This window comes from Anthonomus grandis, chromosome 1, assembly GCF_022605725.1.
Source record: "Anthonomus grandis grandis chromosome 1, icAntGran1.3, whole genome shotgun sequence".
Lineage (NCBI taxonomy): Eukaryota > Metazoa > Arthropoda > Insecta > Coleoptera > Curculionidae > Anthonomus > Anthonomus grandis.
Window position 1 is genome coordinate 3,084,436 of NC_065546.1, and position 288,358 is coordinate 3,372,793.

The window sequence follows — 288,358 nt, forward strand, 5'->3', positions numbered from 1 at the left end:
TATTAAACTGTTTTAAAGAAAGTGTTTCACTGTTGTAAAAGGTGGAAATTTAGCGAATAAATTTCCTCGAGTTTTCAGAAAATTTTGAAAAAATATTAGAGTGTATTTAAATCCTTAGTTGTATATAGCCCCTTAGTGATTTAATGTAGATGTGAATTTAGCGAATAAATTCACACAAGACACTTTTAAGAAAAAATATTAAACTGTTTTAAAGAAAGTGTTTCACTGGTGTAAAAGGTGGAAATTTAGCGAATAAATTTCCTTGAGTTTTCAGAAAATTTTGAAAAAATATTAGAGTGTATTAAAATCCTTAGTTGTATATAGCCCCTTAGTGATTCAATGTAGATGTGAATTTAGCGAATAAATTCACACAAGACACTTTTGAGAAAAAATAGTAAAGTGTTTTAAAGAAAGTGTTTCACTGTTTTAAAAGGTGGAAATTTAGCGAATAAATTTCCTTGAGTTTTCAGAAAATTTTGAAAAAATATTAGAGTGTATTAAAATCCTTAGTTGTATATAGCCCCTTAGTGATTTAATGTAGATGTGAATTTAGCGAATAAATTCACACAAGACACTTTTGAGAAAAAATAGTAAAGTGTTTTAAAGAAAGTGTTTCACTGTTGTAAAAGGTGGAAATTTAGCGAATAAATTTCCTTAAGTTTTCAGAAAATTTTGAAAAAATATTAGAGTGTATTAAAATCCTTATTTGTATATAGCCCCTTAGTGATTTAATGTAGATGTGAATTTAGCGAATAAATTCACACAAGACACTTTTGAGAAAAAATATTTATTTGTTTTAAAGAAAGTGTTTCACTGTTGTAAAAGGTGGAAATTTAGCGAATAAATTTCCTTAAGTTTTCAGAAAATTTTGAAAAAATATTAGAGTGTATTAAAATTCCTATTTGTATATAGCCCCTTAGTGATTTAATGTAGATGTGAATTTAGCGAATAAATTCACACAAGACACTTTTGAGAAAAAATATTTATTTGTTTTAAAGAAAGTGTTTCACTGTTGTAAAAGGTGGAAATTTAGCGAATAAATTTCCTTAAGTTTTCAGAAAATTTTGAAAAAATATTAGAGTGTATTAAAATTCCTATTTGTATATAGCCCCTTAGTGATTTAATGTAGATGTGAATTTAGCGAATAAATTCACACAAGACACTTTTGAGAAAAAATATTTATTTGTTTTAAAGAAAGTGTTTCACTGTTGTAAAAGGTGGAAATTTAGCGAATAAATTTCCTTAAGTTTTCAGAAAATTTTGAAAAAATATTAGAGTGTATTAAAATTCCTATTTGTATATAGCCCCTTAGTGATTTAATGTAGATGTGAATTTAGCGAATAAATTCACACAAGACACTTTTGAGAAAAAATAGTAAAGTGTTTTAAAGAAAGTGTTTCACTATTGTAAAAGGTGGAAATTTAGCGAATAAATTTCCTTAAGTTTTCAGAAAATTTTGAAAAAATATTAGAGTGTATTAAAATCCTTATTTGTATATAGCCCCTTAGTGATTTAATGTAGATGTGAATTTAGCGAATAAATTCACACAAGACACTTTTGAGAAAAAATAGTAAAGTGTTTTAAAGAAAGTGTTTCACTGTTTTAAAAGGTGGAAATTTAGCGAATAAATTTCCTCGAGTTTTCAGAAAATTTTGAAAAAATATTAGAGTGTATTTAAATCCTTAGTTGTATATAGCCCCTTAGTGATTTAATGTAGATGTGAATTTAGCGAATAAATTCACACAAGACACTTTTAAGAAAAAATATTAAACTGTTTTAAAGAAAGTGTTTCACTGGTGTAAAAGGTGGAAATTTAGCGAATAAATTTCCTTGAGTTTTCAGAAAATTTTGAAAAAATATTAGAGTGTATTAAAATCGTTAGTTGTATATAGCCCCTTAGTGATTCAATGTAGATGTGAATTTAGCGAATAAATTCACACAAGACACTTTTGAGAAAAAATAGTAAAGTGTTTTAAAGAAAGTGTTTCACTGTTTTAAAAGGTGGAAATTTAGCGAATAAATTTCCTTGAGTTTTCAGAAAATTTTGAAAAAATATTAGAGTGTATTAAAATCCTTAGTTGTATATAGCCCCTTAGTGATTTAATGTAGATGTGAATTTAGCGAATAAATTCACACAAGACACTTTTGAGAAAAAATAGTAAAGTGTTTTAAAGAAAGTGTTTCACTGTTGTAAAGGTGGAAATTTAGCGAATAAATTTCCTTAAGTTTTCAGAAAATTTTGAAAAAATATTAGAGTGTATTAAAATCCTTATTTGTATATAGCCCCTTAGTGATTTAATGTAGATGTGAATTTAGCGAATAAATTCACACAAGACACTTTTGAGAAAAAATATTTATTTGTTTTAAAGAAAGTGTTTCACTGTTGTAAAAGGTGGAAATTTAGCGAATAAATTTCCTTAAGTTTTCAGAAAATTTTGAAAAAATATTAGAGTGTATTAAAATTCCTATTTGTATATAGCCCCTTAGTGATTTAATGTAGATGTGAATTTAGCGAATAAATTCACACAAGACACTTTTGAGAAAAAATATTTATTTGTTTTAAAGAAAGTGTTTCACTGTTGTAAAAGGTGGAAATTTAGCGAATAAATTTCCTTAAGTTTTCAGAAAATTTTGAAAAAATATTAGAGTGTATTAAAATCCTTAGTTGTATATAGCCTCTTAGTGATTTAATGTAGATGTGAATTTAGCGAATAAATTCACACAAGACACTTTTAAGAAAAAATATTAAACTGTTTTAAAGAAAGTGTTTCACTGTTGTAAAAGGTGGAAATTTAGCGAATAAATTTCCTTGAGTTTTCAGAAAATTTTGAAAAAATATTAGAGTGTATTAAAATCCTTATTTGTATATAGCCCCTTAGTGATTTAATGTAGATGTGAATTTAGCGAATAAATTCACACAAGACACTTTTGAGAAAAAATAGTAAAGTGTTTTAAAGAAAGTGTTTCACTGTTTTAAAAGGTGGAAATTTAGCGAATAAATTTCCTTGAGTTTTCAGAAATTTTTGAAAAAATATTAGAGTGTATTAAAATCCTTATTTGTTTATAGCCCCTTAGTGATTTCATGTAGATGTGAATTTAGCGAATAAATTCACACAAGACACTTTTGAGAAAAAATAGTAAACTGTTTTAAAGAAAGTGTTTCACTGTTGTAAAAGGTGGAAATTTAGCGAATAAATTTCTTTGAGTTTTCAGAAAATTTTGAAAAAATATTAGAGTGTATTAAAATTTTTATTTGTTTATAGCCCCTTAGTGATTTCATGTAGATGTGAATTTAGCGAATAAATTCACACAAGACACTTTTAAGAAAAAATATTAAACTGTTTTAAAGAAAATATTTCACTGTTGTAAAAGGTGGAAATTTAGCGAATAAATTTCCTTGAGTTTTCAGAAAATTTTGAAAAAATATTAGAGTGTATTAAAATCCTTAGTTGTATATAGCCTCTAAGTGATTTAATGTAGATGTGAATTTAGCGAATAAATTTCCTTGAGTTTTCAGAAAATTTTGAAAAAATATTAGAGTGTATTAAAATCCTTAGTTGTATATAGCCTCTAAGTGATTTAATGTAGATGTGAATTTAGCGAATAAATTTACACAAGACACTTTTGAGAAAAAATAGTAAAGTGTTTTAAAGAAAATATTTCACTGTTGTAAAAGGTGGAAATTTAGCGAATAAATTTCCTTGAGTTTTCAGAAAATTTTTAAAAATTATTAGAGTGTATTAAAATCTGTATTTGTATTATAACCCCTTAGTGATTTAATGTAGATGTGAATTTAGCGAATAAATTCACACAAGACACTTTTAAGAAAAAATATTAAACTGTTTTAAAGAAAATGTTTCACTGTTGTAAAAGGTGGAAATTTAGCGAATAAATTTCCTTGAGTTTCCAGAAAATTTTGAAAAAATATTAGAGTGTATTAAAATCCTTATTTGTATATAGCCCCTTAGTGATTTAATGTAGATGTGAATTTAGCAAATAAATTCACACAAGACACTTTTAAGAAAAAATATTAAACTGTTTTAAAGAAAGTGTTTCACTGTTGTAAAAGGTGGAAATTTAGCGAATAAATTTCCTTGAGTTTTCAGAAAATTTTGAAAAAATATTAGAGTGTATTAAAATCCTTAGTTGTATATAGCCCCTTAGTGATTTAATGTAGATGTGAATTTAGCGAATAAATTCACACAAGACACTTTTAAGAAAAAATATTAAACTGTTTTAAAGAAAGTGTTTCACTGTTGTAAAAGGTGGAAATTTAGCGAATAAATTTCCTCGAGTTTTCAGAAAATTTTGAAAAAATATTAGAGTGTATTTAAATCCTTAGTTGTATATAGCCCCTTAGTGATTTAATGTAGATGTGAATTTAGCGAATAAATTCACACAAGACACTTTTAAGAAAAAATATTAAACTGTTTTAAAGAAAGTGTTTCACTGGTGTAAAAGGTGGAAATTTAGCGAATAAATTTCCTTGAGTTTTCAGAAAATTTTGAAAAAATATTAGAGTGTATTAAAATCCTTAGTTGTATATAGCCCCTTAGTGATTCAATGTAGATGTGAATTTAGCGAATAAATTCACACAAGACACTTTTGAGAAAAAATAGTAAAGTGTTTTAAAGAAAGTGTTTCACTGTTTTAAAAGGTGGAAATTTAGCGAATAAATTTCCTTGAGTTTTCAGAAAATTTTGAAAAAATATTAGAGTGTATTAAAATCCTTAGTTGTATATAGCCCCTTAGTGATTTAATGTAGATGTGAATTTAGCGAATAAATTCACACAAGACACTTTTGAGAAAAAATAGTAAAGTGTTTTAAAGAAAGTGTTTCACTGTTGTAAAAGGTGGAAATTTAGCGAATAAATTTCCTTAAGTTTTCAGAAAATTTTGAAAAAATATTAGAGTGTATTAAAATCCTTATTTGTATATAGCCCCTTAGTGATTTAATGTAGATGTGAATTTAGCGAATAAATTCACACAAGACACTTTTGAGAAAAAATATTTATTTGTTTTAAAGAAAGTGTTTCACTGTTGTAAAAGGTGGAAATTTAGCGAATAAATTTCCTTAAGTTTTCAGAAAATTTTGAAAAAATATTAGAGTGTATTAAAATTCCTATTTGTATATAGCCCCTTAGTGATTTAATGTAGATGTGAATTTAGCGAATAAATTCACACAAGACACTTTTGAGAAAAAATAGTAAAGTGTTTTAAAGAAAGTGTTTCACTGTTTTAAAAGGTGGAAATTTAGCGAATAAATTTCCTTGAGTTTTCAGAAAATTTTAAAAAAATATTAGAGTGTATTAAAATCCTTAGTTGTATATAGCCCCTTAGTGATTTAATGTAGATGTGAATTTAGCGAATAAATTCACACAAGACACTTTTGAGAAAAAATAGTAAAGTGTTTTAAAGAAAGTGTTTCACTGTTTTAAAAGGTGGAAATTTAGCGAATAAATTTCCTTGAGTTTTCAGAAAATTTTGAAAAAATATTAGAGTGTATTAAAATCCTTAGTTGTATATAGCCCCTTAGTGATTTAATGTAGATGTGAATTTAGCGAATAAATTCACGCAAGACACTTTTGAGAAAAAATATTTAACTGTTTTAAAGAAAGTGTTTCACTGTTGTAAAAGGTGGAAATTTAGCGAATAAATTTACTTAAGTTTTCAGAAAATTTTGAAAAAATATTAGAGTGTATTAAAATCCTTATTTGTATATAGCCCCTTAGTGATTTAATGTAGATGTGAATTTAGCGAATAAATTCACACAAGACACTTTTGAGAAAAAATATTTAACTGTTTTAAAGAAAGTGTTTCACTGTTGTAAAAGGTGGAAATTTAGCGAATAAATTTCCTTAAGTTTTCAGAAAATTTTGAAAAAATATTAGAGTGTATTAAAATCCTTAGTTGTATATAGCCCCTTAGTGATTTAATGTAGATGTGAATTTAGCGAATAAATTCACACAAGACACTTTTGAGAAAAAATAGTAAAGTGTTTTAAAGAAAGTGTTTCACTGTTGTAAAAGGTGGAAATTTAGCGAATAAATTTCCTTAAGTTTTCAGAAAATTTTGAAAAAATATTAGAGTGTATTAAAATTCCTATTTGTATATAGCCCCTTAGTGATTTAATGTAGATGTGAATTTAGCGAATAAATTCACACAAGACACTTTTGAGAAAAAATAGTAAAGTGTTTTAAAGAAAGTGTTTCACTGTTTTAAAAGGTGGAAATTTAGCGAATAAATTTCCTTGAGTTTTCAGAAAATTTTAAAAAAATATTAGAGTGTATTAAAATCCTTAGTTGTATATAGCCCCTTAGTGATTTAATGTAGATGTGAATTTAGCGAATAAATTCACACAAGACACTTTTGAGAAAAAATAGTAAAGTGTTTTAAAGAAAGTGTTTCACTGTTTTAAAAGGTGGAAATTTAGCGAATAAATTTCCTTGAGTTTTCAGAAAATTTTGAAAAAATATTAGAGTGTATTAAAATCCTTAGTTGTATATAGCCCCTTAGTGATTTAATGTAGATGTGAATTTAGCGAATAAATTCACGCAAGACACTTTTGAGAAAAAATATTTAACTGTTTTAAAGAAAGTGTTTCACTGTTGTAAAAGGTGGAAATTTAGCGAATAAATTTACTTAAGTTTTCAGAAAATTTTGAAAAAATATTAGAGTGTATTAAAATCCTTATTTGTAAATAACCCCTTAGTGGTTTTATGTAAAAGTGAATTTAGCGAGTAAATTCACTGGAATATTTTTGATAAGAGAAATTTTTATTTATATGTTAACCCCCTTATTAATTTTATTTAATTATGAATTTAGCGAATAAATTCACATGATACTTTTGAGAAACAAGTATTTTAAAAAAGAAGTGTTTGAAATGTTTCACTGTTTAAGTTTCCACAAATTTTTTAAAAAATATTAGAAATTATTAAATTCCGTATTTTTATTATAACCCCTTAGTGATTTAGTGTATATGTGAATTTAGCGAATAAATTCACATAATTTGTTTTATTTTTTCATGCAAACTAACGCGATTTAATATCCAATCGTAAATAAACATGCTTGCAAAAAAATCATCACTAACAAGAATTACCCAGAATTGGATATGCATTAATAAAAATAAAATAGTAATTCACTTTAGTCTGGTTTAAAAAATGAATTGAGCCAATAAATTTGATATTGATTTTTGCTTCTGTGTTAAACATCTATAATTCAAAATAAATTGCATGCAAATGTAAAAAAATCAGTACTTACCGTTTACTCCAACTTTGCAGGAACCACATAAAAAACAGACACTCACAAAACACTGACACTGTACCACCATAAGAACCACAAATGTTTATATGTTAACCCCCTTATTAATTTTATTTAAATATGAACAAATAAATGCACACAAGACATTTATGAGAAAAAATTTTAAAGTGTTTTAAAGAAATGTCTTAAAAGGTGGAAATTTAACGAATAAATTTCCTTAAGTTCTTAGAAAATTTTGACAAAATATTTTATACGCATTTGTATTTAATGCCTTAGTGATTTAATATGGATGTGAATTTAGCGAATAAATCCACGAGAAACAATTGAGAAAAAACAATAAAATTCTTTTATAAAAAAGTTCTACTATTTTTAATAGGTGGAAATTTAGCGAATAAATTTCCCTAAGTTTTCAGAAACTTTTGAAAAAATATTACTTTATTAATTTCCGTATTTGTATTCTAACCCCTTAGTAAACGTGAATTTAGCGAATAAATTCACATAATTTGTTTTATTTCTTCATGCAAATTAACGCGTCTAATCGTAAATAAACAACTATAATTCAAAATAAATTGCACGCAATTTTAAAAAAAAATCAGTACTTACCTTTTACTCCAACTTGGCAGGAACCACATAAAAAACACACACTGACACTGTACCATCATAAGAACTACAAAGGAACCACTTTCTTCCAACCTACTTCTACCGATGCCGGAACAAGACTGACTGTAGTAGAATGAAGTACCTTCCAAGTGCAGCGAACCCCTTTCCCCCACCCCCGAAAGACTCAGTAGATAGTGTGGGGGTAGACAGGGGCGTGCGCGCGTCTTTACTTTCACTTTTAGTGCGTATTTCTTAGCCCAGTAAAATTAGCAATTAAATTCAAAAAGTTTAAAAAATTATACTTTAGTAATTTTTTTTTAATTTACTACATTTTTAATCAAAGCAGCTTTTTTAATTTATTTGTACATCTTATATTCTGAGGAATTAATCCTATGTTACTCCTAACTACTACTTAGTAGATATCATTTTTTTATCGGGCATAATAACTATGTAGGTACATTTTTATTTTAAAAATAAATATTTACATGGCATTACATGAATACAAATTTAAACTTTCAACGCATGAAATTCATGGTCAGTATGTTATGTTATTTGTTAAAAACAATCAAAACAAGAACGAAAAAATAAACGAGTTTTAACATATCTTACCTTGAGTCACTCATTGCAAAATCACTAGAAACACAGCGTGTTTTATTCGTCACTATCGATCCAAAAATCAACAAAATCCTAACGATCGCGATCGATCTTGTTTAAGATCTTAACTAAATATAATGTGACACTGGCGACATCTTCAAACTGTCAGCTGAATCAGAAAAATACAGGTTTCTTTTTGAAATCCTTTTAAAAGGACGGTAGGCGTAAATGGGTAAATAAAACCTTAATAAGAACTGTGTCATTATTTTCGCAAAGATACCATTTAGCCGTCAGGGGGCCTGGAATACCACAAGTTCCTTTAATTTTCTTAACACCTAAACTCGAATCGCCCTATTATATTTTATGAGACCCAAAAAATCGTTGCGACCTGTATCAAATTCCCATTATAAAAATCGAACAAAAATAAACATTTAAAGGCCTCCTTGTTCTAAATAAAAACACTAACGAAAATATGAAAAAAATCAAATTGTAACACCACATTTCCAGATTATAAAAAGGTAAACATCGTTTCTCTACCATAAGTAGACCCTAAGTTATAAGCACTTTTATCTAACAGGTCCTGATATTCGGTGAGAAATTCCTCAAAGGACAAGGCCTCTATCTTATAATAAGTACTTTGGTCCGTGGGGACCAGTAGAAATTTTTAAAATTTTTGTCAGTACTACAAAAAAAAAGTCTCCAAAATTATCCAAGGAGTGCCCTAAACACGCAGTGGGGAAGAGACCTGCCGTATCCTTATAAGGCTCTGAGCTCAAACCTTAGTCTCGGCATGGTGCTCTACCCAACTTTTCTTTTTTTAGTACTTCGAAAAAATTAACACCTATAATAAATACAGAGAGAAAAGTTATTATAGTCAGAAATAAATTTCATTGAAATATTACTTACTTATTTCTGGGTATCATGCTTCAGAGAACCATGACGTGTTACAATACGCTCCGCTCTCAAGTAACTCGTATAAATTAATATAACCAATATTCAATGATACCTTCTTATTTTATTATAATACGCCATCTAGGGTAAATACGCTAAAACAGAGTCCTCAATAATAATAATACACTGTTGTACTGGCGAACGTTATGGCGTATTCACCATAGTATGCAGATAATCGCTGTTTCCAATGTAATTTCATTTACGTTTTTAAATTATGCTCCAAATTCATTTTTTTACTTTAAAGCTTAAAGGCCATTCAAAATTAAGTAAAAAAGTTTAATAAATAAATTTTCCACGATTTATACGTGCCACAAGATAAAGGAAAAAGAGGGTCCCATTTATTAGGGTATTGGAATAAGACAACCGTGTTTTTTATGTTTCAAATTTATTTTTGAAAGCTTATAGTAATAAGATATGAAAAGAATTGACATAAGGAGAATAAGGAATAAAAGAAACCAAAAACGAAATGAATCGAAATTATAGAAGCCGAGATATAAGTAAAAATGTGGGAAAAACAAAAGGAAACTCGTTTTTTCCCACCGTACCATTTTTTTTTCCTAAAATGATTATTGGCAAATTTGAAAGTAAGCCCTAAACTAACAATTTCCAGTAAAAAAGCCCAATAAAAAAATATTTTTTTTTTGGTCGAAAATCGAAAGGGGTATCCACGAAAAATTTCGAAAATATGGTTTTTTATTTTTTTATAAATAAACTATAACTCTGACAACTTTTTGTATTAAATAGAAGTTCTTGGGTATATTAAGAGGTATTCGCATGTCAAAACGAATTGGTTCTAGCTTTTATAGAATCGGAGAAAATTAAAAAAAACTGTAAAACATAAATATCGAATTATCAAGAGCCCTATGAAAAAATGTAAATTTTGTATTTTTCTATCTTGCACTACTTTAGATTTCCTTTAAAAAAGGTTATTACCAATTTGACTCTAAAATGAGCAGAAACCCTATTTCTTTGCATTTTTCGATTTTCGAATAAAATCCGGGGTTAAAATGACCATTTTTTTAAAATATGCTCTGAATTCAAAATTTCTTTTTTCTGGTTAAAGACCATTCAAAAACTAGTAAAAAAGCTTTATGACAAATTTTTCCGCGATTCATACGAGTGTCACAATCTAAAGAGAAAGATCAGGTCCCATAAGAAGCAATGTTTTAGGAAAAGTACTAGGAAAATGTACTAGGAAAAAAGTGATTTGTTTCTTTTTTTTTAAATTTTTATTTTAAAAGGCAATTATTATAAAATAAAAAAAAAATTAAAGAAAAAAAAAACGAATAAAAAATTATCAACTTATTGAATTGAAGCTATAAAAGCCGTGATATCAGTAATATAGTAAAATAATATAAAAAATACACCTTTTTTTGACACCCGCATCAATGTCTTTTTTTTCTAAATTAAACTAAAACTACTAAAAGAAAACCCACTAAAAGAACCCTAACTAAAATAAAATTATTATTACTATTATTTTTTTCCAGGTATTTATACCTTGTCCTAACCTTTATGCTGCTTTTACTATTATTATAAATAATATTTTCCTTATTTATGCCCTCAACCTTAAAACCCCCCGTATAATTCTATTTATATACTATTAGTATCCTCATAAATGTTCCATAATATCAATACCCTCTGTATATTTCAAATATATATTTATTAATATTTATATTCATTTTATTTATCCTAGTAATTTATCAAAAAAAAACCGTTCAAAATTGTCCCCATAATACTAATAATTCATTAATAAAATAACTCATGACGTCACGAGACGAAGACGACGCGTTTATAAATTGTTGCTAGACATCCTCCATCCTTCTCTCAAACACTTTTCCTACTCTAAATCGTAGCGCAAACGGGCCGAATTTGCGACCACGATACCGAAAACCCCGCGATTACGTCATCATGCGACTCGATAGTGACGTCGTCCGTATGCTTTAAAATTGGGTGCTGGACCGCTAACTATATTGTATCATGCGTTGGCTCCCGTGGTGTCGACGGTATGACTGGTTGATTGGAACGGCTTATTTTTTGGGGTTTTTTCTTAAATAACAGCGCGTTGCAGAAAAACGGTAACATTTGAAGAAAAACGGTTTTTAGTGGATTATAGCCAGATAGTGTCCGGTGATTTCGGAAAAAAAATGGTTTTCGTAGGTGTCATAGGTATGCCGGTATAAAGCGTCAAAAATAAAAAAGGTGTAGAACAAAAACTACTCTACGTAGAAGGTTGTATAGTATGTCGAAAAATAGGATTTAAAAAGTTCTTAATACGCTGAAAGTCTGAAGTCTCTAGGTGCTGCCAATAAAGAGTTATTAAGAAAAATAGAAAAAATCGGTCAAAAAAAGGCTCAAAAAGGGGTTCATATTTGTTAACACAGGTCACCCTGTATAATACGTAGCGCTATGAGTAATACCTCTATTTAATCCTAAAGGATTAAGCTTTCAAACGGTGTAAAAAAAAATTAAAAAAATTTTTAGAAGTAGGAAAAAATTTATTTCTCAAAAAAATCACTTTTTTTTTTTTCAAAAAAGGAAATTTTAAGTTTGAGCTCGTTTATCTCGGAAGGAGTTTCTTTTTGGAAAAAATAGTTTTAATAAAAAAGAAAGCTACATTTACGTAAAAAAAGGGCTGTTTTGTTGGCATTATCGGGAACATTACCGATTAGGCCCCACAATCGTTTAAGTCCGCGAGGTACCGCGCAAAAAGTGCAAAATTCATTTACAGCAAAATCCGACTTCTAAAGGGTTTATCTTAAAAAGCGCTCTTTAGGGGCTGCTTTATATAAAGGCCTTTAACGTCAATGAGTTTCAGAAAAATCGGCCTGGTCAGTTTTCCACAACGACATATAACGGTGAAAACCAGAAAAAAAAATTCGCCATAGAAGCAAAGTTATTAACGTTTATGTGACGCGAGTCCTAATTCTGTCAGTTCTTCACGAGCCCATATAAGAGCTTCGCTCTTAATAATTTATTCAGACCCTACGTCAGATAAAAGTACATATATGGTCGGCAATATACCCGTCTCTGTTCCGCTCATTGTAATAGTTACAAAGTAACCTGGAATTTCAGGCGTAAGAAACCATATTCGAATTTCATTTAAATTATGCTTAAAATACCTTGAATTGCCTAAAGAACACATACATATACGTCACTTTGGGTGCCAAAAAGCTCTTTATATATCCTAAAACATCTTATAAAAATTTAACACTTTTAGCGTTTATGATATATAAGATTATATCCGTCTCGCTCCCACTTATAGCCGTCAAAATTTAGGTTGGTACCAATGTAATTTGGCGGGATATTTAAAATTTTTGTAATGAAATCAGTGAGTCTTATTGGAATTTTATTTAAAACTTCCATAATAACTATGTAGGTACATTTTTATTAAAAAAAAATTATTTACATTGGATTGCATAAATAAAAATTTAAACTTTCAACGCATGAAATTCATGGTACTCTATTTCAAAATTTAAAAAATTGAACTTGTAAAAAGGCTGAAAAAATAAGGCTTTAGTATGTTGTAGTAAAATAAATAAGATATTCGCTCAATCGGTTTTGGTTTGTCTATGACAGGGTGTACACAGTTAATTTCCAAAATAAATTTTTTTTTTTAAATATATATGTTTTAAATTTTTATATTATACTCTTATGTTCATTACATTGCGAAATCTTGTGAATATCGTTAATTGGATCAATAAAAGCTTAACTGATTTTCGAAATATTGAATGAAATTATTACAGATTCATCAAAATATAAAACCAATTATATAGCTTAATGATTTCACAAAAATAATGTAATAAATGATTAATTACGTGGTTTAAGTTTGGAATTAGAACGTTATTAGTTAGTTCCTTTAAATATCGAATTAAATAACGAATAATACTCTTGACTCTCTTTAAATTAAAAAAAAAAACAACTGTTTTCATATTTAAATTATTTTAACATTTTTATTTTCCTATTAAAATACAAAGTTTATCCTTAAATCTGTTTCTTAATTTCATTTTTCTATCTGCTTTTTTTAGAGTTTTAAATTCGGTCCATTTTCTGTGACGGATTGCGTCTTTTGGTCCCCAGTCTGTATGTTTAAACATCGACGAGATGGCCTAAAATAAAGTTATAAAGAAATAAATTAAATAACAAGTAAACACTTATATTTCTTGAATAAAATTCGATAGTTTGGCGTACTGGAAATTTAAAAAAAAAATTTTTTTTTGAAAATAATAAAATAATAATTATTTTGGCAACGATCCAACTCATATTTTAAAATGATAAATTTCAGTGGCGATTTTACAAATGTATTAAGTAGAAACGTAAAAATACACTGTAATCTTAAAAATTATTTATCTCAATAGTGATTTTACGTTTTTCTTCCTATTTATTATAATTATATTTATTATATATTTCTGATGACATTTGCCGAACCATCACTCCTATTCTAAGATTGGGAACATTAGTAATTCACATTTAAAATTAATTTTGCAACCTATAAGATAATGGCATATAAATCTAAAATTATTTATACTCTAAAAACAAACCTTCACAAATATGGCGTAGTTAATTCCAAAAATTCGCGCTACCAGTCATTGTTAAGAAGTCCTCGTTTGATATGCAATTACTTACAATATTCTAATTTGACCCTACGTCTTTAATAAAAATATTAATCAGCATGGTTATATGGAAATGCTTAATAAATTTTCTTCTGATAATTTACGTAACATGCGATTGTTTAACACGTTGACTGCCATAATGGTACCAAAAAAATAATCTCATGGGCCACCTGTTTTTTTTTTAATAACTTGTTTAAAATGTGTGTTTAAAAAATATTTTAGTTATTTTTTTTGATCAAAACAATGTTTTTTTATTTCTTTTTACATATTTTGATGAAGAGAAGCCGCATGTGCTGCTCGCGGCCATAAAGTACATATAACTCTGTAAGAGCCGCGTGAAGCCACTCTGAAAACGGAAAAACCTTCCGCTGTTGTGAATTACAATAATCATAAAGCGTTTTTAGGTCTCTCTGATCCTGATCAAATGAAATCATACGCTACATCTCTTAGAAGAGGAGTCAAATGGTATAGAAAATTGGCAATCGAGCTACTTATTGGCACCTCTTTAGCAAATGCGTTTACATTTACCAAAGGGTGTATAGTAGATGAGCATTACTAAATTCAAGGAACTTGTCGCATGGAAGATACTCCAGTTAAAAAATACAGAGGTTCAACTTCATAAAGAACCATTAGCGCCACAACATCTTTTAGAAGATGTCGGTCGAACTGGCAGACGGAGATGCGTTGTTTGTTATAAGAACATGAGTGATGAAAGCGGTAGACTCTATGCTCAAAAACATGCATCATTCACAAAATTCAGGTGCAACATATGTTAAAAAAAATTATTGTCTTCCTTGTTTTTTTACGGTTCATCAGTGTACTAAATAAGTATAATTATACTTGTAAATTAATATTTTGCTAATTTTTTTTCAGTTTGTTCATATTTTTAAAAAATTCTCGTTTGATAAAACTTGTATTCTTTATGTGGTGCGTTTTTTTCACATAAGTTTTCTTTTCAATTTATAATAATTAGAATTATATACTTGTACTAGCAAAAAAGGTAATGCGTTTTAATTTCATATTACTTTACAGCCATGTGAAGCCATATAGTACTCTCGACGACACAAGCCAAAACCTTATTTTTGCACATACGGCCGTTCTATAACTCTTTTATAACAAAAGCACACCGCCGAGTAGCAGATGTAGCTTCACGCGGCTTTTTACGCTTGACCACCGTCTATAGATTACAACAAGTCAGACCACTCGAGCGGCCCTGAAATCGATTGCCCCACCCCCCGTTCCTCACCTCGCCATGCATCGGCTGGGTAGAACCCAGGTTTAGTTTTCGCAAGTACGTTAACTTGTGTGCATTCGTTTCGCGAGAGAGTTTTTGCTTGTAGCGTTTTAGACAATAATTTGGTTACATACTACTTGTATAAATATAATTACCCAATAATAAAGTAGTATGTATTTCATCCCTATATGTTAAATATTTTGTTCTGTATTTTGTGTTTTACATAAAAGCATTACAATCTTAAAAAATAGATTATTATTTATTTTCTCCCCCTAATGTCACTGGAATAGTTTTAGCCGATTTTACAACCTATTATCCCAAAAAAACACACTCCACTTCTTTTTGTCGGCCACCAATGTCGGCGCTTAAGACCCGGTAAATTTTAATATTTTAACATATTTTATATATATTTACTATATCCACAAATGAATACAAAGTATATAATTTACAAAACTACTTATTTAGCGCTTATTATGATAATTGTTTGTTATTCTTTTGCGCTTTTGTATTTTTAAAACGACCTATTTCAAGAATTAGAATAACCCATACCGTATTAAAATTATTTTATATTTTTTAGTGCGTTTAAATGTGTTTTTTAGTTGTTTATTTATTTTAACTTTAAATTTATTTTTTGAATATTCATCTCTAAAATTTCAACAAATATTAAGTAAAAACTATTTTTTGATAAGACTCCTAAAAATGTAGCAAATTTAAACAATTCAACAAGTAAGGTTTTTTTCAAAATCACTTTTTATGTATTATATTTGACTTAAAAGGCAGCCATTTTGAATCCGTAATATTAAACGCTTCCAATTTATTTAAAAGTTCAAATTCATTGAACTGATCAAAACTTTTAGATACACCAATTTTAGAAAAGGGAAACTCAAAAACATTTTAAAAACTGTCTTTGTTATCGAAAGCCAAGCACCTACAGAATTTGAAAACAATCTGACAAGTAGAAGTTATGGTTTAAATAGAATTCTTAGATTTGTTATATACATACATACTAACATTGCTACATAAAGGCAGAGAAGTGAAGCTTATATAAAAAATGTGTAGAAACGTTAATAATTAAGAAACACTGTCATATAAACACATTCTATTCCAGTCCTATAAAAAAAGTTCTTATTTTATGACTTAAAATACTTCTTACTCTCTCCTCCTCCTTTAATACTCTATTGCCTACGTGGATTCACACTGCCATTAGATGAAATTAATTGTGAAACCACATTTGCTTCTCATGGCAGCCAACGTGTTAATAAATGGATTTCATATATTTTCAATAAGATAGCCATCCTGTGTATTCTTATATTTCTTGGTTGCCGTAGAGTCCCAATTTCACAGTCTTAATTCAATGGACGCATGCATGTTCAAGTAATCATTTTCTTGTTGAAATATCCATTGAAATCACATACCTTCTTTGGCCAATAGTATTATTATAATTTTCAATTTTTTTTGTAACGGTATTAAGCTATTTTTCCTTGCACTTGAATGACTCTGGTCCAGATCGAGAAAAAAATCCCCAGAATGGACACCAAGAAATATGAGGTCTAGAAAATTCTATTTGGACCTTTCTATTCCTTTACAAAAGCGTTTTTTTAACAGCAATTCTTCCATAAAAATCTCTATTAAGCTAAGGGTTTGTCAAGGTTCGACTTATCAGTTTCACAACAAATTTGTGCTCAGATTTTTTATTCTTCTGTATGTTACTTGTCGCGTTAGTTGTAATTCTAACTATAAATTACATTAATTAGTTAGAGTTTTACTTTCTAAAAGCTATTTTTGATTTTTTGAAAAACGATATAAGAGGAAATTCAAAATACCGAATGTAAGATATATCTTCTCGGGCTCATTTGGCGATTTTAATCTTTGAAATAGATGCCTGCTATGAAAACTGATGACGTGTCTTATTCGACATTATGTGACCGGTATAAGTATTCAATCTTCCTAATCTTGATCTTCTTTATGATCTTATTTTTTTTTAGCAACAGGTGCGATGTGGGCTGTCCAAGGTATTTTAAGTATTTTCCGACATAGCCAGATCTCAATGATTCTGCTCCATAAACATTTCGTCTTATCTATGTTCAGTATTAGACTGCATCTTTCACTGGTATCTTTGACGCCTATCATGAGCTTTTGTAGGCTTTTAATATTATCCAAATTAATCAAACTAGATGTATTGAGAGTAATTTATTTTTAAAGGCTTAAGAGTAAACGAGCTCCTATTGTGTCACAATTCAAGAAACAGAGACAATCGACAACATATCTGTAGGTACCAATTGAAAATTTCTTTATTGTTGTCAGTCATTATAAAATTTGATTCGATTTCAAGTTATCCATAAAGACCTCCGCCAAAAATGGAGATAAACAACTACCCATAGCCAGGCCATCTGGCTGTTGGTAAAACGAATTATTAAAAAGGAAAAATCTTGAGAAAGGCAGTGGTTAAGTAATGTTATTAGGAAAATAAGATTATTGTTATTTATTTTGTTCTTCAAGATATTGCGCCATCTAAGAAACCACATTAAAATGTAAACAAAAGACAAAGAAGACGTATAGTCTTAAGTGTGTCTAAATGTTAATTTTATATGTATAATTTTAATACTATCAAATGTGTTCCCACTATGAAAAACACCTGGGCTTAACTGACAAGTGAGTACATTCCATTCGTTCATCTTCAACTACAATGTTTTTTACGCATATCATAACACCCAACTCATTTCAGTTAGCACTGATGACGGCTCATACGCCGAAAGCGCTCTGCTAAGCTTTTAAAAATAAATTCCTCTGAGTACATCTAGTTTGATTAATTTGTGTTATCCTTCGAGCAACACAGCCACTTTCCTTTTTTAATATTATCAGCAAATACTACGTTCTCGTCTGTGTACCCTGTATTGTTCAATATAGTTGGTCGTTTACAGATGTCATCTAGGGCTTTTTTTTTTAATATCTCTATAAGATACAGGTTAAATAATAAGACTCGAAAAATTAATCCATTATCCCAAAGATGCTGGTCATACACTTTTATAAAAGGTAAAAACACAAAATCTACAGCATCACAGAAACATTTAATAAAAGGACAAAGCTTACATGTTTCGCTTGACTAGAGATTTTAGTTTAGTGGCTCGGCAGTATTTGGATATTACGTAGACTTTGTCTAGCTAAAGGTGCCCTTACACGGGCAATTAAAATTGCACAATTTTAGGCAATATTGGTCAATTTTACTTTCGGAAACAGAAAGCAATTTCGGCAATGGCAATAAGTTTCAATTTTTAAAAATGCTCTGCAGCAACAATGTTGAGCGATATGGCGCAACTCCAAGAAACTAGCAATAAATTCATACACGACCAGTTTAGTTGAAAATTATCGCTCGCAATGGACGTTGATTCTCTAGCAGCGGCGGATTGCACTGCCGCTTTTTTGCTTCTTCTCTAATTTTTTAACTCATTATTAAAGTATGTGCGCAAGTTTTTAAATTTTTTTGCTGCCTCATCATGGGAAATTTCAAACTGCAGGCCATTAGACGTCCATTCATCTTTTTTAAGCAAGCGATCTTTGAAGTCAGAACTTTTGTTGTCCCACAAGCAATTACGCAAATGAACTGCATCAATAAAGTTAATATTCTTTTCATTACTCCAAGCCATTTTACTATGAACCACGTGCAATCACATATACACAAAAATAATAAAAATTCTTGTAAAAAATAAATGATTGTACCAAAAAAAACCCGCATGCACGCCTGGCACCTCGCTCTCGCAGTGGAAGCGAGACGTTAAGCCAAAAAATAAATATGTGAAAGCGAGATACAAAATAATATTGACATAAATTTCCATGTCCAGCGGATATTTGGCAATTCGTCTCGGCGACATTAAGCAATACAGAATATATGGAGCAATATTGCCAAAATAATTGCCGTATGTTAATAAACGTGCTAGATGTTGCTCAATTAATTGCTCCAGATTGATCAATTCAGTGGCCGAGCAATAATTGGCCAAAAAATTGCCGTGTAAATGCGGCTTAAGGAAAGGGACAGCACGTGTTGTTCGGCTCGGTTGCGCAGTAAATTTGTTTACGCCGCTGCCAAAGCAACAGTATCGATCGCCCCGATTTGCATATAAACAGTGCCGTTGCGTTAATTCTTATATTTGTGTTCTGTGCCTTTAAATTAAATTAAATTAAATTAGATAAAGGCGTGCTACTGTCGCTAATCGCGCGTTATTAGGGGACAAAACTTGGCGCAGCTTTGAAACAGATCAGAGACAACCAAAGAGACGTGCAACTAGATGGACATTTTTATCCTATTGTTGTTGCTCTCTTTAATTTGTATATATTGTATTTCGGTGTCTCTCTCTTCCCTTATAAAAGGTGAGCTAAGGTGGCGCCACAATACTAATCTTTCGCAATGCTAAATGTGTTTAATTATCACAGCAGTCAAGATAAAACATTCTTCCATCTCTTGTAACTTGACCATAGCTTGTGTCCAATTCTCTAGTATTTCTAAAATTATAATTAAGTACGGCAACAGTGCAATCCTTGCTCAATATGAACAGGTAACAGGTGCATTTTAATATGGCTGAATAGTTGTTGTTGCTGATTAATTTTGTTTTGTTTTACATCATTAGTTGAAATTTTGGACGAGTGCTTGATGTTTACGTATTTCATTACCTACCGGATTTAGGTAAACTTGGTTACAGTAGTTAGTAGTTGTAGTTTTTTGTAGGATACAGATTATGTGTGTGAAGCTAGCGTCCGATCGATATCCAGCAACCAAGTCGAGGACGCAGCATATGCCGGTTGCCAGCGACCAATTTATAGTCCGCGCTCCCTGTTATTTAATCAATAAATGCCCGTATCTCCTGAAATTCCCAAGGGATTTTAATAATTTTTTATCCAGATATTAACAATGAATATCTAAATCGACTGACGATGGTCTCAAACGTCTACAAACTTAAGACGGTAACATGTTACTACTGTTACCGTCTTAAATTATAAATTATGAAAATAATTAAGGAAATGCATGTACATATTATAGATATACCATATACTGAAAATACAATTAAATGTTATCAAACTGCATTGTTTTAATTAAAGTCTGTCATCGTTCTGAGCAAATAAAAACATATCAATAACTTTTTATTTGTTAATTTGTTTTAATTACAATCAGCCGTTCTCTCTCAGAACATAATTATGATGTTCTTACTTCTGAGACATAACGGCTGATTTTAATTAAAATAAATCATTAAATTCTTAATACCGGGATTTGAATTATGGCGGCAAACGCTATCTGCGCCATCTACGTTCACCTTTCACGAAGAGAGACAAAGATGGAAAATAATCGGATATTTTATTAGCGCACAGTTGCGCGTCTCTTTGGTTGTCTCTGAACAGATGGTGTACCTTTCCTTAGCTAGACAAACTCTATCCAAATCGTTGGATAGGTCGGGAAAGTATTCACCCTTGGCCCCCACGGTCTCCCGACTTAAATCCGCTGGATTTTTTTTCTGGGGCCACCTTAAATCACTGGTTTATGGAAATCCAATTGATAATGTGGAGGAATTGCGTAATCGCATTATAACGTCTTGTGACATAATTCGGCGGACATCAGGAATTTTTGAACGTGTCCGCCAATCAATGCGACGTCGATTAGATGCTTGTATTGATGTTGGAGGAGCACACTTTAAACAACTTTTGTAAAAATAATAATATTATTACTTAAATAAATAATAAGAAATGAAATATTTTTTTATCACTTAAAAAATTGTATTTTAAATTAAAGATTGTAGAAGCAAAAGTTTTAAATCCTCAATTACAGTTTTATTAAATTGGGCTGGCTTTTGTACTAAATTAATTATTAAAAAATTTATTATTTATTATTAAAATTGCAATAAACTAAAAAAAACGAATAATTACTAGAATAAAGAAAGTCTAATCAAATCTCAGCAACATGTCCATGGTTTTTAATTGTTTGTGCGAAAACCGTGCATCTAACGGACAAAGTCCAAGGAATCAAAAATTTTGCAAGTAAACCGGGGAATTTAAAAATATTTTTTAATATATGAAAAACCAGTGGTGTACCATTTTTCTTTATAAAAGTATTCAGCGGAAAACCCGCACACACGCCACTGGAAAACATAAAAATGTTAAAAGTATATGGTAAATGACTCTGGATACACAGACCCTGCATACCAATCTTTGGAGAAATTATCTTTTTTTCCTTATTGGCGTCAAAATGATTTATGAGCTGTATATAAAAAAATTAAGCTAAAAAATCGGCTTAAAATTGTAAAAATTTATATTAAATAATATATAGTTTTTATAACACTGCGCAATATAACATACCAATTTGCTCGATTCAAAATCCTTTCTGATTACAAAATAATGAAAAATAAACCATATGAGCGGCTGGCAAATTCCGAATCCTAGTAAAATCCAACCCCACACTAAAAAATAATTACTTTAGGTTAAATGTTTAGGGTTAATTTTTAAAACTGACCAATAATATTTGCAGGAAACTCTTTTTTCTCATATGTAAGCGCCTCGAAAGTGACCAAAAAATAGATCAAAACAAGAATAAGTACGATCGGCACAAGAATAAGCCAACAGATCCTCCAGTAAACTCCAGGCTTGTTTTTGGTCATAAATTCAATATCAAGGCACAAATTTTCCAAACCTGGATAACTAAATATGTATAAAAAAATTTAGAATTATTAAGCTAACTTACCGTACCACCATACTATGGCAATTATAGACAAAATATTCATTATATAAAAAATAAATGTACCGCAATAAAAATCGACCATCGTAAATATCCATTGACCACCCTTAAAATAATTAATTATTCTCTCATAATAATGATTTTTTTTTATTTAACTTACTGGAGTAACATAAACCAGTCCAACGATGAATCCTCCAACAGCAGTCCCTAAAGAGACATGCCAAATTTTTAAATGCGGGAAAGCATCCATAATAACTGTGAAAGCACACCCCTGTAAGGCTATTAAGCTTCCTACTCCTAACACAAATAACATAACGAAGAATAAAATTGAAAAAAGCTAAAATAAATTGGTTATATAAAACAAAACGAATCCTTTTTAAATTTTTACCCATGGGACTGCTTCAAATTTGGCAATAGCCTCAGGATACGAAATAAATGCAAGCCCAGTTCCTCCGGACTTTACTACATCGGACACCTCAACATTCATTTTAAGCGCTAAGTTTCCTAATATTCCAAAGATTATCGTTCCTGCCAGAATTGAGGTGCAAGTGTCTAATGTGGTAACAATCATTGCATCTCTGAAATTTTTTTTCGTATCATTAATTTTCTACGATGACCGTCACCGGGTTTTGCAGATTTATAGCATAATTATATGAATTGGATAATATTGACAATTTGGCAATGTAGCAAGTTCATTATCCTACCGACTGCACTATGATTTCTTTTAATTGCTTTCTTAAAAAATTAGATTTTTTTTTAAAATGAAAACCACTATTTTTAAACATTGATCGAATATATATAAGTTTTCATAATTCATAATTTTTAATAGTTCTAACCATATTAGTAGAGTTTAAACGCGAAGATATTCCTTCTAGAAACGATTTTCTTTTGCATTGTTTTGCTAAAATGTAACACCTATCTTAAATCATTTCTTATACCTTAAGAAAGTAAAATTGCCTGGTCGTCAAAAAATCGTAGTGTCCAGGGGGGAGTTTAGGGATGGTTTAAAAAAAAAAGACGAAAAATTTTTTTTGCGTAATTTACATCTGCGCGATATGCTTAATAATTGGTGAAAGTTTTGTTTTGAAATTCCAAAAGAAAGCATTTTATTTTTAATTTTAAAATATCTGTGGAACACGCTCTTATATGGAGTTCCTTAATATAAAACGGCCCGTACTGAAACATCGAAATTGCAATATCACTTACACGAAGATATCTCAAGAACGGCAATTCTGATCAAAAAAATACATTCTATAAACGTTAATCAGCTGATGTTTGGATTGAAAGTGGACTATACGGCCAGTCTACAGTAGATGGTATTCTATCGGGAAAAAAATATAGCAAAGCGATACGAGCTCATAAATTAACATATGAAAGTCTCATGAGAATATTAACCCCTTTATTTACCACGTGGCTTATTGACTGCAAAAGTCCTTCTATCCATTCATTGAATCTAATTCATCTTTACATCTCAGAAATTCGTGACCATTTAAGGAATAAAGAAGATGCTTTGCCAAGTTTTTTAAAAATATCCACTTTGACACACGAATTATTTCAAGACTTTATGGAAACCCAAAGTGCTACCACTAAATACTGGTTTGGTTACTTAAATATGGTCAAAATTTTGCTAGAATTGCAAGTTGGTGAAAGAAGTGGTACTTGGGAACTACATTTAAATGCTTTCAGGAAAATGCCTTCTTTTTTTTTTGCCTTGGATCACGTTAATTATTCTAGATGGGGAACAGTGTATTTGGTAGATATGTATAAGCTTCAGGACACAGCTCCAAAAATTTATGAAGAGTTTATGGATGGAAATTTTGTCGTAAAAAGGCTAAGTGGAAATTTCAATCAGTTATCTGTAGATCAAGCATTGGAACATATCAATAAAAATTCAAAAGATGCAGGAGGCATAGTCGGATTAACTAAAAATAGTACTAAGATGGGTGAATGGTATTTAAGTTACAATGTTGTTGGTATGATGATAAATGAATTTTGAAATTAGTGCATCTAGTCAAAATATAGAATGTGGCGTTAAACGAATGATAGTTGAGGAACAGTCTGTGGAAAAATTACTGAGTGAATTTTCAAGATTGAATGTGTTTTCCAAAAACGATGATCACCTGTTAGTTATTTCAACTAATGAAGTCGCATCTAATAGTATCCAAACTTCTTTATTAAATGTAAATGACATTGGCGAACAAGCTTTAAGAACATTTTTAGACGTCGTTGGTACTCCTGATTTTTATAATCCAATAAAAAAAAAATTCAAACACTAAAGTGCACAGGCGTCAAAGAAACTACCGTTAATAAGAAAAAAACTTCCGAAAGAGGTCAAGAGTTTTTGCAGAAAATATTGGCAGCCAAAGAAATGGGAAGAAATATTAATTACACAGATATTTTTAAACATGAATTTTTGCATTGGCACTTACAGGAATATTATCTACACCATCAAACAAATCAAACTTAGGAAATATTATAGAAAAATGCACTACAAGCTACAAAGATTTACCACCGGGAAATTCTGATAAAACTTGTCACATATTCGATGGAATGGCATTAATACAAGGACTTGGCAAACCTATTAACGCCAAATCGTTCGGAGACTATGCAAACATTTTGAAGAGAATTGTATTTAGGAATAAATACAATGCTGAAAGTCCTGGGTCATTACAAAGATTTGTCAATAAAGAACTGCACAAGAGAGAAGAGGGGATATAAAAATGACTCCACAGACAAAGCCATTGAAAATTCAGACACATTATTACCTCAACAGTAGTATTTATTTATCCATTCGATTGCTAACAAAATGCAACTTACCAACTTCGTGGGTAATCAGTTGTATAAGCATTCGCTTAATTTTGGAGTTAAATTTGTTACCAGCAGAGGATTTTTTGATGTTTTGCGATATAAAGCTAACTATGATTTGGAAACTGACTTGTTAACTTCGACACATGAAGAAGCGAACACAAGAATATTATTAGAATATTATTATTAGATATACTAGATGCATTTTGGACTGTAAGGATACAGATGTTTTGATACTATTAGCCTAAAAGTTGAAACCAAAAAAACTGAAAGGTTTATAGCAATTCATGAATTGAAAATGGACAGTTCAATGACAAAATGTTTACCAGCGTTTCATGCACTGACAGGTTGCGATACAATCAGTCAGTTTGTGGGAATGGGCAAAAAAACATGCTGGAAAGTGGTCCTATCGCATTACAACTTACTTAATAATTTTTGCGTAAGCGACAAGTTACAAAAAGAAGATTTTAATAAGATGGAAACGTTTGTAATGCAATTCTATACAAACAACGTTAATATTCATTGCATAAATAACCTTAGAGGGATTTTAGCGTCCTCAAAGCCGATAAGCAAATTACCTCCAACTTTAGACAGTTTAAAACAGCATTGTCTCCGTGTTCACTACCAGACTAAAATATGGCTAAACAGTACGATACCCAGACCAAACTTGCCAAATGTATCAGATTGTGGCTGGAAAATTGTTGACGAAAAACTGGTGCCAATTTTAACTACAGTACCAATACTACCCGAGGACACCTCTGTTTCAAATACTTGCAGTTGTAAAAAAAGTAAAGAAAATATTTGTTATAAGTTAGGTAGGTATACCTAATTTAAATAAACCATGTTTATAGATTGCAACGGATCACAGTGTTCATGCAAGAAGAAACAAATTTGTTGCATTGGGTCTTTCAAATGTATGGCGCAAATTACTTGTGCAAACAAACTCAATAAGGACCTTAAAATTACAAATGCTTCCAGGAATATATTATCCGATAGTGAAGAAGATTCAGAGTCTGACTAAACTAGGTAATATAATTTTATAATACCTACTCTAAGAATTTATTCTTATTTAACAATTATTATTTGGTTTTTTTTTACAGAGATAGAAAATATAGGTAATCATCGAACATCGACACAAAAGTATTCAATAACGTATGTCAGCTTTCCCATTACTACATTATTATTATATTATTATTATTATTATTATTACTATTATTATTCCCACAAAGACCGTCTCAAACTAAATAAACTAAACGGTATTAACAATAATAATTATTATTATGTTCTGTGTTAAAATCTAGATATGCTGTAAGTAGTAAATAAATATGTTACCGTAAAAGCCCGATTTCAGTGAAAACTAGTTTTCACTATTAAAAACTCGCTTTGAAAATACTGTGAAGATGGATTACGAGGGTTGGTTAACTAACACAACCTAACCCGACTCTCCTAATCCATCTTCACATCTATTTCCAAAACGGGGTTTTCCCACTAAAAACTACTTTTTACTGAAATCGGTCTTTACGGTAACAGATACATTACATAACAATAACTTTATTAACAAAATAAGTAATTACTTTGAAAATATATTTACATATATTGAAATGAAACTGAAAGCCCCTATTTTGTTATAATTAAACAGCTACATATAAAATATCTTAGTAATTCGAAAACTCGCTATTGTAGCAGCGTAAGGTATATTCCGCTATTTTAACCGAAAAGCGACCGTATGTGCTTGAAAATCCATTAGGGCGGCTTTACCATGTCATCTAAGCGAGCAGCTAAGCGAATTTCAACCTTCCTCGCATGTCCGCGGCGGAGCGCGCTCGTAACGACATGCTTCGACGTCTTAGCCTTTTTTGAGAAAACTACTTATCGGATTTTAATAAACAAAAAAACATTTGATTCCCAGATCTTTAGTCTACAACGTTTATAGAATGTATTTTTTTGATCAGAATTGCCGTTCTTGAGATATCTTCGTGTAAATGATATTGCAATTTCGATGTTTCAGTACGGGCCGTTTTATATTAAGGAATTCTATATAAGAGCGTGTTCCACAGATATTTTAAAATTAAAAATAAAATGCTTCCTTTTGGAATTTCAAAACAAAACTTTCACCAATTATTAAGCATATCGCGCAGATGTAAATTACGCAAAAAAAAAATTTTCGTCATTTTTTTTAAAACCACCCCTAAACTATCCCCTGGACACTACGATTTTTTGACGACCAGGCAATTTTGCTTTCTTAAGGTATAAGAAATGATTTAAGATAGGTGTTACATTTTAGCAAAACAATGCAAACGGAATGACACGATAGAATCATTTTTAAAATCCACTATATAGGATTTTAGTAAAGTATGTAGACAACCTTTAACCATCGAATCCTTGATCAATTTGAAGATGAACAGGGGTTCGCTATGGCTTTGTTTTCAAGCTAGAGTTTACATGTAAAATATTTCTAAGTATAATCTGATAATATACAGGATGTTCAAATTAGCAGAATTGAAATCCACTTCAAAGAAGTACCAAAACTGTCAAAATGTTTCCAAGTTTCAATGTTTTCCTATAATCAATACAAATCCCGTAAGACCCCGATACTACCCTATATTTAATTTACCTGTAAACGTTATGTCTGAAACCACTGTAAGAAGCGTACATTGAAATTGATCCAAATCCTATATTGAGAGAAAAGAAACATTGCGTAACAGCATTATACCATACCTAATAACGTAAAAAAAAATTAAATAACCTCAATTAAAAAAAATAAGTTAAAAAATTCTTACAGTACCTTAGCGTTTAATAACATATCCCACTTGGGATTGATAAAGTATAAAATTCCCGTGCCTGATCCATCAAGAGTAACAGACCTAATTAGTAAAGCGAAAAGTACGACGTACGGAAATATTGCTAAGAAATATGAGGCTTTTCCGGAACTTTGGATACCTCTGGCACCGACTGCGAATGTAACTATCCAGGAACCTAAGAGGCACAACGTTAGTTGCCAGTCTGGGGCTCCTAAGCCATTCGAAATGTCCGAGGATTCTTTTAACACGTTGATCCTGAGAACAAAATTCAATTTAGGAAAAAATTTAAGAAATATTGTAAGGATGTTTTGTGATTTGTGATTCTATATATTTTAATTGTTTTAAATATTTAATATCATTTACTATATTACCTCTCTAACTATACTCAATAAGCACTCAAAGAGTTTTTCAGTTCCTAATATTATTAAAAGATTATTTAGAAATAAAACGGCATACCTTAAAATTATTATTCAAAAATACAAATTTTTATTAAATTTATTAAAAGATTTTTATATATTCTACGCATTTTTAAGTAACTTCTTGTATATCCAGACTTTTACAGTTCTTACCGATTCTCCATGCACAAAACTATTATCCAAAATTAGATTATTTAAGTGAAATTTAAAAAACTATTGGGAGTTAAGATGCTCTTAAAAAATTGTTATTCAAAATTATAAAAATTTATATTCAATAATTTTTATTACCTTTCAGATATTTAAAAGTTATTTTCTATATTAGCTACACCTTCCGGACTGGTTTTAGATTTTATGATTTATCAAGGTGCAAAAACTTGGCCAGATGGTTCTCCCGATCAAAATTTGGAAATAGGTGGATCGGTTGTAAAGAAGCTTTCAGAAGATTTGTCGCCAGGGCACATAATTTATTTTGATCGTTACTTTACTTCAGTCAAGCTACTGGATCATTTACTAACAAAAGGAATTTTGGGAACAGGGACAATTATGAACAATAGAATTCCGCGAGATCTTATGAGCAAAATAAAAAATGATAAAGAGCTCCTCTCGAATGGTCGTGGTTCCTTTGATGAGTTGGTGCGAGAAGACAAAAAAAATGACCATTCTGAAATGGATAGACAATAGATCAGTAACAATGGCATCAAGATCTTCAGGCTCTGCGCCAGTAACAGAAGTACGCCGATGGGACAAGAAAAATAATAAGTACCTTCTTGTTTCATGTCCAAACTCTATCACTAGTTAGAACCATTCTATGGGAGGAGTAGACACGTGTGATAGACTAATATCTTACTATCGCATTTGTATGCGAACAAAAAAATGGCCAGTAAGAGTTTTTTGGCATTTTGTGGACTTGGCAATTACAAATTCGTGGGTTGAATACCGCCAAGACTGCTTCGCTCGTGGAGATAGAAAAAACTCTATCATGGATTTACTTGAATTTAAACTGTATATCGGGAAATCTCTTGCCCTTGGGGCATAAGCAAAAGGTTTTCAAGATCCAACTTCTTCATTAGATGAAGAAATAAGTCAATCTAATAAAAAATGCAAGAAGTCGGAGATGCCACCAAGAGATGTCAGGACCACTGGTAATGAACATCTACCAATATGCAGTGTTAATAACAAAAATTCCTATATGCGCTTATTTATGCATTTCTCCAGAGAGGCAATGTTTTTTTTGAGTTTCATAATTAGAGACTTAACTCCAATTGTCCAAAATACTGGACATGTCATATTTTTTTCTGTAGTAATTTTTTTTTGTAAAAATTTTTTTTTTGCTTTTTTTAATCCTAATAAACCTATTTTATTAAAAGTTTCACAAAAAAAAGGAAAACAATTCCTTGGGACTGAAGAGGATATATTCGCGTCTTTTGGAGTAATTTTTACTCATATTTGAGGAAGCTGGAACTATATTTTGAAATTCGGTTTTGACGCTAAATTCGGATATTACCAAATTTTATATTTTTTTAATATAATTTATTCTAAAACTTTTAGGTATTTTACAGTTTGTAGAATTTTTATTTCACATGTAGGCTCATTTCTTTAAGTATTTATAATTTTCTATTTATTCCAAATCTTTTTTGTTATTATCTTGTAAAATGTCTTAAAACACATAAAATCGTAGTCTATGTATTTTTGCAACATAGATTTTTGCATAGGTATGATATTATGATATGAGTTATTGGGACACAAATCTTCAATCAAGGGTCTAATTTTTTTTATTCTTAAGAATAGGTATAACATTTCTTCGACAATATTTTAGCAAATTTTTTAAAAAAATCACGGATTTTTCGATATGGCAAAAACTATCATAAACATTTTTCTATTGGTCAAAATATTCCAAATTTAAGTCAAATATTGAAAAATGTAAGTCAATTAGATCAGCATTAACTAGAATATTTAATTGTTAGGATTTTATTGTAAAAAAAATTGTAAGAATGGAAATAATTATTATTAATAATATTATTAATTTTGGAACTCATGAATAAAAATAAAAAATTCGGCACTTACGCTCAAAATAAACAATTTTTTTTTGGAAAAGTTTCAAAAACTCATTTTTCGACCTAAAAAATGGTCAAGGAAATTTTTGAGTATCCTTAAAATGTTAAATACTTTGATTATTTTTAAAATATTCATCGGATTTTTCGAGTTATTAAAAGATATAAAAGAATTCAAAGTCAGAATATTCAATAATTTTAAAAAAATATGTTAAGTCTTAATTTCATAAAAAATATATTTCGCGTTCAAGTTTAACATGTTTAATATTTTTAGAAAACATTGAAGGTTTACTGCATTTCTAATTCTTAAAACAGATCATGAAATTTTTTTAACCAGGCATAAGATATTAAGTATGTTGGTGAAATTGTTAAATATTTGGAGGATTTTTAGATTAAAATGTGAACAAAAGTCGGACTATTCCATCCTTTGGTATAATTTTCTTCTTACATCCTTTGGTAAAAATTCCGCGTCTGCCCTCAATATATTTGGGAAATCTTGGATAATTTAACTAATTTTTTGATTTCTTTTCCCGATTACGCTTAAAATATATATTTAGCCAAAATATTGAAAAATTTTATAATCTTTCGGTTTAATAAAAAAAAATACTATATTAATTATTTAATATAATATTAAAAATTCTTCATCCAAGGACAAAATTTTACAGATTTTCTCATTTAATTTTGATAAAACGCCATAAAAATCAGAAATTATATGCATTTTTTAATGTTTGTGATTCCACTAATAACGTAATATCATTTTGCCGAAAGACTATTTCAAAAAGCAACATTTTCAAATGTATCACAGAAATTGTATTTTTATTTTAAAAGTTCCCAGTTATTTGGAAATTCGGAACCTCTGTAGGCAAATAAATATTTTATACATAGTCTTATGTCTTTAAGCATTTAAAAATCATTTCTTACATATTCCAAATATTTGTATTCATATATTTCATAAAATATCTTTAAGGTATATAAAATCCTGGTTTATTTTACACAAAGTAATTTTTAAGGCTTTACAAAAACGTTCTTTATTTTATTTCAAGCATTTAAAATGAGTCTCATCCATTGTGGGTTGCTGGAATATAACTTGTTACGTCTTTGAGTTTTTAAAGTTTTTTAAAGAGGGCGCCCACTGAATCGGATCGGCTCGGTCGGTTCGGCACGTTCGGTCTGTTCAGTCGGTAACTAGCCCTCATACAATCGGCAGAACGAACACGTTGACGTTTAAAAGTGGTTCGACTATTCGAGCATATAGAAAGTATTATGATTAGGCTCCCGTTTAAGCGTTTTTAAAAAAAAAATTAGCAGTTCCTCAGATTCTGAAGAGGATGTTATGATTATGGTAGCCTGTGCTGAAGTAGAAGCGGTAGAAAAGCGTAGGAGATTTTGGGTACATATTTTTTTGAAAAGAAGAGATTTCGGAGAATATCATCATTTCTTTTGCTGGAGTACGAAGGAATGTTTTTCATATATTTTAGAATGAAAATATCTTTAGGGTGATTTTGTATAGTGTCATGCCTCCGCCCTCTCAATTTTTTGATATCCCACTATTTAGAAAATAATTTAAAGAGGATGGTTGTATCATTATGAGAACTGGTTTTTGCGCCATCTCAAAATTATTTTAGCTGAATTGCGCCTCAACGTTGGTATACTGTCAAATTTTAAAAATTGTCTGAACTCTACTTTACGAGATATAGATAGCCGGCATTCATTGTGGGACACCCGACACCCTGTATATTCCAACGTGCATTTAAAAATATATAATAAGCTGTTTTTTTTTGTGTATTTTTGTAAAAACATAAATTAAATACAAAGCAAGAGTTGTACACCACTTAACACCAAAACGAGAACTTTCACACTCGCACATTTCGCCGACCAAGTTGGCATCCTCAGATAATTAAAACTGAGTTTTAAAATCTCCCGATGATGCCAACTTAACAAACAGTAAGTAACGAAAACACCGATTTAAGATATAATAAATTACACTTACCAGAACATCCAGTTAATTTGCATATCTCCTCCCAAGCGTTTTCTTTCCTTAAATTATCATGATAATATGTGTTTTGTTTATCATACATCAATATTCTTAAACTGCAAACAGCTTCGATTAAAATTTCGTTTGACATATTTATCAAATCAACAGTTTTTAAAATTCTTTGAAACAGTTCCTCACTCTATGCGAAAAAATGCTAAAATAGTCGCAGGCTTTCGGTGCAATCGGCAAAAGTTGCCCTCCCCACAATATGAGATCGTCGCCGGAGAAAACCGAACCGACCGAACGTACCGAACCGATTCAGTGCGCGCGGCCTCATTTAAGAGAAGGCGGAATTAGTCCTACTCAGATTTTGTCCTACGGTTCGGCTTTTCCTCGAAAATCCTGGGTTTGTATTTCAATATAGAAGCAAGGATAGGAGGTATTTATATTTGACAACACCGTATTTACGAATTTCGGCAGCTAAATAGCGACCGATGCGATGGATTGTCTGTGTCGCAACTGTTAATAGCTAGATGGCGCACGCGGGCGGCAACTGTATTATTAAGTTATATGGAAATATGGGGTATTCTGTATAGTGTATATGTTACGGTCAATGATGAAAATTCGCACATTAACGATAATGGCCGGGCAATAACGTAACGATCCAAGTAAAATAGGCAATATATGAGGTAAATCGAAGTTTTATGACCAATATTCTCTATTTTCTTAAAATATTCAAAACCTAACCCAACCTTGGGCCAACCCAAGTCACCAGGACGTTGTGTAGCCAATTAATTTTAATAATGCTTAAATTGATGTTCAGTCGTTATCATTTGATTAGACAAAGTTAGGGCGAGTTAGGTTGGTCCAAGGTTGGATCAGGTTTCGTATATTTAAAAAAAAAAAAGAGCATATTGGTTATAAAACTTCGATTTTCCTCATAATTATATTGTCTATTTTATAATAATTTGTATAAGTATAAAACTGATTTAATTTTAAATTTAAATTTTATTAAAAGTTTCATACCTTCTGGCTTCATTAATAAATTCTTGATCAAAAAATCTTTGATTACCAAATCCTTCCATCTTTGCAAAACACACACACACAACAATAAGTTCTAGGTTGAACGGCCTTATTCGTTGTAGTTGTTGTATGGTTGGTATCACATTCAATTTCACACAGTATCCCCCTCCCTAAACTGAATACTGAATTTCGGTCACATTGCTAAGAATATTTTAGAGTTCTGACAACACTGTTTTTAACCGTTCGGCCGGATTCGTAAACGTAGGACAAATTCCGAGTAGGACCAATTCCGATCCCCGTCATTTAAATACATGTGAAGCAAATCCGGCCGATTGTACCCATCGCATCGTGCCGAGACGGTTGATGCCGATTCAGTGGGCGCCGTGCTTTATGGTAATTTCTCAAATACTCCAGATATTTAAAGTAATTTTCAAGTTTATTTTAGGGATTTGAAGTCATTTTAAGTTCTTCCAAGTATTTAAAGTCATCCTCATTTCTTATTGGCTGTGGAATACAAATTCTTATATCTTTGCGTTCAGTTCAAGTTTATTACAAGCATTTGAAGTCATTTAAAATTTTTTCTTTTAAAATATTTAAAATATTTTCTAGTTTATTGGAATAATTATAGTCTTTAAGCATTTAAAACCATTTCTCATATATTTCAATATTTAAAGTGATTCTCAGATCTATTTAAAACAGGTTTTAATTTTTCGTACTGCTTTGACAATTTTGTTAAGGCACTTAAAATCATAGATATTTGTCCCGGATATTTAAAGTATTATGTTAAGCTTTTGAAAAAGGCTTTTTTTAGTTTTATTTCACCCATTTTAAATGTATTTTATCTTCCAAGAATGCTTGCAATTCAGTATATCTTTTTTAAGGGATCTTGAAAAAATATTTAAAACTTATCTCTCAATTAAATTGAAGAAATCAATCTTCAAATAAAAAAAAGAACCTATAAAGAAATAAATTACTTCACAAGTTTATATCTTTAAAACTAAGAAATCTAGAAATGAAACTAAAACTCAGGTTTATAGGACAGTTTATAGGAATAATTTCTGCTAATATTATATAATAATAATGACTCTGTTAATAAAAAACTTACGTAACCAGTTCTTAAAAAAAAAAGAAAAATTTATTTTTGGAAGGTCAACGAGATTTCCAGACGTTAATTACTTAATTAATTTAACAAAAGTATAACATTCCCGATATATCTACCATAAATCAAAGATAGGAAAAACAGTAGCTGCATATTGCAAACTGTAAAAAATACATCATTATCAGTCATTTATATCGTCGCCCTGAAGTGTAAACCTGCCAAGTCACATTTTACCTATTTTACAGGAGAGTCAAAAAACCGCCTAAATCAACTACATTTTACCTAAATTATTGTATGTTTGCCTTGTTTTATTGGTTTTTATTAAATAAATGATAATAGAAAAAATATAAAACTGTCTGTAATAAACTGTTTTAAGTCCATAAATAAAAATAGGCAGATTTGCATTTTGTGAACTCAAATTTTGGCTGGACTTGGAAGGTTATCCCCATAATAATAATTAATACCTTAATATTAAATAAAACCAAAATACTAGTAATCGTTTATATTACTTTATTACATTAATTATTTTATTACAAAAAAATACTAAAATTATTTGAATTAACAAAGTAAAAAATAAGTGAAAAATAATATTATATTCTTAACATAATTCTATCCTAAATTACTTTGTTTTATGGGGCAAGTCATCATAAAATGTGTGGTAGTCCCGGGGCAAAGTTTTTTTTATAGCCTGTAGATTCTCTCCAAGTAAAGTGGACTTAAATCTTCCCATAAATATGTTCTAGATATTCGGCTTTTCCTTGGTGGAAGAATTTCCCACGAGTCCGAAAAATGAATTTTATAGAAAATATCTCCCTCCGGCATGTATCTCAGAGCACGAATATCAGATACTTTCAGGTCTCCTTTAACATTACCAGGTCTGATTTTTTTATAATATTGCACACAATTAAAACTTAAAAAAAAGTCGTAAGTCAGATAGTTTACATCATACGGCGCAGGAATTTTTCTTGCCTGTTGGCAAACAGAAATATAATCAGCAGGTATATTAATTACTCTATCTTTAAGCTTTTGCTCAGTTTTAGCATGAACAGAATCATCTTCCATCTGCGTATGTCCAGGTTCAAGATATTTCTGCTCTATTATAATGTTATGGGCAATAGCAGTGTTAAGTAAAACATTCGACATGCAGTTGCGATTTTGGTATCCACATCCATCAGAATATATAATAAGGGTGACTTTTGCATTAGGATCTTCTGGAAGTGTAATATTTGGCAATTTTTTTTTCTAAAAAAAATAACCATATGCTTGCAAATTCTTCAGCATTAAGTTCATCTTCAGATTCATTCCATAGAAAGCAATAAACGTCTGCATTCATTAAACTATAAAAACAAAGATTGTGCACTTGACGTTTTGTTTTATAATATAAAGTAGACACTTAAGACACGGGCTACATTAGCACAGCTTGCAAATTCACCGTAAATACATAATATTTTTGTGTATTTTTATCCTTTTCCTTTTCCTCCCTTGCCGCATTTTTCTTTTGTATGTGACTCTTGTATTCATCTTCCGAGATGTCGCCAACCTTGTAACTAACGCATTTTTCGCATTGATCTTTTTTCGGGTGAAAATGGCATAATTTTTTTCTTCAAAAGCCTTGGAAAATGTTGCTATAGAAAGCGGCTCCACATTCGCACCAATTATTGATATAAAAATCATAAAGACTTTGTTTAGATTGTCACTTAGCTGAAAGGTATTTTTTTTCTGATGTTGATCTGCAGTAATGAGACTCCATGACTGGCAATGATTTTAAAAATTGCAGTAAACATTCACGATGCAATTCGAATGGCTTCTTTTGACCTTCCATTGACGTTTCTCTTTGAACATTAGGCGAACGAGAACGAAAAGACCGTTTCCAATGGAGTATCGTCCAGCGACCTATTCCTAAAGTGGTAATGAACATTGTCCTACAAACTCTAAGGTTTTCTTCTCCTACTCTTAAAAAATATTGAAGGGTTTGTCCCCTTTTACTTTCACTTTTTTTTGTCGGTTTTTGTGTCTTTTAAATGGCATAGAAAAGACAAGAGTGTTTACATAAACTTTTTTTCCGCCCAAGTCATTTTGCAAATATTATTAAAAATAAGTTCCCTTTGACCTTCATTTACTGCAGAGCATTTTAACATTCCTTTAGGGTTTAGTTTACATTTGCATCTTTCCTTCATTGTACAAGGTTTTTTTCGGTTGTTATAGGTCCATTTTCTATTTTTTTTGTTTCATGTCAAGTAACTTTGTCCCCTTTCTCTTAACCTTCTATTTTTTTAGCAAACCACGTTGATTCTTGTACTTGAAAACACTTTTTACGTTTTTTACTTTTTGTCGGATAACTATAAGATGAGCTTTAGTCGGAAATCGAATATGGTACCAACCTGCTAGCTTCGTCATCGGAAATATTAGAAATTGTAGATTCTATATTGGATTGTCTTTTAATATGATTTATTCCAGATGTAGAAGCACGAGGAGCTTAATTTAAGTTGTCCAGTAAAGGAATTTCATTCAGTACAATAACTTCTTCACAATTATCTAATTTTTGCACATTTTCGGCTATTTGGAAGTTTTCAAAGGGTTGGTTTTCTTTTATGGGAGAGTCTAATAAATCCATTGGTAACTTCAATGACAGGGGAATTGAGTCTACACCACTTCTTTCCCCAAAAGAATACTCCCAAGTATTATGCTCAAAGTCTTCTCCCAGCTCGGAGTCTTCGGTTTCATTTGCTGTTTGGTTGATGGCTATATCAAGGATTCGTTTGGCACGTGACGTCTTAAATTAAAAAAAAAAAACTTGATTCATCACCTATTATAATTTAAAAAGGGTTTACATAAATATATATTTTTTTGGCAACCAATTTATTGCTTATTGTTGTTAACACGCTTTTCTATAAAAGTAAATACCATAACAGTAACTTATTGCTGTACTAAAATATTATATTTTACTTAATTTGTCTAATTGTAAGAAAATTAATTAATAATATTATTTAATTTTGTAAGTTTTTTGTTAAGTAGAGAAACTGTTTTCTCCTCATGATATTTAAAAAAACATTTAAGAAATACTGCCAAGTCCTATTAAAACAATAAACGATAATTACCGCTAAATAAAAAATAATTACTGCATGCAATTTGGATAACAATGTTTTAACAACTTACCTCTTGTGTTATTAAATTAAAAAATTATTTCAAACGCCCAAAATACTAGAAGTAACTTAAAATAATGCACATTAAACTCAATTGCGACACGTTCTCACAAGATCACCATTGAAAATGCACATGGCTGTGTTTACGAAGTGGATTTGAGTCGGCGGGAGTTGTTATTCTCATCGTATAAAATAAGGATTATTATTACACATTTGTAGTTGGCAGGTTAACTAATCAACGTAGAATATATAGTGCTGCCGTTTTTCGAAAAAACGCATTTTACCCAAAAATGGACTTAGCAGGTTTACACTTTAAGGCGACGATATAAGAAGAAAGTTTATTCATAATTATATCGTTAGAAATTCTTATATACCCTTGAAAAAAAGAGGTACAATCTGGCGAATAGTTCTATACCTTACTGAATAATCTCTCTCTTGACCTACCTAAAAAATAATTCAGCAGAACTCATTTCCACACCCATATTTGACGTATTAACTGCTACTTCAGAATTTGACGGAATGCAGGAAACATTTTGATTCTTTACCCAGTCAACAGTTTCCCATTCTGACCGACATACTGCCCACGGCAAATCTGACGTAAACGAATTAGCTAAGTAAAACAAAGTTATTGCCATGAGATAGCAGTAATAAGTTGCCACACAAACTGTGCCTGTTAACTGCCCAAATCCGATACCTATAAATAAAAAATATAAGCTATTTGAAGTTCTATGAAAACTGTTCGTCCTACCTTTTAAAGCGGGAGCTAAATTTTCAAACATCTTCACATTTCCTCTACTAACGAACTGCCCTAAGCAAGCTTCCAAGTAGTACATGGGCCTTCCCATTAGTAACAATACTATAACGTAGGGTATAAGAAAGGCGCCTCCACCATTTTCGTATGCCACAAAAGGAAATCTCCAGATGTTCCCAAGACCCACGTTCATTGCGATGCAAGACATCAGAAATTCGATTGGTTTGTCCCAGGAGGCTCTTGTGGGCATACTTTCATCCACTGCCTCAAAACTTGGCGGCTAAAATTAATAAAAATCGTTTAATTTAATACATATTTAGGATATCTTAAATTGGACATAAATGGTACATTTCTGGAATGTGACTTATCCATTTTACTAGTATGCTTTCTCTAAGATATTTCAAAAATATTCGGTTATTTTTGTATTTCTGTACAACTTTATGATTTCAAATATGCATTTGTCTATTTTAATTTATGATGTTATTTTTAAAAATTATTTACAAAATTTAATAAATTCTGGAAACGAAATTTATTATTTAAAAAAAAATATTTAAAAATACAGATTACATATATTATATAAAATTTTCTCAATTTTTTATCCAAGTCGAAAGTCATATTTATTTATTTTATGGTTTTAAAATTACATTGTTACACACTAAACCTTAATCCTAATTGTATAAAGTTTTATTATCTTTAGTATGCTCTGAATTGCAATAAATTTTGCGAAACAAGTAAATTGTATCCTAGCACACTTTTTTGTATTTTATTTAAAGATGTTATTATTGGTAATGTAATTTTACTAAGAAATCTTTTTCAAGTAATTTTCAAAATACGATATTTTATTGGTAAAGTTCGAGATCATTTTAATTTTAGCGAAATCAGTCTAAGATGGCTGTTGGAAGTTTCAAATTTTTTTTTAGCTTAAGGCATTAACTACTTACATTTTTGGGCATTTAATTCATAAAAAAAAATTCAAAAACTTAAAAAATAAAATAAATTTAATCACAAGTTACGCATTAGAAAAATCATCCTGAAAATTATTATTTTTATTGAACAAATCTGTATTCTATAATCTATCAGTAAATGGAAGCCAGGGATTTAGTACTAGGGATACTTTAGAATATTAGAATAATCCTGAATCCAGGAAAACCTATTTTCAGATTTTAATGCATTTAATATATAAGATATTTAAAATAATTGTTAATAATATACTTTACCGGGTTTAAAGAGGAAAATAAAAAACTAATTAAAGTAACATATTTTTACCTAAAAAATTATTTTTTACTATAAAAATTTAAATATGTTTTAAAAAAAGTAAAAAAAGTAAAAAATATTTAATTACAAATGAAGATATTATATTCACAACGAATCTTTGAGTAATTTTCAGATAAAAGTTCAAATAAATATGTGTCCGCTACGGCTTTTATTTTGTTACTAGTTGATTTACACAAGATATTCCTGAAAGTTTGCAATATTTTAAGTGTACTGCTTTGAGTCATTGCATTATGTCAGCAGTGCGACCACGATCCTTCATATCGCGTTTACAAATTAGCTTATCAATTTTTCTACATAAAAGATTCGGGTCTATGCGTATTCTTGACATATTATCAAGCTTCGGATTATCACCATCATATAAAGATACACTTCTCTATGAAGTTGCTGCTATTCACCATCCTCAACCGTTCATATTACCACCTGAAACTGGAACATTTATACAATCGATGGTCATAATACCATTCACATAATGGGAGTAATACAAATGATTACACCACTAAGTTCAGTCATCGCAGAGGGTCCAATTGCAAGATTGATGACCATCCCAGCGGCTACTGAAATTGCAAACATTGCTGAAGTTCCAATTGAAGTTTATGAACATTATGGTAACACTAGGTTGAGCAAAATTACCATGGAAAATCTCGATTATGATGATTCAAGACCCGTGGGCTCAAGTGGCGTTCTATATCAAAGGTTCCACGTTGGAATAATTTTATGGAGTTACTATTGACCGACGACCTCAATTTTTCAACATCTCGTGTTTTACTTCTACCGTTCATTCATCAGCCTGCTAGTAATTACAATACCATCTATACTACTTTAAAATGTGCATTAAATAATGGACATTGGTATGGTCATAAGAAAGAAAGTGTTTTGGCAAAATGGGTGTATGTTATGCATGCTATGAATACTATCAGTCAGTGGCGTCTTGCTAATAGGGGCGCAAGGGCGCGTGCTCCCCCAATAATTTCATATTTGATTGTCAAATTAAGTCATTTATGTGCAAACTTTTTGTGGTTGTACCATGATGACTGCAAACCGTCCTGTCTTAGATATTATAACATATACTTAGGTACGTCCAGTTATATTTTTCTATTTATTAGTAAGTATATATTTATTTGGATTTGCACGCCCCTCCATAGTCAAATGTCACGAGCCGCCACTGCTATCAGTGAGGGTATAGAGAAATTATGTAACGTCCGTTTAGATACAGCAGACCAACATGTAGATGCACGAGACGCTCGAGTAGCCCGTGACAATGACGACGTCAAAAAAGTATTGGATTGGTTTTCTTCTCATGATCCATCCCCAGAAATCAATCACATTATGTCCATTTCGAGTGGAATTATTGGTGACGATAAAATATGTCATAATGCTTGTGAAATCGGTGTAGCTTCCATGAAGACAGTAATGGGTCAAAAATTCTCAGATATAAAGCTTAAACGTATGCACAGGGTCCTTCCATTTTAAGTGTTACTTCTTCTATTAAAGTTCATGATACGAAAATCGGTATAGATCCACTGTTGCTATTTCAACGTATAAGTGTAACAAAAAAATTTGAAGATGAACTGCAAGAATTTCTCCAATACGAGTTAGCGCCATATCCATTGGCTCTTTTTGATGAAATGGGAATGCGCAAGACCAAGAAATCATCTTTATATGATTCTTTTCAACCAGTGTCCCTAAAATTAACTCCTCTTCAAGACACATATATTATTGATGGCGGATTTCTTTTGCATCGAGTCGTGTGGAATCGAGATGTTACATATGATGCTATTTTTGATTGTTATGTTCATTATTTATGAAACCATTTTGGTTTGAACGTTACCGTTGTTTTCGACGGTTATAACAATCAATGTAACAACACAAAAACAATGAAACAGCAACGACAATTAGCAAAAACCGGTACATGCACAGAAATCATGTTTGATCCATCAATGACTCTGACAACAACTCAAGAAAAATTTCTCTCCAATGTCAATAATAAACAGCGATTTATTACAATGTTATCAGAAAAATTGAAACTACATCATATAAACGTCGTGCAAGCAGAGGATGATGCTGATCTTCTCATTATCAATACTTCAATTGAGTTGACAAATGAAAATCGGAGTGTAATTGTTGGAAATGATGTAGATTTATTGGTTTTATCGACAGCTCTCGTGCCTGAGATATTTACTTTATGAAACCTGGAAAATCACATACTGATACAGTTATATATTCTTAGTATCGAAAAGTTTCGATACTCATATTGCTATTAAACCACTCATTTTATTTTTGTACGCTTTGACTGGATGTGACATGACATCTGCTTTTTTCAATAAAGGCAAGGCAAAAGCCATTAAAATTTTTGAAAAGAGAAGTGACATCAGAGATGCAGCTAAAATATTTAATGAGGAACAAGGCTCCCCAGATATTTTCACAAGCGGTATGAAAGCGTTATTAGCGATATATGGTGCTCCACCGCGCGAAGAATCTCTTGACCATCATCAATATAATTGCTTCGCGAAATCGACAAGATACGATAAAGCTGTTAAACTTTCAATGCTACCACCGACATCGAGTGCAGCTCAATCACATTTATGTCGTGTTTATTATCAAGTCCAGAAATGGCTTGGTAAGAATTTGAATCCATTGGATCGGGGATGGACCCTGGTTGATAATTATTTACAGCCAATACAAACATTATTGCCACCTGCTCCTGATGTTTTATTAAACACAATCTTTTGTAATTGTACGAAAGGTTGTGGAGCTAATTGCGGATGTAGGAAACTTGGAATACACTGCTCTGCGATTTGCGGCTACTGCCATGGACAATCCTGTTTAAACATAAAATCGGACAATGAAGAGTCGAAAAACATTGAATTTGATGAAAATTTAGATCCAATGAATTTTTTGTGCTCAACACTTGAAGTTGGGGAAGACTTGGAAGATGTCGCATCATGTCACACTGATGACTAAATAAAAAATCCTATTTACTTCATATTTTCATTGTAGCTTCGTGGATTAGGCCTATTGGGGAGACCACATAAAAAAAAAACGCGTCTGGTACTTTACCTCTATGGTGACGTGGAAAAAAGTACAATATTTTACAATTTTTTCCAACTTTTTCCAATTTTTACTTTCAATGTCCAACATTGAAGATGAAATTTCTATAAAAAAATGACCTCTACGAAAAAAATGCATAAGACCTTTTTCGTAGAGAATTTCATACTGAACAAAAAAGGTAATAGTTCATTTTATCGTAGGATTGATAGTTTCGATGTTATTTGTAAAAAAGTGTTTTTGTGACCTTTGACCCCCATAAAAAAAAGCTCTACTTGGATTCATGGGGACTTTCGAGGGATGATTTGTCATGTCAAAAAGAAGCTCTGGTAAAAAATTCAGCCAGATGGGATTTTTTCAGCAAAGAAAGTCTAATCGTCCTGGACTATTTTGTTACAAGACTATTAAGCTTAAATAAGAAATTTGGGTTTTCGTAAGTATCTTAAATATTTAAATTGTATACATCCAGTTTTATGGCAATTTGGCGGTAGAATTAATACTACAAGTATTGTAATAAGGTATTCATTTAGTCTTGAGAAGTTTTTTTTTATAAATATTTTTTTTTAATTTTTATTACTAACAAAAAATTGGAATAGGCCCCTATTCGGCCTCGATAAAAATATTAAAAATAATAAAAATATTAATATCATAACTCAAATACTAATTATTATCTCAATACTCAAATATTTATTTCCATAGACTCATATAAATAAGTATCGAATAATGTCAAAAAATAAAACTATAAGACCTAAACATACAACTTTTAAAAGGCCTTAAGAAAAAACAATAAAAAATCTACAATTAACTAAAGACTAAGAATATAAGAAAACTACAGCTTTAACGAAATATGATATATAAATAATATAACGATAAATGATGTGTTGAAAGTGTTTAAAAGGTGTAAAGTTGTTTTATTCGCAGATGATACAATTATGTAAATAGTAGGCGAAAACTTACAAGAAATGCAAGTGAATATACTAAATGAACTCAATAAGTTTAAATGCGGAAAAATCGAAATTCTGTGCATTCGCTAAGAAATTAAAAGTAATGCAAATAGACAATGTGGATATTACTGTAAATGGGGATAACATTCACTATGAGCTAACTTAAATTTGAATGTACGTTTAGACTACATAATGCGAAAATTTTCTAAAAAGGTTGGATTTATTACGAGAGTGGGAAAAGATCTCTCAATGCATATTAAATGACTTCTTTTCAACACAATTGCATTTATTTACAGTATTGGTTAACTTTGTTGTATGGTCTACCCCAATACAGGATTTTCACCAATTACAATTAATCCAAAATAAAGCGATGAGACTGATATTTTATTTTTTGATATATTAATTAAATTAAAACGTCATTCGTTACCTAACTGCATCTGTGATAAGGTCTTTGAAGATGTTTATAATTGAATCGGTGAGTGGAAGAACGATATAGCTCCAAAAAAGTGATTTTAAACCAAGATAGCAAAAATGATCTTTAACACTAAATCTATCCGATATAACTTTTGAAACCTATATGCTTTATGACAAGGGGGTAATTTCGCGTTGAGTGGAACAACAGTATAACTCCAGCTTTTATATCGTTCTTCCACCCAATGTGGGAATATTGCGCGTGAGCTGCTTCAGTCGATAAGTCTGTCAGTTGCCATCTTGTTTTTTTCTTGATGTTGTTTACTAGTTAGCAGTCACGAGTCACGGCCAGTTTGCACTGTATTCAATTGATCCTAAACTTTTGAGTGTTAATACCTACTTGCTGATAATTTCACTAAGAATCATAATGTCTAGCAGTAGTAGTAGTGAAAGTTCTAGTACAGATAGAGGAAAAAGTAGCCGAAAAAGAATATGCCCTGAAAAATGGAAGCGAAATGAAAGAAAGAAGGCTCGTCTTCTTGGAGAAAAATATACAACTAAAACTGGTTGTTAGTTGTATAGTTTTAAGAAAAGTTTATGAGAAAGGTTCAAAAAATGAACAGCATTTGCATAGATTTATGGATTGTAGACAAGTAACTAGTATGGGGAAGATAGGAAAAAAAATAGGGAAGTGACTTTTTCATATTACATACGGAATAATAATTTAGAGAGGCAACCAGTTTGCAAGGCAGCTTTTCTTAGTTTGCATTCAATATCAAATTCTAAATTACAACGACTAAATAAACTCTTGGTTGCTCAGATGTCACCTAGAGACCTACGTGGTACACATAATAATCGACCACATGTCTTAAAACCCGAGATTATTACGAAAATACAACAACATATTGAATCGTTTCCCTATAAAATCTCTCACTACAGTTCTAAAGAAGTTCACTGTCTTGATTCAGCTCTAAACGTCAAAATTATGTATAATCTTTTTGGAAAATTACACCCGAACTTAAAAAATTTAGTAAAATATGAATTTTATTTAAAGTTCTTTAAAGAAAATTTTGCATTGAAGTTTGGAAGGCTCCAAGTTGATATTTGCAGTCAATGCGAAGAATTAGATACAAAACTCAAAACACGAAAATTTAAACGACAACGCAAAGAGAGTGGCTACTGCCGAACTAATGATTCATAAGGCTAACAAATTTTACTCCAAACTTAAAGAAATAACTGCTTTGTGCCACGAGCGTAATGATGTTGGTGGAATAGTATTTGACTATATTCAAAATATGCCACTGCCTGTTATACTCGTCCAAGAAATGTTTTATTTAAGACAATTGTGGCTGTATGGATTTGAAATACATGATTTAAAAAAAGATACTGGGCACTTTTATACATATCATGAAGGTCAAGCTGCGAAAGGTCCAAAGTATGTACATTCATAAACGATTATGTGCAGAAAATGCCTGCAGAGATTCAGGAGCTTCACATATTTTCAGATGGATGCCCGGGCCAGAACCGTAACAACACCGTAGTGAGATACTTATTGGCTCTTGCAGCTTCAAAATGATTTCGTAAAATTCATCAATACTTCCCAGTGCGTGGTCACTCTTTTTTGCCATGCGACAGAGACTTCGGCTCGCTCAAAAGAGTTATAAGAAAATATGATAGAATCTATGTTCCAGAGGATTACGATAACATGATACTTTCTTGTCGCAAATTAAAACCATTTACGACGACAACAATATGCTATACAGATATAATCGAGTACAAAAACTGGTGGCCCAACCACTACAAGAAAACTTGTCAATCTTTCGATGAAAGAAAAGCTAAATTTGCAATATCAAACTACAGGCATTTATGACAATTCCACACCCGGGTATGTCATAACTAGCGACTATATTGGCGGAGTTGTCACAAGAAATTTCAAGTTAATCAAACCTAAAGCAGTCCCAACTTTACTGACTGCGCCTGCATACTCAAAAATGTTACCGATCAATGTAAAAAAAATTGAAAATTTGAAAAAGGTCATGCAATATATGACTGGAGAAATTTTGGAATTTTGCTACCATATAACGTCATTGGAAACCACCAACATGGAAGCCGAAGACTAATGGCTTTGAAATATTAATGTTTTTCGTGTTATAAGAATCAGGTTTTGTAATGTATGTTAGATACTATTATAAATAATTAACAATTTACAAATTTGCAACTCTTTTTATCAATTAACATTAACAATTTAAAGAATTTAAAAAGTTGAGCGGAAAAACCGTATAACTCCTTGTGACTTTCTGTCCCGCATCTTAAACAAAAATAAATTTAAAAAATATTTTATTTTATATTCGTTTAGAGAACTCGATTTCATATAACTCTGCAATGTTGAAGACTCTTGTAAAATAAATACTTTTTCCACAAAACAGTTTTTTGTGATTATCTCTAAACCACGTTTTTGGAGTTATACCGTTATTCCACTCAGCGATTCAATTACGAAATAGATGCAACCCTGGTCAAATGCTTAATTCAGTCTTATATAAAGGCTTAATCCAGTTTAATGAATTACCTGTGAATATTAAAACATGTGATAACTTAAAACAATTTAAAAGGCTTTTGAGAAAATTAATTTTAGTTAAGGCATAGTAAGATCGTTTGTTTTTTTTTCTTTTTTTAGATTTAGTTTTACTGTTTTATTACTATTATTTTATTATTTTAGTTTTATTTATACTTGTTTTTTATGTTAGTTTTTTTTACCATAGGTATTATAACCATATTATAATTATTTTGTATGTAGCATTAATGCTTAATAAATACCTCATTCATTCAAAACAGTATATAATTAAAACTCATGAAAACAAATACAAATTTAGGTTTTAAAAAGTTATTTATGTTTTCTTTTACTTTATGTCATAAATATCCTCTTGTTTGTTCGTTTTTCTACATGCGTTATTAATTTCTTCTTATTTACTTACCTCAATCTCGCCAACTCCATTATGATCGGGTTTTATTTCATCCAAGTTTTCTGGCACTTTATCAAAACTTTTGTTAACATGTCCGTTTTCCTAATAAAAAAAGAAGTAATATTTAGGTAAATCTGGACAGTAAAGTTTAAATTCATTTACCTCTGGCATTTTAAAAAGTTTTATATTTATAAGGAAAAGTTAAAATGCTACATTACTATAATAGGTTTTCCACAAAAATGAGCAACTCCTTAATGTCTATACATAAAGGAAATTATTTAACCTTTACGAAGGAAAATCACTGACGCTTTATAGAGAGCGAGGCTTAGCTTTATTCTAAGGAATTCACAAATCTTAATTTACAGGTTCGTATTCAGGATTTTTTCTTTTAAACACTCAAAGCCAAATAAAATAACCAGAGGTTTAAGTTTAAGTAATTTTAAATTTAATTTAATTCAGAATTCATTTTTTTTTTGGGTAAATAGCTCATGATACCACTTATATTATAAGTAGCTTTCATGATGTAGGCGATATAAAATTAGGAAAAAGTAGAATTATATATTTTATTGCATGTTCAGCTCAAAGTTTATTAAATTTTTGCAAAATATTCAACCGTACTTTTTGCAAATTTTTAAAATAATATTAATAAAGCTAAAAAATTTAATTTCTTAACTAGAAAAGCCCGCCAGGGTTTAAACGTCCTGTCCTGTAAATCCCGCTCAATTAACTTTAAATCCTTAATCATATTGTAAAGATTACAATGTTGGTAAACATCATAATTTTATTATTCCGAGTAAATATGCGCGGTATTCGCGGCGCCCTTTTGTGGCAACCAAAACAAATTTGTACGCGCGAACTACGTTATATGAAAACTGTGAATCTAGTCAAACTTACTTTCATTATAAAAATAAATTTAAATTTAGGTGTATGAATAATAGGCCCTAAAAGAGAATATTTGTTCTTTTTGACTACGTGGTTTACGTAAAAGGTATCAGATTAGTTTTTAGGATTGTAAACAATTTTTGTGGATATAATGCGCAATTTTAATTATTTACCGCAATTTTTATTATCTTGTAGATAAGATTAATAAAGTTCAAACAAATGCGCGAAAATGGGATTTTTATTAATTAATTTATTCCATATTAGTGCAAGAACATGTTTCACAAGTGTAAAGTGTGTTGCTACAGTTGAATATTTTTCCTGTTGGCAATGTTGGGTGACCACTTTATTATTCTATCAATTGCCGTCTCCTCTCCCGAGGATTATTATTCTCGTTTCTTTTTTTGTAGGATTAAGGGTTTGATTATGCTGTCAGTGAATTTTTGTTTGTTATATAAACAATATTCTGTTTTATTACTTCAACTTGACTAAAAACTTTCCCTTTTATTTATTTTAAATATTTTAATATAAATCAAACATGGACATATTCCTCATGCTACGAGGCTCTACTACTTTTTAATAGCACAAGACAAGGGATGTAGACCATGCATATATTTATAGGATAATATAGATGTGGGAACAAAAAAAGTTCTTGTATACATATATGTGCTTGTAATTATGAAATTACTTGTCGTGTTGAATGTATCGACAGAAACTCACTAGAAACCCAATTTATATCTTTAACTATCAGACCCTCTGGTATGTACATATGAACAGGGGTTTCCAACTTTCCATAAAGGAATGCTGACTTTACATCAAGTTGCTAAATTAACAAGTTCTCCTCAATATATCAACATAAAAGCACTCTTATTGTGGGCATTCGTGCAACTGGTGCTTACACATTTTCATTCAAACTTGTTTGTTGAAACCCACGCGCCACTAACCTGGCTTTTTTCTTCCTTTTCCCATTCACTTCCTTTTCTTTGAAGATCCATTTGGCATCAATTATTTTTTCATTAGGTGATGGTGGCACTCATTCCCAAGTCTCACTCTCCTCTAGTACATCAAGTTCTTCTTTTATGACACACTTTCACCCACTATCCTTGACTGCTTCAGTGTACGTCATAGGCACATCGTTCATTATACATAGTCAGCTGATAGAGCTGCCAACAAATTAAAATATTCTTCAGAATCAGTTAGGTCATAGTAATAATAATAATAATAATAATCTTTATTTAGCATAAATAGCTACATACAAAAACAACAAATTTCCCAAAAAATTAATAAAAATAAAGATACATATATCAATAATAATGTTCATAATGCTAATTCAACAACATATTTAGTCAGCAAGAGTACATATATAAATAAGCAATAAATGACAAATGCTGGGTATCCCGATCCCCGACATTTGCAATGCCCCGGTTTTACCAGGAACAGCAGCATCCCGGTTAATCCAAGGAATACCGCAATATTCCGGTCCGTCTAAACATTGCTATGTCGGCGACCTAAGCACCCCGCCACCAAAACTGGTTCAGAAATTTTTTAAAAATTACCACATACATAAACCTAAAGCGCTCTTACTAACTTTACAATAATATTATTAATTAATTAATTATTAATATACCCTTATAAATTAATCCATATACGCTTATTGTGTAAAAAATATAATATACATATGCACTTCAGGTTACTATTAACATGTGGATCTAAACAAAACAATTGATGTAATCAAAATTTGCAGTGCTCGCAAATAACCATAAAATAAGTGAATCTCGGTCAAGAGGTTAATTACCTATGGGCTGGTGAAATAGATCGAATACAGGGTGTCCTGGTTTTTTTGGAGAGACCATGTCAAATCCCGGTTAATCCATGAATACTTTTTCAGTATCCCGGTTGTTCCATGGATAACAAACACTTCTGCCTGCTCTTCTGCCACCCACAAACACCTCATCATTGTTCTCACTTCACTACAATATTTATCTGCACATATATTTACTATAATAATTCAAGCCATATACTTAAATTAAACTTAAAATAAGTGTTAAACTAAAATAGTGATCCTAAACAACATATTATAAAAAATAAACAAAATGAAAATAAAAAAAAACAATTAGGCAAAGGTAACAAAAATCCTAGGACAATATATGTGCCCTAACCAGCCTTTTAAAATTATTTACAGAATCACAGTCTCTTATGCTTGTTGGTAATCTATTAAAATCTTGTAAGCCTCTCTGTAGGACAGAATTTAACATCTGGTTAGAGTTACACCTAACCATCAGTATGAAATTGTTACAGTTTCGAGTTTGATAAAGATGAACATCTCTAAAAAACTTCACCTTCTTACAAATATATGATGGTAACATATTATTTTTTACTTTATACAAAAAAACATAGATGCTAAACATAATTTTTTGCTTAACAGACATCATATTCAGGACGTTATGCATTATTACGATTGGTGTATATCTATTGCATTTCAAAATAGTTTTCATTGCTCTGTTCTGTACAAGCTGCAACTGTTCAATTTTAAAGTTTGGTAAATTGTATAAAATTGTTGAGCAAAATTTAAGATGCGGAGCTGCAATGCTATTATACAGTAATAGTTTTGTAGCCATTGATAATTGTTTTCCTACTCTTCCAATGAAACATTTTTTTTTGGAAAATTTTCTAGTTATGTAATCAGCGTGTGCATAAAAATTTAAGTTACAATCAAATATTACTCCCAAGTATTTAATTTGACTCTCATATTCTATCTTTTCATTATTTATCACAATGTTAATATCTTTCACATTGATGTGCATTAATTTGCTCTTTTTCCCAAATAAACAAAATTTCGATTTTGATGTATTTAAACACAGACTATTACTGCAAAGCCATTTAAATAAATTAGATAAATCATTATTAAGAATTATTTGCATTTCATTTAGATCCCTCCCGATTAAATAAATCATAGTGTCGTCAGCAAAAAGCTCTATTTTACAACCACTTATAACATTGACGATATCAATAATATATAACAGAAATAACAGGGGACCTAAAACAGTTCCCTGAGGTACTCCATATTCATTTATTAGTAATTCTGACACACTGGTTTTAAACTTGACTTTTTGTGACCTGTTTTGTAAGTAAGATTTAAACCACATTAAAACTTTATGTTTAATACCATTCTTTTCCATTTTTTTTAACAGATTAGCTCTATTTACAGTCTCGAATGCTCTCTTAAAATCGAGAAACACAGCCAGAACAAAGTTGCCCTTATCCAGTTCTTTCAAGAAGGTATCGCATATATTAATTACAGCAGATTCACATGAGTGACGCTCACGAAAACCTGATTGATTTATCACGAAAATGTCGTTAGAATCACAGTATTCTTGTAGTTGTTCTTTTACAGCAATTTCTCATAAACCTCCACAGTATTTATTGGTCTAAACTCATTGTGGGAAATAGTATTTAGTACTTTTGGTACAGGGATCATTGTTGACACTTTCCAAGCCTCTGGAAATACTCCGCTTGAGAGTGATGTATTTACTATATTTAAAAGTCGATTTCCAGCCACACTACATACGTCACACAAAATCTTTTTTGAAATTCCATTTTCTCCGCCTCCGACATTCTTCATGTTTTTCAGAATTATCTTTAATTCAGTTAGAGATATTTCTTTAAAATTTGAGAACTCTGGATATTGAATATTAGGGCGATTGACAAAGGTGTCATAAGAGAGAGAATAGTTTGGAATACTATTGATCAAATATACTATTTATAAAATATTTATTTAACTTTGTTGCAATTTGAAATTCATTTGAAATCATTTGGTCATCAAATTTAATTTCGTTTGGTAATAAAATATTTTTTCCAGGAAGTAACTTTTTGAGGTTTTTCCACATTTTACGCGGATTTTTTTTATTTTCATCAATAACTTCTCTAAAATATTTATCTTTTTCATTTTTAATTGGAATAACAATTAACTTTCGCACTCTTTTGTATTCCCTCCATACTCCATCATCTTTTTCTACAACAGCCCTAACATATAACTTATCTCTTACATTCATTCTCTCACGGATATCAAACGTAATCCAATCTTTTTGCAAATATTTCTGTTTTAGAACAATGGTTTTATTTGGGCACATAGAATTTAATATATTTGTGATACTATCAACAAAAATACTTGCCAAAATATTCACATCCGCACTATTATTTGTCCATTCAGTATCATAAAGATAATCATGGAGTTGGTTTACATTGTAGCTCTTCATACACCTACGATTAATAATCACATCACGGTTTTCATTTATTTTCAGAGCAGGATGTACAGCCAGAATACAATGATCACTTATCTTGGGTGTTAAATGAACCTTAAATGACAAATTCGCATTATTGGTCACAATATAATCAATTAATGTCTGACTTCTATCTGTGATTCGAGTAGGGGAGTCAACAATTTGACCATTTGAGTATATGGAAGATAGAATTTTTTCACCATAAAACGAAGGTTTAAGTAAATCAAAATTAAAGTCTCCTACAATAATGTTAACACCCTCAAACGCACTAACCTGATCAAGATAATCATTAAAAAAATCCACAAACTTTGCATTTTCAGTTTGAGGTGGATGATATAAAACAGTACAAAGATATTTGACTCTTGATATTGAAAATTCTAGCCATATACACCATACATAACTTTGAACACACTGTATATATTTTAATTTATATTTCAGATCACTTCTTATTAATGCCATGACTCTACCAGTTCTTTTATTATCTGTCAAGCACTGTTCAATATGGTAACCATCGACATTCAACTCACACAAATCAATATCTGCACAAACATGAGTTTCGGATAAAAGCAAAAGCTGAGGCTGCCAATCACTTACAAATACATTAATATTATCCTTATTATTTAAGTATCCCTGGCAATTAAAATATATAATACTTGAACCTAAGATTTCAGAATCTAATTGCTATTTAATAAATTTACCCTTTTAAATATTTTCGATTCTTTTAAGAGTTTCACAATTAGTTCTATCCCAAACCACATGATTAATATTAAGAGACAAGCCATATTTTTTATTCGACAATATACAATTTGAACATTTAACAAGAGTACTATTACATTCTTTAATGTCATGATTTTCACTACATTTTAGACAAACTTTGCTTTGTGTTCAGTCTTTACTAACATGACCATATTGACAACACTTGTAACACATAATAATGCCATATTCATCAAACACGGGACAGCGATTCCATCCTATATTGATTCTTTCTCTTCCTATAATCAAACTGTATGTATTTTCATCCACCTCAAATATTAAATTAAATCTATTTCTAACAATATTTGTTCGCCGTATTACCCTCATATTAAAATTTTTTGAACTATTATTTAAATCATTTTGCTTTATTACCTTTGTTATTATATCACTGTCACTATTCACATTTTTATTTTCATTTACACCTACCACTTTAATACGTCTTTGTAACATTTTGGGTCTATCAACACTATAACTTTCACCAAGTTTGCTTTGAATTTCTGATTGGATGTTGGTAATTTCTTTTTCCGTGCCACAGTTTAAGATTAATCCACCTTTCTTTGTTGCTCTCCCCAGTGTTACACCGATTCCGATGTCTGTTGGATTTACTTTTGTTTTTAAATCTTCCTTTATTTTTTTAATATCCTTTGAACTCGCGCCCTTCTGATTAACAACTAAGACCTTACTTTGGGTGACCGATGCATATGATGCTTTTTCAGACACCCGTTTTTCAACAATATTATTTTTTAATTGCATCCTTTTTAAATATGCAATTTCTTCTTTAAGGCTGATGTTTTCAGCCAACAGTATATCAACTTTTTCATTAAGTGCATTAGTTTTACTCACTAATAGGTCTAAGGTACAATTCATATGATCTATCAAGTTTTGGTCGATGCATAGATCCTCAACTCGGCTTCTTTTCCTCGATCTCTCGGGTCTGTTGCTACTGTCAGTACATGTTTTACATTTCCAACTTGTTTTTTTTAAGTGGTATCCTCTTACATCAACACTTTCACACTTTCCATGGAAAAACTCGTTACACTCCGTACACTCGATAATTCCCTTAATATCATCAAAACCTTGTTTACACTTGTAACACGTAGAACGGTGACACTCGCGTGATGCACCTCACCGACCATGGCGGAGACCGAATCCCCGAATGGTCTTCTAAGTGTTGTGGTGTCTTCTTAATTCTTAAGCTTCTTCTAGGCATACTTGTATTCTCATCAAAATCTGGCACTTCCTTGTCTTCAGAATTTTCTTTCTGCTTTGCTTTGTCCTGATTTTCACTTCTTTACTCCTCTAAATCCTGCTCCGACTCATATTCCTGCTCTTCCAGCCTTAGTTCTTTAAAACTGTTGCTTTGATTCTCATGAAAAATCACATTCGTGGCATGAACAATTTTTCTATCCATTCTCTTCTCTTCTCTCAGGTATTCTGAGCTCGTCATACAACACCTGTGGTTATGTGTTTAGTAATGTTACAGCCCAGACCTTATGTAATTATGCGTTTCCGCTAATTGTTAACTATACGAAGAATGATGTTGTTGTTGTTTGTCTTGATTTTTCTTGTACATTGCCATCTTTTTCCCAAATAAAATCCTTGCTGTCAATGGGCAGGATAACTAATGTAATTGTTTGTATTAAATGCGATTTTAATAAGTGCTCAAAAAGCAGATATTACAATACAATTCATTTTATGAATTCTTTCATCTGTAACCGTAACTTTTCTGTGAGAATAATTACTGATTTCAGACAAAAGTTTAGGTACCGTCACTCTACCAAATCTATGTGCAAACTTTTATCTTTATATGTTAAAAATACTTTTCTGTCATCCAAATTAGTATTAGCATCTTTAGGTATTAGCAATAGTGGGATAATCAGCGATACACCCTTGCTCGAAGATAGGTCTTCGGTTACGCCTCAACTAGACCAATCTATAGACACTCTTGCTATTGGATCTTCTTTTTTAATAGAAACTACCTCCATAATCAAGTGTCCCTAGCATTTCTTAATGTTCAATCTGTGCGTTCAAAAGTTAGCGAATTGGAACTATTTTTAGAATCGGCTAACTTTCCTAGTGTGTTAATTCTTGTTGAACACTGGTTGAGGTCTGACGAGCCTATTGATATCCCTGGTTATGTACTAATTTCCAAATTTTCACGCAAGCAATATACACATGGTGGTACTCTCATTATGTTAGAGAAAGCTTTTTTAACTAAATTTGTCTTTATTACTATTGACAGATTTGATCATCTATTGATTGAAAAGGTGTGCGAGTTTTCTATTGTATTTAGCAGTAAGTTAAATTTGTATATTTTAGGATTATATCGATCTCCATCTGGTAATTTAGATTTGTTTTTAGAAAGGTTGGAGATCCTCTTAAGTGAAATTTCGGTTAATGCGATGTTGATTCTGACTGGCGATCTTAATGTAAATTTTTTAGACAAATCTAATGGATCAAATCGAATGCTTTTTAATCTGTTAAACTCATTTAATTTTAAGATGCACTTGGATCAGCCAACCCGGATTTCAGCATTTTCTTCCTCACTGATAGATTACTTCTGTACGAATTTTAACCAACACGAAAATCAGTGTACAACAATCAATGCCGGTTTGTCTGACCATGAGGCAATAGTGGGATTAGTAAAGCTTAATAGTAACGCTAATGAGAATAAGTTTGCACGCGATAGACTTTATACTAGGGCTAATTTCCGCAAATTCTCCTTGCTTTGCAATATGTCAAGTCGCGGAATAATGTATTGACTACTGTTAACCCACTGCATAGCTTTCATCAAATAGTATTAAACAATTTTAACACTGCTTTTCCTGTTGTCAATATTAAGAAACGAAATAGAAAACCTTGGTATACTAAGGGTTTACGAGTATCTCGGAAAAATATGCGCTCTCTTTTTTACATTAGGAAATACGCTATGAACAATGCAATATTTTTAAATTATTATAACAGATACCGCAAGATTTACAGAAACTCAATCAAAATGGCTAAGTGGACCTACTTTCAAAGGAGGATAAATAATTCCTCCAACAGAGCAAAAGAGTCTTGGAAGATTTTAAATGAGCTAAGGGGCAAAAATAATGTCTCGGTTATTCCAAGTACCTTAGATTCCAATGTCCTCAATTCCTTTTACTGTGATATTGCTAGAAACCTTGCAGCCAATCTCTCACAAAAAATAGATTCCAGGAGCTATCTCAGCAATGTGGTAGTAGCCGAATCTTTCTTTTTTGCCCCCACAAGTGTAGAAGAGCTTAAGCAGTTAATGGTTAATATTAAGAATAAGAGTTCATCAGGTTGGGATGAGCTTTCTCTTAAAATATTTTCTGCTTTACCTCTTGTTGCTTTGCAAGTCTTGGCCGAGTCAATTAACTTTTCATTTATGTCTGGAGTTTTTCCAGAGTGCTTAAAAAGAGCAATGATTGTTCCTCTTTACAAGGGTGGCGATCGCGACTGTCCTAACTTTAGACCTATAGCGTTATTGCCTACTTTAGCCAAGATAGTGGAACGGCTCGTTAAGGTGAGGATGCTTTCATTTTTAAATAGGTTTGGCCTATTGAGTCTTCAGCAGTTTGGCTTTCGTAAGTCTGTGAGCACAAATGATGCTATCTTTAGCTTTCTAGAGCACCTGTACAACCGACTGAATGTTGGTGAAGTTGCAGCAGCGGTATTTTGTGACTTGTCCAAGGCATTTGACTGCGTGAGTCAAGGGAGTGCTGCTGATGAAACTGGAGCTCTATGGTTTCAGAGGAACTGCCCTTGAGTGGTTTCGTTCCTACTTATCAAATCGTGTCCAGGCTGTCAAATTTAATGGTGGTATCTCTAAGGAACTTATTAAGTTCCTTAATATAAATGTGGGTGTTCCGCAAGGATCAGTACTTGGTCCTTTACTTTTTCTTATTTATGTGAACGATCTGCCACAACTGCAGGTAACTGGCAAATTTACATTGTTTGCCGACGATACCACCATCCTCTGGCACGACTCTGATGTTTCTCAAATGGAGGCCAATATACGTGCAGATTTGTTAAAAATAAAAGACTGGTGTGATGCAAATTTTTTGACATTTAATGTTTCCAAAACAAATATCCTTAATTTTAAATGTAATACAAATGATATATGTTTAAATAATGAAGCCATCACCATGCCACCGTTCAGTAAGTTTTTGAGTCTTTCCATAGACAAGTTCCTTAAATTTGAAGACCATATTGTGAATGTATGTAGAAAAGTCTCATCAGGCTGCTACACCCTAAGGGTTATTGCCACCAGTCTTAATTTCTCCATCGCCAGATCTGCATACTTCGCGATTATCGAGTCGCACCTTCGATATGGAATTTGCTTTTGGGGTTCATGTTCAAATTCACTTTTTAGTTCAGTGTTTGTACTCCAGAAAGAAAGAAACTCCCTCCAAAGAAAGGGTAGTAAGAATTCAAATTACGCTGCGCAAAACTCTTCACTGTCAAAAAATTGTATTAAAAAACTCGTCCACAGAATAAAATGCTTTAGCAAGCAAGAGTTTCTTTATATTTTTCCTAAAACGTTTATCACAATTTATTAGCCTTATATAAAGGGGTAGGTGGTTAAGAAGCCTTCTGCCCCCATACACAAAAGAGGACTTAATCTGCTCACTTTTTGGGATAGGCAGAGGTAAAGAGAAGGTTGTTTGGAGATTGGAACCCGAGGAGGGGGGCCAAGTTGATGGCGATATTTTTTGTGGATAAGACAAACAGTCTCTAAAATAAAAAGGCATGGCAATGTCAGGACAGAGTGTTTTAAAAATAATGGCCTACAGGGGCTACGAAAGGGAGCTGCACACATATAGCGTATGGCTCTTTTTTGCAAAATAAATAGAGAGCTGAACAAATACTGAGAGCACACACCCCAAAACACAATACCGTATCTCAGATAAGATTCTATAAGAGCATGGTAGGCAATTTTGGCCACATCAAGTCCCAGAGAATGTGTTATTACTCTAATAGCATAACAGTTGGATGATAACTTCCCTAATAAAGAGAGAGATATGATTTTCAAATTTTAATTGCTTATCAATCGTCAGTCCCAAAAATTTGCATGTTTCAGAAGGACTTATTGTTTCATTTTGCAAAGTGACAGTTCCAAGGTTACATTTAAAAGTTAAAATATTAGTTTTAGAAATATTAAAAGTTAATCTATTAGATTCACACCATGACTTTACAAGAATTAAATCTTCATCAACAATATTCCTTAATCTCTTGGTGTCAGTGTCATGCCAAAGTATTGTTGTATCATCCGCAAAGATAGTAAATTTGCCCCTAATTGGAATTTGAGAGATATCATTGACATATAGCAGGAACAATATTGGTCCAAGAACAGAACCCTGGGGTACACCAGCGTCCATATTCAGACGGGATGACATATCATTGTCAAAGAATACCCTTTGTGTTCTTCCAGATAGGTAAGAACGAAACCAGTCGAGAGCAACTCCTCTGAATCCATAGGTTTCTAGCTTCTGTAGCAGTATTCTGTGACTTACATAGTCAAACGCCTTAGATAAGTCACAGAACACCGCCGCCGCACTCTCCCCAGCGATCAACCCCATGTACAGACTCTCCAAAAAATTGAAAATAGCATCAGATGTACCCAGTTTCGTCCGGAATCCAAATTGCTGATGGTTAAGAACATTATGCCGTTTCAGAAATTCCATCATCCTAGTTTTTACCAATCTTTCTACAAGCTTGCCAAGCGTGGGAAGCAGGGCTATGGGTCTGAAATTTGATGGGTCATCATAGTTTCCACCCTTAAATAATGGTATAATCAAGGCATCCTTGAGTAAATGTGGAAGGACCCACTTGAAAGTGAAACATTTAACACCTCAGCCAAAGAATCAAGGGTTGGTAGCGGTAGCGCTGTTAGGACCTTTAGTGACAGCCCATCCCATCCAGAGGAGTTCTTATTTTTCATTGAGGATAGAGCTTCCATTATTTCACTAGAATCTGTTGGTCTAAAGAAAAATGTTTCAGGCACTTTAATGTTGTGTAAGTATAAGCGCGGATCTCCAACAGACTGAGGCAATAATAGTGATAGACCCAAAGCAACACCCTGGAAAAAATGATTGAGTGTTTCGGCCGACACCGTGCTATTAGAAACAGAAGGGTTCCCATGTTCGCCACGTAAGTCATTAACAATTTTCCAAGACTCTCTAGACTTATTTCTTGATTGGTTTATTTTACTTGAGTAGTATAAGTTTTTTGCCAATTTCACTGTATCACGGTAAATTTTGCGATATCTATTAAAGTAGGATATGAATTTGGAGTTGTCCAAGGCAAACTTTCTTATGGAGTGCAAACACCGAAGATTTTTACCAGAAACTAACAGACCCCTGCTATACCAGGGTCTTCTCCTTTTTTCCCTAATTGTCACCATGGGGAAAGTTGATTCAAAAACATCCACTAAGGTTGAATGGAAACTATCAAAAGGATCACCGTTGTTAAGTATGATACCATTCCAGTCTATTGAATTACAACATTCCTTAAACTTACAGAAATTTTTTCTAGTGAACAACCTTCCGCACTTTTTTTTCTTGAGGTACACTTTTTTTCACTTAGAAGAAAGGAACATAATACGGCCTCATGATCAGACAACCCGGCATTTACAATTCTACATGCAACCTGCGTTTCACAGAGAGTAGAGCAAACATAATCTAAAAGTGATGCTGAATTAACAGTGATGCGAAATGGAAGTAATGGAAAAAGTGTGTTGCTACAATGAAATATTTCTACTATTGGCAACACTGACTTAGTCCGCCAGGGATGTTCATTCTGTCAATACTGTCAATGTCAAGCTGCTTGTTTTGGTTGATCTTTAAAACACAGGTTATGTTTTGATTTTAAAATTAAATATATAATTTTTATTTTAAGTTTCTGATTAAAGTCCACTCTGAGCATGTACGAAACATTATAAGTTCATGATCCCGTGCTCAATTAGCAAAAATTAATTTTAATGATTGCCAGAGTGACTTTAAATATTTTAAATGAAATTAAATTATGTCACTCCTTAGGTTCTGGAGCTTTATGTTTTCTCAATTTACCTGCAAAATCCCAGCTTTTCAGTGACATAGATAAAAAGTCCATACGTTTCAAGTGAGCCCTTTTTATACAGAAATTTCAGTTATTTGTATTAACATTTTTAGGTCATCCACTCAAAATAAGTATCAAAACATGAGCTCAATCTCGAGTTCATCATCAGTATTTCAGGGATGTGGAGACAGGTTCGATGGTATCACTGTATCTTCTGATAAAGAGCCATGTGAAACATCTGAGTTCATAAAAAAACTATCAAGTAATGTATGCATTTCATTATCATTTCTCTCATTATATATATAAGTACCTCTCTCATAATTCAAAATTAACAAATTACAAAAACAAAACTAAACTTCAGCAATTCAAAGTTATTTAGTTTATCATAGAGCTGCCATTATGGTAATGTCTCTAGTATTTGTCCTGTAAAGTTTGGAGTCCCACAGGGGTCAGTCATCGGGTCTATACTATTTATACTTTATATTAATGATCTTTGTACATTTCTGAAGATGAATCCCTCTTTTTTATTTGCCGATGATACAACATTGCTTTCATCATTTGAGAGCAGGGCCACATCTGGACCAAAATTTTGGGGGGGGTTAGGCCAGTGACATTTGAGAAATTAGGAATAAAAAAAACTTTAATTTATAAATAGGTTTTACTAAAAGAAGATGCCAGTTTAAACTAAAAAACACATTTAACAACGTTAGAATTTTAAAAATAGTAATTATAATAACAACTGAATATTTCTTTGCTTTTCCCTCGCAAAACGATTTAAGACCTCTGTGGTATCAATTATAATATTTCTATGCACACTTAAAAATTCAAGTCCTGTTAGCCGCTCTTGACCAGTTGAATTGCGCAAATAGTGTTTTAAACACCTTAGCGATGAAAATGATTGTTCTGATGAGGCTGTAGGTACAGGTAACGTAGCCAGAATTTGCAACAGAGTATGAATATTGGGAAACAAAGATGGATTACTTACTGATAATGCATCAAGAGCATTTTTTGGCCTTTCTGCTTGAGGCAGCTTAATCCATTTTTGTTTCCACAACTGTAGTTCTGCAGATAACGTATCTAGGTCCAAAAATTCCTCATATAGTAACAAGTCTTCTATTTTTACTATGTGTGCTTCGCACATATTTGGTACTAGACAATATAATGATGAAAGTGATTTTTCATGATTTGCTAATCTTGCAGATAGTTCTTCTATAAATTGATCAAAAAAAGGAATTGCAACTGTGATTCGAAAATATTCCTCTGCAGTAGCTACCATGGCATTAGAACGATTCTGCTGTCATGAAACTATTCTAGGTATTTTTATGTATTCTTCATCATCTATAGACTTTATAATAGCTTCAGATTTTTTTTAAATATTTTTGAATTCTTGATCTATATTCAGTCTCATATTCCTGACCTGACTAATAACAGTATTCACATGCTCAACAGCGCTAAATAGATCAAAATCCTGAGTCTGGAGAATTCTGCATAACAGTAGAGTAAAAGCAAATAAAGTGGACGCTGTTAACATACTGATAATAAACTCACTGGTCATAATAGCTCGAAGGCACTGCAAAGCTTTTAAAGAAGTTTCAATGTCTTTTACTTGTTTTAGTTCTTCTAATGTTTCAATAATGGGTTTAAAAACTTCAGTAAACCTAATTAGTCCATCATGATTTTCCACCCACCGAGTTTCACACATGGATGTTAACTTAGTCCATTTCCTATTTGGAACATATTCTTTAATTTAATTTTTTAATATCTGAGTGCGCATAGCTGATATTTTTATAAAATTTGCAATAGATTTTATTGTTCCAATACAATTTCTGATACTCTGAACCTTACAGGAATGGGCAAGAGCTAAATTTAAAGAATGAGCACTACAGTGCACTTATATTGCTGCTGGATATTTTTCTCTAATTATAGCCTGGACACCTTTAAAACTGCCACTCATTGCAGCAGCCCCATCATCACCCTGTCCATCATGTAAGTTTAATTCACTCCAAGTGCTGGTAAACTTTCCAGCATTACTGTGGCTAAATTCTTACCAGTAGTATTCTGAACAGCTACAAATTTCAAAAAATCTTCCTTTCATGTATAGGAAGAGTTGTCGACATTTTTATCAAAATCTATATATCTTACACAAAGGGATAATTGTTCAACACGAGAAATATCTGTAGTTTCCTACATCAGAATAAAAAAATATTTTGCTCTGTTTATTTTAACTACAATTTCATGTTATATTATTTCGCCACAAATTTTGATTATATTATTTTGAATTATTGGGCTTATGTACATTGCGTTTAACGATTGTCCTTGAATGTGATCCATTAAATTTTTGTCTCCACATGAGAGGTGCATACGCAGCAGTAACGCCCTGAAATTTCCGTCATTATGAGTGGGCTGATCCAAGGTTATGGGTCCAGACTCGGAAGTTCCTCGTAAGGCTTACTCTTGACGGCCACATAAGATAATTGTCTCAATAATTGGTACTAGCTTTCTTCTGTGTTCTGCAATTTGCTTCTTCTTTTTCTGCAAATATCTGGTGCAGATCTATTAAAAGTTGCAATAATGTTATCAGCAAAAACGGAGTTATTTTTGTGATAGTCAGTTTTACCGTGTTGAATAAATACCTCAATAGCATCTTTTCACTTGTTAAAAGGTTTTGCAACTAAAGCGTTAAGCTTCTGATGATCTCCTTTTCCACTAAATTCACATGAGAAAACTGCACAATATTTACACATCACCTTGTTCATTTTTGGCAGTGTAGCTAAGCCACTGAAAGCGTTTTAGCCACCCCAATTGAAATTTTAAGTTTCTTTTTTTAGAAATAGGAAACTTATATTTTTCATCTGGAATCCATCCGGCCGTCAATAGTTTATATTTAAGAGCATCATCCAGTTTTTTAACAAAACACCAACCGATGTCTAACTCATGGATATTATCTTCAGATGTTTCATCTTTATGCATCAAATTTACTGTTTGGCTGCAACTTGCAATTTCTTCTGTTGATTCGGTTAAAGTCGTTGAAGGTTTTTTCTTTTTCATCAAAAAATCAGTTAAAGAGCTTTACAAACTTCGTTTTGCCATTTCGATTTAATTTCTGAAACAAAATTATAAATTTAACCCTCATTTACATTGGAATTTCAAACCAAATTAAGTAAGTTGAAATTGACAGATTTACGCTTGCAGGGTCCAAGCAAAAATTCTTACTTGACATTTGACCGCAATTTGTAATGTAAATGGTTGTAGGAGTTTCCTATTTGACAGCTTAAATTTTAAAAAGAAAAATTTCAATGTAAATGGGGTTTTAATAAAAATTGATAAATATACCAGTGACAATGAATGGAAAGACTAAAATATATCAATGAAAGCTCTTCACCTATAGATTAGCCATCACCTACTTATTTTATGCCTAATTAATTAACTCATTTTTAAAAACAAAAAATTATAAAAATGCCCGAATCGCAGAGCTACCATGGCGCTTCCCAAGCGGCAAAAATATGAAAACAGAACCAGTGGCGATCACGCCGCTAGTCAAACACATCGGGAGGCGAGAGCAGCTTGATAAATGATATTCGGGCCCGTTGGTGGAAATTTAATCCTTGAAAGTTGTGCCGTCAAATTTTGGCGGGTTTCATCTAGTGTTTTAAAATCAGTTTTGAATTTTGTATCAAATTATATGCATAACTCATGTAGCATAATCTATAGGTACTAACTAATCATTTTAAAATAAAATATAGGTAAATTTGTGATGCAACGATGACTTGTATTTTTTTCGTACTTTTTTTTGTATATTTTTCTACCTATTTTTCATTTAGTGCAAAAAATGCGGAAACATAATTATTTATAATTCATGGAGGACAGGGTTGACCATAAATACATTTAAATGAATATATTTCATATTGACGTTAGATAAAAAAATGCAGATTACCTTTTGTCCTACTGCTGTCAATTTGAAAATTGCAATGTCTATTTACAGTGTTTACACATTACACAAACGCTATTATTAGTCTATTAAATAATATTATATTATAAATAGTAACTATTAATCAACAAGTTAGTACACAGTATAATATGGTAGGTACATAAGATTTACTCCTAACAGTCCTAACCTAACCTAAAAATAATAAATAGACGAATCTATTCATGTCGCATGTCGCGGAGCAGCGTTGCACGATTATCAGATCTCAAGCTTGATCTTCAGTCATCACCTAAAACGTTACCCGCGAGCTTAACGGATTTTTTTTATGATTCCAGACTATTGTGAGTTTATTTTTCGTTCATTTTTAATATAGAAAAAGTGATTTTGCACGTTAGAAATTTCCTTTTTTGACCAATAGAGTGATTTAAATACTATTTTATTGTATTGTTGACCGTGATTAAGTAAATTTAAAAAAAAGAGTTATATATATTTAGTTACTATAGTTACCAGTCGTTTCAATTTTATTTTACGTTATAAGATTTTCGGGGACGGGGGGTTTTGGGCGTTCAAACGGATACGGCCCTGCCTGAGAGTCTTTAGGAACTACAGACCAATATGAATTCTGTTATATCAAGGGCCAAGAAATGGTTTGAGGGAAACAAAGCTTAGCTTGAATGAAGGCAAGACTCAAGGAGAGATACTAATTGTGTCAAGTAATCCTCGAGTCCAAAGCGGAGAGTATGTTAAACTGCTGGGTTTGGCTGTGGATGATGGGCTAACATGGCTTGCCCATGTAGATAGCTTATGCAAAAAACTCTCTTCAAGCATATTTCTTCTGAGACAGCTTGGAGGCTTTATGGATATAGGTGGTCTTTTAAGTGCATACTATGCATTTTTTTATTGACACATTTCATATGGTGTAATTTTATAAGGGTAACTCTTCTCACTTAATAAGAGTGTTTCGACTCCAGAAGAGAGCTTTGAGGACGATTTTAAATCTTCACTGTAGGGAGCACTGTAGACCATTTGTCATAAAATTAACAATTTTAACCCTTCCTTGTCTTGACTGTATTATACACCTTGACTGTATAATACATCTTACTGTACTATACATTCTTGACTGTCTTGTTGCAATTTATAAAAACAAAGATAGTTATAACGAAAATTTAGATTTCCACTCTTATAACACAAGAGGTTCACAACAAATACATTTCCCTTATTTAAAACTAGAAAAGTTAAAGAATAATTCACTGCGCCTTAGTCTTCTACTCGCCAGCTTCTAGAACACAACTTTTATTCTGTTGATGAGTTTATCCTCTGAATGAATGACAAATGTGCTCAGATCTTGACAGATTTTTGTTAAATTTTATTGTATTTTTTTATTACTATTATAACTTTGTTCACCAACAGTATTTATGTTCTTGTTAAGACGTCATTACTTTGTACTTGTTTAGATTTTTTGCCTATATTTATATGTTTTTATTTGTATTTTATTTTAAATTTGTGTAATGACTTATCGGTATGTAATTTTTTTTTTTAATCTCTGAAATTGAACTGTTATTGAACTGTATTTTTAACTTCTAATAAGAACAGTGTATATTGGTAAGACTGTAAGGTTACTCACATCAGTAAACTACTCTACTCTACTCATTACCATGTACATAGTACTGTCATCTGCAAATTAAACAACTATTGACTTTGGCCATAATCTACTTTACTAATGTCCAAAGTCATATTGGGTATGTTCAGATTAACATCTTCGAAGAATCTTAAGTTACACCACAACAAAAACATAAAATCTACAGAATTAAGGTAAATTTAATCAGATGATCAGGTGACATGTTTTGCCTTAAGAGCATCATCAGACCAAAAAAAAATACAATGAATGTTTGTTGTATAATTTCCCAGTTGCATCGAACATTCATGGTGTTATTGGTCCTATATGATGAGGACCTTAGGGCAAAACTTGAAACCATTTGATTAAGTATCTTTGTGAAATATGGAGGATTTTTATTGAATCTCTTTTTGAATTTGGTAGAAGAGTAAAGTAGTAAAATCTAATTTTTAACCTTTCTTTCTCTTTATTTTAAATTTAGCACAAAATTTTGGTTGGGAAGTATCTCCAACCATTACCAAGTGTACACTAATAACCATAATTAATTAACATACAATTCTACCAGAATTGTGCATGCAATAGACTCCTTACACTTCGGAGCCGTGGGTATATAATTTTATAAATAAACAGTCATCAGTTCATGTAAAGTTTTATTAACGAAAACTAATTAAAGGTAATCCTTAAAACTATGAGCGTCTCAACTGTAATTCTAACACTAACCTTACAGGTCCCAAGTCATTGTTTTATCTCACTCTCACTTTCCTCCAGGCTCCCAGGTTTAACTCCCAAAGAAATAGATGTGCTAAGCCAATAACGCCAATCTCGAACCAACGACGAGTTTATATTTTAATGACGGCGACGCCTTCTATATTTCCCAGAGTCTCAAACCAGTTCCCAAGCAGGTGAACAGCCCAAAAACAGTTGGGCCCCTGACGCGAAACCTCTCGCAGTCAACAGCTTTCTGCCTGTTCCCCTCCCAGCTCGTCGTCTCTCGATCGTATCTGGTTCTCCTTCCCCGAACACTCGCAACATACGGCGCAACCATGTTGCCGCTGTATCCGATAATTAGGGGACATATGTTACATGCATATAGACAAATATGACAAAGCACATTAGATTTTCCAGTGTCCTGACAGTAGGGGGTCTCCAGATGCTGGGAATATCAACAGTGCCTGGCGGAATATTCCTTGGTTTGGTGTAATGTATGTTGCTTCCAGAAGTCGTCATTTCTTTCAATATTACTGCTTGCACAAAATCTATCCTATCCAATGTATGTTGTCACCAGTGGAGTAAGTATGATCGGCTATTACTTATCTGGAAAGCTATCCAGCTATAAAGCTATGAATTTGGGGTACAGAATCGTTAAAAATCCTGAATTCTTCAGTTGCTAAGGCTCTCTCCTTGTTTTCTCAGCTGCTTTCCTATGTAATAGTTTTCTTGGATACCTGTTCTGTTGTAAATCTTTAATAATATTCTTTATTTCCTTGTTGAGGTCAACATTAGATTTGCATATTGTGACTGCACTCCTATACAAGGTTTTAATGATACCCACCATTGTTAAACCAGGATGATTGGTGGATTAAGTAGGTACTGTCCTGTATGTGTTGGTTTGTGACAGACTGATGTTCTAAAGCGACTATTGTTGTGCTTTACAAGAACATAATTTTTAAGATTTCTTTTTATTAATGTAAAATACAATCAACAGAGTTAAACTTAGATCTAAGTTACAATAATACATTTACATATAGGAAAGTACAATTTTCTTAGCTGCTAGTTTAAATTTAATCAGTGGCATAGAATTAAAATAATCAAGCTTTGCACAATACTTGTTAACACTGGATGAGATTTAAATATGAAGTTCTATAGTAAGGAACATACAAGAGGAATTGGTGTGACAAACTGATACTTGAATTTTAAAAAGTAGCCAGACACTCAGGGCGCATAAAATAGTTTAAAAATCTTATATGCAAAACACATCTTAATATTCCCTTCTTATAGTTAATGGATTTTATTAGTTAGTTTTTCCTTAGCTAGATTTCATCCTGATTTGGATAGAATATAACTAGCAAATTTCAAAAACTTATTTTGAATTTTATTGATTGTAAGGACTAAAAATCACAGATCTCGAATTTTATTTTTCTGGTTAACTATTCTTCCGTTAAATATCAGGATGCAAGTTTCACATAATAAAGTGTCTTTCATATACGTAAAATTTATAGGGAAGAACCTCACCATACTGTCGAACGTGGACTCGAACATAAGAGGTTTCTAGATCAGAACATGTTTGACCAAGTGGACACATCATACACCTCCATACACATCTCTAGTATATAAGTGTAGAATATTTTTTGTAGTTAGATTATACTTGATAAAGGTTAAAAATACGTCCCCACCGAAACATTATACTAAATTTAAAATAAGGACTACTGAAGTTCGAAAATTAGATCATGCAAGAATTTAATTAAAGTTAAAGTTCCAAACAGGTTTTAAAACTATTTCTTATCCACTCAAAATTGTCATATTTTACGAGTGAAGTCTATCTGATCAAAGAAAATCTGTAATATAAGTAGAATTGCATCTTATTAGAAGCATACTAAGAATTTGGGTAAACATCTTTAATGCACTCAAAAGACATAAATATAAAGAAAGTTTTAATAAGTTTTAATAAATTAAATGTGCATATTTTTCCTTTGAATTGCAATAATTTTGTACTAATATTGGCTCTTTTTTTTAGCATCATTGGACACGTGGAGATCTCAGAAAAAAAGAGGCATTTGGTTTAAGGTGCATTTGAACCAAAGTGAGTGGGTGCCTCTGTTAATAAAGGTATATCATTGTTTTTCAATACACTATTACATGTCCACAACATTATTAATTGTAAAAATATATCTGGTATTTTTTAATTCGACTGTTTCACTCACAAGTTGAAACCTTTAATTGAAAATTTATTACTTATACTAGGATGTTTGTTGTTATTATATTTTTTAAAAACAAGATAAAGCTAGTAAAAATGGATTTTTTATCTATAAATATTTTCTTTTTATTTGATATTTATTTGTGGTCTGTTGGAAACCATATTTTATGAGGTAAATCATATTCAGGTTAATTTTTTTTTATATTGAGAATTTTCATGAAAATTTGCATTTAACACATTGATGGACAGTGTGAACATAGTCGATGTTCCAAAAAAATCACATTGATATTTTAGAAACATATGAACCGATTTTTTTCATATTTTGACCATATATATAAAATAGGATAAAGTTTGAAAAAAACAACTTTGGACGCCATACTGCCATAACAGTTGTGACCCACCAACATTACTTTCTGACTTTATGACAGGACGCATTACTGCGTAAGCAGTAATTTTTTAATGACAATTTTGGGACACTGTACTGCTAGAGCAGTATAAATTTCTAAAACGTTTTAACTTGGAGAAACATTTATTTTGAAGAAAGAAATAAAATACAACTTAAAGTAAAAACTAGTTCCTAAGGCTAAAATGGTAACTTTCAAAGCATGTCGGACATAATGCTTGCTGGTTTGTCTTCACAACCCTTACATCTGTATGAAACTCGTGTCCTTTTGTCCTTTTTGAGACACTCCTTGCAGTTTAAAAAGTAGTTCTTCCTTTTATAATTCTCAGAGGGCAAGGGGATTTTTTCGGGAAAATGTGAAGTATCTGGTCTTGCTGGTGTTCGCCGATTGTCATGTATATCAATGTTTTTTTTTTTTTTAAATAAGTAAAGCTGTCAATAACAGAGAATTTAGAGGAAGTAAATTAAATTATTTAATAGGAAACAAAACTAAAACACTAAAATGATGTCAGAGCACAGGTTAAAAGGGATCATTAAAAAAATCGTCAAGGCTATAATATGCCCTGGATAATAAAGGTGATTTTAATTCCTTTTTGAATTTCTTAACTTCTAAAATTTGTCTGATACATAGAGGAACATGGTTGTAAATTTTTTTGCTAAGGTATATAAGTGAGTTCTTGGTGAGGGAGGATGTAGGGATTGGTAAAGGAAAATCGTTAACCTGGCGAGTCATATGACCAGTGTTAGAAGGAGGTTTAGGACATTTATGAATAAGAGTAGCTGTTTCTAAGACAAAAAGAGAAAAAAGAGTTAGGATTTTTTGAGATATAAAGAGAGGTTTACAAGAATCTCTTAACCCAGCGGAACATAGGTATCTAACTGCCTTTTTTTGAATCACAAAAATTATGTTTAATAATCCCTTGTTGCTTAAACCCCAAAAAGGCAAGCCATAACGAAGATGGGACTCAATAAGAGAAAAGTACACTGAACGTGCAACTACCCCTCCCAGCTCATGCCCCGCCATTCTTACTGCAAAGCATCCAGAGGATAATTTTGATGCAAGATTTAGAATATGATCTTCGCAGCGAAGGCGACCATCAATGGTTATACCAAGGAACTTACAGTTTTCCTTGTATTGCAATGGGGAGTTTTTCACTAAACATAAGGCCCTGAACGTCACACTTAAATCCCATAATAAAGGTTTTGCCCATATTAAATACAAGCCTGTTTGCAGCACACCACTCCGATAAAATCTTAAGATCCTTAAAAACCTGTGCTCTAACATTATCAGAATCTCTATGATTCCATAAAATGGTGGTATCATCAGCAAACTGAACCACTTTGCCCTGCAGTTTTAATGAACCCAAATCATTTACATAGAGCAAAAATAATAGTGGTCCTGAACACTGAACCCTGAGGTACTTCAGTTTTAAGGGATCTGGAATCGGATAAACATCCAGATACTGTAACTCTTTGGGTACGATTAGACAGATAGGATTCCACCCATTGCAATGCCACACCTCTAACGCGTCGTCCTGAGTGAGCGACTAGTTCCGTCCGATGCGGGCGGTGCGGCCGATCCGAATTTATCAAAGTATAAAAAACTATAGCGCTGTCCTACGTGCAGTCGCATTGGTAATAAAAATGTTTCGTACGAAATTCGCGCGGTATGTCCGATCAAATTATTTGATTTTTCCGCACGAATCGCATCAGTAGTAGTTCAGTAGTAGACCTGTCTCAATACGTGTTTTTTCGATGGCCGACACATTTTCAAAATTGTTAATAGAGGCGGTTAGAAATTCTAAGTTCCTATGGGACATGACTGATAAAAGGTACCATAATCGACTGTTGGTGGATAGGGAGTGGACGAAAATAGCTAAAGAATTAGGGGAAACAAGTAAGATAAAAAAATATTGCTTTTTTATGTTTAATTACGAATTTAAATATAATGTACATTATGTATTAAGTTTAAAATACTCAGTGGCGTTTGGTGTAAGTTTTATGCTAGGTTAGTATTGGAAAACTGAAAAAAAAACTGAATATTATGGCATATACGTAATATTATATAAACACAACATTATAATTGATTTAACTATACACGTTGTATTGGTTGTAGTGTGAAGAATCTGCAAAACTTTTTTCTTATAATTGCAGCTTTCTTCGTGGAAGCATTTTTTTTTGTCGGTGATACGTATGCTCGGGGATCAATCTTAGCATTTTTCATGTCACTTGTGACACAATCTGATATTCCTTCAAAGTCTATAATAATGTTATGCAACAATGTGATAGCTTTCACGATATGCACAGCATTTTCTACTTTAGTTTCTATAGCTTTTCCTAAAATCCGGAATTTACTAACTATGCTACCAAATGAACATTCCACAACCATCCTTGCCCTTGATAATCGGTAGTTAAACGTATCATTTTCGGTTCCCTCTTGCAATTGGGATCGCGGGAAAGGGCGCATAAGGTATTCCGTAAGAGGAAAAGCTTCATCCCCAAGAAAAACAAAGGGTGTTGTAATTGTTGAATCTGGTAGTGTTGTTTCTTCAGGTAATGGAATTGTTCCTGATTCTATTCCACGTCGTATTGGACAAGAATCAAAAACCCCAGCATCACTGTCTTTTCCGTATGAGCCAATATTTACCATAACAAATTTATAGGTAGCATCTGTGACAGCAAGGAAACCAATCGAGAAAAAATTCTTGTAACAGTAGTACATAGAACCAGAATTAGCAGGTTTTTTATTCTGATATGTTTTCCGTCTATACACCCTAGACAATTAGGAAATTGCCACCTTCTTCAAAATGTCTTTGCAATCTCTTTAAATTTTATAACCGTAGGTTCCGACATATGTTCCATTATCAATGTTTTCCAGATTGCTTTGCATACTTCCACGACGATAGTTGCCACCGCACTCTTTGAAATTCTATAAGAATATGCTATTTGTCTAAACTGTATGCCTGTTGCCAAGTACCTAAAAAAAAAATATTTTAATTTTTAGAAGAAGCCGTTAAAGGGAAGTGGAGAAATTTACGGGATACATTTAGAAAGGAGCTAAAAAAAGTCCCTAAACCGAAATAGGCCGAAGGCGTATAGTAACGCCTAGGGAAATGGACGGAAACGTATCAATATCTCATGATAGAAGTACTGCCAAACAGGAGTTTCAAGAATATGAATCCCAAGAATATGAACAGGATTAACGTGACTCACAACAACATGAATCGCAAGCTAGGGATAGGGATACAGAAGAAGATATTGTTACTGAATCACAAATTCAACTGCAGTTATTAAATAAGGAAAAGTCTTAAACCAAGAGGTTACAAAAGACAATACAGGATCTAGAAACATCATTACCTGCCGCAAATACCCCAATAAACCCCATTCAAGTACCGTCTTCACGAAAACGTAAAGCTAAAACACTACAAAATCAAGAGTACAACTTTGAAAGAGACATGTTGCAGCTTGAGACAAGAAAACTTGATGCTTTAATAAGAGCAGATGATGACGATGAGGACATAATTTTTTTTAAATCGCTTTTACCGCATGTCAAAAAGCTTCCCTCGCTGAATAAGTTAAACTTTCGAACTCAAGTGCAAAATTTGCTGGTACAAGAATTAACTAAGCTTCAAACGCCGCCTATTTTCCAATATTCAAATAATGAATCGCACTCAAGCACTACAGTATCTACACCACTCTGTTCGCCTCACTCTTCAGCCTATAATAGTGGTCAAGAAACCGGTTCAGGAAATTATTTAAGATACGAATATCTACCTTAATTAACATGTATGTACCTATTATGCTTTACTGATATCTAATATTAACCTTTGAGTCTTAAGTTAGTGTTTAGTTAATTACGTTAAAGAAAAGAAATGTGAAATATTTCTGTTACATACCTTAAAGTTAACATGAGTCTTTCTTCTACAGAAATTGGTCGCTGGAAATTAGTTGCCTTGTACCGTATTTCTGGCCTTATAGCGTTCACGATATAATTAAAAGTTGAGGGTAGCATTCTACTATAGTTATGGAATAAATTACGAGAACTTCTTAAAAGTTCATATAAATGGTGAAACTCTCCAAATATTGTTCTTTCCAGAAAAATAATGTCTGTTGAATTCCTCTTTTTTATTTTCTTTCTTCGTCTGACACTTCGCACCTTAAGTACCACATTCTCACACAGTAAAATTTTACGTCTGTTAGACCAACCCATTTTTGCAAGACTGATCAAGTCTAGTCGCCATATCTTGTGCCTAGACGCACGAACAAACGCAACGCAGAGGACACAACACTCGCCGCCCGAATTTGTGGCCGGCCGCACCACACCGCCCGCATCTGAACGGAATTACTCGCTCACGCAGGACAGTGCTTAAAGCCATAATTATTAAGCTTAGACAGCAGTATTCCATGATCTACACAATCAAATGCCTTGGATAAATCGCAAAACACTGCCGCCGCGGACTCTCCAGAATTTAAGGACACAGACACTCTCCAAAAAGCCGAAAACAGCGTCATGAGTCCCTTTTCCCGTTTGAAATCCAAACTGATTTGCAGATAAAATGCAATCACGCAAGTCCCTGTTGTGTGAGTTTTGTGTTTTAAGAGGTTTTCTGAGAGCTTTGCACTATTATAAAAATTATCCTTCACCAGATGGTGTCCTCTATTGAGATATGGCCTCATTAGTCGCAAAACAAGCGAATCCACTTTTGATTCCGCTTCAATTTTTTCACTTTTTCCTTTGCATATTTCTATATTAAATAGGTACCCATTTGGCGCACATAACTCAAAAAATTTTATTCCATATCGTGCTCTTTTATTTTTTATGTACTGTCTGAAACTAAGCCTTCCTCGAAAAAGCAGTAGTGACTCATCTAAACTTAACTGTTCCTCAGGGCTATAAGCATTTTGGAAGTTCTGGATAATAATGTCCAGAAGAGGTGGTACCTTGTACAGTTTATCTTGACCTACATTTTCATAACAACTTAGAATTTGCTCATATCTTCTTCCAGGCATAAAGTGAGAAAATGTAAATGGTGATAGTATAAGGGATCCACTGAAAAGATCTTCCTTAGCTCGGGATATCCTATTTGGGCTCTAAGAAGGGTCACAGCTATAAAAATATCAAATTCCCTTGGCTCAATTGAAACAAATTTGGATGACCTGGAATTTTTTTTGTGTGGTCGAGAAGTTCTGGACATGGTCTCACCATATATATTAGAGCAATTTATTATTAAATTTTTTATTTCAGCTGTCCAAAGTATTTGAAATACTCCAAGGGAACTCATATCATCAGTAATGTCAATTTTTATTCCCGCTGCATCATGATCAAAGTTAAAATTGGGGATATCTTGCACAAATTCAACCCATTCATCTAAAAAAAAATACAAACATGCAATAAACAAAGAAAAGTATAAAACTGTAAAACTCACCGTCTTTGTCTTCGCTTCCCTCATTTTCTGTGTCAATATATTCACAATTGGTATCTGTTTCAATATTTTCTTTCTCTGACTTCTCAATTCTCAGAACTGCTGCTTAAATCACTATCTCTGGGTTGATAAGTAGGGTCATTTATATCAAATTCACCGTCTCTGTCTACAAAAGGGTCCGACCTTTCCGTGTCCGTAGAATCACTCTCGCAGTATTCATCACTGGACACTTCATCATAAAGTTTTAACAATATCTGTTGTTCTTTAGGATCCATTACTAATTACGCAGATCACAAAAACAAAAACACGTGCTACCTCTGGGACAGTTGAGATACAACTGGGTAGTAAACAATGAGACGGTTACTGCTATAGCAGTAAATTACTCCCCACTCAACTAACAAACAGCTTGCCTATGCAAACTAGTTTCTCCTACTAGTAGGACAGAGCCCCAAATTTAAAAGAGTTGCGGTGGGACACTATTAGTCGAACTACAGTAAATCTATATTCAGATTCCTACTGCTATGGCAGAAGTGAATTTTCATACGCGATTTATTTTACTGCCATAGCAGTAGGTGTCCCATGGCGTGAATTTTAGAATACCTCTATGGCAGTAACGTCCATCAACGTGTTAAACTTCGTTTAATAATATAATACTTTAGATAATAAATTTAAAAGACATTCGCGTCCATTAGCGTTAACAAGGAATTCGAGACAATTTCGATTCGAGAATACATAAAATTGGCTTAAATTGCAAAAATAAGATTTTAAATAATATTGTTTATTCGTAGTTTAATTCGATGTATTTCGTAATTCCTACTTATTTTTTTAGAATGGATTTAAGTATCACCATGCTAAACAAGATTATGTGATGTTATACATGTGGCTGCCAACAGATGAAAGTGACAATGTACCTCATTACGCACATACATTGTTGGGTGTAGGTGCCGTGGTAGTAAATGAAAAAAATCAGGTTCTCGTAATAAAAGAAAAATATTTTTACAGAGTCCCTATGTGGAAATTACCAGGAGGATATGTCGAACCGGGTAAGTGTATTTTATCTTATATACTCCAAATATAGCATACATTTTTTAGGAGAGAATATCGTAGATGCAGCTATTCGAGAGGTAATGGAGGAAACGGGAATAAGCACAGAGTTTCAGTCGATATTGTCACTTAGGCAGGGTCACGGTGGAATGTTCGGTTGCTCCGATATTTATGTTGTCGTTAATTTGAAAGCTCTTAGCAGTAAGATAGAGAAGTGCGAGCGGGAGGTTACTGACTGCCAGTGGATGAATATTGAGGAATACTTGAGTCATCCTCATGTTCATGAACTCAACAGGTATATCAACATCTATAATAGATTAAATTCAAACAACTTATATGTAGAAAGGGCGAGCGTAACGGTTGCTATTAAGTTTAAAAGTTCGTAGAATCGATAATTTTGAAAATATTTAATTTTTACAGTTTTTTTATAAGGTGATTGTTTCCTCGTGGTTGGGATTCATTTAAGTCAATTAAATCAATACTTAAACCATCAGTGCTTATATTATGTTGATTTCATCATTCTAAAAGAGATCATCCTCACAATATTAAAATGTTGCTTAAAATTGGACATAATTATCAAATACTATTTATCAAATACTAATTAAAACATAATTAGTATTTGATAAAAGAGGTTTGTAAAGTTAATATATGGAGTTGAAATGAATAAAACGTATTTTAAATGTACAAAATTGAAATAATATGTGGAGTTTAAAACACTTATTAAGAAGAAGGTTAAAAAAAAAACTAAAGAGGTAAGACTGTACCTTTATGGACAGGTCCTAATAAGGTTATTCTTCTGTACACTTTTGGAAATAAATTCTTATTCTAAAAGCGGTATTCAAGGGAATTGCTAAAAAATAATTTATGAGTAACTTTCTATGCAAATAACTTAACTTCTTCTTTTGCAGAATTAAAAAATTACCGAAAGGAAGAAATATTCCTAAGGAAATAAAAAAACTGCTTGGAAAAAAGAAAATATATTTAAAATGCCTGAAAAAATCATTGTATTTGTTTCTAGGAACGTAAAAATTTCATTCAGGACCTTGAACATATTACTGCATCCCAAAAATATATTATTGCAATTTCTTCCAGGCAGTTAAAATTTATGTTGTTCTTACTTTAAGTATAAAAAATTAGTTGATAAAAAGTAAAGTATTATCGTCATCTACCATGAAGAAAAATTAAAATTGTTTCGGAAGTCTGAAAAAGCCTAGAAATTCCTTTTTTTTTCGCTTCAAGGGGTATAAAAATTGCATTCATTACTCAATACTGAAATATTTATTTTCATAGACTCAGACTTTTAAAAGGTTTTAGAAAAAAACAATAAAAATCTACAATTTACGAAAAACTAAGAATATAAGAAAACAGTACCATACTACAGTTTTTGACAATAAAACTATCCGTTTGGCGTCAATGGTATCTTGAATATTGGCTTTCAATGCTTTACCGGTCGCTGGTTTGTCGGCATAAAACACCTTATACCAAATTGATTTTGCAAAAATCGAAGCTCGCGTACGGCAAGTTGCGCCATTTGTTAGAATAAAATGTCGTCAATGTTGGGCTCTTTAATTTTGAGAAACAAAATATTATTCTGCAAAGCTCGATAATAACCGTAACGGTATTATCCTTCATTCCTCATTTCGAAAGAAGTAAGGACCGGTGATGCCGCTAGCGTGTAAATCGCACCAAACAATCAATTTCTTCAGCTTAATAGTTGTAATGGTGATTCGTTAACTGGTAGAGAATTGAGATTTGTCTTGATATACGGCAATTTAGCTTGTTTTCGGCCAGTTTTAGCGTTAGTTTGACGTTTTCGAAAGAGAATTTTTGATAAATAATCGTTTTAAATTAGTTTTCAATAGGGATAAGGTGATGTAACGTTCGCAGTTGCACTATCGGCTCTCGTTCTGATCGGGAAAAAAAGATAAAAAAAGGGTTTTAACTCTTTTTAAGACTCCACAGGTCAGTATATTATTATACTGACCTTTAGTATTATGTGAGCATAAATAATTTTTTTCAATTCTTCATATATTTTTCGAATATTATATATATGTTTCGCATAAATTACGTTTTTTTTTTCGTTTGTGCAGGATTGACATAGATTTTGAAAGTGGAGAGAGGTATTACATTCAAAACGGTAAACATGTATGCGAATTCCACTTTCCTAAAAAAGACGTTGTCAGGATATACCGTAAGCATTTTTACGTTTTCTAGACCGTGAACGCTACTGGTTGCCCTAACAGTCTAGGAAATGTAGTGCGTATCGATGAATTCCGTTCCCTACACAGCGTGTGCAACGTGGCGAATTTCTTATTCTGGCCCGTGTCAGTGCGTTTCCGTAATTAAGTAAGTAAAAACGTTTTGAGTCGCCCACGTGCAAGCCAGAAGTGTTTTTCGTGTATTTATTAGTTGTGTTTTGTGATTGTAATAGATATAGGCTGTGCAATATGAATCAAGACACAATAGAAAATATAATTGAATTTATAAAGACGTTTGATTCGAATATTAGAGTAATTAAATCCGACAAATCCACACTTATCTTACGAACCAGCATCGAACAAGATCTCAATATTACTGCGAAAAAATGGATCAACAACTTTTCTAGAACTACTTGCACAGAATGGATTGTAAACAGAACATATCCTAAAATAAAAAACCCTGCAATATCACACAGTTATCAAACACAGCAAGTATATGAATTTTGTTTTCAAAAACTTAGAGAAGTCCTGGGATGTGATTCAATTGCTGAAATAAATGCGCTCCACGCTATATTTCCTATGTCAACTACATTACTCTGCACTTTTCATGTAATGCAAGCTGTATGGGACCAGTCACATGGAGTTGAAAAAACAGATCGACGTCCTCTTATGCAAAAATTTCGTGATGTTCTATACGCAAAAAAATTAAATTGACTTTAATTTATTCAAAGACGAATTATGGAGCAGCTAACTATCCAAAAAATATCCATATTATTTTAAAACTATTTCAAAGAAATGTGGAAAAGAAATTCAGAATGGTGCCATTGCTTTCGGACTGACCTGACAACTAGAGGCCACAATACGAATAATATAGTAGAAGTCTCTATACGTATTTTTAAAGACCTAATTCTGAAGAGATGTAAAGCTTTTAATTCTGTGTCTTTGGTAGATTTTATTATTTATTCTATGGAACAATTTTACCAACAAAAATTAATTTCTTCTGCGAATTCTAGAAAAAAGTCACTTCAAATTTATTTCAAGAAATTTGCCAATAAATGTACCACACTAAATGCTACTAAAGAAAGCGACTTTGAATATACTGTTAATTCTGAGTTCGACGAACATATTTTATACACTGTTAACATTCAAACAGAGCAATGTGATTGTCCAGATGGTGCAGGGGGACAGTTTTGTAAACATTTGTGCGCAGTTTACAATAGTGGTGCAAATCTATCGCATGCTCCTGATTTGATTTATCAAGACCGCGTTGAATTAGCGACATTAGCTTTAAGTAGTGGAGTAGACAATTCTTTTTTCATGGGAATGGATAATGATTCAACAAATAACGATGATAACAAAAAAGCAACAATGAGTTCAACAAGCCAATGGAAGCAAATGATATAGCTGAACCTATATCATATGAAATGATAGAACCTTCCTCAGATCATAATGAATTCTCTGCTGAATACCAGATGCAGCTATCAAAACTTAAATTAAATCTAAACAACTTTTATAATTTTGTTCAAGGGAATCAATCTAGATTTATGTTAGAACACATTTCTAAACTTAATAAAAAAATTAAAAATATCGAAAATGTTGACTTGTTTACTAATATTTGCACAGGCATATGTAATTTTAAAAGAACGAGAAAGATAAAACTGCAACCTACTTCTATTGCGCGGCGTGCCACTAAAAGTTTACATCCTGCGCTAGGGCAATACAGGCTGGTAGGCCTTCAAAGTTGGAAGTTTTAAGGAACAAAAAGAAGAGGTCAAAAAATATGAGATCTTTCAGTAAAAATATTGATATTAATAAAACAAATGCCATTGGGCATGAATGTAGTCATTAATATTTTTTACTGCCTGTACCTCATCATGTACAAGTTGTGGTCATAAAAGTAGAAACACCCTGAAATTATAAAAAAATATATTACTCTAGCAATTATTAAAGAACTAATAGCGCATTTGGAAACTTCAATCCAATAATTCTCAGTTGACGTGTTTTACAGAGGTCTATTATATTTTTTAAAACATTGGGGTGTTTTTAATTTTGCGGCCACCACTGTATACATATTTTTACAATTTTTATTCTTTTGTTAAATAATAAATTAAAATTAGCTTAATAACGAACGTTACCATAAAATAATATTATTTTTTCTTATGTTACTATGCTGTTTTGCTAATATTCTACAATAAGTAAATAAATAACAATAAAACAGTACGAATAATCTATATTTTTATCACCTTTGTGACCTACATTAAATTATATAATACCAATCAATGTAAGCATCACTTTGTTGCACACGCTGTGTAGGGAACTCATGGATGCGCATTACATTTCCTAGACTGTTAGCGCAACCAGTTGCGTTCACGGTCTAGGAAACGTAAAAATGCATACCGTAAAGTAATTGATCCTGATGGGAGTATAAAATACTTACCAGACACGAAGGTAACTTTACCGAGAATGTCATGTCCATTACTTGAAAATGCCAAAAATCCCATTATCGTTAACATTATTAAAAAGTGGGTCCAGCTAAGAGTGAGGTACACTTCTGACTAACAGCGCAACTTGCTGAAACTAGTTTTCGTTCATTTTTGGGTAGACACGTTTAATATACAGATCAGGCTTATGTCCTTCTAGTCGAAGGACAAAAGCCAACAAGTTGAGAACGGCGACGAATAGACATTTCGGTGTCTTTTTCAACACTTCGCGCTACAGTAGCAATATTCACTTTGGTACGCCCATTTATTTATGTTGTTCAAATGAAAAAGTAAAATTATTAACCGTAAAATTGCCGAAGTGCTGTATGAACTTTACGAACAGATTTATTTTTCTCAAAGTAAATTTCCACAATTTGAAAGTGTCGTTCTAGCGTTAAACGATTCAGGATGAATGTATTTATTTATTTATTTTAATATACAGCAGAGCCAGTTTACAAAAATAAAATAGATAATACAAAATACTAGATAATATAACAATATAAATATATAAGTACAATACTAGAATTACAAAAAGAAAATATACCAAGATAAAACCTCTGAAAAAACAATCATCAACAGGGCTAAAAACTTAACATTATCCAAGGAACGTAGGTTAAAGTGTAAGATTATTTATTTTTGATTTGAATGACCGTAAGCCGCCGGAAAATGGTCCCAAACTATTTTCATTAAAGAAAAGCAAAGTCCTAGTAAGTGAAGAAAAAACCCATAGTTGGCCGAATGAAAAGGTAAACGAAACATAGAAGAGTTGTTCCTTCTTTGATAGTGTGTGCTCTATAAGCAAGGGATCTTAAGAATCTTCTTTGTACAGCCTCAAGGCGTTCAATATGAGAATCATAATAAGGGGACCAAATTACAGACGCATACTCAAGCAAGGAACGTACCAAAGAGTAATAAAGTCATTTGAAACAGTAAGGTGAAAGATGTACACTATTTCTAGTGATAAAACCAAGACTACGCATACTCCTGTTAATAATATCCAAAATGTGCGGCAAAAAAGTTAGCTTAGTATCGAAAAGAACACCTAAATCTTTAACTGTATCAACTGACTTGAGTTCGTTGTTGTTGATTCTGTATTGATAATTAATAATTTCATTAGAACGACCAAACGAAATACATACACACTTCTTTACATTCACTTCCAGACTATTGCTATTACACCACTCAGCAACACTATTTAAATCCAATTGAAGTAGCTCAGCATCAAGATATGACTCAATGACTTGGTTTCGTGAGGATGGAATATATCCTGTTAGGGACATGATCATGATCTGATGTTAGGTAAATTTAATCTGCAATCTCTGGCCATGAGGAGATCAATTCATTTTGTAACATTCTTATGGAAGTTGATCAATAATCAAATAAATTCTCCTCCTCTCTTGAACGACATTTTATTTCATGTACCACGATTTGCTTCTAGAGCAAATATCACTTAGATCGCGCCAGAACTAACGTTAGGTTTCAGGATCCCGTATATCAAATGTGCAGAATTTTTAATTCAGTATCATCAACCTGTGACATATTTGTATGCTCCATAAAGGATCTAGTTTTGTCTCTGACAAACCAACAGTTACCATAATTCCTTTTTTCTCTTGTCCTATGAATCCCTTTCTTTGTCCATTTTAATGTTAATTTACATCTTTAATTTTGATATATACATGATGTTACTATAGTAATTTAAGTCTTCCTTATTTTTCTTTCTTTTTGTTATTTAATTTATAGTAATTTAATCCTTGTTTACACTTTCAAAATATTAATTGTAGATTTTCCTGTAACTGGGCTTTGCCTGTTGGAAATAAACTGCTAAATAAATAAATAAATAAATACAGTTTAAAATCATCAGCAAAAGCAAGATGTTTTGAATGAACAATTACATCACTCAAATCTCTTATGAACAAGTTAAAAAAGACCGGTCCAATATGCGAACCTTGAGGCACGCCTGAAGATACTTCAATTGCTAAACCTTACTAAACAGAAATGTCAATTTCACGTTGACAACTATCAAACCATAGACAACAACCGTCATTTTTTCTAATGCTGCAAAAATACCCTATATTTATGCATGTTTTAATTACTTCCAGGAAGTTAATATATCATTTGCAGTAAAAATTGCACTGATTGTTTGAGTAATTGTTTTATTTACCTTAATCAATCCATTATTACTGATATAATTAATGATTGAAGACCATGAAAACATATAAATTATACCTTAATCTTATTTGTCATTGTCTGCTTGCTAATAATTTTTTTTTATTGTTTTACTTTAATTGCTTGTGTTATTTTAGATTTTTCGTGACAAAACTTCTACACCATAGAAAGCACAATTTAAAAATTGACTGCCATCACGGTATCCACCAAATATTAAACAAACCATATACAGTGTGTTCAGTTGTGAAACAGGATGATTTAGAGGATTTAGCAGAAATTCCCTTTAGCTCATTTTCAGGCAAAAGTTACGCCGATAAGAAATAAATAACCAACAATATACATTTTATCTTTGTTACGTTTTAAATAATATATTTTATTTTACAAATAGTTTTTTAGTATACCTAATTAGAATTTTAATATTTTATTGCAGAAAATTATTTTTTTTTTTAAATAGATTTGAGGGTAAAAACGCGTATTTGCGTAAATTGCGTAATTTGAAATGGCAACACCACAGGCAAAAGCTGATGTCATCTTGCGAAATGTCATTTTGATAAACGGCTTTATATTTAGATTCGTCTTTTGCGAAAATTTGTGTTTTTTCTTTAGTTTTTGAAAAAAAAAGATTTAGTTGAGTGTTTTTGTGGACTGTTACAATAGTAAAAACGTGTGCCGCACCATGGGAAAAAGACGATTTAAGCCGATCTTTTCACAAGTAAAATATAGTACCGATATTGTCATAACATCATATCATGGGAAAACCATCATCATAAAAGTGGAATTATAAAAAATTATTAAGAAATCTATAACAATTATAAAATATTTAATTTCCATAAAAATGCCTTTTATTGGATAAGTACCTTTACTTCAATGAAGTACGTTAAAATAAACGCATAATAGTTCGTGAACGGTAATATTTTTTACAATTTAAAGCATAATCTATTAATAATAAATATTTATTATGTAAATATTTTTTGACGACGTCACTGGTTATTTGCGTCGGTGGAATGCGAACAATGCGATCGAGCGGCGTTGCGATGTTGTTGCCTTTTTCTCTAATATACGTTATTTATATTAATTTAACTTTGAATGTTGACTGCTTTATAGAGTTCTTATTATATTTTATGAAAAAAAATGCTTCATATTTTATTAAAGAGGAATAGTATTGTATTGCGCCTGTCAAAATAAGTGAACAATTTTTATCCTATTATAAAGTGTGTTTCTTTTGCCATTTTAATTATATCTCGTTTTTTTTTATTTGTAAAAACCATAAATTGCCTAAATTATGAGTAAAATATCTGTAATTTTGTACTAAAACACTAACAACACATACAAATACTTAAAACGTGATATTTATGACAGTATATGTCACAGCTTACTGGGGCAAATATAGATTTTTTTCAAATATTCGGGTTTTTACAAAAAGTACATATTATTGTAATACGAGGGTTAAAAACCTAATTTTGCAGAAATTTTAAAAATGTATAAATCCAATATGGCGAAAAAAACAGAAAAAAAGAGTTGATAATGGCTGGCAAAAAACGAAACGTCGTATTAAAAATCTGAACACACCATGTAGCAAGTTAACTATTCGAATATGCCAAACTCCTTTTTAAAAAATACAATATTTATTTCGTACAAACTTAGCGCAGCTACAATTTCAACTGACTAACTAAAAATTACAAATGGTGGATATTTATATGAGTAAAAAAGCAATGATCAGCATTCTCCATAAGGGACTGTGACATAACTCCTCCACCCCTAGTGACAGCTCTACCGCTAAGGAAGCTGGATCGACTGCTGGTTGTCCTCTTGGAATTTTTTCTGGGTACAGTATCTTTTTCTCAATTTGGCATAACATAGGTAGCTAATCCCAGTTACCAACATGATATAGATAAGGATTGTCCAAAATGAGGGTACAGCGGCTACTCTGGAGAATTCTAGTGAAGGGTCGATTGCAACTATCTGGCTCTGCAACTCCTGAAGTTCATCTAGCTTTACATCGGTTGATGTGAAACTTAGGTTTAGTAGTGGCAATGGTTCATTGATCTTGTTTAGATCTGGAAACAGTAGTGGTTGTGGGCTGAAGTTTGTGGGTTTATTATCGTTAGTAATGATAAGTTCGTTGACCTTGGCCAAACAGATGTTCGGAATATTAACCATATAGGATCCCATAAGCTGAACCTCTTCTTCTTGTGCTTGGCATTTCAGTAGAAGTAGTGCTTCTTTTGGTAAGGCAAATAATTAGTTGTTTGAGCTAGATAACTGGTTAATTATGATGTGGTTAAGAACGACTTGTATCTGGCTACATACCCAAGTAACAATTTAGGTTCTAAAAAGGTTATAAATAACTCCTAGAACCTGTTTAAGAAAAATTATTGATTATGCCATTAAGCACAAACAACGTTATTTATTAGCCCGCATAACCTCCTGTAGTAAAAAAAGGCCCAGCCCTAAAGAGGTTGTCGTTGCCAATAGGCCCTGGCCAATTTGAAACCAGATCGCATATCACAGAACCTATATAGCTAATAGAAATAACCTTTATCGAACCCGAAGATGCCTAAAAGTAACCTGTGTAGAACCTGAAAGCTTTTACGCCTACCTGTTTACAACCCTTTAGCAAAGTCCTTTTAGACTTTTAGGTGGTTATATAGTTTGGCCTGTTCGCCGGCTTTTGGCATTTCAGATACATATTGAAGTATTAAAATTTTGCCATTTAGTTTTAAATATGGTATTTCAGAGATACCAAAGTATAAAAATCTGACCTTTTAGTTTTAAATATGATACAGCCAGGGTAAAAATAAGACAACGCCAAAATAACAAGCAATGGCGACATTTTCAGTAAGTATGACTTTATTTTAGAAAAAAATATATTTTACTGGAATAGATGACCGGTTTTCATTGCGCACACCAGTTTCTTGAAAAAGTTGGGTGTAATTTAACTGTAAAACACGCGCGCCTTTGATATCTTACAAATTAAACATTATTCAGTGCCAATAAATAAACAAAAAATTAATATATTTTTATTTCTGAGATGCTTTAGTGATAATATGTACTTAAATGCTCCAGTGTCTTTATATATTATCTAAATTGTTTACATATTACATTATTATTGCCTGTATTTGAATAGCTTATAAAAATGGAAGAATTACATTTTTTCTTCAAAATGGACGCCTAGCAGGGTATGCTTTTAAGCTGCTATAATAACTTAAGTAAGTATCAAAAGCTATGTCGTAGGACAAAAGGCTTAAAAAAATGCCAGTGGGTTTTAAAAAAAGCTAAAACAGGGCTAACTAGCATCTTTCAGGACTTATAGGCCACTTTTAATAACCAATTAGCTGGCAAAGTCTGGGCGAATTTCAATAAATGGCTTTTAGGCATTTAGTAGGATCTATTGGCATTATTTATTACTATGCGGGATTTCTTGAGTCTTCTTTATTGCAATTCAGTTTGCGTTTGGTTTTGGTGGTTCCAGTTACTGTGAAAATAAAAGTGTGTTTTTATATCGTTCAAATTGCATACAGGGCTGTATTTAGGTACATAAAAAGGTAAGTTCATTTTAGTTCATATAATAAAGATAGGCAAAGCGATTTTGATAAAGATAAATACAGATTGTTGCAAGTTTAGAGGTTATGAGTACCAAATCATTTTTCTCTTAACACACCCATGCAATATTTCAATTCAAAGTATATTAGCACCACGAAAAAATTGAAGAAATATAATGATTGTAAGATTGTATGTATTTCCAATAAATTAATACGATGTGAATCCCCGAAAATCAACACTGTCGGATGTTATTTGCTGCCAACAATCAACGACAACCAACCTAATGCGAGGCGATCCGGTGTTGCCATGTCTTGTTGCTAAACCTCTGTATTTTTATTTAAAATTTTTAAAAGATCTTTAATGACAACGTGTCTAATGTTATATTTCAGTGCCCAATCTTTTAAATCTTGACTAAAATCAAATTTCTTAAAGTCATCAATTTCATCATCTTCATTCCAATCCATCGATGAACTTGGTTGTTCTGAAGCCAGTTTTTCTGTTAAGCCACTGGTACTGGCATCGTGAATATCTGATTCTAGAGGATCAGGTTCAATGCCAAGACCGCCATCAGTTAAATTACGAGAATTATCTTCTTCCGGTGTATCTATTGTAAACTAATTTTTTTTTACGTTATAATCTACCAAAATTGTCAATATTTTATTTGTCATATTTACCTGACCAGTTGTAATTCGTTGGAAATTTCGCTTCACTTTTCTTTTAAAATTACCACTTCTTACAATTTTGTGCCAAGACATCCCTGTATTCTAAGAATAAATGACGTAGGACTTAATAGTCGCGACCGTCCGCAAACTGTGTTTTCTTGTGACTAGTTGGTTAAACCTTATCCCATAAAGTTATCTTATTATCCACATGACTTTTAGCAAGTCCTTTAGGTGTTAAAAAATGCTATATTTTCCGGAATAGGCCGTATAAAGTACCAAATAGTTAGGCAATTGATTCAAGACTATATGGTTCGGAATAGGTAATTTTAATGCTAAAATCGTTCTATATTGGAATTTTGATTGCCAAATTAATGCTGAAATATAACCTCTCCAAAACCTTATTATCTCAAAACCATCAAGCCCTCGTTTATGGCCATAACAACGTTATTGTTGACACTTGACTAGAACTAATTAGATTTTTAATTTACCTAAGGTTCCTAGTTCCTATTAGCACAAAATTTAACCTAAATAGTTCCATCAAGCAAGCCAATGACTGTTGAAGAACCTTGGTGCGGCTCAAAGGCAACTTTAAAAACCAACTGCTTGAGAAAATGTTACTTGGGTATGGAAGTGCTTTTGACATAGGACAGCAGTTGGACTTCGCATCAAGGGCTAGATTCTTGAACATCTTGTAGATTAGATTTGTCACAGAGGAATGGCTGTGTGGAGACTTCTTGACAAGCCTGGCTTTGACATGCGTAATGCAATTTGTTTTTTATTATATATTTATTTCGCGGTAATATAACCTTAAACCGACTCTGTACAAGGACCGGAGCAGCATATAAGTGAAATATCTCAAAATTTTCGTTAAATGTTACGGGAACATGTAGGATAAATGTAATTCTATTATTTAGAATGTAAGAGCTTATTTTTATTATTTTTTCTATTAAAAGCATGTTTTCAAGTTCAATTTTTATTGGTAGTTGACTAGAACCTACTGGTTGTTCTAATTGTTTTAATTCGTTAAATAGATCTGTGCTTTTAATAATACTAGGATGCATCGTTTTAAGTTTAGCAAAGGTTATAGAGTTTTCTAAGTCTTGTAACATAGAATCTATAAATTCATAAACATTAACAAGAGGCATCAAGAATGTTTCTAATATTATTAGAATTCTAAGTATGATCAAAATCTTTTAGAACATCAGCTATTTGATTTATCTGGAATTCCAACATTTCTTCTCGCTTAGCAATTTGTAAAATTGTGTTGTTAAATTTCTTTATAACACTAAGGATTAAGGAGTTTTGGTTCATTACACTTTGAGACAATTTATTGTCGTTCTTTTGCAGTTCATCGATGAGATGGTCGTAACGTTCACCATCCGCTGCATCTAAGTTACCGGTTGTAACTTTAAATGCTGAGCCTACAATATTGATCAACCCGCGTTTCATTCTGTTAGGATGTGGTACAAGCTCTTTAAGTTTATTCTCTACTCTATTTTGAATTAAATCTAATATTTTAAGATAATCATAATTATCTGGCAGATACTGAGGATGTTTAATTAAAAGTGTAGTGATATTTATTGATTTCCTATGCAATTTGTTCATCTCCAACATTATCGGATTAAGGCCATAAACATGAATTAAATTATATTTAAAATCGCGATTTTAGCATGCTCTAATTTAATTGGTAGAATTCCAGGATTGTCCTCTAATTTGCTTAAGGTAATCCGATCTTGAGGTAATCCGATAGTAGCATGCAGAGTAGCACTGCAAATAATATTTTTTTTTTCTTAGCCTAAGCCTGTGGTTGCGATAAAGTAAATGTATGCTTAGTATATAAAAATTACTATTAAAATTAAAAAGTAAATAAATCTAATGTAAAGCTTAAATTAATTAATGAACCTACTTAAATATATTATATATATATATATATTTTTTCATCGAAACTGTACGTGTTTCTCAAAGGCCTTTTAATATTGTCCATATGAATCTTTTTATGAGAATTTGTCTCTACAGTTTTTCGGTTTTCGTCCAGGTTAACAATATGTTCTTTTCCCGAGAATTTGTCGCTAAGTTTTTGCCGACTATGTTTTTTAATAAAAATCTTTTGTTCGGGCTTGAACAACTCTGGGCTATCACGTTTCTGGTTAATGTTTTTTATAACATGTTCTTTATTTCTCATAAGAATTTCGTTGATTTTCGCGTATAGGATTTTTGATTTATCTTTATGTTCACTGATGTAATCTGATGATCAACATTAAAATCAAAGGGGTCATCCGAGGTTATATGTCCGTTAATTATGTCTATTGGTTTAAGTTTGGTGGCTGAATGTAGGGTGTAATTATATGCTAAGACAGCATATTTTATTTTTTGGTCTATTCTTGCGTTTTTAAATCCTTGGGCATTTAAAAGTCTAACATGTTCGGAGATAGTGGAATGGAATCTTTCTATTACTATATTAGATTGAGGGTGATTAGGCGAAATAAAATGAATTTTTATTTTATGTAATTGGAGAAGTTCTGTGATAACTTTCTGTGATAACTGTATTTTTAAATTCGGTTCCATTGTCTGAATTAACCTGTTTGGGTATATCGTCATGTGAAAAGAAAGAAATGAGGTGGTCTGCTATTTCATTAGCCGCCAATGATTTAAGCATATAAGCTTCAGCGTATTTGGAAAAACTGTCTAAGATTGTTAAGAATTTTGTTTTTTCTAGGGCGTAGGTGTCAACATGTATAATTTCAAACGGTCGGGTAGCAGTAGGGGTTATATTCATTTCGATATTAATGGGATGACGTTCATACTTTGTTTTAATACAAAGCTCGCATTCATTAATAAAAGTTTGTACCGAATTTTTCAAATTTGGCCAATAATATTTTGCCTTAATTTTTTCTACGGTCTCTTCAATACCTCTGTGGTTACTTTTTCCTTCATGGTAGTTTTGAATAATTTCGGGTATATTGTTTTTATCAGAGACATCCAATAGCTTATTAAGAGATCTTTTAAATTGAAGACTTGGCCATCTAAAATTTTTTCGAATAACTTCGCAAAAAGGTTCATAGACATCGTCATTTTCAAAATATAAATAATAAAGTTTACTGGGAACAACTATTTCCTTAATAACCTTTAAAACGTAATTTTCAAAATTATTTTTACTAATCTGAACCAAAATTCTTCTTTTCTTTTCGAAAAGACTTGTTATTCTTGGTTTTGTTGGTGAATGATTTACCAAGGATATAAATATTTGGTTTGCACCATAAATTATAGCACAGAAAGTCTATTTCAGTCTTTTCAATATCCTTTTCATCCATCTTAATCTGGTGGAATCCCGACGCTAGGTCCAAAGTAGTAAAGTACTGACACCTTCCTAATTTGTCCAGTAAGTCTGTTATATTTGGAAGAGGAAATTTATCACCAATGGTCTTTTTATTTAATTTTCGGTAATCCACAACTACTCTCCATTTTTGTTGGCAGGAAGCGTCCATCTTTTTTGGGACTACCCAAATTGGGCTCGACAAGGGGCTATTTGATGCTCTTATGATATTTTGATTTAACATTTTGTTTATCTTGCATTCTACTTCTTTTTTATGGATAAACGGGTATCTATAGGACTAGGTATAAATGGGAATTTCATCTGTTGTTTTTATTGAGTGTTTTATTTTTGTTGTAAAAGTTAAGGGATGGTCTTCCTGATAAAAAACGTCAGCGTATTTTTTACAGAGGTTAAGAATAGCTTCCTTTTCTTCAGGATTTAAGTGATCTACTCTAATTTTTGAAGAATCTAATGTAGGATTATCGCAAAGCGCGTCAGTAAAATTGTTCAGGTTAATGTCAGTAAAAATTTTTCTACTCCATTAGAAGTATAGAAAAATCTAAAAAAACTTCACACACAAGAAACAAAACACGTCACAAGAATTTAAAAGACTTCTACGATAGAACGACTTTACACGAATACTACCGACTGCGCCAGTTAACTATTCGAATATGCCAAACTCCTCTTTAAAAAATACAATATTTATTTTGTACAAACTTAGCGTAGCTACAATTTCAACTGACTAACTAAAAATTACAAATGGTGGATATTTATATGAGTAAAAAAGCAAGTTAAGCATAAGCAATGATCAGCATTCTCCATAAGGGACTGTGACATAATTAGCATACAAAAGTGGCAATGCAAGTTGCAAATTTTTTAGAAATCGGATAAGAAATAAGCTCAGAACAAAATAAAATCGATTTTTCAAAATTTTGTATTTTTTCTAATATCTTCGGAACCATTTGGAATTTGGAATTTTTTTAAATGGCAAACTTGCTCAACTTTGCCTCAATTTAACTGTCTTTGTTTCTCTTATAGATTTCGAGATCCCCATGTTGAGGGTCGAATTTGAAACACCCTGTATAAGTGATCAAGCATTTCATACATTTGTTTGTTATCTTCAGGCTTCAGCCTTTAAGGCAATAAATACACATTGTGGCAAGTTTTTAATAAAATGAAATAAAACAACATAATTATGCTTTGCTATAAACAATATGTCACATAATATTTATTTACTTAGGCAATCTTACAACACATTGTCAACTGAATATAGTACATATACATAAATTTTTATAATTTTCTGGCGATTATTATATATAGTTGTATATACTTTTCTTAACACGATAATATATTAAATATAAGAATACGATGCTTAAATTTCAATAGACACGTCATAAAATATATATAATATACTTTATATGATTAATTAACTAAAAAAACTTTGTCAAAGTTCTTTCTACTATCACATTTTTTGTTTTGGAACCTCATGTAGAAGTCATAATGGGTAGTGACTGCCTAATATACTAAGGTATAACAAGCGTTGGAACGTGAACATGAGTTTTACAATCTATTATATAATACTCTTTTTGTGGAAGTTATACCTTTAAGTATATTTTTCAACCAGAAGCTGTTTAAGACAACCAAAGTCGAGTATTCCCACATTACTCCATCCTCTACTGTTATACATAGTTCAGGTAACTTCACAACATATGTTTCGTTAATAACTTGTAACTATTTACTTAAGCTCTAGAGGTAAAAATCGCCCTGTACATAGCCCGTTTTATATACAAGTTTGGGCTGTAACGCGGGCAATTTTTTGATAATCTCGTCAGTAAACTGTTTGGATTAAACGTAAATAAATATCTAAATTAAACATATTAAGAAGCACATAAATTTCGAAAATATTAAAATGGTTTTTCTTTCCCTGATATTCAAAATGCTCAAAATTGATTTACTTATTATCTTAAGGTAGATTTGATAAAAACATTTCAAAAATAGATTTGAAATTTGAAAATTGGCAAGGTATTGTATAAAGAAATACATAAAAAGAAAACTCTTAAGGACTACTTGAATCCCTTAGTTTGCACTTAGATCTAAACATTTTTTGATTTATATTTGTTTAGTAATTTTTTAGAGAGCCAAATATTTAAAAAAATATCTTTTAACATTAAGGTATAAATATTTCGTCACTTTGAGAATTTTGACATGATAAATATATATATGAATTTATAGATTTCAATTTATTACGATGACATTAAGGTATTTTTTCGTATATATAGGGTTGCTGAAATTAGGTCTGCACTAATCATAACTTTTTTTATTCTTAAAAATACAAAAATGGCAAAATTAGAAGTGAAGTTGGTAAATTTACATAGTAAGAACTTAGTAAATAATGAGATGCCCTATATAAAATAAATTTTCTGAAAAGAACGGAGTATTGAACAATTTCAATTCAAAATTTAAAAAAAAAGAGGTTGAAACAGTTATTAAAATTTAAGTGGATTTGTTTATTACAGTAATTACAAAAGAATTTTAATAAAACCTAGAATCATTTAAAATGTGCAACTAAATCGACTTGGGCGTGACCAGACGTAATGTCAGATACCCTTTATATACATATGAGATCATAAGCAAATTTTCCTTTACCTCTAATAATCTCGTAGTGTAGAAGATTAATTAGACTATATACAGAATAACTCAAAATAAAGATGAAAAAGCTAACAGTTACTCTAGATATTCTTAATTGGCCAAAAAAATATGTAGCCTACATTCTAATTTATTTTAAATACAGTTTACCCTGCTTATCAAAAATGCATATACATAAACATACACGTATACTCTTTAAAATATAAAAATTGGCGGTTTTCTGCTAAACATACAAGAGCGACACCTAATTGTTTAAATTGACCTATCTACAAATTACTTTATATTCCTACGACTAAATGGAATGGTGTCATATATAAATAAGTTAAGTATATTTAGCTTGGAATGTATTATGTATATAATGCGAGCTTTTCGATGGAATAATGATTTTTTTTCTTAGGTCTCTTTGTCATATAAATGTTTAGTGCTGCCTTTCTTAAACAACCCAAATTTTACAGCTTATATAGAAGTTAGTTAATTTTTATATAAAACTGTTTTAATTTAAAATATTTTCCAATAAAATTCGTGGTAAATGATTATTTAAATTGCTGTAAAAATAGTGCTCATAGGGAAGAAGATAGGTGAACAAAAAATAAATCAGTGAATAACATTTAGGTGATAAACCTTTAAGGATTGTCTTTTAACGTTATAAAGATCAGTAAATGATCTATGAAAGGCCCTTGGAAGAGCAGAGTTTTTTTCTTTCCATTTTATATAAACATTTTCAGAAATTTTAACATCTTTTTGAATCCAATTGAAGGTCTTTAAAACATTGATGTTAACAATGTATACTAATGTAAGTCCCAGAGGGATGTAGAAAGAAGATGTCGAAGAAAGAAAAGAAGGATGAAAGGTTTTCTAATACATGATAGTCACACACGTTGTACATGATTATGTGAGACCATATTTGCTTGTTGATTAATTAATAAATATACGATTGATTTATATTGGATTCTCCAAATCACTTACTTTGTATTTCGTACCTAAAAACATTAAGCTCTAATGAAGGTGCCATGAGAATCCCAAAAGAAGAGGCTAAAGAAACATGAGAGATGAAAGATTTTCCTCTACATAGCAATAACGTAAAGTAAATAATAAAATTGAATAATAAATGATGAGCCTCTTGAAAATATTTAAAAGATGTTCTATTAATTTACATTATTTTTAATAAAGGATATTCTTGATGGATCTGGAAAAAAGTGGTTGAAAGAAGATACATAACGAAAAGTTAGTATGTAAATAGTAGTTAAAGAAACTTACATTTCTTGAAACGGCTTAAGAGATTACCCAATTGATTTTATTTGGCTATAGCCATGGTCTAAAACCACTAAACGTTAAATATATGTAAGAGAAGGATTTTCTTTCAATTTTTCATGACAGAACTCATGTAATGTGTAAATATTGAAAAAAACTAGAGGTGACCGGGGACGGTTTCAACGGGGAAACAGTCGCCATTTTTTTAGACGCGAAGGTAAAGGCTCGTGTACGCAGCCTCACAACGTTTGACTAATTCCACATTTCTGCTCGACAGTGTGAAACTAGCAGTTGAGCAAAGTGGGTGTGTTTGCGCTCGGCTCTCTTATTTTATGTCAACAAAGTAATTTTTACGTTTCATCTAAAAATTGTGGAAACAAGAGGTTTAAGTGTAAGTATACCACTTTTTTGTTTTTAATCATTTTTTTTTAATGTTTTTGCTTAGGTTTAGCAGCCTAAACTTGTTAGTTTTAATTAAAGAGTTTAAAGAATTTTGCCAAAAAAAACCTGAAGGGGACAATTGAAACAAGATGTAAATAATTTTACGGGGACGGTTGAAACATAATTTATAGAATTAACTGATTGTAACAAACTCTCTGAGGGCTATTATTTTGTTATAGAATGCCACGTGAAAGGGTCAGGAAAACAAATAGAGGTACCAAATCCAACTTGGTTTACGAAAATGCGTGTAGGGAGGTTAATGAAAATGGAGCATCCGTAAGGTCTGCGGCAGATTTGTTTGAACTGAATCATGTTACATTAGGCAGATTTATTAAGAAAAAGAAAGAATGTTTTAAACAAGGATCCACTGAAACAATGGGATATAGGTGCGTACGACGAGTATTTAACGTTGAGCAGGAAAAATCCATTGTTAAATACATAATAAAGGCATCTCAAATATTTTACGGTCTATCGCCAAAAGAAATACAAAAACTGGACTAAAAACTCATTGGCAGAAGAAGATTGGTTTTCCGGGTTTATGAAACGTAATCCTGAACTATCAATCCGTTGTCCCCAGGCTACAAGCCATTCAAGAGCGACCAGTTTTAACCCAACAAATGTACAACTTTTCTTGGACAATCTTGCCACGGTAATGAACAGATATAAATTCCAAGCGAAGGACATTTATAATATAGACGAAACCGGTGTTACGACGGTACAAAAACTTGCTAAAATCGTAGCAGAAAAGGGACGCAAATAGGTAGGGGCACTTACATCAGGAGAACGTGGCATAGCGTTAAATGCAATTGGAAATAGTATCCCACCAATCTTTATCTTTCCAAGATTAAGATATCAGGATCATTTCGTTCGTGACGGTCCACCTGGATGCATTGGAGCAGGAAATGCTAGTGGATGGATGCAAGAAGATGAATTCTTGCTATACTTAACCCATTAGCGCCCAGTGTCATCATTTGAGGACGGCGCGTATAGGTGGGGATAAAAAATGTGCGTGGCAATTAATTGTGTCCTAGACGATGCGGCGGCTTAGTATCGGTCTTCTAGTAGGCAGGAGCACGTGTGTCGCATTTCCCTTCATACGTCACTATATTTTTATTGACGCCAAAAACTGCAGGTTTAGTTTTCTATAATCCCTATTTACATTTTTACGTGGAAATATTTTTCTTTAAAAGGTAAGTTTATATCTTATGTATTTTATTTACTTGGTAATATGTATAGTCTCAATAAAATTTAAATATTTTTTATTATATGACAATATTAAAAATTTTTTTAGAATAGTAGTTTTTACAAAAAAATTATAGGAAGTAAAGGTAAATAGATGTTTTATACATGATTTTGGTTTTAGGATGAGTCGACAATATTTTCGTCACCTGGCAGATGCTGTTGATTATCTATATTCGGAACAAATAGATGCCGACATAGCTGCTATACCTCCTGAAGTAGATGAACTTACTGATGAGGACCATATCGATGATGACGATATGGGTCTGCAAGCGAATGTTGCGGATATTCCTGGTGGAGCTGAAATTTTTGTTGAGGAAGAGACTTTTACCCAAGAAAATTCACTTTCTTCGTCTGACGAAGAAGATAACCTACCACTTGCTTCGTTAGCCAAAAAGAAAAAAGTTGATAACAAAAAATCCTTTGTTCCTAAGTGGAGCAAATCGGATCCGCAATATGAGCATAATAAAAGAAGTGATCCAAAAGAGTTATTTGAAAATATAAAAGAACAACTTCGTGAGTTTACCCCATATTACAAATTTTTGAAACGTTTTTTGATGAACAAGTATTCGATCATATTCTGACTGAAACGTTGAGGAACAGTTGAGGAAATCAAACAGTTGAGGAAATCAAAATATTTATTAGATTTCTTATTTTTACTGGCAACCACCCACTATCTAGTGAAAGGGATTACTGGTGTGAAACGGAAGATTTAGGGATTCCAGTTGTAAAAAATCCCTTCAGCCGCAATACGTACTTGGAAATAAAGTCTCTAATTCACTTCAAAAATAATGCGGAGGCAAATAATAAAAAGCAAGACAAAGCATTTAAAATAAGGCCTTTATTAGATCTTCTAAACTTACGATTTCAACAATAGGGGATGTTTTATCAACAATTGGCTGAGTTGATGAAACGATAGTCAAGTATTATGGACATAACTCATTGAAGCAGCTTATAAGAGCAAAACCAATTCGATTTGGTTTCAAGCTATAGGCTCTGTGTGGTGATAATGGTTATTGTTACAATTTTGACCTTTATTGTGGTAAGACAAGGAAAGAAACAAATACCCCGTTGGGTTCCCGCGTTGTTTTGAATATGTTGAGCATTGTGGAAGAACCAAACAAACATCTGGTATATTTTGACAATTTGTTTACCTCTTCCTTTATGCTCTTCTTTGTCCGTTGAAAGATATGGGATATGGAGCTAAGGGTACGGTGCGAGAAAATAGAACAGCAAAGTGTCCTACAAAACCGTCTAAGGATTTAGAAAAAGAACCTCGTGGGTCATACGATTGGTATTTTTATAAAGATAATGAAATACTTAATTGCAAATGGAATGACAGCAAATGTGTTTCGGTAGGTACTAATTATGACACTATGCATCCAACCACCCAAGTTCAACGATGGGATAAAAAGGAAAAAAAGCGAACTTCAGTCCCCAAACCATCATACATCGCAAATCATAGTAAATATATGGGTGGTGTGGATCAGCATGATTGGTTGTTAGAGAAACATCATATATCTGTCAGAGGCAAAAAATGCTATTGGTGTCTATTTACACGAATGATAGATATGGCTGTTGTAAATGTGACTCTCTGTTTGTTTGATTGTTTTGAACAATTTCACATGAAAAATTAATTTTGTATTTAAAACCTTATCTTTTAAGTATTTTTGTACCACTAAAATAATAAATAAATAAAAAAAAGGATTAAAAAATCTTAACTTATTTAAACACAGCCACGCCCAGTGTCCTTAAATGAGGACAGCTCTTAGTTCAAAAATTTAAAAAATAAACAAAAAATTTTACTAACATAATGATTTTTATGCCAAAAGATAAGCATATACTAAAAATCATGAGGTACGAAAAAAAATCATTTGGGCGTTAATGGGTTAAGACACTTTCAAAAACATACCAACAGTTCAATTGAAAATAAAGTTTTGCTTTTAATAGATAACCATCAATCTCATGTAAGCATACCATGCTTGGACTTTTGCAAAGAAAACGGCATTGTTGTTCTCTCATTTCCCCCACACTGTTCACATAAACTACAACTTTTGGATCGATCGATTTATGGTCCATTTAAAAAAGCTGTAAGTTCAACTTGCGATTCTTGGATGAGAAACAACCCAGGCAAAACGATGACAATTTATGACATCCCCAGCATCGTTAAACAGAGTCTCTCTATGGTCTTAACACAATCTAATATTGTTGCTGGATATGATCGTTTAATCGAAATATTTTTACGGCTTTAGATTTTGCTCCATCATATGTAACTGACAGACCTGCTCCCGAAAATTTGCAGTTAAATATCCCCCAAGAAGTCCAGGCAGTAGGTTCAAGAGAGAATAAAGATTTAAGCAGTACTCATTCTTTTCCAAAATTAGTCTAACTCTCTAAGAGCGTCAACGAGCGGAACTGTTTCGTTAGAGCCACCAAGCACCCCGCCTCCAGTTGCATCTACAAGTGTCCGGTTAGCCTCTAACCTCTCTTTGGATGTGTTTTCACGTGAGCTAATCAGGCCGTTACCAAAGGATCTTCCTCGGAAAACTTTAGGGAAACGCAAAAGTAGAAAATCCACCATTTATACGGACACACCAGAAAAAGATGCCATTTAACAAAAAAACTCGTCAACAGAATAGTCAGGATGATAGCAGCAGTGACAATGAACACTGCTTTTGTCTAGTATGTTTGGAATCGTATTGAAATAGCCGTTCAGGGGAAAAATCGGTGCAATGCATTGATTGCCACCAATGGTCACATAGCAGTAGAATGCACTAGTCAAGAAGATTTGTATATCTGTCATAACTGCATTCTACTTTGCTAATTTATCTTTATTTCAGCATTAGGATAATAATTATGTTGTTTAAAACTTTTGAATAAAAAATTTGGTTTTATTTAAGTGTAAAAATTATATGTATCAATGTTTTTTCTTTGTATGTCTAAATTGAGTGTTATTTCAGTAATAAAATAAATATTTTGTTTATTTTTAATGGTGTTTCGACTGCCCCTGGTATGTGTTTAAACTGTCCCCGTCTCCGGGACCATTGAAACAATATACAAGGCTATATGTTTCCTTTAATATCTTACAGGCATTATACAATAAGTAAAATAACCTGATTTAAAATATATAAAGAATTAATAAATGTCCTTGTAAAACGTTTTAGCTGTAAATATGATTTTCTCTAAGAGAAAAAAATAAATATTTGGAAATTGTTTCAATTGTCCCCGGTCTCCCCTAATCCATGTACCTCATAGAGACATGATTAAGCAAACACGATGAATCACATCACACTCGATTAATAGCAATAATTCTAGAAATCGTTATGACTTAGAGACATTGATGGTATTTAACGTATACTCGAGTTAAAATAAATAAAATTGGACGAAAAAAATAAGATTAAAAAATTGCAAATATCTTACAGGAATTAAGGGTCCAAATTCTAATGAAAGAGAGAGGCGAAGATAGAGACACTTATATTTTCACCTAAGAATCTAGGGAAATTTAGAGGATGAGGAAGAATGAATGGTTTGCCAATACCAGTAAGATAATAGTTACTACAGGGTACAAATTCTGATAAAAGTAGCTAGAAGTTTATCCTCTTAGACTCTATATTGGATTTAAAGGATAACTAAGTATTAACCTATTGATTACTAAACGTTATTGTATATCAAGTTTTATTTGACATATTACAGTGATATTTTAAAGGTGCTTATTAAGCAAAATGGAAATCAATGTTTTGTACAGTACTTGTGGTAAAGAAACTTACAATAGAATTTGCTACGTGGAAAACGTAACACTGTTTGGCTCATCATTTCATTGTTCAAATTAATACTGAAATCTATATACAACATGTTAGTGTTCAGTGGATGTTTCTTAAGAAATTATAAATTTAGATAACATAGGAATTTTTAATAAGACAAGTTATGATCTCGTTTTCATTAATAACCACACAAGTGTTTTGGGATAAATTACTATTGAAAAAAAATGTGAAGCTTTCTTGGTAGAGAGAAGCGTCAATGATAGGAGTTTACTTGTCAAAGCAATAATGCCAGTCACATAATCATTTACCACAGAAAGGATAAAAAAGTTACCGGATTAATACATTTAAATATTCCAATGGTGAGCAAATCTGTTATTACAATCTCTTCATAAAATTTTGCATGATCACGTTCTTCTGTATCTCTTGGTAACATTCGACGAAACTCACTCTTACATTTCTGAAGCGTTTTAACAAAATAATCTTATAACAAAAGCTAATTAACTTCCTTTTTATGCTAACAAGTCTCGTTAGCTGCACCCACAAAATTCAATTGACACATTAATGCACAAAAAATATCTTTAACAACCAATGTAAAAGAAGGATCGTAAGACGCCAGGAATCAGTTAAGAGTCTATTAAAATCTTTTGGTGGGCGTCCGTATCGATTCAATATTCATGAGACTCCAGTTTTTAAAATTCCAGACGCTTTTCGCATATTAATCAAGCTTTCGCTATGAGTAACGGGATAACGTTGCGATTTGGTTGCTTTAGTCGTGCATTCCTAAGCGAATACTTAAAAATAAAATAGTATAAACTGTTTTCCTGGTTCTTGCGATCGTTTTTCTTTCTTTTTTTTATAAAGAAACGTACTTAATCAGTAACAGTTTTTTAAAAACCGTACAACTTATTGGCCTTTATAAAGGCAACTTAACATATAAGCGCTTTTTTTAAAAATGAGCGATATTACCTATCTACTTTCTTAATTAATTAATTAATATGTCTAAGTGGTAACTGTTTAATTCACCATGGTATCTTCGGCAAACGTTTCTAGGTTTTGCTGGTACATACTGTTATTGTTGGTTTCCTCTGACGGTTCTACTTCTATATTTGTATCGCTTTCTGCATCTTGGAAGCTAAAAAAAAATTAAACTTTTGAAAAAATTAAAATATTTATGTTTTAAAAGTATAAGTGGTTCAATAAACAGGGAAGTAAAGTTACAGTAATATATTATTTAAAAAACATATATAATACGGTATTAATAAACTAAACAGGGCTCATTCTGCATGCTCCTATAATAGTTATTTTTATAGTTATTTTTATTTTACATATGAGTATGTAAAATTACATTTTCTGAAGTCACTGTAGTAACAAAATTATTTTTTTTAGAGATTATACATCATGGAAATTATAGGATAAAATGTATTAATGCCCAAAAAATAATTTAAAAACGAAAACATCTAGGTAAAAATTATATTTATTTCTAATAAATGTGTAATTTATACTTAATACAATAATTTATTGAAATATATTTCATGTGCCGCTACCAAAAAAAGTTCAAAAAACTCAGTCTTCTGTGCTTTGCTTAGAATGTAATAAGAACTTTAGAAGTCTGGGCAATCTTAGGCTCCATCTAAACAGGCAGCATGCAGGTAAAACTGAATCATAATAATTCAATGAAATAAATTACAGCATCATATTTTTTTTTTTTTTATACTTAGATAAATTGGACGAAATAGCTCCTATAAAGAAGAAAACTTATGTATGTCCCTACTGCAGAGAGCATTTTCAAACTTTAAAAATCTTTGTCTGTCATAAAAAAAACGTGTGCCCATTATGTCCATATACTGGTTCTGATCGAGCAAAATTAATATTACTCTATAGGAGTGATAATTTTTTCAATATTGAAAACGAATGTATTAAATTTGATACATCTGAGGATTTTCTATCTTGGAAATGGAAAGTGGGGGAAGAATCATAATCATCATTTGTGAAAATGTATGGTTCAAAAAAAGCCACTGATTACACCACATCAAACTATAATCGTCATAGGTCGGGTGAGTTGCAATTTATTTTGAAATCAAGAGTCAATGTGGTCATTTAAACTGGTTTTTTTTCAGGTACCTATAAGAAAAACGGGAAGAACATGAGAAATCTTAAAACGCAAGGCACAAATAAAATTGAAGGATATTGTCCTGCAAGAATGAGTGTTAAAATAATGAAAGATAAAAAATGTGTAGTTAACTTCTGCAAGAGCCATATAGGACATAAACAAGAACAAAATATATGTCACCTGTTCCTATCAAAATTGCAAAAGCAAAATTTGGCAGCAAAGATAGCCGCAAAAATTCCATTTCAAGTAATTTTCGATGAATTGAGAGACTCCGTGTCTAATTCTCATTTAGAGCGTATGCACTTGTTCATAAAAAAGGACCTTTACAATCTTGAGCAGTGTTTTAATTTGAGTGGCTCGTCAGTACGACATGCAAATGATGCAATAAGTGTCGATGCATGGGTCAGTGAGATAAAAAGTTCGGGATGTGTGCTTTTCTATAAACCACAGGACACTTTATGTGAAGAGTATCCTGAACTAAAATATGAGGACTTTTTTTTAATTATAATGACAGATGGACAAAAGGATCTCTTACTACGATTTGGTGAAGATTGTATTTGTATAGATGGAACGCACGGACTAGATGATTTGCGAGAGGGATATCCTACAGCATTTTTTATTTCTAATCGTAGCGACACGATAGGCATAGCTATTTTTTTCCAAGATGTCAAAGAAAGAACTGGAAAGTGCATTAAACCTAAAGTGTTTATGTCAGACATGGCCGATGTGTACTATAAATTATGGATGCAGGTTATGCAGCCCGCTGAATTTAGGTAACATTAAGATGAAATATTTTATTTGTTTAATAAGCTGTAAATTTACATTTTTTAGATTATTTTGCACTTGGCATGTAGACAAGGCATGCAGGAAGAATTTGGAAAAAGTTAAATAAATAATATTCTAGGGTGTCTGGATTCTGTTGAGGATTCGTACGCTAACAGTGGAAGTGAGTATGTACCAACAGATAGTGAGGCAAGTAGTGATGAGGAAATTGACGAATTGATATACCCCGAAAGACTTAGTGAAAGTTACAATGAAATAATTGAGGAACAGGGCAATAATTTACAGAAAAATAGAGAAATGCGAGAGGTAAAGAACGCTTTACATGAAGATTTTTCTATAACATGGTCTAACCGCAAATTTATTCCTTTAAACCATGACTTTGACGCTTCAAATTTTGGCGCTTGTGTGGAAAATATGACAAATACTTTGATAGAATAAGTGATAGATATGATAATCACTCAAACAAATAAATATGCCTTAGAACAAAAAGAAATAAATAAAAAAATAATTTGAACACCACTTACTAAAGAAGATTTCCTCACTTTTATTGCTGTACTTTTTCTTGCCGCTCGCCATAGAAAAAACAAATTAGTAGAGAATTGGTCCACCGATGAACTACTATACACTCCGATATTTGGAAAAGTGATGTCCAGAAACCGCTTTCAAATAATATTACGCATATTTCATTTTGCAGACAATGGCGAACAAATTAAAGGTGACTCATTCCACAAAGTTCGAGGGATGTTTGACAAAATTAAAACTACGTTTGCCCAGAAATTTGTTCCATTCCAGAACTTGGTAATTGATGAGAGTTTAATGCTTTTTAAAATACGTCTGTTATTCAAGCAGTTCATACGAACAAAACGATATCGTTTTGGCATAAAACTGTTCCTCCTGTGTGATTGTGAGACAGGCTAAATTTTATCATATATATAGGCTCAAAAACCGAAATTGAGTTGTATCAAGATCTTGGCATATCACGATCGGTTGTAACAACATTAATGGAATCTTATTTGAACAAAGGTCATTCTCTCTATACTGACAATTGGTATACCTCACCAGCTCTTTCCACCTATTTATTTAAAACAAAAACAAACACATGTGGTACAGTTAGGAGTACCAGAAAGCAAATGCTGGATCTATCAGGAAGATTGGACAAGGGTCAAACAAAATCCATGTCTAGTGAAAATATGTTAGCTGTCAGATGGAAGGATCGAAGAGACGTTAACATGTTAACAACTTTCCATAGGAATGAAATGACCCAGTTGACTAAAAAAGATAGAAAAACGGGGGAATTTGTAAAAAAACCAGCATGTGTGGTGGAGTACAACCAAAATATGGGAGCAGTTGATAGGACTGATATGATTGATGCTAAGTTGGACAGAATGCGAACTAAGAAAAACTTTAAAATGGTACAAGAAACTCTTTTTTCACGTTGTGGATCTATGTGTTTTGAACAGCCATGCATTATTTCTAACCCAAAATCCAAGAAAGTTACCACTAGCAGATTTTCAATTAAATCTTACTCGGCAACTTCTTGAGAGGTATAATGATTCTAGAATTTAGCATATTATTTTCAACTATTTTTTTTTCAGATATGTTGCACCAAAAACTATGTCAGTAAGGGCTGCACCAAGTCATCAACGTCTTACGGGGCGTCATTTTCCTGCTATCATACCAAACAACAAAGTTCGAAGATGCATTGTTTGTTCACAATCCAAAATTCGGGAGAAAAAGAAGCGACGAGATTCTAGATATATGTGCAACGAATGCAACGTGGGATTTTGTGTCGCTCCCTGTTTTGGTGAATACCACACAATGAAGGATTTCTAAAAAAAAACGATTAAAAAATTTTCTTAATTATTTTTTAGAATTTTTTGTTCCAAAGTCCTTCGTAAAACTTTGTTTGTCTCATTTTTAGAGTGTCGTATAAATACGTCATCAGTGGGGCTCAAGGCATTTTCAAAAGTCTGGGAATGAGGCCTCTGCAATGACATTTATGACCGGTAAAGAAAGGGTTAAGATGTACTAATATAAATTATTTTTTTAACTATTACTTAAGTAGTAATAACTCAATTTTTATGGACTATAACTGACCCCTTGGGGTGTTAATGGCGAAATAAAGTTAAGTAAGTGCCCCATATGTGATTAGTTTCTCTATGACAAGATTAATTGCAATAATATTGGCACTCATTAAATTGATAAACTATAACTTTAACTTACGTGTAATGTTTTTCCTCCCCTCTCATTTCACATATAACGTTCGTTAATGCCATGATGTAATTTTTTGCTAAAGTTAGTGTTTCTATTTTGGATAACTTCCTCTCCATTTTTATATGTGGTATTACTTCTCTAAGTTGCTAAAAATAACGAAAAAATAATAATAATAATATTATAACACGTAACTTTTTATACGTTCAAATGTTATTTTACCTCAAAAGCATCATTAAGCGAATGCATTCTCATTCTTTCTCTCTCGTTGCTTTCCAGTCTTCTTAAATTTCTCTCTCTCGCACTTATGCAGGTTTTCCGTCGCCTGTAGGGGGCTGTCGTGCTCGATGCGCTGCCACTAGATACACTACCTGAAATTAATTTAATTTCATTTACTGAGTAAATCATTTAGATTTTATTAAAAAAAATAACACATTTATTTTTACTTTTTAGAAAGAAATAAAATTATAAATAATTTATCATATAATGGCTATTTCATAAATATAATACACAAGTTATCTATAAACTTTAGGTTTTATCAGGTTATAAAGAAGAAAAAATATACAAAAGTCTCCTGTACACCTTACTATGTTTTTATTAAGTAACGATAAAAATAAAAAAAAAGTAAGAAAAAAAAAAAGAAAATTACACCATATATATTAATTCAAATTTAAAACATGCTTTATTATCATAATACATGGTATTTGTTGATAAAGTTACTTATAAAATAAATCATGAACATAAATCTACATATTAGTAACTAATTAAAAAAAAACACAATACTGGGTTCAACATGCTAGCATAAAGAATATTAACACAAAATTTAATTAATTCAAGATTAAATTTTTTTAAGAGTAACATCACAAAAAAAATTTATGGCAATTTTTAGGCCTTAAACAGTGCGCGTTTCATTTTTCATTCGATATGACGCCTTCCTATAAGACGCCTTGCTCCATTCAAGGTATTGGAGAAGCTCATGTACAAAACTGTGCAAGAAGTGTATTTACCAAGATTCGACCTTGTAATAAATTCACTCCGAATTTTGATTTGGAAGCTGCAGTTCTTCCAAAAATTTGCGGGCTATTACCTAGTCATCCTATTTCTACCGCAAACTGGCCTCATTTACGCAGCGCGTCCTTGGCTGACCCTTTCTATGATACTCCTAGCTCTATTGATGTATTAATAGGTGCTCCATTGTTTCCCTATATTTTATTGGAGGGTAGACTTACCGGTGACTATAATGAGCCAGTGGGAATTAACACTGTTTTTGGTTTTATATTGATGGGTAAAACGGTTTCCAACTCTTCAATTAGTTATGATACTATGCAGAAGTTTTGGGAAGTTGAAGAAGTACCACATGTCAAAGTTTTATCTCTCGAGGACGAGAAATGCGAAAATATTTTCCGTAAAACTACGTATCGCAATCGGGATGGCCGATTTGTTGTTTCCTTGCCCTTCCGAGGTGATGAGCCTATTTTTTATGGAAGTAGAGAATTAGCTCTTCGCAATTTCTTATCGTTAGAACGCAGGTTACAGCAAAATCCAAAGCTTTATGCAGATTATGCTGCTTTTATAAAGGAATATTTAGATCAGAACCATACGGAATTAGTATCTTCAGATGTAATCCCAAAAAAGTCGTTCTATATTCCACATCACTGTGTTTTAAAGGATTGAAGTCTCACTACTAAGCTTCGTGTCGTATTCAATGCCTCTGCCAAACCATCAGATGGTATGTCACTTAATGATCATCTTCTGTCTGGCCCGAAATTGCAAGCTGATATTTTTGCGTTGGTTCTTGGTTTTAGAATTCATCGCTTTGTTTTCCTAGCGGATATTCGTCAAATGTTTCGGCGAATTATCATTAACCCTGCCCACACTGATTATCAGAGAATTGTTTGGCGCTTTTCTAAAGATCAACCTATAGCTGATTACCGCCTTCTCACGGTAACGTATGGACTAACATGCGCGCTTTATTTGGCTATCAAGTCATTATTTGTTCTGGCTGAAGAGGAAAAGGATAATTTTCCTGAGGCCTCGCAAATTATTTTAAATTCATGCTATGTTGATGATCTAACTGGAGGTTCATCAATAATTGAAGATTCTAGAAAACTTCAAAAGGACTTAGTACTGATGCTGCAGAAAGGAGGGTTCAAATTTCGAAAGTGGTGTAGCAATGATCCTCGCTTGCTACCTGATTTACCCCCTTCTTATTTGTATAATGAGGACATTTCTCTGAATTTTGATTCAGAAAGTCCGCTAAAAGTTTTAGGTCTTTATTGGAACCATTCCTCTGACGTGTTTTAATTTTTCGTTAACTCTGTGGATAGGGGTTGCACTAAACCCCTATTGTTATCTAATTTGGCAAAAATTTTTGACCCACTGGGGTTTCTTTCACCTTTAACGTTTCTCGTCAAGTTTTTAATTCAGCGTTTGTGGAATTTAAAGTTGGATTGGGATGCAACGCCTCCAAATGATATTCTAAATCTTTGGAAACAATATGTTAGAAATATTTTAACCCTTTCTAGTCTCAAAATTCCTCGCCTACTATTTCTTTATTCTCCTGTTGAAACTTTGGAACTACATGGTTTCTGTGATAGCTCCGAAAAGGGTTACTGTGCCGTTATTTATTTTTGTAGTTTACTACCTAACGGTCAGTTGCACCACTAAAGACACTTTCTATACCACGTCTAGAACTTTGTGCGGCCGTGCTATTGTCTCGTTTGCTATCACATGTTTACGATATTTATAAAACATCTTTTGTTATCAATAAAATATACGCCTGGAGTGATTCTACAATAGCACTTTCTTGAATTAAAGCCTCTCCGCATCGGTGGAGTACTTTTGTTAGCAACCGCGTTTCTTTTATCCAAGAAAGATGTTTCATCTGAGAATAATTCAGCCGACCTCGGTTCTAGAGGTTTGCTCCCTATGGAGTTATGTAATAGTTCGCTTTGGTGGGCGGGTCCTAGTTTTTTAATTAGCTCAACTCGCAACTGGATCCCCTTCATAAACACTCCTTCAACTTCACATGATTTACCTGAAGAAAAGAAAACATGTCTCTCAATTTTTTATTCTAAGGGTTTTCTGGATAATCTTATTTCAAGGTTCTCGTCGCTCGACAAACTGAAACGCATTATGGCCTATATTCTTTGCTATAAGCATAATAATGCATTGCCCCGTAAAAAATATGAGGGTAACCTTACTTTGGTAGAACTCCACAAAGCATTAATGCTTTTGGTTAGACATGTTCAGTCGCAAACCTTTTCCTCGGATATAATGTTAATTCAATGAAATAAAATACCTTCGAAAGCGTTTAGAAAATTGAATGTTTTCCTAGATAGTGCTGGGATACTACGTGTCGGTAGTAGATTAAAACATTCTTTAAGTTTTAACAATAACTATCCCGCTCTCCTACCCAGTAATCACGAGTTTACAAGGCTTGTAGTTACTTTTTTTCATTTAAAGTATTTTCACGCTGGTGTGCAGAGTGTTCAGTTTCTTATTACACAGCAATTTTGGATATTGTCATCTAAAGCCGTTATTCGTCGTATTCTTGGTAAATGTGTTAGATGCTTTAGATGTAGGCCTCAGTCAATTCAACCTCCTATGGGTGATTTGCCTGCATCCCGCGTATCACAGGTAAAACCTTTTCTTCATACCGGCGTTGATTATACTGGTCCATTCAATGTCATGATGTCTCGTTACCGCGGCTGTCGTACCAGTAAGGCCTATTTATGTTTGTTTATTTGCTTTGCGACTAAAGCTTTGCATTTAGAATTGGTATCCAGTCTATCTACGGAGGCTTTCTTAGCTGCTTTGAGACAATTTGTAGCTCGCCGAGGTCGCTGCCAACATTTGTACAGCGATTGTGGTAGCAACTTTATTGGTGCATCCAAGCAGTTAAATAATTTTATGTTAAAATCCGCCGCATCTGAAGGTATAACATGGCATTTTAACCCCCCCTCTGCGCCCCACTTTGGAGGATTGTGGGAGGCCGTAGTGAAATCTGTAAAAACTCATTTATACAGAGTCATTGGTATGCAGTGTTTGACCTATGAGGAGCTAAATACTGTATTGGTTCAGATTGAAGCCTTTTTTAACTCGCGACCTCTTACACCCTTTAGTAATGATCCCAATGATATGACTGCTCTAACCCCGGCTCATTTCCTGACCCTGGAACCTCTGGGTGTTCCTCCTGAATTGGATGTCACCTCACTTCCCGTTCGTCAATTGGATCGTTGGCAAATGCTTCAAAAAATGCACCAAGATTTTTGGCGTCGTTGGTCTGGTGAGTACTTGCATACGTTGCACCAACGTGCTAAGTGGCATAAATCCAGTGGTAATCTTTCACCAGGAACTTTAGTTTTAATTCGCAATGATTTGGCCCCTCCTCTGCATTGGTCAATGGGCCGCATAACTGAGGTACATCCAGGTTTAGATGGAATAGTGAGAGTTGTAACTGTTCGCACTAGTAATGGGACTTTAAAGCGACCTGTGGTGAAGCTCTGTCCTTTGCCACTTTCGGAGGACTGAAAAATGCAATGGATTTTGGTGGACGGTATGTTTTCATTTAATTTCCATTTAGTTTATTTAGTTCATATTGATTCATGTTCTTTTATCACTCGGTATTTTTTCTTTAGTTAAATTTAATGCCTTTGGTTGACTCACCTTGTTAAGGAAGTATTTAATTTGTTTAAATAATTTAGTTATTTTTTTGTTTTGAAACAGCGCGCGTTTCATTTTTCATTCGAGCTCTAATCGTCAAACAGTTTAGAGTCGCGACTCAACACCGAAAAATCGCTAGCGTGAAAGTGTAGATAATTCGTAAATCTCGGCCACCGATAATAAAAGGTAAGGTCTCACAACAGCTTTTTCCAAGTTTTTAGTTAATCTCATTAAGTGTTTACAGTCCACTAAATTACTTTTTTTTTCCTTTTTTTTCATCGTGAGTTAACTAACTTCTTTAATTTTATTTTTTTTTATTTGAATTCAGCGCAATTAATAAACAATAAGATGGTGGTCATCCGCAAAAGTAGTGAAGAATCCTCTTATCTGGAGAGATGTCCGGTCATTTATAAACAATAGAATTGTAGAGAGAAAGTCTGATTTCCTATGACCAAAGAACTCTCTCTCAGTCTTCATTTGACCCATCAAAGTGTTCTCTACTAAGATCTAACCTTGCTCTACAATGCTCTGTCTTAAATTAGAGAATCTTGCAAAATGGTGTTGAACTTGTATAGTTTTGCGATATCTGCCTTCACCAAGTCTTCAGGTGCTAATCTATAATATTCGATTATGCGGGAAATAATTGTATGTAATGGGCCAAATCCCTATTCAATTATACGAAAGCTCTGTAAAATATCAATCAGTCAAATATGCTTTATTGTCAAAAAAATTTAAAAAATTTTGTAGACGAAGCTATACATAAAAAGCAAAACGCACAAATATATAAATCAAAATACATATATACAAAAGTACTAAATAAATACAGTTGTGGTCACACAAATAGCACACTTAGCCTTTTCATATATTACTTACAAAAAACAAATTCCTGACTGATAAGAAAATATTTAAGCAGTTAATCTCCTCCTAATATGCAAGACTTTATGTTTATTTTAAAAATATATGCACATACAGAATTTCATTCCAATATTAACGTTTTAAGGCTGGACACATAAATAGCACACCTTTCATTCTTATTAAATATATCGAGTGTTAATTAGTAAGTATTATTTTAACTTTTAAATTTTTGAATATTGTCAAGAGTAGTTTTGTTTTTAGTGGGTAGAAAGAAACATTGTGGACCAGAGAGGAGAGCTCTTATTATAGAAAAGAAAAATCAAGGCTTTTCTATTTCTGCTATAGCAAAAGATTAAATTGCTCTAGGAAAATGGTTTATAATGCTTTGGCTCTCTATGAGACCACTCAAAGCACAATGAACAAGAAATGATTAACAAGGCCTCGAAAAACCACGTATAACATGGATAAAATTATTATTAGAATAAGCAAGGGTAATCCATTTTTAAGTTCCGCCCAAATAAAACGTGAAATAGCAGACCAATATGGCGTCAATATTTCTGCAAGAACAATAAGAAGAAGATTATGTGAAAAAGATCTCAAAGGTTGTGTAGCTAGGAAAAAACCACTTGTTTCAAAAAGAAATATTAAAAAAAGATTGGCATTTGCTAAACAACATATAAATAAGGACATTAATTTTTGGAAAACCATATTATGGAGCGATGAAACCAAGATTAATAGATTTGGAAATGATGGAAAATGCTATGTTAGACGTCCTCCCAATCGTGCCTTAAACCCTAGGTACACAATTAAAACTGTTAAGCATGGAGGAGGATCAATTATGATATGGGGAGCAATGTCATGGCATGGTGTTGGACCTATTCATCGTATAGAGGACCAATACAAGTATAGGGAGATTTTGCAGAATGTTATGGAACCATACATGGAGCATTTTATGCCAATTACATGTAAGTTCATGCACGATAATGATCCAAAACATTCTGCAAAATCAATAAAACGATGGTTTACTAAAAATGTGGTAGATGTTTTGGAATGGCCGCCACAAAGCCCAGACCTGAACCCTCTGGAAAATTTGTGGGATCACGTTTAAACCAAAATTAAGGTATTAAATCCCTCATATCTGGATGAACTATGGCAAAACTTCCAAGAGGCTTGGAACAGTATTCCAGCAAGCGTGTGTGCAAAATTGGTGCAGTCAATACCCAAGCGATTAAGTGAAGTTATAAAAAATAAAGGATACCCAACAAAATATTAAATTGGTTTTGGTGAAAGTAAATATTTTTTAAGTGTGCTATTTAAATGGCCAACATTTCTTTAGTTTTTTTGTTATGTTTCTTATATATTTAAAATACTCTTTTAATTTTAATTAAATACAACTCTTTGTAGAACATCTAAGTTAATATATTATAAAAAAAATAGAAAATGGTATTTAATATTTTTTATCGCAATTTAGAAAAGTGTGCTATTTATATGACCATAACTGTATATACAAAACTGGGTACAAAAGATATAAATGTACCTAGTCAAATTTCTTATACTAAATGTGAAAAGTAAGAAAATAGGAAAATAAATAAAAATAGTAACAAAAAAAGTAAAAAAAGTAACAAAAACAGACAAAAATATTAATACAATGTTTAAAAAGTCATAAAAAATTTTATAGAAATTTAGCAATACAAAATATTGATATTCTACATCATAAAAAATTTAATAATTAGCCAGTGCGTGCATGATACTCAAAAATTGATATTAAAGAAAAAGTCATTTACTGCATATAAAGCTCTCTCCAGTAAATATGATTTTAAAGCATTGCGAAATCGAGGAAAAGATATCAATGATTTAATTTCCAAAGGCAGATTGTGCATTTTTTTAGCTCCGTAAAGAATAGAGCTTTTTATTAATTCTGACCTTGGGATTGACACATAAAGATCATGCTCTGCGTTTCGAAGTGGATAATTGTGAGATGGTCTAGAAGGAATTTCTGATATATGCTTGCGAACCAAGCAAATAGATTCAAGAATGAATAAAGATGGAAGAGTCAATATTTTAAATCTTTTAAACATTTCTTGGCAGTGAGCTCGACTATCAACTCCTAGTAAATAGCGAAACGCTCTCTTTTGAAATTTAAAAATGCGCTACATGTGCCCCAGAATAGAAGGGCGTAACGAAGATGGGACTCAAAAAAGAGCATAATACATTGTTCTTGATGACGAAAGATTTAATTCCCTCGAAACTGATCTTATGGCAAAATAAGCTGAACCAAATTTTTTAGATAAAACATCGATATGTAATTCCCACTTCAAAGAGCTGGCAACAATAAGTCCCAAAAATTTCACAGATTCAACAACGTCCAAGCTGGTGTTGCTAAGTACAAAGGGTTGAATAGTACCTTTATAAGCTAAGACTTTAGTTTTTGAGATGTTTAAGCAGAGAAGATTCGAATCGCACCACGATTTAATGTTGATAAGGTCGTTAGCAATAGTTGCATGAAGTGCCGCAACATCCGGATTGGATCCATGGGCCATATCATTATTAAACAGCAGAAACAGAATTGGGCCCAGAACTGAACCTTGAGGTACCTCACATTCTATTGGTCTGCTAGAAGACATGGTCGTATCAACCTTTACAAGCTTACTTCTGTAGCTAAGATAGGAGTTAAATCATTCGAGAGCCGTTCCTCTGAACCCAAAGTGCTGTAATTTGTTGATCAAGATAGTATGGTTTACACAATCAAAAGCCTTGGAGAAATCACAGAAAATAGTTGCTGTTGCATGATGATTGTTTATATTGGAGTAAACACTGTTAAAAAGGGAGAACATAGCATCATTAGTGCATTTATTATTCAAGAAGTCAAATTGATGGGGAGTTAGAATTTTATATTTAAACACGAATGATAATAGTCTTTTGTTAACCAATCTTTCTATGATCTTCGATAATATTGGAAGGAGAGCGATTGGACGATAATTTGAAGCTAGCTCTTTATCTCCTCCTTTATGCAAGGGAATAATTATTGCAGTCTTAAGGCAGTTAGGAAAGACCCCATTTTGAAATGGTTTGTTAATTAGGTTTCTCAGATGGTTTAAGGTGTTATCAGACAAACATTTTTAGAGTAAGACCTTCTGTACCAGATGATAATTTGTTTCTTATTTCATTTATTGTCCTTTGAAGCTCTGTTATTAGTAAAGGGGTAAAAAAGAAACTCAAAAACTGTAAGTTTTCATTAGAGAGATATGAAAGTGGATCATGAAAAGGTGTTATATGATTACAAAGTAATCGTTAAAATTCTCAGGTGAAAAGGGGATAGTGCTAGTTGAAGAAGGCTTATTTCTTAATTCGTTAACAATAGACCATGTTTCTTTAGCAACGTTACCAGAACTAGCCAGCCTGTTATTATAATAAAATATCTTTTGCGGCTTTTATTGTTTTCGATATAATTTCCTGTATAGCCTTACATAATTATGAAAAAATACGCTGTCCGAAAATTTTTTTAGGTATGATAAAGAGCGCATGTTCCTTGCAGACACACGTAAGCCTTTAGTGGACCAGGGTTTATGATGCTTAATTTTGATAGATCTATAAGGAAAGGACTTATTCGCAATACTCTAGAAAACTCACCATCGATATCATCAGAGATAAGACCCCAGTCAGCTATTTGGCATAGATCCTTGAACTTCAAAAAAATTTTTTTACCAAAAATACGGCCTAATTTACGAAAATTATTTTTGCTTAAAGTGTCAATAGTAAATCTGGCCAAAACAGCTTCATGGTCAGAAAAACCTGAATTGAGAACAGTCAATCAACGAAGTTCAGAGTAAAAGATGACGCGATATAGTCAATGGTGTTGGAACTATTTTTAGTTATTCTGGTTGGTGAATTTACATGCATTAAAAAACCCATTGAATCGAAAATAGACTGAAGAGATTCTTGAGCAGCACACACACTGGAGTAGTCAATATTAAGGTCGCCACACAAAATTAATTTACAGGCATGTATTTACAGAGGCATGTATTCTAGCAAGCTTAGAAGTTTTAGACAGAAAGTCTGTACATCAGCGTCAGGTGTTCTATAAACACAAACAATATAGAGGTCATATAATTTATGGTGAACGATGGAAAATTCAAAAACTTTTTCAGATAATAAGTTATCAAACTTAGTCACTGGTGAAAAATCGGTGATTGTAGACATTATCATAGTACCTCCATGGGATAAATTACTAAGACAGGTTCATCTATGTTTAACCAATGTTCAGTTATAGCAACAATTTCTGGAAAATTTAGCTCTTCCAATAAAAGAAATAGATCATTAGTTTTGTGTCTTAAAGACTGAATATTAAGTAGAAATACATCAAGCTTGCTATTGTCCGATTTATCAGAGGGTGCTTGATCCTCTTTTTCACGTCACTTTATCTAAGAATTTTCATTTCTAGATGGGGAACCGCTAGAAAAATAGTTAGCATGACTTTCCCTAACTTGTTGAAGCCGTAAACGTCTTTCAGATGAAAAAAAGGATCTAAAAGCAGAGAGGTCTTCTTCAATTTCATCCGAGCCAATGCCATAGACGTCGTGGAAGCGGTTATAAAGACGTCGCAGGGAATCTAAGTCAGTGGGTAGTCCCTCAGATGCCAGCATTAATTTGACACTGTTGTTGGTATGCCCTTCAAAACATACATTCGAGGGTTGGTCGTGGACGTATAGAGCCTCAGAGTTTTTAAGATAGATGAGTCTCTCAGTCTAGCCAGCAAGTAACGTCCATTATCAGCATCCGAACTTTGGGACAGCCGCACTATTGGTGGAATCATCGGGTCCATTTGTCTCATCATTGTCCTTGATGTGACATGCTCCCGTCCTAGTGACTTGCTTGCAGCTATCGCCTCTTTATAGGAGCCAATCGGCCGAACAACCAACGGCGACAATGGACACACTCAAGACCATCAATTACAGTACCAGCTGGCCAAGTATATGGCTTTTTCAGCTGGATAAAAAGATCCTCATTTTGAACACCAATTTTAAAAGTAAATTGTTCTTATTTTTCGGCAATGGAAAACATCGGATAAAGTCAGCAGTTCCAAGTTTTTCTTTGATGGAGTGAGCAAGTTGATTTACTGGGTAGTGGGATGAAATGTTGGATACCACTACATAATGCCATTCCTTTCTAGCAATGATTTTATGAGGTGTAGGAGATTTTGATTGTGAAGAAGTAGAAACCTCCGTGATCTTGTTGGTCTGGCTGGAAATGGACTTTTTTATTATAGGCGGGATGTATTTGGTAACACTTGGTTTATCTGTTACGCCTATTTTTTCTATTTTAAGTGTCATTTGATTGACACTCTGGCGTAGATCCTCCATTTCCTTAAGAAAATCTTGCTTAGAGGAATCGTGAATTTGAATCTTAACAGATTCATTGTGATTTCCCATGAGTATTGATAAGATGTTAAAAATTTCTTGCTTCATGTCCCTGATCGAATGAAAACTTGATTCTTGGCCACACTCAGACTTACCTTTGCTTAGAAGATCATGTATGTCATCCATTTTTTTCGTACAGGGACTTTTACCATTTGGAATCATGATGACTCAAAATGTCGTAGAGTTCAGTCATGACAGGGAAAAGGTCACTATTCTTCTTTTTAAGACATGATCCCAAAGCATCAATAATTTCTATGGGGATCTGCGATTTTTCCAGTTTTGTCGTGGAGGTATTTTAAAGTAGGAGAATCACAAATACTGCAGAAGAATCTAATGTTGTGATACTTCTGATGATAGATCACCTTCGTTGTAGCCTTGTCCATTCCCGTACAGGAGACATGCAGAAATTACGGCAACATTCCCCACTACAGCGAATTTTATATTTTTCCTTCTTCAAGATGGTCTTTTTACAGATATTTTTCGACTCCATAATAATAACTACTAGTTCTATAATAAACACTTTAGTTGACTGTATTTTAAAAAATCTGAATTACAACAAATAAGGTAAAAAAAGTTGTATAAAAAATATCTGTATAATTTTAAAATGGCAGTTTAAAATAAAAATAAATATTTATATTTTTATCTGAATTTTGAAAAATAATTCGATATAATTTAGTAGTACGTAAATTTTGCGGGCCAGTGTATGTTGTCAATAATTTTACTTAATCTGATTTGTATTTTTTTGTAAATATGCATTATTAACTCTTAAACGCTTACCGCAAACATAACAATTATAGTTACGCAATTTTCAATAATAATAAACTGGCTATGTTAAGTAAATGGAAAGTCTTGAGATATACTCTATTATTATATATAATATTTTGTTAATTACTAAGCGCTTAGTAACTTATATTGGGTTAATTAATTCATAAATAATACTTTCTTGTATGTTTTTGATTTAGTCATATAGAAGCAATAAAATATTAGGCTGTGCTTTAAATATATATAGGAACCTTTGCAGATGATACAGCTTTGATTTAAGCTTGCAGAGGATGCTACTGCATTTATAAAACAAATGTGTACATAATTTTAGATCACGAAGTATTCATAAATACAGAAAGTATTTATATAATATATATAATATAATATTTATATAATAAAATATATATTTTTAAGAATTCACGTCGCGGCAGCCTAGAGAATAAGTCGTGTTTATGTTTGTTGCAAAATGTTTGACAAAATGATAGTTTTTCGGCTAATTAATTAGAAGTTCATTGTTGAAGGTGCTTTGTACTTATAAGTGTATTTACGGTGATATTATTATACGATCGTACCAGTTTTTTTGGTTCATCTCATTTTGCCTGCTGCTGTAATTGATCTAGCAAAACTAACGAGTCATCTGTCCGCATTGCCAATTTTTGTATATTTTACACTAAATTCCTATGGTCAGGTGTAAATATATGGTCAACAACAGTTCAAAGTATGGACTTTTGATATGTTTGTCTAATGCTGGTTTGTGCATTGAGTCAACGAACTAGCAAAGTAAGGACTTTCATTAATTTATTGTCGTTCTGATTTTGAGGTTCTTGTCATGAACCTGTCATGGAGCAGTTGCGATAAAATAATTAAATCAGAAGCATTTTCCGTTGAATGCAGCTTGTGTCGTTCCTGGTTTCACAAAGGCAGCTCTAATTTTTCCAAAACCGAATTTGATAAAATCTATGCGACTTTTAAAAAGAAGAAGAGTCATGAGTGGAAGTGTAGTTCCTGTTCTACAGTTAACAACAGACGGTTTCCAAGTATTGGTGTTCATAATGATAATGAAGGCTCTAGTTCTATAAAGACTGTTCAGGAAAATGTAGGAATGGGCGATGTAATATCATTATCTGAGATTTTGTCTAAGAGAAATGCTTCCATTGGTGATCTGATGAACGGCATTATTGAATTGCATAAACTTATTGTTTCTCAGCAATCAACAAATAATAAACTCGTGGAGGAATTACAGAAACTTCAAACATTTAAGAACGACCCTGCTCAATCAACAAATGATAAGATTAAGAATAGTAACTCCATTATAATTTCTGAGATAAATGATAGAAATGAGCGCAAAAATAATATTATGATGTTTAATGTTTAGGAAAGTAATTCTGATGATATGAATAATAGAATTAGTCATGATAAGGAATTCGTACTTGATGTTCTGTCCAATAAGTTGGGAATAGATCATATTGGGCCCTTTAAGGTCTATAGAATTGGACGTCGTGGAGCCAATAATAGGCCTATAAAAGTGTGCTTTAATAATACCGAGATTGTACAAAAATGTTTGAGAGAGAAAAAGAAATTAGGTGGTAGCAATATAGTAATTAAAATGGATTTCACCAAATTACAGCGTAATGAAAAGGTGAAGATATGATAGTTAAATTTATCAATTGAGTTCCATCAATCTCTAAGAGAATTGTACGAGGTCCGAAAAACGATTAAGTGATTCCTTCGTAATGTGTTATTTTAACGCTGGGGGTATGAGGTCTAAGCTGAAGCATTTGAAGGAAACAATATCCGCATGCAGTTATGATGTAATTTCGTTGTTTCCGGACATTTTGTCATCTGAATTGGAGTTTACGGCAAGTATTTAGATGTAAGAGTGCCCTAACAAGTGCTAAGAAGGATGGTGGGGGTGTTTTACTCGCTGTGAGAAAGGAGTTAAAACCGCGACTAATTAAACACTCTTGTTCATCGTTAGAGCAAGTTTTTGTTTCTGTACAACTTAATCTTAAGAATATTGTTTTTGTTGTGGTTTACCTGCCGCCAAAATCTGATGTGGGTCAATACAGTGCTTTCTGTGATACAGTACTGGAGATCTTTGAGGCCCATCCGAATTGCTTATTTACTATTGCAGGAGACTTGGTTTAATGAAAATCAAAATCTTAAAGTTACCTTTTTGGATGGGTGTTTGCATGTCGCACCAGCTTCACTGTTTGGACAGGTATTTAATTACTTAGATGGTAAAGAAATGTTCCAGCTACCAAATCCGGAAGGCACATTTCTTGATCTTTGTTTTTCTAATATTAATGGGTCTTTTGGATTGGCGGATGATTTTTTATTGCCGGTGACTGGCTCTCGACACACTCCGTATGAATGTGTCTTTTCAGTATATATGTCAAGGTCTCTGAAATATTCAGTAAAGTTTTTTGACTTCAAAAATGCTGATTTTGTATCGTTAAATAATTTCCTTGCATCTACAACACTTTTGATATAAATATTTTCCTAAATAGGTTATATGACATTTTGTATGAAGGAATCAGCTATTTTGTGCCTATTAAGTCCTATATTACTGGTAGCTTTCCTGTATGGTTTTCAAGAGAAAAACTTAGTTTTACGTAAGAGGATTGCTCATAAGAAGTTTAAGGAGTCTCAATTGCAAAGGGATTACTTGGTTTTCTCTGGGCTTCGGCAGTCATGCAGTGTGTTGAGCGGTTAGTGTTACCGCGATTACATTTCTCGTACCGAGAATAATCTATTGTTAAATCCTAGGTTATTCTGAAAGCATGTAAGCAATGTTAAAAAGTCAAATATTATTCCTAAATATATGTTTTTTAATGATGAAACTAGTGATGAGGGTGGTGATACTGTTAATTTATTTGCTAAATATTTGTCAAACGTATATTCTGATAAGGTATTTCAAATACCTGAATATTAGATGACAGGGCTTGTGGATCAATTCGATGTCAAATTTGTAGAGTTATCTTTACAGAGGTTTAGTAGAGGTTTTTGACAAGATTCTTGGCTTACAGAGCAAGACTTCTGCGGGACCGGATGGCATACCCAGCTTGCTACTTCGTGAATGTGTATGTACTCTGTCGTTCAATCTGTCTTCAAAGTCAGGAGTATTTCCTTCTTTGTGGAAGAATTCGTATATTACGCCGATATTTAAGTCTGGTAATACCAGTGATATCAGTAATTATCGGGAAGTTTGTATACAGTCAACCTTGCCTAAGCTTTTGGATGCACTTGTAACCAAGCAATTGTCATGGCAATGTAAAAGCCTTATTATTAACAGTCAACATAGTTTTCAAAAAGGTCGTTCCACTGTTACTAACTTAATATGTTATGAAGATTATTTGTTTAATGCTTTTGGTAAGGGTTCATAAGTTGATGCTGTTTATACAGATTTTTCGAAGGCGTTCGACAGAGTTAATCATACGCTTCTACTGGTAAAGCTCCAAGCTTTGGGTTTTGGATCAAATGTTATTTGTTGGCTAAGGGACTATCTACTGGGTAGATTGCAATGTATACGGCCTAATAACTTCTTATCTAGCAGCTTTTCTATGCCATTGGGCATTCCTCAGGGGTCACATGTGGGTCCGTTGCTTTTTACAATCTTTGTTAATGATATAGGATTATTTGTAAGAAACTGTGAATTTTTATTATTTGCTGATGATTTAAAATTGTTTTTGTCTATTGATTCTAATGTTCAATGTCAATTGTTACAGGATGACTTGCATAATCTCTATGAATGGTGCAACCTTAATCGTTTAGATTTAAATGTTCCGATTAAGTGTTATTCAATAACTTTTGGAAGAATTCGCAATCTTACATTGTTTGATTATAGTATAGGTTCCACTATTTTGTCTCATGCTGAAAAGTTAGTTCAGAAAGCGTATAGAAATCTAGGATTTATAACTAGATGCAGTCAAGACTTCTCATGCTCTGTACTGTTCGTTAGTCCGTTCTGGTTTGGAGTATGCTAGTCCCGTATGGTTTCCATTTTATAAAACGCATATTGAAAATATTAAGTCCAAAATAAATTCTTAAGAAATTGTTCTTTTAAACTTAAGGTTGCATTAGCTAATGGTCATACTGATTACAAGTCGGTCATGTCAGTTCTCTCTTTGGACTCACTTGAGTTAACGCGTAATAATAATTCAGACTTGTGTTTTATTTTTAAATTAATATCTGGCATGACTGATTGTGATTAATTTTTAAATAGGCTGCATTTTCGGGCGCAAAAATTGACTAGACTGAAAAAACTCTTCTATGTAGATTTTGATAGTAGTTCTTATGGACAGCATAATCCTATAACTAGAATGCAACGTTCTTTCGATAGGTTGCACGTTTCTTTTAGCAGTTTTAGGAGTTCTCTTAAATTAATTAATGAATTAGTGACTCGTTACTTTAACAGGTTTCTTTAAATTAATTTATAACTTTGATTGATTTATGTCTTACTATTATCTAGCTTAAGATGTATTATTATTAGTATCTTTTGTGTTATTTTATTTTTGAAAAATTGGTGGATATCGTTAAATAAATAAAAAATAAATAATGAATGTTTTAGTTATAAAAAACACAATTTAAAAATAGAAAATAGTCTTAAAAAAATTAATTAAACAAAGCAAAATAATCGAAAAGTCAGATCTTGAAAATTTAATTATATTTTTAAATTATAATGCAATTTGACAAACAAAAAATTAAACAAACTAAATTGAAGGCTAACTTGTTAATTGTTTCAGCATTTAGGCCATCATCACACTAAAATATAACAATTATGATTTGTGTGCGTGTGTGTGTAGTCTTATATTTCAGTCTAATGATGCCCTAAATAAAAGTACAATGCATAGGCATTCTGGAAAATAACATGGGATGCTGTAGTATTTAAAAGAACCTTAAAACAAACATTATAAATGAACATGAATGAATCTCAGAAGACTTAAAGATTCAGTAAGATGTCACAGAAATACCTTACAGAATATTCCCCGGATCTTCTATACATGCGTTATTGAGTACTAATAACTTGAAGCATTTTAAAAAAACCATGTAGAAGGTGGTGAGCATTTGGTGAGTATATCATTAATATAAGTAAATTTTTAGCAAATTGTATTTTCAAGGCTGTCTCTTTTTTACTTGTACTTTCCCTTCTCGCTCCACGTATATCACAAAATCTGTTCATCTAGCTAGAACCTTGACCTATAAATTTTTAAGTTCATTAGAATATTGTCGCGCTATTTTTGGAACCCGGACCCTACTTAATTCATTATATAACCAGTATATATACTACCACTGTTTATCTCTATATATTTTTGTTTCACATATCAAATAAAAACATACTAAATAACCCAGTTTATTGAGCATTTCACTGTAAATGATCCAGTAATGCACGTATTCAAATGAGTAATTATAATTCTCTCGTCATATAGTTTGGGTGGTTTTGTATTAGGTCTGCCACATTAATATTCATTATATCGGCCAGTTTCCTTTAAATTTACATTCGTAAGTCATAAATTTGTTAACAGTTAACATTTTCGATAAATTATTTAAATTACTTTCAATCCAGTTTCAGAAATCATTTTCAAATTATATCAATTTAATTTTGAAGTTTTATAATGTCACATCAATTAAATATGCTAAACTATGGAATTGTTTTGTTTTTATACTTTTATCAATGGAAATTTTTCTTGCATTTATTTTGTCCAATTTAGCTGTTTTTTAAATTAGAGGTTGTAAAAATTTCATGCCATAACTCTCAATAGGTACTCTCAATCAATCAAACTCATATTCACCATTGGCCTTTGTTAATGCTAATAAAATGGCCATTTCAATCAAGCCATATCCAGTTGCGTATTTGGCCACTATGAAAAGAAAGAATTTTATTCGAATTTCAATTTAAACATGCCCGGTCTAATCGTATTTTTCGTGAAAACTCTTTTTCAATAAATGTTCAGTGTCCCGTGTAATACCGTTGTTCTGATAGGCAACTGATTCAATTACTATTACCCTTGTTTCTGTCGTAACTAGTTTTGTAATCCAATTTTCTGGTAGACACATTTTTCTTTTATATATGATACTTCTCTGCCAATGTAATGCTTTTACGGTGAAAAGGTCTAATGTACCATTTGGACTGAACTCGAGAAAAAAAAACAGAGTTTCTTTCAGTAATTTGACCAAAAACAAGTAGATTTTTGAAAAGTTAAAAAATTACCATTTAAAGATGGTTCCATTTTAGGATATTACAAGAGTAAAATAAGCCAAGGGTGATCTTCTTGTCGGACTGGTAGCCCACAAACAGCTTTACATCGGTGAAAGGAGGTGAAAATAAGTAATTGAATCTTCTTTTACGTCAAACAGGTAATAATATTCTTTAAATCCAGCATCCTAATACCGAAGGCTTTTTGAAAGAAGATTTTTTATGGTCTATTTAAATTATGATAAATTTCATTTATTTCATTTAAAAAAAAATTAATACCTATTTTGTATAACTAAAACTGGAAATTCCAGAAATTTTATCTGCCATTGTATCTATCTTATCGGTTATAGATATGCTTGAATTTCTTTGATTCTACTAATGGATCATGTGCTTTCTCGCATTTTTATGATATTGACCTGCTTTTGGATATTCAATTGTCCTTAAACATACCATTTAGAATTTCAAACATCTGACTTATACTAACATATCGTGTTATAATTAATATTAGTATATCTTTTTGAATTAAAGCTTCTTTGGGTTTGGATCTTTTTGTTTTATAGATTAAGGCGTTTCTCTTTTTTCCCTTTATGCCACAATTGTTAAGCTATTTAGAAGAGATGATGGCTTTAAATGTTCGACTTATACCTAGTTTAGCTGCAATATCAACAGAACAAATAAATAATGACTTTGGGGAATTTGGGGTTTTTGTTTTCTATTTCTCGCGAAATTATTTATGTGTTATTGAAAATGGATCCTCCATGTACTCTACTAGGGGTCAAGGGTAAGTTTTATTTTATGTATGTGTAAATAAACATTTTCCGCAATGATTACTAATTGAATCTTATAAATAATGTTCAAAGAAAATAGTACAGGTCATCGAACCCCTGATTTTGTAACCGCGTGTAAAATACGTTACTACATATGTTGTGTCCCTTATAAGGGACGCTAAGCGCTATGTTTCCTTTATTGCAGATTGACCTTAGCTCAACTAATGGACTGTTTAGAGGAGGATGACGACTTGCCGGAATCTAACATCTATATTTTACCTCCAGATGATGGAAATGAGACCGAAGTTGATAGCGACGAATCTGACGACGAGCATGCAGCGAATATAAATCACCTACCTCGCGGAATCCTACCTCAGGAATGTGAAATAACTTACGTAAATGACTCTGACGATTTTGACCCTGAAGATTTACTGTCCTTATCTGTCCTTCAGAAAAACCTAAAAGGCAATAACAATACAAAGCAACAAACAGTACGCGTACAAAGAATCAAGATGACGGGAGCCTGATCCTGATACTGGCCGAGTAAATACTAGTGACTGATTGTCTGATTGTCTGTAGCCCTAGTAAACCCTCACAGGATGCAAAAAATGTAACTACCCCGGCTGATTTACTAGTGAGTGAAGAAGATATCCCAAAAATATTACAAAACAGCATGCGTCGAAATCGGTTTGAGACTCTACTAAAGTATATTCACTTTAATGACAATTCAAAATTACCCCAAGACGACAGGCTTTATAGATAATCTAAACCTGAGTTTTAGAACACACAATAGCTTTGATGAGCATTTATCCCTTGACGAGAGCATGGTGCCATATTATGGAAAACATTATGCCAAGGGTCACATTCGGGGTAAGCCCATAAGATTTGGCTACAAAAATTGGGCTATTTGTTCGAGTAGCGGATTCATGTATGGTTTTGAGATTTATACCGGGAAACATCAAAACAAAGAAAAAGAAAAGAAATTTGGTTTGCGTGGAGATGTAATACTATCTTTACTAGAGCAAGTCGAATTACCTTCAGGTAAGGGTTATAAAATTTTTATGGATAATTTTATTACTTTACAGGCCTTCCTCTCTTTGACTATTTATCGAAAAATAATTATTGTGCACAGGCACAATAAGAGATACTCGTTTAGAGAAATGTCCGGTACAAACTAAGAAGGAATGAAATAATCAGCAAAGGGGAAGCTATAAGTATTATCGAAATGACACCAGCATGCTCGTACAATAGAAAGATAATAAAGTTGTTTCTGTTGCATCCAATGTTGAAACTAGAGATGTTACGGAATAGCTTTTCAATGTACCTGTTCCGACCTGTACCAGTTCCACCTATGAACCTATTCCAAAAACCTATTACAGCTCTAGCTTATTTTGACATAAATAAATTGAAACGTAACGGGGCGGGCCGACTGAGACCACAGGTTTTTGGATTTTTGCGGCACTTTGTTCTTTGCTATCGCTATTCGCTCCGAATAGTCCGAAGTTGACAGGGCGGCGGGTTTCATCTTAAATATTTATTTTTCTTGTGTATTTTATGTCTTTGATGAACACCAACGGACTTTAGACACACTTTTTAGGAAGTTTTTAATTTATCCTATTGACCCGTTTCTTGACTTCTTGTTGTTACTACCTAGTATTAGATTAGTAAGAAGTAGAAAGCAGATCGAACTATAGTAATATTTGTGCAATCTCGGGAACTATATTCGTTTTTAAATTCTTGGTATTTTTCAGTAAGTAGCCTTTTTAATTGGGTACTATAATATAATAATTTTAGTTATTAATAAATATGAATAGAAAAACCAGTGCGTTTTGGGAGTTTTTTTCTATCACAGATGGCACTAAACAAATTGCAAAATGTAATATCTGTAAAACACTTATGTCTTATAAGACCACCGTATCAAACCTAAAAAAACACATGATTAGAAAACATCCTACTGTGGAACTTTTTCAAGAAAATGCACCAAAGTGTAATGATAACAAGGACAATACTATTCAATGTATAAATAAAAATGATGTTGATATAAAAGAAGATAATGATATGGCGACCACATCAACACGGCAGGTAAGTCTTGATTATACACTATAATAGGTAGACAATAAAAACTATTCTTTTAAAATATCATTATCTAATTGAATTCCTTAATTTATTTCAAACTAATTATTTAGTGCAGGTTTTTTTTATATAAAAGTTAAATAATTATAACTTATAATAAATTATAAAACTTACTTGCAATAAAAGAATTTTTATTGTATTTATTTTAAGTATTTTTTTTTTAAATAATTTACATCGCATTTAAAAAATCATTTTTTACTTTTTTGCTATCAGTATATTTTTTTAAAGGTTCATTTGGCGTCGGATGCTAACACTAACTGCGTCTACCTCCAGTATGACCGTGTACCAAATACCGAAACATACCAGAAACCAAAAAACTATCGCAAGTCAGTCCAAAATTTCCTCATTTGTGCCCAAAAAGATCAATGCAGCTTCCAAGAAAAAATTGACGATCTGCTACTGAAATTGTTTTATAAAGAATTTCAACCATTTAGTATAGTTGAGGATGAAGGGTTTCGACAATACACGCAGGCCCTTAATCCCCCTTATCGACTACCAAGTAGGCAGGTGATTTCCCGAACGTTAGTGCCAAGTTGCTATGAACAATGTGTGGTTGAATGCAGAAAGCGAGTTAAAGATATAAAAGCAGTCTCACTGACAACCGATTGTTGGACTTCTGCAAATAACGAGAGCTATATGGGAGTAACAATTCACTTTATTAATGAAAATTTTGCTCTTCAGACAATGCTCTTAAAATCTGCCATATTCCATGACTCCCATACAAGTGCCAACCTAGCTGGGGAATTAAAAACGATCACACAGGAATGGGGCGTTGAAAAAAAGATAATATTAGCAATATCTGATAATGCGGCTAATGTAAAATGTGCCATTACGAATGGGCTAGGATGGAATTTTTTTGGATGTTATGGTCATACCTTAAATTTGATCGTACGCGATTCGCTCAACGAGGTAGCGGTAGCAGGAATTCTCGAAAAAGTGAAAACCGTTGTTTCACATTTTAAAAGAAGCTCGAAAGCAACCTTAAAATGAAAAACTTTTCAGGAGAATATTGGCATAAAAACCCCTAAAAACATCCTTTAAGATGTTGTAACAAGGTGGAACTCCACATACTATATGATTGAACGGTTTATAGAATTAGAAGAAGCTATACGAAGCACTATAGCTCTACTAGACACAGACCTGCCCCAACTTACATTAGATGAATGGGTCATGCTAAAAGAATTAAAAGAAATCCTGGAGCCATTTGAGGATGCAACTAAAGTTATAAGTGGACAACAATATCTTGTAGCTTCTTTAGTTATAGTCCTTACAAATGGTTTTTTAGATGTATGTAGTGAACTTTCTAAAATTGAAATGTCCACAACTTCCAAGATCATAATAAAAAAACTGCAGCATGGACTTCGAAACCAATTCGAAAACGTGGAATATAGCGAATTCATGAGCAGTTACCACATATTTAGATCCACGCTTTAAGACTCTGCTATTTAAAAATCCCAATGCGTTAGAAAGGGTAAAAAAGAATGTAGTACAAGAATTGAGCGATAACATTTTTAAAAAAGACTCAGTAAAAATATCTGAAATCTCACCATCCACCAGTAATGCAGAAGAGAATATAAAAAAAAGCCAACATTGTCAGTATGGTCCACTTTTGATAAAATTACTTCCCAAAATGAAACTGGAATACCTACTAAAAATTCTACCTCTAAGGCGATTTTAGAAATCCAGAGATACATAGAAGACACCATTTTAGATAGGAAAAAGGACCCCTTGAAGTGGTGGAGGGAACATGCATATATGTATCCTAATTTAAGTGCACTGGCCAGAGAAAAACTATGTGCTGTAGCGACCTCAGTACCATGCGAAAGTTTATTTTCGAAGGCAGGCCAAATATTAAGTGACCGTCGACGTCGTCGCCTTAAATCAAAAAATATCGAAAAATTATTATTTTTAAACTTTAATGCAAAATTTTGTAAATAGAAACGTTTATATACCTATTTCTAAAAAAAAACTTTCGCTTTAATGTGTTAAAACTAATTTTTTTTAGAATATCCTTGTTTTTGTTGCAGTATATTTTATATTAATAAAATAGACAAATTATATAAAAAACTATGATGACTCTAACATTGAAATATCTGATGATGAAGAAGAAATTCAAATTATGGATAATTTATTGGCAAGAGAAGAAGAAATAATGAATGAAGAACTAGTAAGCAGCAGTGAGGAGGAAGAAGAAGAAGATAGAATTCCTCTTAGTGTCCTGAGAGAAAACTTAAAGATGACCAAGCAATCTGTGGATCCTTTAAAGCGAAAGTCTTGGAGAAGAGATGATACTTTTGCACCTCCAAATTTTGAAGGCCTCTCTAGTGAATGCAGCGCAGAACTCCGGTATGATTGGACTGCAAAATCGTATTTAGCCATGTACTTTGAAGATGAGTTATTCCAAAAAGTGTGTGATTGCACAAATGCAAGATACCTTAGACTTAAAGGAGTATCTCTTAAATTGACTCTTAATGAGATTAAAAATTTTTTTGGAATAGTTTCTTTGATGTCCTGTCTAAAATATCCCAAAATCAGAATGTACTGGGCAAAAACCACTAAAGTTTCAGCTATTGCAGACACAATGACTCGAAATAAGTTTTTTACTATAAGAAGTAACCTTAAAAAGGGTCATTGATGGCAGCATCGCTGAAGAGGTACACAAGTTTGACAAATTTTGGAAAGTACGTCCTAATATAAAAGCAGTATGGCAGGGGTGTTTGCAGCTACCTAGAGAGAAAGTGGTTGCTGTAGATGAATAGATGATCCCATTTACAGGGACTTGTAAAATGAAGCAGTTCGTTAGAGGAAAGCCAAATCCAGAGGGCTTGAAAAATTTTGTTGTTGCTGCCCCTGATGGTCTTGTCGTAGACTTTGAATTATATCAAGGAAAATATATTTTTCCAGATGATTCTGTAAAACGACTTGGTGTTGAACCTTCTGCTGTTGTTCGCCTTGGAAGGACATTAATTCCTGGAAGTCATGTGTATAGGTATTTCACGACAATACCACTTCTCGAATATCTTCGTCAACAAGAGAATTATTGTACTGGAACCATTATGAAATCTCGTGTACCAGCGGCAGCAAATTCAACTTTAGAAAAAATTATGGCCAAGATAGGTAGAGGCAGCTCGGAACAAATTGTAAGACAAGATGGCGAAATAGTAGTTGTATAATGGTATGATCTGAAATCTGTACTTTTGGCATCTACTGCTCTAGGAATTCAACCTAGCAAAGAGTGTAAAAGGTGGTCTAAAAAAGACTCTAAATACATTCAGGTTAAAAGACCTTACGTTGTTGCTCATCTCATGGATTTTTTATCAAAGAGATAAGAAAATATTTAAAATCCTTCCACGCAAAATACAACAATATTCAGATTTTAAAATCGAAATTGCCACTCAACTTTTGACAAATACACCTAACCCACAAAGTGAATCTCAAGAAAACATCCGAGGTGTAGGTACTAGAAGAAATCCTGAAGAAAACACCGTCATCGTCATTAGGCACCGAAAGAAAACGGAAACAACACTTTCCAAAAATTGCCACAGACTTAAAAAATTCTGTTAGATGTAAAAATGACTTTTGTGCCAAAAAAACCAAGTTTTTTTGTAATACATGCAACAGATTTTTGTGCATTACTGGCAACAGAAGCTGTTTCATGGAGTTACATAGCAAATAAATTTAAGTTTACATTTATTTTCTGCGTTTTCATAGGCTTAGACTGAAATGTTATTAAAAAAAAAATTATATATTAGGAATTTTTGTTTGGGTTAAGACCCAATGTCCATTTTAATGGACGTCATGTATGTGTCAAAGTAAGAAAAAAATAAAAAAGTTATTAGTAAACAATGTTTATTTATGTATTTTTTATTATATTTAAAAGCCTCACAATCCTAACTTAACAAAAACATGTCCGGGTCCCAGGAGGATAAATTGAATGAACGAATTTTAAATTTAATGGGATTTTTTGTATTTTAAATTTTAAGCTCCTTATTAATTAACATGTTTTACAGATCGGTTGGAAAGTATAATTATAAAGAAATTTAATAATGAGTTATTTACCTCCGTGCTTCCGTCCTTTCTTTTCCGTCGTTTCATCACTACTCGATTCTGCGAAATCATCTGCTTTTCCATTCAAATTTTGAATTGCGCCAGTTTCTTTTAATAAATGTATTCTTTAGGAGAATTTTTAATTAATTAAGGTAATATGTTTTAACCTTTAAAAGCTTTTTGATTACTTTTAAGTGTTTCTGTTAATTATGAATTTTTCTAGGCAAGTGAAGGCTATTATTAATTTACCCTTGTCCGTTAATGTATCTTTTTGGGCATTATAAGTTACTACAATTTTTAAAAGATTGTGGTTGATTTAACATATGACTTTAAAGTTTCCACTACGGTTTTCTCAAAGTAATAAATAGTAACTATTTTACTTGTTTTAGGTAACTACATACCTTGAATATGAAATCTTGAAAAAACAGATGAATTTTTCGCAAACACTTAAAGTTATTTTTAAACTGTTCAAAAGAGATAATTTTTTCTATTTTTGCTTTTCAGGAAGTTGACCTTTTTTCAGTTCTTAATATAATTGAAGTTCCTCTGGTTTTTCGCTAGTTGAAGGTTAGTTCTTTACACTCATTGGGCATTAGAAACATTTTTAAAATCATTAAATGTAGATTGATTGATAGGAACAGTAATTTTTCGACTAAGCAAAACGCCTATTGCAAATTTAATATAATTTATTGCATGGTATACTTTAAGACCCTTAATAATTAATATGTTGTACGGATCAGTTGGAAAGTACCTGTAATTAGGAACGAAACTTAATAATGGATTATTTACCTCCGTGCTTCCGTGATTTCGTCAATACTCGATGGGTCCATTATCTCAAATTGGTAAAAGTGAATAGTTTCTACTGATGACCAGTGAAAACTATTCTATTTGTTTCAAGTAACTATAGTCTTTTATGCTTTTTAATTAATCAGTTATATCCATAGGCATTCGAAAATTAATTTGTAACTCTTTGATAGATGTGTAAAAAAAAAATCAAGTCATCAATTTGATCAACATCACAATTTTTTCGATTTTTTTAGGAAATTGAATTTCTCCTGTCGATGAAGTTTTTTTTGATGTTGCTTATTACTTGAAGTCATTTTTAAGTGCTCAGGAATTAGAAAAATTTGTTTAGTTCTTAGAGGCAGATTATTTCTAATTAAAATAATGCTTTTAATGACGTTACGTACAGTGGCTAAAATCGTTTTTAGGACTTTCAAAATAGATAAAATTTGACAATTTTTTAAAGTAGTCAAACCCAATTTACTTTCATGCATTTAAGGTTTTACAAAGTTTAGGCATTATAGGCAACCTTTGAGGCGTCACTTTGTATACAGCCTTGTATACACTCCTTTATAGCCAACGAAGTTCTTAATTTCCAACAATATCAGTTAAGCCTTAATTCGGATCTTCTTGGGAATTTCATATAAATTAACGCAAACATTCATGGAATATACGGGCAATCTAATGTCTAAAATCTCAAACTTTATATATACGCTCATAAAAGACTTAACACCAATGGTACATTAATTATGATTTATTGCATTCTGTACTTTAAGAATCTTAATAATTAATATGTTATAACCGCGAATGAAATTTAGTAATAAATTATTTTCCTTCGTACTTTCGCCGTTTCTATCCTGTTGTTTTATCACTTCTCAATTCTGTGGGCTCATCTCTTTTTCATTTAAATTTTGAATAATGCCAATTTCTTTTAATACATTTTATTTTTCATTGTATTTTAAATTTAAATGTGTTTGTTTCTTACTTTTTAGTAGGTCTTCTATTTTTCTTCCTTCGTTCGTTTGTGTTTCATTTTAATAGTTGTGCTGTTTTCTTACTTTTTAGTTGTTCTTCTCATTATTTATTTTTCCTGGCAGAATTAAAAGCTGTGATTAACTTATAATTTTTTTATTAGTGTGGTTATATTCATCTATTCCTTAATATGACTTTACGTGATAAGACAAAAATTAAATTTTTTTTATTTCTCAGGTCCTTCATCTCAAGTTAGTAAAGGTGAAATAGTTTTCACTTCTGCTTTTTTCGACCAATTACAATAAGTTTAATTATTTCAAATAATTATAAATAATTTATAATAAATCAGTCACATTTTTAGGTTTTTAACTCTGATAGACATTTTTATGGAAAAAGATCAAATTGAGTCCAAGTTCAGATCATTCCTTTCAGGCAGTTAATAATTTTGAAAACTTTCAATCCAGACGATTTTTTCTATTTTTTGCTGAAAATTGAAACTATGTTACATTTTCATTTAACTAAAAGAATTCATTGAAAGAAATATTTTCTTATATCAAAGTTTATTAGTTCAGGCATTAGATGTATCAATCCAGTTTCATGTTCATCAGGTCATTCTGGTTTGACCAATTAGATTTTTAATTTCCTAAATCAGTCAAATCTTTTTAGAAAGTCCATATAAGCTATTGAACACATTCATGGAATATTCAGGAAAGCTAATATATGAGTATTAAAAACACAGTTCAAGCATTAGATGTATATTCAATAATGAAAGCTTAAGGTTAACTTAATCGTGAACCGATTTAAAAAAATAATCTGATATATTCCATTCTATACTTTAAGATCTATTAACAATTTTCAACCTCTTACTTTATTATTTTTGGTGATTTTAATGTTCCGGATGCTCTCCGGAATATAATGAGTTAGGAACTATTGTTATATCCCCACCTAACTCAAGTGGGTTAATAATTGGGGAATTTTATTCTTATCTTAACTTTTTTCAATGGAACTTTGTGCCAAATGATAGAAATACTTTTCCTCATTTTACAAATAGGAATGATCTAGTGGTGAGTGAAGCTATTGACTGTGTTTTTGATAAATCTGTCTATCATAAGCCTTATCATTTCGAATTAACTTTTAACAATGGTAAAGAAAAAACTATAAATTTTGTACAGTTTTTTTATGACTTTAGAAATGCAAATTATTTGGCTGTTAATAGCTAGCTAATAGCTATTTGTGTGGAGTTAATTGGGAGCTTGTTTTGAATGTAATTGGGGTTTCAGAATTTTATTATATTGAACATGGCTGTAGCTTTGTTTGTGCCTCTTAATAAATTTAAAACCTCATCGTTTCCCAGTTGGTTTTCGAGGAAGTTAAAGTAACAAAAGAAAATTTCACATAAGAAATATCAGTTTAGTTATATTGTTGCAGACTACGAAGTCTTTTCAGATCTAGGTACAAAACTCTAACGGAGGCTTGTTTGGTATAAATTTAATAACAGAAGACCAACAAATAGGCTTCCTGATTTGATAAACTATAATAATGGGGAGTTTGCTGGTTATGAACAAATTGCAGAGGGGTTTGCTCAATTTTTTTCCACTGTCTATAATTGAGATAATGTCTTACCTTCTCGGCAGGCTGGTGTGAACAGGACTATTCCTAATCCTAAATCATCTGTTAGATTAATTTTTGATAAAATCTTTTAATTACTTCTTAAACTCAGTATTGGTCCTGATGGTATACTTAATTCTTTATTGAGAAAATGTGTATGTGTCCCTTTTATAGGTTGTAAGAAAATTGGTAAATGTACTTGACATTTTAATATGTTTTAAGTTATTCATAAATATGTTACTTAAAAGCGGTGGTAAACACGACTCCATAGCTAGGCCATTATTTTGCTTATATGTTTTATTGCTAAATCTGAAAAATTCTGGCCTGAGAATAGAAGAAAGAGCAGTAACTAACTTAGGGAGACAGCTACAGCGCAACATTTTATGAACTAAGCTAATACAGTCATCTGAGGGGATACTGGGACAAAAATTTTTGAATTTAAAATGGAATTATGTTTAGGGTAAGATTTTTGAGGGAATAGCAAAATCAATGGATTTTTTTACGGAATAGGTTTACTCGAAAAAATCGAAATATCTCAGAAAAAATAGGATAACTTGTAGACCGGGGAAACAATAAAAGACACAATCGGCTTAATCGGATTTATAAACTTTACTTTTTGGGGTGTTATATAAACATAAACTTACCAATAATTTAATCCATGCAACTAAAACATCCAAGAACTTTAGATGTCTCTCATTTCTTGGTGAAATCTCATAGGGCTTAGTCAAGTTTTTTAAGAAGTTGAATGTCTCAATTAAAAACGACAAAAAAAACTCTAAAGAGAAATATCATCCAAGCAAAAGACAAAGATCATATCTAATGATCATAGACTTGACAGGTTTTCCATCCCAGCGGAAACTCAGTTTTATTACGCCTATATTTAAATGCGGTGCTGCTATTAAAATAATCAATTACAGGAGTGTGTGCGTACAGTCTGCCATTCCAATACTTCTGGACAGTCTTATTTATGACCAAATTAATTTTTATTGTAAAGAACTTCTGTTAAGTGAACAACATGGCTTCAGTCGTGGCAAGTCTGCTATTACAAACTTGTTGTTATATCAGGGTGCTCTGTTTAATGCTTTGGAGAGCATTATTGCATTTTAAGAGTCTTATTAAAAATTTGTAGGATTTTACTTTTTTGAAATAATTTTGCTCCATGATTAGTAATTTGAAGTACATCTGATCATTGTCATTGATAATAATATATCTTGTTTTTTTTTAGCTAATTTTGCAATGTCACTGATTATTATTACTATACTTGTAAAACAGTTTAGTTATTCTTGTTACTAAGAATTAGTCTAATAATTATTGTTAATTAATAATATAATTAATAATTTTTAGAAATATTTATATTTTTCGTAATAGGATTGATCCCGTGTGTTGATTAAATACATTACATTAATTACAGTCTCGATTTCATATTTTATTTTAAATACGTGAATAAGTCTATTGTCTTCTTCTTTTCAATTTTTGAGCGTGTGAGATAAAAAATTCTACATTGATTTTTGCTACAAGTGACGTAACACCCAATATAAAAAGTAACTCATTACATTAATTTTTATTGTACGGATCAGTTGAAAGGTACCAATTCCGAACGAGATTTGATAATAAATGTTTACCTCCGTGCTTCCGCCGTTTCTTCCCCGTCGTTTCATCACTACTTGATTCTGTGAGATCATCTGCTCTTCCATTTAAATTTGAATTGTGTTTTAGTTCCATTTCGACTTCTACTTCGACGTCTTCTTCTTCGTCTTGCCAAGGAGCCGTCATTTCCAATGAGCGCATTCTCTCACTTTACACTGCAACAAAAATATGAATTTAGTATTTATAAAACAGTGACTGCTTGTTAGACCTCTATAAGAACCTTGAGCATTCGATTATCATGCAATATTGGAGACATAAAAGATCGTAATACTACGTATTTACGATATAGCCGAATGGAGTGACCCATATCTCTTAATATTCCGCCTAGAATGGTACATTTTAATGGTTCGACATGAAGCTTTTATCACGATTTAGCCTTCTTATAGCACCACGAGTATAAATCAATTATTCCCGGTTTAAATGTTATTCAAAATTATGTGTTGCAACACGTTATTGCTCGATGCCATTCTTGCAACGAGCTGCAAAACGTATTTACTTTCCAAGTGAAAGATATTCTGTAATTCTGTAACAGTCGTGCGACAGAAGAAATAAAATACATAATCGCTTTCACAAAAACCTCGCTGTTAGGTTAAGATCCGTAACGCGGCGGCGACGAGACGTGATAGGACAGATATAGATCCTGCTTTGACATTACATGGTCATGAATTAAAATTAATCGTTGTTTTTCTTTACTTTTCTACGTGTTACGAAATTGTTCTGGTTCTTTAACTTTCTGCTTAAAAAAAGTGCTGAATTTACCCCGGTAACGCGAATTTATTTCAGTCAAAAAATTGCCAATTTATTGTTCCTATTATCGTCAGTTATTTTTTTATCTCGGTTATCTTAATTATACAGGGTGTTTTTTATATATTGCGACAAAATTCAGGAACGTGTTCTTTGGACAAAAATTCGCAAAAAAGTTCCTATAAACATAGGTCCTAAACCTTTTAGATTTTGAGCTACAGGATGGTAAAGTTTTAACAAAAAAATGATTTTTTTTCGATAACTCAAATACCCCTGTAGATATTTATCCAAAGATTGGTATGCGGGGTCTGTGTATACAGAGCCATACACCAACATACTTTTAACATTTTTATGTTCTCCAGTGGCGTGTGTGCAGGTTTTCCGCTGAATACTTTTATAAAGAAAAATGGTACGCCACTGGTTCTTCTTGTATTAAAAAATATTTTTTAAATTCCCCGTTTTATTTGCAACATTTTTGATCCCTTAAACTTTGTCCGTTAGAAGCACGGTTTTCGCACAAAAAATTAAAAACCATGGACATGTTGCTCAGATTTGATTAGACTTTTCTTTTCTTAGCATATATGGTTATAAAAAATAAATATTCGAGTAAAATACAAAAATTTAAAAAATAGTCCGAAGAAAGTTCAAAAGTATAAAAAAATAATAATGGAAAATAATTTAGTGTTATGGTAATACCAGAACTCATATTTGTAGCTATATTAATCAAAAAACAGACATCAGTAATTATAGATTAATGGTTAGAGTACTTTCTAAGCTTTTTCTATACTCTAGTCATTTATAGCCACTTTTTGCATAAAAAATAGTAAGTCATATTTTGGCCAAAATTCATCTATTAAATAGGCCATTATCAAACTACTACTTAAAATTTTTTTGCCCAATTCCAATATTAAAATATGGAAAAATGTCGATAAGCTAATGGCGAAATTGTGATTAAACATGGATTGTGTAAACATTTTTTTTATAAAAAATATGTTCGTTAAAATAACTAAACATCCACACTGCAACGGCGATAAGCTTCAGTTAAAATGTAAAAAATGTAAGCAAAAGATAATAAACTCATACGTGCACGTAATTTACGTACAAATGTATAATTAAGTTTTCAATTTAAAAATTTATGATATGGCAATCTTTAATATAAAGCCTCTGGAGTCGACACATACGAGTTAGTTAAACATAAAGTAAATTAGAAGCGAGAGCCGGGATAATTCTGTAATATCAAAAACCCTTTGCCTGGAGGGGTTGGATTATAAACTTTGTGTAAAAAATATAATATGCAGTCAAAGTAACCAACGCTATTAAATACAGTAAAATCCTTTTTCACATATTGTACAGCCACGTACCAACATAATAAATTTACACGCTAATGAACGTCTTTAACTAAAATTTGTAAACTGGCTTGAGGTGTATATGAATTGAATTTTATCAATTTAAATTAGCTTATGGACCTATTATTGCAAGATAATTTTCTTAACCCTTTGGAACCCAATTTTATTTTTAATGATTTAAAGGTTGTTTTTGCGACTTATGGTATTTTAAGAGATCATTTGACAATATATACTAGTTAAAATTAAAAAAAATATATACAGGGAGAGCAAAAAATTGTGGGACAAATATATCCCAGCGGGATTTTTAGGTGGGTTATATATATATCCTTAGGGGCCAAAAAAACACATTTTTGTATTTCAAAATTTTTATTTTTTTTATCCACAAAAAGACAACCCGCAAAGGTAAGTATTTTAGGACGAATGAAAGCACAAAACAATGCTTGCACAACTCTGTATCGCACATTGCACAAATAGTAGTGGTTCTACGTTCGGAAAATTCAGCCTATTCCAGATAGAAGCGAGAGGAAGCAGGGAAACACTCATCTACCAGTATTTACCAAACACGGCCAGAAATCCAGATCAAAATGTCGATATCCGAAATGTGGTAAATTAACATTTGCTAAGTGTGCCTCATGTGAAGTATATCATTGCTGCTCCATTGAGCGAAACTGTTTTGCTCTTTATCACCAATAAAGTTTTTTTTTTTAAACTTTTTTTGTATTTATTTAAACCCAAGGTATCAAATATGATACCTTACTTTTTACAGTAAAAAACAAAAAAACAATTTTTTTTTGATATTTTGTTGTTTTTTGGGCCCAACACTTTACAAAAAAGTACGTGTTTTAAAACTATATGTTTTCATTTCACCTTGGGTCTGAGGAGGTTATAAACGTTTTTTTGCGAATTTTGGTTATTAGAGATTTCCAAAATAGCTTTGTCATATTTTTCAGCATCTTCTTGTGCGAGATTACCAGTTATGGATTTTATAATAAATGGAACCTAAACCGTTGATAAGTCCACGTTTGTTTCGGTTGTTATAAGAGCGTATGGGGCTCTCCCGCAGTGGAGTTTTCGCACAAAATTCGGACCGGTCGGACAAAAGTGTTTATAACTTTGGTTGTATTTGGGTTAGAGAAACGGTGTTTACCTTTTTATAATCTAGAAATACGAGGCTTTAATTTGATTATTTTCAAATTTTCATTGGTTTTTTTGTGTAGGACTAGGACGCCTTCAAAGTCAAAAAAAATTTTTTCTTCGATTTTGGTCAAGGGAATTCGATACAGGTCGCAACGGTTTCTTGAATATTATAAAATTTAACAGATCGATTAGAGTTAATGAGGACTTTATCTGTATAGTTTTTGGTTATTCTCAGCACACGGGAAGTATTTTTTTTAACGCTCAAAGTTTCAGACATGTATGATATTCCAGCCCCTCTGACGGTTTAACGGTGTTTTTCCGGAAATAATGACTTACAGTACTTTTTTTTTCCAGCCTTACAAACTTTTTAGAGGCACCCGCTAGAGTCAAATGGCTTATGGGCGGTTTGTAGCGTGTGATAAGCAGAATCTTTTGCAATTTCAACAGTACTTCTAAGTAAAACCGTTTTTGACTTATGAATTTTTTAAGATTTTTTTACTTTGGAAATTAATTGTGCGCACCCAGTATGTGATAGAAAAACCAAAACCAATCGAGCAGATGCGCCATTCATTTTACTATGACATACTAAAACTTCATTTTTTCGCTATTTTTACAAGTACCCTAGTAATTTTTTTTCAAAAAAGTCCCAAGTACGAAAAATCGCTAAAAATCTACCCACACAAGAGCGACGTTCGAGTCACCTATGACCGGTGTTATGGCCGGCGCCTCCATGGCAACGAAAACGGCGATTTTCGCCGAAAAAAGACCCTTTTTATAATCGAAATTTATCTATTAAAACCGACTGGAATCACTCCAGAATTGATGTTAAACTGTTCCTAAAGCTTTATACTATTTTTCCATGTACAAATCATAAGGCAAAAACCTTTTTTTATGCCCGAAATCATCGTCTGAAAATGGTCGATTTTGACGTCTATGCCCAATTTTAATGGCGGCGGTTTTGACAACATGGCGTCAAAGTGGATGAATCGGCTCGGACTTGCTTCCTAATTTCATTGATAAAATGCTTAAAATAGCTCAGAACTTCCTGAAATTGGTATTGAATTATTTAAGAGACTCTGGAGAATCCGAATATGCGCATATCTTTTACCAAATCGGGTTCTTTTAGCCGTGATAATTCGGCAACCTTTGACGTTTTAGTACTTGCCGTGTATTATTATAATATTCATGCGACACAGTGGTCTATACAAGTCATTTTGCTAGACAAAAATTACAACACAATGGGTCCAAATGATAAAAAAAATATCTAATCGGGATTTAATGGGTATTATTATTTTACGTGGTAATTTTTTTTTTAAACTTTTTTGGTATTTGCACGATTTGAATGAAATTTGGTATTTGGGTTTGGTTTAGGGTATAATTATTAATTTTTTACGAATTTTTAAAATATTGGGTTTTAGGGTCATGTGACTACCAACACTTTTTTCCTATGGGTCCGATTTGATTGAAATTTTGTATTTGGAGTTTATTTAAATATTAACACATACTTAGATTCACATCATGGTTCTGTGAAGCATGATACCCCAAAAACCGTAGACTCAAAGCTTGTAAGACATATAACGCGGTGAGTAGCGTTGTCGGAGCAACTGCTCAACAATCTTCAATGGTTAGTTTGACTTGAATTGTATTTAAAAAACTTTCTACTGATCAAAATTAAGGAAAATTTCTACTGGTCCCAACTGATCAAAGTACGAGCGAAGCTCGTACTTGTTAAATAAGGGATTTAGTTGTTCAATTTGTAAGTTTACTTTAGCACTTAACGAATTGACAAGATTATAGGAGTTTAAAAAGGAGTTATTGTCAAAGAATCTATGAATTGATTCTTTTAGTTTTATAAAAGTCTGTTCTAGGTATTTGGTTTCTTGGATTATGTCACTTACGTCAAAAATTTGTACAAAAAACCAATAGTCTGCTGTGTTTTGGGCATTGCCGAGTTTAAGTGGTAGTAGTCCAGGGTTCTGATTGAGGTTATGAAATTGGGGAAGGGCTAGTTCTCTTCCAACGAAGGTGAGAATTAGTAAGGTTCTTGCCAAAATTTCCATTTGTTTCTTAGCCTAATTTCCTAGAGGAATCGATTTTTGTGTTCCCAGGACCTAAACTATAGCTGTTCTCAATCCGGTGCTGAACGGGTGGTTGCTTCAATTGGATCGCTGCAGGTACTTCCGACGATTCTTGTTCTTTGAAGGTTTCTGCAGGTCTTCTTTCAGCTTCCAGGGATTGTAGCGGTCGTCAAACCGTAGAAACGGACCCAAATATGGCGATTTTTGTCCAATATTGGAAAGACCGAACTACCGACTGCGCCTGTTAAAGGACAACAACCAGCATTTGCTTTTTAAAAAAACAAATTTATTGAGAACAGGGACTAACTAACTTACAACTAACTTGATTGAAAGATAATGACTACATCGATTACTATAATAATTATTACTCTTGTCTATTACAACGTGTGCAAAATACCTGCTGTAGACTTATCTTTGACCTAGGAAAGTTTGGTCATATGTCCCAAGGCATGTATGATTTGGGGTGGTTAAAAATACCTTATCTATATAAGTTTTTGTACTGCACCCTAGTATATTGCCTTTATAAGTCCAAAGCTCCGATATATTTATTTGAGGAACTTATACCTAGAAATCATGCACATGCTCGAATTATTAGGCAAAACACTCTGACTATGCCCCATCACTCAATGGCTCTCTTTGAACGATCATTCACTTACAACGCAGTCAAATTTGTGAACGTCTTTAGGCCTGATTTTAGCAATGGCCTGTATGTTTTTAAAAAACATTTCAAGAACCTGTTCCTACAGGAATCATTTAGGTAAATCAAAAGATTTTCTTATTTCTGTTAAATGAATATTGTTTTATTTTCTACTGATTTGTGTTTGTTTATTTTGTTTTTTTTTGTATAATTTAAGAAGGTTAAGAGTTTAAGAGTAGCTTCTAGCTAATTTTCGCCTTCGAAGGCAAAACTATGTAAAACTATGTATTTGCTAAATAAAGACGCTTTATTATTATTATTATTATTATTATTATTATTATTATTACATTATATTAATAGGTTCTAAAAATGATGACAATACAAACTAAGCTATTTCTAAATAAAGTATGCAGGGTCGGCATAAGGTGGCGGGTTGGTACCCATAACTCGCATTGAACTATAAACAATAATTTCCAGCATTAAATAATTTTGTTTAGGTGCTTTTTGTACTAGGAAAAAATATAAACTAAATATAGATTATAATTTACTCACGTAGCAACGTGCTATATACCCATACAAATTTAGCGTAGGGGTTATAAAGAATACACAGATTTGAAAAAGAAGCACATATAATAAGAAAAAAGACTCCTATCCCTAGCAGTAAGGGATTATGCTTAGATATACGACATGAATTATGTATTAGAATAGACTGTTGGCAGTTATAATGGAATAAAAATCAAAATTTAATACATGCAGCTTAAATGTAAGTTTCTCGTTAATTTGTTGAAGTTTTATGTAGAAAAGTAAATGTCTAGCGAGCCTCTAAGATTATTACTTTTTAGGTTTTTTTACACATACTAATTTTATATTACTAAATAATGTTATTTTTAGGGTTCTATATTGTTCATTGATTTAAAATATTGGCCACAAAATAGAAAAGTAATCAAACCGAAACCATTTTAATAATTCGGAAAGCTTTACTTCGTACTACTTCAAACAAAACTAATTCTAAACAAACTTTATTTTCTGTATCGGGAAATGAACTTACTTTCTTTCCCCCTTTTAAGCTTTAGCGGAAAATTGAATGTTTTGTTCAACGATTGTTTTAAAGTTTTCGCGAAGTAAAAAAATCGCTTTCTCAGATATTGAACCTTATGAAAGTGTCTCAAATTTTATTTATTCAAAGTAACGATACTGTAAGTTGATATTTTAATTTAACTCTGATGTTCCTTTCTGCTAAAAAGTAATTTACATGATATTATGAAAATTAGATTTATGCCAATCTAATATCCTATAAATATTTCAGAAAGTTTTTAATCAATAAGTTGCCAATTTAAGCTGAGGCTAATGTTTATACAGCCAGTCAACGTGATGTTTATTTTAAGCAGGAATTTTAACTAGAAAATTCAAATTCTTGTCAAAAAGTTAAAAACAAAAAAGTTTTAGAATAAATATAAAATTATTTCAAAGTCTTTTTAAAATTCTTTTATAAGTAAAGGATTTTTTATAAAGTAGACTTTGGAACTTTTTGGACAATTGGCAACATTAATTGAGGGTATTAACTTAGCTTTTAACTTAATATTAAATAAGTTTTCTCACTTAATTAAACATTTTAATAAGGTTAATAAGAAAACATAAAATTCCAGAAGAAGATAAGAAAAATAAAGAAAATTAATAATATATAATAGCTTAACTTAAAAATAATTAATACCAAGATAAGAAATATTTCCTGATGTATTTTAAATAATAGCACGATAGCAATTATTCATGTTAAAAATTACGGGTTTGATCTCATTTTGATTCACATTATTCCAATCCACAGATTCAATTCCAACTTGATTCAAATAAATTGACAGAGGCAATACAAGGTTTATCCTGCTAAAACAAAAAATTCTCACCAATCTAAGGAACAAATAGCAATACATGTTTTTGCAGGATCTCTTTAACGTCCTTATCTGCTATTAAGTTGGCATTATTATTAACCATCATGTATGAGCAATCATAATCTCATTAATTAGATTTTTTGCCAAAACACAATTGGACCTCCACCAAAATACTCTCGTGCTTTCGAAGTTACATTAGGAACATTTTAATCTTCGATAGGCTCTTATACATCTATTTATATTGTTAAGGCAAATTTTAATTTTACCTTAACCCTTTCGCTCATGAATTTTTATTTTTTAAAAGAAAATTTTGATTTTTTGTAAATCAACTCTTTAATTTTTTTGAAAATTTTTGACGTAAACAGTTTTTTTATTTTTTTGTTTGTTTTTAGTTTTTTTTTATGTACACATTTGTGTACATTGGTAGTCAATGGTATAAAAGATAAATTAAAACAAAAAAATACTTTGTATGATATGTTGCAAAAAAACAGTTGCTTTTTTTTGTAAGGCACAGGTGAACGTTACATTTTTGGCATAAAATTCTTGACCGTCCTTTACAGCCTGGTACTTTACACTTAGATGCAAAGTCTTTTTCATCAATGGATGGCAAATGGTCTAGTCTGTCCAAACTTCGGCCACTGATCTAATTTCTGGTCTTACTTTTAACGGTTTGGGCGCTGAAGGACTATCAGCTGCTGGTCGCCCCCTCTTCCTAGTAGATGTTTTTCCTGCCTCTAAAGTGAAGCAAATCTAGGACATCATTCTTAGCCACACCCGAGTTAGCAGCTTTTTCTTTATATTACAACCAGCCGTTTATGCATGCCATGTCTATGGCATGAGCAAACATTCTCACTTTTCAGACCTAATAAATGTCCGATACAAGGTAATAAGGAAATCCATCTTGTCAACACCCTCCATGTTAGAGTTGTAGTTATTTATTACTTGTGGTCTTGAAACGTAAATGTAGCCCTTCCCTTTTTTATCCCATCGCCGGCACCGGTCTTTATCACCAACTCCCATATAATTTGATGCCATTACAACTGGCCGGTTGTCGTACCATTTTGTCATTATGACTTCCCCATCCCCGCTAATAATTTCTTCAGAACGACCTCGACCTTTTATTTTCATATCCTTATCGGACGAAAATGGCGAATTTTTAAATCTTTTAACTCTTGCTGTGCACGTTGTATATATTTGCCTATTTCTAAGGTACTGAAGTGAGTTATAATTTGAAAAATAGTTGTCAAAATATAACTGTACCCTAGGGTGTGAGATTCGTTCAGATAATTTTAGTACCACTGCAGCACCCGAACCAAATACATCAAGTTGCTGTGGGTCAAGTTCAGTAGTAGATCCTTGATATATTATAAAATCATACAAGATGCCACTGCTGCCACATAGCGCAAAAATCTTAATTCCCCATGGTTTGGGCTTATTTTAGACGTTCAAACTGCCTTTGAACGGTACCATTTGCTCGTCCACACACAATTTTGATTCCAATGGAAGGGAAAGACATCTTCTCCTAATTGCATCATATAATGGACGCACCTTCCCAAATCTGTCACTGTTGTCTGGTTTTTCGTGAATATTTAGGAAGTGAATATGTTGTCGCAATTTATAAAACCTGTTAACAGTCATATTATTGGAAATCAGTGGAATTTGTAATTTATTGTCCCAGTATAACTTAATTCTTGGGTAATGTAGATTACCCATGATGATATGTATTCCTACAAACGTTTTTAGTTCTTCAACGTCGTAGGAACAAAGGGGGTTTGTTGCTGAACAGCGTAAAGATTTGTATAATCCATCATGGGTTGGAAAATATCTGCAAAATAATTACAGAAAAAAAACGCTGGGCTTTTTAGCTGAACTACTGGTTCTTTTTCTCTAACGTGTCACTCTATAGGTGGAGTAATATTCTGCACATTTTTTCGCCAGAATATATCCTTTTTCTTTGAAAGACCATTGTTTTACAAATAGTCTTCTATATTAGATTTCTTCGACTTTTGTGGAGTTTTTGCCATTTTGTTGGAAACAGGTTTAGGTTCTGCTTGTTCTAGCTGCTCAGTCTCTTCACGTTGTTGAGTTACAGGTGTGCTGGGAACAGGTTCAGCCTTTTCCTCCTCATCACTCATTGCTTGTAATTCTACAAGATAAAAAGTATATATGCTACGCACATTATATCGTGGTCGTACAAGCAAATCCCTTTAAGTCCACTTTTTGACGAACTTGAGTTTTTCGTACCACTAAGTCCGCGCGATGGTTTCTCATCAAGTCAACAATCATTTAAGTCCATTTTCCCCATACTTTAAAAGATATAGGCCACATGTATTTGCCTAAGTCCAAAATATTTTAATTTTGAACAAAAAAAATCAGTTATGTGCACTTAAGCGATTTTTATTAGGAGCATGAAACAAGTTTAAACAAGAAAAAACCTGTAAATCCATTTAAGTAAATATTTACGCGTACTTGTGTTATTTTATTTGCCGGCAGTTTACATTATTTTGTTGTTTGTGGCGGTTGGTCAATATGTCTTCCAGAGGGAAAAAACTTGTGTTTATGGCGTGTAATAATACACTAAACCAGAGAAGTAGTAGTGATGAAAACTCTATTAGTTATAATAGAATAATAGGCTCTAACGTGTCCAGGTTTTATGAAAGGGTTGGGGAACAGCGCGATGCTACACCGAAAGGTAAGTAGATAGAACTTCTTAAATTTTGGATATTTAGAGTTAAAATGCATTTTACAGTTACAGCAAATTATTATCTGTTTCATTTTTATTCGATAGTTTTAAACTGTGTAGGGACTTTAGTTTTTTTTCTGTTTGTGGTATTCGTAGGTAAATGGACTTAAGTTTTTTTCTAAATTTTAGATAAAAATATAGAAATTGAAAGAGGGTCTGAGGTGGGAAATTTAAATGTATCAGAACCGTCTGTTGATCACGTGTCTCAGCATTCCTTCCATGAAGACGATTTAGCCTTAATTGAAGATAGTGATGACTCGATCCTAGATCCAGACTTTAATGAAACAGATGATTCAAATGACGGTAAGATTTTTAGTTATCACAGAAAAATTAGAAAGTGCCTCAATTGCCTTACTTCTATTTTTTTGTAGAGCTTGGAAATGACACACAGCTTAAAAGATGGAAAGAAAGTCAACCTAAAAAGTGGAAAAGAGCTGTGGCGAAAAAAAGAAGAAGCGAGGGACTTAATTATGTGACTAACAACAAACAGCGGCCAGCCAAGAAACCTCAAGCCATTAACTGTGAAAAGTGCCGTTTTAAATGTCAGACAAAATTTTTAGAAGAGGAAAGGCAAACTTTGTGTTTAACGTATTGGAGAATGAATAATTTTACACGGCAAAAAGATTTTATTCTTGCAAATGTCACAAGCTCTTCTCCAGAGAGAAGAAGACAGAGAAATGGAAATAAGGCTCCTAAAAGTAATTCTAAACAGTACTATTTTACAAAGTACTTAACACACCTGCCTCTGCATGTAAATCGGGTGTCACTCTGGTCCGATACATGTGGAGGACAGAACCGCAACCAACATGTTGCAGCTTTACTGCTTTATTTAGCGCAGGTTACGCACCTTCAAGTTATTCAACATAATTTTATGGAAAGTGGGCATTCCATTGAGGTGCTTAGCTCAATTGAACATGCAAAGAAATATGTACCAGTTTACACAATTCAAGATTGGCTTAATATTTTTAGACTCGCCAGATCAAACAGAAATAGAAACAAAAAAAGTCAACTATACAATGTCCAAGAATTAAAATTTAATGACTTCTATGATTTAAAGGCTTTGTCTGTAAAAATACTTCGAAATAAGAGTAAAGATACAGAAGGAAACACAGTCAATTGGTTACTAATCAAATCATTACGTTACTCAAAAGACAAGCCAGGCATAATTGAATTTAAATACATGCATTCTGACCCTTATAAGTATATTAATGTTTTTGGAAGGGGGAAAACCCCAACTTTTCCGAAGGTCTTAAAACCATTATACAGCCAATCACTGAAAAGAAGAAAGAGGATCTTCTAAAACTGTGCCATAACAATATAATTCCGGCCGAATTCCATGGATGGTACAATTCTTTGCCAACATCCACAAATGCACCAGAACACTTGGTCGAATCAGACAGTAGTGATGATGACGATGATTTACCATTAAAATAAATAAATAAATAAATTTATCAGAAAAAAAATGTAAGTCCAACCTGTATGTAAAAAACGTAAAATAAAAAAAAATCTTAGATGATATAGGTGTTTTACTGATAAATTATCATTAAAAAAAAGCTAACAAATCATGTCTGCAGCTTTAAAATATCACATATTCAAAAACAACTTTTACAGGCAAATTCAAATCTTTTTTTCCATTTTTCTCACAATTCACTTTTATGGACTTATACGGTTTTGCTTGTACGCCCACGATATAATATACTAGTTCCAAGTAATATACCTTCAGGATCAAAATCAAAGCCATAATCTTCATTGAATTCGCCGTCACTGAGTCCTTCAATGTCTGATAATCCGGCTTCTATTAAATCTAATAGTTCTTTATCTGTTAGCGGGCGATTTCGGCTCATTATAAACGAGGATTCTATAATATTTAACTATTTACTAATATAAAAAAGAAAAAAGTACGATTAAATTTACCATGTAATTTTACTTCTTTGATTCACTGTACACAAATGTGTATGTGAGAATATATTCCGTACCAGACCAGCTAGATTCGAATTTCAGACAGTGTCTGCGACGCATTATTTCTGAAGAGAAATTTGTTCTGTTTTATTTTAAGATTTTTCGTTTTATTAAATCATAATTTAATTAAAACTCGGTGTTTTCTTACATCAGAAGTGGGATCGGCTTACTAAAAGTACCACTTATTGTTCGATATTATTTTCGTGGACGGCTTTAAATCAGTAAAATAAAAAAAAAACTTAATCGCGTCTTGTGGATACAAGAATTATGGAAGAATTCGCGAAAATTTTAACCGACTCTCTAAAAGCGCTTAGAGATGAAAATAAAAATCTGACTCGACTGTGTCGACGTTAGTGGACATTCCGACGTTTAATCCTGGAAATGACGATGACGGTGCGGTAAGGTGGTGTAACGAATTGGAAAAATTGGGTGAAACTTTTAAGTGGTCTAGTCATGAGTTACTTGCCAGAGGTTCGAGTGGGTTGGCTGGAGAAGCAAGGGACTGGTTGTCGACTTGCAAGCCGGTACAGCGAACCTGGGAGGACTTTAGGACTGACTTATGCAGTCTTTATCCGGCCAAGAGAAATCTAAGCGAAAAGTTGCGAAGAGCCTGTTTGTACACCAGCAATGACGCTACCTCGTACTGTGAGTATGCCAGAAAAAAAAATATTTTTTTAAATTCTCTAGATTTTAATATAACTGATAGTCAGTTATTAGAAATTGTCATTGGTGATATCAAGGACATTCATGTCAGAACCGCTGCTTTTAATAGCAACCTAGACTTAGTGGATTACTAATTCTTTTAAGTGATTATAATAAATCTAGCCCGGGTAATTTTTCTGATAAAAGAGGCCAAAAAAGAAGTTTTTCTTTTCATTTTAAAAATCAATTTGACAATAATTCAAAGAAATGTTACAACTGCAACCAAACTGGGCATATCAGCCGCCATTGTCAGAATAATCAATTTAAGAGACAAGCTATACAAAATAAATCTTATAATGACCATATAAATTTGGCAAATAAATCTGAAGTTATTTGCAACTATTGTAAAAAACGCGGACATTCTGAATTAAAATATTTTAAAAAAGAATCCCAGCGACCCTCGACGACTCAAGTTAATTATTTTTCTATCAACTTGGACAAGGAATTTTGTACGAAATTTTTTATCCAAGGTTTGGAGGTAAACAGCTTGATAGATACAGGTGCGGAATGTAGCTTATTATCCCAAAAAGTCGCAAATAAGCTAAACTGTCATTTAGAACCTTGCCTTATTACTATGAAGGGCATAGGAAATAATATAATTTTTGCTAATAGTAAAACTGAATTGAGATTAGAAAAATGGCACTGCATTTGAAATTTCTTTTCATATTATAGAAGCAAATTGGTTTGACAAGTTAATATTTCAGTATTTGCTTTATTTTATTTTATGTTGGAAGCTTTTACGCTTTGCATTAGAATTTTAATAACGTTGAAAGCTCGTACGCTTTGCGAATTATGTTGAAAGCCTTAACGCTTTACAACAATGTTTGAATTACGTAAGAGCTTATGCTTCACAATGATGTTGCTATAACATTGAAAGCTTTCACGCTATGTTAAAAAGAAATTTTTGTTAAAAAGGAATTTGAAAAAGAACGTTAAAAAGAAAGACGAAGTTCTTGTATTTTTGTGTCATATAATATGCTTCCACACTAAATAGTTTAAACCAAAATAACTTTGGCAAAATTTGGCTGGCGTTTGTTTTGTTGTTCCAGGTTAACATTGGATTTTTGTTTCAATTCGAGAACGAATTGAGTGTCAGGATTGTGAGAATATATTTCGTGCCAGACCAGCTAGATTCGAATTTTAGACAGTGTCTGCGACGCATTATTTCTGAAGAGAAATTTGTCCTGTTTTATTTTAAGATTTTTCGTTTTATTAAATCATAATTTAAATAAAACTCGGTGTTTTCTTACAAGTACGTGTCTTCAAAGACAAAAAAAATTTACTTCCGCGAAAAAAACTGAATGGATAGTTAGCACTGTTAGCACTCAAAATACCACCTTTTATTAATTTGTTTTTATTTATTTTTTGCTATTTTCACCACAAACAAAACACCACAATAACCTACCAGATAACCTTGCACGCGTTACTCAAATATTGCTCGCCAGCTATTAAAATTACAGTAACAAACTTTTATTGAAAGCTCCTAGAGGGCGGCATCTATACTACATGTAAGATCCTAATGTACACAAATGTTGACACTCTGAGCAAAACAATAAATTCCTTTCTGAATTTATATAAGGATGATGATAAATTCATGTACACAAATGTGTACACAGTGAGCGAAAGTGTTAATAAAGAACTTTTTTACAGTTTTCATCGACCAAGTTGTTCTTGAGCAAAATTTAACCTTGCGTCTTAGTCTCTTCCAGTAAAATGTCACATTCTTCAGCGGTCAAATTTCTTGATTGGCGTTTCATAATATTATAGTAAAGTCTATTTACAGATGTAAATTTGTAGTGGAAATAATACATTTTAGTAATAAAACTTAAAAGCAACAATTAAAAAAATTTTAATTTTATTAGAAATTCCAACAAAATAAAAATAAGTTAATCAGATTTCAATAAAAAAAAAACACTGTATACATTTAGAATGTGTGTACTATGGTAGTTTGAACTGATAAAAAAGTTTCTGATTTTATCTGAAATTCCAGAGGTAATTGGAAATAATTTAGTGGTGCGTTAATTTTGCTGACCAATATATACAGGTCGGCGAATAAAATACTATACATAGGCATTATAAATGGCACTACCGCTTCTCGTTTATTTGCTGGTTGATAAGCTGCACGGCGGATTCCGATCATCTGATTTGCTATTTTTAACACGTTGACGGACACCGACGGGCATTCCCGTCTTTGCCTAAAACGCGTCAGCGGGCACTTTGGAAATTGGACGGGTGATCCCGTCTTCCACTTTTTTTTATCCTTATATGACATCGACGTGGTTTCCCGTCGTATTTTCATATAAATAAATTAGTAGTGTCCTACTAGACATGCAAATTTTTTTAAAAGAAGTTGATTGGTTTGCTATTTTTTATTGACTTTGCTCCCATCTCGCCGCGTAATTAGGTGGGAATTCTGCGCGGTAACTTATGCACATGCACGCGGTTTATTATTACCGGTCAAACTGGGATATTGTTTTTCTTTCTTGCATGTTCTTTCTTGCTTGTATGTTGTTTTTTTGTGTAGGCAAAGTCTACTGGTTTTTACGTTGTTTGGATTGAAATTATTTGTGTTTTTTGGTGTAAGTACCAGAGCGTATGCATTCCATAGAAATGGACGAAAAACTCAAAAAACAACTTCTGGAGTGGTACGACGAAATTCCTAGTGATGACGATAATTACCTTCATGACGATGATGACAATAATTTAAATTTATCAAGGGAGAAATTTAAGCAGAGGGAGAGTTTTAGTAAAGACGATGATGATTCTGTTCGGGACCCAAATTATGAGTTGAGTGATTCGGACTCGGAAGCGAACGTAGTGAGGGGTAGGTTTTGTCCTTATGGTATGTTTTTATTATGACAGCTAATTTATAGTATTTTTAGACGGTCACCTGGATATTTTGGAGGCCGATGCATTGTCGGATATATCAAATGAGGCATTGAGAAATCACAATCCGTCAAATGAAGATAGTGATGACGACCGTAGAACCGCAGAAAAAAGGTTTCTTTGTAAATCGCAGATTTCATTACCCCTCATATATTTTTTTTTCAGCTCAATGATAGTACAATGATGGAATGGAGTGGTACTGTAAAAGAAAATATTGATTTTATGTTCGATAATAGTCAATCTGGGCCAAAGCAGTCATTGGATGATTTTGATCCACTTCAGACTTTTCAGGTATTGTGGTCTGAAGAAATTTGGAACTTACTATTGGCAATAATAAATGAATGAATATGGTAGAAAGTTATTTGATGCAAATAGACCTAAAAGAAGGTACAAGCGTTTTAAATCTTTTAGAGAAATTACTTTAGTGGACCTAAAGAAGTTTTTTGGGCTTTGTTTATTGGCTGCGCACGTAAAATGCCGAGAAATTAGACACATGTTTTCCTATGACCCTATGTATTATCATCCTATATTTCCCGTCACAATGTCTGGACGTAGATTTGAGCAAATACTTCGGTGTTTGAACTGTGCAAAAAATAAGCGCTCTCGTAGAGCTTTTTATAAAAAATTCACAAAACGCTTTCTATCCCCAAGAAGCTTTGTCACTAGACGAATCGCTTTTATTATTTCGCGAAAGACTGAAATTCAAGAATAAAAAATCTAGAGTGATGGTTAGAATCTAATAGTGATGGATATGTACTAAATTTAGAAATTTATAGAGGAAAAACAGGAGATGATAATGCACGAACGGAACCAAAAATTACTGCTTTGGTGAAACGTCTCATGATGCCTTACCTAAATAAAGGCCACCATTTATACATGGATAATTTTTATAACAGTGTAGCTCTTTCTGAAGAGTTACTTACAGACTTCAAAACGCATACTACTGGGACTTTACGAAGTAATAAACGTGGAAATCCGAAACACATCATCGGCAAAAAAATAAAAAAAGGAAAACACATTTGGAGTCGCAAAGTGATGTGTATGTGTCTAAGTGGAAGGATAAACGGGAGGTTCTTGCACTTACGACTGGCTACAAACCCAAACAAATTGATGTACAAAACCGATATGGCCAATCCCGAAAAAAACCTATAGAAATTGCAGCATACAATGACAATATGTCTGGTATTGATAGAGCTGATCAAATGATCAGCTACTATTCTTGTCCGCGAAAAACAATAAGATGGCCAAAAAAAGTTATTTTTCATATTTTGGATTTGTGCATTTGGAATGCCTATTTTCTTCATAAAAAATATGTCAATTCCAATTTGGATCTATTGAACTACCGACACTCGATATTAAAAAGTCTTCTGGGATTATCAACAATTGACGCTTTAGACGGAAGAGATTTTGTGACATCGAAACCTTCTAGAAAAAGAAAATGGGTGTCAAAATCAGGCAAGAAACAGAACAACATTTTTTGGAAGATATTCCCATTCCGGAAAATTTTAAGAAAAAAGGAAAATACTATCTACGTTGCAGACACTGCAGCAAGAATAAAATCAGAAAGGAGACCTCATTGCATTGCAAAATTTGTACAGACATACCTCCACTCTGTCCAGGGACATGTTTTGAGTTGTGGCATAAATCAATTTTCTTTTTTACATTTCATTTTTACGTTTCTATATTGAATTAAGCAATTATGTACTGTTCTACTATGTTTTCAATAAATATTTTCAAACCCTTGTGTTTTTTTATAGTGGACGGCAATAGCCGTCAATGCCCATATGAAACAAAAGTCATGTGTCATGGGACATGACGTCTATGCCCGTCGGTCCTAATTTAAAAAAAATAAAAAATAAATTTTTTCAAAAGTATTTATAATCACTGTTTCAAAAATGATTAAAAGTACAGGTGCTTTTTTTTTACCTTGAAACCCGTTTTTTTGAGTGTCCGTCAACGTGTTAATAGGGCGGAATTAGCATTTTTCCTGTGTGATTGCATGCTGTTTAGTCTCAAAACGCTTTATTATTTATCATTATGGCTGTTTAAATCCCTTCCGAAAAAGTTCAATCGATTAAATGCTTTTATAGATGCAATTCGGCAATACAATGCAGGGTTTTAGGTGTCAAAGAGGAACTCGCTATTCAGCATAAAACTGTTACGTAAGTATTTGGAAAAAACATGGATACAAACCCAGATAGCACAAATCTATCCAATGAATATCCACTCGATATCACTTTTTAAATAAAGGGACTGTCCGATGGATATCCAAGTAAGGACAGCAAGTATACTGGATATCCAGTGGATACTACGAATGACACACTCATGTAAATCCTTTTGGACACCATTTGTGGATACCAGCTGGATTCCAATATCGGATATTTAGCGTTATGGTTTTTGCTCGGGAGCAATAAATAGTGCGTAGATCTCATATTTTATCACCGAATGACTTTTATTTGTGGGGTTATCTTAAGGAGACTATTTATAAACAACATAATAGTAGACCAACGAACTTGGAGAAGTTGAGAAACAAAATTGACAAAAAACTCTTTTGGAAGTAAGAAACAGCTTTTCTGATTACTAACCTTTCATTTAGCTAAAGAAGGAAGTCTTTTTGAGCCTTTTATTTAAAGAATAGTTTGTTAGGTTTATTATTTAGAGTTTTATTTTCTGTTTTTCTATAACGTTTACATTCTATTTTTATTAGTTTATAACAGCGCTTTAATTATCAATATGCAATGCACATCATAAAAAATGTACTTACGAATTTATGCCGGTTTTACACGTGAAATTCCTGTTAGAAAAATATTATACCAATGCCACATAATATTTTTTTACAATTTGCCGCAAGAGATATAGCCTCCACCGACGTCAGGCGCTTACTACAATAAAATTTAAAATAATCGATCATAGCTCTTTCACCAGCGAACTGTCGCGGTGGCGGCGTTGCTACATCTCGCCTGTTAGGAGCTTTATATGTGTAGTGATCCATTCGCCAATCTGTATATCTATATTCGTAATACCTCTCGAATTTTATGTAGAATATAAAAATATATAATATGCATGACTGTTTTTTTTTTAATATATTGAAACATATCAAATAGTTCTACTAAAGCAATTTTTTTTAATATATTTATTTTTTTATTTACTACCACCTTTTTATTTTAGTAAAAAACTAATTAATAACTTTATTAACACATTTAACATACTGAGATTTATTTTTATTTTTTGGTCACACATTATTTTCTATTTAATGTCAGTAAGCATTAGCTTTATACCATTAAACTAGCGTTTAATTGCATTACGGTGAACAATTCGATTTAACTAAATTAAGTCGGCAATCACCAGTGATTAATTACGTAGAAATGTTTTACACTCTTAGATCCTATTGTCTCCGGTTCTTTACGTGTTTGTTCGCACTCAATTGCATTCTGAATTTTATAGCTTTATTGAATAATGGAAATAACGCTGTTTGTTTTTAGCTTATGGGATATTACTTGTTGAGTGGACTTAAGGCTTATCTTGGGCGAAGGTTACTGCATTTTCTTTGTACATAATCTATGTACCTACCTTATATATTTACAAATTTAATTTAAAGTGCAATTAAAAAAATATATATCTTCTTGATTTTATAAAATACTTGAAAATTTATGGAAAAAAACGTTAAAAAAATATTACCGTAAATTCTAAACTATAAATAGAATCTGCCTACAGTTTCCTGTCACAGTTTATTCTTCCAGCAACGGACTAACAATATTAAAAAAGGCAAAAGGAAGTAAAACTGCATAAACTGCATAAATCCAACAAGCCTTTATTACTAGTGACGTAGAATTTTTACTCCTGACATAACATTATCAGATGCTCAGTATTTTACTTTGATCGTAAGCCATTTTCAGCTCTTCTTAGTGTTTTATATTCTCGGAGAGCGTCGTAAACAAGGCGCTGAAAGCATAGTAATAATCTTTCATGGTGATGGTTGTATACTGACGCAAAAAAAAAAAAAGAAAAAGCCCCCAAGTTTAATGCAATTCTCGGCTTTACTATGTCACCGTTTTCTGGAATATTAAGAAATTCAATTTGTGTTGCATATATTAGAAAGCCTAAGGGGATTATGGTGTGTACGCACGTATAAGTTAGTAAATTATTTTTATGTTAAAATATATTTAAAAGATTAGTTTAATATTATGCTGATATATTATATTTAACCAAAAATTAACAATATTATTAAACTATTAATAAGTTTACATAATTCATGTTATTCTGTTAAATTGACATCTGATTACGCTAGTTGATAATGTACATTAATTACTACCAAATTAATTAAAATAATTTTTGTTTAAAAGTAAAATTCATTTTTAAAAATATTATCAAAAATATGTATATTTATATTTCAGTATTGGTTGGTTATTTTAAATTTTTTAAATAATATTGAGATCTACTATAAAATAGATTTAATTAACTCAATTTATTAGATTTCGAAAAATTATTTAAAGGTAAAAAATTAAGCAACAAATTTTTTAGATCCTCCTGATTTAGAATAGCTTATTAGTTAAAATAATAAAAAAACTATGGATACTTAAATTAAATAATTCATTTAATATCGATAATTTAATTTCTTAAAAAGGTAATTTCTAGGTTTTAATACCCAATTTTAAATCTTATTTAATTAATATTAATTCACTAAATTTTTATTTAATTGAAATCTTTTAACCTGTAGTTTTATTAAGAGGTGACAAGTATTTTTTACAGTTTTAAATTTTTTTAAATATTTTATTGTTTATAAAATAATTTTGAACATTTGATGTATTTTTGTACGATATTTTGTACGAAAAGCATAGTTTCTAATCTTAAAAATACAATTTTAAACATTCTTCAACTAATTTTAACTCAATAAATTTTGAATTAATTTTAGTCTTTCTAACTACGATATTATAAAAAGGTTACTAATATTTTCTGACAGTTTTGTAATTTTTTAATAATGTTTTATTCCTTATACAGCAACTTTGAATCTTGCATATGAAAATTTTAAGATTCATGTTTAAGAGTCAAAGTTAGGTTATTAAGTAAAATAAATATTGAAAAACCATAGGAATTAAATTATAATTATAATAAATTAGGCTTACAATAAATTATGAATACTCACATTAAATTATGGGTAAAATATTTAACCCGTAGCTACTACTGATGGGTCCTGAGGACCTAGTAAATACGCGCCAAGTTAATAACAGCTTATTAGTTTGAAAGTATCAATTTCGTTGTTATTTTTTGCAATATATTTATCTATTTTACAAGAATAGGTACTAGTGGTTATAAGGTATAAGTTAATAGATGTAAAATGTGTTTTTTTTACTATCTTTCACTAAATGCAACGCAATGGCTTCCAGCATTTTAGAGTCTGAAGACTTTTGGGAAAGTATGGAAGTCTCAAACCAAATGGGCTCGAGCAAGAAAAGTGTATCCGTTGGTGTTCTAAACAGAGAAGCTGTGTTAGAGGAACTAGAAAGATTGGCTGAAGAGAATGAGGAGAATGAAGAGGACAATGAAATACTGAGCGACCACAATTCCGAAACAGAGCAAGAAAACTCCGATTCGGAAGAAGAAGAGTTACCCATCAGAAACAGTTGGTATGGGAAAGACAATACCAAATAGTCAAAAACAGCAGGTATTAGAGATAGGACCCCTGCTCATAATTTGGTTACTATCTTGCCTGGCCTTATTGGCCCTGCTCGTAATAATCCTCCACGTGAGCCTGTAGACGTCTATCTGTAGACGAAATGCTCGCACCGTTTCGAGAAAGGTGTGGATTTCGGATGTACATATATTCCCAACAAACCTGCGAAATATGGAATTAAAGTGCAGGTTTTGGCTGACGCTAAAACACATTATCTCGTAGATGCAGAGATTTATGCCGATTCCGAAATAAAAGTTGATGGTTCAAAAAAGCCTACATTATCAAATCCAACAAGAGTGGTTCTTAGACTTGTGGGGTGTGTTAAAGGCACCAACAGAAACATCACCGGGGAGAACTGGTACAGTTCAGTGAAACTCGTCGACGAACTCAAGAAAAACAGTTTGACGTACGTGGGAACCTTACGAAAAAATAAAAAATCTGTACCACCTGAATTTATACCGAACCGAAAACGTGCAATTCATTCATCAACGTTTGGATTTACTTCTTCAACCACTATAGTGAGCTATGTGCAAAAAAAAAGTAAAAGCCTTATATTACTTTCTAGCATGCATCATGACAATTTTGTCAACGAAACAACCAAAAAGCCGGAGATAATTCAGTTTTATAATGAAACAAAATCTGGAGTTGACGCATTAGATGCAAAATGTGCGTTGTATTCAGTATCCAGAAAAAATAACCGTTGGCCAATGGCAATTTTTTTTGCTATATTGAACATTGCAGGTTTAAATTCTCGAGTATTGTACCAATTTGCATGAAAAGGTAAAGAAATAAAACGATACGCATTTATCAAAACTCTTGAGAAGCAATTAATAGATGAACATTTGCGACTCAGAATGGCCAACAAGAAGGTGCACTCAAATGTACGAATCCTCATCGCTGAACTTTTGGGGGTTGCGAATCCAGTTTCTGAGCAGCCTCAAGTACCTCCGGAAAAAAGTAAAAGAAAAAGGTGTGCCATATGCCCCACCAACAAAGATAGGAAAACTGCTATCCAGTGTGACATTAATTAATTAATAACAATTTTAAATTTTTGAATAAAAGTTTTTTTTTTATTGATTTTGTGGCAATTTTATTATTATTATCCTGAGGACCCATCAGTAGTACATATGTGTCGGTAGTAGTTCAGGGTGAATCCATTAAACCTGGATTATTTAAATCTTTAAAAAGGTTATTTCAAGGTTAAAATTTCCATTTTACCTTTGATTCTTGAATATAATATAACTTGTTATTTTTTCAAATTCACAAATTCTTTTAGAGCACTAAAGCACAACAGCTCTAAAGAGCTTGTCTGTGCATCAGATAGCAAAATGCTATTTTCAAAAAAAGAATTAAAATGTCAATGCTTTAAAAAAAATGGACAAAACCATAAACAGCTTAAGCTCGATTACTCATGAACCAACTTACTTAAATATAAGACACATCCCCGAAAATATTAAAATTATTTATATTTTTAATTTCTCGTGGGAACAAACTTTCAAAAATATCGGTATAGTCAATAAATTTCAAATATCTGGAGTTATTTGAGCATATAGAAATGTGCACTATCATTAGACATAGTTACATAGAAATAATGATTTCTCAATTGATTATTCGTTGTTTCCTGATCAGCTTTACGATAGATAAAATATATAACATTTCCAAATTTACTAAAGATGGTACTGTAAGAAACTCAGAGAATGGGAACATTCTTGGATTATCATGGATTATCTTAATAAACCACTTTTGCAAACTTTTACTTTTGTCATAATATGTGTCATAACCACCTCCTTAGATACAGGGACCATAATTTAAAACAGATTTCGCTAGTGCTTGATATATTTGTTAGAGTATTTTGATAATAGTATTTTAACATATCAGGGTATCGTAAATCATTAACTTTTATTATTGTTTAGGTTGCAACCACAGTTAATTTTGTTATTACATAAAATAACAATAATACTGCTGAAATTTAATTGACCGTTTGTGTATAGAGAAAAAGCTCCAAATTTGAGGCATACATTTATAGAATTTTATTTTTAACAGCAATCTTTGTTTCAACCCCACCATTTGTAGCAGCAATGTCCATTGTGTCAGCGTATGATGTGTATATGTGTGAATCATTAAAATAAATTAGAAAAAATTAAAAGATTGTTCCCTGTAAAATCCCCACTTTTATGACTTTTTTAGCGCTTAATATAAAACTGATTACAACTCTTTAAACTCAACTCTCTGTTAAATAGTCCCTAGTAAGATTCCATGTCAAACCCGTAACACCCCGTGCCATCATGAGGTACAGTATCGCAAGCTTTTTCCAGATCTAGGAATGCAGCAAGAAGCTTTCGATCCAAATTAATTATCGATTTAATAAAGCTAATCAGATTGCTGATTCTATTTCATTTCGATATAAAAATATCAAAGCGACTCTGTTATGACAGTCACATTTGTTATCAATTCTCAATAATGTTGGCTGAATATATAAATATATATTATATTGACTACACTTTTTCGTTTGTCATTTATGGGGGCATATTCCGCATACCTTTAAATCGGAGATTAAAAAGTATGCGGATGCTATAAAAAAGAATTAAACGAGTCGGCCGTCTCGGCGTGCCGACTATTCAAAATACATACAGCGGCACTGTATGGACCGGGATGATGTCCAGTCATAATATGATTCAAATTTGCGTGAGTTGTTGATTATTGCAAAATGGAAGCTTTTATAATTTTCACCTTATTGTTTTATTTATTCTTGAAAAGAAAGAGAGAAAAAAGGAAAAGAAGGACAATATGGGTACATCCAATTGTTAGCAAAAGGAAAAGAAAAGGCATTTTTTACAATTTATTTTTCGATATAAGGTAAGATGAAAATAAATTTTTCAATTATGTAAGAATGTCAATGACTTCCTTTGATGAGTTGTTGAATACTATTAAGCCAAATGTAACTAAAACAAACACCCGCATGAGAACATGTATTCCCGTAGAAGAAAAACGGCTTATTACTCTCAAGTAAGTAATTATTAGATGTAGATGTACTAATAGTAATTTTATTCAGAAACTTTTCTACAAATACTAAATCTTGATTATATTAGAAAACGCTAAACTGGGATTCCTCTTCTGGGCTGAAATTACCTAGGTACGATTGGACAGAGCCAGCTGGAGAAAGAGTTGATACAGGAACTCTAGATTGTTCTTGGTAATCAGCTTGGAACTGATTGTTATTGAAAGAGTTTTTTTGAACTGCATATGAATAAGTAGGTTGTTCCTGTGTGTGTTGTGAAGTACGACTGAGAACAGAGAGCTTGTTGCGAGAAATAAACTGGTTGTTGTTGCTGTGGTTGTTGCGAAGCGTACGATTCATATTTGCTTATCACTTGCATAAGCTCTATCCTACGCTTTGTATTCAACATCTTTGGCAGAGATGCGAGACTAGGTACCAAAGAAAGCAAAAAGTGGCTGTTATCATCATAATTTTGTGGGGATTCCATTTTTACCCTCTTTTCACAGCTTTCCAATGAACTAAAAATTTTATCTTCAAGGGCGGATTGTGATCTTTTTTTACCTACAATCGGTCGTCCTGAAACACATTTTGCAGTTGCTGTGATCGAAGAAGACGAAGAAGTAGGTCTAGATTCTTCACTTTTTGCATTACTTGCTTGGGTGTTAGAGTGTCTTTAAGGAACAATAGTTGTTGTGAATAGACATATGGCGCTTTTTTTCGGGCTCCGTCTTCGGATTTTCCTTTTTGGCTTTGAATTTCTCTTGCAAACCGATTACGTACATTCTTCCATTTTTTATGTAGTAACTCTCCTGCAAATAAAAAAAACATACTAAAAATATATTTACTACATACATGTCTCTACTTTTTCCGGCATTTTCAATGAATTTATTAATAATTTTTATGCATTATAATTTCCGAGTTGGAAGGTCTACTGCCAGCGCCATTGTCTTAGAGATTTGTAAAGCAATTTGGGCCTGTTGAGTTGAAAAAATCATACCAAAATTATCTACAGAAAAATGGTTGGAGATTTCAAGAGGATTTGAAAAAAATGCGAAATTCCCGAACTGCATCGGTGCCATAGATGGTAAACAGATAAGGCTAAATAAACCACCAAATAGTGGTTCTATGCATTATAATTACAAAAATAATTTTTCCACTGTTTTGTTTGCAATGTGCGATGCTAATTACTGCTTCACTTATATAGATATTGAATCGTACGGAAAATCCAGTGATTCAGGAATATTCAAAAATTCCACACTTTTTGATAGATTATGTGAAAGCTCTTTGGCAATTACTTCGCCACGCTGTCTTTTAGACTCCAATGAAACGTTTCCCTATGTGATAGTGGGCGATGAGGCCTTTCCTTTATTGGAAAATTTACTTCGACCCTTTAGACGAAAGCTACTTACTGATAATAAAAAAGTATTCAATATGAAACTATTCAAGGCTAGAAGATACATTGAGTGTACATTTGGAATATTGGCCAACAAATGGAGAATATTTCACCGGGCTTTAGATGTTGATATTGACTTAGTCGAAACAATAATTAAGGCTTGTTGTATTCTGCATAACTTTGTAAGAACACGGGATGGAACACGTGACCAGTTTAATGTAGATGAAATCGATATTATACCTGCGTGTAACTTATTGCATTTTGTACAGCCAGATTCAAACCATAGAGGAAACTTTAGAGCAGTATCTTCTAGAGATACATTTTTTCGTTATTTTACAGAAAAAAAATAATTGAAAATGTATATTTACCTTAAATGTACACTTGAATAAAATAATAAACAAAATCTTACCCTTTCTTTCTTTTCTTCTGCAGTTGCATGTTCACCAGCCAAAATATTTGTAATGTCTTCCCAGTTTCCTTTCCGTTTTATTCTATCACTATATTCAGATTTCGTCTTGTCCCATAATGCTGCGCTTTTCAATTTCCGAAATCAATTTGTCCACGTCAAATTTATCCACCTCCATATTTAAAAAAGCAGCAATTCCAGAAAACAACAGAATGCCAAACAACTGTGTCTGTCTTTTCAGTTTTAAAACAAAGTAATAATAAACCGACTCTCTAAGCAAACACCGCCTCAGCACAACAATTTAACGAAGCGCCGCGCCGAGTCGACTTCAATTATTGACGTGTCGACATAAACCGTAGGTTGTGTCTTAAGAGTATTAAAAGCATGGATGAATATTGTCGATTCGGCTTGGGTGTTTAGGTTTAGACTCGGCCGCCGCGCCGTCTCGGCGAAAACCGCTGTGTCTGTCTTCGCCCTAAAGTAACACTAATGAGAAAAGTCAAGTAGACCAAAAGATTATTTTAAGTTACTTTAAAGGGTTCTCTTCAGCTTCGTAATAACTTCCGATAATTGCAGGTTAAGTTGTACTGTGCTGTGCTTTATTTGGATCTTTTGTCAGAATTTAATAGGTACCATTTCGCACAGAGAAATATTTACTATTTGATGACTTTTTTTTAAAAATTACATTTTGCTTGATAAAAATTTAAAACACGCCCAATAACAATTTATTACTACATGCCTATATTTTATATCATTTATCTGTTTTCTTATTGTAGTTTAGCGATCGTAAATGTTATAAATAATTTTATTTGACATTTATTTCTTAGTAAACCCTGTGGAACCAAAATGTAATCTAAATCGAGTATTGCTCAATGAGAATGGGTTTTGCGTATCTCGGAGCATTTCTTAAATAAATCGTTTTGTACATCTATTCTCGTAAGCTTCTAATTCCCCCCACAAATAAATATGCATAAAGTAATGGCATTACTTGTAACTAATTTTACTAAGTACCTGCAAGACAGTATAAAATAAGAATAATTAATTTATAAAACAAAACCTTATTTATTAATAACACAAGAAAGGAATTCAAAACAAAAATTTAATATAGTTATGTCTAACCACAAAAATAACTTTTAAATTTAGTGAATAATATCCGTTATGAGAATTTCGACTTTAAAGGATGAAAGGTTTGAACAGAAAATATCACTTTTACACACAAAACACAAACAATAATAATAGATGTCTGACGGGTGACTAATTCCATTCCAAAATTCCGACTCGATAAGTTTACATTAATTTCGATTAGTCGAGATTCAATGACATATGTCATACCCCAAGTTCAGTCGAAATCCGTCCGAAGGCTCGCAAAGTCGCATTTCGACGTGGCCATATTTATTTCGACCTGTTTTCGGTCGAAATATCAATTAGAACCAGGGCTCAGGTGAGACAAGTATCGGTTGTTGAAATTCTCTTCCAAAATGCAATTCTTCCGAAATTGCAATTGTATTTCTTTTTATCTTTATTATCTTTATCTTTTGGACAACCTTTGCGAGCTTACTTATAGGTGAGATAGGTCTAGAAATTGTACCTACCCTGTACGAAGATTTTATTTATTAATATTAGTAAAGGAGGTACAGTGCTATCCGCTGTCAATTTAAGAGTTCTTGTTTTATATCTGTTATATCTAGGACTTCCTCTTCTATTAAAGAAGAAATGGTTATTATATTTTCAGTATGGGGTATATGAAAATGTTTACTTTTGGAATTTTTTATCGTCTCCGACATCTTAATTCCAATACTTATAAAGAATTCATTAAATGTATTGGCTATATTATGTCTCTAGATGCATTTATTTTTCACATCTCTTAATATTTTATCTATTCTATTTCATAGGTCTTTGTAGTCATTTTTAGCTTGTATATTGTTCTTATATTTTACTGCATATTTCTGTTACTTGTCACTTTCTTTTATCAGTCATCCAGTTTTTCCTCCTTTTATTCATTTTATGTACCTTTGCAGTTCAACATTCTAAGGAGTGATTTATATGATACATATTTACTTATGAATTTAGTTGCCATTTTGTCTGTATCATGTTCTGTCAAAATATCAGCTCTCTTAGTTTTACTGAATTTTTCTTTTCATCTCAGTTAAAAATTAGTATGGTGACATTTTCAAAACAAAATAATTAATTTTATAGCGTCTTCACAAATTGTTATCTTTTATAAATATATGATCGACTATTGTTGCTGTTGAGAATATGATCTGAGTAGGCTTTCTAATTATTGGAATTGGCCTAAAACTTGCGTTATAAATATTAACTCAAATTCAAATTTAAAATCAAGTTTATTATTATTAAACACGCTTATTCTATAGTCTAGGCCGATATTAATATTACCGATTAGAAAATCCATCTTGCATCAGCGTCTCTTTTTTAATTAAGTATTTCAGTTTAATCTTGCAAAAAATGAGATCTGTACATTGCAATCAACTAGTTCCTTAATCTTATCTTTTTCAAAAATATAAAATAATTTATCCTTAGATTATGGCAACTAGTTCCATCAAAAACAACTAACTTTTATCTAATTGGTTATACATTTCCTACAAAATCTTGCAGCATTAGACAAACCTTTAAATGAAATAAAAAATGGTTTTTAAAGATATAAATTAATTTTTTTTTAACTCAAGATTTAAAATTTATTTTTGAAAGCTTATTTACGTTTTAAAACCGTCGCGATAAAACAGATTATTACAATATAAAAAATATTTTATTATAAATAATTTTTTAAGATTGCAGTTTATTAAAGGCTTAAGTTTCAAGTTACTTTAGATAATGTTCGCACCTTATAAATTACTTTACATATCAGCTCATACCATTAGATTTTCAATTTAAATGAAAAAATTATATATTCCTTTGCTGCAATGTATGATTACGTTCAAGGTGAGGGAAAATCTTTTGCGAAACAAACTCTATGCAACAAATTCCTTGTTTTGATGGCCTAATCAAAGTATTTTGATTTTTTCAAATTCTAACTAATTTATTTCACACGTTGTCATAAAAAAACATATTATAGAAATTCGTGAATTGCCACGCGGGTGCACGTTACCTACTTTATTAATTTTTTTTTTGCAATAATGGTTTAATGATTGTATTTATACGTAATAAAGATTACGAACAATGTTTAATAAATTATATTATTGTATTGCCGCATTTGTTTTATTTATAGCGATTTTTTAAGATTTTTTTTAGAGGTTAATCCCACACATTTTAATTATTGGGTTTATAATAATTGAATTTAAAAAAAACTAAATATTTTTTTATGCACCAATGCTCAACGCGATCTTATGACACTTCCTAAAACATACCTGATTACAATTACCATTTTCTTATAAAACATGAAGATCTAACACAGCTTAACAATAAATCTGAATGTTTAAAGTTAAATTTAACTCTGCTTCGATGGATAAACAATTTCATTCACAGGACTCGACATACAACAACACCGTAAACCGCTTGATTATTGTCTACAATGTGAAATTTAACATCCTCAGATCCGCTGATTTCCCAGAGAGATGTAAATCCCACTAATTAATTTAACCAGAATTTTATTCGTTGCGCCATAATGAAGATTTTTGTTTATTTTGTTACGGTATTTTACAATAAAATTTATCAGAATTTTGAGCCTATTTTAGGGTCATTAAATTTAATTTCATGAAATTTAAAGCTGAAAAAAATATGAAAAGAACTAGGAACAAGGACAAATCAGAGCGTCTTATTTAAGTAAATAGAATGGTAATTCTTTGAAGTTATAATTGTACCTCTAGGCCGTTAAGGTTAAATAACTTCTTGGAAGAATAAAACTTAGCCTTCAGGAAAAGTACCTTTTAGCTAAATGGAATTTGAATATGTGGCAACTAAAAGATATCAGAACTATTTGTTTAGGTAGCTGTAGTTTTTTTTTATTGCTAGATAGTTATAACAAGTTAAAATAAAATCTGTTATTTTACTTTAATTGCCTCGACAAACTGATGGTCTAAGATCCCACCATATTACGACCTTCACCCATAACGTTACGGGATGAAACGTATCTTTTCATAAAATGTAGTATATTTTAACACATTGAGCCCCGCGTGCCCACCCGTGGGCGTTTGGATTTTACTTCCAGGGACCAAATTTTCATTCTGGATATTTTTTGGTAATAGTTATTTTTTTGCAGTTTATGTTGTTTGTGGATCAATACTCTGTCGAATTTTGGCTGTTTTTGTAATTTTTTTGCGGTGACCCACAGGTAGGCACGTGGTCCCAGAATGCTATTTTACATTTTGGGAATGCCCACCCATGGACACTAGCTTTAATGTGTTTTTTTGTTTCAGAGTTAAGCAAATATGGCTAAGAAATATCTATCGGATCAGGAGTTGGCAAAGGAGCTGGAGAATCTGTCCGACGACGAGTCAAGAGATATAATAGAAGACGAAATTATCGGATTTTCAGATGATTCGCTCGTAAATAAAGATTTTATTCCTGTTGGAAGTGATCTATCATCCGATAACGACTCATCCGGTAATAATTCAGATAATTCTGCCATATTATTATCCGAAGACAAAGACCTATGGGATCACGTTCAAGGAGACCGACTGTCTTTCAGTGAAAGCCCTCAGAATGTTGGTGTTGTTCCAGCTGTTAGTGCAGACTTTGCAGGGAAAGAACCAACTGCATTATTTACAAATTGGAAAATTTTTTGACATTATATTATGGATTTCTCTTCTTCCAATGGCTCAGTTATGGGATTATTGGTCAACCAAATCGTTGTACCAAAATCGCATACCCACAATTATGAGTAGAAACAGATTTAAAGGTATTTTGGGCATGTTCCATGTAAGTGATAATGAGAAGGACAGACCCTCCGATGACCGACTTTACAAAATATCCGAATTTCTTGACATGCTGCAAAAGAAATTTAAGTCCCCCTATATGCCCGAAAAAGACATTTGTATACGTCCTGTTTCGAGGACGCATTTATTTCAGACAATATATACCCAATAAGCGACATCGCTACGGTATAAAGCTTTTCAAGTTGTGTGTATCTGGATACGCCTGGGATTTCAAAGTATATACCGACAGAGAAAAATCAAGTGAATTTGCAGTTTCTGAAAAGATAGTCATGGAATTGATGGAAGGTCTTTTGGACAGTGGCCGCACACTTTTCACTGACAACTGGTACACGAGCGTATCATTATCCAAAAGACTGATTGACCGAAAAACGCAGTTAGTACAATTAGAGCAAACCGCAAAGGTAATCCTCACGAAGTAATAAAGACAAAGTTGAATCGAGGTGGAATTGTAGCTCGGCAAGATAATGACAAAACTGTAGTCCTGAAATGGAAGGATAAGGGAGACGTCATCATGCTAAGCGCCAAACACGATGATTCTGCCGTTACTTTAGCAAAGAAAGGAAAGGAAGTTATTAAATCGAAAGTAATTGTTGACTATAATCAGGGCAAGGCCTTTATCGACTTGTCGAATCAAATGTCAGCATACGCGCCTTTTCTAAGGCGAACTTCAAAATAGTACAAACGCCTAGTGTTTCATCTCATTACTGCTACAACAATAGTAAACGCGTTACATCTTTACAATAAAATAAACAAGAAAAAATCAGCATCACCACTTTCAAAGAAGAGGCAGTTTCAGGTCTCATTGAAAACGACGAAAAACTTAATACTGTTTCTCGTCCTTCCACGTCAAGAACGCAACGCTGCACGTTGAAGGAAGTGGAAGGCCAAAAACGAGTTACTCGAAAGAGATGCACTAAATTGAGCACCATGTCAATGGCTCACAATGCTGTATACGCCCAAAAAAATGCAAAAAAGGTCAATACAATTTGTGTACCGTGTAATATTCCCCTTTGTATTACTTGCTTCCAAAAATATTTGGCTTAAAACTTTAGTGTCAGCAGTTTCTTTGTGGCAGTGTATATTTCGTCAAACGTTAAGTCGTTTTAGTAAGTTTTATTATATTTAGGTTAGTCATTTTTATGGTATTTTAAGTTTTGGTTACATAAGAAAACGACTGTTTTTTTATGACAATTTATTTTTAAGTTTTAAGAGTATTTTTTCTGTTTTAAGGTAATATAACATAGTATATTAACTCAAATGTTGTTTTTTTCTACTTTTATAAACTAAATACCTATTTTTTGGCTCATCCTGGGACCAGACCGTCGTTTGGTATAGGCAAAATCAATGTAATCCATGCTCACGGGTGAGCATGCGGTCCCTGAAAAAGCGATGCGATGTGCCCACCGGTGGGCATGTGGTCTCAGAAAGCAAACTCGAAACACCGGGCACGCAGAGCTCAATGTGTTAAAATGTATTCCGCAAAGGTTGCCTGAGAAATTTTGTGCAAAATATTAATTATTAATGATTAAAAATTATTTTTTTTTAAACATTGCACTCATTCTGTTACGCATTAATTTGTGTACTAATCGAAAGTACGTAACCTGTGAAATATGCATCCACTGGGTTGCCTTCTTTTTTCTTGTGCAGTGACTACGCAGCCAGGTGCGCAGAGGTGATTCGTAATAGTAATTTGCACCTATCGAGTTACGCAATAAAATATTACATTAAATTAAAATGAATTTTATTGCAAAAAATGTGGCATAGGGTTGCTTGCGAAAAACCGACTGGATATGGTAAAGGGGTTCATAAGAAACACAAAAAAATAAATTCATACCTGGGGTAGTTGCGGGGTGGTTTTGTGGGGGTGAAAACTGAAAAAAACAGCTAGAGCATTTTTCTATCGCTATTTCCGGCGAAAGTTGACGCCCAAATGAAAAGTGCTTAATGGCAAAATTGTAGACGATATAAAAATCTATAATTTTTGTAGAGGGCACTTTTGAACAAAACCTCAAAATGTTCAAGATAAATGCAAAAATTGCGAAAATTTTTTTTTTCGTTTTATTTTTTATTTATCCAAAAATTATGCAATTTTCATAAAACTTGGTATTAATATACCCTTTAGTATCCTAAATAATCTCTATTTTTTTTCAGTACTATACAATAACAATTTTTCAAGAAATTCAAGTTTTTCAAAAAAATTACTTTTTTTTTAAACGAAATTTGTTCTTCAAAGAATTGTCCTAGGAAGTTCATATGGGGCTCATTTTTTTTGTTTTTATTTCTACTTTTTAATAAAATAAAGAAAGGTTATACTTCCCATTTGAAAATAAGCCAAAAAATGCAATAAAATGAAATTTTTTTTTTTGCAACAATGAACTTTTTAATAATTGTTAATAATTTTGTAGAATAATTTTACAATGTCTCTTACTGCACATCCGAGTAGCACGGCGATGCGACTGAGTCTAGAATCACTAGAGATGCAGCTGATCTTGAAAAGCTATTGGTATTTTTCAGAAAATTTAATCCGTTTCCAGACACACAAAACCTGATGTCCATCTTTTCCGGAATTGTGGGTAACGAATCGATCAACTGCCATCGAGCGTACGAAGTTGGCATGCAGTCTGTCGAATCCGTAGTAGGTAACAATTTTGAGAATGTTAAATTTTCAAGAAAGAACAGGCTTTTATCACTAAAATGTGTTCAGGCATCGATCAAAGTAAACGACGAGAACATCATAATCGATCCTTTAATTTTATTTCAAAGAATATGCTTGAACATCAGCAAAAAAAGTGAGATGAAAAATTACTTAAAGTGTGAACTTGCGCCATATCCGTTGTCACTTTTTTCTGAAAACGGTATGCGGAAAAATGTTAAATCGCAACTATTTGACCTTTTTACCATCACAGGACCTACACCGGTTACCGAAAACGTTGTACATGTAATCGATGGCGGCTTTTTATTACGAAAAGTTGTATGGCAAAAAAATGATACTGTACAGATTATTATTCAAAAATACTTATCTTTTGTGCAAAATCATTATGCGACGAATTCGTGCATTATATTCGACGGTTATCCAGAAAGTGAGACTGATAACTCGACTGCAAGTTCAACAAAAGCAGGCGAACGATTAAGGCGCAAAGGTTCTTCGAACTTCCCTACATTTCACCTTGAACTGCACACACAAGTTACTCTTTCGCAAGAGAATTTTTTGTCAAATGAAAATAACAAGGTAGAATTGATCAAACACTTAGAAAAAGCTTTTAAGTTTGAAGGTTATTCATTTAAAGTCGCTGAAGAAGATGCAGATTCCTTAATTGTTAATAGTTCAATTGAAATTGCTGAAAGTAATATGTTTACAAATTCAGCAACTCAAGTAACTGAATATAACAAGCAGATCGTCATTGTAGGCCAAGATGTTGATCTTTTAGTTTTATTGCATCAATTCAATTTAAACAATGCACCGATCTACTTTTTGAAAGTAGGTGCAGGAAAAGTAAATGATGCAATTTATTCATCAAAAAGTTTCAAATTCCAGCACTACCAATCTATTATTGCTTTTATCCATTATTTTACTGGCTGCGATTCAACATCTGGGTTCGCAGGGAAAGGCAAAAAAAACAGTGGAAGCGCTCATGAACTCTCCGAATACTTGGCTGAATTAGCAAAGCCATTTTATGAGCCTGATTCTCATCCAACTGTAATAGCTCACAATGGTTGTAATATGATTGAACATATTTACAATTACACTGGAGGAAAAGCAACTTTGAACGATTTGAGATTTCAGCGTTACGAAATCTTAACTGCTAAATCTACATTCAAATTAGAAAAGTTACCACCAACAATTGGAGCAGCTACACAGCATTGTTTCAGAGTATATCATCAACTTCAAATGTGGCTTGGTAACAACTTAAGTGCAACCATGTGGGGATGGAAAGAGTCACTCGTGAATAATAGTACAATTCTTATGCCTCGATACACAAGCTACACGATGATACCCGAAGAGTTACTCAAAAAAATCTTTTGCACCTGCAAAGGTAATTGCAGTACAAATCGATGTGGGTGTAGGAAGCATGGGCTATGGTGCACATTATTGTGCACTAATTGCCAAGATACAGGCAACTGCTCCAATATCGATGAAATAGAGGAAGATTGCATGATTGCAGTGATTCGGAAGAGATTTTAAATGAGTTTGAACTTCCAAGAATCTCATTAGACGCCGAAAATGAAGAAGAATGTCAAGACTCTGATATCAGCGATTATGAAGATGCGGAAAACGCTGAAGAACCAGATTGTACTGGAGAGTCCGACCATGAACAAGTTTCACAGCATGTAAATAAAAAAAAAAGAATAATAAATCAATAAAACAATACGTCGTATTATATAAACTGTACATAATGTAAAAAATTTTCTTGTATCATAAAATCTTGTATCATAAAATGTATAATGTATTAATAAAATTAAATACTGCAATAAATTTTCAGCAATTTTGTAAAATTTTAATCAATTTTGTACAATTATTTCATACTTCATTAAATATTTTTTATGGAAATATGTAAAAACCGCTGATTTCGATCAAAAAGTAGCCAAATTTTGTTTAATAAAATTGATTTGGAATTGGTAAGTTCAAAAAATCGATTCTACCCTTCGAAAATTCTAAAGCGACATCAATTTCTCTGGCTGATTTAGTGTAATATACAGAATACGCGTCGAGGCACGGGATACATACTGGTGGGTAAGCTTGAATTTTCTCCTGCATAAAATAATTTATTGAACTTTACATGATGAAATATATATTTTCTTATGTATTTTTTTCGTAGAATCTAGTGGTGTTATTACTTTTTTGATATTTTAAAAATTTTTAGTAAATTATTAACAATTAATAAAAAGTTCATTGTTGGAAAAAAAAATTTTTCAGTTTTTTGCATTTTTTGGCTTATTTTCAAAACAAAATAGAACTTTTAAGTTGTCTTTCATCGTAAAAAAAATTAGGAGGATCTTCAGGCACTAATAAAACCTTCTATAGATACGATTTTACTATAAGCAGAAAGACTTATAGTAAGACTATTTTAAAAGTTAAAAGTAAATTTTTTTACAGGATTTCACATAAATAAAAAGTGTTTGAATTACATTAAAATAATTTTTAAATATTTATCAGTTAAAAAAATTATCAACAAGCTTAATGCAAAACGAACCTATATGTTTTGTAAATTTTTCGAGCATATAATAAAAAAAAAATTAAAATCAATGTCATTACCATTGCTTTATCCTGACGCCGTTATCATATTTTTTTCCTCCTTTAAAAGATTATAACACGAAATAAGTAAATTATATTTGGAAGCACTTAAAATAACACGGAGATAATATTGTTTTTCGTATATATATTTTTTAATCAGTTTGATTGATTCGAATTGAAACCGTAGTCTCGATCACACTTGGGAAATACATAAATGTATTTAAACTTTATTTTTCAAAAATTTTTAAGAAGGTAGAACAATTAATAATAATAATAATAATAACTTATCTTTTAACTTAAGTTGTACTGGTATTATCAAAGAATCAACTAAATTGTTCTAAAAATAAGAAGTATCAAGAGTATTGTTAATGATAACAAAAAAACGTCTTTAAATGGATCGAGTAAATACTTTTCGAATGGGAGAAGTCACATAACTCGATCTTTAATACATCTCATTAAAGTTTCATGGTTCTTTAATGTTTAGAAAGTGTATTGGAGAAGACCTTTGTCCTACCTTATAGACAAGAAATGGAGAAAGAGAAGAAAGAAGAACTATAATATTCAACAAGCTGAGATGTATCAAACATGATACCTTAGTCTACAAGGTTTTAACAACCATGACTTAAAGATTCCAAGCAGAATGGCAAGCATAATTATTTTTCCACACAATCACAATTAGGAAATAATTAAATCCAGATTAGGTAAATCTCCGAGCTATTTTTCTTAGTTCGCTTAATTTTAGCAGCAGCTATTTTTATTACAGGGGATTTTTAACATTTTGCTTTAGGCATCTGAAATTATTTTGAATTGTATTTCAGATATAATTAACTTTTTAAACATTTTGCATTAATGTTGTTCTTTATGTCTATCAAGCTTTGGAAAAGGTTTTGCAGCCACTTATTAAGTCTTTCAAGAATTTCAGGTAATTTTTTTGCAGATGTTTAAATAAATACTCTCTTTTGAGTTTCTGCTAATGCTCTAGTTTCTTGGGTATTTGAAATAATTCATCATTTAATTGAAAAAATATATATATTTTTAGTTACTGCAGGCTTTAGAAATATTTTTATATTTGATGAATAATATGTCATTTGAATTTTTATTTCAGGTTTGTGGGGTCATCCATTAAGTCTTTCAGATATCTAAAATAGTTTGTCCTTAAATTCCATGCAAGTAACATAATTTATATATGCATTCCAAGTTGTATTTTAAATAATTTTTAATGCCTTGCTTTCGATCCTTAGAAACATTTTTTATACAGGGTGTCCCAAAAGTAGACGTCCAAACGAAAGGAGGAGATAGAGTAGGTCAGTAGCAATCAAAAAAACCCCATATACTATTATTCGATTGTTGATGGTTTAAAAGTTATTACCGTTTTTCTGTTTTTTATAAAAATAGTGTCATGAATTCGGTAAAGAACTCATAGAAAGAATATCCTCACGTATTTGCGTGGTATTTGTTATGAATGTTGCCTTAAATAGTGTACTTTTTAATAAGTAATAATTGCATCCAAAACAATTGCTTCTGTCACTACTTAGAAAATGATAATTTCCCAATGTGTTTAAGTTTTACATACACATTTTTACGTTTGAATTGATGCTGCTACAAAGCACGTGTTCGACCAAAAATAAACAGCTATCAGAAAAAGTTGCTTTATTTATGCAGATTCTTTACGATATAAGAAAACTAAATATTCTTTTTCAAATAATTTTTAAGATCAACATACCGTTTCCCTGTCGCGAATGTAGTTAGTTTCTTTCTGGTTTTTCAACAAATTAGGCTTTATTTCTTATACTTAGACTGTTTGCTGTTTCTATTTTCGAAGTTTTTCGTGCTTTAACTCCTTTGCTACTATTCCAAGTAAACCTTCACCAATGGCTTATAGTTCCCACGAATATGCAGAAATGCACTATGCTTATGGGCTCTGTGATGGAAATGCTCGAGCTGCTGCCCGAGACGCTTTCCCGGTCGAAATCGCTATCCTGATCATAGAGTTTTCATAAATGTGCATCACAGTTACTTGGAAGGCATCATTCCTGGTCAGCCAGGGAGAGTAGAAAGACCTAGAAATGATATTGTGGAATTTGCAACAGAGAATCCAACAACAAGTGTTCGTCGCATAGCAAGACGTTCGGGACCTCCCAAATCCACAGTTCATCGAGTCTTACAAAGAAATCTGTTATATCCTTATCATGTGCAACGTGTTCAAGCACTTCTGCTCACTGATTATGAAAAAAGGATTCAGTTTTGTCGGAAAATGCTGCAGCGTAATAGAGAAGACTCTAATTTTTTTAAACACGAAAATATGTTGTGGATAGTCCGGGGAATCTGTACTTTTTAACAAAAAAATTGCAACCCGCAAACGAACGACTGGATGTGGTAAAGGGGTTCATAGGAAACATAAAAAAAATAAATTCATACCTGGGGTAGTTTTGCGGGGGTGAAAACTGAAAAAAAAACAGCTGGATCATTTTTCTATCGCTATTTCCGGCGAAAGTTGACGCTCAAATAAAAAGTGCTTTACGGCAAAGTTGTAAATAATATAAAAATCTATAATTTTTGTAGAGGGCACTTTTTAACATAACCTCAAAATGTTCAAGATAAATGCAAAAATTGCGAAAATTTTTTTTTTCGTTTTTTATTATTCATTTATCCAAAAATTATGCAATTTCCATAAAACTTGGTATAAATATACCCTTTAGTATCCTAAATAATCTCTATTTTTTTCAGTACTATACAATATCAATTTTTCAAGAAATTCAAGTTTTTCGAAAAAATTCCTTTTTTTTATACGAAATTTGTCCTTCAGAGAATTATCCCAGGAAGTTCATATGGGGCTTATTTTTTTTGTTTTTATTTCTACTTTTTAATAAAATAAAGAAAGGTTATACTTCCCATTTGAAAATAAGCCAAAAAATGCAAAAAACTGAAAAAAATTTTTTGGAACAATGAACTTTTTATTAATTGTTAATTATTTATTAAAAATTTTTAAAATGTCAAAAAAGTAATAACACCAATAGGTTCTACGAAAAAAAATACATAAGAAAATATATATTTCATCATGTAAAGTTCAATAGATTGTTTTATGCAGGAGACAATTCAAGCTTACCCCCCAGTATGTATCCCGTGCCTCGACGCGTATTCTGTATATTACACTAAATCAGCCAGAGAAATCGATGCCGCTTTATAATTTTCGAAGGGTAGAATCGATTTTTCGAACTTCCAATTCCAATTCCAAATCGATTTTATTAAACAAAATTTGGCTACTTTTTGATCGAAATCAGCGGTTTTTGAAGTATGAAATATTTGTACAAAATTGATTAAAATTTTACAAAATTGCTGAAAATTTATGGCAGTATTTGATTTTATGAATACATTATACATTTTATGATACAATATTTTATTATACAAGAAAATATAATACAATATTTTATGATACAAGAAAATTTTTAACATTATATACAGTTTATATAATACGACGTATTGTTTTATTGATTTATTAGTCTTTTTTTATTTACATGCTGTGAAACTTGTTTATGGTCGGACTCTCCAGTAAAATCTGCTTCTTCAGCGTATTCCGCATCTTCATAATCGCTGATATCAGAGTCTTCACATTTTTCTTCATTTTCGGCGTCTAATGAGATTCTTGGAAGTTCAAACTCATTTAAAATCTCTTCCGAATCACTACAATCTTCCTCTATTTCATCGATATTGGAGCAGTTGCCTGTATCTTGGCAATTAGTGCACAATGATGTGCACGATAGCCCATGCTTCCTACACCCATATCGATTTGTACTGCAATTACCTTTGCAGATGCAAAAGATTTTTTTGAGTAACTCTTCGGGTATCATCGTGTCGCTTGTGTATCGAGGCATAAGAATTGTACTATTATTCACGAGTGACTCTTTCCATCCCCACATGGTTGCACTTAAGTTGTTACCAAGCCACATTTGAAGTTGATGATATACTCTGAAACAATGCTGTGTAGCTGTTCCAATTGTTGGTGGTAACTTTTCTAATTTGAATATAGATTTAGCAGTTAAGATTTCGTAACGCTGAAATCTCAAATCGTTCAAAGTTGCTTTTCCTTTAGTGTAATTGTAAATATGTGCAATCAAATTACAACCATTGTGAGCTATTACAGTTGGATGAGAATCAGGCTCATAAAATGGCTTTGCTAATTCAGCCAACTCACAAAAACACAAGCAGACGCTGACTGACTGTTTACTTCTATCATATGATGCTCCAAAATAAATATGATCGGAGCAGCCATGATCTAAATATATAAGGTCTGCTCGGTAGCTTCGTCGCTCCGCCCACCTTCAACCGGTTGGGTACTTGCCCCAGAGACAACCAAAGAGACGTGCAACTAGATAGAAATTTTTATCCTATTGTTCTTGCTCTCTTTAATCTGTATATATTGTATTTCGTAGTCTCTCTCTTCCCTTATAAAAGGTGAGCTAAGGTGGCGCCACAATACTAATCTTTCGCAATGCTAAATGTATTTAATTATCAGAGCAGTCAAGAGAAAACATTCTTCCATCTCCGTCTAAATGCATGCAAAAATACGGGATAGCTTGTGTCCAATTCTTTAGTATTTCTACAATTATAATTAAGTACGGCAACAGTGCAATCCTTGCTCAACATGAACACGTGAATTTCAATATGGCTGAATAGTTGTTGTTGCTGATTAATTTTGTTCTGTTTTACATCATTAGTTGAGATTTTGGACGAGTGCTTAAATTTTACGTATTTTATTACCTATCGGATTAAGGTGAACTTAGTTACAGTAGTTAGTAGTTGTAGTTTTTTGTAGGATACAGATTTTAGTGTTTTGACTTGTGTTAGGAACAGAAATATGTTCATAAAGGTAATTGTTAAGGCTGTAGTTAAAATAGGTATTCCATGCTAATTCAAAAGGAAAAATTAAGAGATTTGAAAAAAAAACATTAAAAAAAAATTAAAAAACTAACATAAATAGTCAAATGAATTTAATTTTAATAAAATAATTACAAGAATAACATTTATTCGGACTATCTGTGCTGACTATTTGCTGCTATTTTAAATTTAGCTGTAATTTTTTTTGTTGTACTCTTTTAATTAATTTTTATTGATAAAAAAATACTGCATCATAAATAATGAAACATGTGTATATGTATTTCATACATATAGAAATTTAACAGTATATTCATTATTATAGAATAGAACGGACTTATCTATTCTTTACAAATTAGCAGAAAAACAGTTCTACCACTTCACCAAATCAATTTCATTTATTCTGGATAACTGTTTCGCTAACGATATTAGCATCTTAAGCAAAACATTAAACTTTTTTTATTTTAAGTGTTACACCAAAGGATATATTAATTTATTATTAATATTTATTATTATTAATGGATATTTATTATTATCGAGACATTATTCATCTGCAATTCAATGATCTTTCGAAGGTAATCTCATTCCGAGCTGCAACATCAATACCTATAATAAGTAACTCCAAACAGAAACGGGATATTACACATAAAAAATTTACACACTATATCGCGTTTTAATTTAGAGGTCCTGAAATATGTGAAAATCGCCGATTTCGATAAAAAAGTGGCCAAATTGAATTGAAAAAAACCTATTTGGGATTTATAAGTTCGAAAAATCAATTCTGCACGATGATAATTATATAGCGACATCGACTTATATGGCTGATTTAGTGTAATGTACAGAATACGCGTCGAGGCACGTGATATGTACTGGGGGGTAAGCTTGAATTGTTTCCTGCATAAAACAATCTATTAAACTTTACATGATGAAATATATATTTTCTTATGTATTTTTTTTTCGTAGAATCTAGTGGTGCTATTACTTTTTTGACATTTTAAAAATTGTTAGTAAATTATTAACAATTATTAAAAAGTTCATTGTTGCAAAAAAAAAATCAGTTTTTTGCATTTTTTGGCTTATTTTCAAATGGGAAGTATAACCTTTCTTTATATTATTAAAAAGTAGAAATAAAAACAAAAAAAATGAGCCCCATATGAACTTCCTAGGACAATTCTCTGAAGGACAAATTTCGTTTAAAAAAAAAGTAATTTTTTTGAAAAACTTGAATTTCTTGAAAAATTGTTATTGTATAGTACTGAAAAAAAATAGAGATTATTTAGGATACTAAAGGGTATATTTATACCAAGTTTTATGAAAATTGCATAATTTTTGGATAAATGAAAAATAAAAAACGAAAAAAAAAAATTTTCGCAATTTTTGCATTTATCTTGTACATTTTGAGGTTATGTTCAAAAGTGCCCTCTACAAAAATTATAGATTTTTATATTGTCTACAACTCTGCCATTAAGCACTTTTCATTTGGGCGTCAACTTTCGCCGGAAATGGCGATAGAAAAATGCTCCAGCTGTTTTTTTCAGTTTTCACCCCCGCAAAACCACCCCGCAACTACCCCAGGTATGAATTTATTTTTTTTGTGTTTCTTATGAACTCCTTTACCATATGCAGTCATTCGTTTGCGGGTTGCAATTTTTTTTTCATGAAATATGGTACAGATTCCCCGGACTAGGAGTGATGAAGGCAGTTTTAAAAGAACAGGGATATTTAATATACACAATTTGCATTATTGGAACTATGTTAATCCTAATATAGTGAGAAATGATCGTTTTTAGCATCATTTTTCAGTCAATCTATGGGCAGGGATCATTGAAGGCAAATTAATTGGACCATTCGAGCTACCAGGAAGACTTAACGTCGAAAATTATTTACATTTCTTGCAACATATAGTTGGATCAATGGATCTTTGCGTTTACGTCATCAGTTGTCAAACCAGCATCAGTAGCGGCGGCATTTTTAAACTTAAAAAAAATAATAGGTCTTCATACCCAATTTCCGTGGCGGCGATTTTCGCCAGAGATGAAATCTGCGATTCTTTGAAATTTGTTTTTAGTATATTGTCACTTTTAGGGCAGCTAATTTATTTATAGCTATATGCTATCTATTTCAACCTGCTGTTCTTTATTACTGGTAGAATATTTCTTTAAATTACTCACGTCTTTTTTACTTATAAATGCAATAGGTACCTTATACACAGTATCTTTTAGGACCTCATAAAAGTTATCATAAGATTTGTTTTTACTTCACAATAAAATATTTATAACAATTTTTTAATAAAGAAAGATTTTCATCGAAAATAGACAGTATTCATATTATATAACAATAAATTTCCATGAACTTTATTCCTTTAAAGCTCATGAAAAGCTTTGTATAAAGGTTTGAGACACAATTATAATGTTTTCATGAGCGTTTTAAACAAAACCATTATTATTTACTTTATTGCAGTCCTATTTCTAAAAACAAGTTATTGACAAAAAAAACAAAAAATGAATCATTTGTACCTCCATTCAAATTTTTCTTTTTTTCAAGAGATCTAGTTAATAAGAGATACTTATTATGATAATATACTAAAAGAAAATATCAATAAGTTTAAGATAGAAAATTCAGTTATGAATAATCACTGTCACTATCTTCCGAGCTAGTTTCACTGTTTCAGCTAATCAGAATTTAGGGTATCTCTTCAATAATGACTTCCTTATCATACCAGTCCTTGATTATTTTTTCAGTGTGGTAAACCTTAGCGTTCCATACTTCTGGTGTACATTTCTCTAATGATTTTTTCCACATATCCAGTACATTTTCATCTTTATGAAAATGTAAAGAACTTGTGTCTTTATGAAAGAACTGTTTGTAAAACAGAAAAAGGTTTGGCAAAAAACTATTTCAATAGAGCTTCAATCAAACACAAAACACAACGATAAACAATAAATAAGAAAACAAAACAAATCAAATTTCTCTAAAACTCTTTGGCAGAGAAAGCAAAGTCGAGAATATAAACAAACATGGTTGCTTGTGGTTGCAGACGAAGATCTAAGATGCACAAAGAACTTTCCACAAAATGTACTAATCATGAGGTGTTATTACAGCAAATTCTAAATTAAAACTTGTTTTATTTACAAGCCGTGGTTTCCTTTGTTCATTAGAAGAAAGTAATTTTTTTATTATCTAAACATAAAACATATATTATACCAGTATACTTCTATATAAAAGAATTATTATATTTAGTGCATTTTTGCGAAAACGGGCACCCTCCCGGAAGGAAATAATCGCTTTTAAAACCCGACGGGAGCCAATGATGTTGAAAGTTTATCATAGACATGCGATCGGATGTTTGTCCTTGTCTAACTCATAACTGTCACTCCGATCGCAGGTCAAGTATTTTGAAGACTTACGTTCTGTGCTCTTTCTCATTTGATATGTCTGAATTAGAAAGAGAGCGAATGAGAAATAATTGTATTGAGTTGAATGATAGTTTAGTGACGTGAACGCAAAGATCCATTGATCCAACTTGAACGATTTACTTGAAGACGTATCTGTAGCAACACGGCGAGACATGTGGCTGCAACACGACGGAGCTCCTGCTCAATTTGCCCGAATCGTAAAGTAAAATCTTGATACTACTTTTAATAATCGATGGATTGGAAGGGGAGGAACTATCCAATGGCCGCCGCGTTCGCCTGACCTGAACCCCTTAGACTTTTTTTTATGGGGATTATCAAAGAACTTGTTTTTATCAATGAAAGCCAGACTGAAGTAGAACTGCGAAGAAAAATGAGACAAGCGGCCAATGTTATTACCAACAATGACAGAGCCTTTCGGCGCATAAAAAGTAATTTCATCCTCCGTTGCCGAATGTGTATTAGGGCAGGTGGTTCGCATTTTGAATATTTATTGTGATGTTTAATAGCAATAAATTCTTTTTTTTTTCATTATTTAAAATTAGATTATTTAGTATCACAATATTTTGATTTTTGTCCAAAAACGATTAGTTTCATAAAAATGTCAATCAAAAAAGACTCGTATCACTTATCTGAAAGTATTTCACCATATGAGAATCTTCAATAAAAAAGTAACTTTTCCTGATAATTTTTAACTTTTTGTAGCAAATTTGTTTCTGGCAGGTTCACTTAAAAGGCAAATAGTTTTTAAATAAAAATTAAACATATTGAGAAATTATTTTTTTCTTACTAGTGAAAGAAACAATTATGCATCCAAATCATATTTATGAAAGGGTGCACTCCTTAGGGTCACACTCGCACTAAATACTAAGTAAATAAATTATGATATTTTTGTAATAAATTTTGTGGATGATGCATGAGGCGATTTTTACAAAAATGAGAAAAATGGAAATAACTTTTAAGCCATCAACAATCGGATAAAAGTATATAGGGTTTTTTTGATTGCAAATGATCTCCTCTATCACCTCCTCTCGTTTGGACGTCTACTTTTGGGACACCCTGTATATGAGTAATACTATTGTAAATTATTTATATCAATTTTTAACTTTATTCTAGAGTTTTGGAGTTATCCTTTCAGTTTCCCAGTTACTTGACATAAATTAAAATTCTATTCAAGACATTTTTCGTAATTTATGTCTGGACCTTCCAGGCATTTTAGATCATTGTGATGATATGCAAATTATGTTTTATATGATAAATACAAAATATGGCCAAGATTAGCTTTATTTCGTAATGAGTACGGACATAGTCATTCTCATGAACATTTCCGAATAAGCATTTATTGCGCTATCTAACATCATGCTCAAAAACGTGAATTCCTGAATGGTTTTAAATTTTATTAGTTTCAGTCATCTTGATTTTAAATTATATATCGCAAAATGTATTTCTTAATCTACCAGTGGCTTTCGGATCTTAAACAAAGATGACAGCTTCAGAGTTTTCCTCTAGATTTATCAGATCTATTTACTAGTATAGCTCATTGGACTCTCGAGAAGTTTATTGAGCTTAATTCTTAAGAACACCAGTCAACTTTCCAATGATAAGGGTAAATTTGATAAAGAATTCATAAATTATTTGAAATCAACTTATTAAAATTAATCAAAATGTTGGTTTAAGAAAGATGATGATATAAATGTTACTTTTGGAGTATTTATGTATAAATAAATTTAGGTCTATTATACTGCATTACTTATTAAGTTTTATTCAAGGTGTAATAAATTAATTTCAGTTCAAACCAATTGCTCATCTAATTTTCTATTAATATTGTCTCATTGCTTAGACCTTTTTGTCCAAGACCAATACTCAAGCCACTAAGAATATATGGGAAGATGATATAACTAAATGTTTTCGTAAATATAACTTACTTTTCAAACTAATTGGAATTTAAGTGAAAAGTAAGGAATTTAAGTCTGATTAGAAATAAAATGGATCCAAAGACTATTGACGCTAGTGAAATCTTAATATTAAGTAAAAAAATATTTAGTATTACATCCAATTTCTATAGTTCTAATTATTAAGTTCTATTTTTTACCTTGCTTAGATCTGTTAAGACTTAAAATGTCGATAGAGTTTCTTCACACGAATAAATTAAACTTCGTCCAATATCATCCGTGGCAGCTCCAAACTTATTTGACAAACTATTTATTATTTAATCATTGTGTTATCCAGTCTGACCACGAACGATATGTAAAATAAACCACTCGATACGGGCACGAAACGTTGTATTTTTCGCCGCTCTCACACGAACTCTCGAACTACACTGTCAAAATAAAAATAACGGTTAAGGTTGCCCGATTAATATTTACAAAATAACAATGTATAATAACGTGTTATCAAAAATAATTTTGCTTTAAAATAATAACATGTGTATTTTCACGGGTGATAACGTCAAGCAATCTAACAAAAAAAAATAAAATAAAATACGCGAGATTGTGGATTACGTCAATTTAATAAAATAATGTTAAAGCAACTGTAGCAGTTTCATAGATGCAGTGGATTTATCGGAAAAATTGTATTTATTTTGGGGCTACTGTACTAACGTAATCTTTTGTAATCAATGGATGACGGTAAATAATGCAAATTAATGAAGAACTAATAAAATGGTTTTAATTAGTTAAGTTAGTAAGAGTTTCCTAGTTTTTTTGTCACTTAAAATAAAGGATCTACAAGTAATTGCATTCCTTACAGTTGGGGATATATGGTAGTAAAAGCTCATGAGAATGACTTAAGATGAAAATAATTTAAGTAATTGTAAAATCTCATTTGTTTTCCAGAATTCACGTTTTTCTTATCCTTTGATAAGGCGTGATACCCTTCGAACTCTTTTCAACTATCTAATTAATGCAGTTGGCATATTTTTCTTTTATATAAAAAAAAGCTCTTATTAGTATTACAAATTTAGGGAGTGAAGGAATAAAATATAATTTTTTTAAATAATTTTGTCTCATTTTTAAATATGTCTAACACAATTAGCAGTAAAAGTACAACAAAAAATTATAATAGTAATGTACTTTAATTACCAACAATACTACATTAATAATACAACATTATTTATAATGTACAGATAATTAAAAAGCTAAATAGAAATTGCAAAATAAAGATAACTAATCATAAAATATATCGATGATAACAAAAATCAACTATATGAGAAGACAACACAACATTTATCTAAAATTAGAATTCATATAAAATAATTGAAGAGTATGTGTGCAAAGCGAAGTAACGCAACAATAAAAATTTAATAAAAAGGACAAAACAATTAAACAATTAAGGTGGTTAGATATGTCGGGTGTGGTAAGACATCATTATACTACTTCTCTAATAAGGTTGTCAATGTCAAATATTCCAATTTACAGGGTGTGCCAACAAGGTGTACGGCTAAGATAGCACCTTAACTATACAAGGTAGAGCAAAAAGTTCTACAGCAAAGTTGTAGGGTTGACAAAAACCTACGAACTAAAATTAATAATAGTATGTATACTGGGTGTGTCACAAAAAAGTTAGTATAAAATATGATTTTTTTTAAATGGTTATGTTATGGTACTAAAATGTGAGGCAAAAAAAAACTTTACTTTGGTATAACGTTTTTAAAATTTCCGTGCAGCGTTGCAACGTAATTAATTTTTTATGTTATTTTTTGCCTTTTAGAGGGTTCGTTTAAAAAATCATAATTAACTTAAAATTTATTCTGCGCCTGTGAAACTTGTACCACAGTTAGTCTAGGGTACCTCCTCTAGGCTGACTGTTATAATTTGTAATTTTTTAATACAGGGTGTTTTTAAAGAACTTTCAAACTTGCTGAAATTAAATACCCATTATCTCAAATTTTTCACATATAACACCCTATATATTTTTTTCTAATTAAGTTTGTCCCTCATTTGAGGTATTTACTTTCATTTTTTATTTAATATGTCCTATAGCTTAACCAAGTACTTTTTGAGATAATTTAACTTTTCTGTATCTTATTATTATTATTATTATTATTATTATTATTATTATTATTATTATTATTATTATTATTATATAATAATTATTACATAGGGTAATTCGAGGGTAGATGGCCCAGGTTTTAAAATGTCATGGTAACATTTCTATATGTTGAATTAGAATTACTGTTCATTTTTTTAACGAATCTTTCTTTATTGAGTTTAGAAACATGTATTAAGTAATTAAATGCATTAAAAAAATAAAACTTATAATTCAAAAAAAAAAATAAAAATAGTTTACAAAAACCAAAATAAAAGGTGTTTTGGCCAAAATGTCACTTTGTTTTGCATAGAACCACACCACAGTCGTGGCAAAAGTTCACAAACTTGAAGCAGGAATCGTGAAACCATTTGGAGCAACGCAAGCAACTAATCCAGTCGTCAGATTTTGTGGTTTGGGAATATATTTCGCCACAACCGGTGCAAGCTTGGTCATCGTAGTCCATATCATTTGAAGAATCATCCAATGTCGGTGGCTCTAGATCTTCGTCTGAGGATGAGTCAATGAATGATGTCTTTTGGCAGCTTTCTCAATTTTCTTTTTGGTCACTTTTGGCTTCTTCAAAACTGGTTTTAATTTACTGGTCTTTATTTCTTTCTGTGTTTTTTTAGACGCTTTGTTCTTTTTTTTGCCACTTCTTGTCTCTGTAGTTAAAATTTCGGCCAGCTGCTTACTCCTTTTGCGAACCGAATTAATGTTAGCGAAAACAACTGGAACGGGTGAGATTATATCTAGCATTTTTCCAGGGGTACTTTTGACGGGAGTATTTGCATTAGTTTCTGTAACCGATTCATTTTGTTTTTCTGGTACAGAATCATCTTCAGTCTGCCAACTGCAGCAAGGTTGTTGATTATCATCAGATAAAGCTTTGGTAAAACTTTGAGAACTACCATCTGGAATTTTATTTTTACCTGCATCGGGAACCTCAAGTACGATATTAATTTCAGTCAAATAGGCGTCATCTGGGATAGCAGAACGATTAAATGGCATAATTCCCGTAGCCTTGAATGACGAAGTTCCATTATTTATAGTTGCAGACTTATTCCATCCTTCAAATTGTAATCAAGTGAGCTTTCGTCCTGGATTATTTTTAATATATAAACTGCAAGCTGAGTAGTAGTTTAATTTTAACGATCTAAAAAAACATCTATCTAGTGGTTGTAAACATTGCGTCGTATGACTTGGCAAGTAAAGCAGTATGATGTTGTGTTCAATACAGTATTCTAGCATCTCAACGTTATTGCAGTGTGAAGCATGACCATCAAGCAGTAACAAAACTGTCCCTGTCGGCTTTCTCGGAACGAACTGATCTTTGAACCACTGAAAAAATATGTCACTATTGACATAAGCTGATCTTTCTGATATATAAACCAAAGATCCCGGAGGCATCCCATCCTCGAACTCTTGCTTTTTGTTTTTTCCATTCATGACGCAGGTTGGGAGAAGAAAAACGCCTTTCGCATTATAACAGGCTATAACCGTAATGGTTTCTCCCTTTTCACCGAAGCTGATACTTGCGATGTTTTTAGATGCTTTCTTAACAATAACATGCCCCGGCTTATTATTAAGTTGTAAACCCGTCTCAACCATATTGTAGATGTGTCCAGATTTATTCATAAGATCATTCTCGGTCATAGTATTTTCTAGTAGCTGAAAGTAAGTCAGCTGTTCGGCCAATCTAAAAGCCATACATCGCACATCAGTTCGAGTAGGAGAAAATCAATTTTTTTGAAGTTTTAGGATATGTGTGGCCAACTTTTTTTCAGCAGCTTCGCCTAACGTGGAGGAGGGTCCAAGAGGACCTTTCTTTATATTGTCTGCCAATTTTCTTCTTCGTAGAGTGGTTGCCGGTACCACAAAATTACGAGCAGCCTCATTAACTCCCATTCTATTTCCATTAACGGCTTGAATGGCGTCGGCTAACTGTTGTTCGGTCCAACTAGCCCTGGAACAACTTCCAGTATGCTTGTATTTGGTGGTCATATTGAAAAGAAAAATAAATATTAATGAGCCATCTCACCTCAAAAATAAGTGAACCATCTATCCTCGTTGTGAGAGGAGAGATGGCGCACCTCAAAAACTAAACACGTTTTGAAATATGCGCCATTTTAAGGTTATATAATAAAACTTAAATATTTTTACTTATCTGACACGATATTGTGAATCAAATTATTGTTAAATTTAAAGCTCACTAGCACAAAGAAGAAATTCCGACAAATATTTTTGTACTATACGGATCACGTATAAATTGATATTTAAGAAGACATTTAACCGATGAACACAAACGGTGCGGTGGCATGCCTGATATGAACTGAAGTACCTCAGAGCACAGCCGCTCCCCTTTAACGTTAGCGGCAGTGCTGTAAAACCATTGCGCCATCTCACCTTCTGCGCCATCTATCCTCGAATTACTTGAAAAATTAACTAACACAATTATTCACCTAAACTGTTAAAAAAAACAGCAAAATTAAATTACATACTAGGTAGGTAGGTATTTACGTATTTTTGCATAAATGTACATCGTTACAATAATTTTAAATTTTAAAAATCAATTACAATTATTATAAATTGTGTTCAATATGACCTCCTAAATTTTGAACGCAAGCGTTTACCCTTTTTGAGAATGAGTCATTAACCTTTTCCAACATAATTGGCTTGACTGTTTAAAAAATCTCCCGAATTTTATTTTTCATATTTTCACTTGTGGTAGGAGTTGTTTGATAGACTTTTTCCTTCACATATCCCCACAAGAAAAAATCCAGTTTGGTCAAATCTGGGGACCTTGCGGGTCAAGTCTCCCTATCCACCGGTCATCAAAATGCTCATTTGAAAAATTTGTAACAGCATGGCTATAATGAGCTGGAGCGCTGTCATGCTGAAACCAAATCCTATCTCGAACATGGTCAAGCAACGTTTATAGAAGGACCTTAAAATCGTTTTGTAAGTAAAAAGTTTAAATACATTTCGCCTGTAAGGCGTCCATTAAAAAAGTCGGTCCAATAACGTAATGTCCTATTATTCCTGCCCCAACATTAAGCGACCATCTATGTTGATGATGATTTCTCCGGTGAAGAATGGATTTCTGGTGTCGTAATAATGAAAATCATGTTTATTAACACTGCCATTATTATGGAATGGAGCTCCATCCGAAAAAAGCACAAAATTATAAAATTCAGGCTGACGAATCTTATTTTGCGCCCACTGACAGATAGCCATTCTTCTTTCATAATCCTGCGGAAGTAATTCCTGCAACAATTGCATATGGTAAGGATGGAATTGTTCGCTTCGAAGCGTGATGCCTGATATTGATGTTGCACTAAAGGGTAATTCTTTAGCAAGCTGCCTAAAGCTTTTATGAGGATCTTTAACGACACTTAAAGCTACTGTCATTCTGTTCTCCTCATTTGTAACTGGCTTCACCCGTTCATGTTTTTCATAAATTACACTTTCAGTTCTCTCAAATCTTTTTTTTAGTTTTTGAAACACTTGTGCTTGAGGATGTCTCCTTTCAGGATAAAGTTGCGCATAAATTCTAGATGCCAAAAGGCTATTTCTTTCAGCAGCTCGAAGGGCATATATCATATCAACAAATTTCTCACGAGGAAAATTAACTTTTATGATTATCTTGATATAACTTAGTTTTTAGTCCAAGTCAATGTTACATAAAAAAATTAAATTTTTAACTCAATTTAATTAAAAAAAAAATTAATATCAAAATTTTTAAAAACAAAAAGTCACTTTGTTTTAAAAATCCTCATAATTTGTATAATATTAAATAAATATTAGAAAATATATAAAAGACCACAAATACCTTTACAGAAAAACTCAACAACAATAAATTTGTTCAAGGCCTAAGATCAATCTACATTAATTTAATATTAAACCAATTATAAATTCCGTGACATTTATAATATGTTAATCCCGACCAGTTTGTTACACATAACAAAATAATAATTATACAATAATTTTTCAAAAACAAAAAAAAAATCAAAAATGCAAAATTGACTTGAGAGGACAACCACTCGAATTTAAACATATAAAAGGCAGTTGAAATAAATGCCAAATCGCCGAATCGGTTACCGAAATGTTGTTAACCTTTTTAACGTGCTACGTGTTATTTAAAACCGGAATTGCGCCTCTTTAGCAATGATGTGAATGTTGCCAAAAGTTTTTGGTCGTTGCTGCAATTTATGGCGATTAACGGTTATTAAAAACCATTACAATTTTACAAGTACGCATGGGAAACATGCGCGGCCATTTCACCTTTTATTAAAGGTAACCCAGATTCGTCGTAAATAGCTGCTCGCTTTGTTTCTTCGGGGAATTAACATTATGTGTCTTTAATACATCAATTTAATTCAGACAAGATGTGAAGAGAATACGTTATGAAATAATTGAAATAAAGATTAAGTGGCATCGAAAGATTTATGAATAGGAAAAGTGTATTCACAGACGGTCGTAAAAATTTTATTATATATTTTACTGCATTTTTCTTATGTTATTATATAGGAAATAGCTTAGAGAAATTAGTATTTAAATATAAAAAGTACTGAAGGTAAGGAAAGAAAAAGAAGAAAAATATGAATCGTATTTCTTTAACTTGTGCATACGTATATTTTATACAGGGTGTTTCAGAACTATGGGATCAAACTTATATACTGGGGATTGTTCAGTGCAACAGAAGAATCTATTTGAGTATAGGAACCCATGTCCGGAAATGCGTCACTACGCCACTACGGCCCTTAGATGCGTTAAAATTTATAAAAAACATTAATTACCTAAATAGGATCTGCTGCATTTATTTTTACCTTTTGTACATGATACCATAACAACAATTGTTTAAAATCAACGCTTATCAATGTCAATTCTCAATATCATGTTTAAAAATTTTAAAGCTTACAATTTTTAAACATTTATTGCTAATGGAAAACTTTACCAATCAAGAATTGGCGGATATGCATTTGGCATACGGAGCAACAAACTGTAATGCACGAGCAGCATCTCGGTTGTATTATGAACGTTATGCCGAACGACAGCATCCTGGATACAAAAAGTTTATTGCGGTTCATCGGCGGCTCGCTGAGACAGGCATGTTTAAGACCAAGATGCATGATACTGGTGTTGCTCGAACCGTAAGAACGGTCGAATTTGAAGAAGAGGTGCTTCAGCGAGTTGCCGATGAACCATCAAATAGCACACGTGACGTCGCTAAGAATATGAATACGAGTAACGCTTCTGTGTGGCGGCTACTACACGAGCAACAACTCCACCCTTACCACTTCCAGAAAGTTCAAGGTATGACTGCAGCCGATTATCATTCTAGAGTTCAATTTTGTCGATGACTTCTGGATCACATCATTGCACAATCAAATTTTTTTACGATATGTTTTGTGGACCGATGAAGCCTCTTTCACAAGAGACGGTATTTTTAATAGTAGGAATAGCCATGTTTGGGACGAAGAAAATCCCTATGCAATTTTTCCAAGAAAACATCAGAATCGTTGGTCTGCCAACGTATGGGCAGGCATTGTTAATGATTATTTAATTGGGCCATACCTTCTACCAGAACGGTAATCAGGACCTATTTATCTACGTTTCTTGGAGGAAGTTCTCCTAGAACTCCTTGAAAATGTTCCACTAAACGTTAGACAGTAAATGTGGTTTCAGCATGATGGAACGCTGGCTCACTTTGTTGTACAAGTATGCGAGTATTTATCTCAGCGGTTCGGGCACCGTTGGATTGCCAGAGGTGGAACAGTTTCTTGGCCTCCTAGGTCACCCGATTTAACGTCGCTCGATTTTTTCTTGTGGGGACATGTAAAATCTTTAGTCTAGGAAACTTCAGTAGAATCAGAGCTAGACTTAATTGGACGAATAACAGCAGTATTTAATATCATTTAAAACGAGGATCAAATTTTTAGTGTAGTCCGCCGAAATCATGTGCGGCGTTTAAATCGGTGTATTGAGGTTGGAGGAAGACATTTTGAATAATTGTTGTGATGGTATCATGTACAAAAGGTAAAAATAAATGCATTAGATCCTATTTAGGTAATTAATATTTTTTCTAAATTTAAACGCGTCTTAGGGCTGTACTAGCGTAGTGACGCATTTCCAGACATGGGTTTCGATACTCAAATGAATTCTACTGTTGCACTGAACAACCCCTAGAAGTTTGATCTCATAGTTCTGAAACACCCTGTATATGAAATTAAAAGGAACAGAAAGTGAACAAAGATTATAAGATTCTAGGACTACTATTACTCTTTAAAATATGTGCAAATATTCTATCGAGTAATAAAAATAAGGCTGAAATTGATTTAATAGGCACTAAGTAGTTTCCAAAAAAATAAGCTCACGTTAATTCATTATATTACAAAATTATTGTCACTTGTAATTTTTATTTGCCCCATTTTCCCTTAGCAAATATTGGAGACAATATTTATTTTGCAAAAACGAAATATAAAATACCAGGAAATAATTTAGATCAACATTTACGATATGATAATCATATTATTTCTAAGGGTACAATGAATTTTTAAGACTGGGTATGTTCTGCCTCGTTTTTCCATACTTATATCATATTTTGATCCAAAAAACCATAAATCTATGCTTTATTTCAGTAATTATTAAATAATATAGTTTGTAGTAAAATTGTTTTTAATGCGCTAAATCAAATTGGCATTAGAGGAAATGTGATAAAAGGACAGGACTTAATATACAATTATTAATATAAAACGTATATTAATAATTGTATTGTGAATGGAAAGGTAATACCATAATTTTTGTTGATGCCACATCAATGTTTTATTTAGCTGACTTATGATCTGAGACCAAAAATAGAGCTGAAATTGTCTAAGGCTAATTATAAATCATTTAAGAGAATTTAGCTCACATTGAGTCAGTCTAAAACAAAAAAGTTTGACATTTGCGTCACAGTCCGACATACACCTTATTTCCACTTCATAAATATTGCGCCTTAAAATTTTTGTGCCTCAAAAAACAGAAAATATAAAATACTCGGAGAAATTTAGATTAACATTCACATTGAGCATTTTATTTTCTTTAAAACTGGGAGCCTTGTAACTCATATTTAACGGATCTATGCCTTGTACAAGTCTCACTAAAATATAGACCTTAATGTTATTTAAAAATATATTTTTAAAACAATATTAAACAAGTTAGTTTCCTTTATTTGATGCTAGACATTGGATTTAATAAAGGATACTTTATATCTCTTATGAGATACCTTATTCCCAACTGTGGCAGTAATAATTAGTGTGAGGTACGTGTATTAATTTAAAGAAGTTTAAGTTGTTCAAACAAAAAGACATTATTAAATCTTGAATCATACTGAAAATATAAATACAATGCTAGGCATAAAACCTTTGAGTAGTATCCTTAGCACAGCAGGTAAAATGTGTTTATTATTAATAATAACCAAAAGTGCAATACAGTTTTAATCCTATCTAATCAAATTCATTCATAATTCAAGAAATAGAGGTGACACATTATACTCTACAGGTATTATACAGAGTGCCCGCTAATTAATGGTACATGGAAAAACCACAGACTCCTGATGTAAAAATATTACGATTTAACTATATTTACCTATATCCAAAAGTTGATATTAACTGAGATACAGGGTGTTAAACTTAAAACTTTTTTTTGTTTTTTCCCCAATAACTTTAACAAAAGTTAACTTTTTTTCACAAAAATTTGTAGTTAGGGGTTTTTTAGGTCGAGAAATTCATTTTTTTAACAAATTGAGTGTACAATGTAGGGGGCGCTGTCTGCGACATCTTTTTCTCTTTCATAAGGTCATAACTTTTTTGTGCTTAACTGTATTTAAGTTTTTATTGAAAATAATACTTTTTTCATATTTTTTACGTAAAAAAGGTATACCACTTTCGGGTCGCTCAGAGTCGCCGTTTTCGAGATATCTGCCTTCAAATTATTTAGTACAGCAGCTCAAGCAAGCAATAATGTCTTGTTACTCTTTACCAATCATTTTTTACATCATAAATAATGTTTTAGTATAAGTCATTGGGAATAATGCAGACAAAAATTGGATTATCATTTAATTAACTTTATTTAAAATAACTATGACACTAGAAAATCTATTGAAAGAAAATAACATTAACGAAAACAAACTTAACTATGCGACTGATAACTTTTCCATTTTGAAACTGTGACGAGATTTAGTAAAAAAATAGATCTGCTTTTGACAAAAACTGCTCAAAATGTCTACCATTCACTTCAATACATTTAACTAGTTCTTTTGCTGAAAGATCTCCTAATTTAAAAAAAATAATTGTTCGTTTCGTAGCTTTTATGCAGCATATAAAATTCTCTACCATAGTTCTTCTCTGGAATTCAGTATTTCTTTGTAAACGAGCGACTTCATATAGCCCCATACACAAAAATCCAGCGGGTTAAAATCGGGACTTCGCGCCGGCCATGGCCTCTGGCTCCCACGACTTATCCAGCGATTAGGAAAACAAAATAAATAAATAAATAAATAAGGTCTTTAATAAGTCAAACAAAGTTACAAAATTTTTTTTTTTTAACAAATAATAATATACAAAATAATGTAATTTAATTTAAATAGTACAGGAATGGCGAAGTCTAGCAAATAAATGCTATTCTACTTAACCATGTGCATGTACCTATGCTTACTAAAAGTAAGAGAAGAAAAAAAGAGAATCAATCCCTAAACTGTTAGCCATATTACAAACAAAAACATAACAAAGCCATTCAATACACCACTTCCAGTATCAATGTAAGGGGAGACCCACATACAGTTCTGAACAATCTATGAAGCAGCAGCGAGAAGCGTCTTAAAGATACAAAAAAAAAACAATAATAAATCAGATCATAAATTCACTGGACGATTTTGTGTATCTAAAAGATAATTTTTTACTTTAAATTTAAATTTATTAAAATTGAAAAGTCGAAATTCGTCAGGAAGTGAGTTAATCAAGCTAATTGCATTATAAGAAAAAGATCTAGTATAGAGAGCAGTTCGAAATTGTGGCATTGAAAACTTTAACTTATATCTTATATTGACAGAGTGAGCAGAACATCTTGTTTTAAAAATGGTACGCAAGATATTAAAATTTCGATCTTGATTAGATAAAAGTTTATATGTAAAATTACTTAAGTGATGTTTCCAAATATTATCCATTCTTAACTATTTTAAATCGATTATTTTTTGAGAGATGTGATCGCGTTTTTTAAGATCAAAAATTAGACGAGCGCAAGCATTTTGCATTACTTGAAGCATATTTTTGTGAAGCGAGTCAAGTCATGGAAAATAGATAAAATCACAATAATTAAAATTTGAAAGAACAAGAGATTAACATTTTTCTAAGTTTAAAATTTAAAAAGTGTCTATTTGTAAACAGAATCTTTAGCCTCGAGAAAGCCTTACGTCTTAACATCTCCACATGAGAACTAAAACGTAATTGGGAATCAATAATAATACCAAGATTACGGGCTACCTCTACAAAGGGCAGTTTGTTGTTATTTACGCAAATATTCATATTTAATGTGACTATTTCTACCGCGTTCTTGTTACCAAAGACCATAAGGTTTGATTTTTTTGAATTTAAGTTAAGGTTATGTTCAAACGAGATCTTACTTAGCAATTCTAAGTCTTCATTTAAGTGAGCAGATGCAGCGTTAAGCTCATTGGGATGAAAAGAAATGTAAAGCTGCGTGTCATCAGCATAAGCCATTACATGACAGTTTTTTAAGGACAATAAAATATCAGCAGTGTAAATTATGAAAAGCAAGGGTCCCAAAATAGACCCTTGTGGAACACCAGATAAAATATCCAGCTTGCTAGAAGACTCATTATGGTACCGAACTTTTTGATATCTATTGGATAAATATGATTTTATTAAGAATACTGAGTCGGCAGAAAACCCAAAGTATTTTAGCTTAGATATTAAAAGTTTATGGTTAATTGTATCAAATGCTTTGGAATAATCAAGCAGGGCTAGCACTGTGACATTGCTGCGATCCGAATTTTCAAAAATGTCATTTGTTTCTTTAGTAAGCGCTGTAGATGCACTTAATCCTGCCCTAAATCCACATTGATTATTTGGCAATAAATGTTTAGATAGGAAATAGTCATAAATTTGTTTATACATAATTTTTTCAAAAATTTTAGACGCTGTAGGTAAAATACTTATGATACGCAAATCGGAAAAATCATTAGGATTTGAAATTTTTGCTAGTGGGATTCCAATGGCACTTTTCCATGCAAGTGGAAAATAATTTTGCTCAAAACAACAATTGATTATATGAACCAGGAAAATATCAATGTACGGGCTACAATATTTAAGCATTCTAAGAGAAATATCGTCATCTCCCGAGCTATTCTTTTTTAAATTATGTAATATTTTATTAACTTCCGCAGCATCGGTTAACTCAAATGAAAAGTGGTTAGCTGCACTAAAAACGTTTGTGTCATAAAAATTTATTTTGTTGTCACAGTTATTATTAACGATTTGAAAAAATTGTGCAAAATAAGCATTAATTGCATTAGGATCAGAAACATGAGGTGGTAAATCTTTTTTTGTAGTATCAGAAAAAAGTACGTCTAAATTTCGAAGTGTTAACCAGGTTTTATTGCTATTATTTTGTGATGTAATATGATTTAGATAGTTTTGTTTTTCCCGGCGAATCATAGTAACACATAAATTTCTAAGTTGTTTATAGTTGTTCCAATTTTGAATGCTTTTTGTGGATTTAAAAGTTTGTAATGCTTTATTTTTGTCACTAATAAGCATTCTTAAATTGGGTGTCAACCATTCAGCTTTTGGTTTTGTGATTTTTCGTGTTTTTAGTGGAGCATGCTTATCAAACAATGTTAAGATAAAGCTATTTAAAATATTAATTTTAATATCAATGTTGTTCTCTGTTATTATAGAGTGCCATTCCAAAGACTGAAAGTCTTTAAGAAAGTCTTGATAATTGAAGGTATTAAAACAACGGTAATTTAACATTTTTGGGGTGACTTTAATTTTAGGAGCACAAATTTCACAGTATGTAAGTCTATGATCGGAAATTAGATCTGCATTAACTGTTCCACAATCTTTGAGACTCAATGACTTAGAAATAAAAATAGGATCAACCAAGGTACTTGAAGTGGATGCTATACGAGTAGGTTAGCAAAACGGTTGTTCAGGTACTCTCTGACAGCTCTAGAGAAGTGTGCTGGCGCTCCGTCTTGCATGAAATACATATGTTGCCTTATGTCTCGGAGAACTCAAGAGTTCCCCGTTTAAATTGGGCGGTAGTTCGAAAGGGCCCAATAATTGATTATCGATTATACCACACCATACATTAATTTTGAATTCATGTTGGAAATGACGTTCGTGTACTGAATGTGGATTTTGTAATGCCCATGTGTGTTTATTTCTAAAATTGAAAATGCCTTTACGTGTAAACGTTGCTTCATCAGTAAATAGTGTCTTATTCAGAAACATGGGGTCGGCATTTATTTGGGCACGGCAAAAACGGGCAAATTCTATCCTGGGCGCAAAATAATTTTCTAATAAATTTTGCACAGGAGTGAAATGATACGGCTAAAGACCCTCTTCGTGAAATATTTTACAAATGGATGACTTGCCTACTCCAGTTGCCGCAGCAGCACTTATTTCCGGATTTTCAACCACGCGGACCAGAATTTCTTCTTCTTGTTCTGGAGTTATAACCTTCGGGCGCCCTGCGGAATTCCGTTTAGGACGAAATGTACCTGTTTCTCCTAATCGATCGTAAAGATTTTTGAAAATCTTGAAATCAGGTTGTCTTCGATTTGGATAGAGTTCTGAATATCGTCTGTAGGCTTCGCGTCCATTAAAATTTGCCTGCGCATATACACAAAACATATCCCTCATTTCGGCATTTGAAAAAAGATTGTGCCTCGGCATTGTTTCTCAACTTACGAAAAATTTAAAAATTCAACAAAACAGTAAACTGGATGCAAAATCACAGAAAACACTAATTAAATATTTTCTGACAACTTTAAACTAATCAACAAACAACAACAACATGGCGGTTTCCTAACAACTGCGTCTCTAAAGTCCATTTGCTTTTTCATAGCTTACTTTAAAAAAGGGAATTATTTCCCGATTATATTAATTATTCAGCCGGGGTCGAGTGCATGGCGCACTAAATAATTTAAATACAAATATCTCCAAAACTGTTACTCTGAGCGACTTCAACTTAGTATACCTTTTTTACGTAAAAAATATGAAAAAAGTATTATTTTCAATAAAAACTTAAATACAGTTAAGCACAAAAAAGTTATGACCTTATGAAAGAGAAAAAGATGTCGCAGACAGCGCCCCCTACATTGTACACTCAATTTGTTAAAAAAATGAATTTCTCGACCTAAAAAACCCCTAACTACAAATTTTTGTGTTAAAGTTATTGGGGAAAAACAACCAAAGTTTAACACCCTGTATCTCAGTTAATATCAACTTTTGGATATAGGTAAATATAGTTAAATCGTAATATTTTTACATCAGGAGTCTGTGGTTTTTCCATGTACCATTAATTAGCGGGCACCCTGTATAGTAACAGTAGTATTTCTGTCAAACATTTTGCACTAGGATAAATATTTTTTAAATGTCCACTGGCAGTACTAGAGGTACTGTTTAGGATAATAGCTATAACTCAAGCCAAAACAAGTGTTTTAATATCTAATAATAGCTTACTGTTGTTATAAAAGCTTAGGTAAAGGATTTGATTTAAAAAAAGTTAAAAGGTTCTCAAGTGATTTGGTATTTTATAAAGCCGGGGTTTTTAATAAGAGGCAGCTGTATTTATAAATTTTAAATAAGATTAATTTAAATACTAATAAAGTGGTTCGATAATCAGAAGGATATTTAAAAAATCCAAGATTTGAAAGAGAAGGCAACATTGTTTCCTTCAGTTCTAAAGAAATTAGCCATGAGTGAAATAGGAAATTCGGTCCAATGATATTTAACGATTTGTCAAAGTTAGCAAAATATATTATGTTTCATAAATTATATAACGCCAAGCTTAAAAAAATCATATTGAGACTACGCAGACCAGAAGTATTATTTTATTCAAGAAAAAAATGTGTAATGGGTAAGTCTTGAAGTAACAACTAAGTAACACTGCTCCTTATAGTAGAATAACTTATTTAATTATTTACAAAGGAAACAAAAACTTTCTTTTGTCTTTGTATCAATATTGGAAATGAAAAATTTTGAGCACGGGTCTAATTTGTGGTCTAGTAAAATTTTTTTATTTCATTCTAATGGACTCATTATTTAATTGACATAATATGAAAAATAAGGTAACATGAAAATCATATTAATTTTTGTTAAAATATTTATAGTTAGTACTATGAATTATATTATAACTTTTAAGTTGTGTCTATAAATTGGATGTGAAAATGTCCGTAATATATTGTATATTGTAAGCAAAAGGCAAAGCGTCGTACTGAAAATCTGAAATATGAAAATCTATTGCAGTAGTAGAGAAAAAGAGAAATTTTCTTTTAATATCGGTTTTTAACTGAATATACAAAAAGAGCATATTTTTTTTTCAAATGATAGTAATAGAGACAATTTATATTCTTTTAAACTTAATGTGGCGATTTATTTTGTCTTGCGCTCATTTTCTAGCCAAAAATTTAAAGTTTCGATCTTATTTCAATATGCAGTCAAAAAAATTTATAAAACTATTCTATTGTAATTTCATTTCTCCTCAAATTTTCAAAACTTTAGTACGTAAAATTATATTTCGAGACAAATAATTAGTTCAAAAAAAATCTGCACTGTTATTTCCCTAAATTAAACCTAAGTTCTGTAAAAAATTTTATTAATTATTTATTATATTTTTATTTTTGCCTGGCATTAATACGAAAATGAAGTTCTTCATAATACTTTTACATTGACTCTTCAGCAGTATTACTAACAAGAAAAAAATTAATTTGGTTGGCTAATTTTATGAAAAAAGTCTAAAATTCCTAATACATTCCTTTTTATCGGAATGATACATTTTTGGAGATCATTAATTGAGACTTTTGACATATGATTTGTTTGAAATGCATCACTATTCTTGATACCAGAACAAATATTGTAAGTCTAATAGCTACATTAAAATATTAATAAAAGTTCATGTCACTGACACTATGGTTGATACAAGATCATTTTTAGCATACAGGATATTTTAAAGTGAGATGACCACACTGATCATTTAGTGTGGTAATCATTGAATTCTTCAAAGTAAAAATTACCATTTCATAAGTATAAATATTTTCTAGTATTAGTGGCGTTTAGCAGCTTATTTTATGGTTTTATCAATGATTTTTAAATACTTTTAAAGTATTAAACGTATTCTTTAAAGAATAACGAAATTTTGGCCTTTAATTACCGACTTATTCTGAAATATCCCATAATTTTTGTAGAAAAACAAATTCGTTTAAAAGCAAATATAAAGAGTGACAACCAAGGAGATAAATAGCAATAATGCTTCCCGTAAAAGCAGGAATAGGAGGAGTGTTGGAGCAAAACCGAATAAAATAAATAAAAACACGTTTTATGAAAAATGAGTTAGCGACGGATTTCAACTGACTTTGTTAAATTACACTTTATAAACTATTCGATGCGAGCAAAACCGAATAAATCCCTATTAACATTCGGTATGGAAATCAATGTTATCGAGCAAAACCGAATAAATCCACTTTTGATTCAAAACTGAATAAATCCAGAAAATTTAATTAACGTAATAAGAGATGTAATAATGACCTTTTACGTCTTGTCCCTGCACGCCGTTTGCCGCAGTTTCGCGTAATTTTCGCGGGATATTATTTACATTCGATTGTTTTTGCTGTTATTTAAGCACGTGTTGTTTTGATTTGGCCGATACCGTAAGGAGAATAATATGGATGAAGATATAATATAGGTGAAACAGTAAAAATAGTTCTCAGTGCACGCGTCTAAAATATCCCACAGAAAAAAGTAGAGTATATGACTGAATATAGAGTTCATAAGAAAAGAAGCCAAGCTTTTTATACCCATTGTAAAGAAGAACCACAAAAATTCTTTGCCATTTTGCTTTGATTTACAACAGGTGCAGCCGCTACCGCGCACTCCTATTTCTGATGCATTTTATTCACACCAAATAAGTATGTATTCATTCTGCTGTGTTTCCATGAACTCAAAAAATCCTACTTTTTATATATGGACGGAAGATCAATCTGGAAGAGGTGCTACCGAAATCGGATCTGCGTTGTTGGACTACCTAACAGCTTTGGACCTGACTGGCATAACCCAGATAAGATTGTTCTGCGACGGATGTGGGAACCAAAACAAAAATTCTGTTTTGGCTCTTAAAGTACTCTCCTGATAATATTATTGAAATTATCATTACCTACCCTGTAAGAGGACATAGTTTTTTACCAGCGGACAGAGTGTTTGGACGCATGGAAAAAATATTTAGAAAAACTCCAACCATTGGTTCTAAAGAAGAATATGTTGGATACTATTCTGAAGTTGGAAATGTTAAGGTAAGGATCAGAGTGGAAAATCTTCAATATCAAGGAATTACAAGATTATCTTAATAAAGTTGCAGGAATATCGGATTTAAAACGAATTCGTTTACAAATAATCACATTTAAAAAACTGGAGAAATTAAGATATCAATCGCATGCTTCCAACACTACCGATTCGAAGCCCAATCAGAAGTTAAAAAATATCTCTATAAAAAAGGAAAGAATTTTTCGTTGTCAGAGTAGGGCTGCCATTCCTCCCGATTTAGGCGGGAGTCTCCCGATTTCTTGTCAACCCTCCCGCCTTTTATTTTTAATTATAAATCTCCCGCAACCTCCCGCTTTCATAAAATTTTACGCCATTTAAATCGATACGTTAAATATATCTCATTTCTATATTTCTATCATCATTTCTAAAAGATCGCCCCCTTGCGTAGACAGTTGAAAATACTTATGACATTGATATTGACATTATAAAAACCGGTGATTCCCATAGATGATCGTAGCAGCAGCGAGCTCGGTATTAGTTCTCATTAGTTTTTCGTTCGCCAGAAGTGAAAAAGTTAAGTGAGTTTTTTGAATTTCTTTACGAGATAGACTTTGCGAAATATGACTTTAAGCTCAAGTAGTAGTGAATCGGAAATAGACTGGCTTGGCCTTGATCAAAATGAAGAGATAGAGGACGGGGTAGAAGATTACGGCAATATATCCGATACCGAATCGCTGCCGGGAACAAGTAAAACATCGCAACAAATACGGAAGCATAAGCATACGATCGAGGAAAGCAAAACCACACATCAAGGAGTGAAAAAGAAAAAGTGGGATGTCAAATTTAACAAAGTTTGGAAAGAAAAATATGATTGGATTTTTGAAGGTAATTTAAATACTGAGGCACAATGTCGAGCGTGTCGTTGTCAATTTTCCATTAAACACGGCGGGGAAAACGACATTGTTAAACACTTGAGGACAGAAAAACACACTCAAAATGTTTATGCAACATCAAAAACTAAATCAGTAAATCGGTATTTTTCATCTATGGTTGACAAGGATTCTATAGCATTGGCTGAATGTGCTTTTGTTTTTCATGCGATAAAACATGCTCAAAGCTACGCCTCGGCAGATTGTGCTGGAAAACTATTTCCCCTGATATTCAAGGATTCCAAAACAGCTGAGAAATATTCATGCGGAAGAACAAAGGCGACTAAAATAGTCACCAAAATTTTAGGTCCGGAAAGTAAAAATATTATTAAGAAGGATTTAGCGAATGACAATCCTTTTTCCCTTGCAACAGATGCCTCAAATAAGGGAAATATCAAGACATTCCCATTGATTGTTATTTTAAAATTTTATTCAAATTCATCAGAAAAGTCAGTGGATATTGCTAAATGCCTAATTGATGGTCTTGATGAGGCAGGATTATCATTTAAAAATTTCACTGCTTACTGCGCTGATAATGCGTCGGTTAATTTTGGAAAAAAACAGAGTGTTATGACAGAGCTACACAAACATAATAAAAATATTTTACCCTTTGGCTGTGTATGCCATATTATTCACAATGCTGGCAAGTATGGACAAAATGTTATAAGGTACGATATTGAAACTATTGTAATCAAATGTTACAATGAATTTAGCAGCAGCTCAAAAAAAAATTACAGAGCTTAAAGATTTGTATGTCTTTTGTGAACAAGAATGGTCAGAGCTATTACGTTCTGTTCCTACACGTTGGCTCTCATTAATTCCGGCAGTCGAACGTTTACTAAAACATTTTGTTCCCATCAAATCATATTTTTTATCTCGAGAATCGTCACCTTTAATTCTAAGAATGTTTTTTGAAAACGAACTCGCTGAGGCCTATTTAGGTAAGTAGATGTTTTCGTTATCCTTTAATTATTTTACTTCAAACAAAAAACATTTTAGGGCTTATTTTAAACATAGGAACTGCCATGAATGCGGCAATTTCTAAATTGGAATCCGAAAGTGCCTTAGCAGTAGAATTGTTTGGAATCATGGATACTTTAAGACGATCCTTGGTGATGAAAAGGGAACAGAAGTTTTATGGCTCAATAGCCCTTTCTCTAGTACGAAAATGTGATAATTTAGATATTGTAAATATTTTAAAGAAAGAAGCTGATTCGTTAATTGGGAGAATTGTAGAATATTTAGAAAAATGGTAGGTATATTATATGATCTCAGAAACAAGTTTCTTTTAAGTTATTTGATAATTTTAGGTATGACTTTACTGACAACAACAAATGTAAATACTTGAAAGCAATGGATTTGAGGACTAATCCAAGATTGGAGGATTTTATGAAAATTTCAGAAGAATTTAGTATTGACATAGATGTTGATTTATTGTTTGAAGAATTTGTGAACCTTTCATCTTTTTTAGAAAATCTCCCCGAAAAATTGTCAGATTTTAAAATTGACCAACAATGGGTTTATTATTTTAAAACAAATAAGTCTCCGAATTATTCTAAAATATGTTCTTGTGTTTTTTCTCTTCCCCACTCTAATGCCATGTGTGAAAGAATTTTTAGTTTAATGTTTATAGCGTGGAAAAAAGAAAGAAATTCTCTTTCTATAGAAACCTTAGAGTCAGAATTAATGATTAAGCATAACTTTACCGAAACTTGCCAAGAATTTGTAAAATTTTTAGAAAAAGATGGGAAAAACATTCTTGGTAAAGTAGGGACCAGCTTAAAATATTTTTAATTTAAGGATTTATTCGAGTTATTTTAAGGCGTAACTCTGGCATAATAATTGCCAAAAACGAGGCAAAATAATATATGTTTTTTTTTGTGTTAGGTATGTTTAGATAGTTACTTGTGTTAGGTATCTTTAGATAGTTTACTTGTTGGTTTTAATACCATACCACCGTCTAAATAATGATTAAAATTTAAACCATTTGCAGTTAATAAGATATTCAAATCTACAGCCGGGGGCATTCAACCAGGCGAAAAAGACACATTATCTGAATTAATCTCATTAAAATTTATTTCCAACTTAAGAGGCGGTAGAATTGAAAAGCTGGTAATATTTTCAAAATTACTTTTATGAAATTCTACTATCATATTTGCAGGTCCAGAATCAATTAAATCTTTAAATTTAAAAGTAAACTACTTTCTTGAAATTTGCAAATATGATTGATGTTCTTGAGTTCATTTTTTTCCAATTTTAATAGCACTCCTCGATCAAATCTGTAAAAAAAAAACATTCTAATTAAATTTTTTGGTCAATACTAAAAAAGCTAAAAACACTTCTGTCAAAAATCATAGTCAATTTCAAAGCAATAATGAGCTCTGTGACCTGATAAATATAATGAATATAAATATAGTCATGAGCTTATAAATCAACAACATTTTGGGGGAATAATGAATTAGAATACTATTAATATTACAAAAAATCAAAGAAAAATAACGATGTTTCGGAATAACAATGACATAAAATACTTACGACTTACGTCGTTATTTTACTAAATTTTCACATTAAAATATTAAACTTTTCTAGCAGTACTAACACAAATTGAATTTTCGACGTTATTTTTCCAAATCAGCGTTTCATCCTAATTTCTTGGCGCGACTTGATAATGTGCCGTTATTTATCCAACTCGAATGATACTAGGACAAGTCAAATTTGTAAATCGATGCAACTGTCATCTACTGACAAAGCGTCGGAAAATACCGATATTTTCCTGTGACGTATTGTAAATTTTTTAAACACTTGAGCAACCTAATAATCAATTATTGAAAAGTATGTTTGAAGTGTTTAATATATGTATCTTAATTATGTAATTAATAAGCTATAAGAATATATTTCTTAATGTTACGTTTAGTTTTTTTGTAGCGTTAAAATAAAATACATGTTGTTTTTGTTAACGAGGTCAAAGAATATATTTTTATTTTTTCTTTATGTTTAAAATTTTTAAAATACACACATATGTTTATAATACCAGCTCTAAAACTAATTCATGGCTCCGAAAAAAAAATTGCCTGCGGCATGACTCGAAACTCGAACATGCCATGCTCCCGATTTCTACTTTTAAAAATATGGCAGCTCTATGTCAGAGGTCCCGCTGCGCAATACCATTCCTCAAAAAAAAATCAGAGCGTAAAACAACTGATGGAAAAACAATTTGGAAAAGAGTGGACAAGTGAAGAAAAATTTGAATGGTACAAAAAACTGCTGTGTAAAGACGAAGGAAGAGGATAATATTAGTTATGATTGCGACTGCTTGGAGGAAGAATACGCACTCTATATTTAGGTTTTAGTTAATGACTGTGTTGTTAAAAGAATTTTTTTTTTGTTATTTTTATTTTTTCTTTTATTTTTTCTTAATATATTGTATTAAATATTTTAAGAAATAAAGCTTTCTCTTTGTTTAAAACAATGTTTTTATTGCTGCTTGGTAATAAAATTTTGGACAAAATCAAATAAATCTAATACTTTTGAGCAAAACCGAATAAATTCATTGTTGGTTTTGTTATATTTCAATAAATAATAATTTTTCAAAATTGTATTTAAGTAGAATGTATTATTAACGCTGTCTCCAATAATATGTTCTACCAAAAAAAAAAAAAAAAGAAAAAGATAATACTTTTTGCGTTATTAAAAATTCGGGTTTTTCTCAAAATCATGTTTGGTGGATTTATTCGGTTTTGCTCCAACACTCCTCACTGTTTAAAATGAATAATCTCCGTTAATAAAAGCGTAACCATCAGTCCAAAAAATACAATATATAAGCATTCAGTATTATTTTGAATATCTATTAACAACAAATATCTATAACTATTCCTGGGATATCCCATGAAGGCTTAAACGTGCATTGTTCATGTTTGGTAAATAATAGTATATTATATTCGATTTTTGTGGCTTGCTAAATTTATAATAAATCTGCCTAGCTGATCTTTTGACTAACAATTTGGGTTAATAAATGTCATTATTTTAGACAAAACATTTTAATCATTAAGATTAATCCTGATACGAGCTATTATAATTGCATTATATAATGGCCATAAAAATTAAATTGTAATAAGCTTTGCCTTCTCTAATGCCTAAGCTCTTTTTATTTCCTTCTCACTTTTATCAATAAGTATAGATTATAAATCAATAAATTTTTCATGCCTAAGTTAGATTTTGATACAACTTATCTAATCATTAAATATTAATTATTTAAACAAATTACTTTTTAATGATAATGGTAAAATTAATTATTGGTAATTTTATAATAATTTGTGGTAATTTAATATGTAATATGAACCGAAAATTTGCGAATACAAATCTTATTATTAGAGGTTTTTAGAGTGTTATTTGTACGTAAGCTTTACAGCTTATTTCTAATGAACATTAGTTTTACAGATTGAAAAGAGTTCAATGTAAATTCAGGTCGTATATCAGCTATCAATTTTTAATAATTGATCTTTAAACTTCTAGCAAAGAAAGCAGAAAACCCTAAATACTTTTTCGTGATTTTTAATCCTAAATTTATTTATAAGTATAAAGTTTTCTATAATCATTTTATGAAAAATTGACAGTTTTAAACTTTAAGTTGATGCAGTATAAACCTCTTTATTTAAATACTTATAAATGCTTATTCTAATATATAGATTTTCTACCTCAAATTAATAATATTATAATGAAATGTGTTAAAGAATAAATGTTTAGAAGGATTTTATGTTTAATGAAAAATTAAGTTTTGTGACCATGCAAGAAGAGTTGGTTTAAAGAATGGATATATGTATTAACCTTATACATTATCTTATATTATCGGTTATAAAAATATAATTGAATAATAAATAAGGTACTTTAATATAAGCAATATAGCAATGTATAAGTACTTATTTTTGTTCCTGTTTCACTGTGTTTTTAAATCGCTTAAGCGTAAAAACTATAAACCGATTATTTGCGCATCATCATAAAAATACTAACCGAGGACTCGACTGTGCAAAACAAAATCAAAAAATGCAAATTATCAATTATCACTTGGGTAGCTGTCCATCTTTATTTAATGGTGTCATCATTACAGGTTATTTTATTATTATGACTGGCTTGCACTAAGTAAATTGATACATACAATTCATGATTATAGGTATATAAATTGTTTTTTTTTTAAATGAATGAAACAGATATACCGCACGCTTGTAACTTTTTTACGGATTTACGGATATAGCAAAATTTAAAAATTGTCTTAGTTCAAGAATTAGTTAAAATTTAAATTAAAGCGGCTTTAAGTTATTTATAGAGCGAAGTTGTCTGTATATAATAAAACAAAATAAGTAATAGTTTATTAGTTTATTTTGATTTTTACTTTTTTTAGTTTTCTTTTTGGTAAAGTGAGTATAGCATATCAGTTATCGCATCACAGCTATTATATCGCATATATTATAACTTTCACATATTTATTAATGTACATAATAAACTTTAATTTTCTTGTTATTTTAGTTTTTAAATAGTAAATACTATTTATTTTATAAACCGAGTTTAAATTACTAATTTTTACAATCCTTCTTTTACCCTGTTAAATTTTTTAATTTAATATATGACATTTGAATTCTACATGGCATCTCTTAACTCAATTTTTTATAGGCTATTTAAGATGATCTGTATATATGTCTTAAGATCAGTAATGTGTTATACTAATATTATAAACTTGGAATTCCTAGTTTATTTTAAAGTCCAAATTTGTTTTTTATTAATATCTTAGGGAATTATTTCCGCATTGGTTGTCAATAGGAAATTTAATATTTCAGTTTAAATAGCCAATAAATCCTTAAATTATAAAACATAAATAATATTAAACAAACACAAATAGTTTTGCATATCAGATCTTTACGTTTTAAAAATTTGATTTAAACTAATATTACATATAAAACACTTTAGTCCTTTTTTTTAACCATTAAAAGAAAGTTAAACTAATCTGTGTTACCAAGAGTACTGACCATGGTTGCCTCTCACTTAAACCTCATTAATACATCGCCAAATATATTCACGTCTTTCTCTGAACAGAAGAAATGCGCAAGACCTTGAACTATTTTGAAAAAACTTATTGTATCTTATGACTCATTTTATTTAAAATTCAAGTGTAATTCTTGACACAAAATTAATTAATGTATTTTACTTATTGCTTATAATAAGTTTTAATTTTTATGGTTCTCGTGTAATTTTTTTATTAATTTACATATTTTAAAAATGAAAAATAATTCAAATTTTCAGCTTTTTTTAATTAAAAAAATAATTGCATTAAAAGTAATAATTATAATTTCACAAAACCTTCTTAATATCCTCAAATCATTATAAATATTAGAGTACTTAGGCAAAACATTCTGGGAATATCCATTTTTATGACAGCATTTTTTTCCTACGGTTTTACAGGAGATTCCTTTAATATTCTTGCCAAATAAGACTATAATAGGACGAAGCACATCTTAAAACCTCATAGTCTTTACCACTATAATAACGTATTTAGTTATTATAAACAATTTCATTAAACTAATTAGTTTATTTATTAACTAGTACATTCAAAAAAGTAAATTTTTTATCATAAGCGAAAGCTTATCGCCACACGCCATTGTGAAGGCTGCAATAAACAATTAAATTTTAAACTTGCAAATATCTTTTTGAAAGCATTTGCGCTTGATTAAATTATATTATTTTTAAAACGAAATTTTTGTTAATAAAATGGTTTGATTAGTAGAGCAGGTTTTTTATACAATAAATTAAATAGTTAATGGATATTAATTTTAAATGTATGTGAATGATTTTAAGTATAAATCGTTTCAAAACATAGAAAGAAATAACGGAAATGTTAAAATATATTGTATTAAAGGGGTAACTGGGGTGATCTCTTACTATTACTAACTAGAAAAAAAAAGGTTAGAGTGCAAAAATTTTACAATCTTTGTAAACTTTACAACTTGTATGACTTAAAAATGCATCATAATAAAATAAAATGAACGTGTTTTCTTCAAATTCAACCCTTTAGATTTTATAATTTTTGTAATGGCAGGTTTAAATGTATTAAAAATAAATATGCTGGATATATTTAATGGTTAAATATTAAATGGGTACTTTTATCATTTACTTACTCACTCTTCATCAAACGTTATGTAATAAATGTTTTTTTTTATTTTCTTTTAAGTTTTATATTATATATAGATTTTTTAGCATACAAATGTAATAATAGTGAAATATGAAAATATACATTGTTACATAATGTATATAAACTTAACCAAAGATTTTTATTTTTCACCCAACGACAATAAAAAAAAAATCAAACATGGTATTTTGCAATAATTCAAACTCAAACTCAAAAAATGCTTTATTGTCAACATAAACATAAAAGTTGTAGACAAAGCCAATAGACCGTACGTTAAAGGAATAAAAACAAGAAACTAATTTAAAATAAAATAAAATTATATAAAACTTTGAAAAATACTTAAATGCTAATCATTAAAAAATTCACTTAAACTATACTACGCTTTACTAGCAAGAAATATTTTCGTAGGCTTTTTTCAGTCTTAAGTTGTCTTATTTCTAGTGGAAGTTTATTAAACAGCTTTTTACCTCTATATATGATAGAGCTACGGACAAGTTCAAAATGAGGAATGGGTAGCCTCAACAAATAATTTTGTCGCGTATTATAGCGGCTTCTTAAGTGGAGTTCCTGTTAATATTTTCTAAAAACTAAGCAAACTGTTTCCAAGATAAAAAAACAACACAGAGTTAAAATATTATGACTTACAAAAAGCGGGCGACATGAGTCACGAGGCTTGCCCCACATAGACATCTAATGGCCCTTTTCTGGAGTACAGACACTGAATTAAAAAAGTGAATTTGAACATAAACCCCAAAAGCAAATTCCATATCGAAGGTGCGACTCGATAATTGCGAAGTATGCAGATCTGGCGATGGAGAAATTAAGACTGGTGGCAATAACCCTTAGGGCGTAGCAGCCTGATAAGACTTTTCTACACACATTCACAATATGGTCTTCAAATTTAAGGAACTTGTCTATGGAAAGACCCAAAAACTTACTGAACGGTGGCATGTTGATGGCTTCATTATTTAAACATATATCATTTGTATTACATTTAAGGATATTTGTTTTGGAAACATTAAATGTCAAAAAATTTGCATCACACCAGTCTTTTATTTTTAACAAATCTGCACGTATATTGGCCTCCATTTGAGAAACATCAGACTCGTGCCAGAGGATGGTGGTATCATCGGCAAACAATGTAAATTTGCCAGTTACCTGCAGTTGTAGCAGATCGTTCACATAAATAAGAAAAAGTAGAGGACCAAGTACTCATCCTTGCGGAACACACACATTTATATTAAGTTCCTTAGAGATATCACAATTAAGTTTGACAGCCTGGACACGATTTGATAAGTAGGAACGAAGCCACTCAAGGGCAGTTCCTCTGAAACCATAGAGCTCCAGTTTCATCAGCAGCACTCTGTGACTCACGCAGTCAAATGCCTTGGACAAGTCAGAGAATACCGCTGCTGCAACTTCACCAACATTCAGTCGGTTGTACAGGTGCTCTAGAAAGCTAAAGATAGCATCATTAATTGTGCTCACAGACTCACGAAAGCCAAACTGCTGAACACTCAATAGGCTAAACGAGCCGTTCCACTATCTTGGCTAAAGTAGGCAATAACGCTATAGGTCTAAAGTTAGAAGGACAGCCGCGATCGCCACCTTTGTAAAGAGGAATAATCATTGCTCTTTTTAAGCACTCTGGGAAAACTCCAGACATAAATGAAAAGTTAATTGACTCGGCCAAGACTTGCAAAGCAACAAGAGGTAAAGCAGATAATATTGTAAGAGAAAGCCCATCCCAACCTGATGAACTCTTATTCTTAATATTAACCATTAACTGTATACGCTTTTCCACACTTGTGGGGGCAAAAAAGAAAGATTCGGCTACTACATCACATTGCGGAGATAGCTCCTGGGATCTATTTTTTCTGAGATATTGGCTGCAAGGTTACTAGCAATATCACACTAGAAGAAATTGAGGACATTGGAATCTAAGGTATTTGGAATAACCAAGACGTTATTTTTACCACTTAGCTCATTTAAAAACTTCCAAGACTCTTTTGCTCTATTGGACGAACTATTTATCCTCCTTTGAAAGTAGGTCCACTTAGCCATTTTGATTGAGTTTCTGTAAATCTTGAGGTATCTATTATAGTAATTTAAAAATGTTGCATTGTTCATAGCATATTTCCTAATGTAAAAAAGGGAGCACATATTTTTCCTTAACCTTTTTAAACATAAGGTTTTCTATTTCGTTTTTTAATATTGACAACAGGAAAAGCAGTGTTAAAATTGTTTAATACTATTTGATGAAAGCTATGCAGGGGGTTATCAGTAGTCAATACATTGTTCCAATTTGACATATTGCAAAGCAAAGAGAATTTGCGGAAATTAGCTCTAGTATAAAGTCTACCGCATCTAAACTTATTCTCATTAGCTGCGCTATTAAGCTTTACTATCCTATGCTACTATTGCCTCATGGTCAGACAAACTGGCATTGATTGTTGTACACTGATTTTCGTGTTGGTTAAAATTCGTTAAATTTTAATATTATTTTATAAATTATAACATATGGACAGTCTATGATAATAATATACATTAATGGAATATACTGTTAAAATTAAATCGACGTTTAAGCTTTTTCAGTAATATCAAGAGATTTTATTTTATGAGTATAATTAAAAAAAAAAGTAAATTATAAGTTTGTTACTTAAAAAAATTAAGCTAATGTACAACCGAACTTGACTTTTCAACTCCTCTATATTTTACATGAGCTATATGTTCTTTAAATTTCACATTAATTGATTTTCTTGTTTGTCCTATTATTTCTTATCATTATCCGACTATTCATTGATCTTTATTTTATCTTTCGGGTATGGTAAAAAATTTCGCAACTTGTTTGAACTTCGATAGACTATTGTTAGTCCTAATTGATCTGGAATGTGGAAGAGTCTTTAAGATTTACTTTAACCCTTTCGCAACGACTTTATTTTTTAAAAAATGGTTTTGATTTTACTAATGGGATATATATGTCCCACACGAGCTGATGCATTCAAAATACGAGTTTTAAATTTTAATTTTTTTAAATAAAAAATCTTGTTATAGGATAAGGTAGCTTAGAAATAAAACAAAAAATTGCTTTTTATCTATTTATATAAGCGTATAAAAGAAATACAACCTGGGACACGGGTGTCCCACTAGTAATGAAAACTAAGTAAACATCGGGACAAATGTGTACCACCAGATAAACATAATACATAAAATTTAATTATAGAAACCATAAACGTGCAAACTATTTATGGTATATCGAAAAACAGTCCGCGCATAACGGAACTTTGCAACCTGAACACATAGTTTTTGTACGTTTTTCGATTTTTTTTGACGAGCACGAATGGCATCTACGTCGAGTGGTTCCCTGAATAGGTAAATGATCGCCAACATTTACCATATTTCTTGACGAACTTGAAGGTCTGCCAGTACAACGTTTCCTTACCATGCCTGCATTTTCTCTTCCCAAATCAAATAAGCGATTCAGCTAAGTTAACTAAAAAAACTATAAATGGAACATCACGATTGTGAGCTTCTTTGAAAAGTATCCACGCATTTGTGGCTGAAGTAAGAAAAAGTTTATAGAACACCTTTCTCCACCATTTCTGTGACTTCCGGTCTATATCATAAGGGCCGGAGAGTTGATCTGAGAGATCCACTCCTCCCATTTAGGAGTTATAATCTTTGATTGCTTTGGGGCACGGCACTGTAGCCTTAGTTCCATCCTTCTGTCGCCGTTCTACAGTTTCCATCTCAGAACTGTTGCAGTTTGAGAGAACAATTACTTCTTTTGAATCTTACCATAAGTATGCAGCAACACCTACGTTGCTAAATAAAGAGCAAGAATCGCCTTTCTTCATGTTTTGTTTAGCGACAAAATCTTCAAATTTTGGAAGATTTTTTCGTTTTGGCATACATGTACTCACTGCAGCAAATTTTATGGAAGACATCAATGAAACAGAAGCAAAAAATCTATCAAAGCATACCATTACCTCCGGGTCTCTAATAGACTTACATAAGGTCTTTACACCCCGTTCACCTAATCCTTGGCCAAGAGTGCTATCTGGAGTATCAACTTCTTTCCCGCAATATATGTTCATATCATATACGTAACCAGACTGTGAATCACACCTTTCCCAAACCTTGATGCCCCTTTTTATTGGTTTTAGAGGAAGATACTGTTTAAGAGCTGAACGGCCTTTGAATTTTAACCATAGACTCATCTATGCTTTGAAATGTGCTCTCCGAACGCGCTTTTGAAAACGTATGCTTCAAACAGGACATTACTTCTTCAATGTAATAAAGCTTTCCTGAATTTTCTGGACGACTTGGATTATTATAATACATCTTAGATGTAAGAAGAAGAAAACGATCGCGTGATATGGCTTCTTTTATAGCTTCATTTCCAAGTGACTTATTAGAGGACCAGTAGTTTGCCATGCACGGTACTTTGTTATATGCCATAACAATATAACACCCCAAAACTATCATGATCTCATAATGATCAGTTGGAGCATATGCTTTTTTTGTTTTGACTTCGAGAATTTGTAATCTCTGGTTGGTGCATTGGGAAATAAACATAAACAGGCTTTTAGGAAACAGTTTGAAAAAACACTCCCGTTCAGACGATTTATGAGTTATGTCGGAATACAAAATCCTATGGATTTTTATTTTTGGTATGGTTTTTGCTGGCTGGAATAAGCTGCTACTGGTGGTCCAATGAATGTTTGTAGTGTCACAAATTGCATTTTCAGAATTCTCCTGGTTTTCTTCAATTACTTCAGGTTCAATAAGGCTTTCAGGGCTTTTGTTTTCAATGTTGGAAGTATTGTCGGTACTACAAATAATTGCCAATTCATCCTGGGAGACTCGTTTTGGCTTCTTCTTTTTAGGTGAATCCATTTCAATATCACTTTCAGATGAGGGCTGGTACTCAGAGCCGGAATCTTGAAAAGGATCTTCCATATCTGAATCATCGGATAATCCATACTGGTCAATACTCATAGCCATTTCTTGTAATTCTTTAGGTTTTAGCAGTTTTCTACTGCAAGCACAAAAAAGTAAGTATCAGCTGATGGGTTTTTAAAAATATATCTCATGTAGGTCTTCACCAAACTTAACGACTATAAATGCTGTAATTATTATTTTTTAAACGTACGTACTGTAAACTGTAATAAACGTATTATACAGTTTTATTTTTATTATATTAATTTGAATTCTAAATACCTATTGGAAATTTTTATAAAATTATTATGTTCAAATTTTTACGAGGTGTAGAGGCATAAATTCCAACCGAAAAATATCAAAAAAATATTCACATATTCAAAAGGCTTACTAACTTTTTGTAATTTTCAATGATTTTTTGCCTTATAAATTGACGTTATAAGAAACATACAGCTAATGCCTAAATTTCCACTTTAATCTTAATTTTACGACTGGGACATATACGTTCCTAAATCTAAATATCTGGGTCTTATTTTATTCAAATACAACATACAATATTTTACCTTAACTAAAACTTACCTTGTCATAGTTTTAATTCACTTTTAAAGACAAAAAAAACACCTTTAATAACCACAAAAACAAGAGCGCCACTTAACCGCTTGTTTACATTTCAAATTTACTATCCAATCTAACCTCAAAACAAAGCCCACGAGTTATATTTAATTTCAAAAACTGGATAATACTACTGGGACAACAGCCGATATAAAAATAATTCATTTTTGACCCACCCGTTTGTAAAAAGAATTGCCTGGGACATATATGACCCACTAGTATTTTTTAAACATTTAATTTAAAAATAAATGCGTATATTAAAAACAATTTTTTTGGTGGGACACATATCACCCGTTAGTATCGAAAGGGTTAAATCTATGTCTTTTAGTCGGCTTTTTAATAATCCTATTGGTATAAACATTGACCTAAGCACGTGCAGAGTACGACTAGAAACACATGTCGGGAGTAAAATCAAGATTTTTGGTTAGTGGTAAAACTGTCTTATGATTTAGGGTTTCATTCCATAGGATGAGGACTAGGAAAAGTTCTGTTCTATGCCTAGTAAGCTATTAAACCAAGTGTTTCTGTCATTAAAATTACTAAGCATGCCAAGTTGTTTAAAGAGATATTTAGAGAACAAGCTCTTTGCCAGATAGCCCAGGTGCAAATTTTGACGATCGTGTATTTTTAACCATCCAATTTTATGGTATTTTGGACTAATATGCTCCTTAATACAACACATATAAATCATACACAAAAATTTTTCACTCTTTGAAGACTTTGCAATGTGATGACAAAAGCGAATCAGTAATTTATCTTTATTCTTTTAATTTTTTAATGCCCAAAATAACCTCCGCTCCACCTTAACGACGACCGCTAACTTGGTTTTAAAACGTTCGATTCTTATCATTATTAATACCTAGATTGGTAAAACAGTATTATATAAAGTTATATAAACGCTATTTTTAACTGATCTATATTGGGTCCGAAAAACATAATTGCCGATTTATTTTTAATACGTTATTAAGAGAGTAAGTATATACAGTGAGAGCCAAAAGTCCGGAATAAATTCATTTAAAATTCAGGGGTATGTTCAAAAAAAAAACGCTCGGACACGTCGATTTTTATTTCTAACTGCGGGTTTTTTTACTATAATTTTATGTATCCAGGGTGGTCCAAAAATAAGTTACGACCATCAACTTCAATTTTTGAAATGGAAATATCTATTTTTTATTCTGTATTCTTAAAGAACAGAAAATTCTAGACATATTTCATGTACAATGTATGTATTTCTTTATGTACTTCAATGATTCCAAGATCTTGAATCAATTAGGAATAGAGTTATAAAGCTTTGAAATATTATAGGAAAAATTCCGTTCATAAATAGATGTTCAATTGAGGAGGTGTTATAAAACCTTTAAATCTAATATTTATAATATGTACGTGCGATCTATAGAGATAGAGGTGCACTGTACGTCTGGTTTCCATTATAAACCAGTTTGTTTCAGAGAGTTTATAAGAATTTCTTTCATATTTACAGATTCCATAGATATACCGCAAACAGGAATTTTGCACTCCTTGTACACGTTTTTTTTTGAATTTATGTCAAGCAGTTTCTATAAACGACATTTCCATAGTCAAACGCAGATAAAACGAGAGCGTTACATAAAATTGTTTTTAATCTTTGCGATAAAATGTGTCGATTGCTCTATAATAATTTAAGTCTAAGATAAGCTTTTTGGATATAATCAGATACGTGCTGGTCGAATCGCATTTGACCGTCAAAAGTAAGAACAAGATTTTTATATTTTCCTTTATTTCTAAAGACACGTCACCCAGCCTAATATTAATTTGATTTTTATTAATTTGCGCATCAATCTTAGAACCAAATATTAACAAAAAACGCACTTGCTTGGATTTAGATAAAGAGAATGCTGTAGGGAAATATATCTTAAGTTTCCTAATTCTGTATTAATACATTGAAGCGACTCACCAGGTTGCTCTTTAAAAAACAAATAATATAGTTGCATATCATCCGCGTAGTAGTGAACTTTACATGTTTTTATTATTTTATTAACATATAATGGACTTATAACCGATCCCTGAGGTACCCCGCAGAGAATATGCTGTGAACTAGATAACATTCAATCAATCCTAACACGCTAACTTTTTCCTATTAAATAATGTTTAAAAAATTAAATCGCATCTTTTTAAATGCTACAAAGATAAAATTGCCAATAATAAATCATGATCTATAGTATCGAAGGCAATGACTATCAAAATATCATTTTTGTGGTGAATGACACATTTGGTGGCGAATAATTTTTTCTAACACCTTAGCTAAGCAAGGTAACACTAATTGGTCTTAGATCCTTATAATTTTTTGGGTCACTACATTTGGGCAGGGGTGTTCTATCTGTAAAATTATTGAGTAACGTTCGAACCTATTAATGAATTTAAATTGAGGTCCCCTAAATCATTTGCTCTATCACAAACATTGCTAAAAATATTCTCCAGCACCATTCAGGGCAATCAAAGGATTACCTCTAGATGGTCTGTTAAAAGCCTCGATTGCAATTGTAATGTTGTCTAAATTTATTTTTGCTGAATTTTCTTACTATCAATATTAAAGTATTTTTAATGTTACTCTACCGCTTGCTAACCTGTCCACTTTGTAAAAATTAAATTCCTTAATATCAACTTCAAAGTGCAATACATTACAATTTAGTCGACTTTCAGAAATTGCTAAAGTATGTAGGTTAAAGTTGTGCAAAAGAGTGTTCCTAATGAAATTAATACTATAGTAAAAAAAATCTTGTATGATTATGATCCATTTTAAGCTATTACTAGATTATTGAGAAAAAATAATAAAGTAGCTTTAGTAAAAGAAAATACTTAAAACGCAGATGAATGCTCTTTAAAAAAGACTAATTTTGAAGTACGTTTCTAATAATATAGATTTTTTGAATTTTAATCCCCAAAATAACCTTCGCTCCACCTTAACGACGACCGCTAACTTGGTTTTAAAACGTTAGATTCTCATAATTATTAATACCTAGATTGGTAAAACAGTATTATATAAAATTATATAAACGCTATTTTTAACTGTATCTATATTGGGTCCGAAAAACATAATTGCCGATTTATTTTTAATACGTTATTAAGAGAGTAAGTATATACAGTGAGAGCCAAAAGTCCGGAATAAATTCATTTAAAATTCAGGGGTATGTTCAAAAAAAAACGCTCGGACACGTCGATTTTTATTTTTAACTGCGGGTTTTTTACTATAATTTTATGGTCCAAAAATAAGTTACGACCATCAACTTCAATTTTTGAAATGGAAATATCTATTTTTTATTCTGTATTCTTAAAAAACAGAAAATTCTAGACATATTTCATGTACAATGTCTGTACTTCTTCTTGTACTTCAATGATTCCAAGATCTTAAATCAATCAGAAATAGAGTTGTAAAGCTTTGAAATATTATAGGAAAAATTCCGTTCCTAAATAGATGTTCAATTGAGGAGATGTTATAAAACTTTTAAATCTAATATTTATAATATGTACATGCGATCTATAGATAATTTTATTGTAAAGATATAGGTGCACTGTACGCCTGGTTTCCATTATAAACCAGTTTGTTTCAGAGAGGTTATAAGAAATTCTTTCATATTTACAGATTCCATAGATATACCGCAAACAGGAATTTCGCACTCCTTGTACACGTTTTTTTTTTTTTTTTGAATTTGTGTCAAGCAGTTTCCATAAACGACATCTCCATAGTCCAACACAGATAGAACGAGAGCGTTACATAAAATTGTTTTTAATCTTTGGGATAAAATGTGTCGATTGCTCTATAATAATTTAAGTCTAAGATAAGCTTTTTGGATACAATGAGATACGTGCTGGTCGAATCGCATTTGACCGTCAAAAGTAAGACCAAGATTTTTTATATTTTCCTTTATTTCTAAAGACACGTCACCCACCCTAATATTAATTTGATTTTTATTAATTTGCGCATCAATCTTAGGACCAAATATTAACAAAAAACACTTGCTCGGATTTAGATCAAGAGAATGCTGTAGGGAAATATATCTTAAGTTTCCTAATTCTGTATTAATACATTGAAGCGACTCACCAGGTTGCTCTTTAAAAAACAAATAATATAGTTGCATATCATCCGCGTAGTAGTGAACTTTACATGTTTTTATTATTTTATTAACATATAATGGACTTATAACCGATCCCTGAGGCACCCCGCAGAGAATATGCTGTGAGCTAGATAACATTCAATCAATCCTAACACGCTGACTTTTTTCTGTTAAATAATGTTTAAAAAATTGAATCGCATCTCTTTTGAATGCTACAAAGATAAAATTGCCAATAATAAATTATGATCTATAGTATCGAAGGCAATGACTATCAAAATATCTCTTTCGAAATCCAGACTGCACATTCGGTGGTATTTTATTATGTTGAACATGTTTGATCATTTGGTGGTGAATAATTTTTTCTAACACCTTAGCTAAGCAAGGTAACACTAATTGGTCTTAGATCCTTATAATTTTTTGGGCCACTACATTTGGGCAGGGGTGTTCTATCTATAAAATCGTTGAGTAACGTTCGAACTTATTAATGAATTTAAATTGAGGTCCCCTAAATCATTTGCTCTATCACAAACATTGCTAAAAATATTCTCCAGCACCATTCAGGGCAATCAAAGGATTACCTCTAGATGGTCTGTTAAAAGCCTCGATTGCAATTGTAATGTTGTCTAAATTTATTTTTGCTGAATTTTCTTACTATCAATATTAAAGTATTTCTAATGTTACTCCACCGCTCGCTAACCTGTCCACTTTGTAAAAATTAAATTCCTTAATATCAACTTCAATACATTACAATTTAGCCAACTTTCAGAAATTGCTAAAGTATCTAGGTTAAAGTTGTGCAAAAGAGTGTTTTTAATAAAATTAATACTATAGTAACAAAAATCTTGTATGATCATGATCCATTTTAAGCTATTACTAGATTATTGAGAAAAAATAATAAAGTAGCTTTAGTAAAAGAAAATTCTTAAAACGCAGATGAATGCTCTTTAAAAAAGACTAATTTTGAAGTACGTTTCTAATAATATAGATTTTTTGAATATCCTAACAATATGTTAAAAATAAAATAAACTTTTTAATTATTTAAATCCGTTATATTTATATAAAGTTTATGTGGGTCAGCTTGCAGTACAAATTTGTATCTATAAAAATGGGATTGTGTAAAATAATTTAAAAAAGTCTAAGTGAACCAGTATAGTAGATATGTAACTTATATCCAAGTCAAGGAAGACCCTTTCTAAAGTCACATCAAAATTTTCGGATTAATTTTATTTATGTTAGAATAATCAGTTATTTTATTTTGTGACACTCAGTCAAAACCATTTAATAAATCTGGTAAAATACTATTAATTTCTATTTTATTAAGTCAAAGAAAAATTATTTACAGTTAGTTATAGGAACGTTTGTCCAAACAAGTTTTTAGAAGTTTTTAATGGAATTTTTGTAAATTATTACGTATGTTGAGTCTCTTTTAGTAATGAGAGTCCTGAAGTATACGACTAATGTATAAAATTAATTGACGTTTAATATTTTATATGTAAGCCAATCATGTAAGGGTTGCAACTTTTTTCGTTTTTGGCTTCTATGTGATTTAGTCTATTTATTAGTCAAATATAAAATAATAAATATTAAAGTATGCTATTTAATAAAAACTATACTTACACATCGAAGACATTTAAGTCACCAGTAAGTAGTACAATCAATATAATCTCCAATAGTCACAAAACCAAAATGTTCACCAAATATCACCAAAACTCTTAAAAAAAAGAATATGACTATAAAATCATACTTAAAAATAAAATAAAACCAAAATATTGGCAGTCGTGGTACCACGAGTTTCTAAGTCAGGTATGTCCGCGCAACGGCCAACAGTGAAACTGAATAACAGTCTCAAAAAGAATCCGTGCTTTCCCGTTACATTACACTGGTGAATGGCTCGCTTGCCCGCAAAAATCTAGGTCGACGCAAAGTAATATGTAGTTTGGAGTGCCCCAAGGCTTTAATCCGGTCCCACTGAATGTTGTACTGCAGCTTATTTTGCGCCCTTAATTTCTTAAGACAATCATTTTTGTTTTTTCTTTTTGTAATATAACAGGTTAAGCTGTCAACATCCTGTTTCGTGCCGGCCTTGATTTTAAACTGGATTTTAAGCTAAAGAAGACTGCTCTCTTATTGCGATTGTACTTACATGATTATTTAATAAGATCGTTATCACCACAGGTAAAGACATAACTCATTTGTTTGAAAGTTATTTTTCTAGTGTTGCTTGCTCGAATAATAACATCGATCTTAATGGTCTAACTCTATTAAGTTACCAGGTAAAACTCTAAATTGTCCCTCTCGTTTTTCTAAAAAATACTGTCTAATAGCCGATTCTCTTATTTTCCAAAGAAAAATTTTATTGGAATTGTTGCATTCTTGTTCGACAGTAGTTCCTTTCAATGAAAGAAAGAAAGAAAGAAAAAAAGGTAATGTGCTATTTTACGTAAGAATAATCTTGTGTACAAGCATCCTACAAGCTAATAAAATAAAACAAAAATACAATTTCAAAAATTGACAAAACAATGAACAAATTTAAACACAAGAAGACAAAACTTTTTGAACATACTTGAATTAAAGATAACTAAATAAAACAATCAGTTACTAAATAAAGGTAAACTTGTTGACAAAACTAAGAAGAAAAAGGGAAAAAAAACTTTCCAACATGTCCAAGGTTAAAACCTATCATTAAAAAAGTCATCCAGGTTATAATATGCCTTTAGCAATAAAAGCGACTTTAATTCTCTTTTAAATTTCTTAACATCCGATATATGTCTAACACATAGAGGAACATGATTGTAAATTTTTTTACTTCTGTAAATTAATGAGTTTTTGGTAAGGGAAGACGTAGGAATAGGTAGGGGAACATCATTTACACGACGAGTCAAATGGCCAGTGTCAGAGGGTAGTTTGGGAATTTTGTGAATAAGCAGCTGTTTCTAAGATAAAGAGTGACAAAAAAAGAGGATTTTTTCAGAAATGAAGAGGGGTTTGCAAGAATCTCTTAACTTAGCAGAACACAGGTATCTAACTGATTTTTTTTGAATAACAAAGACAATGTTAAGTAGCCCCTTATTGGTTAAACCCCAAAAAGGCAAGCCATACCGAATATGAGATTCAATAAGTGAAAAGTACACTGAACGTGCAACCACCCCTCCCAGCTTTTGTTTTGCCATTCTTACTGCAAAACATCCAGAAGATAATTTCCTAGCTAAATGTAAAATATGATCTTCAAACCGAAGGCGACCATCAATGGTAATTCCTAGGAACTTGCAGCACTCTTTATTCTGCATTCTGGGAATTTTCGTCAAACATCAGACCCTAAACATCGCACTTAAACTCCATAATAGACATCTTACTTACAATAAACACGAGCCTGTTGGAAGCACACCACCCTGATAAAATCTGCAAGTCTTCAAGGATACAAGTCTTAATATAATCAGAATTTTTATGGCTCCATAGTATGGTGGTATCATCAGCAAACTGAACCACCTTGCCCTGCAGTTTCACTGAACTCAAGTCATCCACATACAGTAAAAATAATAGTGGTCTCAACACTGAACCCTGGGGAATGCAGCATTTCAGGGATCTAGAAGCAGACAAACGCCCAGACACTGTAACCTTCTGAGTACGATTTAGTAGATAGGACTCAAGCCATCGCAACGCTACGCCCCTAAAACCATATTTATCGCGCTTAGATAACAGTATTCCATGATCCACACAGTCAAATGCTTTGGATAGATCACAAAACACTGCCGCCGATGTCTCTCCAGAATTCAAGCACACATTCTTTCCCGGCTTGAAATCCAAACTGATTTGCAGACAAAATGCCATTATGATGTTAAAAGGACAAAATTCTGCTTTTTGCAAGTTTTTGAACTATCTTAGAGAGGGTAGACAAAATAGAAATGGGACGGAAATTACAAGGCTGATCCAAATCTCCACCCTTATGAAGAGGGATAACCACTGCCTCTTTTAAACATGAAGGAAAAATGCCAATATGTAGAGAATTGTTTATGGCAGAAACTAAAGCATTTAAGGCTGAATCAGGCAAACAGAGTAACAACCTCGAAGATATCCGATCAGCTCCTGATGATTTATGATTTTTTAGACGTTTGATTTCATTTTTTACTTCGGTAAGATCGACAGGATGAAAGAAAAATGAATGCTCAACCGACACTTGTTGAAGATAGTGTAAGGGATTAATGTTACTACGAATGCCCTTGAGCAAGATATTAAGTATATCACAATAATGGTTGTTTAAAATGTCAGGTCTTAACTCCGGTTCAGATACTTTTCTATGGCAATGTCTAAAATCATTAATAATCGACCAACACTCTCTTTGCCTATTTGATGACATATTTAAGCGATCCCTATAATAATTAGATTTTGCTGCTTTAATTGCCTTTCTGTACAGAGTACGGTATTTCTGATGATAGACAAGGATATTTTCATTTGTGGTATATTTGCACAATTTAGTCAAAAAACGGAGGTTTTTAGCTGAAATTCTAAGGCCTCATGGTTTTCGTTTCTTAGTTTTAAGCCTCATTTTAGGAAAGCACTAATTGATCTTATCACAAAGAACTTGAAAAAATAAAGTAAGTGGGTCAGAAGCCGTTTCAAGTGCATTCCAATTTACCGAAGCTGTAGCAGCTTTTTGTCTCAAATTGAAGATACAAAAATGTTCTATCAAAACGCGTTACTAGATACAGAGTGTTTCATTTAAAAAATAGCGTAAAATTGAATTAGAAATATCATTATTTGAGTAATGATTTTAAAGTCTAGTTTCCTGCTAGAAACCGATGTTGCCGGGGAGAACTACGTCAGTGAGTTCAGTGAGCGCATTTCCATTTACGATGCCGTGGGATAAAGGACGCAAATGATGCAAAAGACGAGAGGTACAACAACGATGACTTGGTTTGACTTTATGGCACTAAGGGGTGGTGTTACCGAAACTTAAAAACATCCTGGGACGGGCCATACAAAGCTCTGGAAGCCATCAACGATGTTCTTTACAAAATACAAAAGCCGCCGATCGATAAAGCTCGAGCCTTTACTTCAGCCAACTAGCACCTTATTAAAGAAACCACGAAGACGTTGAGCTGTGGCTAATCTAATTTGAACCGGAATTGACATTCGATGAATTTATTATTTTATTGGCCGAAAGAGTTTACGGTGTAACCTGTGGTAAGCAAGACCTGTTTTCTGCTTCAGCTAAGTCTGCGTATTATGTGTCTTAGAATTTTTTATGTCTGGAAGATTTTCTGACCAAATGCTGAGGTTTCCTGTAAAAATTTCGCAAAAATTCAAGAGCTGCGTCAGTCTAAGCCCAGAGTCGGGCAAGCATTTAAGATAATGGATGAAGGCTGGTTCTCCTGTGCTGTAATTCTCTCAAATGTAATTCTACAAAAAGCACAGTTGCAACAGTGGAACCTTCTGTTGATATCTACCATCTTCAGAATCATTTCGGACGAAATGAACTTAGGAAGGTGACGGTGAACGATATTAGAAATGGCGTGAATACCAGCTGTTTTCCGTTATTTCAAATCGTTAGCAAATCTACCGGAACCATGATCCACAAAACATAAGGGGGGTTATGTTTTGTGCTATGATCCGCCGAGTATATAATACGCCGCGTCGCCGCTGGGAGGCCACTTGGAAGTTCAATTCAAGTTCAGTTCGGCATATTTGCGAGATATTTAAATCGGACATGAATAGTAGTAAATAAATACGGTGTAAATAAATATTCTGAGTAGTGCAGGTGTGTAAATATATCAATTATGCTCTAATTTACACCTAACGAACGGTAAAAATATTACAATAAGCTAACAATGTATTCGTTATTTATATCTTTTTAATTTTATTTAAAAAATGGTTTTTTGTAAATTTCGATCAAATGAAGAGCGTTTTAATTTAAAAATACCCTTAACATCTAATTTGTTTAATAAAACGAAGTTAGTACATAAACTCTTTTTAAAATAATATATCCAGCAAATCATATCCTTTTGCAAGCCGTCTAATCAGTAAAAATTAATACAATTAAGGTTTTGGGTTCTGTTGGTTTCATTATAAGCATTGAAATTTCTCCTGCTGAAAATTCTTCCCATATAATGAGATGAAGATGATACAGTATTATATGGCATTTTAGCAAGAATAGCTATATGGTCGGAAATGCCAGATGGGAGTACTCTGCATAAAACGTCATCAAAATTTGTACAGAAATAGTCAATTGTAGTTGCAAAAGAGAAGTACGTGGCAAGGTTTCATCAGTGTAGTTGATATTAAAGTCACCAGCCAATATAACCTTAGAGTGTAGGGATAACTGGGATAAAAGAGAATCAAGTTTGTCCAAAAACATTGCAATATCTCCTGTAGGTGGCCTATAAACACAAAGAATATATAAATTAAAACGCTTACAAAAAGAAAGAGAGAATTCAAAAACATTCTCTGACAGAAGATTATCATACTTATCAATATTACAACAAATCGTTTCAATTGTTTGCCTAGCCAAGATCATGGTCCCTCCATGTATAGATTGTTGACGACAAAAATTTGATATAGGAACATAATCAGATATTAAAAAACATTCACTAGGCCTCAACCAGTGCTCAGTCAGAAGTGCAATATCAGGAAAATTACATGTGTCCAGCAAAAGATGAAGCTGATCCATCTTGTTTCTTAGGGATTGTATATTAAGAATAAAGTTACTTAAGCTTTTCGAACAGCTAATTTCAATCTTACTAGTAGAATATGAACATGAATGAGATTCAACCTTCGTGGCTTCGAAGCTTTTTTTATTAATGTCTGGAGTATAATAAATATTGTGTCATAACTAATTATAATTTTATAAGAAGAGATCGGAATGGGCGGGGTGGCGGGGTTGGTATTTATGCAAAGAAAGTCATTAAGTTCTCTTTAGTAACATTTCCCCATATAACTGATGAGTTTGAGTATTTAAGTATAAGGTTTACTGCAAATAAAAGAAATATTTTATTAGTAAATATGTATAGGCCACCCTCTTCTAGCATGCCTACATTTCTTGAACTTGTTGAAGAAATGTTTACTATATCTATTCCATGCTATGATAGTATAATTTTTATGGCGGACTTAAATATAGATTTACTTAGACCAACTGCAGCTCAAAACTTTAAGTATAAGTATCTTTTGGAAGTACTCGATCTTCGGCAACTGATTAATAACCCTACTAGAATCAACAATCGGTCTAATACCCTTATTGACGTCATTGTAGCTAGCAGTAACATCGAGTGTCTCAGCTCTCAATCTACCTGTATATCGGAGTCCATATCTGATCATAATCTAGTTCAAGCGATTTTAAAGTTACCAAAATCTAAATTATGTAAAAAAGTTGTTAGGTCCAGGGACTACAATAGTATTAACATGACTTTATTTGGGGAGGAGGCCCAGCAGCTACAGTGGCATAATATTTATTATATTTCTGACATTAATCAAAAAGTGTCATTACTTAGTAATAATATTTCCTATTTAATAAATAAATACGCTCCCTTTAAAACAAGACTATATAAGGATAGACCATTTACGCCGTGGATAACGAGTAATATTAAACATCTAATTAAATTAAGAGACAAAGCTCGCAAAAAATATACTCGACAAAAAACTCTCGTGAATTTGACATATTACAGGCAATTAAAGAATTATACTAAACACGCAATTAATCGCGAAAAAATTACTTTTTTCAAGCAAATGTCTATAGAAAAGGGTTAAGAATTTTGGAACAAAGCAAAAAAACTTAATTTCACTAAAAAAAAGATTGACCCTATTCCTGAAAATCTCAATTTACCCGAGGACTTAAATAATTTTTTTTCGAACACCGTGGGCCCTACTAATACAACATCATTAGAAAAACTTAACTTTTATAATTCAAATACATTTAGTCACTTTGAGACGGAATTTAATATAATTCTTATAACTGAAAATAAAACTGTCGATATTATAAATAAAATAGGGTCAAATGCAATAGATGGTGATGGAATTTCCATTAGAGATCTTAAACTATGTCTTCCTTTTTGTCTTAAGCCATTAGTCAATATTTTGAATTCCTGCATCTTAGAAAACCAATTCCCCGATGATTGGAAAAAAGCGATACTCATTCCCTTACCAAAAATACCTTGTCCAACAGATTATAAAGACATTAGGCCAATAAGTATTCTGCCTGTCATTTTAAAAATCTTAGAACGTCACGTATATAACGAAATAGCTGACTATGTTTATAATTTAAAAATTATTCCTGATTGCCAGTCAGGATTTCGTAAATCTTATAGTACTATAACAAGTACTATCAGTATTGTTAATGATATCAGGTTTAAAGAGGATTCAAAGGAAATAATTTGCCTAACTCTTTTAGATCTAAGTAAAGCATTCGATACCATAGATCACCAAATGCTTTTGGCAAAACTGCACTATTATGGTTTTTCGGCAAATGCCATAAATTTTTTTAGCTCTTATCTTAAAGATCGGTTACATTGTGTCCGAACGGTGAATGATGGTGAATTTAAATTTTCAAGGTTTTTGTCATTTAAAAAAGGGGTGCCTCAGGGTTCCATATTAGGCCCCTTACTTTTCTCTTTATATGTTGCGGACATGAATCAGTGCATCGAAAATTCTAAGCTGCACCAATTTGCTGACGACTCCCAAATTTATAATTCTTTTAAAATATCAGACGTTCAGGTGGCACAGAATAAAATTAACGCCGACTTAAATCAGATTGCTTTGTTTGCTGAAAACCATAACCTCAAATTAAATGCTTCAAAGTTATGTGCAATGTTTTTTTCACAAAATAAAAGTCATCTTCTAGATTGCATGGAAAATTTTAAAATTAATATTAATGGATCAGCTATACCAACCGTTGCGGAAAAACGTAATCTAGGGGTTATATTCGATTCAAATCTCAGCTTTGCCTCCCACATTAAGAACAAAATTAGAATTGCTTACGGTCGTTTAAAGAACTTATATCATTACAAAAATTAGTTACCATCAAACACCAAATATTTGCTTTGCAATTCGCTTGTACTGTCTTTGGTGGATTATGCGGACATTGTATGGCGACTCACTAACCGTATCTCTGTCAAGGACGGTGCAAAAACTGCAAAATAGGTGTATGCGTTTTTCCTTTAATATATCGTATAGAGACCACATTACTCCTTATCTAAATTCACATTTTATATTAAATATGAGAAATAGAAGGAAGTGTCATATGTATAATTTAATTTACAAAATAATTAAATCAGGTCAGCCGCCATATTTAAGAGACTTATTTTTTCACCATGATTATATCGTGGTCGTACAAGCAAATCCCTTTAAGTCCACTTTTTGACGAACTTGAGTTTTTCGTACCACTAAGTCCGCGCGATGATTTCTCATCAAGTCAACAATCATTTAAGTACATTTTCCCCATACTTTAAAAGATATAGGCCACATGTATTTGCCTAAGTCCAAAATATTTTAATTTTGAACAAAAAAAATCAGTTATGTGCACTTAAGCGATTTTTATTAGGAGCATCAGACAAGTTTAAACAGGAAAAAACCTGTTTAAGTCCATTTAAGTAAATATTTACGCGTACTTGTGTTATTTTATTTGCCGGCAGTTTACATTATTTTGTTGTTTGTGGCGGTTGGTCAGTGTGTCTTCCGGAGGGAAAAAACTTGTGTTTATGGCGTGTAATAATACACTAAACCAGAGAAGTAGTAGTGATCAAAACTCTATTAGTTATAATAGAATAATAGGCTCTAACGTGTCCAGGTTTTATGAAAGGGTTGGGGAACAGCGCGATGCTACACCGAAAGATAAGTAGATAGAACTTCTTAAATTTTGGATATTTAGAGTTAAAATGCATTTTACAGTTACAGCAAATTATTATCTGTTTCATTTTTATTAGATTTTTATTCGCTAGTTTTAAACTGTGTAGGGACTTCAGTTTTTTTTCTGTTTGTGGTATTCGTAGGCATAATTGAATTTAAATACATGCATTCTGACCCTTATAAGTATATTAATGTTTTTGGAAGGTGGAAAACCCCAACTTTTCCGAAGGTCTTAAAAACATTATACAGCAAGCAACTGCCAATCATTGAAAAGAAGAAAGAGGATTTTCTAAAACTGTGCCATAACAATATAATTCCGGCCGAATTCCATGGATGCTACAATTCTGTGCCAACATCCACAAATGCACCAGAACACTTGGTCGAATCAGACAGTAGTGCTGATGACGATGATTTACCATTAATCACTTATGTCCAACAAAATAAATAAATTTATCAGAAAAAAAATGTAAGTCCAACCTGTATGTAAAAAACGTAAAATAAAAAAAAAACTTAGGTGATATAGGTGTTTTACTGATAAATTATCATTAACAAAAAGCTAACAAATCATGTCTACAGCTTTAAAATATCACATATTCAAAAACAACTTTTACAGGCAAATTAAAATCTTTTTTTCCATTTTTTTCACAATTCACTTTTATGGACTTATACGGTTTTGCTTGTACGCCCACGATATACACAATGTAAGAAATCCAAACTTGATTAGAATTCCATTTCATCGAACATCAGGTTTTAAAAAATCATTCCAGTATGTAGGCATTCATATGTGGAACAAGTTACCGGATTACATTAAAAATAGTTCACCAAAGAAATTTATTGCATATGTTAAAGAAATTCTTCTTAATTCTCAACTAACATAGGCATTTTAACAAATTCACACCACCAAATTTTTATTAAAAATATAATTCAATTATTTTTATTTAATTGCAACCATATTATTTTTGAGTTCTTACTTTTTAAATCAACACTGGTCTTGTTGATCTTGCAGGCATAAAAATAAAATTTTAAATAGTTCATTTTGGAATATCTATTCATTTTTGCGTCGTGTTGCCCTGGTTTTCCAGCCTCGGCTCGTGTTTTTTGCCGCCCTTCCTCCTCTCTGTCTATTGCACAGATGGTACCTATATTAATGTAATTGATATAGTAAATTATTACACTATATTTTTTTTTGTTTTTAGCTTTTATATGTTTTTAGGGTTTAATGACTTATTTTCTTAATAATTATAATTGGGAAAGTCTTTATTTTTCTTTTAGTTGTATTTAGGTTAGTATGTTTTAACGGTCTGAGCAGCACATGCGCGCTAGCTCGTGTATGTGTTATCGGTTGTTTTTATAATCGCAGTTCAGTCCGCATTACTCTTAGCATTGTGTAAATTCTTGTAAAAAAAAAAATGTAATTTTCTATGTACAATGTTTAAGTGGTAATAAAAGTCTTTTGAATTTGAATTTGAAAATGAATAACTGAAAGCATTCAAGATACAAACTACCTCTGGTTATAATAAGATCTATAAAAGATGAAATATTTGGCTGAATGTTGATTCTAGTTGAGACATTATTTATTTAATTGACGTAGATCAAAAACATTAAAAATACTAAAAGGACGCACCATCTACTACAACTATATTTATTAATATAATAATAACTTATGACTATATTTTTTAATTAAGTAATTTTTAGATAATTTAAAGAAATAAAACAAAAGTTGAAAAAAAAAAGAAAGTAAAAAATTTGTTAAAAATGAATATTTTGAAGGATGATCCCTCGAAATAATAATAAATAGTTGATACAAATAATTTTTGTTAAAAAATTTCTATCTATAAGATTATATAAATTGAAACTTTTTTCGATTGGCGATGAATAATATAAAAAAGAAGAATAAAAAATTTAAGATTATTCTTAAGGATTTAAAAGGATATTCACATAGGAAATTTCAAAAATATCTTTTTGCTGATTGGGATATCACTATAACTTACTAAAACTATTATTTTCTTGAGATATTTTAAGATATTCTTGTGTTTATTTCTAAAATATTCTTGGTTCATTGCAATATTAATTTTTTAATTAAAAAAAATATTTAGTTTGTCATTCCCTTAATAACATAGTCATATAAAAAGAAACAATAACTGGGCATCATAAAAATTATATTTAATACGATATTTTTACTCGAAAACCAAGTTTAAATACTTTCGAAACCAGATCAAAAAAGAATCCATACTTTCCATTTCAACATCCTCGGCCAGATATTCATTTTCTAATAAAATATAAACAATAATTTTGTGCTATTGTTAAGCATAGATAAGAATCATGAGACGCCTATTATTATAGGATATAAAAGTTTTTATTTACCACTGGATATACAAATTGTAAAACATGTATATTCAGTGGTTTTGTTATATTGGTTACCAACTTATAAACCATTTATTCAACTCTTGTATTACCAGAAATCATTAATTCATTTATATATTTTTTCAAAAGCACACCTTTAATTTAATAATTACTTAAGAAACTTAATAAAAAACTGTTTATTTGATGTAAATTCATAAAGAAACTGAATGTTTTCAAAAAAACATTTCGGTCGGATTAAAAGTTGCGAAATTTGGTTTATTAAAATCGTGTCTTTAATTTCTCTCCTTTAAAAAAGTTTCAGTTTTAAGCCGGCGGCGACCGTTGACTTTTACATCAAAAATTGCTTACTTTTAAATCGGTTTTATAAACTCAGGATGTTTAATTAAATCTAAATTATTGGGTTTTCGAGATTAAATTGGTGGGTATGCGTTCTAAAGCGGTGATTAAAGTAAGTAGCCGGATGAAGGCATAACTACAAAGTTAAACAAATTTTTCAATAATTCCAACATTCTGATTTTTGATTATATTTACTTATAAAACTGCATTTTTCTCACCAATTAAATTATTTTTTTTGCGTAATATTTTAGAAAGTTCTAACATTAAAAGCATTAATTAGTTATCAACCTATCAATCAAATTTTGTGAAGTTAACATACCGCGCAACACTTTATATTATACTGGTTTTCATTTCATTAATATGCAGGTATTTTAATTAAATGGTAGCATTATGGCACGATTTATTAGATTTAATTTTTAGGCCTCTTTTGTATATAATGCAATGTAAATTTAATTTTTTTAATGAGTTCTTAAAGAAATTATTTCTATTTTTTTTTCTTAAATTAGTGCATAACAAAAATGGATATTGTTGATATTTTTTGTTATGTATTTCATTTGTTTGAAAAAATATATTTAAAGTGAATTTCTTTTGCTTAATTTTAACCAGTATTTTGCTAGAAACGTAGAAAAAAAGCAAAAAAATAAAAAAGCGCTTAATACATGTATTAAAATCATTAATATAAGTATAATAAGGGTTAATCAAAAGTCCCGCCTACAATTCTTATTTCTTTAACAGTCTTATTTTTATCAAAACGGGGAAACACTTAAAGTTTGGCGACCTTTTGTGCCTATTTTGGGCCTTGCTGTTTTAAACCCTCATTGCCGACAGTATAATTATTTCGTAAAAATTAAAATTAATAAATAAAGTATTTATTAAATTTGCTTTTTTGATGACCTTGGCCCTATTTTTTTATTAAGAGGTGTCTTAAAGTACCTACAACAACTACAACACCATAAGGAGATATGCCTATCGATGATGTGCGTATGTGATGAAAATGACCACGTCCTTCAACTTGGCAAGCCGCAAAACGATGGTAAAAGCTATTGATAGAGTTCTGAATAGCTTCAATTAGTATAGTATTAAATACTATTCTAATTATTTCCTAGGGAGCTTCAATATTATCTGGTTCATTTTGTAAAACCCTTTCGTTGATATATCCTTAAAAAAAAATCAAGCGGTGTTAAATCAGGATATCTAGATGTCCATTGAATAGCACCTCGTCACCTCACAGAAAAATGACACTAAGATCCATGCAAACGCCAAACTGTAAAACAGCATCAACTTGCTGAAACCATATTTGGTCAAGCATTTAGAAAAATTGCGGCTAAAGAAGGAATCAAATCGAACGACAAAAATCTAAATATCGTTCGGCTGTAAGATTATTTTCATAAAAGTATGGCCTTAAAGTTTTGTTGTTGATAATGCTAGCACATACATTTACGCTTTTAGAATACTGTATATGTATCCAATGTGGGTTTTCGTGAGACAAAAATCGACTATTTTGACTATTAACAATGCCATTTGTATAAACTGTTCCTTTTGTTTAAATGGCATTGTTCATGGACAAAATTAGTTATGTCTTATGAAATAAACTAATACTATGCTTCTGACCGATATCGCCTTAATACTTGCACTATTAGTAATGCTACAGAGAAATTAATAAGGAGACAAGAAATTAAAAAAAAAACTTACAGATTATATATGCCTATTTTGTATTTATTTTAAAATACCTCCTAATAAAAAACTAATGTAAAGGTCATCAGAACTTGCGGATGTATGGTTCAAATAATATCAATGGACAATATAAATTATCTACAGCATACATAATTTAGTAATTTTAATATTTACGAAATAACGCGTTTTTCAATTGAAATTTAAAAAATAAGGCGCCGTTCAAAATAGGATTTAATACCCTTTCATATAAGATGATCCATTTAACTTTTTAGGGGTCAATTTGACCTTGCTCAAAGGCCGAAAATTCAAGGCCTAAATAAGATTCAACGTTTTGCTAAAACTAAAACTTTTAAATAAAATCATATGCAGGACTGATGTTTCAAGTGTGTTTATTTATTTGTTATTTGTATGTCCAAAAGTATTTAATAAATTACCAAATGACATAAAAAAATTAAATCCTTTGGCAACATTTAAAAAGAATTGAAAGGTTTTTTTAGTTCTAAAGTGTTACTATGATATTAAGACTTACTTTTTGGAGTAATAATTAACTGGAATGTATATATTTATTTCTGTTACTATTTTATACATATGCTTAATCATGTTTTTATGTATGGAAATTAGGTTAAGTGATTACGAATTCTATACACTGTATAGTGTAAATTTTGGATAATAAAGATTTGAATTTGAATTTAACCCTGTAAGTATAGTACAGGGTCCGGCAAAATGATCACCCACATTTTGCGTCGCCACTGAACCCGAATCACTAAATAGGGAGCCAGCTTAGCGTAGTCGGTTGGCTGCGCGCGCCTTGCCATTTCAGTTGTCGCCATGAACTGGAAGGGCGATTATCGTGCCCACTTCCGCGTCATCCTTCACCCAGTCAACACGTGGTCGTTCATTTTCCTTTCCTATCCTTGAGATTCCTTTCCTAAACCCTTTCCTACCCCTTGCCGTTTTCTATAACGTGCATTTAAGTATTAAATTTTCTGAAAGTTATCGATTCGGGAAACAGGGTACATACCCGACGGTTTTCCCGAATCTCCAAATCGTGCTGGCAGATTGCCTAGTAGCAGAGCCAATAACCTAGCAAGAGTATCGTGCCTTCGTTATCGAAACATTTTTCAAAAGTAACGAATCTGTGATTACGACACAAAGAAATTTTCGTACTCATATCGCGCTTGGTAGACATGATCCAGTTCCAGATCGCAAAACAATACTGTTGTGGGTTCCAAATTTTAGAGCTACAGGTTCAGCCCTAAAAAGAAAATCAACTGGTAGACCCAGAAGTGTTCGGATACCTGAAAACATTGCAGCTGTAAGAGAAGCAGTAGAACGATCTCCTAGACGTTCAGCTGTTAAACATGCCTCTGCTTTGCGTTTGTCAGATCGTTCTATGAGAAGAATTTTGCACGCCGATCTGAAGTTCCACCCATACAAAATGATGATCGTGCAAGAACTTAGTGAACGGGACTGGGAAAATCGCCGAGAATGTTCCAATGATATTCTTCAAAACGTCCCACAAAATGCGCTTTTAATAACGAGTGACGAGGCTCATTTCCATTTGTCTGGCTGTGTAAACAAGCAGAATTTTCGCTACTGGGCACCAGAAAATCCGCGGCAGTTCCATGAAAGGCCACTTCACAGTCAACTGCTGTTGGTTCTTTTGGTGTTTGGGGTGCCTATTTTTTTGAAGAAGGAGGGGTAACGGTTACCGTAACTGCTGATCGATATGTCGACATGCTACGTAATTTTTTGGAACCAAAACTTAGGGAACTTGAACATCCGGATGTGTGGTTTCAACAGGATGGGGCTACAGCTCATACGGCAAGAAAGACAATGGACCTGTTAAGGGAAATGTTTCCAGGATGCGTAATCTCGTTACGTGAAGACGTTGGGTGGCCTGCGCGTTCACCCGATCTTGCCCCATGCGACTTTTTTCTTTGGGGCTACCTGAAAGAGAAGGTTTTTCAACATCATCCCCGAACCATTGACGAATTGAAAGCAGCAATACGCCAAGAAATTACAGGAATATCGCCTCAAATTACTGCTCGAGTAATGGAAACTTTCAGAAATCAGCTTCAAATATGTGTCGAAAGAAATGGCCGGCACTTGGACTCTGTAATTTTCAAAACTTAATAAAAACAAAATGGCATACCATATATTTTTAGTTAATAAAAATAAGATATAAATAGCATTTACATTGGTGTTTTTATTAAAAATCAAAATGTGGGAGATCATTTTGCCGGACCTGTATATGTATAGGTTACAAAGTCAGATACATAATTAAGTGACGCAATAATTTTTGTTTAATTTGATTGTTGCAAATTTGTCTAGGTTAAAACTTGTGGCTAAATTTGCTCGTCACAACGCCATTAGAGAATATATATATATTTTTTATTTTTATAGTCTTCTTATATTAATTTTATGACACGTAAGCAAATATTTTCTTAACCTTTCAGTGGTCGCGCGCGGACTCTCGCTCCATTTTAAAATATTTTTGGTTATTGACTAAAAGTTACTGCGTACCTCGGGCTGCGGTTCTCAGTACCTTAATGAAATAGCATTATTACTATTATTAGTGTACCGCTAAGCTCGGGAGCGTTCAGTTGTAGTGCGTTAGAGAGTTATTTATATTTGCGGAGTATCAGTCCGCAGCGACTAGCGGCGTGTCGAAAACCGCTTTTAGTAAATAATTATTTTATCGCTAAAAGGTATGTAAATATTGCCTATTTTCGATCTATTTACTAATAGTTTACTTTTGTTTAACCTTTAGAATGGCTTTGTATGAAAAGGAGCAAGAAAGACTAGAAAAATTAATGCAGGAATTTCTCTGGATTGGAGAATTGCCTCTGGATGAATCTAATGATGAAGAAGAACGCGTCGTCGAAACAGAGGCTTATGATCCTGATAGTGAACAGGATATTTCGGATACTGAAATTGAAGTAAATGAATACAATAAAGGTTCCTTTTTTATAGGCAAAGACAAGACCACAAAGTGGCGAAAGCATTGTGCTTCAAAAACTGTCCGAACACGGGCCGAAAATTTGGTTACGCATTTGCCTGGTCCCAAAGGAGATTTAAAAAATCAAAAATCTCCAATAAATATATGGCAACACTTTTTTTCTGAAGAGATAGTAAATACCATTTTCCCGTATACAAACCAGCATATTGAATCCGTCCGTGGCAATTATTCACGCGAAAGAGATGCTAAACCCCCAGATTCTGTTGAATTGCTTGCTTTGATAGGTCTTCTTTATTTAGGTGAATTGTTAAAAAGCAGGCATTTAAATGTTGAAGATTTGTGGAAAACCGATGGCACCGGTGTTGAAATTTTTAGGCTTACAATGTCCTTACAAAGATTTTGTTTTTTATTAAGACATTTACGTTTTGACGATATGGAGACACGTGAAACTCGTAGAGTCATAGACAAGTTAGCGCCAATAAGGGCTGTTTTTGATAGCTTCGTGCAAAAATGTAAATCTGGATTTACTCCATTTCACTATGTTACTGTGGATGAAAAACTAGAAGCCTTTCGCAGTCGGTGCAGTTTTCTCCAATACATACCAAGCAAACCGAATAAATATGGACTAAAAGTGTTCGCTATGTATAACTCAAAGGTGTTTTATACATGTAGTATGGAAGTTTATGCGGGTAAACAGCCTGAAGGACCTTTTCAAGCTAGCAACTCTCCAGATGCTGTTGTACAAAGATTATGTGAAACAATTAGAGGTACTGGTAGGAATGTAACAACTGATAACTGGTTTACCAGTTACAGCCTTATAGAGAATTTAAAGCAAAATTTTAGACTAACTTTAATAGGAACAGTAAGAAAAAAATAACAGAGAACTTCCGATCGAATTTTCACAACCCATAAATCGTCGAGAAAAATCATCAATGTTTGGATTTAATGAAACCTGTACACTTGTATTCTATATACCCAAGAGGAGTAAAAATGTTTCGCTAATGTCCAGTTTATGCTGCGGACTCTGAGTCCGCAGCGACCACTATTTTTTTGAAAATGGGTGCGACCGCTGAAAGGTTAAATTGGTTTTAATTTCTTTTTTCCAATTACTTTTGTCTAAACTATTTTTTTCTAAAGTTTTCATTTATATTTTTATTCTTCTAACTTTAAAATTGGTATGTTAACTGGTCAACGAAGTATAGGAAGAAAATTTTAATAATTTATCTCTCAGCGTTACGAGAGCTATGAAATACGACTATTGGTACTAAACTATTAGTAACAACAATTTAATTTAATTCCTTTAAACTGCATTTTTCTAAATAAAACCGTAACAAACAAAATTGCCAAAATTGAAGTAACAAAAACCGCGCATATTTTCACAATATTCACAAAAAGTTACAGTTTAACCTGATATTCTTGAAAATGCTGTTACTAGTCTTTTAGTTCTTAAAGAATATTTTACAAGTGATCTGTACCTTGATATGCTTGAAGAAACTATTGATCTTCTTATCACCTATGAGCTAGAAACTCAAATTGGTACAGAGGGTAATTCAATTATACAGGAAAGTTTGTTAAAGAGTCAGCAGGAGAATATATCACCTCAATATTTTCTTCCGATCCAACAGTGGTTGAACGAGAGATTCCCGCATAAAAGAATTAGCAGAAGAGAACCAATTGAATTGCCTTCAAGATCACAGCATTTGACACTCTTGCTTCTTTATTTGTGAACAGTAAATTCATTTTTGATGAACTTGCTGATATTGCTAATCCTAAAAGATGAATAATAGCAAAATGCCAGTTAATTATTACATAAATAATACCCTTTCTAGGGGTTTAAAATAGACAAAAAATAGACGTGTCTTTTCATATTCTTAAGTGCAAGAAAGACACTAAATGGTGATATAAAAGTGGGAAATTTTCAAACTGAAACCCTATAGTTTAAAATGATTGCAACTCAATTCAATTAGGTTTACTAAGGTTTCTTACTTAAAAACGGCAGAAATCTAAAAAGTCTTATAATATAATTTTAATGAATACATAATTAACATTTATTAATAAAAAAGGCGTCATAAAAGTGGCATAGTTAAAAAAAATAAAGCTTTACTCGAAAATATCGTAATCTATATTGAATAACCACAAAAAATGCATCATTGTAATTTCACGGGCACTCAAACCCACGAATCTAACGGAACCCGAGGACACTTAAATATTGCAGTATTGTGCGGGTTATATAGATTCAAATCAGGCTCAAGGCCTCATTAAATATGTATCAAATGTAAGTTTTTTTCAGTTTTAATTTCTAAACCAATCCCTTTTTTCCCATACAGACAACAGTTAATCTCGTTTTCTAATAACCTTTATAAAAACTGGGTTGCCTTCGAACGAACCCATAATAAGATATTTGCTTACGACGGCTTAGAACTTTTATGAATATTACCATACAGAGTGACAATAGCAGTAAAATGGTTTGGTCTTTGGAGAGGTAAAAGGGAGTTTTATTATTAAAGAAGGGCTTAATTTTGTATGGAATTAAGAAAAGGCAGTTATGACTAAAGTGGTTACCTATTATGTTATTTGAGTAATACCTTAATAAATTATATTTTGTAATATTAATAATAATATTCTTCTAGTGATTTAGTTCTTCGACTAATATTATTTTAAAATTATGGATATAAAGTAATAATAATTTATTATTTAATTAATAGATAATATTTTAAGCAGAAAACAAATTACCATAGTAATAAAATTATATCTCTTGAAAGTCACAATTTTATTATTTAGGTTATAATAGACTAAATGACTCTCTAAAATATATATTTTCTTTTTAACTGTAACTATTGTAGAACTAGGACCTGAAAATAAAAAAATCTATTAAAAGCCTCAAAGCAAATCTAAAAATATTGCGTCATATTAAATATTATATAGTTATACAAAGAAAAATTTAAAATACTCTTAAATTCTAGAACACAAGAAAAAATATTTTTTAAATAATTTTGTATCCTCTTCAGTCCACACGTCCACCCCGCTGTACATTTTTCAAAATATATTAGTACGGGCCCACGACGACTTAAAGTGATTTGGAGCCAGCCGTGCAGCGGACTGGACGTGCATACATACATACGCCAAAAAATATTTGGTTAAAAATATTTGGCAACGTTGGATTTTTTTCAGTTTTGTTTTGACGGAACAGGTGTTGTGTTGTAAATCATGGCGTCGTATCAGAAACTAGGTAATATTTGCATTATTTTCGATTGTTTTGATAAAATACTGATTAAAATCAAATAAATTGATAATTACTATTTAGTAAATCAACAAATATACGTACAGAAAATGTAACGTCGCTCTACAGAGTGTTCGGCTTTTGATTTTGTGCAGTATTTTGGACGTCGGGACTGTATTTGGTTCAAGTTTTTACTTTTTACCCAAAAATTTTATTGTTGTTATTATTTCGTCTTTTTTTTTAAGGTGGTATGCAACCACTGACGGATAAAGATCTTGAAGAGATTCTAAATGACAGTGACTTCTACTTGAGCAATGATATTGAGGAAATCACCGCCGAAAACAGTGAATCAAGGCAAATGATAATGAAGACGACGAGCCGGCGCCGGCAGACGCAGATTCGGTTTCTGATACCATTGAAGAGGAGTCTGATGATGATAATGTTCCCTTATCCAGAATAAGAAAGCAGGTTCTCCAGAAGCAAACAAAAAATAAAACCGCAGAAGTAAAATGGAAAAGAAATGTTTTTGAAAGTCGAGAAGATGTCTACCTTGATCCGGAATGGCAGTTACAAGATCATCATGAGTATTGCACACCCCTAAACTATTTTTATGAATACTTTCCAGATTATTTTTGGGAAAATTTATCAGAACAAAGTAATATTCGTGCCATGCAAGCAAATGAAAAAAAAACACTAAAGTCAACAGCCAAAGAATATCGAATATTGACTGGAATAATTCGCAGACTTCCACGGCTGCGGTTGTATTTTATGAAGGCAATTGAAATATCTTGCATTACTCAGCTATCTAGAGACCGTATTTTTAAATTAAGAAATTTTCTACATGTTGTTAACAATCTTAGTGTTTCAAATGAGGTAAAGCAGTCAAATCGGCTGTGGAAAGTTCAACCTATCATCGATGCGATTCGTAAAAAGTGTATTACTTTACCAAGGGGTAAAGAATTGAGCATCGACGAGCAGATCCCCTTCACAGGCACTACTGTTCTCCGACAGTACGTTAAAAACAAGCCAAATCCAGTAGGAATCAAAAATTTTGTTTTAGCTACACCTTCCGGACTGGTTTTAGATTTTATGATTTATCAAGGTGCAAAAACTTGGCCAGATGGTTCTTCCGATCAAAATTTGGGAATAGGGGGATCGGTTGTAAAGAAGCTTTCAGAAGATTTGTCGCCAGGTCACATAATTTATTTTAATCGTTACTTTACTTCAGTCAAGCTACTGGATCATTTACTAACCTTCCGGAGCTCGCGCTAATTTGGAAAGGACGCTCGCATGCGGACTCAGAATCTGCAGCCTTCAAATGTGCATATTTCTAAAAATTATTGGCAATAAAAGTTAATTTTTATTTATTTTAAGATTTTATTCATCGAATACATTGATTTTGGCATTTTAACAAAACTTATAGCTACTAAAAAATTAAAATAAATATTTAACAACACAGAAACTTTCTAGAAATTAAAAATAAAAATGTGTTTCATTCTGAGCGGCATTCATGATAAATAACAAGTAAATGCTCTAAACAAACACATTTGTGGCATTCAACACAAAAAAAACGAGAAGGTCTATTTTTTTGATATCGCAGTATGAGCAACGTCCACGTTGTCCTGCTGGTAGGGACTCAGGTGTACGTGTTTCCAGTCCGAAAAGTTCTTTTATTCTCAACTGCGTAGCCTTAGGAATAGTTTGCGTCATTCGACGGCGAATATAGCCCTCCACTAATTGAAATGACAAAGAGCGTAAAAATTTTCTTGGTCGTATACTTTCATTATTATTCATTGAATGAACAGCAAAAGAGTTTATTCGCGATACATTGAGTAACGAATAGAACACAACCATGGGCCATCTTCTTGTATTACGTGCATAGTCATAAGATGCACATAGCTTGTCCACACAGTCAACACCTCCTTTAGATGATTTGTAGTCCAATATCATATCTGGTTTTCCAGTAGAAGCATTTATTTTATTGTCAAAATGCATACTTGATAAAAGCAGCACTTTTTTTTTCTTTTTTTGTGTATATCATACTAAAGTACAGTTATGACGAAAGGCGAACATGGACGATAAAAGTGGACGACCCAAAGGATTCGAAAATTCAGGTGGCAATTCCCTTTTGTTTTTTCTAACTGTACCTAATAAAGTTAGCTTGAAATCGGACTGAAGGGAATTGAGTAGCTCCATACTGGTAAACCAGTTGTCAACTGTAATATTACGACAGGTTCCTTTTATTAATTGGCACAATCTCTGCACCACTGCAGTAGGAGAATTTCTCACTTGGAATGGGCCCTCAGGCTGCTTTCCTACGTAAACCTCCATGTTGCAGGTGTAGAAAGTCTTGGCGTCTACCATAGCCAATATTTTTAGCCCATATTTATTAGGTTTGCTAGGTATATGCTGCCTAAAGTTGCAACGCCCCCGAAATGCTTCTAGCTTCTCGTCTACTGTTAGCCATTCAAAAGGTGTATAGGCTGAATCAAAGTTACCAACAACTGTATCAAACACTGTCCGGATGGCGGCTAGCTTGTCAGTCTGCTTTCGTTCGTCTCTAGTTGCCAAATCATCAAAACGTAAATGAGCTAGCAGAATTCGAAATCGACATTGCGACATCGTTAGTCGAAAAAGCTCGACGCCAGTACCATTCTGTGTCCATTCCTCAATATTAAGTCGATTAGATTTCAATACCCCAGATAAATAAAGCAATCCAATTAGTGCTTGTATTTCTAATATGTCCGTGTCTTTTGCATCTCTTTCACGTTGGTAATTGCCTCTACTTAAGGCAATATGTCTGTTTGTATTTTCGACTATCGGATACTTCGTCTGTAAAAAAAGCTTCCAAATGTCAATTTGTCTTTTTAGGTCTTTCGCAGGTCTTTTTACCCCTGGAAGATGCTTTATCAAGTTCTCCGCCCTGGTTTTCACATTTCTTTTCGTCATATGTTTGGCCCACTAAGTTCCCTCTTTGCCAATAAATACAGGGTAATTTCCCCTAGCGACTTCATCAGTGGCTTCCGTCTCCAAAGTTTCTTGTTCGGTATCACTATCCAAATCTTGCCTTTCTAAATTGTCTTCTTTTCCATTATCTTCTTGGTCCTCAAAATCACTCTTTGACTCCTCATCATCTTCTTCCAAACATTCTTGCATGAGCTTTTGCAAACGAGCCTCCTCTCGACTCCAGGAGCACGCCATCTATGAAAGTGTACAAATAATAATAATCTATCTTAAATTTTAATAATAACAGCTAACACTCACCATTGCACAACAAGTTTAACAAAAAAAAAACGCATAAAAATATTTAAATTGAACGCTCGCGCGCGGACTCACAGTCCGCAGTGGCTATAATTTGGCAATAAACGCACACACCAACGCACAAATGAGCACTGACTATAGGAAAACCTGGGATAGAAAGATACTTAATATTACAGCGCTGCGGGTTGTCGATTGTCGAAATTAACGACAAAATAAAATAGTTGCGGAGTGAGAGTTTGCGCGCGAGCTCCGGAAAGTTAACGAGGAAGAAAGAATGACAATATTTAATGCCTATTGGGAAATAAAAGATATCGTTAAACAGCGCATATATATATCAACCCTTATACAAGAGGTTAATCCTAAATATAGGTATACCCATGATGGTAATGGCAGGACGACCAACCACGCATTTTATTTTTTTAAAGACGATACTAAAATAAGAGTATGCAAGCAGTTTTTTATAGCTACTTTGGCATTACTAGCCGCTGCATATGTACGGTAAAGACTAAAATCGTTGATTGAATATTTGGGAAGATACGCAACCTTATGGGCTAAAGCGTGACCGCAAATATGCGTGAAAAATAGATGGCGATTCTCTCCAGTATGCGCGAAAATAATTTCGTCCGTCGCTTCTCATTAGTAATCGGCCGATCATCCCTGAGTCGTGTGGGAGAGTTTTTGCACAGGTTCGTGTTTGCCGTATTGCAATTTGGTAGTTGTTAAAAAATTTTCTTAGATATCATAATCACAAATAGATAGATATATGTAAATGTGTTTAGTTTGTGAGACGATGGCTCCTTTAGGCAAAATTAATCAGTGTGCGTATATTAATTAAGACTTTGATTTATAACAACCTAATATGGGAATCTCAAAATCTTATTAGAAAATCTTTAAAAAAATCTAATTATAAACCTCACAGAAAATTATCTATTTTATCTACAAAAATCAATCAGAACTCTTAAAGATACTGTCTCTTCATGTCTATGAGAGCCATTTTCTCTTTATCTTTTTTTTACTTTAAGAAAATTTTAAATCAATATATTATGTTTATGGTCTTTAGTGTTTTAAGTATTTTCAATAATTGTTTTCATGATGAAATTCATTCATGAAAAAGATAAAAATAAAGCCTAAAAAGCCTTTAAAGTTATGAGAAACTGGTTATGTACGAATGGTAGCTTTCCTAATTAAAAAAAAATAACATATTAAATGAATGTCGAGTAATGTTTTCATTCCTGGAGAGATTATATTTGAGCTTGAAGAAGGTCACTTTGCTGCAGCGGTATTCTGCGACTTCTCTAAAGACTTTGACTGTGTCAACCATGGAATACTGCTCGGTAAGCTTTCTAAATATGGGTTTAGGGGAGTTGCTCTAGAATGGTTAAAATTTTGTTTTGTTAGACAGAAAAAAGTTTGTTTGGCCAAATGGCAGTTTGTCTGAACCTTGTGTCGTAAGCAGGGTTCGTTTCTCGGTCCTATATTATTTCTATTGTATATAAATGACCTGGCGTCTCTCCAGATAAGAGGATTCTTCATTATTTTTGCAGATGACACCACTATTTATGGGCAGACAATAATAAAAGCACATTAACAAGAACAATTTCTAAAGATTTATTAATGATTAAACAGTGGTTTGATGCTAATTTGTTGTCTTTAAACATAGATAAGGCTAAATTGTTAAGTTTTTATGTTCAGAGCAGTTCATGATTCACAACAAAGAACTGGAAGTGAATAATTTTAACAGATTTCTTGGAATTGTTATCGATCATAAACCTAAGTTTTATGGAGATATGTCAAGAGGCAAAAACTGGCTAGACGATGTTATGCTGTTAGAGTGGTTTTAAATGTACTGAGATTGATATCTGCAAAAACGGTCTATTTTTTTTTGTCGAAAGTTGGAACTTACTTTCATACAAAAATACCTACAGTATGAAATAACATTTTAGAGTTACATTAGTAAACGGCTTTTTGACTCGATGTTTGTTTTTAAAAAACGAGCCATTAAATATGGACATGCAGACCCCTATTTAAAGACACTTTCCTTGTGTTGCTTATTTATTGTTGAGTCTGCTTGCCTAATATACAAAAAATATAAATTGTATCTTCAAAATAATGGCTCCTTAAAACATTATAATATCAGAAAAAAATACAATATTCCAATGCCCATCCCGAAAAGTGAACTAAGAATTCTCTTATTTACTTGAGCATAAAAATTTTTAATCATTTTCCAAATGTCATAAGTCTCTAGAAGTTCTCCTCGCTTTAAAAAGTCCTTAACGAAACTTCTTAAAAGCAAGTATTTTTATAGCATTATAATTTTTTGAAGATAGTTAGGAATAGGCCAATAGTATATAATTAGTTTTTAGTAAAGATGTAAAGGTTAGAGATTGTGATGTTACTCTAAAAAAATTTTAAGCCGTCATGCTTTGAAATTGAAAATACATTTTGTGTTTATACTAGTATATTGAACCCACTATTGTGTATTGTTTTTAAATTATGTGTTAGTAATATGTCGATTAATGTGCCTATTTTATATCATAGAAGTACCATGTCAACAAGTAGGTACCATGTATTTATGAATAAACTATGTTTTGAATTTTTTGAAATTCGAAATTGTATTTAAAAGAGAGAGAGGTATATAATATTTAATAGGGATGATTCCAACTACTCACTAGAAACTACCTCGTTAAAAAAGTAATTAAAAGGGTTATTCAAAACTGCAAGTAGCCAACATGGCGTCGACAAGAAGAAACAAAGTTGATTATGACTCTCTAAAGAAGGAACGTCGTATTTAAAAGTTAAAGATGTTAACTTGTAAATGAGAGAAAGTGTTTACAACATTGTATAAATGATTTTATTTTATATTTTCAAATAACGCCAGAAAAAAATTAAAAAACCATTTTGCCAAATTTCACCTTTTTCCTGAATATTAGGAAGTATTTGGCATTATTCCAATTTTTAGATTGCATTTATTCAATCATTGCATTTATATTGCGCAACTTTCGCCTAATTAAACCATTTACTGCTCATCCTTATTTTGGACATCTTGTATAATCGCGATGAGACCCTTTATACTGTTAAACAAAATATTTGTTTTTTTTTCTTATTAACTTTTTCTAGTTTTAAGAATTAGTAATTAAGTGTTTCCCTGTATTTCAAATTAAAATGTGGCCTATTTTCTATATTTTATAGTGTTGTTATTAACACCCTTATTCAAAACCTTTTAAATTTTGCGATTTTATTTTTATATTAAATTCAGTTAAAGGTATCTATTTTTTAATATTTTTGTCCAAAAAAAATGTACTTCACAGATCTCACTACCCTACACAGTTTTTGAGATATTGGCTCGTTTCACAAACCCGTATTGTCAAAAATCACATTACGGGCGACTTTCTGCAAAAAAATTATTGACTCTAAAAAACTATAGTACCGTATATAGATATTAAATCTTTAATTATTTAATTTACTTTTTATATTTACGCGAAACCTACCTATATTATCAACTTTATTTAATATTTTTGTTAATTTTCTAATTAATAAATAAAAGCTTATTGAATTTTTGTTTTGTTATTATTTATTTATTTTTGTCTCAAAAAAGGATTTTGGTAAGTAATTTATTATTTGTTAATAAAATTTAAGTTGTAAGAGATAGCACCTTCCATTACATTACTTAACCACCACATTTATCTAGTTATTTATGAGAGATCACAGCGCATATTAATATCGGCAATAACAAAATAAATAAAAGCGCTGTTATCATCATCGCCCTTGTCTTAAAAAAATAACAAAACGGCCGGGCGCCCAAAGATTCCCGCGTCGTTAAACTGCAAATGGTCAATATAGCGCCGACAAAGAAAAACAAAGTTGATGATGGCTCTTTAAAGACAGAACGTCGTATTTTAAATTTAAAGGTGTCATCGTATAGGCGAGAAAAAGTGGTCACAATAATTTATTCATTTAATAAATACTTTTGTCATATATTTTGAAATAAAGCCAGAAAAATATAAAATGATTTTGCCAAATTTCAGTTTTTTGCAAAATTTAGGAAGTATTTAGATTTTATTATAAAAGGACACTATATTGCTCAACTTTCCTCTAATTATACCACCTCTATTGACGTCCTGTATAACCGTGATGCGGGGTCTTTAAACAAAATGTTTTTTTTTTTGTTACTAGGATCTTTTTATAGTTTTAAGTATAGTTGTAACAACTGGTAATTGAGAATTTTCCTGTGTCGCTTAAAACTTAAAATGTGGCCTATTTTCTATTTCTATTAACATCCTCACTCACAACCCCTTTCTTTATAGATCTCACTACGCTGCACAATTTTTCAGATATTGAATCACATGACAAAATGAGTTACTTTTGAAAAAAATTATTGATCAAGAAGTTATATTACCATCGGTATTAAGTCTTATGAATTATTTCAATTATTCTTTATAATATTTACGTGAAATCTATTTATATCTTAAAATTTGTTCCACATATTTTTTGTATATTAGTTTTTAGTTAATTAAGTGCAACGGGCTTTTTATTTAAAAACTTGACCCTCTTGAACACAAAATGAAAAAAACATAATGTTTGTTGGAATTATAACTTATATTAAACTTTGTTGGTAATTTTGTAAAAATATTTTTTTATATATATTTTTGTATTAATTTTTGTCTCAAAAACATATTTTGGTAAGTAATTATTTGTTTATTAAATTTAACTTTTAAGAAATTTCAATATGCCTCCACCCTGTGGAGGTGATAAGTATATCACTTATGATACACAAGTGATAAGTATATCACTTATCACTTGACCACCACATAAATGACACCGTGTTGTATGTTCAAAAAAAATAATAAAAACATAGTTGGCAGCATCATCCCATATCTTAAAAAAATATCCAACACGGCCGCGTAACCGGAGATTCCAGCGTCGTTGAAAACCTGACTTAAAGAAGCCAAAAATCAAGTCCACGCAGCTAAAATAAATCGTTCCTAGATTGCGTTCTGCGATTGCGTATCTTCCCAAATATTCAATCAACGCTAAAATAAAGAACGGTACTTTAGGAGACGATAATAGAGGGAAACATGCTAATCATAAAGGGGTTTCTGCAGAGATTAAAAAGTGTGCGCTCCCCTATTTCTTCTATACCCACTATAGAGAGCCACTATACCCGAGCCCATTCTGAAAAGGTTTACTACATTGAAGGGAGCAAAACCATAGCTCACCTTTGTCGGGATTACAAATTAGATTGTGAAGGCAAAGCAAAACCCTTTGCTAATCTTACTATGTATAGGCATATTTTCAATTACGAATTTAATATTGCCTTTTTTTTTCCTAAAAAGGATCAATGTCAGACATGCGTTTCCTTCCAAAACTCCAGTGAGGATGAGAAAAAAGCCTTAGAAGTAGATTATACTCGTCACATTGATAAAAAAAATTTAAGTAGAGAGGAGGAAACCAAGGACAAAGGCAAAATTTCTTTAGTATTTCAAGTGGCTTGTTATGATTTACAGGTTTCCCTTCTAACACCAAACGGACAAGTATCATCGTTTTATTATAGATCGAAACTAGCTATATATAATTTTACGGTATGTGATATGACAAAAAAGGGACAAGGATCCGTTAATTGTTATATGTGGCATGAGGCCGAGGGAAAAAGAGGGGCAGTTGAGATAGGCACATGTTTACTACAGTACCTCAAAGAAAAAGCTAAGATGGCTAAAAGCAATCAACTGGAAATTACCTTGTACTCCGATAACTGTGCAGGGCAACAAAAAAATTAATTTATTATTGCTGCTTTTCTTTATGCTGTGGCCAATTACAACATGAAATCCATTACTCAAAAATATCTAGTAACTGGACACACCCAAAATGAAGGTGATAACGTTCACTCGGTAATAGAAAAACATATAAAACGTGCACTAAAATCTGGCCTCATTTGTACGCCATCACAGTATGTAGTCTTAGTACAAACAGCTAAAAGGACAGGGACCCCATTTAAAGTGTTTGAGTTAGCACATTCAGACTTTTTGGATTTAAAAAATCTGACAGAGCAAACCTGTTCTACTTTTAATAAAAACACTTTGGGAGAGAACTTTAAAATTTCTGATGTTTCAATACTTAGGGTAGAGAAAGAAAACTTAGACTGCTTTTATTATAAAACCTCTTTTAAGGATGATGAATTCAAAGCTATCAAAATTACTAATGAAAAACGAACAAGAAGATCGGCCAGTTCAGTAGGTTTGACAATCTGTGAATTCAAACAAGCTTACACTTTAGCTATTCCAATCGCCAAAAAAAATACGATGACCTCATGTTTTTATTACGAATAAATGCAATAAATAAGAGTCATAGTCACTTTTATGAAGGGTTAACATTCGAATAAAAATGCCTAGTTATAATAGGGAGAGAATAAAAAGTTTATTTTGTATATTTTTATAAATAAAGCCTAGGTATGCTTTGCTTATCGTGCTGTTTTATTTATTTTATCCAAATAGCCTATTCTTCATACATGTATATGCCGCAATATTATTGTTTCAGTTGAAAATTTGCAAACTTTAATTTCGTCAACAGTGGCACATCTTACAAAGGTCGCCTTTAAAAATAAAAATAACAAATACCATTATTTTCTTTTAATTTATGATTGAAAAACTTAACAAGAAATTACTGTTATACTTCAAATTTCTTTGGGTATCACACAAATAAATACCTAATTAAAATCAATGAAATTTAAAAAGTCATTTCACTCAAATATTTCACTTTTTGAGTGCCACTATAGTTGCCATTGAGCGATATTATAACGTATTTATAAGTCCCTGAAATATTTAAAAAAAAGTAATTAAATAGCTGAAATAATATTAAAAATAATGTCTTGTAAATATTTATAATGTTTTCATTAAAATACAAGTTTGGAAAATGTTTATTATTATGGTTTGTTCATTTTTTTTCTATAATCAAATATGTATATATTTTACTTTAATTTTGTAGTTTCTTTTTTTAAACTCATTCTGCATAATTAATTAATTCTTTTTATAAGCCTAAAATTGCTTTCAGTAAACTTTTTTTTCTACTAAAACAGTCCTTCAAAATCATAATACTAAATCCATTTAAATTAATTTTACTAAATCCAGAGATTCAAAAAAAAATATACGAAAAATGCATGAAAAACATAAAAATTGCGTCTAAAAACTTAAAGTATATAAATACATATTTTAAATCCCTGAAAGAAATTAAAAAAATATTTTAATTTCTCCTTAATTTATCCTCACTCAATCTTTTTTCATATTTAATTTTGTATATTTTTAAAGCGTTTAAATAAAATACTAATTTGGCTCCTTTTTATTACATGTATTAAGTTGCTTTTATTATATTTCTTTCTTTCGAAACAATCAAAGTAGATGCAATCAAAGCAAAATATTTATTATAAGCTTAGCAGAGCACTTTTAGCAAATGAGATATCATTAGTGATAACGAAAACTATTTGAATGAAAAAATATTAATAAAGGCCACAGTTAAATAATGTTATTAAGGAAATAAGATTATTACTATTTATTTTGTTGTTCAAGATGTTTTTAATGACATTTTCAAATTTAGGTACTGTGGTCAAAAGATTGGTTACATCAAAAGAAACCAACAGATAACTTATTAAGCAATTGTAAGTCTGTTACTTTATTTTCAAGGTTAGTGGAACTTCTACGCCCAATTTAGTTTAAGCAGCTGTTTAACGCAACTTTCCCGAAAATGGTGCAATTCTTTAATTATTCACGCGGAAGCGAAGAGCACTTGTCATATCGAAGACTACACAAATGCCAAAATGAGCCGGAAATTCTAATTGTGAAATTTTATAATGAGTCGCCAAGATAGGTCACAGAGGTCTTGATATACAAAAAATTCAATTAAAAATATTACCCTAATGATCACTCAGGCTTATTACAACACTGATGAGTTCTTGAAATATTTAATTTTAACTTTAATGAAAAACCTAAGATTTAACAAACTTAAGAATAGAATTTAAATCTTAAAAAAATCAATCTAAATGTGAATCAAGAATCCTAAAAGAGATCTCAACTAAAGATTAGAAGAAACCTGAAACTCCAAAGCCAACGTATGATTTGCCAATAAAAAAATATATTATTATTGAAATTCTCGAGAATAAATGAAATAATAAATCCATCCAAGAACAATATAATACTTTGTCCACCATGTAGAAAGCAATATTGACTATCTTTGCATCAGATCCGATTTACTTATGGGGACCACACCCAACTTGAGTTATTACGAAAACCATGCAGATCAGGATACATTATCGTATATTATAGAGAACCAATTAGGAAACCGGACAGTGAAAAAAATGTATTGCCTATACCTTGGCATAACAATGATATCAATCAGGTTCATTGTCATTGGGCTCGTTGATTATTGAGAAATGGAGAAACGTCAAGCGCCAAATCTTTAGGTAAGATTAACCTATTGAAAGAGAAAGATATATAAACAATATTAATGGACATATAGAAAGTGTATTGTTAGATGGAGGTACATAAAGAACTATATTTTATTCAATTATTATAATAAACGCAAAATTAAATAATGGCAATTATTATTTACTTGGAAAGGAATATTATGCGTAAGCTTAAAAAAAATTGTAACCTTCGCCTGTTGCTTACCGGACAATGTTGTTCTGGGTGCAAAAATGTATATTAATATTTATGTTTAATGCTACGTTAATACTAAGAAAAGCAAAAAGTTACCAGAAATATTGGCCAAAATTGTGTTAATTCTTACACAACCAAAAATTAAACCAGTAAGGTTTTATATGAAATTGATTAAATAAAAAAAACCCACTTTAGCTATGCCAATATAAGGGTTATCAAGGTTAATGGAACATTATATTTAGAAATTTAAATATGTAACATACAGGATAAAGTTGTATCTACCTAAATTATAGTAATTTGGGTTTATGCGAAAGGTGTATAACGTGCGGGTTTTCATAAAAGTCATAAAAGATCATATTATGTATATAACCTTTACCTGATATTATAATATGACAGAAAATTTGCAATAAAGCTGTTAGTTAAATATAAAATACTAATAATTTAAATTCTAATAATGCACCGAATATTCTTTAAAAGCCTTGAAGTCAACACCAGACCTGTTAACATTATAAAGCTATTTTATCGAGTATTAAGATAGCAATCGTACAGACATTAAGAAACACTTTGGTTACTGATTTATGGTAGACTTTAAGTTTGATGTTTGGATGATTGAAGAAGTTATTCAGGTGCATAAAATAATAATTAATTAAGCTGAATATTAGCTTAATTAATTATTATTTTATGTATTCTTTAGAGCTTTTAAATTTGAAATTAATATAAAAGTACTTTAGGTTATATTTAATTATGTATTATAATTTAACTTGCAAATATTTGTTAAATCTTTTAGTGTTTTTGATTATTTTTAACTTTTTTTTTTTTAAGAGAACACTTTCAGGCCACTGAGATTTTGCTTTAGTTTTATCTTTTAATTTTGCTGAAGTTTTAAGTTAAAATTAAAATAAAAAATAGAAGAAAAAAGATTTTTCATTTTAAATTAATAAAAAATCAATAAAACGATTAAAAGATAAATAAAAAATTTATAGTGTCTTACTTGCCAAGAATAAATTTTGTCGACTATATAATACTATATATAAAAAAATGCGAGAGCCACATGTCGTAAGATATAAACCGCACATTTATATTTTGTTATTATTAGTTAGAAAAATACTTTTTTTTATTTTTTGGTTTTGTATATCGTTAAAACTTTATTTTTAAATTATTTTAACCCTTTTTATATAGGTCATTTTTTCCATTATAATTTTCTTTCTTTTTGGCGTAACTATTTTTTATTTTTATTATGCAGAAAAAATCCAAATATTTAGGTGTGGTATTCTATATTTTTTCTTTTTCCGTTGGATTTGCTAGTCAATCCGGATTGATAAATACAGATCTTTTTATAGAGTGGCTTAAACATTTTATTACGTTTTCAAAAGCCTCAATAGCTTCTCCAGTATTACTTATTATGGACAATCATGAAGCTCACATTAGCATCCGGGCAGTAAAATTAGTGAAAAGTCATGGCGTTGAACTATTAACATTACCTCCACATACTAGCCACCATTTGCAGCCACTTGATAAGACTGTTTATGAGCCGTTAAAACATTACTACAATGATGCTTGCAGGTAGGTGTTAAAAAACTTTTGTTGCATGTCGCATTGATTTAACTAGCAAATATTATGGCAAAGTCATTTCTAGTAAAGCAATTATTGGATAAGGTGTTACGATTATATAACTTAACAGCTATAGAATTTTAAAATTAATTTATATTATTATTTATACTTTTTATTAATTTAGGTATATTTTTTTTTCATTGTTCTAGATCTTGGTTAATAGAAAATCCAGGGAAAAGGATAACTTCATAGACATAGCGAAACTGTTAGGAAAGGCCTATCCCCTCGCATTTAGCATGAAAAATATAATATCCGGGTTTCGCGCTACAGGAATATTCCCGTTTGACAAAAATATATTTCAAGATAGTGATTTTTTCTCAGCCGAAGTAACCGATCTTCCAATGGATCAGCACGTTACAGGTGAAGATGATGAAAGCTTGCAATTACCATCGACTTCAAGTATCATTGAGCTTAGTCACTCTCCGATGAATTGTGGTCATATCAGTGCCTCTAACAATGACATAACACTCAATTTAGCCACCCCAATTCATACCTCAAATTTTTATGGAAACTCCACTCCGGAAAAACAGATCGTAACCCCCGACATGATTCGCCCATACCCAAAAGCAAAAAAGGAGCCCTTAAAGGCATTTAATAAGCGTAAACGGAAAACAACAACAATTTTGACGGCTATACGCCAGAAATAAATAGATTAGAAGAACAGGAGACTTCGAAAAAAATTAAGCAGAAACATAAAGTAAAAGCAGTAAAAAAAGATATCTCTAAAGAACTAGCGGGAAAATATAGAAAAAACCAAGAAGAAGGACTTAAATGCAATTAGTGACAGTGACAGTGATACAAATGTTATTCTGGCAGATAGTGACGAGGATGCTTCGTACCTAGAACCAGAACCAGATCCAGTTATTTTAGACATTGCCGATATTTCAGCAAATAGTTTTGTGTTGGTTAAATTTGTTACAAAAAAAACGTTAAAGTATTATATAGGGCAAGTTACAGAGATTCATTCGGGTCAATGCCAGTTAACAGTAAATTTTTTACGCAAGCATGGTAACAAATTTATTTTTCCTATTATAGAAGATCAGTCTACTATAGATTTTGATAATATTGTGTAGCATCTTCCTTCTCCAGCTCAGATTGGTGGAACTGCAAGGGCAAATAGCTTACATCGATTTAATATTGATTTGCAGTCTTATAAAATCGGATAAAGCATATAATGTTACATTTATAGGTGTTTTTAAGTTAAACCTTACATATTTAGTGTCATGTCCATGGTAGATACCCCTTTGATGTGTTTAAAGTGCCCCGGTATGGGGCACTATGGTCATATTTTGTACTTAAATAAAAATGTGTGAAAAAAGTTGTTTTGATGTTTTGTTTTTACGAAAACTTTATTGTCCAAATATGTAGTTTTATTGGTACTTGAAAACGAAAGCTCCAAGTCAAATTTTGTTCTTCTTATAATAGTTTATCAAAAAGTGTCCAACGTGCCCCGGTCTCCCTTATATTTTTATTGCAGCAAATCTGTGTAAGTGACTTATTTATTCTTGTTTTACAATTGAACCTTTTATCCTAAAATATACAGTGCATAATAAAAATATACAAAACAAAAAATATACAATGTAAAAACTGTATCAACACCAACAATAGACACAAACTAAATTATAAGACTGACCATAAAGCTAATGATTTGGACTGTCCTTCCTATCAATATTTATTATCTGTTTTGAGAGCTAAAATCGATTATGGATCTATCAATGGCTGACACACGAGAAGAGATTGAACTTCTACAGAACCTGGACAATTTAGGTAATAACATTAGGGAGGAAACTATTTTAAATTGTGATTTATTGGGGAATAATATTGAACTAGATAATAAGATTATAAATGTATTACATCTTAATATTCGTAGCTTAAAAAAAAATTTTGATCAGTTAGTTAGTTTTCTTGAAAGCTATAGGCTTAACTTTTGTGATATTATTGTGCTTACAGAATGTTGGCATATAGAGAATGCTAATGGGTTTTGCTTGGATGGGTTTTGTATGTACTATAATAATGCAAGTTTTAATCAAAATGATGGCACAGTTGTTTATATTAGGTCCAATCTAGTACACGATGTAACACATATTGAGCTTGCCCTATCAAAAGTAACATTAACCAGTATCAAATTTAAAGTAAACAACTACTCAATAAGACTCTCTTGTATATACAGACCACCTTCTACTAATACACATAATTTTCTTTCGGATCTCGAAACTTTCTTTACAGATTCATTTACCAGTCAGATTGACATTATGTTAGGGGATATAGATTTGAACCTTCTTGATGAAAACAATAATGAAATTATTACATACCAGGCTATTCTGAACCACTTCGGTTTTATTTCTACCATAAACTCAGCCACTAGGGTTACAACTGACTCATCTAGTTGTATGGATCATATATTCTTGAGAAGAAAAAATGGTTCTAAGATTAATTGTTCTTCCTTTGTCATTCAATCTGCCATAACTGACCATTTTCCCACCATGTTGCATATTACTGATACAGTTGGGTTGCAAAAAAACAAGGAGGAGGTAAATTCTTATACAGTTAGAATAAATTATACCATATTAACAAATTTTATACATAATCAAAATTTTAAAAGCATTTTTAACAATGATGATCCAGAACTAGCATTGGAAATTTTATACAGTACTATTACACAAGCATTAAATCATTCAAAAACCCAAAAATTATGTCAAAATAAGTATAAAAAAATAAAACCATGGATCACAATTGGTATAATTAATAGTATCAAAAAGAGGGACAAAATGAAAAAAACACTACTAATTCATAACAATTTAGAAAACAAAACTGCCTTTAATAGTTACCGTAATACCTTGTGCACGTTAATCAAGAAATGTAAACAGGATTATTACAAAGCCAAAATCGAGTCTAGTGGTACTGACCTAAAAAAAATATATAAGATAATAAATGAAGTAACAGATTCAAACAGTAACCAAGATTTTAAGTTTAACGTAACTAACAATAATTCTAGTTTTAATAATAAGTTGGATATGGCAAATTTTTGCAACAAATATTTTGTTGATGTCGGTTACAATATGTATAATAAAATTAAAAATCCTCCAGATTCCCTGCAAATAAAACCATCCACATAGGCTTCAATGTTTCTAAGACCTACTAATAAGAATGAAATTATCAAACAAATTGCTTCTTTAAAAAATTCCTCTGCACCCGGAATTGATGGTATTACAACCGATATTATAAAACATATTCATATCTATATTTCTTCCCCTCTCGCACACATTATAAATTTAATTTTTCAAATTGCAAAGGTCCCAAAAAAATTTAAACAAGCCATAGTAAAACCTATTCACAAGGCAGGTGATAAATCAAATATAAATAATTATAGACCTATAAGTATAATGAACATTTTTTCTAAAATCTTTGAGAAATGCCTTAAGGACCGCCTGGTGGAATTTTTTAATCAAAACAATATAATTTCTAAGAACCAATTTGGTTTCCAGAGTGGCCTCAGCACAACCGATGCAGTTTGTGTGCTTTGTGAGCAAATAACAGACCATTTGGTGGTGGCAGAAAGTGTCTTACGGTCTTCCTACACCTAGCCAAGGCATTTGACACGGTCCCTCATAACAAATTGCTCCAAGTCCTAGAATCCTATGGGATAAGGGGAACCGTGTTAGACGTTTTTGCTGATTATTTGATGGATCGAGAGCAATCCGTCAAAGTTGAAAATACTATAAGTGAACCCCTTCAAATTAAAATGGGCATCCCTCAGGGGACTGTTATGGGTCCAATATTATTTGTGGCATATGTAAATTCCTTAACCAATATGTCAATACAAAACGGTAGTACTATCTCTTATACTGACGACACAGCAGTAACTTTCTATGGGAAAATAGGAAACATGGGATTTGGTGAAGGAACATGCTATAAACGGTATAAAGAAAATAAAACACTGGCTAGACTCATTTAAATTATCATTAAATATCACTAAAACTATTTATATAGCATTTTCCCTCACAGCTGCAAACCGTCCATCATTTAATAGTATTTACATAGATAGTCTTATGGATAAACTTCATGAAGTTCAATCTACAAAATATCTTGGAATCTATATTGACAAACACTTAAAGTGGGACCACCACATCCTTAGACTATCAAAAAATATTCGAAAACTAATATACAAGTTTTATGTGCTCAGGGAAATATTAAATAAACAACTTTTGATTTCGATTTATAAAGCAATTGTGGAATCACTACTAAGGTATGGTCTAATTCTTTGGGGTGGGATATACCAAAACACATTGACTTCTTTAAATGTAACCCAAAACTACATTTTAAAAGTTATTTTCAAAAAAAACAAAAGATTTTCTACTGCATTACTTTATTCCAGAAATATTTTTGATGTACGCACATTATACTGTTGGTCGCTCTGTATATATATTCACAAGTCGAATAAATTTAAGAACTTTGTTAATCATCAGTATCAGACTAGATTAAATGTAAATAGACACTTATCAATTCCAACTGTTGCCACTACTATGAAATTAAAATCAATTTTTTACCACGCACCCAAACTGTACAACTTATTACCACCATATATTAGACATACAAAAGTTGTCAAAAAATTTTGTAAAATATCTGGGGATTACATTTATGATCATTTACATGTATTTAAAAAACTACTTACTGTTAATTAATTTTCATATTTCATAGCTTTAGGCATTCATACGTGATCGTGAAAGATTTTTGTTTTCTAATGTTTAATTATTTATTGGGTGTTAAATGGAAACTTTGCAATAGTTAGTGGATGGGACATATTTTATTTAAATATTTATTTTTATAAAATTGTTTTTGATTTTTTTGCACATACAGGTATTTGGTTACCTAGGTGCACCTTAAAATGTACTGAGATAGATTATAATTATTGGATTTTATTACACATACTTTGTAAAAGCTTATATGTAATATATCCGTTTATCCATTCATAATGAAAGGAACATATTTATTTAAAACTCAGGTATTCTTTTTTTCTTTTATTTTTTGAACACATCGATTAGTATTGTCACTTGAGCGTTTTTTTTTTTTTTTTAAATTTCTGTACGTCAGGGACCTCAAGTAGAAACTATAGCGTCAATATTTATTTTTTTAAATAGTATGTATATTATGATGATTTACAATTTCCTGGTATATTCTAAATACTTTGTGTATAGCAAACCATATGCGTAAAATGGTCAATGGTTTGTCAAATATGACGTAACAGGATAACGAAACAATGCAATTAAAACATGAAAATTTATTTTAGATTTATTGCAACTAATGTTAAATTTGTTGTTCATTTCAATGCGTTCTTTTTAATGAAAGTGTTGGTTACAAGGTGTTTCAAATAGAAACTATGACGGCAAAATTAATATTTACGTGATTTCTTGGAAAGTAAGTAGACCTTCTTATGTTCTAATAGTTTCCAATCTTAGAATCTACTTTATAACGGTTTGTGATTATAATTGCCAGATTAGTTTATTCCAGCTTTTTATTAAATTGCATTTATCTGAAAAAAAAATTGAAATACTCATTATGGTTGGTTTTAGACACAACAAGAAGTCTGTAATATATTTAATGCAACTCATGCTGATCTACTAGATATTCCTTTAGCAAGACTGAATAAAAATTTTGGGCCATGTAAGAAATTTATCTAAAGGAAAACCTTCAACAATACCTAAATGTAAATAGTGAAGAATCATGTTGCGATTAGTACAATTCCCAGGAATTGGAATTTATTAGTAGTGGAAAAAAAAATTGTCACTGAACTTTTCCTTGTTGCGATCGGCGTTCGACAATTTCTTGATACAACATTTCCTAACAGATTGATTAGGCGAAAAGGACCAATTGGGTAGCCACCAATATTACTGGACTTAGCCTTATTATATTTTTTCTTATGGCGCTATTTGAAGTCCAAAGTTTATGTGAATAGACCAAATTAATAATGTTGATGATTTAAAGCAAATAATTGGGTAAGAAATTAGAACAATCAAACCACAAGTGATGTGCAAAAGTGTGCAATTGGAAGTTATTTACCTACTTCAAAAATACATTGAAGTAAATGCACAACAAATTGAACATCAGTTGGATTAATATTGTATAAATTTTAATTTTTAATGTCAACTGCTAACTTAAGGCATATGATATGCTATATAAAAAGTATTCAGAATATTGTAGAATTGTGAAATGACGCCATACTTGAGGTACTCTGTATAGAAATCTTTTATTGCAAAAAACGAACAAGTGATAATGCTAATCGTCTCAAAAAAAAAAAAATAACACCTCCATTTTAAATCAATTTGTTCCTTTTATCTTGAATGCACTGTACATATTTTAATTAAGGTCTTTTGTTAAATATTTCAATAAGATACTGATTTATATGTATTTTTTTGCATTCAGATACGTATAATGTTCTTTATAAGCATCTAATTACCTTCATATATAAAAAAATCATTCTGAATAATAACAATTGATTTAATGAGGAGATTCGCAGCATAACCGCGCTTATATTTCTCGCGTTTTTTTTTTAATAAGAATTCGAGGAAATCTCAAGTAGGTAGTTATATTTTTAGCATTTATTTTTAATAAAATTTCTTGTTAATACATAGTCATTAGTAGTAAATAATTATGAAAAAAACAGTTACCGATTACTGATGTTAAATCAGTAATATGATGTAAATTTTATTTATTTTGAAGCCTTTGTATTCTAAATTGTGTTTACTTAATTATGTGTACTACTAATAACTCATTAATTTATAATTTGCGTAAAAAAAAATCACTTTAATTGTTGCTCAAAATAGTATGATCAGAAATTGAATTCAAATTGTTTTAAATATTTAAACATCAAGGCCTCCATTTAGGTTTGCAAGTCTTTTACATTAAAAATCGACTATTATAAAAATATTGTATTTAAATTTACACTAAATCAATACTATACACAAAAAGATTGGGATAATAATGGAATTATCTTTTAAGTAAACCTTTGGTAAATGCGTGCCGCCACTGCATCAAAAATTAAAACGACTTCTTATCTTTTAGAGCATAAAATCAAGTTCGATGCGTCCAACCAAAATTTTAACCATCACCATCACGACCGAACCGATATCGTAACTTTTTTATGATTTAACTAACTGTATGACCCAATAATTATTAGTTTGGAAATTTCTTTATGCACGGCCTTCGGCTCCCTGTTACGTTTAAGTTGTGCTGCTGATGCCATTTTGTATTTAATTCAAACCGATCTTACCAGTTTTTTACACTAATTAAACGGATTGAGACATGAACTGAATTAATTAACTTACAGGTCAAATTAAATTTGGTATGAACAAGCTTAAGCTTCAAAGTCTTTTAAAGGGTTCTTACAATTAATTTTGGTCAGGCAGTAACATTAGGCGTATACAGGTTGGGGAATCGATGATGGGCATAAAGAGGTGCTTAAAGACGAAATATGGCAACGCGCGCCTACGCATGCTATTGCTACTTGCCTGCTATACAGGGTGTTTTTTATATATTGCAACAAAATTCAGGAACGTATTCTTTGAACAAAAATTCGCAAAAAAGTTCCTATAAACATAGGTCCTAAACCTTTTAGATTTTAAGCTACAGGGTGGTAAAGTTTTATCAAAAAAATGATTTTTTTTCGATAACTTAAATACCCCTGTAGATATTTGTCCAAAGATTGGTATGCAGGGTCTGTGTATCCAGAGCCATTTACCAACATACTTTTAACATTTTTATGTTCTCCAATGGCGTGTGTGCGGGTTTTCCGCTGAATACTTTTATAAAGAAAAATGGTACGCCATCGGTTTTTCTTATATTAAAAAATATTTTTAAATTCCCCGTTTTATTTGCAACATTTTTAATCCCTTGGACTTTGTCCGTTAGATGCTCGGTTTTCGCACAAAAAATTAAAAACCATGGAAATATTGCTCAGATTTGATTAGACTTTCTTTATTCTAGTAATTCGATGGCTTAGAACCATAGTGAAGTAAGTACAAAATTGACGAAATTGAGTTAATATACCCAAACGGATATTCAATTCTTCAAGAGTTTAGTGCCAAAGAAACGGAAGAGTTATTATTAATATTAAAGAAGTTGCCGTCATGCGTAAATACAAAAAAAAAATTTTTGTTTGGAGCCATAGTGAAGCAACAGCGCTTAAGTCATTTAGGATCTAATTAAATATTTTCAGTTAGCACGTAAGCGGCCATACATTCTTTTGGCTCTAACCGTCCCTTGCGAAATGTTTACCTTGCGCGCTCACTGTTCTAACCTGTAAATTTTAATATAATATTAAGTAGTAGCTATTTTAAGTAGTAGAAAAGTGCTGTTACGTCTTGTTGTGATTATATAGCAAGTTAATTATAAAAGAATAACTATAATAAACAACTATAATTTAACATGTCAAAAGGAAAAAAATTAGTGGATATGGTTCTTAAAAATCGTAAGTATACTTCTTCAAATATTAATATTTAATTTGCATAACAACTATAAAATATTTACTATGTAAATATAAATAATAATAATTTTTATATTAATTTCAAATACTTTACTGTGATTTTAAACTGCTCTTGTCTAAATTGTTATCTTCCAAACTAACCAAATTTTTCAGAAAACACTCTTCTAGTTGAAGATAATATAAGAAACAGTCATATAGACGTTGGGATAGAAGTTCCCATGGATTTGTTTGATGGCAGTAACTTGGAACAGCTTCATAATTCAAATTCAACTGTTTTGGTATGCAGCGACGCCGACGGTAAGTTAAAAGTAGCTAAAGTGTGATAAAAAATAGGGTGTTCCATTTAAAATAAGCAAGTTGACATCAACATCCGGTATAATCGGAAGTTATTAATATTATAAACATTAAGATAATTATTATTATTCCTACGCAGACCGACGTAGGAATAATAGAAAGGACACCCGTAAGGAATATCTGTCTTCCGATTTAAATGTTCAAATTATGTATGACCTCTATAAAGACACTGCTCAAAAAAAACCTTATTCCAGAAAAGCTCTGGTATTACAGAAATATTTTCAAAACCGAGTTTAACTTGTCATTTCATACTCCCAGAAAGAATATGTGTGACAAATGTTGCACATTTGATCACTTGTCCGAAGACCAACAAGTCATAAAAGAGAATGAGCACGACAGTCATTTAAAAAGAAAAACATTAGCCAGAAACATGAAGAACTCTATAAAAGAAAAGGCACTTGCTGATGATTGTTCATTAGCCAAATTTGACCTAGAAGCTGTACGCTATTGCCCAAAAACTAATGCAAAAAAAATATTTTATAAACGCAGATTGGCTGTCTATAACTTAACAGTTTTTAATGTTGCTTCCAGGCAGGCATGAAGCAATGGCTAAACGCGGTTCCGTAGGGATTGCTCCCTGTATCTGGAAACCAGCAGCATAGGGAATTTAATTTTTTTTCAGACACATGCAGTGGGCAAAATCGAAATGTGAATATGGTTGTCATGTTCCTTTATGCAGTAAAAAATTTGAAAACATTTTTATAATTAATCAGTTTTTCTTTGAGCCTGGTCATTCCATGATGAAATGCGATTCTGTCTATGCGCAAAGTGAAAAACAAAGTAAAAATGTAGACATTTTTCATCCATCTGGTTGGTACACTATTAGAAGAACAGCTTCCAAAAAGTTAAAGTATGAAGTAATTGAAATGGATCAATCAGCTTTTCTAGATTTTAATAGTTTGACAAAGCAAACAATACATAATAGAAAATTAGATAAAAATGGAAACAAAATAAATTGGCTCAAAATCGTTTGGTTTCAGTTCAAAAAAGAGAGCCCAAACACAGTGTTTTTTAAATACGAAATTGATTCGGAAACCTTTCTAGAGTTTGAAATCTCGATGATGCCTGTAAGACGAAGCTTACGAAAAGAGCAAAGAGTGGAAGAAGTTGAAAGTCTTGGAAAAATGTATACAAGTACTATTGCTATCTCCGCCGAAAAACACAAAAATCTTATGGAGCTCTGTCAAGATATTATTTCTAAGACGTATCATGCTTTTTATACATCTTTAAATCAATCTCATGAAACAGAGGAGACTGAAAACTTCAGCGACCATGAAGATGGTGATTAAACTGAATAAAATACTGTTTATTTCATAAGTGTTTCTTAATTTTTTATATTAATAAATGTATCCAACAGTATACATTCTACAAACAAAACCTATACCAATTTTACAAAAAAAAGAAAACACACATTTTACTGTTAATCCTATTTATTATAATGTTACTTCATAAGAAAATATGCTTTTGATTGATGTGCTATCATTCAATATTAAACAGTTGGCTAGAATATTGTTTTGAAATGCTATTTTTTGCTTTATTCAAAATTGTGTTTTTTGTAGTTACGTGACTATGGTTCTAAGCCATCGAATTATTCGTTTTTTTTAGTTTATTGCAATTTAAATAATAAATAATAAAATTTTTTTTATTAATTTAGTACAAAAGCCAGCCCAATTTAATAAAATTGTAACTGAGGATTTAAAACTTTTGCTTCTACAATCTTTAATTTAAAATACAAGTTTTTAAGTGATAAAAAAATATTTAATTTTTTATTATTTATTTAAGTAATATTATTATTTTTACTAAAGTTGTTGAAAGTGTGCTCCTCCAACATCAATACAAGTACTTAATTGACGTCGCATTGATTGGCGGACACGTTTAAAAATTCCTGGTGTCTGCCGAATTATGTCACAAGACGTTATAATGCGATTACGCATTTTCTCCACATTATCAATCGGATTTCTATAAACCAGTGATTTAAGGTGGCCCCACAAATAAAAATATAGCAGATTTAAGTCGGGAGACCGTGGGAGCCAATGGTGAATACTTTCCCGACCTATCCAACGATTTGGATACGTAATATCCAAATACTGCCGAGCCACTAAACTAAAGTGGGCTGGAGCACCGTCATGTAAAAAATACATTTGCTATCTCAGCTGAATGGGGACATCAAATTCATTTTTAAGAAATTCTTGATACACTTGTCCAGTCAACCTTGCTGGTAAAAAAATGGACCGATCAGAAAGTTTTGAATAATGCCGACCCATAGATGTGAAAACTGGTGCTGCTGACGGTTTTCTGCCACAGCATGTGGGTTCTCATAATGCCATATGTGGTTATTGTGGAAGTTCATAATTGCGTCCCTGGAGAAATTAGCCTCATCGGTGAAAAATATTTTTCTTATAAACGGTGCATCTTGCCTTATGCGTTCTTGCATCCAACGACACAAAGCCGTTCTTTTCGGAAAATCGCCTGGCAAAAGTGCCTGCACCCGCTGAATATGATACGGGTATGAAAGGTTTCTTTTAAGAATAATCCAAACTGTAAAGTTACTAATAGCTTTGTTCGCGGGTCGCAAAACGAACCGATTCTGAGCTTGAACTGAACAGTCAAGGATTGTTTGAGAGCGCATGCGCGGTCTGTTATCGGTTCGGGATTATAAATTAACCGTAAACGACCCAGTTCCTAGCCGGTCTCTTGTCAACTTGTCACTTTTTGCCACAGCTGTTTCCAACAAGTAGACATAATATCTATTTGGATGTTTGTATTTGTTTGTTTATAATAAATAATAATATAGGCTTATATTATTATAACAAAAAAAAAGATGGATCAACAAAATGAGGAAGGTAGGTAGTTTTTATAAAATTATTATGTTGATAATTGGACAACAAATAATTTATTTGTAGTTATCAGAATTCTTGGTTCTACCTTCAACACCAGAGGAGAGTCACAGATGGACCCATAAAAGTACACTGATTTTTTTAGACCTCTACCAAAAGTACAGAACTCAGGTAGGATCTTTAAAAATAAAAAATTAAAAAAAAATGTTTGAAGAAATTGCGAAAGAGTTGCAAAAAATTACAAACACAAAAATTACAGGCAGTAATTGTGAAAATAGGTGGAAAGTCCTTGAAAGGAATTATAAAAAATATATAGATAATTCCAAACTTACTGGTAGAGGAAGAAAGCTGTTTGAATATGCTAATGTTATGGATAGAATCCTAATATCCCTCATACTGTAAGCATTCCGGGAACTTCAAAACAATATATATAACCAAATATAAAGGTAATAGAAATGGATGTCAGTATAGAGGCTAACACAGAAAATGAAGAAAACAGTATTACACCCTCAATTACACCTCATACTATACAAAATATTACACCCAAGACCCCATCAGTGTCAAAAGGAAAGGCTGTGATAGGTATTAAAGTGCTGTGATAATCAAAATAAAAGACTAAAATTTAAAAAAACCAGAAAACTTCTTAACTAGTGTTTGTCAGTGGGTCGTGGCCAATTTTCGATTGCTTCTACTTTATCTGGATCAGTCTTGACACCTTTTTCTGATATTACATGGCCAAGGTATCGAACTTCTTTTTGAAATAAGCAACATTTTTTAGGAGTTAGCTTCAAGTAGGACTCTCGGAGTTTAACAAATACCTTTTGAATATTCTTCAAAAGATCTTTAAATATTTTTCCCAGTATGATGACGTCATTCGGATAAACTAAACACGATTCCCAAGTCATTCCACGTAAAACTGTTTCCATAAGTCTCTCAAAGGTAGCTGGAGCATTGCAGAGTCCAAAGGGCATGACTGTAAACTGCCAAAGTCCTGTTCCAGTCAAGAATGCGGTCTTTTCCTTATCTTCTGGGTACATCTTTACCTGCCAGTATCCACTCTTTAAATCGAGTGTTGAGAACCATTGTGAACCTGATAGCGTGTCCAGGGTGTCGTCAGTTCTTGGTAGGGGATAGCTGTCTTTCTTGGTAATGTCATTCAGTCGCCGATAGTCTACACAAAATATAGTGGATCCATCCTTTTTCTTCACTAGCACAACTGGAGATGTCCAAGGACTCTGAGAAGGTTCTATCACTCCTTGTGTTTTCACTTTATTAAGTCCTTGATTGTTTCCTTGGTTTGGTTCCCGTATTCCGAGCAAAGATGGCCGTTTCTCGCCGCCTTTATTAGCCGCAGAGTTACCGTAAATCGACAGCGAAGAATAAAGTGGGAGTAAGTGTCCTTTCCCTTGATTATTTAATCCTTTATTTAAGCATTTTCACACATTTGCATAAGTACAGTATTTTATATTGAAATAATTACCTAACTAAAAGATGAAAGTAAGTTGTTTATGGGCTTTACAGCAGCTGATCTCTCCATAGCTACCAAAAGAAATGTAAGTATTTGTTTATTTCGATCGTAAATTAAAAGTGTTTAGTTGAAATTATAATAAATAGTATCAAAACTTGGCTTTAAATTTGAAAAGTTTGAATACTTGTATCTTGTATCGTGTCTTGGTATGGTCTTCATGTTCATGTAGTCCCAGATAGAGGCTATTGTTTGACCGCTTTGACCCCTACGAGATTGTATGCATCGATCCATATTATTTACTTGTGGCGCCACCTACGATTTGACCAAAAGCACCACGTTGTTGCCGTTGTGTCTTTATTTTATTTGAGAATAAGGAAAATTATTTAACATAATTATTAGTATTTTAACGTATTTGTTGTCTTTTTCTTTGTTTATTTACACTGATTTAATTTAAAAATAAAATAATATAATACAAAATGAGTGTTGAGGAAAAAGCAAAAACCCTAAAATAAAAAAGAGGAGTGATTAAAGCGTCTTTGACAAGATTTGAGAACTATCTTGAAGCATTTACGGTTGATTCGAATTTGTTCGAACTAAAAGTGCGTTTAGGAAAAGCCGACAACTTGTTAGAGAATTTTGAAATATGTCAGTTGAGTATAGAGGAAGAGGTTGGCGATTCTTCAGAACATGAAGTTGAAAGAAATTCATTCGAAAATCGGTTTTATGTTAGTATTGCTAAAGCACGGTCGCTAATTGATAAATTTACCCAACAAATTAATAGCAGATCTGAACAATCGTTAGATCCTCCACTAGATGCTTTTTCAAACGTAAAATTACCGCCTTTGAATTTACCGACTTTTGATGGAAATATTCAATTTTGGTTGCATTTTCATGATACCTTTAATTCATTAATTCACGAAAATAATAATTTGCATGAAATTCAGAAGTTTCATTATTTATTATCGTCTTTAAAAGGAGAAGCCTTGCATTGTGTACAATCATTACAATTAAGTAATGATAATTATATCATTGCATGGGAATTGATTTGCGAGCGTTATAAAAATACCCGAATAATAATTAATAGCCACATTAAGGGCATTTTTGATATTCCAAATTTAAAAAAAGAATCTAAAGAGGGTTTAAGAAACTTATTAGATACCTTACAAAAAAACATTAGATCACTGGAAGCTCTAAAGCAACCAGTTAAGAGTTGGGACTCTATTTTAATTTTTGTGATTACTTCCAAATTAGATTTTTTTACACGAAGAGAGTGGGAAAACTCTTTAGGCAATGATGCATCGACGCTGCCTACATATGAAGATTTAATTAAATTCTTAATGCACCGTTGTCAAATATAGTCAAGATAGTATGTTAAAGGGATTTAAACAGTTACAAGTTTCTCACGTATCTCAGGATTCTAAAGTTTGCAATTTTTGTAAAGGTTGCCATTTAATTTATTATTGTCATCGATTTTTGAATCTGCCAGTTGAAAACAGATTAAATGAAGTAAGGAAATTACATCTTTGCACAAAGTGCCTTCGTGCTGGGCACGCAAACAAGGACTGTAAAGGTGAAGATTGCCGGAAGTGCCATAAAGGTCATAACACCTTGCTTCATTTAACCAATCAAGATAAAGGCTCTATTTCTAATCCCGTTACTGAAGAGTTAAACGCTATTGCATTTAGCTCTAGGTCAAATAATCAAAATGAAGATTCTAAATCAGGCACTAGTATGGTGGAACCCGAAACTGCATTATTAAACCAAAATTCGAATAATTACATATTGCTTTCAACTGCGAATGTAATCATTTATGATAAATTAGGTACCCCGATATTGTGTCGAGCGTTGTTGGACTCTGGTAGTCAATCTAATTAGCAGATAAATTGGATCCTAAAAAACAAAGCGTCAATATTCCAATTCGCGGAATTAGCAGAAATTTAGTTTATGTTAAATTCTCAACTAAAACCAGAATACATTCCTCTCATGGAAAATATTTTACGGATTTGAATTTTTTAATTTTGGACAAAATTACTGAGAACTTGCCAACTATGACTATTAATCGCGAGAAATTCGACTTTCCCCAGGGTATTAAATTAGCCGATGATAATTTCAATATATCAAAGCCCATTGATATGTTACTTGGAGCTGCAGTTTTTTGGTCATTGCTCTGTATAGGGCAAATTACTTTAGGAAATAGCATGCCTATAGTTCAAAAAACCCATTTGGGATGGATCATTTCGGGTCCTATAAACTTAAACTTGAATTTGTCAAAGCAAGTTGTTTGTAATTTAAATACTTTAGTTAGCAATTTTGATCTTGATCAGACGGTAGAGCGATTTTGGAAAAGTGAAGAGGTTTTGCCGAGAGTAACTCAATCGAAAGAGGAACGGGAATGTGAGAACTATTTTTTAAAAACAACTAAACGCAATCAAAAGGGCAGATTTATTGTTAGTTTGCCTAAACGGGATAATTTTTCCAAATTGGGCGAATCCAGAGAGATAGCTTTAAAACAATTTTGCAATCTTGAGAAAAGATTGCATAAGAATCCTTCGCTTAAGAATGAATATCATAAATTCATTTATGAATATATTGAATTGGGTCACATGTCTCTGGTTTCTGCACAATTTGATGATTTTAATGAGTCAAGTAAAATTTATTATATGCCTCACCGCCCTGTCCTTAAAGAGTCGAGTCTAACCACAAAATGCCGAGTGGTGTTTAATGCTTCGTGCAAAACTTCTAGCGGTCGATTAAAAAACTCAAAATTGAGGTATGAACAAAAACATCCTGCTATACTTTCAAATAAAAATGTGCTGTCTTTATTATTAATAGAGTTTGAACATAAAAGGCTTTTACATGCTACGCCTAAGATGGTGCATTGTAGTTTGCGAGATAGAGTTTGGATTATACATGGTAAAGGTACTATCAGGGCTGTTATTCGTAAATGCCTTCGATGTTTTAAAATTAATTCTAGTATTGCAACTCCGAAGATGGGAAATCTTCCTGAGTATCGTGTTTGTCAAGCCTTTCCCTTTCATAGATTTTGCCGGTCCATATTTCTTAAAGGATGGGAAATCGCGAAATCGTATATTAGTCAAGGCCTATTTATGCGTATTTATTTGCGTTGTTACAAAGGCTGTGCATTTGGAGCTTGTAGGCGATTTTTTTACCGAAGGCTTTCTAAATGCACTAAAAAGGTTTGTGTCAAGGAGGGGATTGCCTTCTGATATTTTTACGGATAATGGCACTAACTTCGTAGGGTCTGCGAATGAAATCAAGCAGTTGGGTGCATTGCTGAGCTCTTTACCTGATACAAGTATAGGTGATTATTTGACAAAAAATAAAATTTATTGGCATTTTATTCCGCCAAGAGCACCTCATTTTGGTGGACTATGGGAGGCGGTAGTAAAATCCTGTAAATACCATTTAATTCGCATAATGAGCCAGGCTCATCTAAATTTTGAGCAATTCAGTACTGTACTCGTGCAAGTGGAAGCGATTCTTAATTCTCGCCCTTTGCTACCCTTATCCGATGATCCTGATGACCTTGAATCCCTGACACCATCCCAGTTCCTGATAGGACGAAAAATTACTTACTTGCCACAAAGAGATGTCGAGAATATGCCAGTTAACCGACTGACACAATTTGACCGGCTTCAACAATTGGTGCAACATTTTTGGAGAAGGTGGCATCGGGAATATTTGGGAAGTCTTCAGACCAGAGCTAAGTGGAAACTTGAAGGGAAGCTAAGCTTGAAACCTGGAATGTTGGTTTTGTTAAAGGACGATGTGGTTCCACCATTGCAATGGCCTATGGGACGAGTTATGGAAATCCATCCTGGATCCGACGATGTCGTCACGGTTAAGACTTCTGGTGGCACTTATAAGCGAGCATTTTCCAAAGTGTGTCCACTGCCTATTGAAGGTGATTTGAAAGTCGTTCCCAGCACGACGTTTCAACGGGGGCGGCTTATGTTGAGTCCGAGATCGAGGAAGTGGCAACGGCGGAATGGCCACCCGATGACGCGACGGAGGGGAGTGACTAACCGAACACGTCAGCGTAGAATAGACAGATAAAAAAAAAACGTCGGGATGGCGTCTCGTTTTTTAAGACATTTTCATATTTAGTTCAATAATTTAATTTGTAATTATATTTGAATAAATAAAATTTACGAGATAAGAATTCGATTAGTTTATTAATCGCACACATTTCTTAAACCATTGAGGAAACTTCTCCTTGTTTAGCTATCGGAATTCTTCGAGGTGCTTGTTTAATCGGAGCATTGTCTCCAGTGTTAATTCGATGCTGCACCAAATCAGTTCTTCCCAGGTCATTATCGTGCAAGAAAAACACATCTTGATTTTCTTCAAGAAGACGTCGCAATTTACTACACTGGTCCATGGTTAAATTGGCAGAAGATTCTTCAAATAGGTTTTGTAAACATACAGGAAAAGGTCTGTTTGAATAACGACTTCTATCAGCATTTTTCATGACTGCCACTACTTCGGAGCATACGCCAATGTTCTCTCCTTGTTTCAGGTGTTGATCGTATCCTTTTAAATTTACCACTCGAACCAAAACAGTAGATTTCTTCTGCGTAGATAACGTCTTGGCTGGAAAAATCCCTTAACCAAATAGTTTGCAGTTTTCCGTGGGCTCAATCAAAACAGTTTCTCCCTCTTTTCCTCCAGTTGTAGCATTAACCGCCACCTCTGAATTTGCTGGTATGGTAATATCCTTGAATAACTTACGACTCTGGTATTTACTTTATCTTCATGTAGGTAGTGCATAAAAATCTCTTCATTTCTCGTCGTTATTATCTGGTTATATACATCCATTTTAAACTGCTGAGCATTCATAACATCTAATCCCACTTCTGACACCAATTGTAACGAAATTCGGGAACACACTTTTATTGTCAACGTCAAAAACACTAACCTAACTTGCCTTGACTGTCGTTTAATTGTTTCCAAGGTAAAAACTGACTAAACAATGAATGAATTGTCACGAAGCGCGTCCTTTTTAAAACCCGATGGAACAGAAAATCGAAATATTTAGAATTATCTTCATTGTTTTTTGCCGAAAGAGACCAATAATTTTAGGAGAATACTGACAGTCATAGCAAGCAAGTATACAAATATAATTCTAGAAAATTAGAACTACAGGGATTTATAATAACATAATCTAAATAACCTAAATTGGGGCCAAAACGGGGCTCTCGAATAAGATGAATTACTTAAAAACTAAACACTATAGATAAAAATAATAAACCAAACGTAAGGAGAACCCTACGAATCAACTTTAACTACAGAATACTAATAAAAATAGTATAAAAACTAGGAAAATAATTAACGTATTTACATTTTCATAATAATATTAACAATAATAATAATAATAATAATATTAATAAAAATAATAATAAGACGTTTATTAGTCACCAAGAAATTACAGCAATTAAGCACAAAGAATACTAATAGCTAGGTGTATTAACTTTAAAAAATTTCAAATTTTACAAAATTCCACTAAATATTGAGTATTTCATCATTTACCAATAACAAAAAAAAATCAAAGAATTTGTAACTAAATAAAAAAGCTTATAATGCAAGGTGACCAACAAGCCATAATATGCAGATTTACAGAGATATGCCTTACACAAAAGGCTCCCTGAATTCTGTTAAGGCCAAAAAGAACTTAAAAAAAAGACAATAATTTAATAATAAATATTCTACTGAATAAAGAAAGAACATATCTAACGGGAGCATGGGAAGAGGATAAGGATATGAAAGAAAATATAAGGTAAGATAAGGAAATATAGCGATTTATGGCAACGTTTAAAGCCTTTCAGGAACAAAATTATGGACAATATTATTCACAAAAAAAATTCACTCATATATATAGTTAACCAAAAGCAGCCTTATCTTAACATTAAAAGTTTTTTCTGTCAATGTAAAATCATTTATTTTAAACCTATTTATAAGTCTTAGTCTTTATTATATACCTAAATCACTTAACTTAGTTCACATACTCAAAAACATGATTAAGCATATAAAACAGTATCAGAAATAAATATATACGTTACAGCTAGTTATTACTCCGAAAGGTAAGTCTTAATAGCATAGTAACACTTCAAAGCTAAAAAAGCTTTCAATTTCTTTTTAAATGTTGACGACCTATATAAGACATATTTTCAGGATATTTTTTTTAAAAGAGTATAGCTAGTACGCAACAAAGATAAATCATTTCTTAGTCTAGTTGGATAATTATGAAAAAACCATTTGTCACAAATAAACTAAGTTTTTTAAAAACACATAAACACACTTTTTAAAAACCTAAATAATGTTTTGTTTTTAAGAATTGCATAATGTTTTGTTCCTTATTAAAGAATAATAAAGGATATTAGCTTTTTAATCTTGTGTTTTATTATAAACTTATCTTAAAAATGTAATAACCCTAGAAGAAAATAGTAACTCCCATGGATCTTGTAATTTTCCTGTCCTCTGTATTTCCCCTGGATTGAAAAAGGCAAAATAAAAAACACAAAGAAATGGCTGGTACGAGTAAGCATGGGACCTACTATTTTGCATTCTACCCAAACATCCAATAAACAATTTTTTATTTTCAAAATAATTTTTTGCCGGATTTTAATATTTCTGATATACCATATCAATTATTTACACACATATAGTAAGAGTAGTTACATAAGGAAAATGTGACTTTATATTGGCTTAGGTAGTAATAAAGAAATTAAATGCATTAGGAATTAAAATTCAACATTTTATTTTTCTTTCATTATAAAAACGGAACTTAAACTCAATAATCAAAAAGGATTGTGGTAAATAGATAATATATGTTAAAAAGGTACATTTTCTGAGAATCTAAATAATTATAAATATTAAAAAATTTTTAATTAAATATGAATATACGAGTGCCATTTATAACTCAAAAATATTTTATGCTATACTCAACCAGCAAAAATCATTATTTATGAAAACGAAGATTAGCTATACAAAATTTAAATATTCAAACAGGCTTATAATTTGAAAAACCCATCAGAATAATGTGTATTTAAATGTAAGGCCCAGGTGTCAATGACATCCAAAATTATACAGGTGCAGGCGTCTTAAAAAGTTTTACGTTTGGTAATAGGCTACGAAAGATATCAGGTTCATCACCTTTATTAATTATAAATTCTACTCGCGAGTTCTAGTTCCACATAATATCACCACACAAATGCATGTTATGCAGGTATTATCAGTCAGTCATTTATACACCCTATGAAGGTGGGCATTTTAATCAATAACAACTACTGCATCATAGAATAATAGGACGTAACCGAAAAATATTTATCATGTAGTAAAATATCAGATTAACTGGTAAGCCAAATATTTACACTTTTTAACTTATTGTTCTTATAAATAATGTAAATTAATCATTGTTTTATTACCATTATGCAACGGTTTTGCAGTTAAACTATACGCGGCCAAGCGAAATTGTTCTATAAAATAGAAATTGACTGAGAGACGCACCTTAAACGCATTACATTGCTCACTAAAAGGTGAGGTGACGAAAAAACTATTATAATTACTTGTTACTTTTACTTTAATCTTAATGTCAAGTATATTCGCAACAATGTGGTCGAATTTGGAACGGCAAGTACGGTCGCTATAAGAGAGAAAATTATCTTGTTTAAAATTGGTTGTAAATAAATGACAGGTTGCTTAATTTTATATATTTTTCTGCTGATTAATAATTTGTATGACATATAAAAAATGTTGCGCAATATATTATTAATATGCTTTAGTAATTCTTCAGTCTATTTTCGATTAAATGGGTTTTTTAATGCATATAAATTCACCAACCAGAATAACTAAAAATAGTTCCAGGACCATTGACTATATCGTGTCATCTTTTACTTTGAACTTCGTTGATTGTACTGTTCTCAATTCAGGTTTTTCTGACCATGAAGCTGTTTTGGCCAAATTAACTATTGACACTTTAAGCAAAAATAATTTTCGTAAATTGGGCCGTATTTTTGGTAAAAACAATTTTTTGTTTCAAAGTTCAAGAATCTATGCCAAACAGCTGACTGGGGCCTTATCTCTGATGATATCGATGGGGAGTTTTCTAGATTTGTAAAGACCTTGTCAAGTATTGCGAATAAGTCCTTTCCTTATAGACCCATCAAAATTAAGCATCATAAACCCTGGTCCACTAAAGGCTTACTGCAAGGAACATGCGCTCTTTATCTTACCTAAAAAAAATTTCGGACAGCATATTTTTTCATAATTATGTAAGGCTATACAGAAAATTATATCGAAAAGCAATAAAAGCCGCAAAAGATATTTATTATAATAACAGGCTGGCTAATTCTGGTAACGTTGCTAAAGAAACATGGTCTATTGTTAACAAATTAAGAAATAACCCTTCTTCAATTAGCACTATCCCCTTTTCACCTGAGAATCTTAACGATTACTTTATAAATGTGGCTAAAAACCTAAAGACTACTATAACACCTTCTCATGATCCACTTTCATATCTCTCTAATGAAAACTTACAGAGTATCTTTTTTACCCCTGTACAAATAACAGAGCTTCAAAGTACAATAAATGAAATAAGAAACAAATTATTATCTGGTACAGATGGTCTTACTCTAAAAATGTTCTCAAATCTGCCTGATAACACCTTAAACCATCTGAGAAACCTAATTAACAAATCACTTCAAACTAGGGTCTTTCCTAACTGCCTTAAGACTGCAATAATTATTCATTTGAATAAAGGAGGAAATATAGAGCTAGCTTTAAATTATCGTCCAATCGCTCTCCTTCGAACATTATCGAAGATCATAGAAAGATTGGTTAAAAAAAGGCTATATATATTCCTGTTTAAATATAAAATACTAATTCCCCATCAATTTGGCTTCTTGAGTAATAAATGCACTAATGATGCTATGTTCTCTCTCTTTAACAGTGTTTACTCCAATATAAACAATCATCATTTAACAGCAACTATTTTCTGTGATTTCTCCAAGGCTTTTGATTGTGTAAACCGTACTATCTTGATCAAAAAATTACAGCACTATGGGTTCAGAGGAACGCCTCTCGAATGGTTTAAGTCCTATCTTAGCTACAGAAGGCAGCTTGTAATGGTTGATACAACCATGTCTTCTAGCAGACCAATAGAATGTGGGGTACCTCAAGGTTCAGTTCTAGGCCCAATTCTGTTTCTGCTGTTTATTAATGATATGGCCTATCTTAATATTATTGGTAAAATATGTCTCTTTGTCGATGAGCTTTACATGGAGCAATCCGGATGTTGCGGCACTTCATGCAACAATTCTAAAGACCTTATCAACATTAAATCGTGGTGCGATTCGAATCTTCTCTGCTTAAACATCTCAAAAACTAAAGTCTTATCTTATAAAGGTACTATCCAACCCTTTGTACTTAGCAATAGCAGCTTGGACGTTGTTGAATTTCTGAAATTTTTGGGACTTATTGTTGGCAGCTCTTTGAAGTGGGAATTACATAATGATGTTTTATCTAAATAATTAAGTTCAGCTTGTTTTGCCATAAGATTAGTTTCCAGGGAATTAAATCTTTCGTCATCAAGAACAGTATATTATGCCCTTTTTGAGTCCCATCTTCGTTACGCCCTTCCATTCTGGAGCACATGTGCGACTCAGTTTGAGCGCATTTTTAAACTACAAAAGAGAGCGGTTCTCTATTTACTAGAACTTAATAGTCGAGCTCACTGCCAAGAAATATTTAAAAGATTTAAAATATTAACTCTTCCATCTTTATTCATTCTTGAATCTATTTGCTTGGTTCGCAAGCATATATCAGAAATTCCTAATAGACCGTCTCACAATTATCCACTTCGAAACGCAGAGTGAAAGTGCAGAATTCCCTTTGTTCCAAATAGGCTTGGCAGGATCTTTCTACTTGCGGGTGGATTAAAACACAAAAAGTTCAATTTTATAACTTTAATGTGATGGTTAAGTTTATGTTATAGTGGACTGTAACAGAGAGAGAGATCGAAAGGTAGAAACCCCTCCCAATCGCGACGGCTCCGTTGAGCTGAACGCGTGAACAACGCAATATTATTTTTTCTTTCACTCTTACACATAGAGCACGTGGAGATTGTTGACGTGACGACGATTGCTTCTCCCTTCGAGTGCCGAGCCGTAGTAAGCTACGAAATGTCCGTCTATCTACGATAGTTGACGATTAGACAGAACAGTGGCGTAACACAATTAATTATATAAATAAAAACTGTTCATAACTTGGTTGATTAAAGAAAGGAGAAAGGTCACGCAACTTAAAACAAAGAGATTACAAAATAAATAACTTACATTATTAACAAAAAATTACCCTGAGACAAATAAAAATTGATACGAGTATTTTAACAAATTAACTTAAGTAAATAAAAAATAAAGTGTCATTGATTTGCTTATAAAATCAAGTAAATGTCTTAAGTCATTTTAGAGGCCTTGAATTCGCAAGGCTCATCTGAAATAGGTAGAGGACAGATCTTAACGATACTGCGTTTAAAAATATTCCCCTTTGCAACACGTCTTATACCGTCCTTCCCGGGATGAAGATTGACAATTCTTGCAAGGGTCCATTTGGAAGGTGGGTTGTTCTCTTCCTTCAGTAAAACAAGAGAGTCTTGGAGGCTTTCAGGGTCGGTCTTAAAGCGCCATTTTGATCGCTCGTAAAGGGTATGTAAGTACTGCTCTGACTATCTGCGCCAGAAATGTTGCGCTAAAGATTGCAGCATGTGGTACCGGTTCAATCTGTTGATTGGCGTAGTCTCCAAATCAATATCAGGTACTAGGTTTAAAGGATGGCCGACAAGGAAGTGTCCGGGAGTCAGAGATTCAAAATCATTGGGATCATTAGTAAGAGGTAAAAGGGGACGTGAGTTCAACACTGCTTCCACCTGAACTATGAAAGTGTAAAACTCCTCATAAGTGAGGGGATTGTCATTTGATATTACCCGCCAGAGGTGATGCTTAAACGATTTCACCACACTTTCCCATAACCCCCCAAAATGCGGAGAAACAGCAGGTTGATTTTCTTTACATAAGTCACAAGTAGGGTAATTATTTGAGGTAAGTAAAGTTTTACGTTCGTATTTAGATTCATATTTTTCAGGTTTTTGGAGTTTTTTATTGCTTAATTTAAAATCAAAAGATTCGAGGAATCGGCAACGTTGCGATAAAAAGTTTATAAAATGACTAGTTTTAGGTTTGTTAATACTACGTAAAAATAATTCCCATTCCTTACGACTATTTAAGTCTAGTTTCATGGTAAGTAAATAAATTACTAGGCTACACCACTGGTCAACAGGTTCTCCCAAGTTTTGTAAGGATTTGTAATTGCTTTGAAATCCATCTAAGAGTTTTCTAAGACTTACGTGAGATTCGTCCCTTACTTGGTTAAGATCAAAGATGCATTTAATATGTGAATGTATTATAGCCTTTTTATTTTCAAAGCGCTCTTGTAATAGAGATCAGGCAGTGTTGTAATTACTTTCGATGGTAGCTAAAGAGTTAATGAGTTGAGCAGCCTCGCCCTGCAAACTCGATTGTAAATAGTAAAATTTTTCTATGTTATTAATTTGTGAATTTTTTTCGATAAGCGAGATAAACGTGTCCTTAAAGTTAATCCACGTTTCGTATGAACCACTAAATTTTGGTAAAGGGATAGGAGCTAGGCGTGGGCCATACTGGGTACCAGATAGAAAAAATGGAGAATGCGCAGGGGAACTGGAATTCGCGTTTTCGTCCGAAATTGGTGTTTGCGCGGCAATAATTTTCTCTAGAATTAATTTACCTTGAGAAATGTTATCAAAATATAAATTTTCAAATTCCTCTCTTTCCTGGCCCTGCTCATCCGCTTCGTCGAACTGATTTTTAAGGGATAGTTGCTCAATATCAAGCTGAATAGATTCAAAATCGGTATTTAAAGATTCAATTCTGCTAAGTCAGGCGCTTAGATCAATTTTTAGACGTGAGTCATTTAGGGTTTAACACTTGGTTTCCAAAAAACTGTGAAAACGGTTAATTTGGTTAGTTATGGCATCACGGCGAGCCACTAGATTATTATAAAGATCGACTTGACGTTTGAGCTCTGCATGTTCAGCATCATTTTCACTAGAGTTAGCGTTTACCTGCTTAGTGTTGCGTTTGGGCATTTTGAAGGAGTCGTATAGGGTTTAAAGCATAAATAAAATCGAATAACACACACAAGGGCAGTTTCTTATTTTAAATATACGGTGTTAAAATGACAAAATTCGTTAGTAGTTGCATAAAAATGCATAAAAATTACACCAAAATAGCAATAAAATAGAACATGCAGTAATTTACTATGTGATTTTACTATTAGCCACTCATAAATTAATTTTTTAAATGCTGAACAATCGGTATAATAAAGAAAATTATATAGAATATTGGTTAAAAAAACGCTAATAAAGGTTTGAAATATCATTAAATATCATCGGAATTGTTCAAGTGACAGCAGCATTAAAATTTCATAGGATTTATTAGTATAAAATGATTTGGAAAGGACTGACCTGACATTGCAGTAGGTGTGCAATACAAAATCTAGTTCACTCCATGGGCACTAATGCATGGGTAGCTTCAAGTACTCGAGAACCCGTATTTTAACGTACAAAAACGCACCGAGTGGCGATGGCGTCCGCTTCGGTTATACAAAGTGGCGGCTTGCAAATGAAATGCAGAATTCCCTTTGTTCCAAATAGGCGGGTGGATTAAAACACAAAAAATTCAATTTTACAACTTTAATGTGATGTTATAGTGGACTGTAACAGAGAGAGATCGAAAAGTAGAAACCCCTCCCAATCGCGACGGCTCCGTTGAGCTGAACGCGTGAACAACAGACTACAGTAAAAAGCACAGGGACGTTTTGTTTTGATTGGTTAGAACAAGTGTCATAATTTGGCGCTGAATTCAAAATTGAAAACGGTTATCTTTTCTGTTCTGTTCGCCTTTCGCAACATATTTAACATCTAACCTAGCTTTTTTAATGTTTATTTTTATTTTAATTCTGAAAGCTGTAAAATAAGGGAATTTTGACAAAAATATGATTATTTTTAGCTGTTGTGATAATCAAAGTTTAAAATGCCCAGTATCTTGTTACCTTGGTAACCTTGCTTAACCATTATTTATTTATTTATACTGTTTGAGAAAATTTTATTAAAACATATTTTATCTATCTTAGACACATGAACTATATTTTTAATCTTTCTTGTCTTTCTCCTAGTTAAGCTATAAAAGTTCTGAAAAAGTGTGTGAAACTGACAATAAATAGTTCTAACACCAGATTAAACCATTTCAATCTAAAGTTGTTATTACTGCAATTAATGAAAAAAACCATTGGTTTAACCAAAACAAGTGTTTATCTTATATTCTCTTAGTATATACATATTTTATTTTTCATTAATAATCAATTATATTGGTTATTGTATTAGTACTTTTGTCTCAATCCAGTCTCAAGATCCAGAAAAAATTTTTAAAATTTTTAAATTGAACACAACCGTTGAGTCCATCGATTATAATGATCCGATGAAGCTCTTAAATATGCAAACTTTAGCTCAACGAAGAGACCAGATGGATTTGTGTATTCTATATGGAGTAGTGAATGGTTTGATCCAATCTCCAGAACTCTTGGCATCAATTGGCTTTAATGTTCCTCGCTTAAATTCTAGACACGCTAGGTTGTTACATGTTAAACACCATCGAACTAACTATGGTTTTTATTCCTCCATTAGTAGATTTTCGAGATTGGCAAACTCTGTGATAACTAAATTAAATATCGATCTTTTTAACATTATTCTATATTATAGGTAGTTTTAAACGTAAAATAAATAAAATGTATCTAAGTAGTATTTTGTTCCTTCTTTTTAAGCTATGTGATTGTGATATTTATTTTTCTTAAGAATGTTTGTAAGAATTTTTTTTTTAAGGAAGATTTAAAGTCAATAGTAAATATGTATATTCATCTATAAGCAATGGCGTAATATTGTAAAATGGCTTGTCCGTTAATAAAATTCTATTTTATTCTCAATAAGTATCTCTTTTTCATTTCGTTTTGGTCACTAGTTATGTATTAAAAATAAATCAAACAACTATGTCATAAACAATATGTATATTTTCAAAAGTTTTACCACATAAAACAAATACATATATACAAACAAATACAGAATAGAATTTATTCCTTAAAAAATCTAAGAGTTACAAAATAAAATCTATTCCTTAAAAACTCCAAGACGCCATAGTAAAATAATACATTTTTCGGAACAACAAATGACTATATTTTTATAAAGACGGATGAGTAACTAGACGCAATTGTTAACTGCGTTAGAGGAGCCTGGAACCCCAGAACTCTAAAAGACTTTTACAAACTATATCTGGATGTATGAATAATAAAAAATTACACATTTTTAAAATTACTTTTAACATTTTCTCAGTTTATACACAAAGAGTATTGGTTTAAAATAATAATCATAGTTTAAAATGGTACAGCAACTATACAAAAAATAAAAATCTAACTCTAAAAATAGTCTTCTTTATACTTTCCCTTAGTTCTGGAAAAAAGAAGAAAAATAAAATAATTTTTTGGAATATAACTATATATTTTAGAATATTTTACTTGTCGATGTCTTTTTGTTGGAAAGTACTCTTGTGTCTCTATTTTATGTTTGTTGGTAAATTTAAACTTCGCCTTGTCTGCTTGCTTCACCGCCCCTTAAATACTATCCATGAATTCGTCAAAAACATCATCATTTAATGATTTTGCCCATGTTTTGAAATGTGCCCATCTAACTTCCCTGTTATTTAAATCTCTTAATTTGTCTGCTTCTTGTTTATGTTCGGTCTCAATTTTTGAATTTTCAGCCAGTAGATTTGCTGTTTGATCTGCAACAGAGTTACTACCCATACGCTCCTCATACATCCTGACCAAATGCACATGCTTACACAATGTATTTTTTACCATATACTCTGGGCAGTCACATTTATACCGATGTATACAAATTTTACAAGCTCTACAATATAATGTTCTACAATTACTTTCACAAATTAGTGTCACATCTACATTGTAAAAATTACTTTCGGATTTTACTTGGAATTTTCCTTAATGCTCTGATACTACAATTACCTCAACCTTATTTTTAATTTTTTCAGCTTTTCTATGTGCTTTGATAATAACTCTATCCTGGTAATTATTAGCATTTGGTCTTTCAATATCTGTTATTCGCTTCCACATCTTGATATCCACTAATTCTTCTATCCCATCCAGTAGTTTCTCTATTGTTACTCTAGCAGATCTTCTCAATTGATTGGTTTTTAGTACATTATTTAGGGATTCTATAGCCATATTGGTGATGCCTGCATTCTTTCGGTAGCAATGGGCCCACATCTTTATTCTATCTTCATCTTGAAAATAATACCTAAAATAAATAATAAAGAGGTCATGCAAATATTACTCCAATAATAAAAGTACTACATACTTCGCCAAATAGTTAACAATTTCATTTGCTTCTTGCAACTTTGATAGGTATACATTGACTAGTTCCATAAATCTATCTTCATTTGTCTCATTGATTATTCTCTTCATCTCCTTTTTCATGTCCTTTTTCATAGCATCATTCTTGATCTTCCTTTTGCCCTGGATATTCCAGTTTTTGACAACATGCCAAGTACATAAAAGTCTTTTTGGTCCATTTCCCATGACCTTCATCCATGCATTAAAGTACTTTGAGTCATGATCACTCATAAAGTAGTCAGCTGCAATAGTACCTTGTAATTTCTCTCTTAGTGCACCTAAATAATCACTGTAAGTTATTAAACAATAATTCTTTAAGATTTTTTGAACAACCTAAAAAGACTTCCTGGGCCTGTTGATTCAATCTATTTGTTAAAAAAAATGCCACTGGAAATCCAGCATTTCTATCATCCTTAACCAAAACTATTGTTAAATCCATCCCCCTTCTATTAGTTCCATGAGTGCCATCCATGCAACTTATTTTTGAAAATTTTTTAAGCTTTTCTTCCATCACCGAGTTCATGAAACCCAAAGCAAAATCTTCCTTCTTCAACACTTCATGCATGTTACCTATAATATATCCATCACCAAATAAATCTTCCACCTTTATAAATATCTAAGTACTTATGTTTATACCCAACAGTTATCATATAATTTTTTTATGTATAATTACTTTACCTTCTTGCTTGTAAATAAATGCAAAGTTTTTTCCACTAGCATTCCATTCTTGTACCTTTAAAGCAGCAGCTATCATTTCGTTTTGATCCCTTTTATTATTGATATTGTGTTTTCTTATCAAATATGTAATATCATTCCGATTTATCAAATTTATTCGATGCAGCTCAGTGGAGTCTACGTTCCTTGCATCTTTTAAAATTCTATCAGAAGATACACCAGCCTTCAATTTTTCAACAATAACATTTTTCTCTGAGGTGGAAAGATGTAGTCTATTTGGTTCAGTTATATGTCCAGCATGTGTCCTCCAAAACTTAACAGATACAGTCCCATCAAAGTACAATCGACAAATCAACTGTGAAGGACACATTCCTCTAATTTTTATTGTTCCAGCTGCCTTCTCGGTTCTTTTATTATACTTTTCTTGATATCCTAAAAAGTAATTATTGCTAAAGAAAGGCTATTTTTACTACTTACTTAATTCGAACAAAAACATGTTTTTAATAATTTTATTTGAACTATTATTATTCTCTAGAGCAATTATTTTACTTAAATATTACCTTTAAAATTATTCCTGTTGCAGAAATATGTCACTTCCCTATGATCATTTCCTATATTTGTTCTACGTATTGAATAAGCAGTTTCAATTTTTTCGGTTTGTTTCCATGACTCGTAATTTTCTTTACTGCAAAACTGTAAAATTGATAATTCAATTTTCATTGCATGCTGCTTTTCAAAATGTTCGAGCAATAATCGATGACTTTGTAATATATTTTGTTCTTCACACACTGGACAAATCATTCGACATTCTCTGGGACTAGAAGCTATCTCAACTTTGTGTATCCGTTTCTTATGGCGGTTTAATAATTTCTTACAATTGAAATTTTTTGGACATAAATTACATGTAACACATGATGGTTTTCCCTGTGAGGGTCCAGCCTTTGAATCCATTCTCAAAATATATACACAAACAAGGCACAAAGCTAGAAAATATAAATATCAACGCAAACAAATAAATATTAACTAATTAATAACTAATAACCACTCTTCTTCTTCTTCCTGAAAAGAATTCGAGAGTGGAAAGTCAGCTGATTCGAGGAGACGCCAGAGGAGTGAAATGCGCATGAGCGCTTCAAACCAATAAAATTACACGTCCCTGTGCTTTTTACTGTAGTCTGTGAACAACGCAATATTATTTTTTCTTTCACTCTTACACATAGAGCGCGTGGAGATTGTTGACGCGACGACGATCACTTCTCCCTTCGAGTGCCGAGCCGTAGTAAGCTACGAAATGTCAATGTCTATCTACGATAGTTGACGATTAAATAGAACAGTGGCGTAACACAATTAATTATATAAATAAAAACTGTTCAGTATGAGTGGAGCGTGAGCGTCATCTTGGTGTGAAACAGCCTTTACTGTACTGCTGTATGGAGATAAATCATCACTTGTTTAACATTTTAAGGGTGGTTGCAACCTCCGCCAATGGGTTAATGTTAACTGGTTAAAAGTATTAAAAAAAAATCGTCCACCTACAATCAAAAATCGACGGATTCGAGCGCTTTTTATTTTCTTTTTACCTAAACCTTGCTGTATTAGTGTTATATGGATATTATATAAAGTTTTCTTTCTTATGGTCTCTCTCTTCTGCTACGTTTTCACCCTGTCGTATTTCTCTTAAAATAAAAGTATGGTGGTTATATATATTAAATCCCGAAAGAGATTGATTACTATTTAGATGACTAAACATTTAATATGGTTTTATTTAAATAGCATTAACAAGTCTCATCACAAAAAAACGATTTGAAATTATCAGTTTTAATTGAATACTAATAGTTCTCCATGACTTTTTTTTAATGTAAAAATTACACTAGAAAAACCTTTTCGATAAACTGTTGTTTGAATAACAAATGCCTCTCTATATCAAAAAAAGTTAATAGCAAACAGCAAGGGAATGAAAGTAAATGCCAAACCCCGAGCAAATAGCAGTTATCGACGTGCCGAATTCGTGGGATATTGATGATTGTTCACCCACTTATTCCCATTCCGTTTCGAGGAAGTCAATTTTTATTTTACACGGCATTTCCGGCAAATAAATGTTTTCGATATAGAAAAAACTAATTAACAGAAATAAAAATAACCAACAAGCTAATTAGGGATTTATCGACAAACATGGAAAGGCTTAGGATAATTTTTGTTTTTTTTCTCATAAGTTGCATAATATAATCATTAATTTAAACTTTTAATGAAAATTAACAATTTAAGTATAAATTAAGTATTTTTGGTTTCTATAAAAATGTTCTATTATGATATACATATACAGTGGTGGCCAAAAGTATGGAAACTTTACGGTAATAAACTTACGGTATGATTTTGTTTGAATGAAGACAGGCATCATGCCTAAGTGTACATACTTATCTAGTGATTTAAAAAGTTAAATAGTTGAACTATACCAAAAAGGTTATAAACAAATTGAAATTAGTAAAAATTTAAACATTTTAAAAGGCACTGCTTCAAAAATAATTAAAAAATTTGAAGAGAGAGGAAATGTCTCGGTAGCCCACAAGCAAGGAAGACCAAGAAAGTTGTCCAAAAGGGTTATGAAGGTAATGAAAAGAATATCGATGAACGACCCAAAGAAAACTTCTAAAGATATTTCTGGAGAAATGAGTAAAATGGGGATTTCTGTGTCTGCTCGCACGATGAGAAGAAGGCTAAATGAAGTGGGGCTTTTTGGAAGAGTTGCTGTAAAGAAACCAAAAATTGGAGACCTTGTGCTGATTAAAAATGACAATTTGCCCCCCTGTAAGTGGAATTTAGGAAGAGTCACGGATACCCATCCAGGAGAGGACAAGGTGATACGAGTCGTTTCGATAAAGACTTCCTCTGGTATTTTAAAACGGAGTGTTTCGAAAATTTGTCCCTTACCAGTTGCAGAGAGGTGTTATTAGGAGTTAGTATATGTGGATATTCCCGATAGTGACTGTTGTTTATTGACAATTTTGACGTTATTTTGTTTTGAACTTTGAACGATTATGATCGTCTAAGGCGGGGAGTATGAAGAATTATTAGTTTCTGGTTTATTGACATTTGCTGTTATGCAAAATTGGCGGCATCAGGTTCGAGCTTTAAGTCATAAATTAAGTCTAATAGACTGCGTTTGGCGGGGTCCAGACACCGCCGTCGTCATGCTCAGCCATTATTTTGTTATAGTTTTAGTCTTAATATAGCTTTTGAGCTTCACTATCATTACACGTTAATTTAATATAATTAGCCAGTCAAGTATACCTATTGGTATTTTTATTAATTATTCTACAGTCCATTCTATCGATTAATCCCCCAATAATAACAGGTAAATATAGGTACTGTACTGCTCACTCTGCTTATTATGCCCAGTAACAATATCGAAAAAGTAATAAAAATTGTTTCCCTTTTTTTATATAACCACCTTCTGAAATAGGCTGTGTAAATGTAAATTATGGGTAATTACTGGCATCACTTTTACAGCCTGTTGCCTATTTCCAAAAAACGGACCAATAAAAACAAACTCAGTGTGGCAATCAAGTAATTTACTTAATATGGTACCTACAACGGGCGAATAAAATAGGTATAGGGCTAACAGATCTAAGACACTTATTGCCTAATCTTGTAATTAATAAATATTGCGACCCCGACCACACTTTCTATCTATTAAAAATAAATAAGTAGGTAATGATTATTATTATTAAACTTTTCAGTTATATGTATCTAACTTATTTGACAACCGCAAATCATAGGGTATGTCTCGTAATTGATCAAGTAATAATAATATTTAAAAAGGACACAAGTCTTATAGTAAACTCTGAGCAGAAAATTAAGCTTAAGAGGCCGTTTAGTAAAATGTACAATAATCGAAAATTTACTGCTCGGAGTATACCAAGCATTAAAATCCGAAAGAATTACTGTAAAATAGGATGGGTACGCCTTATTTTGTCAGCGCGTATCTTTGGGAGGTTACGAAGTCACACGCGAACCGAAGTTTGTCAGGTTGTATCTAGGAGTAATCTTATCGGAGGTCATAAAATGATTTGGTTATTTTCAATATGCCCATGATACTTACGCGAGTTGCAAGATCTGTGAATTTTTTACAAGCATCGCGTGGAAAAATATTACTTTTCAAACTAGCTAGATAAATAAATATTACTTAATTTTAACAGAATCCTACAGAGGCCTTCTGCCAATTTCCAGAGCCAAATTCAACGATTTGCAAAGTTTAATGAAGTTTTGTAGCCCCTCTGCTGTCAAGTTCTTTCTCAGTCTACCCCATGACTAATTTAATGCAAGTTAAAATATAATTTATTACAATCACCTTACATTGATGTGGTTTTTTTTTTCAGGTCTGGATCAATCTGGATAGAACCGACATCATGGAAACTCGCTTTTTACTTTCTTAGAACATAATACTGTAGTTATTTTTATAAACAGTCTTTTGATAAGCTCTCATACTGATTTTGTTATGTTTTAACATTAAATTGTGTTTTTCTCAGTTTCGTGAACAATTGACTTGCGTTTTTCCCCTGACCCTTCATATATATACCATAGTTTTACTTCTCACTGTTTTCCATAAAACACAAACTATTTTCCCTTTTACTTTATTTATTAATATTGTAACGAAATTCGGGAACACACTTTTATTGTCAACGTCAAAAACACTAACCTAACTCGCCTTGACTGTCGTTTAATTGTTTCCAAGGTAAAAACTGACTAAACAATTAAAAACTGAATGAATTGTCACGAAGCGCGTCCTTTTTAAAACCCGATGGAACAGTTTCGAAATATTTAGAATTATTTTCATTGTTTTTGCCCAAAGAGACCAATAATTTTCGGAGAATACTGACAGTCAAAGCAAGCAAGTATACAAATTCTAGAAAATTAGAACTACAGGGATTTACAATAATATAACCTAAATAACCTAAATTGGGGCCAAAATGGAGCTCTCGAACAAGATGAACTAGTCAAAAACTAAACACTATAGATGAAAATAATAAACCAAACGTAAGTAGAACCCTAAAGAAACCCTACGAATCAACTTTAACTACAGAATACTAATAAAATTGTACAAAAACTAGAAGAATAACTAACGTATTTACATTTTCATAATACTGCTCTCCTCTCAAGTTTGATCGTCCCGATCAAACATAGGACCACATGAGTGATGATAGGGCGCTAGCCGAACGATGTTTACAATTTTCATCTTCGTTGTGGGATGTCGCTGGATACGATACACCACGTCGTTGATTCTGGTGACCACATTGAATGGACCTTCCCAATCCTTCTGGAGCTTTGGTGACTTGCCCTTCATCCTCCGTGGATTGTATAACCAAACTTTATCACCAGGATTAAAACCGGTAGAATTTGCCTTTATGTCATAACGCGATTTCATTCTATTACTTTCCAGATGAAGTTTATCCCGTGCTTGTTCGTGAACAATTTGTAAACGCTCTTGTAAATGGTCGACGTACTCCTCAAGGGTTTCAGACTTATGGGGTCTTCCAGTAATAATGTCCAAAGGTAAACGAAGTTCATCACCGTAGACAACTTTTGCCGGGCTTTTTCCAGTTGACTTGTGGATAGAAGAACGATATGCCAATAGGAATGGTTGTATACAGGTATCCCAGTCGGTGTGCTTAGAGTTTACTACCATCCTCAAATAGGTTTCAAATGTGCGGTTAAATCTTTCAACCATTCCATCAGACTGAGGGTGTAGTGGGGTTGTACGGGTCTTATTGATTCCCAGCAACTTGCATATATGTTGGAATATTTGTGTTTCAAAGTTCCTTCCTTGGTCTGAATGTATCTCTCTGGGTACACCAAATCGACAAATCCAGTTCTGGAACAGCACTTCAGCTACTGTCGTTGCTTCTTGGTTTGGAATCGGATAAACCTCGGGCCACTTACTACAGTAATCCATAGCAACAAGAGCATATCGGTTTCTGGAGCTACTAGTAGGAAAGGGTCCTGCTACGTCTATGGCAATTCGTTCAAAGGCTGCACCAACAAGATACTGCATCATCTTTCCTCTTGTCCGGGTTCTTGGGCCCTTGCTTGACGAACACTGCTCACACTGTCGGCACCAGCGTTCAACATCTTGATGACTGTTCAGCCAGTAAAACCGTTCTCTAACTTTTGCCAAGGTCTTACTAACTCCAAAATGTCCTCCGCCGACACCGCCATGAACAGCTTCAAGAACTTCCGGAATCCGTTTTCGAGGAAGGACTGTCAGATATGTCTTTTCTTTTCCATCTACGCTCTTCCAGACTCTTTTTAACAATCCATCTTTTATAACCAATGAATTCCATTGAGACCAATAAGCTTTTAGTTCTGGAGATTTGTCAGAAATATCTTTCCATTCTGGTTTTGAAATTTCTCGAGATTTCAGTTCGTAAATAAGACCAAATACTGGGTCATCATCACACTGATCTTGGATTAAACTAGCTACATCCCACTCTATAGAACTGTGAAGGTCAATACGATTACAAGTAAATATCTCTGGATGCTGTTTTGATTCCTTTTTAAAACAATGTTGACATGTTTCAATACAGGGTCTTCTCGATAAAGCATCGGCATTTTGGTGATATTCGCCTTTTCTATGTTCTATTGTAAAGTCATCTCTTGTAATCGTTGAAGCCACCTTGCTATTTGTCCTTCGGGGTTTTTAAACTGAAACAGCCATTTCAAAGCATGGTCAGTTCTAAGGATAAATCGTTGACCATACAAATATTTATGGATGTGTTCAATAGCTTTTACTGCTGCCAATAGCTCTCGTCTGGTGACACAATAGTTTCTTTCTGGTTTTGATAACGTTTTACTGAAATAAGCTATCACTTGCTCGCCATCTTCGTATTTTTGTGATAGAACGGCCCCAATTCCAACATTACTTGCATCGGTATCCAAAATAAAAGTTTGTCCAGGAATCGGATATGTTAAAATCGGAGATGTGCGTAGTGCTTTTTTTAACCGTTGAAATGCTTCTTCACAGTCTGTTGACCAACTAAATACCATTTTGTCCTCCGTGAGCTTGTGTAGAGGCTTTGCAAGATTAGCGAAATTTCTTACAAATCTTCTGTAATAGGTACAAAGGCCCAGAAAGCTTCTTAACTGGTGTTTGTCAGTGGGTCGTGGCCAAATTTTGAATGGCCTCTACTTTATCTGGATCAGTATTGATACCTTTTTCTGATATTACATGGCCAAGGTATCGAACTTCTTTTTTGAAATAAGCAACATTTCTTAGAACTTAGCTTCAGGTTGGCCTCTCGCAGTTTAACAAATACCTCTTGAATATTCTTTAATTGATCTTCAAATGTTTTTCCCAGTATGATGACGTCATCCAGAAAAACTAAACATGATTCCCAAGTCATTCCACGTAAAACTGTTTCCATAAGTCTCTCAAAGGTAGCTGGAGCATTGCAGAGTCCAAAGGGCATTACTGTAAACTGCCAAAGTCCTGTTCCAGTGGAGAATGCGGTCTTTTCTTTATCTTCTGGGAACATCTTTATCTGCCAGTATCCACTCTTTAGATCGAGTGTTGAGAACCATTGTGAACCTGATAGCGTGTCCAGGGTGTCGTCAATTCTTGGTAGTGGATAACTGTCTTTCTTGGTAATGTCATTCAGTCGCCGATAGTCTACACAAAATCTAGTGGATCCATCCTTTTTCTTCACTAGCACAACTGGAGATGTCCAAGGACTCTGAGAAGGTTCTATCACTCCTTGTGTCCTCATTTCTTGAAGCATTGAGGAAACTTCTCCTTGTTTAGCTATCGGAATTCTTCGAGGTGCTTGTTTAATTGGAGCATTGTCTCCAGTGTTTATTCGATACTGCACCAAATCAGTTCTTCCCAGGTCATTATCGTGCAAGAAAAACCCATCTTGATTTTCTTCAAGAAGACGTCGCAATTCACTACACTGGTCTATGCTTAAATTGGCAGAAGATTCTTGAAATAGGTTTTGTAAACATACAGGAAAAGGTCTGTTTGAATAACGACTTCAAACAGCATTTTTTATGACTGCCACTACTTCAGAGCATACGCCAATGTTCTCTCTTGGTTTCAGGTATTGATCATATCCTTTTAAATTTACCATTCGAACCAAAACAGTAGATTTCTTCTGCGTAGATAACGTCTTGGCTGGAAAAATTCCTTGACCATATAGTTTGCAGTTTTCCATGGGCTCAATCAAAACAGTTTCTCCCTCTTTTCCTCCAGTTGTAGCATTAACCACCACCTCTGAATTTGCTGGTATGGTAATATCCTTGAATTACTTAACGACTCTGGTATTTACTTTATCTTCATATAGATGGTGCATAAAAATCTCTTCATTTCTCGTCGTCAATATCCGGTTATATACATCCATTTTAAACTGCTGAGCATTCATAACATCTAATCCTAATATGACATCATCCATGATGTTTTTGAAGGTGGTAGACAATGGTACAGTGAAAACATCTTGTCGGACTTGCATTGTCTTATTTATTTTATGTAACACTAGTGTTACATTATCATTATTACATTGTCGGACTTGCATTGTCTTATTTATTTAATGTAACACTAGTGTTACATTAAATAAATAAGACAATGCAAGTCCAACAAGATGTTTTCATCATCCATGATTTCTGCCACTAGTACTGGCTGTTGGAATGTTGTTAAGCCAATGGTGACTGTAGCTTCATGCAATCCAAGAATCGGGATTCTTTTTCCATTTGCAGACTCCAGAATTAAATTGGGTGGTGCTGAAAGTCTACAGTGTGCTACGATATTTGGTTTCACGATAGTATGACTTGATCCTGTATCCACTACCATCTCACATTCACGGCCGCATATTTTTCCCTGTTCTACCAAGCTCTCTCCAGGATGTGGCAGCCGGTTTAGTCTTATACGTGGGGCTTGGTAGCACCCAGCCAGCTTGCGCCCCATAAAGCTGAAGTTGAAGTTTTCCTGGTTCCTTGGATCTCTTAAAGGCTTGGGGCATTGACGTTTAAGGTGCCCCTCCTCATTGCAATTCCAGCATTGCAACGGTCTTTTAGATTTCCTCGCTAATAATGATTCAATCTTCTTGAGGCGGTCTTCGAGATCACTTTCCGAAGTTCTGATTTGCCTTATTCGTGTCTGCCTT

At 32.0% G+C, this 288,358-nt stretch overlaps 4 protein-coding genes and 1 pseudogene across 5 annotated transcripts; 2 read left to right on the plus strand and 3 right to left on the minus strand.

Moving 5' to 3' along the window:
* Window positions 1–13,327: 13,327 nt before the first annotated feature.
* LOC126743051 (sodium-dependent nutrient amino acid transporter 1-like) lies at window positions 13,328–46,988 on the minus strand. The gene is made up of 12 exons (XM_050450013.1): window positions 46,826–46,988; window positions 46,676–46,765; window positions 38,026–38,308; window positions 37,722–37,971; window positions 27,555–27,825; window positions 27,384–27,487; window positions 22,353–22,542; window positions 22,125–22,301; window positions 21,971–22,070; window positions 21,743–21,919; window positions 21,589–21,689; window positions 13,328–13,511 (listed from the first exon to the last, which is right to left on the minus strand). The coding sequence occupies exons 1-12, from the start codon at window positions 46,832–46,834 to the stop codon at window positions 13,356–13,358; spliced, it is 1,908 nt and encodes a 635-aa protein (XP_050305970.1). The 5' UTR covers window positions 46,835–46,988; the 3' UTR covers window positions 13,328–13,355.
* A 12,434-nt stretch (window positions 46,989–59,422) lies between these two features.
* LOC126739189 (uncharacterized) lies at window positions 59,423–82,190 on the plus strand. Its single transcript, XM_050444754.1, has 6 exons — window positions 59,423–59,700; window positions 59,751–59,899; window positions 67,912–68,003; window positions 74,747–74,960; window positions 75,010–75,256; window positions 81,943–82,190. The coding sequence occupies exons 1-6, from the start codon at window positions 59,561–59,563 to the stop codon at window positions 82,127–82,129; spliced, it is 1,029 nt and encodes a 342-aa protein (XP_050300711.1). The 5' UTR covers window positions 59,423–59,560; the 3' UTR covers window positions 82,130–82,190.
* An 8,326-nt stretch (window positions 82,191–90,516) lies between these two features.
* Window positions 90,517–217,785, minus strand: LOC126735869 (class A basic helix-loop-helix protein 15-like). 2 transcript variants are annotated; one of them, XM_050439966.1, is made up of 6 exons: window positions 217,543–217,785; window positions 180,700–180,927; window positions 133,593–133,772; window positions 103,988–104,136; window positions 103,778–103,914; window positions 90,517–99,793 (listed from the first exon to the last, which is right to left on the minus strand). In XM_050439966.1, the coding sequence occupies exons 3-6, from the start codon at window positions 133,756–133,758 to the stop codon at window positions 99,676–99,678; spliced, it is 570 nt and encodes a 189-aa protein (XP_050295923.1). In that variant the 5' UTR covers window positions 133,759–133,772; window positions 180,700–180,927; window positions 217,543–217,785; the 3' UTR covers window positions 90,517–99,675. The 2 variants fall into 2 exon arrangements, with proteins under 2 accessions (XP_050295923.1, XP_050295931.1); XM_050439974.1 differs by lacking the exon at window positions 180,700–180,927.
* Window positions 143,972–155,381, plus strand: LOC126741856 (protein starmaker-like). Its single transcript, XM_050448304.1, has 5 exons — window positions 143,972–144,134; window positions 144,315–144,488; window positions 149,455–149,670; window positions 149,729–149,846; window positions 155,210–155,381. Exons 1-5 carry the CDS (start codon window positions 143,972–143,974, stop codon window positions 155,379–155,381), a joined length of 843 nt encoding a protein of 280 aa, XP_050304261.1.
* On the minus strand, window positions 193,865–194,593 carry LOC126735848 (uncharacterized; annotated as a pseudogene).
* Window positions 217,786–288,358: the final 70,573 nt, after the last annotated feature.

Bases quoted from the DNA above. Each gene is read 5' to 3' on its own strand.
- LOC126743051 (XM_050450013.1), bottom strand. The intron at 22,543-27,383 runs GTAAATTAAATA...AAAAAATTTCAG, and splicing joins TTCAGACATAACGTTTACAG to AGATGCAATGATTGTTACCA. The intron at 22,071-22,124 runs GTAAGTTAAATA...AATTATTTTAAG, and splicing joins GACTGGTTTATGTTACTCCA to GGTGGTCAATGGATATTTAC.
- LOC126739189 (XM_050444754.1), top strand. From the start codon at position 59,561: ATGATTGCCAGAGTGACTTTAAATATTTTAAATGAAATTAAATTATGT. The intron at 59,900-67,911 runs GTAATGTATGCA...TCTTTTTTTTAG, and splicing joins GTTCATAAAAAAACTATCAA to CATCATTGGACACGTGGAGA. The intron at 74,961-75,009 runs GTAAGTGTATTT...TACATTTTTTAG, and splicing joins AGGAGGATATGTCGAACCGG to GAGAGAATATCGTAGATGCA.
- LOC126735869 (XM_050439974.1), bottom strand. From the start codon at position 133,758: ATGCGCTCATTGGAAATGACGGCTCCTTGGCAAGACGAAGAAGAAGAC. The intron at 104,137-133,592 runs GTAAACATTTAT...AATTAATTTCAG, and splicing joins GAAACGGCGGAAGCACGGAG to GTAGTGTATCTAGTGGCAGC. The intron at 99,794-103,777 runs GTAAGTTAAAGT...ATTTTTTTTTAG, and splicing joins GGGGAGGAAAAACATTACAC to CTTCCAAGATGCAGAAAGCG.
- LOC126741856 (XM_050448304.1), top strand. From the start codon at position 143,972: ATGTCTTCCAGAGGGAAAAAACTTGTGTTTATGGCGTGTAATAATACA. The intron at 149,671-149,728 runs GTAGGTTTTGTC...TAGTATTTTTAG, and splicing joins GGAAGCGAACGTAGTGAGGG to ACGGTCACCTGGATATTTTG. The intron at 149,847-155,209 runs GTTTCTTTGTAA...TGTTCTAAACAG, and splicing joins CGTAGAACCGCAGAAAAAAG to AGAAGCTGTGTTAGAGGAAC.